This window comes from Aotus nancymaae, unplaced genomic scaffold, assembly GCF_030222135.1.
Source record: "Aotus nancymaae isolate 86718 unplaced genomic scaffold, 86718_ANA_hifiasm-v0.15.2.pri h1tg000193l, whole genome shotgun sequence".
Classification (NCBI taxonomy): domain Eukaryota; kingdom Metazoa; phylum Chordata; class Mammalia; order Primates; family Aotidae; genus Aotus; species Aotus nancymaae.
Genome location: NW_026988608.1, coordinates 1280158 through 1561991, shown reverse-complemented (window position 1 = coordinate 1561991; position 281834 = coordinate 1280158). Strand labels below are relative to the sequence as shown.

General features: G+C 56.8%; 3 protein-coding genes across 6 annotated transcripts; 2 read left to right on the top strand and 1 right to left on the bottom strand.

Moving 5' to 3' along the window:
* The first annotated feature begins 11071 nt into the window (after window positions 1-11071).
* On the top strand, window positions 11072-115636 carry JAKMIP3 (Janus kinase and microtubule interacting protein 3). The gene is given in 25 exon segments (XM_064371853.1): window positions 11072-11310; window positions 45237-45503; window positions 64341-64838; window positions 80702-80917; window positions 82485-82604; window positions 83274-83420; window positions 84271-84402; window positions 84503-84538; window positions 85347-85406; window positions 89416-89544; window positions 90777-90905; window positions 93930-94013; window positions 96337-96399; window positions 98765-98863; window positions 100088-100186; window positions 100276-100335; window positions 102975-103040; window positions 103758-103826; window positions 103912-103989; window positions 110265-110468; window positions 111839-111904; window positions 114087-114128; window positions 114851-115067; window positions 115070-115186; window positions 115189-115636. Coding segments are annotated over 24 exon segments (2967 nt in total). The 5' UTR covers window positions 11072-11310; window positions 45237-45368; the 3' UTR covers window positions 115290-115636.
* Window positions 115637-136678: 21042 nt separating this feature from the next.
* Window positions 136679-156121, top strand: DPYSL4 (dihydropyrimidinase like 4). Of its 2 annotated transcripts, none has more exons than XM_021671719.2 (14): window positions 136679-136759; window positions 142097-142185; window positions 142780-142964; window positions 144856-145020; window positions 146919-146980; window positions 147078-147158; window positions 148955-149023; window positions 149422-149542; window positions 150818-150974; window positions 151279-151420; window positions 152315-152485; window positions 153107-153286; window positions 154071-154236; window positions 155234-156121. In XM_021671719.2, exons 3-14 carry the CDS (start codon window positions 142841-142843, stop codon window positions 155323-155325), a joined length of 1530 nt encoding a protein of 509 aa, XP_021527394.2. In that variant the 5' UTR covers window positions 136679-136759; window positions 142097-142185; window positions 142780-142840; the 3' UTR covers window positions 155326-156121. The 2 variants fall into 2 exon arrangements, with proteins under 2 accessions (XP_021527394.2, XP_021527393.2); XM_021671718.2 differs by lacking the exon at window positions 136679-136759 and adding an exon at window positions 138527-138610.
* A 1599-nt stretch (window positions 156122-157720) lies between these two features.
* STK32C (serine/threonine kinase 32C) lies at window positions 157721-264515 on the bottom strand. Of its 3 annotated transcripts, none has more exons than XM_064371825.1 (12): window positions 264143-264515; window positions 204537-204592; window positions 182292-182443; window positions 177526-177699; window positions 176496-176533; window positions 176245-176334; window positions 175685-175788; window positions 174849-174965; window positions 173333-173458; window positions 173117-173248; window positions 159363-159430; window positions 157721-158385 (listed from the first exon to the last, which is right to left on the bottom strand). In XM_064371825.1, exons 1-12 carry the CDS (start codon window positions 264402-264404, stop codon window positions 158244-158246), a joined length of 1461 nt encoding a protein of 486 aa, XP_064227895.1. In that variant the 5' UTR covers window positions 264405-264515; the 3' UTR covers window positions 157721-158243. The 3 variants fall into 3 exon arrangements, with proteins under 3 accessions (XP_064227895.1, XP_064227896.1, XP_064227897.1); XM_064371826.1 differs by lacking the exon at window positions 264143-264515 and adding an exon at window positions 246886-246929 and having other exon boundaries at window positions 158013-158385; XM_064371827.1 differs by lacking the exon at window positions 264143-264515 and adding an exon at window positions 205164-205184 and having other exon boundaries at window positions 158013-158385.
* Window positions 264516-281834: the final 17319 nt, after the last annotated feature.

The window sequence follows — 281834 nt, the reverse complement described above, 5'->3', positions numbered from 1 at the left end:
AGCTGCCCACTTTTCCCAGGGGCGGTTCCAGCTTCCGGAGCCAGCCCTGGCCCTGAGGCCTGGGGTGGGGAGAGTCCTGTGCTCCTACACCCAAGGATCCTCCAGGTGCACCTGGAGGTGCTGGGTGCCTTGGGGGCTCAGTGGGTGCAGATTTCTCAGGGCTGCTGGGGTTTGTTTTGTTCTTTTTAATCTCTCCAGGGGCCTGAGCGGTGATTCTAAAGTTGGACTCTTAACTGGGAGGCGCACAGCAGATTCTTTTTCAACAGGAGTAGCGCCTGTCTCTGGGAGACATAGAACACAAATTGGTCTTCATAGAACTCTTTTCAAGATCCTTACAGATAAACCCCAGAAAGACTGAAGCAGATTTCAAATGAATGTCCAAGTATCAGTGGCAAAAATGTCCTCTACAATGACATGCAGAGTTCAGGCAGGCAGGTCACGCTGGACACCCCAGTGATCCTTGAAAACAATGGCTCAGAGCACATGATTTGAGAACGGCATGAGAAAATTAAAATGCAGCATCCTTTTTTTCTTCAATATTTGGAAAGAAATTAAAGCTGAGCAGGTCTTGCCAAGAAGCCTGAAGGCCACAGTGAAATCCGATTGGGAAGGAGGAGTGAGGGAGAGAGACGAAGGATGGATGTGCGTGCGCAGTTGCCCGCCAGCCAGTGGGGTCGGAGCCATACTGGTTGGCACGTGGCTCAGTCTTAGTGCCTGCTCTCACTTCACTATCTTTCCCTCCTTTTTTTTCCCTTTTTTTTTTTTTGACATCTTAAAATTCTGTCTGAACTTGGTCAACGGGAGGCTAATGAGCTGCCCCGTGGTGTCTCGGCTCAGGCACTCCCTCACCATTTCTTCCCCCAGGGTCTGTGTCCAGCTGTGCCGTCTGACGACCTGGGGCACAGGGAACCCAGTAATTAGCCTTGTCCACATGGGGTTCCTGGGCTTCTGACCCCTCCCTGCCTCATTCCTGTTCAGATATTTTGAAGAGGAATTCCAGTCGTCTGTCCCTGGCACTCCCCACAGTGCATGTGGATGGTCCTGAAAGAGTTTTCTTCCAAGTGCTGTGAACGTGACTCCCCCTGGGGACACTCAGGCCCACCTGGGGACAGGCGCTGCTCTTGCCCGTCTGTCTCTGGCCAGCGTCGCCTGCTTGTTTGTGATCAGTTCGTGTTTGTCTTTTTAAAAGTTTGGCTCAGGAGTCAGAAAACCTGGATGAGTCTGGCTCGTTCCTGGTGGGACCCTGGGCACCTTCTCCCACCCCGCACCCAGGTTTCTCTACTGACAGCGAGGGCGGCTCTGGGCCCATTGCCACCAGGCTGTAAAGCTTGTCCGTGCCTGGGGGAGCCTGGCCTGTGGGGTTGATGGGTGCAGCTCACCCCCAGCATCTCTGCTGCTCACCTGTCCATTCATGTCTAATTGGTCTAATCACAAGCTGTGAGCATGTCCTCTACCTCTATTTTGCATGCAGAGAAATCTCTGGAAACCCAAATACCCGCTGACCCCATCCAGGTCTCAGGGTCCCGTCTTTTCCTACAGGGCCCTGACTTTGGTGCTGAAGACCATTGAGGCTGTGTGTTCCATCTCCTTTGTGGCTCTGCCGCCCTCAGAGTCCCTGGACCTGGTGTTCAACAGCCACAGGACACCAGGGCCTCCTTACCTGCCGCCAGGGGGGCCTTCGGACTTGGACAATGTGCCCCAGCTCGAAAGCGAGGTAGCTCGTGCCTGTCATTCTCTTTATGTGAGGCCACCGAAGCTGCCGGCAGAAGCCTCTGAAGCCCTCACAGCTGCACTGACCCATGGGGGCCAAGTTGGCCCCACCTCCCACCTGCACTTTGTCCAGTGCACCAGCTTGAGGCTGCTGAATGCCAGGGGTATCGCCACCAACACCCACTGCAGGAGGCTCTCGCTGATGGCGACTGATCCATTTCCACAATACCAGGCACCTGGGGGGCCGGCTCCCACCTGAGGGTCAGAAGTCCAGCTCCGGCCCTGGGTTCTGGGTCCCACCCAGGGGTCCAGAATCCCACTCTGGGGGTGGCTCTCAGCCTGTATCCCACCAGTGCTCATCTCCAGTGGAGCAGAGACGAGAACCTGGGTGTAGTGTGTGTATTTTAGGAAGGACTCCAGGGACAGGGATGGAGGCTGGGAAGAGTGAACCGGGGAGGGAGGAAGGCCAGCCCCAGAAGCTGTGCTGGCCGCTGGCCACTGCTGTGGCAGCATCTGGGCACAACGCCCTGGGACCCTCAAAAGAGCTGGAGAGTGAGCCTCACGGTTGGGGTGCCAGGAGGGAAGAGGCATGCACTGAATCCCCGGCTTCAGACCCTCTGGGCAGACATGCCTCGGGTGTGAGCTCCTTGCACACCAGGCTTTGTGTGCATGAAATGAGGCCTTGTGCCCTGCAGTGCCAGGAAGCCTAGAGCCCGGGATGGACATGAGCACGCAGCTGACTGCCCTGCCATGGTGTCACCCTCAGAGGCTGTTTGCCAGTCATGCTGCAGGAAGGATAAACCGGATGCTCACAGGACGCTCACTGCCCCGTGGGGTTAGTGTCAGCACTGCATGGGACGCGGCACAGAGTGTGTTTAGCAGGGCCCCGGCAGGCGGCACAGGCCCCACGAGGCTCCTGAGCAGCCCTACACGTGTGTACTCTCCACTCAGCCTTCTTCCCATCCCTACACAGCTCTCTCTGCTCTTTTGAGTGCAGCAGGAGTGTTGACCCCTTGGTGCTGGGCGCTCAGGCCTGGAACGAAGGCAGCCAGGTCCTGTATCAACGCCAGGGACAGGGACACTGTCTCCAGTGCTGGCCTGGACAGTGCTTTCCTCCCTCGACCCAGCATGGATTCAGTGTGTTCTTTGCTGTGGTTTTGGACCAGATACACTAATAAGACTCCTAATACACTAATAACAAGCTATGTCCACACTGCACACTGGTGTGTACAAGGTGGTGATGCTCAAACTGGAGAGCCTGTGGTCAGGGCCACATCCCAGGACCAGGCTGGGGTTCAGCCAGATCCTCAGCCCTAGACGGCTGAAGTCCAAGTGCTGCCCGCCACGTCCGTCCTGCAGTTAGTTGAGTAAAGGACTGGCTTGGTGTCCGGTGTCTGGGGCTGCTTGGAGGAGTGAGTCTCAGATTCTGTGAGAGCCACCAGCCTGTGGGAACACGGCCGAGGCCAAGGCCTTGGGGCCCCATTTAGTCCCATGGATTCTGCGATGACTTTGGAATGAGGCTGCTTTCATCTGAGGATGGATTCGTTTAGCACTCATGGGTGGAAATACAAAGTGAGGGCCACAGAGCTGATCTCCAATGTGGTTTGTGGTTCACAGGGCTCTGGGAGTAGCCCCTGCTGCAGCCCGAGGCAGCCCCGTAGACCAGGCACAGGTGTATCCAGGCCCCAGGTGTGCAGGGTAATGGCCTCCATTGGGAAGAGGAGGCTTTTGCTTGACCTCCCTGCAGGTGGAAGGAGAAGACTTTCCTCCCCACAGCCTTTGTCCGAACGGTCCTGGGTGCTGTCCCCATCTGCTCCTTTGCAGAGAAACCTCCCCAGAGACCACTCCCTGGGGCATGCAGGTGGGGAACTTCAGCAATGAATCACTCGCCATGAGCAGCTGGCGAAGATGCTTCTTAGCATTTTTATGTGTGATTCTGGCTGAACGTGTGTGAGGACCAATCGTTGAGGACCAATCGTCAGTTACTCAAAGCAGTGGGGCGGGGATGCTCCAGGCCACTGGAAAATCATCAGTTACCCAAAGCAGTGGGGAGGGAATACTCCAGGCCACTGGAAAATCGTCAGTTACCCAAAGCAGTGGGGAGGGGATGCTCCAGGCCACTGGAAAACCGTCAGTTACCCAAAGCACTGGGGAGAGGATGCTCCAGGCCACTGGAAAATCGCGGGTTGTCTTGGGTGCTGCTTCCAGATGCTTCTCAACAGACGAGGGGATCGAGTCTGATAAACCCACCAATGTTCAAACCATCAGAAATGCATGAAGGACCCAGTGAGCCCGTCATAAGTTCGAAGCCTTGTAGGTCGGCACCGTCTGTGCTTCTGGGTCAGGATCCTGGATGGAGCTTCCTGCGCTGCTCCTTGGTTACCCTCCACGTCCCGCCCAGGTGAGCCTGGCTCCGGCTTCATCCCGCAGGGGACTGTCCCAGCCCCAGCTCCAGTAGTTGGAGCTGTCAGATGCCTGGCTGGCGTCGCTGTGTGATGATGAACAGCTGTTCACGCTGACGACCAAAGCGACCCAGGATGCCATCTCCCGTGCGTTTCCAGCTGCCCGTCCCTAAATGAATGTTCTGTGGCTTTTGCTAAACTTCCCTGCAGTTGGACAGGAGGAGCCTTTCCTCCTCCCAAGCTCATTTGGACGGACTCTGGGTGCCATTACCACCTGCCACCGGTGCCACACACACCATGGGGTATCGCGATGAGGCAGCTTTGGCAGCCTGGACCCTGTGCCTGACAGGTGACACTGTGCTCTGGCCACAGGACCGTGCATTTGAAGCCTTTGATCTGAGCCAAGATTTTCTGTTTCATTGGAGATGAAGGTGCAGGGGATTGACTTGTTTACATCAGGTGGACCTGGAAAATGCCCACGTTTGTGTATTTCTAATTTCACAGAGCCTGGCATGGTGACCACAGCAAGGATGACCCAGCTGCTCTGTCCCTTTCTGGGGCTCTCGGGCCTCCACCGTCCTGATGTTTGGTGGTGCCGAGGCTGACCCCTCAGGACACACGGCCTCCAGTGGTCTTTAGAGAGATGCCAGAGCGGTCTCAGAGGATGGCAGTAGCCGCTTAGCAGGGTGTTCGTGGCGAAGGCCCCACCCACCTGCAGGAATGAGGCAGGTGAGGGATTGTTGCCAGGGAGGGGGCTGGTGCCAGGGCATCCCAGCTCCGCCCCACCTGTCCCTTGTCACTGGCCATGACAACTCACAGGTGTTCAAATTCCCAGAAATAAGCTGACTTTACCTTGGAGAACCAGAGGGACCGAGAGAGAAGGGGGAGGGAGGAGAAAGGGAGGATGGGGAATGTTTGATCTGGGTTGTTGACAGGGGAGAGTGGAGCTGGGAGCCCTGGGGCTGCAGCTGCTGGGGTGGGCGGCCACGCTGTCCCCGGGAGTCAGAGGCTGCATCTTCACATCCTCTTGGGAACAGGAAGAGGAGACAACGTTGCTGAAGGAAGCTGCAGCGAAGACCCTGGCATAGAGCGCAGACCCTTGATGTGCCCTGTGATGCTGGACTGTGAATAAAGCTGCCCCAGCACCAGGAGATGCCAGAGACTGGTCTGTCTCCACTAACCCTGGGTAGGGGAACATTCCCGGGAGACTTCGAAAAGCCGGGTCTTATCTTCGTCCAAGTTTGAGGCTGGAAATGATGCCTGGCCGGGGGGTGATGACGAGATGTTGGCTGGGCAGGTGCCAGGAGGGGGCAGGGCAGCCACAGGGCAGGCACGGGCAGGCTCTGAAGAGGCAGGGGAGAACAACACGGCTATTCTAGCAGATGCAGAGAAAGCGCTGGACGAACCGCAGCCCCATTCACAATTCAGAAAAATCTACACTTAGCAGATTCGGAACACAGAGTCTTTAACCTGAGGAAGGGAACCCACCAAAATCCTGCCGTGACTGTGGTGCGTGTCCCTGCAAGGCAGAAGTGAGAGAGGAGTGCTGCTTATCACTCGCGAGTGAATTTGCCTCTCCGGAGTGACTGATGTTTCGTGTCATGGAAACCCTACCTCGCGCAAAAAGGTAGGAAAATAAAAGTATAGGGATTGGAAAGGAGAAAACACAAATATCATTCACGAATGATTTGACTTTCTACATAGAAAATACAAGAGAGTGGCCGGGTGCAGTGGCTCACGCCTGTAATCCCTGTACTTCGGGAGGCCAAGGCGGGCGGATCACTTGAGGTCAGGAGTTTGAGACCAGCTTGGCCAACGTGGCGAAAACCCGTCTCCACTAAAAACATAAAAATTTGGTGGGTGCCTGTAATCCCAGGTACTTGGGAGACTGAGGCAGGGGAATCGCTTGAACCTGGGAGGTGGAGGTTGCAGTGAGCCGAGATCGCACCACTGCACTCCAGCCTGGCAAGAGTGAGACTCTGTCTCAAAAAAAAAAAAGAAAAGAAAAGAGAATATAGAAACAAACTCTTAGGACTAATAGGTTTCACCCAGTTGCTTGTGTAAGGTGAAGGCACAGTCAGTGGCCCTCCTGAGTGCCACCCCCGTGCTACCATCACACACACCCTCTGACGGCTGCACAAGTGTCAGGCATCAAGAAGTGCGCGCGTCACAAGTTGTGCAAAACCTTTTGCGGGAAGTTATACAACTTCATTGAAGACACGAAGCCCTAAATAAACGGAGAACTATCCTACATTCACATACAAGATTCGATGTCAAAGAGATGCCATTTCTCTCCCAGTTTATGAACTCATTATAATTCCAGTCAAAATCCAAACCAGTTTTTATTGAACTTGGCAAGTTGACACAGAAAGGCCAGATTTGAAGATTATATCACTAAGGAGAGGCAGATTGGGGTGGAGCTTGACAGAGACCATCAGAGTAGCGCTCAGGGACCCCGAAGATGGAGCGGAGTTGCCGCCCAAGCTGGCGTGGTCAGGTCAGCGGGATCACCAGACTCCATGAGGAAGGGCGCAGGCCTGGCCTTCCACACAGAGGACCCAAGGGCGAAGAGCAGGGCGGACCTTTAGGAGGAAACCTGGGAAGATGTTTTCATGCATGAGAGAGACACCCCCTAAGCAAGAAACAAAAGCATGAAATGAAAACACAGGGAAAATGGTTCAGCTTAAAGTTTCTGCAGAATGAAAGACAACATAAAAACTCTGAAGGCTCACCGCGGCTTCACAACAAAAGACTCCTTTCCCGAAGGAGCGAGCCTCCTTCAAAGCCATGGGTGCTAAACACTCCACACAGGGAAAGGGGGACCAGGCGAGCCCCAGAAGCAGAAACTGATGCAGCGGCTGATCGTGAGTACTCAGGAAACGCACGTTAAATTCAACAGGGAGAATCCCCTCCGCCCCTCAGCTGCCATCAGGCGCGGGAGGTGTCGGGAGACGGGCCTTCATCCTGGTCGCTGCTTTGGGTAGCAGCTCACGGTGCTGGAGCAGCGGAAGACGCCTGTCCCTCAGCCCCGCCGCCTCCCATTCCCGCACCTGCTCTGAAAGCTCCCGAGCAGATGGGCCCGAGATGCAGACAGGAGCACTCGTGGTAGCACCATTTACAAAGATGCAGAAACAGACCCGCCTGACTCCTCATCAGCCGGGAAGAGGTGGGAAGCCCACACGGCATATGGTTTATTCATACGTGGGGATACAGCGAAGACCGACGAAGGTCACGCGCCAGTGCCCTCAGGGAGTGACGTCGAGTGAGAGAAGAAAACCGCAAAAGGGTATGTAGGGCGTGATACCATCTATGCTGTTTTTCCAAAACACAAAAGCAATGGTGATGAATTCATAGTTGTGTAGTGAAAATACAAAGCCAAGGCCAGGCGCGGTGGCTCAAGCCTGTAATCCCAGCACTTTGGGAGGCCGAGGCAGGTGGATCACGAGGTCAAGAGATCGAGACCATCCTGGTCAACATGGTGAAACCCCGTCTCTACTAAAAATACAAAAAATTCGCTGGGCATAGTGGTGCGTGCCTGTAATCCCAGCTACTCAGGAAGCTGAGGCAGGAGAATTGCTTGAACCCAGGAGGCGGAGGTTGCGGTGAGCCGAGATCGCGCCATTGCACTCCAGCCTGGGTAACAAGAGCGAAACTCCATCTCAAATACAAAGCCAAGCACAGGAATGATGAAAACAGGTCTCGGTCATGAGAGGGATGGAGGATGGGGCCCCCGAGGGCAGTCCTGGCAGGACTCCAGGAGGAGGTGGCTTTATATGACAGGAGCCAGGGTGATAGGTCCAACGGCTGCATGCAGGGCCTGGAAGGAGGAGAAAGGGAAGGCAGCCATGTTTTTGCTTGGGTAATAACTGGTGAGTGGCAGTGTCAGGACCTGCAGTATGATAGAAAAGTGATGTTTGGGGCAGGGCAGGCCAGTTTTGGACCCGCTGGGTCTGAGAGGCCCCCGAGGAATGGTATGGAGATGCCAGGTCAGTGGGGGGAGCACGTGGGTCTGGGAATTGGCAACGGAGCAGCAGAGCCCTGGATTTGGGTGTGGTCGTGGGAGTGGCCAAGCTCCCCCAGAAAGGCCAGGTGACAACTGCCTGTGGGTAGGAAAGGGAAGCCCGGGACAGGGTTGTGGAATCAGACCTGGGCTTCGTGCCTGGGGAGGCAGCCACTTGAGACATAGACTCTCTGGAGGTGGCGGTGTTCCCAGATGCTGTGACGCAGGTGAAGCCTGCTGTTTGCACCTCCTTTCCTGGGAGCAGGTCCTGGGGGTGGCGGCTCTGTCCCGGGTGCTGAGCCTCGGTTTCTGGGATCTGGAAGAATTGGGGCTGGAGCTGGCAAGGTGGCTGGGAGTCCCTGCTCAAAGCTCGGCTTCTCATGAGCTAGCGAAGATGGTGGTTTTCTTATTCATAAATTCCTTTATTTTCCAAATTCTCTACAATGAGCACGTTTTCCTTTTACAACTAGAAAAACGAATGTGATTTAAAGAGCACGCTGCTCGCTAAGCTCGAATGTCAGCGTCAGCCTGGCCCCAGCACCCCGCCCGCTCCCGCCTCCGCCAGTGTGGGGATTTGGAAGGGACAGCGACTCCCTCTGGGCTCCGGGTGAGGAGTAACCGGCTGCAAGGGGCGTGTTTACTGCAGGAATCAAAAGCACATACGTGCATGTGCATCAGTTTGGAAAAGAAAATAGATTTCTCATCCTAAAAAGACATTTTCATTGTTTCCAATGCTACAAAAAAATTACATAGAACTCAACAAACAAAATACCATGTCACCTGGGATCCTGTCCCCTGGGATCCTGTCCCCTGGGATCCTGTCACATGGGATCCTGTCACATGGGATCCTGTCACATGGGATCCTGTCCCCTGGGATCCTGTCACCTGGGATCCTGTCCCCTGGGATCCTGTCAGTCACCTGGGATCCTGTCACCTGGGATCCTGTCCCCTGGGATCCTGTCAGTCACCTGGGATCCTGTCCCCTGGGATCCTGTCACCCGGGATCCTGTCACCCGGGATCCTGTCACCCGGGATCCTGTCCCCTGGGATCCTGTCACCTGGGATCCTGTCACCTGGAGATGCAGCCACTTTACATCTTGGTATCTACGCTTTTGGGCTTTATTTTTCTTGAGTGCAACACACACGCACACATTTTTAAAAACAAATGGGATCATACTCTACACATTTTTTAAGAGCTGGCTTAAAAAAACCTTAACAATAGGTTGTTTACATCTTTCTGTTAAGCTGGGACTCGGGAGATTTTTAAATGGTGCCATTGTATTCAGATGTCTGTGCATTTCCCGTCGCTAGTTAAATCTCTTCTCTGTTGGACGTGGGGGATGTTTCCAATTATTCACGGTTATATTATGGACAACATTGCCATAATCATCCCTAAGTGAGTTATATTTAAAGTCTTGCAACAGCGCCTGGCCGGGGTAGGTGCTAGAAAAGTGTCTGGAACAGGGTCGCATCTGTGTGCACACACCGTCATGGTGCTGGTTCCCCAGATTGATTCCAGTGGGAGGACGGCTGGGCTGAGGGGCGCTGCCCTCTCGGGAAGGTTGCCCCTGGCCTGCCTCCCACAGAGGAGCAGCCGCCCTCGGGGACGGGCGTGGACCCTGAGCCACCTGCGTGGGAACCCTCTTGCTCCAGGAAGCCCAGGGGAGGGTTTGTATCTCGGACCCACCATCCGGGTCTGAATCCAGCTCCAGGACCTGACGAGGGTGTGGCTGGGGGGCAGCTGCCCGGCTCGTCCGCACTCTGGCCTCCTGCCCTATAACATGGAAGCAGCCATGATTGGTGACGAGGGACGGTGGGTGGCTGTGACCATTGCAGGAGTCGGGACGTGTGACCCTTGGAGGGTTGTTGCAGCACCCTGGACGTGTGTCCAGACATGTGGCCATGGTTTTAATCGGGGCAATTTTGTTGCTTGTTCTAACTTATGAGAGTGGCCAGATGGAGACAGTCAGCGGATACAACCCAAGTTCCCGGCCTCCCCGTGCCATCCTCGGGTGCGTTCTCGTTGGCGTTCACTCTTCGGGCTCCTCTCAGGATGGTGTCTGTCAGTCTCAGTTTTGGAGTGAAGTGACCTTTGGCCCTGACTGGAAGAGGCAGGTGGGCATGCGGGGGGCAGGCAAGGGAACTGAGGCAGAGCGGACTGGGAGCAGAGGGGATGCAGGTCCTCCGGGGCTGAGCCCCAGAACTTGGGCGTGCAGGCCTGCTCCGGGGTCCAGGCTCTAAGGCAGCCTCAGCGCAGGTCCTGGGGGCTAGAGACAGGGCAGGGCAGGAGCTTCAGGCCACCAGCGGCCCTAATGGCTCCCTTGATGGCATCGGACCAGATGGACTCGAAGTGCCCTCCCGCTTGGAAGCCCTGTCAGACCCTGCATTTTCCACAGAGCGGCTACGTTCCACGGCTTCTCCGGAGGCTGATGACGGACTGCATCTGGGATCGATGGGGCAGGCGAGCTCACGCGCTTGACCGTCACGCAGGAATGCTGTCGGTCTCACGTCTGGTCCCGTCTGTATTTTCATTCCACGCAGTGCACAGTCGAGTGGGTGCGAATCCATTCTATCACCTGCCGTTTAAAATAGATACTCTCAGAGTGGAAGTACATTCCTGTTAACCCGCTTGCTATGCAGTCCTGAAGGGGGTTTTCCGAGCAGGAGGGAAAGCCGGCTGCGGCGCAGTCCTGCAGCAGCGGGGGCAGGAATGGTCCAGCCGTGGCCTCTGACCCTCGCTGGTTTTCACGTGAGACTGCCGCTGGGCCAACCCGGAGCCCAGGCCGCCTCTGCATCTGAACAGAGCCAAGCGGCCACCAGGATCCCACCTGCGCGGCTGTGCCTTCAGGCCTGCGGAGCAGCCGGCCCTTCCTCTGCTAAGCGTCTGAAGGAGCCGTGCAGGGAGCTGGGCTGGGGGCTCGGATGATGCCTCTGTGTGTGGCCTTAACGTGCGCAGGGAGAGCTTGGGCGATCCTGGCTCAGGGGCTCTGCTTGGAAACGGCTTGGGGAAATGGTTCCTCCCCCTGGATGTAGTCACCACATGGTAAATTCCATCTGAAAAATAAAAGCCCAGCTCTTTGCTGAGTCATAGAAGCTGGAAGCTGATTTGCGCAAAAGCCGGACTGAGTCTTGGATGAGCTGGGAAAGATTCTCACAGCAGAGCGATGGGAGAGAGGAGCAGACCACCGGCTTCGGGACGTGAGTGTTTATTTTCTGAGTGCTGCAGAAGCTTTGCCGGTCTCGGTTCGGCCGCCTTCTGCACGGGTTCCTTCCACTTGGGTGCTTTTCTATATTTAGCGTGCACACGGATGTGGCTGGAGAGTTGACAGTTTGGGGCTGTCCTCTGAGGGGTGCAGGGACGATCACAGAGGATGCTTCGTGTGCCCGTTTTCACGTTCACGCTCAGGCACGCATTTGGAGGGGGCTTGGGCCTGCGCTCCGAGTAGAAGGTTTCTCTGAAGCATGGGTGTGTGTTTCATCCCATATGTAAGGTGAATGCTTGTTCACATGGCAGCCGTGGGTTGGGGTGCGGTGGGGAGGCCAGGCCCAGTCTGTGTATTGCTGGCTGTGGTGAGAATCCCACCGACACGGCCCCGGAGAGCTGTCTGCATAGCCTGGGAGGCCTGCAGCGCCACCTGCTCCTGGCTGCTTCCGTGGGGTAACCGGCTGGACTTTTGTGCTGCTTGTTCTCTTTTTAAAGAATAGGTCATATTTATGGCTTGAGGCCTCACCACCTGCCTGCGCGTTGATTGGGTCGTGCCTTCTCTTTAAAACTTAATCAAGATCGCACGTGGCTCATTGCCATAACTTCTTACGCAAGGAACTCCAGATTTTTGGGAAACAACAGCTTATTATTAACCTACTAATTCACTTTTCTTTGAAAGAAGGGAGTTATTACATCGTGCCTCGGAGTCCACAGCTGTTCAAAGAAAATGTACTGTTGATTGGGGCTGGCAGGGCTGTGGTGGAGAGAGATCACAGGTGATTTCGCAGGACGTCATTTTACTGGTGTTTATTGAGATGTAAATGAGACTGGCCGGGGGAAGCAGGCAAGCATGAAGGGTGTAAACATCTGCTGTTGCCACGGATTCTGTGGTGGTTCATAGTGTGGGAGAACCGGTCGCGAAACAGTTTTCTCCTTCAAAACCAAGATTGGAGTGGTAGACTCGGGAGTCCTCTCGGTGATTCCAGGCCTTTGAGCAGATCCGTGGTAAAATGCTGCCTTAGTTCCCGAGAGGAGCAGCGGAAGGGGAAAGTGAACCGAGCCGTGGAAGGTGCCTCAGTTTACCTCCACAGCATGACCAGCAAAAGGCCAGCATTTGGACGAGGTTCCTGAAGAATCTCAGAAAGTAGACACCTATGTGTCTTGTGGAAGAGAGCACATTCCCATTCATTCTCAAGGCTGAGGATTGCGGGGGCACTGTGCATGCATGTTATAGCTGAGGGTTCTTTTCCCTGCCTCTCCTGTGGTGTGAGGGCACCCCTGTTAAAGGGGCACGCTGTGGCAGAGAACACGGAGCTCCTGCCTCCAGCCCGACAGCCCTCGGGAGGCCTTGCTACTTGAGGTCCTAACTGACAACGTCTACACAAGCAGGCGGTGGTCCTACAGCGAGGGAACCATCGGAGGGGAGGAGCTGGTCCTCAGCCCCGGATGCTGGGTCCAGCTGCTCTAATATATAAGGAAGTGTCAGTGTCTTGCAGAATGTCTTAGAAGGTTGGTCTTGACTGTGGGCTTCTGTGAAATAGAAAGATACGACATTGGTCCTGAATGCTGTCATCTTTTATTTTCCCTTGACTCCTCAGTTTCCAGCCAGGCAGGCTGGCACGTGTGTTGGATGGTGGTGTGAATTTCCCATCTGGACCCCAAAACAGCCCTCGTTAATACGGGGACTGAATAAGTTCAGGACTCCAGCCACTGCGATGACTGTCTGTGGAAGGGCCTGTGCGGGCCGCCTAGGAACCCCTTGGGCAGCTGTTTCTTATCTCCACGTGGCCCCTCTGGTCTGGCACCCCACGCTGAGCTCTGAGCTGTGTGAGGGAGGTGTGCTTTGGCGGGCAGAGCACGGAGGTATCTCCTGTCCTGCAGCTGAGCCCCGGGAGCTGCCTGGGCCTGCTTTCTTTGCAGATGACTTTTACGTATGAAACACAGGCCTGTGCTGCAGGTGAGGGCCGTGCCTGCTCTCCTAGGGGGTCCCTCTAGAAGGCGCTCAGGAGCCGAGTTCTTGATTGCCTGGGGTTTATGACCCCAGGACATGACCTCAGGAACTGTCTGTGGTTGCCAGTTTCCAAGCAAGCACAGCTGGCACGGGCATCATGGGAAACCCCATCCTTGGCACAGAGAATTGGTCTCCAGCAAAACTGGGCCTCCAAGTGAAAGCGGAATTCAAACCTGGGGAAAGTGACTCCGGCCGGCTCGGGCTGAAGGATCTCACTGAGGGAAAGGGTCGTGCGTGCGCCAGGTCAGGAGGCGTTGCTGGCCGTGGCGCTCGGCCTGCGACTGAGTGTGAGGTCAGCGCCGTTAGCTGGATTGGTCAGATGTTTAATTGGGTGAGGAGGAATCCTGCCCAGGTGCCATTCTTCCTGGGCCGGGAGCTGATTAAAATTTGCCCCTGCTGCTGCTCCTCCCAGAAATCCACGCTGCCTGGAGAGCGGCTGACCAGGACAACTTTGACTTTGAAGGACCCTCGGCTCTTCCTGCGGAGGACTCTGTGCGAGCACCCAGCCAGGGGTGGAAGGCCAGGGGTCTGGAGGCCTCAGTTTTTCTTCTGAAGGGACGCCGGGTCTGTGTTATGCCCCCGAGGACACGTTTCCCCAGGCCCACGCTGACCTCTGCTTCCTGTTCAGCTGAGATCCAGTACTATCTTGATGATGATGGGGTTGGTCTGAGCAGGAAGGGGCTTGGAATCACAGAAACCTCTGCATGCAGGTTTCTGTGGTCAGCCTCCTGCTGTGGCCAGTGGCCATGTCCATGTCAGAGTTTTATTAAAGAGCACGATTGGCAGGTGCATAGCATGTGGTGGCCTGCTCCACAGCTCTGGTCTCAGAGCGGGAAGAAGAGGAAACCGTAGAGAGAAGGACCTTCCGGTGACATTCAGCAAAAAGCAGCAGTGTGGTGGTGACGTTGGGTTGGAAAGGTGGGGGCTTCCTGAGCCCACCCTCACTGCTTATCCACTCCTCCAGTGTTCACTGGCGCCAGCACCCTGTGTGTGGGCACCGATGGCATCGGGCACAATGGGAGCACAGATGGGGATCGGTCCCCAGGAGAGTGTGACCCATGGGGAGTTCTGCAGCCTGCCCCACACCTTAGAGACACAGCTGGCAAGTGGCTGGTGGCATCAGGAGCGGTGATGAGGTGCAGCTGCAGGTGTGCCGCCCTGAGGGCCATCTAAACAGTACCGTCTTCCCTGTTTTTAAAAAAAACAATTGTTTTTATTTTTTGAGACAGAGTTTTGCTCTGTCGCCCAGGCCGGAGTACAGTGGCGCAATCTTGGCTCATTGCAACCTCCGCCTCCTGGGTTTAAGTGATTCTCCTGCCTCAGCCTCCCAGGTAGCTGGGATTACAGGCATGTGCCACCACACCTGGCTAATTTTTGTGTTTTTAGTAGAGACGGGGTTTCGCCATGTTGGTCAGGCTGGTCTTGAACTCCTGACCTCAGGTAATCTGCCCACCTCAGCCTCCCAAAGTGCTGGGATTACAGGCGTGAGACACTGCACCCGGCTTGTCTTCCCCATTAACAGCACTTCTTACACTCTGCTGCTTTTTGACGTTTTCAAATCATTAATCCCCATGCAGATTCTTTGCTGTGTGGAGCAATGGAGCTCCCAGAAGGCCTTTTGACCCCCTTCCTTTTATGTAGATGCATTTGACGACTTATTCCTGAAGTCCAAAGGGAAGGGGAGTCCAGCTTCTGAAACAGATGCTGGCACCTCCATTTTCAGGTTTCATGGATGCTTGTTTACTTTAAGAAGAGTTTAGTTTTTATGGCTTTTAAAAGAGCCCCCGAGGCCCTACGGTCTGGGCATGGTGGCGCGTGCCGTGGTTTTGGGGCTGCTGTGGTGCTGGCCGGAGCAAACTCACGGAGAAAGAGGAGACGGTTTCTTCTCTAGCTGACAGCCATGCTCAGAAGCACCAGCGCTGGGCTCACTCCCTTCCATACAAAGGATCTCTTTATTATTTCTATTTTGCTCACTTTGCATTTACTTTTCTTTTTTCTACATTTTGAAGCTGAAAGAATAAACCAGGATTACCTTATGATCGGAGACCTTCTCTGTGTTCCATTATAAGCCCCATTCTCCTTACACCAGCTTAGCTGTGTCCCAAGACTTCTGATATATTGTGCTTGTATTTTCATTCAGTTCAAAATATTTTTATAACTTTGTTATGATTTCTTCTTTCACCTATGGGTCATTTAAATGTGTGTGTTTTGATCCAGATGTTTCATGTTTTTTCTTGATATCTTTCTATTATCTATTTCTAGTTCAATTTCTTTTTGGCCAGAGAACATACTTTGGATAATTTCAATTATTTTAACTTTGTTGAGATTTGTTTTTTTACCCAGCAAAGTCTATTTTGATGAATGTTGTATGTGCACACCAAAATACCGTATATTCTGCTATTGTCGGGTGGTATCTCCTACAAATGTCGATTACATTGACTTGGTTCATGGTGTTGAAATCCTCTATGTCTACAAATTTCCTTTTGCTTTCTTTGCTCCCGGGAAGTGAATATCCTTGCCATTCTCCTCTGCAGTGCTTTCATCTCTTACTGAGAGACGAGTGTTGAAGTCTCCGATACGATTGTGACTATCCCTGTTTCTACCTCTGTTTCTTTTTTTGTTTTATGTATTTTGGGGACTTACAGATTTGGGACTGGCATGTCTGCTCAATGTGTGGACTCCCGGATCCTTATCTGTGTCCCTCTTTATTCCGGCCACGCTGCCTGCTCTGAAATTGACATTGTCTAACGTGAATACAGTCACTTCAGTTTTCCTTTGATTAGAGTCTGCATTGTATAACTTTTTGCATCTGTTTATTTCTTAATTTTTTTTTGACATGGAGTCTCGCTCTGTCGCCCAGACTGGAGTGCAGTGGCACGATCTTGGCTCACTGCAACCTCCACCTCCCGGATTCAAGCGATTCTCCTACCTCAGCCTCCTGAGTAGCTGGGATTACAGGTGCATGCCACTATACCTGGCTAATTTTTGTATGTTTAGTAGATATGAGGTTTCACCATGTTGGTCAAGCTGATCTTGAACTCTTGACCTCGTGATCCACCCACCTCAGCCTCCCAAAGTGCTGGGATTACAGGCATGAGCCACCGCACCTGGCCTGCATCTGTTTATTCTTAACCCATCCTTTATATTTAAAGTGGGTTTCTTTTCTTTTCTTTTTTTTTTTTTTTGAGACAGAATTGTACTTTTCTCACCCAGGCTGAAGTGCAATGGCATGATCTTGGTTCACTGCAACCTCTGCCTCCCAGGTTCAAGTGATTCTCCTGCCTCAGCTTCTTGAGTAACTGGGATTATACAGGTGCCCGCCACCACGACTGGCTAATTTTTATATCTTTAGTAGAGATGGGATTTCACCATGTTGGCCAGGCTAGTCTCAAACTCCTGACCTCAGGTGATCTGTCCGCCTCAGCTTTCCCAAGTGCTGGGATTACGGGTGTGAGCCACTGCACCCGGCCTAAAGTGCATTTCTAATAGAAAGCATAAAGTAGATTTTTGCCTTTTTAAAAAATTTAGGCCGGGGGCAGTGGCTCACACCTGTAATCCTGGCACTTTGCGAGGCTGAAGTGGGAGTGTCACTTGACCTCAGGAATTTGAGACCAGTCAGGGTAACATAGTGAAACCCTGTCTCAACAAAAAATTTTAAAATTAGCTGTAGTGGGAGGCTGAGGCTGGAGGATCACTTGAGCCCAGGAGTTCAAGGCTGCAGTGAGCTGTGATCACACCACAGCACTCCAGCCTGGGTGACAGAGCGACAGCCTGTCTCAAATAAATAAATAAATAAATTTTTAATCTGAAAATATCTGCCTTTCAACTGTGTAATTTAGCCCATTTACATTTAATATTTAGTGATGTGGTTGGATTTAGATCTAGCTTTCTGCTCTTTATTTTCTGTTGGGATTATCTCTTCTTTTCTTGCCTTTGGATTATTCTGTATGAACCTATTTTATCTCCATTATTGGCCTCTATTCATTATACTTCTCTTTTTAAAATTTATATTTTTATATATTTAGGGTACATGTGTAGATTTCTTACGTATATATATTGCACAGTGGTGATAGCCGGGCTTTCCGTGTTTCCATTACCTGCACAGTGGACATTGTATCCAACAGGTAATGTCCCCCCCACCTTCCCGCCTTTTATAGTCTCCAGAGTCTGTTGTTCCACTCTGTGTGTCCGTGTGTGCCCATTGTTTAGTCATGAATTCTTGGCCTAGGCCAATGTCCAGGTTTCCCAGGTTTCCTTCTAGGATTTTTATAGTTTTAGGGCTAACTTTTAGGTCTTTAATCCATCTTAGTTAATTTTTGCATATGGTGAGAGGTATGGGTCGAGTTTTATTCTTCTGAGTTATGGCTATCCAGTTTTCCCAGCACCATTTATTGAAAAGGGTGCCATTTCCTCGGTGCATATTTTTGTTGACTTTGTTTGAAGATCAGCTGGTTGTAGGTGTGTGGCTTTATTTCTAGATTCTCCCTTCTGTTCCATTGATCTGTGTGTCTATTTTTATACTAGTACCATGCTGTTTTTGTTACTATAGCTTTGTAGTATAATTTGAAATCAGGTAATGTGATACCTCCAGCTTTGTTCTTTTTGTTGAGGATTCCCTTGGCCATTTGAGCTCCATATGAATTTTAAAGTTCTTTTTTTCTAATTCTATAAAAAATGATGTTGGTAATTTGATAGAGGGCATTGAATCTGTAGATTACTTTGGGCAGTATGGATTATACCTCTCTTTTAACTCAATTTTTAGTGTTTGCTTTAGGGTTTTCAAGTATCATCTACAGTTTTTCACAGTCCTTGAAGAAATAATGCTCCCTTCCTTTTGTTTGTTTTGTAGGCTATGGTTTTCATACATATACTTTACTTTTTTATTTATTTTTTTTAGACAGTCTCACTCTCTCACCCAGGCTGGAGTGCAGTGGCATGATCTTGGCTCATTGCAAACTCCACCTCCCAGGTTCAAGCGATCCTTCTATCTCAGCCTCCCGAGTAGCTGGGATTACAGGTGTCCACCACCACATCGGGCTAATTTTTGTATTTTTGGTAGAGGCAAGATTTTTCCATGTTAGCCAGGCTGGTCTCCAACTCCTGGCCTCAGGCGATCTGCCCGCCTCGGCCTCTCGAAGGGCTCATGCCTGTAACCCACCGTGCCCTGCCTCGGATGCTTTGCTTTTATGTGTATTAGGAACCCTCCAGTGCCTTGTTGCTCATTTTTCTGTGCATAATCTGGTATCCTGCAAAGGAATAAAAATAAGAAAGTCTTTTTATATGCCCTCATTGCTTACTGTTTTGAGAATGCTTCATGTCTTTGTGTACATTCAGTTTCCATTTGACAGCATCTCCCCGCTGAGGATCTTCCTGAGCAGTTTCTGTAGCGCGGGTCTCTGGGCCACAGCCCCCTTCAGCTTGCGTCTGTCTGGAAATGTTCATGTCTCCTTTTTTGTTTTTTTGGTAACAGCTTTAATGAAATATAACTCACATACCACACAGTCCGTTCACTCACGCGTGCACTCACAGGGTTTTGGTGCATTCACGGAGTTGCACGACCGTCACACAAATTCAGAACATTTCCGTCACCCAAAAGGAACTCTGAAGGCTTTAACAGTCGCTCCCACCGTCCCTGCCCCCGTCCCCGGGAACCACGCGTCTCCCTTCTTCCTCTGTAAATTCGCCTGTTCTGGACATGTCACGTAGATGGAGTCATACCCTGTGTGGTCTTTTGTGTCTGGCTGCTTTCGCTTAGCGTGAGGTTTTCCGAGTTCATCCGTGTCGTCGCATGCGTCAGGATTTCATTCCTTTCCGTGGCTGGAATAGTACCCGATTGTGTGGCTCGTCCACATTTATCAGTTCACAAGCTGACTGACATTTGGGTCCTTTCCACTTTTTGGCAATTGTGAATCGTGCTGCTGTGAACGTTCCCGTGTATGTTTTTGTGTGGCCCTGGGTTTCTGTTCTCTTGGGTTTACACCTGGGGTGGATGGCTGGCCTGTGGTGGCCCCGGGTCTGACATTGTGAGGCCTGCGGTGGCCCCGGGTCTGACGGCATGAGGACTGGCCTGCAGTGGCCCCGGGTCTGATGGTGTGAGGACTGGCCTGCGGTGGCCCCGGATCTGACGTTGTGAGGACTGGCCTGCGGTGGCCCCGGGTCTGACGTTGTGAGGACTGGCCTGCGGTGGCCCCGGGTCTGACGTTGTGAGGACTGGCCTGTGGTGGCCCCGGGTCTGACGGTGTGAGGACTGGCCTGTGGTGGCCCCGGGTCTGATGGTGTGAGGACTGGCCTGTGGTGGCCCCGGGTCTGACGTTGTGAGGACTGGCCTGTGGTGGCCCCGGGTCTGATGGTGTGAGGACTGGCCTGTGGTCGCCCCAGGTCTGATGGTGTGAGGGCAGCTGCACTGTCTTCAGGCGGCTGGTCCACCTTCCGCCTCCACCCAGCGCGTGAGAGTTTTCTGCTCTTTCCCCAGCGGCAGCAGCCGACTTCTGCCCAGATGGCTTCCTCTCCCCACTCGGGACAAAAGGATTTTGCTTCCACACTTAGCCTAGAAGGAGTAAAACAGGAAGAAGGAGGCCTCTGCTTCCTCCCCTCCCAGTGACCTGGGGAGAGGGTTTGCTGCGCTTACCCCGGTGGCTTAGGGCTGTGGCTTTGTCTGAAAGAGGGTTCTGGGCAGGGGTGCCCAGACCTGCACTGGGGCCGCTTGCTGTCTTCTGCCCTCTCAGCCTTTTCTGTGAGTTCCTGGTGTCGTCCCCTGTCTGGAAACTCGGTCCCAGTTCTTCTGAAGGGTGCATCAGGCCTCAGGGGGCCCGAAGAGTCCTTGCCCACTGTCTCCTGTGCCCGGCCAGTCATGGGGAACCCGGGCCATCTGCGGGTCCGTCTCCATTTGGAATTCAGCCCCTCGGGGCCCTGGAACTCCTCAGTGGGCTCCAGGAAAGACACGATTCTGTAGATGAGGCGGCTTTATTTGTTTCCAGGATGGGAGTGACATTCTCTCGTGATTTTCTGCATCTTAAGCGGAGGTGGTTTTCTCGTGGATTTGTTTTTTGCTTGTTTGTTTTAGACAGAGTTTCACTCTTGCCGTGGCTGGAGTGCAGGGGCACAATCTCAGCTCACTGCAACCTCCACCTCCCAGGTTCAAGCAGTTATGCCTCCCGAGTAGCTGGGATTACAGGTGCCCGCCAACATGTCCCGCTAATTTTTTGTACTTTTAGTAGAGACGGCCATGTTAGCCAGGCTGGTCTCGAACTCCTGGCCTCAGGTGATCTGCCCGTCTCACCCTCCAAAAGTGCTGGGATGACAGGCATGAGTCACCTCGCCTGGCCTTTTGTGTTTTTAAAAACGTTTTTGTTACCTTGTTTGTAAATTACCTCTTCTGATAGTTACCAGTTTATCTAGTGAGATCTTACTGTTTTTGTTATTAAATTTCACAACCGCCTAATACAGTAAAGATACTTTCTGTTGTATTTACTGCAGATATTATTTCGACTGCTTTCTAGTCTCTCAATGGCATCACACACTTATAATAAAAGTGTGTAAGGATTTCATGTGGTGGGATCGACTGATTTTTTTCCCCTTTTGTAAATTCCTTTTATCTTTTTTAAGCCTAGAAAGGCCTCTCCAGAGATTTGAAAAATGCTCGTCGTTCCTTTTACCCAGTGGTTTTAATGCTTTGGGGTTTTTTTCACCTTTAATTCTCTTTATTTAGAATTTTAAGGTAGAAAGGCAACAATCCATAGATTTATTTTTCCTCACAGTCAGCGGCCCAGTGGCCCGTTACCTGCACGTAACACGCCCCCTTTCCCGCTGAGCGCAAGGACCTTCTCTGTGCGGCGGGGCCTGTGTCTGGAGCAGCTGTTCTTCAATCATCTAGCTGCTCTGAGGTTTTGGGGTTTCTTTTCCAGATGGGTAAAACTGCATTATTTAGACGAGAGAATTATTTTTCTGTCTGAAACAGAGTTTGCCGTTTTCCCCCCAGGCCCGTTTTAAGCTGCTCCCTTGGTCTGGCAGCCAGAACCTCCTGGATGACATTCTTTTCTGTCGCCGCTGCTGCTGTGCTGGCTGCTGGGCCTAGGAGGGGCTGGATGATTGGCCGTGGCTGCCATGAGCCCTCAGCTGCGTGTCCCGAGCCGGTGTGGTCCGACTGCACAGGCCGTGGCATTCGGCAGGTGCAGGGCTGGGTGGCCGCAAAGCTCAGGTAAGCTGCGCGTGGGAGTGACCCGAATGCCCACTCCTGAGCTGTCGCTCTCTCTCCTGGCACCTGCAGCTTCTGGGAGTCCCAACAGCCAGCTGCCGAGGCAGAGGAGGCCTGGGCCTGGCTTACGATGGCCCCCGCAACGTCGAGGCCCGGCCTGGAAGTGGACCAAGCTCAGCCCCACAGCCCTGGGTTCTGTGGGCCCCGGCAGCCGCGCTTCTGTCAGTCGGATCTGCATTTTTTTTTTTCTCGCTGCAGTGACAAATCGCATAGAGACCCCCACAGACGGTCCGCCTGCGGTCTCCTGCTGCTTCCTCTAAGCCTGGATTGGGCTCACTCCAGGCGCTGGCCCGACTGTCCTGCCTGGGTGTCACCTCATGCTCACTGGTTGATAGTGGAATTCCACTGGAGCACTGAGTGCATGAGTTTTTTTTGTTTTTTTGAGGATGGAAAGTTGTTTATTTAAATACACATGCCAGCAGTTGGCTCCAGGGATACCACAATGGAAACGAGCCGGGAGGGTTGACGCTATTTCTGTATAAAAGAATAAAGGTTGTGACATAGAACACGAATGTGCCACCAGTTTTTAAATTTTACTTTTAGTTGTGGTAAAATAGACATGATGTAATTTTACCATCTTAGCCGTTTTTAAGTGCACGCTTCAGTAGCGTCAAGTATATTCACATTATCGTGAAACCAGCGTCCAGAACGTTTTCGTCTTGTGAAACGGAAGCTCTGTCCCCACTAAACAAGTCCTCACTCACCCTCCTGCAGCCCCTGGCAGCCGCCTTCGGTTTTCTGTTCCTACGAGTTTGCTCCACAGACCTCCCGTCTCCATGCTGCGGCACGTCTCAGCACTTTCTCCCTTCTTACGGCTGAGTCGGGTTCCATCTGTGTAGCCCACGTCTCGCTTATCCATTCATCTGTCAAAGGACATTCGGGTGGTGTCTGCCTCCAGGCCACGGTGAATACTGTTGCTGTGAACATGGGGGGCCAAATGTCTCTTCCAGACCCTGCTTTCAATTCTGTTTTTAATATTTTGAGGCGGCTTGGCGGCTCACACCTGTAATCCCAGCTACTTAGGAGGCTGAGGCAGGAGAATTGCTTGAGCCCAGAAGTTGGAGGCTGTGGCGAGCTGTGATCACCACCGCACTCCAGCCTGGGTGACATGTGAGACCCCCACGCAAAAAGACTTGAGGGTCCATCATACTGCATCCCACAGCGGCTGCACCGTTTGACTGTCTGCCAGCGGTGTGCCAGGGTCCCAGTTTCTGCACACCCTTACTCAGAGTTGTTATGTCTTGATTTTGTGGGTCGCTATTCTAATGGGTGTGAGGTGCTGTTGCACAGTGGCTTTGATTTGCACTTTTCTGACAATCTGTGATGTTGAACTCCTTTTTCAAGGAGTTTTGTGTATCTTCTTTGGAGAAATGCGTATTCAAATCCTTTCCCAATTTTAAGATCAGATTATTTGCTTGGTGTCAAGTTATAGATTTTTTTTTTTTTTTTTTTTGAGATGGAGTCTCTCTCTCTTGCCCAGGCTGGAGTGCAGTGGTGTGATCTCAGCTCACTACAGTCTCTGCCTCCCAGGTTCAAGCGATTCTATCTCAGCCTCCTGAGCAACTGGGACTACAGGCGCATGGCACCACACCCAGCTATTTTTTATTTTTTTTATTTCTAGTAGTGATGACAGGGTTTCACCACATTGGCCAGGGTGGTCTCGAACTGCTGACCTCCAGCAATCTGCCTGCCTTGGCCTCGGCCTCTCAAAGTGCTGGAATTATAGGCAAGACCCACCATGCCTGGCCAAGCCATAGTAATTCTTTACACACCCTGAGCATTAACCCCTTGTTGGACATGATTTGCAAATACTTTCTCCCATCCACAGGCTGTCCTTTCAGTCTGCTGATTATGCCCGGTGATGCACAAAAGCTTTTAATTTTGCCATAGTCCAGTTTATCCATTTTTACTCTTACTGTCTCTGCACTGATGTCACATTCAAGAGATCATCCCCAAATCTAAAATGTCATGAAGCTTTTGCCTTCATTTTTCCCCTAGAGTTCTGTACTTTAAGGTCTTACATTTAGGTCTTTGATATTTTGAGTCAACTTTTGCATGGGGCATAAGGTAAGGATCCAGCTTCATTCTTTTGGGTGTGGACACCCAGCTTTCCCAGCATCATTGATTGAGAAGACTGTTGTCCACACTGAGTGGTCTTAGTCCCCTTGTCAAAAACCATTTTCTGTGTGAGCTCACACTTATGTATACACCCAGGATTTATTTCTCCTATGCTTGCTTCCATGAGAGGATTGTTTTACCCTTCACATTGTGAACTGCAATCCACTGGAAAATGATTTTTTGTCTATGGTAGGAGCAAGTTATATTTTTCTGTGTATGTCCAGTTAATTCAGCACCACTGAGAACAAAGACCACCTTTGCCCATTGCCTGGCGACGCCGCCTGCCACATAGACCAGCGCCTGCTCACGGGCGGGTCGGTTCCTGAGCCCTGCAGTGATTCCTCCGAGTCTTGTCTGTTCTTATCCCAGTGCCCCCGTCTTTACTAAGTACCTTGGAGAGGTCTGGATCTGGGCGGCGCGGGGCCTTCAGTTCTGCCCCCGTCTTTACTTTTTTTTTTTTTTTTTTTTTGAGACGGAGTTTCGCTCTTGTTACGCAGGCTGGAGTGCAATGGCGCGATCTCAGCTCACCGCAACCTCCTCCTCCTGGGTTCAGGCAATTCTCCTGCCTCAGCCTCCTGAGTAGCTGGGATTACAGGCACGCGCCACCATGCCCAGCTAATTTTTTGTATTTTTAGTAGAGACGGGGTTTCACCATGTTGACCAGGATGGTCTCGATCTCTTGACCTCGTGATCCACCCGCCTCGGCCTCCCAAAGTGCTGGGATTACAGGCGTGAGCCACCGCGCCCCCGTCTTTACTAAGTACCTTGGAGAGGTCTGGATCTGGGCGGCGCGGGGCCTTCAGTTCTGCCGTCGTCTTTACTAAGTACCTTGGAGAGGTCTGGATCTGGGCGGCGCGGGGCCTTCAGTTCTGCCGCCGTCTTTAATAAGTACCTTGGAGAGGTCTGGATCTGGGCAGCACGAGGCCTTCAGTTCTGCCGCCGTCTTTACTAAGTACCTTGGAGAGGTCTGGATCTGGGCAGCGCGGGGCCTTAGTTCTGCTGTCGTCTTTAATAAGTACCTTGGAGAGGTCTGGATCTGGGCAGCACGGGGCCTTCAGTTCTGCCGCCGTCTTTACTAAGTACCTTGGAGAGGTCTGGATCTGGGCAGCGCGGGGCCTTCAGTTCTGCTGTTGTCGTCATGGTTGCCTCGTTATTTTTGGCTCCTTGTTCTTCACGGGTCAAGCTGCTGCAGAGATGAGCAAGCCCCTCTGGTTTGTGGTCCTGCTGAGCCGACTGACCTTTCCGAGGACTCTCGGGGAGACGTGATCCTTTCCTGAGGCACAGGGGCAGCAGTGCGCAGAGAACCACATGCTACTTCCCTACAGAGCAGTCCTGATCGGCCTCATTGATTTGGGTCTTTTAAAATCTTCCCATGTCTCTTCTTAACCGGCCTCTGTCTTCCTCTGCTTTCTTGCATGTCGGGGTTTTATTTACGCTGGCTGTTTTCCTGTCCCTGCCCGTGAATTCTGGCATCTGTATCATGTCTCTGTCTGTCTCTGTGGGTCAGTCAGGTTTAGTCTCCTCATTGTGAGTCCCAGGTCTCTGCTTATTGCTTGTTTGGTGTTTTTTAATTTAATTTTGTGTGTGTGTGTCCCATCGACCAAATGCAACCTAGTAATCCTTGATTAGATGCCAGACATTGGGAGTTGTATGTTTTGGCGGGGGGGGGGGGGGTGGGGGGGGGCTGAATTATTTTTTGCTTCCCTTTAAATATGATTTTAAATTATTATTTTTAAAGTTTTTTATTTCCATAGGTTACTGGGGACAGGTGGTGGTCGGTTACATGAGTAAGTTCTTCAGTGGTGATTGTGAGATTTTGGTGCATCTGTCACCCAAGCAGTGTACGCTGCACCCAGTTGGTAGTCTTTTTCCCTCACCCTCTTCCCACCCTTTCCCTGAGTCCCCAAAGTCCACCGACTCATTCTTATGCCTTTGCATGCTCGTAACTCAGCTCCACATATGAGTGAGAACATGCGATGTTTGGTGTTCCATTCCTGAGTTACTTCATTTGGAGTAATAGTCTCCAGTGTCATCCAGGTCGCTGTGAATGCCATTAATTCATTCCTTTTTATGGCTGAGTAGTGTTCCAGCACACGTGTGTGTGTGTGTGTGAGTGAGTGTGAGTATTTCACAGTTTCTTTATTCACTTGTTGATTGATGGCCATTTGGGCTGGTTCCACATTTTTGCAATTGCAAATTGTGCTGCAGTAAACATGCGTGTGCAAGTATATTTTTTGTATAACGACTTCTTTTCCTCTGAGTAGCTACCCAGTAGTGGGATTGCTGGGTCAAGTGGTAGTTCTACTGATAGCTCTTTAGGGAATCTCCACACTGTTTTTTATAGTGGTTGTACTAGTTTACATCCCCACCAGCAGCGTAAAAGTTTTCCCTGTATCCACGCCAACATCTATTATGTTTCGATTCTTTGATTATGGCTATTTTTGCAGAAGTGAGGTGGCATCACATTGTGGTTTTGATTTGCATTTCCCTGATCATTAGTGATGTCGAGCATTTTTTCATATGTTTATTGGCCATTTGTGTATCTTCTTTTGAGAATTGTCTATTCAGGTTGTTAGGCCATCTTTGATGGGATTATTTGATTTTTTCTTGCTAATTTGTTTGAGCTCATTGTAGATTCTGGGTATTAGTTCTTTGTCAGATGTATAGATCGTGAAGATTTCTCTCCCATTCTCTGTGTTGTCTGTTTACTGACTGTTCTTTCGATGCGCAAAAGCTCTTTAATTAAGTCCCAGCTGTTTATCTTTTTTATTGCATTGTTTTTGGGTTCTTGTTCATGAATTCTAGCCTAAGCCCATGTCTAGAAGGGTTTTTTCTGATACTATTTACTAGAATTTTAGAAGTTACAGGTCTTAGATTTAAGTCCTTAATCCATCTTGAGTGGATTTTTGTATAAGGTGAGAGATGAGGATGCAGTTTCATTCTCCTGCATGTGGTTAGCCAGTTACCCCAGCACCATTTGTTGAAAAGGGTTTCCTTTCCCCACTTTGGTTCTGTTTGCTTTGTCAAAGACCAGTTGGCTGTATTTGGGTTTATTTGAACCCAACGTTCTCTATTCTGTTCTCTATTCTGTTCCATCAGTCTATTTTTATACCAGTACCATGCAGTTTTGTTGACTATGGCCTTATAGTATAGTTTGAAATCAGGTAATGTGATTCTTCCAGATTTGTTCTTTTTGCTTAGTCTTGCTTTGGCCATGCGGGCTTTTTGATACCATGTGAATTTTAGGATTGTTTTTTTCTAGTTCTAGAATGTTGGTGACATTTTGATGGGAATTGCATTGAATTTGTAGATTGCTTTTGGCAGTATGGTCATTTTCACAACGTTCTACACACCCATGGGCACAGGATGAATTCCCACTTATTTCTGTCGTTTGTAATTTCTCTCAGGAGTGTTTTACAGTTTTTCTTGTAAAGGTCTTTCACCTCCTTGGTTAGGTATATTCCTAAGTTGGTTTTTTTTTTTCCAGCTGTTATAAAAGGGGTTAAGTTCTTGATTTGATTCTCAGGCTTTTGCTGTTGACGTATAGGAGAGCTACTGATTTTTGTACATTAATTTTGTATCCCTAAACTTTGCTGAATTCTTTTATCAGTTCTAGGAGCTTTTTGGAGGAGTCTTTAGGGTGTTCTAGGTGAGCAATCATATCAACAGCAAATCAGTGACAGTTTGCTTCCTCTTTACCGATTTAAATGCCCTTTGTGTCTTTCTCTTGTCTGACTGCTCTGGCTAGGGCTTCCGGTACCACGTTGAAGAGGAGTGTGAGACTGGGCACCCTTGTCTTGTTCCAGTTCTCAGAGGGAATGCTTCTAGCTTTTCCCCCATCAGCATTATGTTGGTTGTCGGTTTGCCATAGATGGCTTTGATTACATTGAGTTATGTCCCTTGTAGCTGATTTTGCTGAGAGTTTTAATTATAATGGGATGCTAGATTTTGTCGAATGCTTTTTCTGCAGCCATTGAGATGATCATGTGATTTTTGTTTTTAATTCTGTTTATGTGTTGTATCACCTTTATTGACCTGTGTATGTTAAACTATCCCTGCATCCCTGGTGTGAACCTACTTAATCATGGTGGATTATCTTTTTGATATGCTGTTGGATTCCGTTAGCTAGTATTTTGTTAAGGATTTTTGCATCTATGTTCATCAGGGATATTGATCTGTAGTTTTCTCTTTTGGTGATGTCCTTTCCCGGTTTTGGTATTAGGGTGATACTGGATTCATAGAATGATTTAGAGAGGGAATCTCTTTCTCTATCTGGTGGACTAGTGTCAATAGGATCGGTACCATTTCTTCTTTGAATGGTAGAATTCAGCTGTGAATCCATCTGGTCCTGGATTTTTTTTTTTTTCGATTGGTAATTCTTTTATTACCATTTCAGTCTCACTGCTTGTTAGTGCTCTGTTCAGAGTATCTAGTTCCTCCTGATTTAAGCTAGGAGGGTTGTGTCTTCCCAGGAATTTGTCCATCTCCACCAGGTTTTCCTAGTTTATGCACGTAAGGGTGTTTATAGTAGCCTTGAATGATCGTTTGTATTTCTGTGATGTCAGTGGTAATCCATTTCATTTCTAATTGAGCTTATTTGAATTTTCTCTCTTCTTTTCTTGGTTAATCTCGCTAATGGGGTGTCAATCAATTCTTTTCAATCAATGGAAAGAACTAACTTTTCATTTATCTTTTGTGTTTTTTTGTTTGTTTCAAGTTCATTTAGTTCTGCTCTGATCTTGGTCACTTCCTTTCTTCTGCTGTGTTTGGGTCTGGTTTGTTCTTGTTTTGCTAGCTCCTTGAAGTGTGACCTTAGATTGTGCTCTTGCAGGCTTCTTGATGTAGGTGTTTAGAGCTATGAATTTTCCTCTTAGCGCTGCCCTTGCTGTATCCCAGAGGTCTTTATAGGTCACTATTGTTGTTCAGTTCAAAGAATTTTTTAATTTTAATCTTGATTTCATTGTTCACTCAATGATCACTCAGGAACAGGGCATTTAATTTCCATGTGTTTGCCTGGTTTTAAAGGTTCCTTTTGGAGTTGATTTCCAGTGTTATTCCACTGTGGTCTAAGAGAGTGCTTGATATAGTTTAGTTTTCTTAAATTTATTGAGGCCTGTTTCGTGGCCTATCATATGATCTATCTTGGAGAAAGTTCCATGTGCTGTTGAATAGAATGTATATTCTGGCTGTCGGGTAGAATCTTCTGTAAATATCCATTAAGTCCATTTGTTCCAGGGCATAGTTTAAGTCCATTGTTTCTTTGTTGACTTTCTGCCTTGATGACCTGCCTAGCACTGGGTGGAGTACTGAAGACCCCACTATTATTGTGTTGCTGTCTATTTCATTTCTTAGGTCTAGTTGTAATTGTTTTATAAATTTGGAAACTCCAGTGTTAGGTGCATATATATTTAGGATTGTGATATTTTCCTGTTGGACAAGGCCTTTTATCATTGTATAATGTCCCTCTTTGCCTTTTTAAATTGCTGTTGCTTTCAAGTTTGCTTTGTCTGATGTAAGAATAACTACTCCTGCTCACTTTCCATGTCCATTTGCATGGAATGTCTTTTTCTGCCCCTTTACCTTAAGTTTATGTGAGTCCTTATGTGTTAGGTGAGTCTCTTGAAGACAGCAGATACTTAGTTGGCAAATTCTTACCCATTTTGCAAGTCTGTATCTTTTAAGTGGAACATTTAGGCCATTTATGTTCAACATTAGTATTGAGATGCCAGGTACTATTCCATTCGTCATGCTATTTGTTGCTTGTATACCTTGACTTTTTTTTTTTTCAATTGTATTTTTGTTTTATAGGTCCTGTGAGATCTATGCTTTAAAGAGGTTCTGTTTTGATGTCTTTCCAGGATTTGTTTCAAGATTTAGAGCTTCTTTTTAGCAGTTCTTGTAGCGCTGGCTTGGTAGTGGCAAATTCTCTCAGTATTTGTCAGGAAAAGACTGTATGTTTCCTTCATTTATGAAGTTTAGTTTCACTAGATACAAAATTCTTGGCTGGTAATTGTTTTTTTTTTTTTAAGGAGGCTGAAGATAGGGCCCCAGTCCCTTCTAGCTTGCAGGGTTTCTGCTGAGAAATCTGCTGTTTTCCTGTATGGGTTACCGGGTGCTTTTTGCCTCACAGCTCTTAAGACTCTTCCGTTTGTCTTTGGATAACCTGACGACACTGTGCCGAGGCGATGACCTTTTGGGGATGAATTTCCCAGGTGTTCTCTGAGCTTCTCGTATTTGGACGTCTAGGTCTCTAGCGAGGCTGGGGGAGCTTTCCTTGATTGTTCCCCCAAATACGTTTTCCAGACTTTCAGATTTCTCTTCTTCCTCGAGAATGCTGATTGTTCATTGTTCGTATGTTTGGTTGTTTAACATAATCCCAGACTTCTTGGAGGCTCTGTTCATATTTCCTTATTATTTGTTCTTCGTCTTTGATGTATTAATTAGAAAATGTTGTCTTGAAGCTCTGAAGTTCTTTCTTCTGCTTGATTTTATTGCTGAGACTTTCCAGAGCATTTTGCATTTCTGTAAGTATGTCCATTGTTTCCTGAAGTCTTGATTGTTTTTTATTTATGCTATCTAGTTCACTGAAGATTTCTTCTCTCATTTCTTGTATCATTCTTTTTTTTAGATGGAGTCTCACTCTGTCACCCAGGCTGGAGTGCAGTGGTGCGATCTCAGCTCACTGCAGCCTCTGCCTCCCAGGTTCAAGCAATTCTCTTACCTGGGCCTCCCAAGTTGTTGGGACTACAGGCGCACACCACCATGCCTAGTTCAGTTTGTATTTTTAGTAGGTTCACCGTGGGGTTCACGTAAGGTTCACCATGTTGCCCAGGCTGATCTCCAACTCCTGACTTGTATCATTTTTTTTTTTTCCTCAAATTGGACTTTGCCTTTCTCTGGTGCCTCCTTGATTGGCTTAATAGCTGACCTGAGGTTTTCTTTTTTTTTTTTTTTAGGTAAATCAGGGATTTCTGCTTGGTTTGGATCCATCATTGCTGAGCTAGTGTGATTCTTTTGGGTTGGTAAAGTACCTGTTTTTGTCATATTACCAGAGTTGGTGTTTCGGTTCCCGCTCATTTGGGTAGGTTCTGTCGGAGGGAAGGTTTAGGGCTGAAGGCTGTTGTTCAGACGTTTTTGTCCCATGGGGTGTTCCCCTGATGTAGTGCCCTCACCCTTTTCCTATGGATGCAGCTTCCCAAGAGCTGAGCTGTAGTGATTGTTATCTCTCTTCTGGGTCTAGCCACCCAGCAAGTCTACCAGGCTCCAGGCTGGTATGGGGGTTGTCCGCACAGAGCCCTGTGATGTGAGCCATCTGTGGGTCTCTCAGCCGTGGATACCAGCACCTGTTCCGGTGGAGGTGGCAGGGGTGCCGTGGACTTGGCTTTGGTGGTCCAGTGCTCTGTTTTTGTACTACTTGGCCTCCTGCTGGGAGGTGGTGCTTTCCAGAGAGCATCATCCATGGTAGCATGGAGAGGAACCTGTGGTGAGTGAGGCCTTAAACTCCCAAGAGTATGTGCCCTTTGTGTTCAGCTACCAGGGTGGATAGGGAAGGCCCATCACATGGGGGCGGGGCTGGTGACTGAGCTCAGACTCTCTTGGGTGGGTCTTGCTGTGGCTGCTGTGGGGCATGGGGGTGAGATTCCAGGTTAATGCAGTTGTGTACCTAGGAGAATTACAGCTGCCTCTGCCGAGTCATGCAGGTTGTTGAGGAAGTGGTGGAAAGCTGGCAGCACAGGCCTCACCCAGCTCCCACACAACCCAAAGGGCTGGTCTCACTCCCACCGTGCCCACCCCCAGCAGCCTTGAGTCTGTTTCCAGGCAGTGGGTGAGCAGGGCTGAGAACTCGCCCCAGGCTACCTGCCTCCCAGCTGCGAAAGTAGGGCTTCCGTCCTTCCTCCCGCTGTGGAGTCTGTATACTGGATTCACACCCTCCCTGAGTTCTGGCAGGAGGCTTTTCCTTCGGCTGGAATTATTACAGAGTTCAGGCGGAGGTTTCCTTCTCCCTGTGCCCTTTCTCCAGTGCCTCCAGCTGCCCTCCCCAGGGACCCCTGTGAAGTAAGGCAGAAATGTCTCCCTAGGGGACCCAGAGAGCTCACAGGGCTTTCCCCGCGGCTTCCTCTGTCCCTGTATTTCACTCAGCTCTCTAAGTTGACTCAGCTCCAGGTAAGGTCTGAATCTTCTCCTGTGATCCAGACCTTCAGGTTCTCTAGTCGGGGTGTGTGCTCGGTCCCCCTTTCCCACTTCCACAGCTTGGGCACTGACAGTATTTGGGGTGTCTCCCAGGTCCTGCAGGAGCCATCCACTTCCTTCAGCGGGTCTGTGGGTCCTCTCGGCTTTCCTGATTTACTCCTGCAGTCGTTCTGGATGGAGAAGTTCATGATGCGAGACTCCACACACGCTCTGTTCGTCCGAGTGGGAGCTGCGATCCAGTCCTTGCCTCCATCCGCCATGATCCTCCTCCTGGGTGTTCACTCCTCCTGAGAGATGTTTTTGGGCTGTGTCGTGGGACACTGCTCAGTTGTTTGGGAAGAGCATTCTCTGCGAGGCTTGCCTTCGAGATGAGGGTAGAGTGGCTGTCTTGGGGTCCTGCCCAGTGCCCTGAGTATTACAGCTCAGGCTTCCACCCACGGGGGAACCCACCGGCCTATGTGTTATGCTGCCGTGGGGAGAGCAGGTGGGCTCCAGCGCTCTTGGGAATCAGTGCTGTGGTCTTGGGGGTCTTCGTCTGGATCCTGGTTTCCTCACCTGAAGAGCTGGGGATCTGGCCAGGTGATCCTGATATTCCTTCCTGTTCCAGAAACCCCAATTTTTGGGGTTTTACACGGGATCAGTGGACAGTCTGTCTAGGCAGGAGCTAAGCTGTCCGTAGACCATTTTTGTTTTTAGTTCTGATATTTTCAAAACACTCACACTACCACTCACATGCTCAGGGGTTTATTTTATAGAGTGATCATTGCTGCTAATTCTTATATCGCAAAAGGGACTTCTAGGTATGAATGTGACCTAAGCCTTCCTCCCAGTAGTAACCCAGGCAGACTTACAACCACACGGAACGTGGCTCATACATACAGCGCGTGTCTCACTTGAAGATGGCCACGCCCTCGAGTCCTGGAGCTGGTGGCTATTCCCTCAACATGGGGTGTGGCTACTGTACCTGGCTGGAGGAGTATGAGAAGTGCACTGGCAAATTTTAAGTCACACTTGTTACATAACCGAAATGATAATGGGAAATACAGATGCAAGATTTTTTTCCTTGATGAAAAGCTGTGGCTTTGAACCTGGCTGTGATATGTTTTTGAAAAGACGTGGCTGGCTTTCTGCCTCTGGGAAGGTGGTGGGGACATACTTTTATCAGCTCCTCCATTAATACAATTGAAACCCTGGACATGAAGTAAGAAACCAATGTAAGAAGACTGCGAAAGGTGGGCTGGAGAAAGCAGCCAGCCAGGGACCTCGGACCCCAGGATGACGCCTGGTGACGTCCCTGGGTTTTCTTTTCGCCTGGGATGTTCCAGACACAGAGGTGGAGAAGCCAGCTACCCGGAGCCAGCAGGCACAGACAAGCCATCCCCAAGAAGAGAGCCTGCTTCCTCCAGCCAAGAACCGGGACGGCAGCAGCCTCACAGCAGACGTTTCCCGACGCGGATGTGCAGATGGCCAAGGTGCAGAAGAGACCCCCAGTGGGGGGCTGGAGGAACGCACACAGAAGCCACGGGGGCTGCGAGCTCACCTAGGAGAGCGGCGACGTTAGAAATGGCACATCTCCAGATGCAGGCGAGGGTGTTGGAACTGGGCCACTGACACACAGCTGATAGGAGCCAAGGCACCTCTGGAAACCACCCAGGCAAAGAAACATCCAGAGGCCATAGAGCCTGGAAATGGCTCAGTGCCAGGTTCCTCCAGTGGGTGAGTGGAGAAATAAACTGTGATGCAGCCACATGTGAGTCACACTCGCAGCCACATGTGAGTCACACTCGGCAGTGAGAAGGGTGAACCGTGGGCGTCGCTCGGCGGTGAGAAGGGTGCACCATGGGTGTGACTCGGCGGTGAGAAGGGTGAATTGTGGGCATCGCTCGGTGGTGAGAGGGGTGCACCGTGGGCATTGCTCAGCGGTGAGAAGGGTGCACCATGGGTGTGACTCGGCGGTGAGAACGGTGCACCGTGGGTGTGACTCGGCGGTGAGAAGGGTGAATTGTGGGCGTCGCTCAGCGGTGAGAAGGGTGCACCGTGGGTGTGAGTCGGCGGTGAGAAGGGTGCACCGTGGGTGTGACTCGGCGGTGAGAAGGGTGCACCGTGGGTGTGACTCGGCGGTGAGAAGGGTGCACCGTGGGTGTGACTCGGCGGTGAGAAGGGTGCACCGTGGGTGTGACTCGGCGGTGAGAAGGGTGAATTGTGGGCGTCGCTCGGCGGTGAGAAGGGTGCACCGTGGGTGTGACTCGGCGGTGAGAAGGGTGCACCGTGGGTGTGACTCGGCGGTGAGAAGGGTGCACCGTGGGTGTGACTCGGCGGTGAGAAGGGTGAATTGTGGGCGTCGCTCGGCGGTGAGAAGGGTGCACCGTGGGTGTGACTCGGCGGTGAGAAGGGTGCACCGTGGGTGTGACTCGGCGGTGAGAAGGGTGCACCGTGGGTGTGACTCGGCGGTGAGAAGGGTGCACCGTGGGTGTGACTCGGCGGTGAGAAGGGTGCACCGTGGGTGTGACTCGGCGGTGAGAAGGGTGAATTGTGGGCGTCGCTCGGTGGTGAGGAGGGTGCACTGTGGGAGACACCGTGGGTGTGAGTCGGCAGTGAGGAGCGTGCACTGTGGGTGCGACTCGGCAGTGAGGAGCATGCACTGTGGGAGACACCGTGGGTGTGAGTCGGCAGTGAGGAGCGTGCACTGTGGGTGCGACTCGGCAGTGAGGAGCATGCACTGTGGGAGACACCGTGAGTGTGAGTCAGCGGTGAGGAGCGTGCACTGTGGAAGACACTCACCATGGGTGTGAGTCCACAGTGAGGAGCGTGCACTGTGGGTGTGACTCGGCAGTGAGGAGCGTGCACTGTGGGAGACACCGTGGGTGTGAGTCGGCAGTGAGGATCGTGCACTGTGGGAGACACCGTGGGTGTGAGTCGGCGGTGAGGAGCATGCACTGTGGGTGCGACTCGGCAGTGAGGAACGTGCACTGTGGGAGACACCGTGGGTGTGAGTCGGCAGTGAGGAGCGTGCACTGTGGGTGTGAGTCGGTGGTGAGGAGCGTGCACTGTGGGAGACACCATGGGTGTGAGTCCACAGTGAGGAGCGTGCACTGTGGGTGCGACTCGGCAGTGAGGAGCGTGCACTGTGGGAGACACCGTGGGTGTGAGTCGGCGGTGAGGAGTGTGCACTGTGGAAGACACCGTGGGTGTGAGTCGGCAGTGAGGAGCGTGCACTGTGGGTGTGAGTCGGCGGTGAGGAGCGTGCACTGTGGGAGACACCATGGGTGTGAGTCGGCAGTGAGGAGCGTGCACTGTGGGTGCGACTCGGCAGTGAGGAGCGTGCACTGTGGGAGACACCGTGGGTGTGAGTCGGCGGTGAGGAGCGTGCACTGTGGGAGACACCATGGGTGTGAGTTGGCAGTGAGGAGCGTGCACTGTGGGTGCGACTCGGCAGTGAGGAGCGTGCACTGTGGGAGACACCGTGGGTGTGAGTCAGCAGTGAGGAGCGTGCACTGTGGGAGACACCGTGGGTGCGACTCGGCAGTGAGGAGCGTGCACTGTGGGAGACACCATGGGTGTGAGTCGGCAGTGAGGAGCGTGCACTGTGGGTGCGACTCGGCAGTGAGGAGCGTGCACTGTGGGAGACACCGTGGGTGTGAGTCGGCAGTGAGGAGCGTGCACTGTGGGAGACACCGTGGGTGTGAGTCGGCGGTGAGGAGCGTGCACTGTGGGTGCGACTCGGCAGTGAGGAGCGTGCACTGTGGGTGCACGTGGCAACCTGTGTTGCTCTCCAAGCATCATGCTGATGTTGGGAGGTCGCTTTCACCTACCGTACAACTTTGTAACATTCTTGAAATCACAAAATTCTGCGAGAAGAAGATGGTGGCCTCCCTGGCTTATGCAGGGCGGGGGGCAGGAGGAAGTGAATCTGGCAGTGAAAGGGACCCTGTGGGGAGAGGACCGTCCCCAAGCTCGGCTGCTTCACTGTCCACGTCCTGGCTGCGATCCTGTCCCACTGTGTTCCCAGCTGCTCTTGTTGGGGGAAGTATGGAAAGGGGACATGGGGCGTCTCTGCATTCTGTCTTACAGATGCATGTGATCTACCCTCATCTCAAACTAGAAGTTTTTTTTTTTTTTTTTAAGAAATAGTCATCGCACTTCAGTGAAAATTTAGAATTTTAATGCATGTGTAGGTGATTCGGAACCTGAGCTTCCAACCACAGAGATTGCCCTTCTTTCTTTTTTTTTTTTTCTACCCTGGAGACAAAGTCTTCCTCTGTTGCCCAGGTGGGAGGGCAGTGGCGGTCACAGCTCACTGCAGCCTTGACCTCCCAGGCTCAAGCCATCCTCCCGCCTCAGTCTCCCAAGGCGCTGGGACCACAGGCACCCACCTGGCTATTTCATTGCAGAGATGGGGTCTCCCTCTGTTGGCCAGGCTGCTCTCAGACTCCTGGGTTCAAGTGATCCTCCCGCGTTGGCCTCGTAACATGCTGGGGTTACAGGCCTGAGCCGCTGTGCCCGGCCAAGATCACCTGTCAATAAAAAGTGAAATGTGCTAGGTTGATTCTGTACATGAGGACTGGTGGCTCACTGCTGCTGTCTTGACATTTGTAGACAAAGATGTGAACTGTTGAAGTCAATGCAGAGATTTTGTGGATGATCCCAAGCTGCTTTTCAGAAAGACACACAAGGTGCTTTCTGAGGACCGTGGGTTGCTGTGAGAGGAAATGGCCTCTTCTCCATCTGGAAGCATCTTTAGCATCATGGTTGTGGCCAGTGCAGACCAGGATGTGGCCATCCTGTAAGGGCCCTCCTAGGTGTCCCTGCGAGGCCGGCTTAGCGGGCTTGCTTTTCTCCTGGGTGCTGAGTGGCTGCCGGAGCCCCTGGCTCCTCCAACCACGCTTCTCCCGTCCTGGGCCTGGTCTTCCCCGTGACCTCTGGCCACACCAGGGGCGTCTGCAGTGAGGAAGGGGCCCTTTACCGTGGTACTCCTCTCTCAGAGCTGGATTTGCTACACTGGTGTCATGATCAGGAGCTGGGTAAAGTGCTGGGCCCTTCTTCCTCCTGGAGAGACAGGCCATACTCAGTAACCTCCTCAGGGCATTCTTACATCAGCTGGGTTTGGGAGCCATTTAAAAAATACCTCCTGGCCAGGTAAGGTGACTCACGCCTGTCATCCCAGCACTTTCGGAGGCCGAGGCGGGCAGATCACCTGAGATCGGCCTGGCCAACATGTTGAAACTCTGTCTCTACTGAAAATACGAAAATTAGCCGGGTGTGGTGGCAGGCGCCTGTAATCCCAGCTACTCAGGAGGCTGAACAGGCGACTCACTTGAACCCGGGAGGCAGAGGTTGCAGTGAGCTGAGATCGCGCCATTGCACTCCAGGCTGGGTGACACAGTGAGACTTTGTCTCAAAAAGAAAAATTAAAAATCAACCTCTAAAGGGCTGCCTGCCTTGAAGCAGGGCACGGTGAGCTGGGGAGAGGAGGCAGGAATTCCCGGTTCCCCTTACGTCGTAACTCCCCCCGGCAGGCGTGGCTCTGTAGCAGGCCAGACAGATTCGGTGACACTTATTTATCTGAAGCACCTTTTTGTTCCCTCCCTCCCCACCAAATTCCACTACTGAAGACTTTAAATCTGTTTTCTGCAAACTATTAGGGGTTTGTACAAGATCAACGTCAATCAACTTCGTTGGAAAATGTACAGTTAGAAACAAAGGTTCTAACCCAAGTCCTTACTGATTCTCAGTCTGTCTTCTAGACTCACTGCAAATCACAGTTTGTAAGCGTGTGGTCGGCGTGCCTCGAGGCGAGCCTTCTCCCTCTGATTTAGAGCAGCACGGCTGGCTGATGGCTGTAATTAAAGGAAAGCACCTGGGCAGAGCCCCCCAGGCTCCATGACTTCAGCCTCCAAGTGCAATTCTGCCGTTCTTGGCAAGGAAGGCTTCTCGAGTCAGTGCAGTGCTGATGCGCTGCTTCCCGGAACGCGCGGAAAGACGCCGTTCCCAAACCGAGGGGTCCGTGAAGCGGAAGGTGGGCCGTCCCGTGAGGCAGGGCGTGGCCACGTGAGACGTGGGGCCCTTCTTAGGGTCGGGAAGGAAACCCCTCGCCACGCCCCAGGCCTGCCCAGGCAGCGCCCAGCGGGTGGAGCTGTTTTCTCTTCCTGAGTCAGGGCGAGGGATCCGGCCCAGGCAGACTGAAGCTGGGCCACCGAGGGAGGGCTCGTGAGGAAGGCCCGTCCTGAAGGCCTGGCCCACGTGCTGCCGCCTGTCCGGTCCTTCTGCGATCAGCTCTCTCCTCGCCGAGGCCACCCCACCACCCGTGGGGTTGCCGAGTATCTCCAAGAGGGCCCAGGGCCCCTGCTTTACTCACTCAGAGCCGCAGGCGCCTCCTCCCACTCCAGAAGCGGGACAGAGACGAGCTCAGAGTGGCTAGCGCCTTCCACGGCCCTCGGCCAGATGCCCGGCAGTGGCTCCAGCTCTGGGCCTGTTCCGCAGGCCCGGGCGCTGCTCCCGGCCCCGCCGTCTCCTGCACGTCCACCTGTGTGGCTGCACATATTCCCCCGGTCTCTGCCTCCGGCGTCTGGAAACACATCCCGCATGGGCTCTGACCTCACCTTCCCCCGACAGCCCTTCTCTGAGCTGCTGGCTTTCTCTGGCGACACAGGTGTCCTTAGCCTGTGGGGAAGACCCGTGAGCTGCGTCTGTGTTTGAGGCTGTTTTCCAGGACCGATGGTGACTGGCCAGCAGAGTGCGGGGCTCCCCTGGGCCTTGGGACCTGGCACATCTGGCTGGACCCTGGACTGACCCTGGGTCAGCGCTTACCGTGTTCTTCACACGCGCTGGGTCTGCTCCGCCTCTGAAAGGGGCCCCACGCCATGCCTCGAGCATGCTGGTAGCCCTAACCTGGGTGACGCATGAGGGGTACCCTACCCAGAGCCCGGCCAGCAGCTTGACCGTGTGCTGGGTGTGGGACGTGGTCTGGTGGCTTTGAGTCAGGCAGAGCTGGGTCACCTGATACGTGACCCCAGACAGGGTTCCTGCGTCCAGTGCTTTAACCGTAAATTGGACTCAGTGACATTCTCTGTCTCAGGGCTGACGTCTGTGGGTGACTAGTCTCACCACACCTGTGATTTTCCACAGCGGTGGTTGAGTGAGAGCTGGCAGGCCAGGCCCGGGATCGGGGGGACAGTCAGGGGCTGAGCCTCCAGGATTCCAGAGGACCATGGTGCTGGGCCGCCCTCTGGCCTCTTTTGGGCCTTTTACCTGGGGTGGTTGGTTGGTCTTGGGTGACATCCACACCGTGAGCCTCACTCCCCCAGCCCCTACTGCTCCTCCGGCCCCCAGAGCCCATGTGCTATGCCCCAGGCCCTGGATCTCCTGCTCCGGAAACTCCTGCCCCACCTGAGTGCAGCTCCTCTTTCCCAGGTTTCCAGGTGTGGACCCAGTTCTCCGATCAATGACATTGACACCCAGGCACGAAGGGCCAGCTGGCAACCCCCTCTGAGTGCTATTTGTTTTTAATGGGTGAGGGGCTTCTCTTCAGGGTCACCTGGAAGCTCACACCCATCTGCCCCAGGGGAGAAGACTGTGGCCCCCGCCCTCCCCGCAGCCCTCTGCCGGCAGCTCAGCCTGCCAGGCTCACCGAGAGAGGCCCAGTGAACGGGGGAGGCCCCAGGGCCTGTGTCTTCACCCTTTCTCCTCCCACGCAGCCTAGGCATCTGTCAGAGGTGACCTGCGGGGTGGGCCTGGTGGGTCCATACGTCCCGTCCTGTGGGCTCTGACGGGGTCTCTGACCCTCCTCCATCCCCCTCCCCACACCAGACATTGGATTTCCGTGGAAATGAATCGTCAGATCCGTCCTTTCTTCTCCGTAGGTAACTAGTTAGTCCAGAAATAATCCAAGCCAAATGCTCACAGCCCTGTGAGGTCACGGGAGCTGCAGAGACATGAACCATCATGCCCCAGGATGCCCCCAAATCACAGGGGGTGGCCCTGAAGGCCGCTCAGTGCGGACGGGTCTGACTTGTGGGTGTCCTCTCTGTCGCATGGTGGTCATTTGGGTGTTGAAGCCCAAATCCAGAGGCTCAATGCTTAGTAAACAGCCCAACGAGGACAGAGTGGAGCAAAGCCCTAACCGGGCCAGCCACCTCGGCGGCAACACGGAGGCTCACTGCAGAGATTCACCGGCAGTGGAAACATCCATCCCGGCCCAGCCTCCTCGCCAGCGACACGGAGGCTCACTGCGGAGATTCACCGGCGGTGGAAACATCCATCCCGGCCCAGCCTCCTCGGCAGCGACGCGGAGGCTCACTGCGGAGATTCACCGGCGGTGGAAACATCCATCCCGGCCCATCCTCCTTGCCAGCGACACGGAGGCTCACTGCGGAGATTCACCAGAGGTGGAAACATCCATCCCGGGCCAGCCTCCTCGCCAGCGACACGGAGGCTCACTGCGGAGATTCACCAGCGGTGGAAACATCCATCCCGGCCCAGCCTCCTCGGCAGCGACGCGGAGGCTCACTGCAGAGATTCACCAGCGGTGGAAACATCCATCCCGGGCCAGCCTCCTCGCCAGCGACACGGAGGCTCACTGCGGAGATTCACCAGCGGTGGAAACATCCATCCCGGCCCAGCCTCCTCGGCAGCGACGCGGAGGCTCACTGCAGAGATTCACCGGCGGTGGAAACATCCATCCCGGCCCAGCCTCCTCGCCAGCGACATGGAGGCTCACTGCAGAGATTCACCAGAGGTGGAACCGCATCGTCGGCCCCCACAGAGAAATCTCCTGCCATAAAACGACTCACCAGAGGCCAACCTGGAGCGTGTCTGCAGCCTCCAGACGATGACTGGGAAGTAAACTGTTTTTATACCTCCTCGGAGACCCCGAAATGAAAGAGGCAATCTGTGCTGTTAATATAGTGACTTCCCCAACGAAAGCAGGAAGGTGCAGTCCCGGCCTGAGACCGGCTGCAGAGCCCTGTCCAGCGGGGGAAGCACTTTCTCTACGGGGTTTGGGGAGAGCCCGGGTGCAAACTATACCTCGTTCAGACATGCCCTGGGTTTTCCCCGACTACCAGGCTCGGGAGGGACTCTGACTTTTCCTGGTCAAATGCAACTCGGCACGTACGAAAGACGCCCAGTGCTTTAATGTACGTTCTGATTGTGTCAACGGTGCAAACTCATGGGTACATTCATGGGTCCTCATCACACTGGTCCCCTCAGCACTGCCTGCCCTGTGCCTGTGGCACACGTGCAGCGTCACAGACGGCGCAACCCTCGGCACCCCAGGCCCCTGGCTGCACAGCCGTGCTGTCGGTTGGCAGCTTCTGTGCCGCCCTGCTGATGGTGGGTTTGAGCAGAGTCCATGGTGCCTGGTGATGGTGGGTTTGAGCAGAGAACACGGTGCCTGGTGATGGTGGACTTGAGCAGAGTCCACGGTATCTGTGATGGTGGATTTGAAGAGTCCATGGTGATGGTGGGTTTGAGCAGAGTCCACTGTGCCTGGTGATGGTGGGTTTGAGCAGAGTCCACGGTGATGCTGGGTTTGAGCAGAGTCCACGGTGAGGGTGGGTTTGAACAGAGTCCACGGTGCTTGGTGATGTTGGGTTTGAGCAGAGTCCACAGTGCCTGGTGATGGTGGGTTTGAGCAGAGTCCATGGTGCATGGTGATGGTGGATTTGAGTAGAGCCCACGGTGATGGTGGATTTGAGCAGAGGCCACAGTGCCTGGTGATGGTGGATTTGAGCAGAGTCCATGGTGATGGTGGATTTGAGCAGAGTCCACAGTGCCTGGTGATGGTGGATTTGAGCAGAGTCCACGGTATCTGTGATGGTGGGATTGAACAGAGTCCATGGTGCCTGGTGATGGTGGGTTTGAGCAGAGTCCACGGTGAGGGTGGGTTTGAGCAGAGTCCACGGTGCCTGGTGATGGTGGGTTTGAGCAGAGTCCACAGTGCCTGGTGAGGGTGGGTTTGAGCAGAGCCCACGGTGCCTGGTGATGGTGGATTTGAGCAGAGTCCACGGTTATGGTGGATTTGAGCAGAGTCCACAGTGCCTGGTGATGGTGGGTTTAAGCAGAGTCCACGGTGTCTGGAGGGCTCATGTGCATGTGAGGTTCACGCTGTGTTGCTGTGATTCCCAGTGAAGGGACAGCTCTGGCCCAGCCCTCCTGTGACCCGATCGTGGTGGGGGGCTGGCGCAGTGCTGTCGGGGGTGTCTGCTCTTAGCTTGCGCCCGCCCTGACCCCTGTTTGCTCCTGCCCCAGGGCTGATCCAGGCTCCCCAGGGCAGATGTAGCCATGACCAGACTCTGCCCATTGGTGACAGAGCGAGGATCCCCCTCCCCCCCTGAAGTCTCCCTAAAACAAAATTAACTACTAAATGCTACAAACAGTGGGCTAATTAGAAATTAGCTCCTGGGATGGGTCTAGATGTTGACCATTTCATACTAGCAAGCAGGACCCTTTAAAATGGATTCTTTTGCAAAAACTGCTCCATCTACTTAAAATAGCGAAACCATGGGAACGACAGCTGTCTCAACAGCCACATTTTATGTTGCCTTTTCCTGAGACAGCAGATGGGAGGAGTTTCTCCCGCCGGCAGTGAGCGCTGCACAGAGCACCGCGTGGCGGCCAGCAGGGGGCAGCGGCGGCACGGGACTCCGTCCTGGAAGGGGAGGTGCCGCTGAAGGAGGCCGGAGCCCTCGTCTCTCCGGGCTGTCCATGAGGACTTGAATGAAGGTGGGAACGTGCTCTTGGAAGCAGGAAAGACGACCCCTGCTGGAGGTGGGACGTGGACCAGAGCGCTCACCTGTGGTGGAAGAGGACACGTACCCGAACCCTGGTGCACAGGATAGGACCCCGCCCTTCTCCAGTGGATTCTTCCCCTCCCTGGAGAGTCCCCTTCACGATTCCCCAGGGAGGAAAGCGGGAGGTGGGCCCTCACGTCTGGGGTGTGCAGGAGCCCACCCATCACTCATGCGGTTGGGGCCAGGAGCCGCTGAAAGTCATTTAAGCGTCAGCTGGTGTCTCTCCTTTTAGAGCAGCTTGTTATCTAAGAGCGAGCAAAGTACCTTTAGACTCTCCTGTCCCGTTTCCAGGAGTCCGTGTCCCTGAAGGTCCCGGCCGCCCGACGTCCTCTGAGTCTCCACCAGCAAAGCCAGCCAAGCCCCCGTCCTCCTCCTCCTCCTCAGGCCTCTCTTGTTCTCTTCTCCTGTGCATTCTTTTTGGGCCTTTCCCGAGTCCTGGGGTTTTGTCCTCGGGACAGAGCTGGCAAGCGGGGAGAGGCAGCGCCCACTGGGCCCTGTGAGCACCTTCCCCTTTGTAAACGAAGATGCCTCTGACGGCGTCCTCAGGGCGACCTGGTCACAGCCTCAGCCCTGTCTGGAGTGGCATGCCGAGGGCACCTTCCTCTCCCTGCACCCCACAACGGCTCCCACCTCTGCCGTATGCCCGAGCTGGTCCCTCCAGCTCCCCCACAACTACCTCACACGTGCAGAGCTGATCCTCCCCGACCAGGTGGAGGCCAGCAGACCTGCAGGGTAAGAGACGCCCAGCCTCTGCCCAGTTCTCCTTTCAGCCCCGCAGGCTCCTCTCAGTTCGCGGGTATCTGTGTTGCCCTCCCCATGAGCCCCCTTCTGTGAGGCCATCTTCACTCACCCCTGGAGGCCGGGCCCACCTGGCTGCCCCATGGCCCTGCCCCTGCCCGTCCTGCCACCTCCACTGGTCTCTGAACCCCATACCCACAAAGTTTGGCCTTCATCAAACTGCAAGGGTCCACGTGGTCCTGTGAGCGGATAAACAGACCGGAGACAGATGCAGAAGTATGGGGAGCCTGTGTTCACCCCGAGAGGAGATGCAGGGGCGGGGGCTGTGTTTGCGGGGAAAGCTCCCATGTGTGATCTGCCTGCTCGTCCCTTCCGTCCTGGCTGTAACAGGTGACAAGAGCAGAAGGTAAATAAGGGTAGGAGGAGAAGGTGCTTTTTTCCCTCTGTCAGGGGAAGCTGGTCACGGTGAGGATGGAAGGAGGCCCCAGGAGCAGGAGGGCCACAGAGGGACCCAACAGACCTGGTAGGAGCATTGGACAGCCAAGAGGAGTATCTGGGGGAGAGGAGCAGCAGCCTGAAGGAACGTCAGAGGGAGAGAGGAGCACCTGAGAGGAGAAGAGCAGCAGGAGGGGAGGAACACCTGGAGGAGAGTAGCTGGTGGGAGCATCTGAGGGAGAGGAACAGCTGGGGGAGGCACCTGGCAGCGTGGTAGGAAATTGTGAGGATCTCGCCAGCCTCGTCCAGTCACCTCTTCTGAGGCAGTGAGCATCTTCCATGGGATTGAACCTGGAGGACTTGCTGTGACCAGTGGAGATCACTGATTGCCTACACCAGGGTCCCCAGTGCCTGGCCACGGACCAGTGTCTGTCCGTGGCCCGTTAGAAGCTGGGCCGCACAGCGGGAGGCAGGCAGTTGGTGAGGGAGTGAAGCTTCATGTGTATTTACAGCCACTCCCCTTGATGGGACGCAGAGCCATCTCCAAAAACCAAAGGAAAAGAAAATCCATCTCCAGGAAACAGTAACTCCCATCCCCTCTCCTGCCAGCCCTGGCAGCTGCCGTTCTACCTCATTCCTGGGTTTGCCTCCTGTAGACCCTGAGTATGTCCAAGAAATCATATGGGATTTGTCCTCCTGTGACCGGCTCATTTCACACAGTCTAACGTCTTCGGGGTTCTCCTGCCGTAGTGTGTGTCCGAATCTCTGTCCTTGTTACAGCTGCATCGTGTTCTGTTCCATGGATATCCTGCGTTTCGTGCAGCCACTCGCCCGTCGATGGACGCGGGTTGCTTCCCCCGTGCGGCTGCCTGGGTTGTGCTGCTGTGCGCTGAGCGCTTGCGCTTCTGTCCCAGGCCCTGCTCTCAGTACTTCTGTGCATTTCCTGGGCGTGGCTTGCGGTCTCTGTGGCGCGGCCCGGGTCATGGGGTCCCCTCCACCGTCTGAGAGCTCGTGGTTTATACGCATTGTCGCCGTGGTGTGGCCTCACAGCCACATGCGGAATTCTGGGTTTGAAGCTGGGTGCCCACTCTCAGTCTCTGATTCCTAAGGGGAAAAGAATTCACACGTGCTGAGTGTTTACCACGCGCCGCGCGTAGAGATGTGTTCTTAGATACGGGCTCCCTGTTTGGGGGCACCGTATGGAGGGCAGATGGGCTCTGAGGTCTGCGACTGGTTCCCCGGCACGCCTAGGCCAGGTAGCGTCCTCAGTGCTGGGACGAGGGCAGGTGGGGGGGTCCGGGTGCCCCCACCCTGGCACACAACCCCTGAGCTCCAGGCCGAGGCTCCGGAGGGAGCTGCTCACGCGTGTGCTTCCCCCACCAGGTGAATGAGAAGATGTAGTGCAGCCACAGCCCTGGTGACACCTGCTGGGAGCTTGGTGTGGACACCCCAGCCCAGCCCAGCCCAGCTGGAGAGCCCTGCCCCTGGGCGTCCCCCCGGCCATCCAGCCTCACCATGTCCAAGAGGGGCATGGGCAGCCGGGCCAAGGGGGACAAGGCGGAGGCCCTGGCGGCGCTGCAGGCGGCCAACGAGGAGCTTCGAGCCAAGCTCACAGACATCCAGATCGAGCTGCAGCAGGAGAAGAGCAAGGTGGGCTCTCCCCAGACCCCCACCCCGAATGCCCCGCCCTCCCGCCTCCCCCAGGGCTAGGCTCTTCCTAAGCCAGGTGTAGCCAGGGCCCTGTGGAAACGCCCGCCCAGTCCTAGAGGCTGCTTGGAACAGGCCACTTGGCAGGGGTGGGGAGGGGGGCGGCAGGCCATGGGAGACTTGAGGGCCCCGTGGGCAGAGGTGCCATGGCGGCGGCAAACCACGGTGAGCTCAAAAATTATCCTCTGCTGCGTGGGGACGGCCCTCCCATCTGGGGCCACAGGGCCTTGGGGGTCTGCGTCCAGTGGCGCCATCCCCAGAAAGGACACTGACTTTCCCACTTCAGCGTCCGTAGTGGAACTGACTTGAAACTGAGTGGGTAAGGCTTTTGCATGGGAAGAAAGGAAAAAGGTGGGCTGTGGGCTTAGACTTGCGCCCGCTACCAAGCGTGGAGATGCAGGGACGCGCCCAGGGGAGGGAGAGGCCCAAGATGGCCCCTGGCTGGACCCCTAGCACTCTGGGTTCTTCCAGCCTCTGGAACGCTTGGGCTGTGCTGAGCTGTGCTGGCAGCCAAGAGGGGGTTGTGGGGTGGGGCTGACCAGAGCCAGACCAAGCCCAGAGTGGGCCACCCCTGACTGAGCCTCTTTCCACCTCTGGCATCACCTCTGCCCTCTCCTTTCCGTCTCCTGGTCCCCAGGAGCCATTAGGGAGTGTGCCCGGGCTCCTGGAAGGAGGAGGCAAAGGAGAGCATCTTGAGAGAAGGCAGCACCAGGAAGGGGCTGGGCATGAGGGCAGGTGCCTGCTGCAGGAACCGGGAGCAGCAGGAAGGGCCTGGGTCACTCGTGGATGGCGTCCCCGCTCCGGGCCCTAATGCTCTTCCTCCTGTGTCTTGCCCAGCAAAGACGTCTCTCTCGGGGACTGCGTGGTCTGGTGGTGGAGGGGAGTCGGGTTATTTGGGGCCAGTTGCTTAACCGACTTACTCACCCTCCTGTGATTCCACCTCCTTGTCATATTAAAAGAAGACGGTTTCCTGACATGCGCCGATCATGTGAAGTTGAGGTTTTGGTGCCCATGAGGAAAGTTGTATTAGAACATGAGTCATCCCAGCACGCTGCGGGGCAAGGCGGGAGGATCACTTGAGCCCAGGAATGTGAGACCAGCCTGGGCAGCATAACGAGACCTCAACTCTACAAACAAATGGGAACATTAGCCGAGTGCAGCGGCCTGCTCCCGTGGTCTCAGCTACTCAGGAGGCTGAGGCGAGATGACTGCTTGGGTCTGGGAGGTTGAGGCTGGCTCTAGTGCGCTGTGATCGTGCCACGGCACTCTAGCCTGGCAGAGCAAGACCCTGTCTCTAAAAAAATAAAAATGATTAAACTACAGCTGCACTGCTCATTTACATTATTGTCCTTCGAGTTTACCCACAAAACCTAAAATATTTACCACGGGGCCCCGTCCCCACCACCCCCGTCCTGGGGCGAGTTCCCTCCTCTGTGGGATGGAGATGAACACAGCGCACGCTGCCTGTGGCCTGGAGGAGGGGTGCTCCCGAGGCTGCCTGTGGCCTGGAGGAGGGGTGCTCCCGAGGCTGCCTGTGGCCTGGAGGAGGGGTGCTCCCGAGGCTGCCTGTGGCCTGGAGGAGGGGGTGCTCCCGAGGCTGCCTGTGGCCTGGAGGAGGGGGTGCTCCCGAGGCTGCCTGTGGCCTGGAGGAGGGGTGCTCCCGAGGCTGCCTGTGGCCTGGAGGAGGGGTGCTCCCGAGGCTGCCTGTGGCCTGGAGGAGGGGTGCTCCCGAGGCTCCCAGGTACAGCTGGGGGAGAGTCTCGCTCCTCGGACACCAGAAGGCTGAGGGCATGGGGACACGCTCAGAAAATGTGCGTCCAGCACTTGCTCTGTGCCAGGCATCCATAAATCGCAAACAGCAATGCCCAGAGGCCGAGACTTGCTGCAGGAGCACAGGGTCGGGTGTGAATGACCCCCTGAAAATGGGGAGTTTCCCCACATGGAGTCATCAGGCTGCCTGGCAAGGCAAGGATGTGATGTTGTCCTCCCTGCTGATAGGGGAGGAGATGGCTTGTCCAGAGCCCAGTGAGAATGAAGCTCTTTGTTTTATTGAGTAAAAATACAACAATTGTATTTTTTTTTTTTTTTTTTGAGACAGAGTCTCACTCTGTTACCCAGTCTGGAGTGCAGTGGAGCGATCTCAGCTCACTACAGCCTCGACCTCCTGGGCTCAAGCGGTCCTCCCACCTCAGCCCCCCAGGTAGCTGAGACCGCAGGTGTGTACCACCATGCCTGGCTTTTTTTTTTTTTTTTACTTTTTTATAGAGACTGAGTCTCGCCACGTTGCCCAAGCTGGTCTCAAACTCCTGGACTCAAGTCATCTTCCTGCCTCAACCTCCCAACATGCTGGGATTACATGTCTTAGCCATTGCACCCGGCCAATAAGTATCTTCTTGACATAAAGACCGCCTTGCAGACATCCCCAGGTTGAGTCCCGGGTTCTCTGTCCACCCAGTTATGGCCGCATCGTGTAAGTTTATGTGCAGTTTTGCCAAAACACATCCATCTGCGACACTGAGGGACACACGCTCCTTGACGGGCAAGAGGCCGGGCTCTTGGCATTCCAAGTGCCGGCAGGGGCTCCGGGGCCAGCGTCTGAGGGTGGAAACCCAGACCGCTGGGCACCTTACAGGGCTGTTTAGTTGTGCCCGGAGGAGGATGCACCCTCCTGGCACAACGTGCAGAAGGCACCAGAGGAAAGAAACAGAGAGGAAGCCTGTTTACCCTGGACGTCCTCGCCAGAGTGTTCACGTTACGGTGTCTTGAACAAGCGATCTGAGCCCCGCCTCATCAAGCGTAACTGACAGCATGCTGGACGCACAGGCAGCCACTCCCTTTTGCCGAATGACCACGGCGCCTCTCGGAGTCAGATCCACGTGGAGCCACGCAGCTGGCACGGGCTCGTCCGTGTTATTCACGTGCCCCACCGTGCTGGGCCTGTCGACGGCATTCAGGCTGCTTCTGCTCTGGGCTGGTACTGCCACCCTGTGCGTGGGTCTTGGACCACATGCGAAAGAATTCCTGTAGGAGAAGTTCTTACAAGCCGAGTCGGTGGGCCAGAGCATGTCTGCGTTTGCAGTTTGACGGTGACGTCCCCAGGGCCCATGGAGAACAGAGAGGGCCCTTCAGGGAGGTCCAGCTGGCTCCCAAGGGCTGCTCCAGGAGCCGGGCCGGGAAGAGTCCTCACTGCCGGCTCACGCTGGTGAAGATGCTGTCTGCTCTGGGACCACCAGGGTTCAGGATCATGGCTTGGCTCTGCTTCCCGCAGACCTCATTATTTGGGTTTAGCCAAGGACTCAGAAATATTCTCATCTCTGCCAAGGGGACTTTCTAAGCTGGGGTTTTCACACCTCGCTGTGCAGCAGAGCCCCGACCTTGGTCCTGCTGGAGCAGAAGCTGCTGAGACAGGCGGGGAGGTGTTGAACCTGCCCAGGGCCACTCAGCATCTGGCATCGGGGAGCCACCCTCCCTCTCCCATCCCCCTCTCTCTCCCACCTCCCTCCCTCTCCCAGCCCTTTCATCCTGCCAGTCCCAGGGAACACTGGCTTTCCCACATTAAAGGAGCTTTCAGGCGATGCAGAAAATAATTACTCTTTGTCTTCTCAAATTCCAGGGACTGCTGCTAACTGAAGCAAGGGCTGGAGGGGAAAAGGCGGTGGGACAGAGACGGGGCCTTGGACAGGAGAGACTCCCTGGGCCACCAAGACCCCCGGGCATCCTCTGACCCTGCCCCCATCTCATTAACTTGTCCTTCCTCCAGCTTCTAATCTGTCCCTCCCCGCCTCCTTCGCCCACCCCTCCCGCCTCCTTAGCCCACCCCCTCCCGCCTCCTTCGCCCACCCCCTCCCTGCCTCATTCACTGTTCTCCTTCTGGTCCTGTCTCCCACTGGCGCCTCCAAGCCAAACCTGGACCTTCCCAGCCAAGCATCATTGAAAGCATTCAAGCCTGGGCACGGTGGTTCGTACCTGTAATCCCAGCTCTTTGCAAGGCTGAGGTGGGAGAATCACTCAAGCCCAGGAGTTCAAGACCAGCCTGGGCATCATGGTGAAACCTGGTCTCCACACACAAAACAAATTAACTGGGCATGGTGGCACTCACTTGTAGTCCCAGCTACTCAGGCTGAGGTGGGAGGATGGCTCGAGCCCAGGAGGTCGAGGCTGCAGTGAGCTGTGATTGTGCCACTGCATTCCAGCCTGGGTGACAGAGTAAGAGTGTCTCAAAATACAATTTTTTAAATTAAAAACATTTGCGGTTAAAAAAAAATTGTGTGCACACATGTGTGCATACAGAAAAGCATATGGCAGACAGGCAGATAGCCACCACCTACAGTAAGAAATGACTGCATTTGGGTTCAAATAGAAGCAAACTAGAAGCTCCGCCCAGCTGCCTGCCCGGGTTCCCGCGCCCTCCGAGAGGGCTGAATGCCCCGTGCCCCGGCGTCTTCCAGGCCTGAGGACGACAGCAAGGGTCTCACAGATGGTACAAGGACTTCAGCTCACGGCCCCTGAGAATCCTGAGGACCCTGGCGCTCCTGCCTGTTTTCCTCCGGCTCGCACGTGGGCGTTCCCCTCTCCCTGCTCCATTCTATGGATGGAATATCCCATCTGAGTTGACTTTGAGTTTTCCTGAGCAGGGAAGCGCTTGAGGCTGTAGCTTCGGCGTGGTTAGAAACAGGACCACGGGAATCCAGCAGAGGCCCCTGGGCTCTCCCAGCTCCGCAGCTCACACGGCGTCTTGACCTCTACCACAAAAATGTGGGGATCCTTGATCTGCAAAACACTTGCGTAAGTCACAGCCAAGTAGGGAAGAGAAAACAGGAATTCACTCATTCCGATTGCCAGCATCAGAGCTTCTGCAGGCGTTACTGTGTCCACGCTAAAAGTAATATCATTATGGCAACCCCAGGACAGGTGTCTAACTAGACCTTCAGCTATGGAACCGGAGCCTCTCGTCTGATTTCCAGCAGATCCAGATGCCTCGGAAGCAACCATGGAAGGGGGTCCAGTTCTGGACCTCGAGAGGGAAATCAATGGCCGGCCAGAGGAGCCCTTCCCAGGCAGACTGACCCTGCTCCATCAACCTCTGGCAGCCTGGAGGGCCGGGCAGCCCCTGAGCCAGTCTGGAATCCGGCCGTGCCCTGGAAGCTCCTACAGCCCACTGGTGGCCAAGGCGGCACCTGGCAGCTGCACCAGCTCAGGCTTGGGCAAGTGCTTCCGGCTGCTGGTGCCTCCAGCAGGGTATGAGCCTTCACAACTCCCAAGGCCGGATCCAGACCTGGGTCCACCCATAGCTGGGCCCAGCCTGCTGTGCAGTTTCCCTGTGGTGATGGGAAGACGTGCTGTCACGTGGTGATTAAATCCATTTACACTGAACAACTGAGCAGGGGGAGCTGCTTGTTTCTCTGTCGTGGTCCCAGGCTGCCGGGCACTGGGGAGCTCATCTCTTTATCAGGAATTCTCAGCACATCAGAGTTCTGCAACTGCGTCACCACAGTTTGCAGGTTGTGATTTTCAGGGCAAAGAAGGTCCCTGTGAGTTCTGGAAAAAGCATTTGGATTTCAGACCGATGGTTAATCGATCGCCGAGGAAGAATTGAGCGGAATGAGATTTGACAAGTCAAGAATAAAATGATTTGAATAAAAGCGGACACTTCTGCAGGTGCCAGCCCTCTGTGGGGAGAGAGAGCTGGGACCGTTCCCATGGAGAAGACCCCCCACAAAGGGGAGGGGCTCACAGGGAGGGCTCCCGTGGGAGCCGCGTGGGCGTGAACTCAGCCTTGTCTGGAGGCAGGTACAGCATGGGCTCCTGTAAAGCAGGGAAGAGGCATGCGTGTCGGGGGTGTAAGTCACCATGTTTTTGTTGTGGACACGGAGGCTCCAGCTCTGGCCTGGGCACAGCAGGGCCCTCCTGCCTGTTCCAGGGTCTGGCTGCTGCCTGCCTCCTGCAGGTTGAGCCCTGACTCTCAGAACTGTGTGCTGGGTGAGGAACCAGGGCAGGGAGCAGGGAAATCTCACACCCACAGCAGTCGCACCTTTAGGAGATACCTGGAAAGTCCTGCGCGATGCTGGCTCTAACTGAGGACCTGCCTGGAGGTGGGAGACCCATGGAAGCCCCGGCCTCTTGCCCCCACAAAAAACGTGTCCTGGACAGCTATGCCCCCATGGACCTGTGGAGGGAGGCGGCAATGACAGGGACAGGGGCCGAGGCAAGGGGTGGCGGAGGCAGCAGACGTGGTGGGTGGTGCTGGGGTCACTGCTGAGGAAGGGGCCTTGGAGCAGAGACCCCCATGAGCACAGGGAGGTCCCAGGGTGGGGATGGCTCCAGGTGGGGCTAGAGCCCAGGTGAATGGGGACAGGTGTGACCTGGAGTGTCAGGAGGGCCAGGCAGGTGCAGCCCTCATGGGGAGGGTGCAGGAGAGGTCAGCAGAGGTGGCCACGGACCCCAGGGGCCGCAGCAGGGGGGTGGGAGGGAGCCTAGTAACCTATGGTCTGCATGGGGACACTGGAGGGAGAAAGGGGGTTGCTGATCACTCTGCTGGAACAGCGAGCAAAGCTGGCCTTCCCTGGCTGTTGGGCGTCCCACCGTGGTGGGGCAGGGAGCTTGGGCCACACTCCAGGCCTGGCCAGCAGCCTCCCGGAGCCTTAAAGCTGGACGTGATGTGATTCTATTTGGATATTATAAATGTCTTTATGTATTTAAAATATTTTGATGTTTTAAATATACCCTCTTGCTGCTGTGGGAGGGGCTGAGGGGAGCAGAGAACCATGAGAGGCAGCTGCTCAGAGGTCTGTGCCATGGCTGAGGGTGGCAGCCGTGGAGGGGAATGGGACAGAGGCGCCAGCATGTGTGGGCAGGCATCAGGTGGAGCGTGCGGGTGGACGGTGCAGGGATGCTCTGGGCTTGGGCCTGAGGCCCGGTGGCCGGGCTGCCCTTTGCTGAGGTGGCGTCTGGGCGAGGATGATGGGCACTGGGCACCAGAGGACATCAAGGACTCTACATGGGACAGGCCACCCTGGAGCCTCACAGCGACGCCCAGGTGGGGGCGGGTGCCCGCTCTCCCTCAGGGTGCATGGGCCTCAGGTGTGGGAGTGGAGGTCTCTGGGTGGTGGGTGATGCTGCCCGGAGGACAGGGCAGGGCGAGACAGGGCTGGGACCAGCCCTGGGCACTCAGGGCAGTTGGGAAGCCCCGAGAGGGCCGTGCTCTTCTCCTTCACCTGCCTCACGCTTGCTTCCAGAACATTCTATCTCATTAGGTTTTAAGAAGGATCTTTTTTCCTGGCTCCTTATTTTGTTCGATTGTATTCCTCAGTGTTTTTGTCTAGAAGGCCCCCGTGGCTCTGCTTCACAGAGATTTACATGAATGTTTTGCATTTAAAAGAGGTCTCCTGCCTTCCCCTGGGGACTGTCTGCTCATTACTGTGGGAACCTGAGTGTTCTGTGCCTGTAGGAGTGGGGAAATCGTTTCCTAAAAGAGTCTGGGATCCGACAGCCACACGTCTCCCTGGAGAGGGCAGCGCTGCGCCTCCCCTCGGACAGCGGCTCACACGGTGGACGCGTCTGACGCCCCGGCTGCCACTTCCTGGTCAGCCTCCTGCTGCCTGGCTGCAAAGCCCCTGTCCTCGCTCCCTCCCTCTTTCCCTTCTGCCCCGTTCGGCTGTCCCATTCTTTCCTACTCTTCAGAAAAAACCAGGTCTCACCCGGGAGCATGCACAATTAGGGTTTGAAAGACCGTGACCTTCCCACTTTCTAGAGCACGACTTACTGAAACGTACAGGAAATACACCTACCTGGTGACCAGGACGCTGCACATACCTGGTCTGAAAGCAGTTGTCACCTCGGTTCAGGGCTCACTGATCACTCTTGACCTGCTTTAGGGAATTTGACTTGTACCTCCCAGGATTCTGTCTCAAAGCCCTGAGGTGGATGACCTGTGAGTGGCCGAAAGCATTAGCAATATTGTTTAAGGACGCGCAAGTCAATACAAAGCCGAATGCACCCAGTTGCTTCTACACACGCAGGTCCCTGGGGTTGCTGATTGGATGCTGATGGGAGAAGTTCTGCCCTCAGAAGCCCCCGGAAGCCCCTCTGCAGGGGATGCGGCCGCCAGTTCCAGGTCCTGAGATGTTGCGAGGCTTCTGTGGCAGCAATTCTGATACACAAGGGTGCTGTGGGTCTTCTCTCTGCTAATGATACGGAACAAAGCTACCTGGCAGACTGCCCTGCAGCCAGTAGTATCTCAGGGAGGAAGGACGTTTGCTAATAGGGAACTCCTCATCCTCTGGCTAAGAGAAACCTGGGAAAGAAGCAGCAGGGCTTTGTGGTGCGTTCCTGTTAAGGAAAAGTGTTGCCTGTACCCAGGTCACAGAGACACGTTCCCATGTTTTCTTCTAGAAGATGTGATGTTTTGCCCTTCAGTTTTATATCAGAAACCCACCTGGGATTGATCCTGGCACAGGATGTGAGTGGGGCATGAATGTGGATATGAGATGGACCTGGCACCATTTACATAAACAGGCTTTACCTTGCACTGCAGTTTCACTTACAATAAATCCGTGGTCGCGTGTTTGAGCCTGTGTCACAGACAACGTCACTGGCCAGTCCTCCGCCCCTCCCAGGAGGACGCCCATGCTGTGCGACTTTGCAGAGCTTTGCTTTGTTCTGGCCAGTGCAGTGTGACCCAGGCCAGGCCGGAGCCCAGCCCTCTGCATCCCCTGCTTACTCCTCCACCTCTGTCATCTCCTGGAGGAGGCTATGTCTAGACTAGCAGCCAGTCTCAGGAAAAGTGCCACGTGTTACCCACTGAGCCCAACCTGGCCACGTGACTCCAGCTGACCTCTAGACTCATGAGAAAAAAATGGATGGTGGTTGCTTCTGTGTAGTGTGGCAAACGTTTACTCATTATTGTTGAGACAGGGTCTCACTCTGTCACCCAGGCTAGAGTGTAGTGGTGATCACAGCTCACTGCAGCCTCTACCCCCGGCTCAAGCAATCCTTCCACTTCATCCTCCCGAGTAGCCGGGACTACAGGCATGCACCACCACACCCGGCTAATTTTTAGATTTATTTTTTGTACAGACAGGGTCTCGCTGTGTTGCCCAGGCTGGTGTTGAACTCCTCATGCCATCCTCCTGCCTCTGCCTCCCGAAGTGCTGGGATTACAGGATGAGGCACGGTGCCCGGACAGCAGAAGCTGACTGTTGGTGGCAGTCGCTTCCCGACAGAGGCTGCTTTGGGTTCTCTTCCGCCTTGGTTCTTTGCATTTCCATCTACATTTTATAATCCATTTGGAGATGTGCATTTTTTGGTAAAAGCTTCTATACATTGAATTGCACTGAATCTATAGATCAATTTGGGGAAAATAAACATGTTTATAATATTGAGTCTTTGCGTCGACGTCTATGATATATTCTGTTTATTTAAACGCGTTTAAATTTCTGTCAGTAGCACTTGGTAGTTTTCAGCATAGAGGTCTTGGGCGTGTTTTCTAGCACATATTCATAGATGGCACTTTTGATATTTTCATTCCTAATTATTTGCTGATGATTTATAGAAATGCAGTGTTTAAAAAAATATTTGAATTGAGCGTTCCTCAATGTATTCATTTCTTTTTTCAACCAAATCTAATGAATACATATTTTTCCAGGATGTGGGCAAAGCGTGGTGAGTGGCTGCCGAGATCCGGGCCAGGGTGGACTGTGCATGAAGTGTTAGCTGGTGTGGCTCCGATTCCATAATCACTTCCCCGAGCTGCCAAACGCCCATCTGTTCAAATTAGCACTGAGCACGGTCATGCTCCACAGCTCTGGAATCAGCTCCAGCACTGGCGGGCACTGCGGTCACGGCTGGAAATCACCTGGTGGGTCATGGCTAGAGGTCACCCTGGCGGTCACCACAATCATGGCTAGAGGTCACCCTGGTGTTCACTGTGATCACGCTGGAGGTCACCCTGGTGGGTCACTGTGATCACAGCTGGAGGTCACCCTGGTGGGTCACTGTGATCATGGCTGGAGGTCACCCTAGCGGGTCACTGTGATCATGGCTAGAGGTCATCCTGGTGAGTCACTGCAGTCATGGCTGGAGGTCACCCTGGCAGGTCGGTCACTGATCACGGCTGGAGGTCACCCTGGTGGGTCACTGTGATCATGGCTAGAGGTCACCCTGGTGGTCACCGCAGTCATGGCTAGAAGTCACCCTGGCAGGTCGGTCACTGATCACGGCTCGAGGTCACCCTGGCGGGTCGGTCACTGTCATGGCTGGAGGTCACCCTGGAGGGTCGCTGCGATCACTGTTAGGGGTCATGCTGCTGGTACACTTCTGTGATCAGAGGGGCACTCTGGGCCCCTGCTCCTGATAGACTGAGAATCCACCAGCAGCCCAGAGGAGGCCTCTGCACAGCTGCTTGTCAGCCCAGCTGCGCTCATCTGGGCCCTTCTAGGTGCCACAGCCTTGGTCTTGCACTCTAGTTTTCTGCATTCTCCTGGAGTGACCTCAGGAAATTACGACTGGTTTAAAACAGAGATGCTGACTTGTGTGTGACTCGGTGCCAGCGGGACAGGCCTGGCAGAGGAGGTCGGTGTGTGCCCTTCAGCGCTTGTCAGTCGCGTACAGGAAGTCGTCCTTAAGTAGTTGTCTCCAAAGAGGACCCACAGTTCTAAGCAGTTGTTGGAGGTTAGCGGAAGATAGTTTCTCTGGAAATAAGACTGTAGAGAAAAATGTCGTTTCTGGTGGAAACGTGGCTTGACTAAGTTACTCATGAAAAAAAGTGAAAGGACCTTTGTCCATTTCATTTAAGATTCTGTCAACCCTGGAGCAGTCCTGAGAGCTCAGCAGTCCTCTGGCTCCCACTGGAGCCGTGAACGTGTGGCCGCATCATAAATGAGTATGGCCGTGTCCAGCCGTCAGCGGGCATTGGGCAGCTCCAAGGAGCAGGAGAGCAAAGCCCATGGTAGCACAGCCGGGCCACGGCAGGCAAGGGGTCCCGGCACTGAGGTCCGAATGCAGGACCCCCACAGTGTGTCCTCCGCCAACCCCAGACAGGGCCCTTGCTGGGCTATTTTGTTGCTTATTAGAAGAAGTGCCTTTTCTCTGCAGTTTAAAACAGTAACAACACAATCTCAATTCCTGGGATGTATCTTTGATTTAGATGCCAGTAATTCTCAATGAAACCTTTCAGTGAGTTGCGGATTCGAGGGTGACCTCGGGTTTGCCTGAATGGTGCCTGCTGCCTGAGTGTCCTGCAGGACTTCTCACTCGGGTGAGGCCTGGTCAAGTCTGTGTCGTGGCCACCTGTCCTGGGAGCGTCGGCTTCGTGCCAGTCTGTGCTGGTCATTGGATCTCACCTGAACGAGCGGGGCGTGGTCCATCCTTGTGGCATCCAGGTCTGACCTGAGGGTTGAAGCCAATCTTGACCCCGGGAGGGAGCACAGTGGGGCCTGTCACTGCTGAAACGCCAGTCTGCAGGTGACGTGGGTGCCCTCATTTCTTTCCTTTTCTTTTTTTTTTTGAGAAGGAGTCTTGCTCTGTCACCCAGGCTGGAGTGCAATGGTGCAATCTCGGCTCACTGCAACCTCTGCCTCCCGGGTTCAAGTGATTCTCCTGTCTCAGCCTCCCAAGTAGCTTGGACTACAGGCATGTGCCACCACACCCTGCTAATTTTTTGTATTTTTAGTAGAAACAGGTTTCACCATGTTAGGCGGGATGGTCTCTATCTCCTGACCTCGAGATCTGCCTTCTTCGGCCTCCCAAAGTGCTGGGATTACAGGCATGACCCACCACACCCAGCTGGGTGACCTTGTTTCTAGGCATAGGACAGAGCCATCTGGGGTGGCCAGGCTGGGCCAGGCCGGCTGCACTGGGCCCTGTCCACTGGAAAGGGTGGCCTTGGGGCCTGGCCAGTGTCCACGCTCCAGCTCTTGTCCACCCTTCAGGGTCTGTTCTGATGCTGTCTGGACTCTACCCTGAAGGGTGGCCAGGCCCATGGGTGAGGGGAGGGCAGGGGCATCCGTTAGAAACACACACAGACACCTGATGTCCCATAGATGAGGGTGGCATTGGTTTTGAGTTGGCGGAAAAGCATGTTGGGCCTCACAAAGTGTGACCCGATCTGGGCAGATGTGAGGGGAAGGAGGTGTCGCCCTCCACTGTTTCAGAAGCAGAGTTAGTGGATGTTTCAGAAACAACTTTTGTCCCGTTCACATATGTCAGAGCCCCACAGTAGCCTAAACCACAAGGTTGCCAAGCCCCATTATGTGTGTGCACACACCTCTGCATGTGTGTGTGTGTGCATGTATGTGGGGGCATGTATGTGTGTGCATGTGTCTGCCTGTGTCCGTGTGTGTGGGCATGTGTGTATGTGAGTGTATGTGTGTGTGTGAGGGCATGTGTGTGGTGTGTGCCTCTGTGTGGTGTGTGTGTGTGTGTGGTGTGTGGGGGCATGTGTGTGGTGTGTGCCTGCATGTGTGGTGTGTGCCTGCATGTGTGTGGTGTGTGTGTGTAGTGTGTGCCTGTGTGTGGGCCTGCATGTGTCATGTGTGCCTGCGTGTGTTGTGTGCCTGCGTGTGTCCTGTGTGCCTGTGTGTGGTGTGTGCCTGCATGTGTCCTGTGTGCCTGCATGTGTGTTGTGTGCCTGCGTGTGTGGTGTGTGCCTGTGTGTCCTGTGTGCCTGCATGTGTGCCTGCGTGTGTGTCTGTGTGTACCAGCGTGTGTAGTGTGTGCCTGCATGTGTCTGTGTGTGCCTGCATGTCTGTGTGTACCAGTGTGTGTGTGGTGTGTGCCTGCATGTGTCTGTGTGCCTGCGTGTGTGGTGTGTGCCTGCGTGTGTCTGTGTGTGCCTGCATGTGTCTGTGTGTACCAGTGTGTGTGGTATGTGCCTGCGTGTGTGGCATGTGCCTGTGTGTGTGTGGTGTGAGGTCCTGTGGTTCCTGCGAGGATCCTGCTTGTATTCTAAGCACGCCTGTGGGTCCCTTGGGGGCTGAAGCATTGAGCTTTCTGCTCCACAGAACCCCTCTTCTGTGGGGAAGGGATCATGGTACAGCTTGGGGAGGTGGGTTGGAAGAGGACACGGCCCTGGGCAGGAGAGCAGGTGGCAGGCTTGGGAGGCACCCACAGTGGGAGCTGACAGGTTTGCTGACAGTTGGGGGTGGGATGTTGGGAAGGATGGGAGCCAGAGCAGCAGCTCTGGCTGAGAGGGGCGGTTTCCCAGGAGCGGGGCTGTGGTGGAGACCTCTGCTGGGACAGATGAGACGTGAGATGCCCCTTGCATGGCTGCATTCCTCAGGTCCTGGCAGGAAGCAGATGATGCCCAGGGCATGGCTGAGGGGTCACCCAGGGGCTGTTTCTTGAAGTAGGCAGGGGCGGTGGGAGAGCCAGGGCCAGTGGGGGCACAGCTGACTTCATCCTGCTTCTGTAGGGATGAGGGGGGTGTCTGTTAGGAGAGATGGGGCATGGAGAGCAGGGCCACCTCCCACGGAAGTGAGGATTGCAGACGGAGCTCCTGGGCCTAGCAGTGGGTGTCCATGTGGTCATAGTCCCCGTGTCCTGCTGGGGCCACCCACCGGACCCAAGAGGAGCCAGAGAGTGGGGGTCCTGGAGAGGCAGCTTCACAGGCTAGCCCCTGGCACACAGGACACAGGACCCTCACAGTCACCATTGTAAGGTTTGTTCTCGCTGAGTTTAAAAGGAAAGAAACTGAGGCCAGTACGAAAAAATACAACGCGAAGGAATTTATTCAGGCTCCCGGGTGAGGTTCTGCGGTCTGACAGGAGGGGTCAGAGAAGTCACACAGACTCCTCTTCGACATGGGTTTTTATAGGGAGTGAAACAGCTCGATTGGTTGTGGGAGAGCAGGACTGCTATTGGGTAAGTTACAAGCCTTTACCTAGGACTTGACTTGTTGTTGGCTGGAATTACTCAGCTGCTATTGGTTCTTAAGACTCGGCTGCTATTGGTTGTTAAGACTCGGCTGCTATTGGTTGTTAAGGCTTGACTGCTATTGGTTAAGAGGCTGAGGTTACAAGACCTCGTTTGCATACTGGGCTCTTTAAGGGAAGGCCAGGCTGTGCAAGCATGGGAGAAGGGAACATGCCTGAGCTTGCCTGAGCTCGTCCGGGCTCATCCGGGCTTGTCCAAGCTTTTGGAAAAGAAGGAGGGGGGGTGTGCGTCCAAGCTCCCAGTGAGGCAACCAGCCTTACATTCTGACCTTTTGATGATAGAGGGCGCCGCTCTTTCTGGCTACTTCCTGCTGAATAGGGGCGAAGTAAGGGGGACAGGTCAGTTGGCTGGTGCCTCGACTGAGAGTCGGACGAAGGGATGAAGCAGCATTTGGTTAACAGCCACTCGTCCAATTTCTCACATATGAGCTTGTAGGAACCTGAGAAGAAAAGGGGCCATTAGTAACAGTAAATGGATTAAGATGATAGGAGTGATGATGGGGGTTAGCCAGGTAAGGATGGGATGCCACCAGCTTAGGGACAAAACTCCTGTATTTTGCTTTTTACGGAGGTCTTCCTGGAGGTGGTGGAGAGTGTTATTCTCCTCTACTAGGCCTGATTCGTTGATGTAATAGCAGCATCCTTCCTGGAGAAATATACAAATACCTCCTTTTTCTGCTGTTAGTAGGTCAAGGGCCTGTCAATTTTGGAGAGTTACCTGGACTAGCAACGTGATTTGTCACTGGAGGGAGGCCAGAGAGGCTGCTGATGCTTCAACGGCCACACGGAGCTTGTCTTCCAGTTGGGTGGCTGACGTGACACTGTACCTTAGGGCACCGCTCCCGAGTCCAGCTGCTGCTAGAGAGGATGCTAGAGAGAGACCAGCGACTATTGGGAGGAAGACTGCTCATTTGTTTCGGCGAACAGGGGAGGCGTAGGTGTAAGAAGGGGTAGAAACTCGGCTTGTCCATATGCCTTTAACTGTGGGACTAGAGTAAGAGGTACACAGGGGGAGGGAAGGGAGGCATTTATAACCTTGGTTAAGGTTCCATTACACCAAAAGTATCCTCCCGGAGGTGCATAGTGGGTGGATCTTACTTTTACAGTCATGTTGCAGCTGGAGCTGTCAGTCGTTCCATAGCAGAGAGAAAGATCTTGGGAGTGTGCCTTGAACAGTGGGATCCCTGTTAGGAGGGTGTCAGGTCCCGTAGGTGATTGAGACAGGTTGAACCCAGTCCAGAGGGGAACTGCGGCTAAGGGGGGTTTGTTAAGGGAGGCACATAAAAGCAAATAGTGAAGTTTATGGCTTTGATTAGCGTTAGCCGAGAGAAAGGCTGGGGACTGTTGCCCCTTCATTATCACCCTTATCATCACCACTGTCATTGCTACAACCTTTATCATCACCACCTTCAGCATCGTCACCTTTACCATCCTCACCATCACCATAACCTTCATTATGATCATCACTTTCACCATCACCTTCATCATCACCTTCATTATACCTTCATCATCATTACCATCAGCAGCAGCATCTTAATTACCTTCATTACCACCACCATTATAAACAGTCACCTTCATCTCGAGGGCCTGAGTTGGTTAGTTAAGGTGGCCTCATTCTGTAGGTACATTGGGGGCGACATGCCTCGAGGGTGGCTGAATCTGTGACTACTGCATAGGCTGCTTTTCGTCGCCCCTCGGCTGGCACTATTGAACTCCTATTTACGAAAAGGCAAGGTCTGGGCTAGAGAGAGGAAGATTAGACAGGCCCTCCCAAGGTGTAACAAATGTATCTATTAGTTTAGGACAGGAATGGGCGGGGGAGGGGGAATGGGATGGAAGAGGAAACAAAGTAGCCAAGTTGAGCAGAGAGGTGGGATGAAAGCTGACTGAAGGATTTTTAAAGAGAAAGTAAGACTCAGAGTGTAGAGGGATGGTAAAGAAGGCATTTTTTTCTTTTCTTTATGGAAAGCCCTAGTTTGGGTAGGTTTTGGGCTAGGCATCCTAATGGCGACTTGGGGTCTAAGCGGGACTTCTGGTTCCCCATAGTTGGCTTTTGTGGGGCAGTCGGAGGCAAGGAAGGGATAGGAACAAGTACTACACCCAACACGGGGGGAAGAGTTCCTTTCCCGGAGCGGGTGGCTGAGAAAACCTGCAGGCTATAGTGATTAATGCAGTGATTTTAATAAGGAGGAGAGCAAAAAGAGACAGGGCTAGGACTGTCTGCCACATGGCAAAATTAGAGGCTGCAATAAAGACAGCACCAAATACAAGACTGACGGACAAAGGGTGGGTGCCCCCCAGATGGGAGACCCGTCTGCTGCCTTCCCGGCCACGTCCCCGTGGAACCGCGGGTGGAGGCCCACACAAGCCCCGTAGCTGTTAGGCCGTGGGACTACACATAAACTGACTCACTCACTCACTTGCATGGGAATTAGGCAGAAAGAAAGGATAGGGTTAAAAGTGGAAAGCGGCTGCCATCTTAAGGGCGGGGTGCGACCACCATCTTAGAAGTGGGGAACAGCCGCCATTTTGAAAGAAGGGTGAGGGGAGAGAGAGAGACAGAGACAGAGACAGAGACAGAGAAAGAAACTGAAAATACAGTTTCTTACTTAACGGGAGCTTTTTATGCCAATGGGCTAGTTTAAAATAGAGAATTTGGTATAGGGAGGGGGGTTTAGCTCTGCCCTGAGGCAGGGCTGCTTAAATGGGGCTTCTGAATACCCACACCTCGGTCCCTGGTGAGGGTTCAGGAAAGTGGGGACGTCTCCCTCAAATTCCTGACCCTAAAAAACCCCTCATGGGGAGAGAACAAGAGTGTAGGGACGTCTCCTCTTACACTCAGGTCCTAAGCTGAGTCGCCGGAGTCACGGACTCACGATGGAAAGCCGAGGTCACGGACCCACGGCAGTCGGAGTCCCAGACTCCTGGTGGAATCCCTGACGCCGCGAAGCAGTTTTTGGACAGGGACTCCCTGACAGCAGCAAGTAGGGTAGTAGGTAACAGAAGTCTTACCTTGTGGTGAACGGCAGTTTCCCGGTCTGGCTCTGCATGGAGGAGTCAGTTTCCCCCAGGAGGGGTCTTACAACTCCCCCTGGGTTTCGGCACCATTCGTAAGGTTTGTTCTCGCCGGGTTTAAAGCGAAGAAGCTGAGGCCAGCACAAGAAGATCCAATGCGAAGGAATTTATTCAGGCTATACAGTGAGTTTCTGCAGCCTGACAGGAAGGGCCGGAGAAGTCGCACAGACTCCTCTTCGACATGGGGTTTTTATAGGGAGTGAAACAGCTCGACTGGTTGTAGGAGAGCAGGACTGCTATTGGGTAAGTTACAAGCCTTTACCTAGGACTTGGCTTGTTGTTGGATGGAATTACTCGGCTGCTATTGGTTGTTAAGACTCGGCTGCTATTGGTTGTTAAGAGGCTGAGGTTACAAGACCTCGTTTGCATACTGGGCTCTTTAAGGGAAGGCCAGGCTGTGCGAGCATGGGAGAAGGGAACATGCCTGAGCATGTCTGAGCTTGCCTGAGTTCGTCCGGGCTTCTCCGAGCTTTTCAAAAAAAAGGGGGTGGTGTGTGTCCGAGCTCCTGGCAAGGCAACCGGCCTTACAACCATGGCCTGGTCCCCAGAGCTCCGGAGAGGGCTGGGCCAGTGATGAGAGCTTGGGGGTTAGTAGTATGTGATGGTCTTGGAGGCCCAGAAAGGAACAGAGGGCAGAGGGCAGGGGCTGTGGGTGCACCCCAGAGTTGTGAGGCCAGAAGATAGGGGCTGTGGGGAGCATGGGGCAGCCAGGTGAGTGGGATCCCTGAGCCATGAGAGCAATCTCACAAGGGCTTAAACGCTACAAAGGGGTCAGGAGTCCAGCATGGGCCTGATGCTGCGCAGCTGGGTGGGAGCACCAGAGCCCCGAGACGGCAGGGAAGGGGGCCAGGGCACCGCCGTAGATTCAGGGCAAATCTAGATTTTAGCCTCTTTCTCACCCTGTGAACGGACTCTGAGCACCCACTGCACACCAGCTTGTGGATGGTTAACAGTGTGGACAAAGGTTTAAGCACCTGGATGAAGACAAGTGGCCCAGAGTCAGAAGTCCCCTTGTTCCCCGTAACCAAGAGCTCAGACATCACCCTGGGGCTCAGCAGCTCAGATTTGTTTCTGGGTTTGCTGAGAACATCATGGGACTCAAATGCAGCTCCTGCGTGTGGGTGAGGACGCAGGGAACGGGGCGGGAGCTGCTTGAGGACACTGCAGGGTGTGGCCCCTTCCCCACTCCGTGCAGCCCCCACCCACTCCTCGTGGGGCTGTGTCTGAGGGGAAGAGTGCCCCCTTTCCTCGTGGGTTCACCTGGGCAGTGACGGTCTTGCCTCCCTGTGTGGCCTGATCTTGGATTAGGTGCACAGACTTCTGTGGAAGTCTTCGGTGACTGTGTCCCCAGTCTCACTTTCCAGGCTGGGTGTCCCCTCTGAGGATTCTCCTGCAGATCCCACAGCTGCATATTCCCACTCTCCACCAATCAGGTTTGATTTCAGGTTTTAGTAGCCATGTTAAGGGGTAATTCCATAATAGAAGATAACTCGTAAGTTTCAGAAAAATCTTCCCCAAATGCACACTCAGGTGTGAGCGTGTGCGTGGCGGGAGATCCCCTCCAAATGCACACTCAGGTGTGAGCGTGTGCGTGGCGGGAGATCCCCTCCAAATGCACACTCAGGTGTGAGCGTGTGCGTGGTGGGAGATCCCCTCCAAATGCACACTCAGGTGTGAGCATGTGCGTGGCGGGAGATCCCCTCCAAATGCACACTCAGGTGTGAGCGTGTGCGTGGCCGGAGCTCCTGCCACACTCGGTCTCGCTGTTGTCTTTCAGGTCAGCAAAGTGGAACGTGAGAAGAACCAGGAGCTGAGGCAGGTGCGTGAGCATGAGCAGCACAAGACCGCGGTCTTGCTCACGGAGCTGAAGACGAAGCTTCACGAGGAGAAGATGAAGGAGCTGCAGGCCGTGCGTGAGGCGCTGCTTCGGCAGCACGAGGCCGAGCTGCTCAGGGTCATCAAGATCAAGGACAACGAGAACCAGCGGCTGCAGGCGCTGCTCAGTGCCCTGCGAGATGGCGGCCCAGACAAGGTCAAGACCGTGCTGCTGTCTGAGGCCAAGGAGGAGGCCAAGAAGGGCTTCGAGGTGGAGAAGGTCAAGATGCAGCAGGAGATCTCCGAGCTCAAGGGTGCCAAGAGGCAGGTGGAGGAGGCGCTGACGCTGGTGATCCGGGCGGACAAGATCAAGGCCGCGGAGATCCGCAGCGTGTACCACCTGCACCAGGAGGAGATCAGCCGCATCAAGAAGGAGTGCGAGCGGGAGATCCGCAGGCTGGTACGTGGGCGGGCGTGGGCAGGCGGGGGCCGGCGGGGGCGCGGGGGCAGGTGTCGGCACGGGGGCGGGCAGGGGGTGCGTGGGCGGGCGTGGGCATGGTGCAGGCATGGGCTCGGGAGCACACGGGCAGCACCTGGGTGGCTCTGGCTTCACCCCCCATGGTGCTCTCAGCACAGGCTCCTCATGCCACCCCTGTTGGTTTTGAGGACCCTAAATTCATGAGACCACTTACAAAGGTTCAGACGCGCAGTCAGCCCCAGGGGGCAGGCCAGACTCTCACCTCCCCTTCTCAGCAAACACCAGCTCTACTTCCTTTTGTAACTTGCGCCAGACAAGAAACCTACAAGTCAGCACCGCCCATCCCCACCGCAGGGTTCACCGATGCCTCCTCTTAGTGTCCCGGGTCACACCTGGTGTAAGGCAGGGCTCAGCGTTTCATGGCAGGAGTTTCACACGTCCTCACAGGGGGACTCAGGGAATTCTCTGGTGATTCTCCAGTTGAACTCACCGGATCCAGAGAGGGGAGACCAGGAGGCCCCAGTGCGGTGGGTGGGGGGTGATGGCCCCCGCCGCCCTGAGGCGCCCGTCTCTGCTGAAGCATTGCACTTGGGATGGAGCAGAGGAGCTGCCGGTTTTGTGGGTCGGTGAGGTCTAACACTGGCACCTGCACCTGCTGCATCCTAATAGCTCCAGAGACCCAGGCACCCCATGCCAGGCGCCAGGGAAGTCGCTGTTCTCAAAGACCCAGTGCTTAGCTGAAGAGAGTGTCCGGAGACTGCAAGGGACTGATTGCACCTGATGCCCCTTGTCCTTTGGAGTGGGGACTGTCCCGTGATTTTGGGGGAATGGAGCTCTGAGAGGTGTGTGCCCCAGCCCTGTGCCCCAGGCACCTTGGTGGGACACAGTGGTCTTGCCACATGTGTGGCCGGGCACCTGGGGCAGCTCCCTCTGCCTGCGTCCTGGGGCCCCCGGTCTCCAGGGATGGCCTCCAGGCTGTGCCAGCGTGTGGAACTCCCGGAGATGGGCAGCCACTCTCTGGACCTACAGCCAGGAAGGGAGAGCCGGCCATTGTGGGGTAACTTTGACCTTGCCATGCCATACACACAGGTACCCCAAACGTGCCTTTCCAAAGTGGTCCTTGTTCCAACCTCCCCTACACCTCTTCACCCCGTCCCGAGCCAGCCCTGGTAAGAACCGGGCGCCCTCCTCGAATGCCACAATGCTTGCTTTTCTGTGTGGGGAGGAAGGAAGCGGCTGCCGCTGTCCTGGGAAGGTGGGAGGGACAGGCGGCTGCCACTGCCCAGTGCGACGTGTCCCTTCCACGTGTCTGGTTGGATTTGATGTTCTCAGTAGAGGAAGACAGCTTTCTCCTTAAGTAAAGGCTCATAACATAAACCAGCGGTTCCCTGCCGTCCCCTCTCAGCCGCGATGTGAGCCCCAGAGGCAGCGACTGGCAACTCCTCGAGCTGATTCTTCTGGATTTTTATTTCAGATTTTCGAAAGCGGGGTCCAGTCTGTTTCTTCACTCCCCATCCCCACCTGATCTCTCTCCTCCACTCGGGTGTTTTTGCAGGCGGGGGCAGGCGGATCCCAAAACTTAGAGCAAAACGCAGGCGTTTGCTGGTTCTGTGGGTTTTTTTTCCAAGTTAAGGGCGTCATGTTATGATCTGAGGTCTTAAATTTTAAAGTAAATCAATCTAATTCGTTTCTCTCTCTCTTTAGGATGGGTACTCACTGTGTCTTGTTTAGGAAATCTTTTGATTCTGAAGTCACAAAGCTTCATCTTTAAACGTTTAATAGTTTCGTCTTCCATATTTAGTCCATAGCAGCCCTTACTAAAAGATCGCCCCCACCCCACGGCACCTCTCTGCCGGACCCCACATATCCTCACGAGAGTGGACTTCCTGGCGTGTCTGCTCAGCAGTCCCTCCTCCACCCTGCTTTTTAGAAATGATCCTCGCTCTACGAAAAGCCCTCATTTCTGGAGTAGCACCTTCTCCCACCTTGTTCGCCTTCGAGAATAACCTGCCTCTCCTTGGCCCTCTGTAGCTCCATATAAATTTCAGAATCATCTTTTCTCTAAATAAAACTGTTGAAATTTGGGGATTTTTAACCACACTGTTCGAGGATAAATGTTAACAGACAGTATAATGATTCTCATAGAGATATGCAGCAAATACATGTCAAAGATTTCATTAGCTCATTAATGAGGAAACGAGATGTTAACACCAATTCGAACGAGGGTTTGACCCTCATAGTCACGCTCCCTGCCTGACAAAAACCACTGGCATTCCAATGAGCAGGAGTCACCTCCATCTGTGCCCAGGAGGGGAACGCTTTGCTCACAGTCTTCTCCAACTTTAACTTTTCATTCCGTAGAATTGTGGAATAGCTGAGTCAGGGATGAAGGCACAGGCCGTGCAGGGCTCAGCTCGTCCCCAGGGCTCCAGCGTTCTAATACAAGGACAGTCAGAGTCTTCTCTGGCCTGTTTCAAAATCTTATGTGGTTTTTCCTACAGAATCCATAGATTTGGGACCTCGCCTTTATTTATCGTTTCGATGTTTAAACACAGAGATGCCCTTTAGGTGGGAAGACCAGTGCTGCCCGTGAGCCCCCACCGCCGACATCCAGGAGCTCGGGGCCTGCTTGGGTCCTGTGGGGCAGGGTTGGCTGGGGGCTCACCTCCCATGCACGGGAGACTCAGCCCTTCCCCCAGACCTGGCTGTTGGAGCCCAGCCCGGTCCGCACAGCTGCTGGGATGCCCTTCCTCTCCCAGCCCTGACCACAGCCGCCCAGGCCTCACGAGGGGCGCGGCTCTTGTCAGTTCGCCCTCAGCCCCCATCCCAGAGCCCAGACATCTGTCTGTCTAGATCCTGGTTTTGTGCGATTTAAATGAAATAATGAAAATCCCAGCGAGTCCTTGGCTCCGTGCCCAGAGCACAAGAGGTGCCCTGAGGGCATTGGCTGTGGCAATAGAGCTTCTGGTGGCACCAGGAATCCAGCCACCAGGACCCTTTCTTCCTGGGGATCCTGTCCCAATGGGGCTTTCTTGCCCAACTGACAAGGACTGCAGAACCTCAAATCTTCTCCTTTAAGGCCATCATTTATGAGAGAACACCCTGGCCTCTAAAACCCAGTGGTGACGTGAGGGGCAGCTCCCCAGGCCCGGCTGTGAGGGAAAGTCTGGAGTTCAATCCCCAGGCCCGGCTGTGAGCCAGAGTCTGGAGTTCAATCCCCAGGCACGGCTGTGAGCCAGAGTCTGGAGTTCAATCCCCAGGCCCAGCTGTGAGGGAGAGTCTGGAGTTCAATCCCCAGAACTGGCTGTGAGCGAGAGTCTGGATTTCAGTCCCCAGGCCCGGCTGTGAGGGAGAGTCTGGAGTTCAGTCCCCAGGCCCGGCTGTGAACGAGAGTCTGGAGTTCAATCCCCAGGCCCGGCTGTGAGGGAGAGTCTGGAGTTCAATCCCCAGAACTGGCTGTGAGCGAGAATCTGGAGTTCAGTCCCCAGGCCCGGCTGTGAGCCAGAGTCTGGAGTTCAGTCCCCAGGCCCGGCTGTGAGGGAGAGTCTGGAGTTCAGTCCCCAGAACCGGCTGTGAGGGAGAGTCTGGAGTTCAGTCCCCAGAACCGGCTGTGAGGGAGAGTCTGGAGTTCAGTCCCCAGGCCCGGCTGTGAGCGAGAGTCTGGAGTTCAGTCCCCAGGCCCGGCTGTGAGGGAGAGTCTGGAGTTCAGTCCCCAGAACCGGCTGTGAGGGAGAGTCTGGAGTTCAGTCCCCAGGCCCGGCTGTGAGCGAGAGTCTGGAGTTCAGTCCCCAGGCCCGGCTGTGTGCGAGAGTCTGGAGTTCAGTCCCCAGAACCGGCTGTGAGGGAGAGTCTGGAGTTCAGTCCCCAGGCCCGGCTGTGAGCGAGAGTCTGGAGTTCAGTCCCCAGAACCGGCTGTGAGGGAGAGTCTGGAGTTCGGTCCCCAGGCCCGGCTGTGAGGGAGAGTCTGGAGTTCGGTCCCCAGGCCCGGCTGTGAGGGAGAGTCTGGAGTTCAGTCCCCAGAACCGGCTGTGAGGGAGAGTCTGGAGTTCGGTCCCCAGGCCCGGCTGTGAGGGAAAGTCTGGAGCTCGGTCCCCAGGCCCGGCTGTGAGCCAGAGTCTGGAGTTCAAGCGTGAGGTGGAGGGGCAGGGAGAGCCGGGCAGGTGTGTGGCCACTCCAGCTGCAGGGACTGTGGCACAGCGTGGCGTCCAGCCTTGGGTCGAGGAGCAACTTCGTGAGGATGGGGAGGCCTGGAGTGGAAGCTGCCCAGAGAGAGCCTTGAAACAGGGCTGGAGCAGAAAAGTGAGAGGAGGGTGACCCAGCCCCAGGGGACTGGGGACGTCTGAGGACTGGGTCTGGCTGAGAGGAGAGGCAGGCTGGGTGAGTGGGGGGGTCCAGAGGCAGGGCCTTGCCCTAAGTGTCAGCAGAGCCAGTGGGCTGGAGGTGCAAGGCACTGCTGGGCCTTTGAGCCAGGGGCAGGACAGCGGCTCCCTGGGCCTGGCAGGAGCTGCAGCCTGCAGGAACGTCCTTCCCAGGTGCCAGGGCAGCCTCCAGCCCAGCTCACAAGGCCCCAGCAAGGCCGGGCGGGCCGCGGAGGCCTCGGAGTCTCCCAATAAGAGACCTCAGCAACCATCATGGCTGAAAATACCACACAACATTGGTCCCTAACATCAGGTGGACATTTTGCTGTTTCTGTGGCCAAAGCACCAGCTGGCAGCCGTGTCCCAGAACATCCTGGTGTGGGATGCTCGGCCTGGCCGGGCCCTGGGCGAGGACACAGCGGGTCAGGGGTGGCTCTCTGCTGCAGGGAGCACTAGCCTCTGGGAGGAATCCGTCTTTGCTGACAGTCAGACACTGCTCCCTCGAGAGCCATCCCGCGCTGGCTCCCGCCCCGGGGCATGGGCACATGGCTGTGGCCCCGGGAGGGTGGTGTCTGAGTCCTGGGGAGGGGCACTGCGGATGAGGCTGGCCTGACCAGCATGCTGTGGGAGCTGGGCTTTCCGTGCCTCTCGTGTCTACTTATGACCACACGTGTGGCCACAACCCCAGCAAGCGTGCGCTCTCTGTGGGCGCATCTCCCACGGGGTGGAACCCATCCCACCACGGTCCACCCCGAGGACGGTCACGTCTGGCAGGGCCGGTGAGGGAGGGAGGGTCTGAGAGAGTCCTGGGCGTTCAGCACACACCCAGGACCACCCTCTGCTCTTCCCAAAATGGGCCCTGTGCCTCCAGGTTCTCCCTCCCTGACTCTGGCCAGCAAAGCCTCCTGTCTTCACCTTGGGTCTGTTTCGTTCTTACTCAGTCCCCAGCACCTAGGGCAGGTGTTCAATAAATATGTGTTGACTGGATTTCAACGAGATGAAGCCTGTTTGCAAAGACCACAGCACCCCTGTCCCCACAAAGGCCCAGAGTCAGAGGCCGCCTCATCCCCCTGATCGGCTCCCTGGCTGTTGGGGGCTCTGCCTGCCCCCTGCCCTAGCACCCCAGCCTTGGCCCAGACACCAGCCTGACTGTAGATCTTCTGAGCTGAGGCTCCTGGGTGCCAAGGGGAGGCTGTTGCCATCTCAGGGGCCCACTGGACACCTTGGCCAGCCCTGGATGGGGAGAGACAGGAGGGGCCACACAGCAGGGCAGGACCTGGGCAGGAGCGGAAGCCCAGGCGGGCAGGGCCAGAAGGTGGGCAGGGGCAGAAGCCCAGGCAGGCAGGGCCAGAAGGCGGGCAGGGGCGGAAGCCCAGGCGGGCAGGGCTGCAAGCCCAGGCGGGCAGGGCCGCAGCTGCTCTTGGAGTGTGGCAGCTTTAACAGGCAAGCCCCCCATCTCGTCCTGGAACCCTAAGTGCAGGCCTGGAAGTGTGGCTCCTGGTGGTCCTCAGTGTCTCAGAGGGGAAGCCGGGTGGAGGGAACACGGGAGGGACCTGCAGGGTGGGGACATGGGGCCAACAGATGCTCCAGACAAGCACAGTCACTGCTGCCAGGTCATGGCTGGACATGCAGGGCTGCGAGGCTGCACTAGGCCTGGGCTGCTGGAGAAGCTGCTGGAAGCCAGGTTATCCAGTGGGTCAGGGACGCCCTCTCCTGCCCAGAAGGCTGTGGTGGGTGGCACCGGGGTCAGAGCTGCCTCTATGCCCTGCACACATCAGAATGCCCTGGCTAAGAAGCTCAGGAATCACCCACTGGCCCAGGGCCCATCATCTCAGGCCCTCGTGGTTCCACTGTGCAGACCCCTCGATTGTACAGCAGGGGAACCTGGAGCCTGGGAGGGCTCCGGAGCCAAATCCTCATCCGCACGTGGCCCCCTCCGTGCTCCTGAAGAAGCTGGGCTCCCCAGCTTGGCCAAATTTCCACTGAAGTCAGACGTGGGAGGGGCAAGGCACTTCCCGCCCACAGGTGCTTCCTCAGCACGCTGCGATGACCTGACGTGCCCATCCTGCCCACACAGCTGGCTGGTGACACGCTCTGAGGACAGGGCTGAGCAGCCCCGGGAGCAGCCGCGTGGCAGATCTGTGCCGTGTCACCACGGAGCCTGTGAGAGCTGTCTGGGTGCCCACAGCTACCGCACGCTCAAGCACATTTGCTAAAATACAAGCTCAAATTGTTGTTAAAGACTCTATAAATCTAAAGAATTACAGGCAAAAGCCAGTTTCTTTTTCCCATAAAGATCTGCGATTTATCGTGTTGGTCTCTCCGCCTCTGGTTGTCTAGACAACTAGCTAAAGTGGAATACTTATCTACAGCAGTAGTTAAAACCCCACAAAAATGCAGCTGAAAAAATGGGGTCAGTTTCCCCCCGAGTGCTATTTTGGTGGTGGGGGTGGGAGGAGTAGCCTGTCCATGCTTTTCGCCCAGAGGCTGCAGTCAGGTAACCGGCCAAGGTCTTGGGCTAGGCCCTGCTCTCCCGTGGGGTCGCACAGTCTGGGCCTTTGTGTGTCTTCAACAATGTTGTTGCCGAGTGCAGTGGCCACTTCCCCTGAGCCCCCAGCCTGGCTCCCACACAACACTTCGGTTTCCCTGAAGACCCTGGATTGCGATTTGCAGCCACCCACAGCCAGACACAGCCCACTCTCCGCTTCTGGGGCCAGAGCGTCGCCACGCAGGGGCTTGCCTTGCAGAAGGTGAGGAGGTCCCTGAGGTGAGGCCCCACCCTGAGTAGCTGCCCACAGTCCGGGGTGTGGGTGTCTAGAGACACCTGCTTGGATGGAGTTTGGGAATGTTGGGAGCCTTTATAGTCCCAGGGCAGAACTAACCCGGAATTTCCGGAGGGTGATACCTGGCAACAGGGTTTGATTTTCTTTCCATTTTGTGGATGCTGAGGAGACATCTACAGAGAACAGGCTCAAATCTGCAGGAAAGGCATGATGATCGGGCCGCATGTGTCCACTGTAACCCAGTGCTGGGGTGGGACCCGGTAGGGACAGCCCCTCCCTGCAGCTCCCTCCTGCCGCTCCTGCTTCGTCTACCCCAGCGTGTCACAGCTGAGTCAGCCGGCCACACCGCACATGCCACACACGTCTGTTGCCACGCGGTCATCCGTCCTTCTGTGAGGTGCATTTGGGTCATGTCCCACACTTGGCCGTCGTACGAGTGCCTGTCGCATCCTGGGTGGCCACGTGCACAGCTTTCTCCTGCATGTTCACAGGGCGAAGAGGGGAATTGCAGGGTGGTGGGTGGAGCAGATGCCTCGCCTCAGGACAGCAAAGCCCCACCTCGCTCCTTGCTCTTGAATCTGACGTGATGTCTTTCATCAGATATGGAAAGTTCTTGACCATTATTTAGTGAAATATTACTCCTTCTCCTTTCTCTTTCTGGAACTCCAATTACACGTATGTAGGATGCTTTGACTCCACCTCACATTTCTCTCGAGCTCTATTCTGTTTTTTCTTTTGTGCTTTGGTTGGATATTTTCTATCATTTTTTGGGCTTGTGATTTTACTGTGTTCAGTCTGCTTTCAAACCTTTGTAATGAATTTCTAATTTTAGACCCTGTATGTAGGATTGAGTGCTGACTTACTTTTTTAAATAGATCCTAATTCTCATTTGAATGACAATATTTTATTCACTTTCTATGTTTATGAGAAAAATATTATGTGTTAATTACAGTGATTTAAAAGGCTCTTACCTGCTTACTTCAATATCCTCAGCATCTATGGGTCCGTTTCTATCAATCACAGTTATTTTTTTAAGTTCTTATCCACTAACTCTCGTTATCTTTGGTTGCCACAGACTTAGCTTCATGATTGGTTACTTCTCCCTGCTTCTTCACGTGTCTAGTGATTTTCGTTACATTCTTGGCACCGTGGGTGACGTGTTGTGAGGCTGTGCATTATGTTATGTTTTCTACAGAACATTGAGTTTTTTTGGAGCAGTTACTGACCAGCAGGCTACCGGGATCCTTCCGAGGTTTCAGGCTTTGGTAGGGAAGGTCTGCTTCCGTTTTCTCTTAATATGAAGCGTTCACTCCTGGGACATTGTCCTGCCCCTGGAGTGTAGCCTTTGCATGGTCTCAACTAAATGCCTAGAGAATTCACTATGATTTCCTGTTCTGCCAGGGCTTGAATTGCAATGTCTCCCCAGGAACGTGCACCCACTTACATTTCTGCTTACCGTTCAGATTCTCAGGAACTAGCTCCTGCAAGGTCTCTGGGAGTCCTGCCAGGTCTCTGGGAGTCCTGCCTTGCACGTGAACAACTTAGCAGTGGACCAAGGACCCGAGGGAATCCTTACTCAGACCTTTGGCATTCCTTTCCCTCCATTCCCTCCTCCGCTCTCCAAATCCCAGCTGCTGTAGCAGCCCCAACCAAATTCTGATCCTGGTTTCCTGCAACAAAAGAGGCCTCTGCAGCTTGGGCTATTTCCCAGGAAAGAGGTTTTGAGAACGCCCTCGGGGAAAGTGTTAGCGGAGGCGCCCCCCACTCCCCCGTCTCTGCCCCGTCCTGAGAGGCACTGATTTACAGGCTCAGGAATCTGCCTGTGGACAGCCGTTGCAGGGGCTGCGACGCTGTGTGTCTGGGGCCCAGGGCTGAGAGGCTCTGCTCTCCTTGTCTCTTCCTGCCCCTGCACTGTGCATCTTGTTCAGCTTCTAGAGTTGTTCACTGCAGAAGGGTGAGTCTAATGCCAGCTACTCTATCACGTCTGAACCAGAAGTTTCTGGGCATCAGTACTTTTTTTTTTCCTTTTACAAAAAGCTGCTTAGGTGATTCCAGCATGAGACCACCAGGCTTGGGAACCACTTTCTCATGCTGTTGGCAGATTATTCCGTGATTGAGGGGGATCTGGACATTCTGTCTAGAGAAAAATTCCCAAGGGTTAACTCCCAGATGTGCAGTAAGTCCTGGTGTCTCCAGCACAGCAATGGGCTTAGGCTCCTCTCCTTTCCTTGAGCTCCCAAAATGTCACATTTTCCTCCTCATACAAGCTCTCCTACTGCACCCGAGGCTGAGGGAAGCTTGGCTGCTCTTCGGCACCTGACATTGTCCAGCCGCCCTCCCCGGTCCCTGCTTTCTCACAGGGAGTAATAGGGCCAGGCTCTGTGTCTCATCTGTGTATTTTTTTCCCATCTCCCCTACCCATTCTAAGCTCTTGAGAGCTGGGTGATGGGGGTCCTTCCTTCTCTCATCAACTAACGAGGCTCTTTCAGGACCCTTTGTGGTAGAAGAACATGCCCCACCTAGACAGAGCACACTCCTTCCTCACCGCCAGCACCTCTGCTGGGAGCAGCAGCCTTTTCTGTTTCATGAGGCACATTCGTAGGCTCAAGTCACCACCCATGGAACCAAGAGTTTATGTGGAGGGAAGGCTCCCCTGAGGTGCGGCCCCTCTGGAGGAAGAGGTGGTGAGAGTGACACCCTGACACCCACCAGACACGAGGGCTCCTTGCACAGGCCCGGCCTTTGGAAGGAGTCCTGCCTGGCTCCATGAGCCCCGGGTTGGGGGACCTGCCGGGGTTTGCAGGCACTTGGCCAACCCTGTAGGCAGATGCCTGTCTGCAGCACCAAGGCACAGTCATCCTGGTTGGGAGTAGCCACAGCTGCCAGTGACCACTCGGGGGGTGATGACGTGCCCTGTGAGCATGCTTTTGGGTGTGGCAGGACACACGTGTTCAGGGGCCTCAGTCCCGTGGGGCAGTGGTTAGATCATGTCCACAGGCTTCACAGTCAGCAGGGGCCCTTGTAAAATGCAACTTCCCAGGCTCCACCCTGGAGATTCTAACTTCGCATCTTGGGGGTTCAGGGATCTGCCTATGGACATCTGTCACAGGTAGCTGTGGTGCTGTGTGCTAGGTCCCATGCTGAGAGGCTCTGTGCAGAGCATGCCTGGGGTCCCCATGCCGAGAGGCTCTGTGCAGAGCATGCGTGGGGTCCCCATGCCGACAGGCTCTGTGCAGAGCATGCCTGGGGTCCCCATGCCGAGAGGCTCTGTGCAGAGCATGCGTGGGGTCCCCATGCCGACAGGCTCTGTGCAGAGCAAGCCTGGGGGTGTCCATGCTGAGAGGCTCTGTGCAGAGCAAGCCTGGGGGTGTCCATGCTGAGAGGCTCTGTGCAGAGCAAGCCTGGGGGTGTCCATGCTGAGAGGCTCTGTGCAGAGCAAGCCTGGGGGTGTCCATGCTGAGAGGCTCTGTGCAGAGCAAGCCTGGGGGTGTCAATGCTGAGGGGCTCTGTGCAGAGCATGCCTGGGGTCCCCATGCTGAGAGGCTCTGTGCAGAGCAAGCCTGGGGGTGTCCATGCTGAGAGGCTCTGTGCAGAGCAAGCCTGGGGGTGTCAATGCTGAGGGGCTCTGTGCAGAGCATGCCTGGGGTCCCCATGCTGAGAGGCTCTGTGCAGAGCAAGCCTGGGGGTGTCCATGCTGAGAGGCTCTGTGCAGAGCAAGCCTGGGGGTGTCCATGCTGAGAGGCTCTGTGCAGAGCAAGCCTGGGGGTGTCAATGCTGAGAGGCTCTGTGCAGAGCAAGCCTGGGGGTGTCCATGCTGAGAGGCTCTGTGCAGAGCAAGCCTGGGGGTGTCAATGCTGAGGGGCTCTGTGCAGAGCATGCCTGGGGGGTCCATGCCGAGAGGCTCTGTGCAGAGCAAGCCTGGGGGTGTCCATGCTGAGAAGCTCTGTGCAGAGCAAGCCTGGGGGTGTCCATGCTGAGAGGCTCTGTGCAGAGCAAGCCTGGGGGTGTCCATGCTGAGAGGCTCTGTGCAGAGCAAGCCTGGGGGTGTCCATGCTGAGAGGCTCTGTGCAGAGCAAGCCTGGGGGTGTCCATGCTGAGAGGCTCTGTGCAGAGCAAGCCTGGGGGTGTCAATGCTGAGGGGCTCTGTGCAGAGCATGCCTGGGGTCCCCATGCTGAGAGGCTCTGTGCAGAGCAAGCCTGGGGGTGTCCATGCTGAGAGGCTCTGTGCAGAGCAAGCCTGGGGGTGTCCATGCTGAGAGGCTCTGTGCAGAGCATGCCCAGGTGCAGGCTAGTCAGGGCAGTGTGGAGGGGCATCTTCTCTCCTCCAGCCTCAGCATCAGCCTGCACACCCCTGTCCTGGAGACCACTGTCCCAAGGGGCTTCTCTTGTTTTCAGGCATCCTCTGCAGCTGGGAGTGAAGGGATCACGGTGGGTGGGGAAGGTGGCAGAGGGAGCTCATGTGGTGTGGGAGCATGGGGGGTTGTGGGGGTCATGGGGTACAGGAGTATGGGAGGTTGTGGGGTCATAGGGTGTGGGAGCATGGGGGTTGTGGGGTCATGGGGTGTGGGAGTATGGGGGGTTGGAGTCATGGGGTGTGGGAGTATGGGGGTTGGGTCATGGGGTGTGGGAGTATGGGGGATTGGGTCATGGGGTGTGGGAGTATGGGGGGTAGGGTCATGGGGTGTGGGAGTATGGGGGGTTGGGTCATGGGGTGTGGGAGTATGGGGGTTGTGGGGTCATGGGGTGTGGGAGTATGGGGGGTTGTTGGGTCATGGGGTGTGGGAGTATGGGGGGTAGGGTCATGGGGTGTGGGAGTATGGGGGGTTGGGTCATGGGGTGTGGGAGTATAGGGGGTTGTTGGGTCATGGGGTGTGGGAGTATGGGGGGTTGTTGGGTCATGGGGTGTGGGAGTATGGGGGGTTGGGTCATGGGGTGTGGGAGTATAGGGGGTTGTTGGGTCATGGGGTGTGGGAGTATGGGGGGTTGTGGGGGTCATGGGGTGTGGGAGTATGGGGGTTGGGTCATGGGGTGTGGGAGTATGGGGGGTTGGGTCATGGGGTGTGGGAGTATGGGGGGTTGGGTCATGGGGTTTGGGAGTATGGGGGGTTGGGTCATGGGGTTTGGGAGTATGGGAGGTTGTGGGGTCATGGGGTGTGGGACTATGGGGGGTTGTGGAGTCATGGGGTGTGGGACTATGGGGGGTTGTGGGGGTCATGGGGTGTGGGAGTATGGAGGATTGGGTCATGGGGCGTGGGAGTATAGGGGGTTGTTGGGTCATGGGGTGTGGGAGTATGGGGGGTTGTGGGGGTCATGGGATATGGGAATATGGGGGTTGTAGGGTCATGGGGTGTGGGAGTATGGGGGGTTGTGGGGTCATGGGGTGTGGGACTATGGGGGGTTGTGGGAGTCATGGGGTGTGGGAGTATGGGGGGTTGTGGGGAGACAGGAGTTCAGGGGATGTAGAGCATGGGGAAGAGCTGGGGAGCAGGAATATGGGAACTTATGAGGTAAGGGCGTGAGGGGCGTGGGGAGATGGGAGCTTATGGGATGAGGGTGTGGGGGCCTGAGAGACTGGGGACTTAAGGGGTGAGGGTGTGGGGCCCAGGGGAGATGGGAGCCCTGGGGAGGTGGGAGCTCTGGGGAGATGGGAGCTCTCGGGAGGTGGGAGCTCTCGGGAGGTGGGAGCCCTGGGGAGATGGGAGCTCTCAGGAGGTGGGAGCCCTGGGGAGGTGGGAGCCCTGGGGAGATGGGAGCCCTGGGGAGGTGGGAGCCCTGGGGAGGTGGGAGCTCTGGGGAGATGGGAGCCCTGGGGAGGTGGGAGCCCTGGGGAGGTGGGAGCCCTGGGGAGGTGGGAGCTCTGGGGAGGTGGGAGCCCTGGGGAGGTGGGAGCTCTGGGGAGATGGGAGCCCTGGGGAGGTAGGAGCCCTGGGGAGGTGGGAGCTCTGGGGAGGTGGGAGCCCTGGGGAGATGGGAGCCCTGGGGAGTTGGGAGCTCTGGGGAGGTGGGAGCTCTGGGGAGGTGGGAGCCCTGGGGAGGTGGGAGCGCTGGGGAGATGGGAGCTCTGGGGAGGTGGGAGCCCTCGGGAGGTGGGAACTCTGGGGAGATGGGAGCTCTCGGGAGATGGGAGCCCTGGGGAGGTGGGAGCTCTGGGGAGATGGGAGCCCTGGGGAGGTGGGAGCCCTGGGGAGGTGGGAGCTCTGGGGAGATGGGAGCTCTGGGGAGGTGGGAGCCCTGGGGAGGTGGGAGCCCTGGGGAGGTGGGAGCCCTGGGGAGGTGGGAGCCCTGGGGAGATGGGAACTCTCGGGAAATGGGAGCTCTGGGGAGATGAAATTCCAAGCTAATTTCAGCAGTAGCAGATTTATTAGCTTGTTTAAACCTCAAGCAGCAAGTAGTGTAGAAAGATATCCCGGGAGATGGGAGCTCTGGGGTGCAGGTGTGAGGCCTGGAGGAGACAGGAGCTCTGGGGTGGAGATTCGGGGACTCTGGGGTAAGGGTGGGGGGCCTGGGGAGATGGGAGCTTTGGCGTGAGGGTGCAGGAGCCCAGGTAGTTGGCAACTTTGGGGTGAGAGTGTGGGGCCCAGGGGAGATGGGCACTCTGGGGCCCCCGGAGGCTCCAGTGAGGGTTGCAGATCCTGTTCTTAGTGCCCGGGAGGGTGTTTTATGACAGCCTCCAATTCTTGATTGTGGAGCTGACTCTAGGGTTGTGAGTGAGGCAGCTTGGGTCGGTACAGGAGTAGACACAGGGAGGCCGTTTGGAAATCCTGGTGTCTGACCCAGTGGAAGATGCTGGCCTCGGAGTGATGCTCACAGCCTGGTTACCAGGACATCTGTTTCAGCTTTGAACATCCTGTGTCCTGGGAGTCCTCTCAGTCTGCTGCATGGCTGTTCCCCCGGGGGTCCGTGTGGGTGCAGAGGACAGGAGGCAGGTGTGCCGCCCCCACCCGTAACCCCGTGGGAAGAAGGGAAGGGTTGGCATCCTGGAGCTGGATTCACGTGGCAGTGCTGTTATACACCTGCCAACCCACCCTGGTCAGAAGGGAGCGGCGTGGGGTACAGCGTCTGCACGGGCATGGGAGGCCCCCCAAATCCTGCCCCGCCTGCTGCTGGAAACAGCCCGCCGTGAGCAAGGTGGGGGCTCCTGATAAAAGAAAGTCTTGCAGCCGGGTGCAGTGACTTATGCCTGTAATCCCAGCACTTTGGGAGGCCGAGGCAGGCGGATCACGAGGTCAGGAGATCGAGACCAGCCTGGCCAACATGGTGAAAGCCCGTCTCTACTAAAAACACAAAAATTAGCCAGGCGTGGTGGCACACACCTATAATCCCAGCTACTCTGGTGGCTGAGGCAGGTGAATTGCTTGAACCCAGGAGGCAGAGGTTGCAGTGAGCCGAGATGGTGCCACTGCCCTCCAGCCTGGGCAACAGATAGACAGTGTGAACACCAGGCCACAGGCATAGCTGCTGATGAATGCGCTGAGTTCACCCCACCCCTGTTCTCACTCTCAGACTGTGTGTGCAGAGAAAATGGGGATTTAGCAATTAAGGATTTATTTTCTTCTGTTCAGCTCGTCACTTGCCCCATCCGGGCTAATCGGACACCTCACTTCTTTGTTTCCAAGCTAATTTCAGCAGTAGCAGATTTATTAGCTCGTTTAAACCTCAAGCAGCAAGTAAAGTAGAAAGATATCCCGTCTGCTCTGTCGTTTGAAAATATATTCCACACTGAGGTATTCATCCCTGAAGACCTTGTCTTCTTGTAAATCTGGCGCCGTGGATAATGACGCTCACAGTATGGAGTGTGTCTGTCTGAAGAGCGGGGCCGTGGGGTCTGCTGTGCCCAAGTTCTGGCTGGCGCGTCCCTGCCCAGAAGCCAGCTGGGTGCTTGCAGGCAGCGGCTGCCGTGTCCCCAGAAGGAAGGGCTTCTTCCCTTCTCAGGGTGAGCACAAAGCACTGCATTGTAGGGAGGGTGGGGAGGGCCACCGACCCGTCACAGCCACTGGTGGGCGGACATCCTGCACACTCCTGGGTTCTCTCACCCCGAAAACTTCGGCTCACAGCCAGATTAACAAGCCGTGTGGCTCTGCCTGAAGACAGCTGTGTGGCCCCAGCTTTGTGGCCCTGCCCAGAAGCACGGAGGGGCGGGGCCGGGCCCAAGGACCACGGTGGTACCTCCATGTCACACAGCCCTCCCCTGGGGAGCGGACCTGGGCTGGGGAAGGGGTCGAACTGGCTCTCAAGCCGGGCTTCTGTTCCCCAGGTTCTCCCCTGCCTGTTGAAGGGAAGAATCTTGCCCATGGCACCTTCCTATTGGCCGAGTGTGGGTGACCTGGGCGTCCTCCTGTCTGTCCAACCCACAGCAGAGGCAAGAGCTGGAAGTGGCTTCTCCCGGCCCTGCTGGACACCACCACCCCTGTGTGCACCAGGGGCCCCAGTGGGACAGCACGGAATGGGGTGCCATGCCAGGCGGCCCCACTCAGCTGTGCCGGAGCACACAGACCCTGGGGCCCATCAGGAAGGAGTCTCCTGCTGGCAGCAGCTCGGTGTAGCCGGCTGAGCCGGGGGCCTCAGGCTCCTGCTGTCCGTCCAGGACACTCGGCTTTTGCTTCCGGTCTCAGAGCCCAGAGCCCGGTAGGGCTGCCGCCGTTTCTATGGTAACTGCAGATCCATGTCCTGCCACCTGTGTGACTGTGTTCTGTTCTCCTTGTAGATGGAGGAGATAAAATTTAAAGACAGAGCAGTCTTCGTGCTGGAGAGAGAGTTAGGGGTTCAAGCCGGGCATGCTCAGAGACTGCAGCTCCAAAAGGAGGCTCTAGATGAGCAGCTGTCCCAGGTCCGAGAGGCCGACCGGCACCCGGGCAGCCCCAGACGGGAACTTCCTCATGCAGCCGGTGCAGGAGACGCTTCAGACCACTCGGGAAGCCCTGTAAGCACCTCCCAGCCCGCTGGCCCACCCGTGTCACAGACAGGCCCAGCCATGTGGCTGCATGGCCCTGCATGGCCACTCCCCCAGGAGCCAGGGCCCGAGTCCAGCCAGCACCCTCCTGCCCTGGGCACCTCCCACCCAGCCTGGCTGGCGGACTCGGCTCCCTCCTCCCTGTCGGCACAGCATCGGCCCAGCCTCACCACCCTCCTGTGGGCCCCGGCCTCAGGCTTCTGCCGCAGTCCATGGCCCTTGCTGGCCCGGGGTCCGGCCCTGGGTTGGTGGGAGGAGGCCGTGCTGGGCACGCGCTGCCGCCATCTCCATGCACACGGCCTCGCCTCTGGCCCGGGAAGGCTGGCGCACCGGCTCCCTGCCCGCTGTGTGCCCCTCTGGCCCCTCAAGGGTGATTTCTGGCACTCGCATCACCAGTCACCCTCCCACCCGCTTCTCATGTGATCCTGCCACGCTCTGCTGCACCGCTTGGGGCCTGCCGACTGCCCCGGGCTGAGCTCCGCCTGCTTCCTCGCTGCCACTCGGCACTCACGTCCTCTGTCGCGGTTCTGGGACACCCTGGGGGATCTGAAGTCCGGGGACCCTCCAGCTGGTCCTTCTGGGTGTTTGACCCCAGCCTCTCCTGCACCTGTTGAATGAGGAACTCGAGTCGGGCCCAGGACCGTCCTGGAGGCCTGCTTGTTGGAGTTGAGGACAAAACTGTGTGTGAGCCGAGTCGGTCCTAGGACAGCAACACGTCAAAAATAGAAAATATTAAGATCGCATTAAATGGCTTCACTGAATGAAATCCAGCCCCTCCTGCTCTGGTGCTTGGTAGACTATGGCATTCACTCCAGAGAGATTTGAACTGGATTAAAATGTTTCCACCGATTTTTGAGTGAAGTTCCAGGGGTCCCAAAAGCGGCCCTTTAGAAGCCCCATTGGAGGGAGGTCGCCTCTTACTTCTGAAAGTCTCCAACAGGTGTCTTTCCCGTGCTCATGTCATCGTGCCAGAGAAATCCCGCCTCGCTGGCAGGGCATGGCACGGCACGGCGCGGCGCACACCCCTGAAGGGCAGCGGCAGGGGCCACGCAGAGGGCTGGGAGCTGGCAGTCGTCTCCTGGTCACCCACACTCGCGGTCTCTGCATTTGCACGCCCCGCCCTCTCCATCCGCGTACTTCCACACACACGCGGTCTCTGTATTTGCACGCCCCGCCCTCTCCATCCGCGTACTTCCACACACACGCGGTCTCTGCATTTGCACGCCCCGCCCTCTCCATCCGCGTACTTCCAGACCGTCTGCCCCTTTCCATTGTGTACTTCATGTTATTTTAAGTAGCTGTCGTGTTTGAGGCGGGTCTCACTCTGCCCCTGTGGGTTCTGTCGCCTCACGCAGTTGCGGTGACCACGGTGCCACCCAGGTGCCTTCCCCCGGGGGTCCGAGGCTGCCCGGCGGCCACGTGGAGGCACAGCACGTGTCTCGTCGCAGGGTTTTGGTTTCCGTCGCGTGCTGGGATTTGCAAAGACGTCCCAGGTCTGTGTGTAGGGACGGTTATTTGCAGTTGATTTTTGTTTTAGGAACAGCAGTTGGATGAAAAGGATGCCCGGCGCTTCCAGCTTAAAATCGCAGAGTTAAGTGCCATCATCCGCAAACTGGAGGACCGCAACGCCTTGCTGTCAGAAGAGAGGAATGAGCTGGTGAGCGCAGCCCGGGGCCTCTGGACCCAGGGGCTTGTGACTGCGGAGTTGAGGGGAGGGGTACGTCCACTTCCAAAATGCCTTGTGAAAAGGAGTGGTGGTTGCCAGGCCTGGCCTCGCGCCGAAGCCTCCCGACCGGTCCAGCTGCACTTCATTAGCAAACACAGGTACTGGCCAGATTTGTCCCTCAAGGGCCGGCTGACCAGTCCCTGCGCTGCGTGAATGGAGGCAGAAGCCTCCTGCGTTCCGTAGATGACCTGGGTGCAGACGTGGCCCCTCGGTGGGGCTGTCTGTCACCACTGGTCCTTAAAGCCACCAAGATTTCCGGGTAACCTGAGGTTCTGGAGGGCATGTGCGCTGTCACGTGTCTGCAAGGGTCCAGTGGGCTGTGCGATTTTACCACAGCCCTTCTTGGCAAACAGAGAGCTGGCCCCAGACTGCTCATCTTCATCTTCGTCCCCATCCGTCGACGGGAGAGGGGACTCTGCCTGGGGACGCCCAGCCCAGCCCTGAGCGTGGGTGGGGCGGTGGGCGCCGCTTGGGGGCGTGGACTTTCCCAGCAGAGGGCAGGAAACCACATTGTTGCAGCCCGAACTCCGGTCAGTCTGCAACGCTGGTTCTCCGTCACTTAAACAACAGCCACGTAGGGCGGTTAATTCTGTCTTTCAGTTAAAGCGTGTGAGAGAAGCCGAGAGTCAGTACAAGCCACTGCTGGATAAAAACAAGCGCCTCAGCCGGAAGAACGAGGATTTGTCTCACGCTTTACGCCGCATGGAAAACAAGTTAAAATTTGTCACCCAGGAGAACATAGAGATGGTGAGGAGCTGGGGGGTCCGTGGGGCCACGGCGCACCTGAGCTCGAAGGCAGCAGCCCCTCCCTCCTCCACGCGGGATTCAGCATAACAGCCAGTCCCCGGTGTCATAACAGCCGTGTGCTGGAGTCTGGCCTCACGCATGTCTGAGGGAGAGCAAGCGCCAAGCCCAGCTCTGGGGAGGGGAGTCTTGGAGGAGGCCCTGACTGTGGGAAGGACGCGGCTGTGGGGCATCCCCTCCCCAGGCCTGTTTGCCCACGTCTCACTCAAGGGCCTGGGACAGGCGGCCTCCGACTCGGAAAATCCCGGGCGAGGGTGGTAAGAGGCTGCGGGTCCCAGCAGGAGTCGGGGGCGGGGAGTCTCTGCTCCCCCAAGGCCATGAAGCCAGGACTGGGGGATGTCAACTAGAGTCGTGTTCCGCTGCCCAGAGGACCCCGAAGGCCATGAAGCCAGAGCTTACCCCACAAGTCATACAGCGGGACGTGGGGAAGGAGGGCGCTCCAGACCCCTCTCTGCTGAAGTCCCCTTCTTCACATGCTGAGTTAAAGTCAGGAGGGATTTGGGAGCGGTGGCCAGGTGTGAAATGGGCACACAGCCCAGTGCCATCCAGCTGTGCTTTCTGGGAGCCCAGCAGGGCCCATGTGTCCGTCCAGGCTGCACAGACCTGCCCCTGCTGCGGGCCTGGGCCCAGACACAGGCTTCATTGCCCGGGACTCCGCGGCTCGGCTGCTCTGAGGCCTGAGGGGAGGCCACGGGCCCCACCGCTGACAGGCGAGGAGACCCCCCGCTGCCCCCTGTGTTCAGGCAGACCACTTCACCCCCGGACTCATGATGTGGGCTGCTTGGTGTTTCAGAGACAGAGAGCTGGAATCATACGGAGACCCAGTTCCTTGAACGACCTTGATCAAAGTCAGGATGAGAGAGAAGTCGATTTCTTGAAGCTTCAGATTCTGGAGCAGCAAAGCCTCATAGATGAGCTTTCTAAGGTACCCAGGGCAGTTGGCCACGGCCCATCCCCTGGCTTCCATGGGGCTTGGTTGACAGGGACCCTGAGCCATTCTGTAACGTTCTGCCTTCCTTCCCTAGACCCTGGAGACCGCTGGCTACGTGAAGAGCGTGTTAGTAAGTAGGCTCGGTGCCACCTTCCCCAGCCCCTGCTCCCCGCGCCATCGCCCGTGGGACCCATTCTGTGCCCAGCGCTCCTCACAGACCACAGAGAAGTGGCCACAGCTGCCTCGTGGGTGGATTTTGCTGTCCCAGTGCTACGCGGCCAGGGCTGTGTGCAGGGGGCTGAGGCGCCCTTTGGTGTGGGTCAGACAGGAGCCAGGAAAACCGACCGATGCCCCAGCTGAGACAGCACCGGCTCAGGACCATCGTGTTTCCGAGTTAGTGGCCGGGTCAGGGCTGCCCTCCTGAGATTGCTCACCCGGCCAGTACAGACAGGCAGCTGCATCCCACGGGTTCACCCTCACGGCCATGAAACCGCAGCGTGGCTTCTCTGGAGAGCACGTCTCCTTAGTGTTTTAAGGGTGTCAGTCCCCACACAGACGTGGATGCCACTCCTGCAGGGTCCAGAGGGGCCCTGGCCATGAGTCCCCTTCCAACTTCCCACAGTTATGTGCTCCCCGAGTCACTGCCCCACGTGGCCCCTGGACACATTGAGAAGGGGAGCTGTTGCACCACTGAGCAAGACAAGCTTAGAGCCCACCTAACCAGGGAGCTGGCCGGGGAGCCGCCCCTGTCACCCTGCAGACATGAGCTCCCCAGGCAGCAGAGCTAGAGCCGGGCCTCCTGCTGTGCTGTGGGGACAGCCAACATGGACGCCGTCTTCCCCATCACCCAAATGATGGCACGGGGACATTACACCCTGGACTTGAAACTGCTGGGGCTGCTCCAGCACTGAGACGACCTCTTCCACCGGCTTCTGCAGGAGCGGGACAAGCTGTTAAGACTTCGGAAGCAAAGAAAGAAAATGGCAAAACTTCCCAAGGTAAGGAAAAGTGCTCCGGTGTGTATGGGCAGTGCACCCGGTGTGTGTGCCAGGGAGAGTGCCAGTGTGTGTGCCAGGGAGAGTGCTGGTGTGTGTGCCAGGGAGAGTACCAGTGTGTGTGGAGCGTGCTGGTGTGTGTGGAGAGGGACGTGCTGGTGTGTGTGTGGAGTGTGCTGGTGTGTGTGGAGAGGGGCGTGCTGGTGTGTGTAGACAGGGATGTGCTGGTGTGTGTGGAGAGGGGCGTGCTGGTGTGTGTGGAGTGTGCTGGGGTGTGTGGAGCGTACTGGTGTGTGTGGAGAGGGGCGTACTGGTGTGTGTGGAGAGGGGCGTGCTGGTGTGTGTGGAGAGGGGCGCGCTGGTGTGTGTGGAGAGGGGCGCGCTGGTGTGTGTGGAGTGTGCTGGTGTGTGTGGAGCGTGCTGGGGTGTGTGGAGATCATATTGCTGTGTGCTTATTAGGGTCAGTCTGTGGAGATGAAAAGAAAATAATTTTTATTATTTCTAAAGATTGTTCAAATTGAAATGACCAAAATAGGACCCAGAATAAATATATTGTTATCACATTAAGAAACTTGTTTCTTTGAAATTTCCCAGAGGAGATAGGAATTGATAGCGACTGTAGCGGCAGCACTAGTGTGGAAGAGGCTGCAGCTCTGGGACACACGTGTCCTCGCCGCTGTGTGGGGTCTGAATTCTCAGGACCTGTGGCCGCACCACTCAGAGGACAGGCTGGTCCTGGCTTGCCACTCACCCTGTGCGTTCCCGTCCTGCCGGTCACCATCCCGGCCACACCTGCAGGCTGCGGCTCATCCACAGGCCACGCAGGGCAGACCCACGTCCCCAGAAAATGCAAATGCCAGGTGTCATTTCTCTACAGCAGAATCCGTGTGATAAACCTGTGATTTTTATTAAAGGAGCCTTCGGAGCAGTTGCCAAAGGACCTAACTCATCTCCTGCTTTATGCAAAGTGTGTGTGTGTGTATGTGTGTGTGTATTTGTGTGTGTATGTATGTAAGCGTGTGTATATATGTGTGGGTAGGGTGTAGATGGTGTATGTGAATGTGTGCATGTGTATGAGTGTGTGTGTATGTGTGTGTATATGTGAAAGTGTGTGTATTTGTATGTGTATGTATGTAAGCGTGTGTATATGTGTGTGTAGGGTGTAGATGGTGTATGCGTATGTGAATGTGTGTATGTGTATGAGTGTGTGTATGTGTATGTGTGTGTATATTTGTGTGTATGTAAGCGTGTGTATATGTGTGTGGGGTGTAGATGGTGTATGTGTATGTGAATGTGTATGTGCATGAGTGTGTGTATGTGTTTGTGTGTGTATATTTGTGTGTATGTAAGCGTGTGTATATGTGTGTAGGGTGTAGATGGTGTATGTGTATGTGAATGTGTGTATGTGTATGTATGTGTATGTGTGTGTATATTTGTGTGTATGTAAGCATGTGTATATGTGTGTGGGGTGTAGATGGTGTATGTGTATGTGAATGTGTATGTGTATGAGTGTGTGTATGTTTGTGTGTGTATATTTGTGTGTATGTAAGCGTGTGTATGTGTGTGTGTGTAGGGTGTAGATGGTGTATGTGTATGTGAATGTGTGTATGTGCATGAGTGTGTGTATGTGTATGTGTGTGTATATTTGTGTGTATGTAAGCGTGTGTATGTGTGTGTGGGGTGTAGATGGTGTATGTGTATGTGAATGTGTGTATGTGCATGAGTGTGTGTATGTGTATGTGTGTGTATATTTGTGTGTATGTAAGCATGTGTATATGTGTGTGGGGTGTAGATGGTGTATGTGTATGTGAATGTGTATGTGTATCAGTGTGTGTATGTGTTTGTGTGTGTATATTTGTGTGTATGTAAGCGTGTGTATATATGTGTGTGTAGGGTGTAGATGGTGTATGTGTATGTGAATGTGTGTATGTGCATGAGTGTGTGTATGTGTATGTGTGTGTATATTTGTGTGTATGTAAGCGTGTGTATATGTGTGTGGGGTGTAGATGGTGTATGTGTATGTGAATGTGTATGTGTATGAGTGTGTGTATGTTTGTGTGTGTATATTTGTGTGTATGTAAGCGTGTGTATGTGTGTGTAGGGTGTAGATGGTGTATCTGTATGTGAATGTGTATGTGTATGAGTGTGTGTATGTGTTTGTGTGTGTATATTTGTGTGTATGTAAGCGTGTGTATGTGTGTGTAGGGTGTAGATGGTGTATGTGTATGTGAATGTGTATGTGCATGAGTGTGTGTATGTGTTTGTGTGTGTATATTTGTGTGTATGTAAGCGTGTGTATGTGTGTGTAGGGTGTAGATGGTGTATGTGTATGTGAATGTGTATGTGCATGAGTGTGTGTATGTGTTTGTGTGTATATTTGTGTGTATGTAAGCGTGTGTATATGTGTGTAGGGTGTAGACGGTGTATGTGTATGTGAATGTGTATGTGTATGAGTGTGTGTATGTGTTTGTGTGTGTATATTTGTGTGTATGTAAGCGTGTGTATATGTGTGTAGGGTGTAGATGGTGTATGTGTATGTGAATGTGTATGTGTATGAGTGTGTGTATGTGTTTGTGTGTATATTTGTGTGTATGTAAGCGTGTGTATGTGTGTGTAGGGTGTAGATGGTGTATGTATATGTGAATGTGTATGTGTATGAGTGTGTGTATGTGTTTGTGTGTATATTTGTGTGTATGTAAGCGTGTGTATATGTGTGTAGGGTGTAGATGGTGTATGTGTATGTGAATGTGTATGTGCATGAGTGTGTGTATGTGTTTGTGTGTATATTTGTGTGTATGTAAGCGTGTGTATATGTGTGTAGGGTGTTGATGGTGTATGTGTATGTGAATGTGTATGTGCATGAGTGTGTGTGTTTGTGTGTATATTTGTGTGTATGTAAGCGTGTGTATATGTGTGTAGGGTGTAGATGGTGTATGTGAATGTGTATGTGTATGAGTGTGTGTTTGTGTGTGTATATTTGTGTGTATGTAAGCGTGTGTATATGTGTGTAGAGTGTAGATGGTGTATGTGTATGTGAATGTGTATGTGTATGAGTGTGTGTATGTGTGTGTGTATATTTGTGTGTATGTAAGCGTGTGTATGTGTGTGGGGTGTAGATGGTGTATGTGTATGTGAATGTGTGTATGTGTATGAGTGTGTGTATGTGTATGAGTGTGTGTATGTGTTTGTGTGTGTGCGCGCACACGTGTATGTTGCTTTTAAGCACTCAGCGGTGTTTTCTCACGGCTGTTAGACCGTTGGCTGCTCTCGGTCACAGACACTTGCCCTTGGAAAGGTCGGGAGGAGGAGCCGTCCAGGCTCTCCCTGCTCGGGACCCTCTGGGGTTTGGAAGTGTCCAGTGCACGCCTTGGCCTTGCGAAGGAGGGCACAGGGTGTGGGGGGCACACAGGACAGGGGCTAGCATTTGGCAGGGGGTAGGGGAGCTGGGTGGCCCTGGGGTCCTGGGGGGAGTTTGCCGGAAGGTTCTGGCAGAACTGGGAGGAGGCCTGGAGGCCACCGTGGCCACGGCAGAAGGGACTGGGGAAGGTGGCTGTCTTCCTGTTTTGTAGCCCTGTGGTTCTCGAAGGCAGGGGTGAGGGGACCTAAGGATGCAGAAGTCAGGGTGAACCTGGGGATCCCCGAAGGCAGGGCGTCTCACACCAGCTGGCGGAGGGCCCCATTTTTGTTTTTATTCCAATCAGTCAAGGACTGAAACTTAAACACACACACAGAAATCCATTACTGGGAGCGAGATTGCACCGGGCAGGTCCAGGACCTGCTCACCCACAGGACTTCGGGCCCCGCTCCCACCCGCCCTGGCAGCCTTGCCATAGAGCCCCCCTCACACCCAGGCCCCTCCTTGGCCGGCGCCAGGGCAGCCAGGGACTGAGATGGGAGGGCACCATGGGGCGGGGCTGCAGCCCCTACCATTGGGCAGCAGGAGGAGGAGGTGGGAGAAGGAGGCTGTGCCTGGGTCTGGGTTTGAACTGACATGTTGCGTTTCGGTCACAAGCCGGTTGTCGTGGAGACCTTCTTTGGATACGATGAAGAAGCCTCCCTGGAATCGGATGGTTCTTCCATCTCTTACCAGACGGACAGGACGGACCAGACCCCGTGTACCCCAGACGATGACTTGGAGGAGGTAATGAGGCTCTTCCCGCTGGGTCCTGGCCTTGGCTGGGGTGGGGCTGCTTCCTTCCCGAGGAAGCCCTGGGTGGCCCTCACTGTCACCCACCCGCTGGTGGCCGGCTCAGGCACAGTGAGAAGCTCCGGTGATGTGACTCGGGATGTTGCCTGAGGCCAGCTCCTTGCTCCCGTGAAGGCTGAGCCAGGCCTCCTCCCGCCATTGAGCCTACGCCCTTCTGAAGAGGGGTGTGGTGAGCTTTCCCCTCCTAAGGGGCCTCCCCAGGGGGATCTGAACCACTTGCCAGGGAGTTGGTCCCAGTGCCAAGAGCTCATTAGGGTGAGGGGCATTGAGCAGGAGTTTTCTTCCCAATAATGGCGCGGGCGTTTCTGCCTGCCAGCCCCTCTTCCAGAAGGACAGCTACCCTCATGTCCAGGCAGCCATCTCAGCAGCAGGCTGGAAACCTTGGCGTTGTGGGGCCCAGGCTCTGTGGCCTGGGACAGGGAGTGGGGTATCTACAGTCAGTGGCACAGAGAGGATTGGGCCTCCCCTGCAGACCCTGGAGGATGGCACAGCAGCCACAGACCTGCCGAGGGACCTGAGACTTCCTGGAACAGCCTCGGGCAGGGTGGGGCTGGGGAACTGGGCCAGGCCGGGGCTTCCGGGCTCAGCGACTCCAGGACATGGTTCAGCATTCCGGCCCCAGTGGCCCCCTGGGACGCTGTGAAGGCAGCAGCAGGCTCACCTGCCTTCTCCCTGGGGTGGCAGATGGCATTGCAGCTGGCAGCGTGAGCCTGCAGGAGTGATCCTGGGAGGAGGCGTGCTGCCTGGGGTGCTCGGCCCCCTTCACAAAGCCCAGCTCTCTTCCCAGGACGCATTTCAGCAGAGCAGAGCGTGTGCAGGCCCAGTCAGTAACAGAAGGTCTGCTGTGTCAGGGCAGCCTGGCTGGCAAGGTGAGACCCCAGCCCTGGCCACCAGCCCAGCAGGCTTACCCTGGCCTCAGCCATGCAGCAGGCTCAGCTCCCACCCCAGGGCCCGGTGCTCCCCTCTGCAGGGAAACCTTTCTCCAGCAACACTGAGTCCCCAGGCAGGCGCCCCTCCCTGCACACGGGAGAGGGTCCCCCTCACGCTGCTAGAGAGACCCCCCAATTGATATCTGGGGAGAAGGGAAGCCCCGGGGCCCCACCGATGGAGGAGGTGCTGGCTGCTGACGCCGTGTCTCTGTACGTGTGGCATCTGTGTCTCTCCAGGGCATGGCCAAGGAGGAGACGGAGCTGAGGTTCCGGCAGCTGACCATGGAGTACCAGGCCCTGCAGCGTGCCTACGCCTTGCTGCAGGAGCAGGTCGGAGGGACGCTGGATGCAGAGCGAGAAGTTAAGGTCTACATGACTTCCGCCGTGCGCTCCGGCCCCCTCGTGCCTTCCTGAGTGACCCCCGTGGCCCGGGCCGGGGCACCCCCACTGCCAGCCCTCCTGGCCCCGGCCCCTCCTCTCCTGCCGTTGCCTCTGGTCCCGGTGGGAGGGACGGGCTCAGAGCGGTGCCAGGCGCAGGTGTGAGTGAGGGTCCTAGGGGAGATGGGGCGGGGCGGTGGCAGGGGCCCACAGTGCCCGGGGTGGGTCTCCTCCTTCCGGACCTCCTCTGCTGCTCTTGGCAGCGAAGCGGTGACCCATGGCAGCATTGAGCTTGGTGTTGAAACTCATGGAGGTCGTTCATCCTCAGAGGCTGAGCTGGCATAGGCCCTCTCTTCCTTCCTTCTCCCCCACGGGGCAGGGCCCCAGCAGCCGTGTCCCCTCCACCCGCTTCCCTGGCCCACCTGAGCGTCGGCCCCCAGGAAAGGCCCCCGTGTGGCTGGCGGGTGTCCTCTGCGGGCCACGGAGGGCAGTGTAGGCACCAGGCCCTGTCCGGGGGGGCCAGGGTCAGGGGTCAGGGGTTGGGGGTCCCTCGCTGCCCCACCCTCCCAGACTGTGGCTCAGAAGGGAAGCTCCTGGAGGAACTGCACCTGGTGGTCCTCACAGGGGTACAGGCTGCCTCCTGGGGGAGCTGAGGGGTTCTCCTGAGCAGATAGCTAGCTCTGGGATCTGGGGCTCCCATTGGCCTCCGACACCCCACAACAACCCTGCAGGGCCAGAGACACCAGTGTCTGGTAATTCTGCAACTTAGGGTGGCTGGGCTGGGTGGGGGATGGGCGTCTTGGGGTGAGGGGAGAGTGTCTGCAGAGCACTCCAGCGTGGTCCACACCAGTGCCCTGGGGAGCCACTGGCCTCACCCTCCATCCACCCAGACCACCCTGGTGACATGGCTCCCCCTCCTGCCTTCCTGGGCACCTCACTGGGGACGTGTGTTGTGAAAATGAAGAGAGATCCCCCCACACCCACCATGCCCCTCCTGCTGTCCTGAGCAGGCACCTAGCCCTGGAGGAGACTCCCCCATCTCAGGCTCGGAGAGATCTGCCTGTGTAACTGGGGACTTTAAATGTCCCCTCTTTCACTTTGACTTAATTTTTTTCATGACCCCTGGAGAAAGGAACAAATCCAGGCCTCAGCTCAGAGCATCCTAAAGCACGGAGGCCCTGAAACAGCTCAGCCTCCGGGGCCCAGCCTCGCTCCCTCACAGCCCAGCCGGGGCAGAGCAGCCACCGTGTTCTCCCGGCCAAGCTGGCCCGGAGCTGGAGGAGCTGGAGGAGCTGGAGGAGCTGGGGGAAGCATCCTGTCCTCCCATTTTCCTGTCGGGTGCTGGAGAAACATTTGCCTGGGGGCCACGTGAAAATAAGAACTTAGAAGATTTTGCTTTGAGAACAAAAATGTCCAGATTGCATGCAAAATTTTTCTTAATGTCATTTAGAATCAGAGGAAAATCTGATGCCAAGAAGTGCTACATGGTTATTTTAAAAATTGAAAGATACAGAAAAGATTAATGAAGAAACTAGGCTAGGCAGCATCCCACGGTCTGATTCTGTATCATAACTGGAAATGTCACTCCTCGCTGGAAGTCGAGGCAGCCTCAGGATAAGGAAGAGGCCGTGGAGAGGCGTGGGAGGACAGGCAACTGAAGACGTGGACGTGGGCCCGTCCCTGACACGGTCATGAGGCTTCGGGGGTCCGTGGCCACCTGTGACTCCGTCTCCCTTTGTGGGAACACAGGGTTAGGACTAACTAGAACCCCCTCTCAGCTCAGGATTCTCCAACCCAAGGGCTCACACCCACCATTGTGGCCTCTTAAGGGAGAGAAGGCGGAGGAGCCAAGGACAGCCTGGGGGCAGGAGCCGGGCCCCAGCACTGGGGGAACCACAGGCCACGCCTCCGCCCGCCTGCACTCCGGCTGATGGATCCTCTGAACACGAGCCTTGTCCCGAAACGCACCCCTCCCTTAGAAGCTATCCCCAGAGAGCAGGAGCCACTGTGGGGTGAAACGCCCATGGTTTGGGGCCACCAGAGCAAACTGAATTCAGAGAGGGCGGCTTAGACCTCAGCTAGAAGCCTCGGGGGCGCTCAGGAGGGACTTCACAGACCACAAACCAGGGTGCTGACGTGGAAGCCCAGGGCTTTTCCTGCGGACGTGGGGCGGGCTCTGGGGAAGTCAGTTAAGGAACTCACAAAGGCTGGGGCAGCTCCCAGACAGGCACCTGACCGCCCGGGGCTCCCAGCGGGTCTGTGGGGAGAGTCCCTTGGATACACAGGGCAGCAGGCAGCTCCTGTACAGGCACCCGACCGCCCGGGGTTCCCAGGGGTCCATGTGGGGGGTCCCTTGAACAAAATGTCCTGGTCAGCACCCGCAGGGCTGAGCACAGGTGAGGCCTCCATCCTCCTCCTCAGCTGTGTCATCCTGTGAACAAAGATTTCTCCGAACAGGACCTCAAAATTAACCTGCGGAATTGCCCCTTAGAATCTAAGTGAGATCACTTGCTTCAAATGAGCCTTAAAGTCCTCCCTCTAGGGCTGGGCGCCGTGGCTCACACCTGTAATCCCAGCACTTTGGGAGGCTGAGGCAGGATCGCTTGAACTCAGGAGTTTGAGGCCAGCTTGGGCAACATGGTGAAACCCTGTCTCTACAAAAAAATACAAAAATTAGTGGGGCGTGATGGCTCATAGCTGTGGTTCCAGCCACTCGGGAGGGTGAGGTGGGAGGATCACTTGAGCTCGGGAGGCGGAGGTTGAAGTCAGGCAAGATTGCACCCCTGAGCTCCAGCCTGGTTGACAGAGCCAGACCCTGTCTCAAAAAAAAAAAAAAAAAAAAGCTCTTCCCCTCTTCCCCTTTTAGAAAGCATTTCTTCCAAAGGAAGGGGGAACAGTCCCGTCTCAATGAGCTTAACTGAAAGGCTCTTCCGACGTCTCCTCGCGTGTGTGTGCTGTCTGTCTGTCTGGCTTTTAGAGAAAATTTGATGTCTCCTTCCTCCCATCCCACAGACCCGTGAGCAGCTCCAAGCCGAAGTGCAGAGGGCGCAGGCGCGGATAGAGGACCTGGAGAAGGCCCTGGCGGAGCAGGGGCAGGTGAGCCCTCAGGCGCCGCGCGGCCGTCGGGGGTACACGTTGGGGGGAGTGCTTGGCTGCACCTGAAGACAAGCAGCTCTAGGGGCTTTGCAGCACCCACGTCACCCCGCAATAAAACATGCCGGAACCAGGAGGAAGGAATTCCAGGCCAGCCTTGCGTGAGGCAGTACTCTGCCTGGGCCTGGACACAGCCTCTCCTGGGCTCGATCTTGGAGGATCTCTCAGTCCCCTGAACTCAGGGCTGGATTTCAGGTCCTGCGGGTCCTGCCCCGGGTGCTGGTGGAAAATGTCCAGAGACTTTCTGACCTGGGCTTCCCAGGAGCCCGTCCTCCAGGTGGAGAAAGTTGCCCACGACGCAGGAAACCTGCTTTGTCCAGAGTCTGTCACTGCCCTCTGCCTTCTACGACCCCCACCACCCCGGGTCCTTCACGCCCCGTGGGGAGGCATCCACCCCTGTGGCCCCAGGCTGAGCCTCCCCTCTGACCTGCGGGGCCTGACACCAGAATGGAGGGTGTCGCCGTGGGGCGGGGAGAGCACGTGAACACGCGCTGGGGACAGGGACGAGCTTCCCTGGCCCCCGCCCAGCACCGTATCTGGCCCATGGCTGTCCTTAACTTGTCAACTGCTGGATGGACAGACAGGAGGGTAACGTGAGCCCTGGACGTGCCACATCGCCGGCATCCCAGCATTCAGTGTTGTGGCACCTGTAGCCAACCTCCACCCTCCTCGCCTCTTCCAGAGTGGTGCCAATACCGCACCAGGCCCAGCCTCCGCAGAGTCACAGGAGGCCCGGTTCCCAGGCGCTGGTGCGAAATTCCTGGGGCACCGTCCGGCGCTCACAGGGTTTCGCAGATGCTCCTGTCTTACTGTCACCGAACCCAGGCTCGGCCGCTGGCCGCTCAAGAGCCAAGCCCAAGACAGGAGTCAGTGGGAGGAAAATCGGGTTTAGTCAAGAAGCAGCGACCTGCAGAGATGGCGGACGAGCATCACAGATACCATCGCGCTTCCCAGGCTGGCCTGAGGGTGTCACGGCAGGGGATGTGGAGAAGTCGCATGCCAGGGCTGACCCCGTGCGGTCAGGGCAGTCAGTGCCTTGTCCCGATGACTGTCTTGAGCAGTGGGCATCAGGCGGCGTGGCTGGCATCAGCGTGACTGCGACAGGAACGCGGTTTAACCGCTCACGTTCCTCCTGGCGCGGGACATTCCGAAGCCCGTTTCCTAGGCTCAGCTTTTCAAGGCCAGTTCCCGGAGTCCTCGAAGCAAGGCACGTGAACTGAGCATTATGAAAAGCCTGGCGCTGCAAGAAGGGAAGAAAGAAAAACAGAGGAGAGTGATTGTTTTTCGAGATGGGGTGGAGTCTCTCTCTGTGACAGTGTGCCAGGAGAGGAGAAGTGACCAGGGCAGTGGGAAAGCAGGAGGCTGAGGAGGATGAGAACTCCGCTTCCTTCATCTGCCAAACCGGCTCCTTCAGACTCGGCAAGAGCTTCGCAGGCGACTTTGGGGAGAAGAAACTTGGGACAAATCCAGCGTCTGAAGAAACCAACTTTACTCCTGACACTTTGCTTTTTTCTTAAAAATGCATCATTCTTAAAAATGCCACTTGGAGGCTCCCCGAGTATGGTCAGCGAGGTGCCCGCACGCCATTAGTAGAACCAAGACCACCACCTGCCACGTGTCCTGACTGTAACGGACGGGACACCACCACCCTGAGTGAACTGTGGTCTCCACCTGCCGAGACCCTTGCTCTACAGCTGGGTCCGAGCTCACTGTGGCTCAGGGTCCCCTGGGCCTGTGATGTCCGCACAGGACAGTCTGCCGCCAGCACCTGGCCCGGGGCACGAGCCTGGCCTGCGGTCCGTGGGGCTGCATGCGGCGTCTCTGAGGTCCTCCTAGGCAGGACTGTCCCTGCTTTCTCTCTCTCAGAGGAAACGGGTGAACCCACAGGTTTTCGGCGAGGGTGTGACATGGACTGTTGTTAGGTGGTTATTTCAGACGCTGCGCGTTGGACCCTTTCATGTTCTTGGTTTTTGTTTGTTTTGTGACAGGGCCTCAGTCTGTCGCCCAGGCCGGAGTTCAGTGGTGCAGTCACAACTTACTACAGCTTGACCTCTTGGGCTCAAGCCATCCTCCCACGTCAGCCTCCCGAGTAGCCGGGACCACAGGTGCACGCCACCACGCCCGGCTAATTTTTGTATTTTTTGTAGAGACTGGGCATTGCCACGTCAGCCGGGCTGATCTTTGGTGTTCTGCAATGTCACAATTTAAACATTGGTTTATGAGTTCCTCTAGCAGTGTTTTTCTTTCTTTCTGTTCCATTTTTAAGGATATGAAGTGGATTGAAGAGAAGCAAGCACTGTACCGGAGAAATCAAGAGCTTGTGGAAAAGGTGAGCCCCAAACCCCTCGGAGAGCCTGGGAAGACTCACTCTATGCTCCTGGGGGCTGAAGGGTGGAGCCAGGGCTGAGGTTTCTGAATGGCTCCACCCTGGGCCCCTTCTGCTCCGCCCCCTTCTGCGGGACCAGTCAGGAGCCCTGGGGAGGAGGACTCGGGCCGGCCGGCTGGAGGGAGCTGGGGCCTGTTCTCCGGTCCAGGCAGAGTCCCTGTCTGCAACTGCGTCTCCATTCCTGTCCTGCTGTGCTGATGGGCTCTGTGGGTGGGCTGGTTAGAGCATCGTGAATCAGGTGCCCTTTTGAGACCACTGGAATCATCCCCATGGAAAGCCTGGCTGGGTCAGGGAAGTCTCCTCCAGCAACGCTTGTGAGGAAGCTAAAGGGTCCTCAGGGTCTGTGGACCAGCCTGGCTGAGCAAGTGCATGTTTGAGACTTCACCAGGGCATCACCTGGCGAGCTCAGGTCCAGGCTCTCTCAGCCCCAGATGACAAGAGGCTCCCAAAATGCTGCCCCCACCCCCACCCCTACCCTGGCTGAGGATTGTGGGCTGGACAATTTTACCTGATGTAAAACAGATCAGAACATGCAATGTGTGGCCAGGCTGCTCTAAGTGGCCTTTGCTTCTGCCTGGGGTGCAGGGGCGGGAGCGCAGGCTTCACACGGGGCGCCTCTCCACCACATCAGGCCTGACTGGCTCAGCTGCCTCGTGCACTGGTTAAAGGGGTCACGGCACTGAGGGCCCTAGACTTAGGTTAGGTCTGGGTTGTCTGGAACCATCCCAAGAGGGGTGCACTCCACAACTGTGGGAGCAGGTGACTGGCATGAGCCGGGGGTGGGGCTGGCTGTGGGTCCAGGGGTCATTACCACGCTTGGGTGAGGGGTGCTCCATGTGACCCCACCCCACTTGTCCACCAGCAGGGACAGGTGTCCTGAGGAGGCAGCAGCGCCTCAACTGGGCAGATGTGACCCTCTGGGGGAGATGCCAGGGTGGCCTGGTGGATAAGTCTGACATGTGCCAGCAGGACCGAGCACCAGACAAACGGGTGTCTCACCCAGCCCCTGCACTGCTGTCTGCCCACGGCTGGTCATGCCCTTTGGGGGTCCTGCTTTAGGCTGGGTTCACATCTTGAATGGTGAACAGCACCCCCATGTTTCCTGTAGACACCCGGAACAGCTCTTAAATTAGATAAACTGTTTCCACAGAGCTCAGTGCCATGCCTTGCGTGCCATGTAAATGCTGGCACAAGCAGAGATTCACACGCACTTAAGGGCACACGCTTGAACAGCCACACACGGAAATGCTTGTATGCACACTTGAACACGTGCACGGAAATGCTTGCACACGCACTTGAACACATGTGCACGTAAACACTGGCACACCCACTTGAACATTTGCACATGGAAATGCTTGCACACGCACTTGAACACATGCACGGAAGTGCTGGCACACAGACATAACTGCTTGTGCACATGCACATGTGCCCAGTTGCACACTTGGAGCCTGTGCTTTTCCCCAGCTATGCTGGGCGTGGCTCACATTCCTGGCCCTGCAGGTGTTCTGCGGCAGCCCCACCGTGCAGTGGCACACAGCTGGCCATGCGGGAGGGTCCAGCTCCCACGGAGGAGTGGGCTCACTCAGAGGATGCAGCGTTCCTGAGTTTTCCTTGGTCCCCTGAGCATCAGAGCAGGTCATTAGTCCCCCAGCCTCAGCGCCAGGCGATGGATGCAGCTGCCTGCCCCTGGTGGACCCTGCCCCCAGGAGGCTGCTGAGGACACGTGCCATGGGCCGTGTCACTTTACACTTTGGAAGGAGTGGTGGGACTCCTGCATCTGGTTTACTTGTTACTGGTTCTGTTGAAACAGTCCCTTAAGTAGCCAAGTTAATTTCAGTGTCCAGGCAGCCATGGTACCCGCTCCTTCCACTGGGCATAGCCTGGGCTCCGAGGGACACCAGAGAGCCACTTGGGGCATTTATCCTTGATGGCCTCCGTCCCCCATCCCAGCTTAGAGTCCGGCTACGGCCTCCAGGCTCATGGCTTGCGGTGCACAGCCCCTGCTCGAGACGTTTATCCTCCACAGCCTCCTTCCCCATCCCTGCCCAGGGACTGCCCAGGCTCAGGGCCCCGCTACGGCCTCCAAGCTCCTGGCTTTGGTGTGCGGCGCCGCCTGCCCAGCCCCACCCACCACCGGACGGCTGGGCTGTGTCACTAGGACAGACCCAAACGCACCCAGGGCTCTGAGGAGCTTCGAGGGCTGGGCACCGGGCTGGCCAGCTGGCCTCACTGACCGCCAGGAGTTGACCTCCCAGGACCTCTGGTGAGAGATCCAGACCCCTCACCTCATCCATCTTTTCTGTTGCAGATCAAACAAATGGAGGCGGAGGAGGCTCGGCTCAGACACGAGGTGCAGGATGCCAGAGACCAAAACGAGCTGCTGGAGTTCAGGATCCTGGAGCTCGAGGTAGCTGGGCCAGTGGCTAGCACTGTGGCCGGTGACCAGTGGCCGTGGCCTGTGGCCGTGTCAGGGATCCAGCCCTCAGCCTTCCCAACCCACACGAGCCCCTGAACGTGAACCCAAAAGGCCGGGTCAGGGAGGAAAGAGGCAAATGGCTGTAAACCGCCACCTCTTCGTGTGGAGGGTGAGGCTGGCCGCTCAAAGCACGTGTAAATGGGGCCGTGGCCGTGGCCGTGGAGCTCAGCGTTGTGCAGGGAAAACAATGCAAAAGCACGACGGGTGCTGATGCAGCGTCTGCTCCACACCTGTGTCCCGAGGCGCCGGCGCGTCCGCCGTCTGTCTGCTCCCGTGGCCCTGCGGCAGCCGGTGCATGGCAGAGGCTGTGCCCAGGCCTCAGCGCTTGGCAGACGTTTGTTTCTTGCTCACAGAAGCCCCTGAGTGAGGGCAGTGGGGGCCACGTGGTGAGCCCTTATTCTGTGCCCTGCTGGCCCTGGCCCTGCGTCCTCTGCTATGACCGTCACAAGAGGAGGGAGGACGGGGAGGGGGATCCTGCCGGGCAGTTCAGGCTGGGCATGAGCGGCCATATTGCTGTGCTCATGTTGCACTGCAAGGGTGGTCCACCCGTGGGACTGGGAGGAAGTGGCCCACACAGGGGCCACCCCTGCCGAACACCATGTGCAGCCCTGAGGCCCCTATCTCAGGCCAGCACCTGGAGCCTCAGAGTCCGAGTGGAGCCACCTCTTAGAGCCCTCCTGTCCACTGCGGGGGCAGGGCAGCTGTGTGGTCACTCCACGTGTGGACGACCTCGGCCACGTGGGCCTGTCTGTGGGGACGGTGGCAGCACTGCCAGCCTGTCCTCCAGAGGCTCTTCTGTTCAGGCCCTTGGGGAACACGACCTGCAGCCCCTCCCCTGAAACTCCCCGCAGCCCCTGTGATTCACTGAGGGATGGGCTGTGGCTCAGGGTGGGGACTGCCCAGGCCGCGTGGCCAGGGCATGATGAACTCTGCTTGGCCCATCTGGGGTCAGCGAATACACAGGGGCCATCCTCGAGGGCCGGTCCAGGTCCAGAGCAGATTCTCCCACCACCACCGCCGCTGCAGTTTGGCTTTCATAAATGCTGTGTTGGTCTCTGGTTCCACGGTCTTGGCCCGTGTTCCTCAGGCCCCAGCACGGCCCTTTTGGAAGGAAGGGATGGGAAGGGAACAGCTCACCCTCTGCTCTCTTCTTAGGAGAGGGAGAGGAAGTCGCCCGCCATCAACTTCCACCACATGCCCTTCGTGGATGGGAAGAGCCCCCTGCAGGTGTACTGCGAGGCCGAAGGCGTGACAGTGAGCCTCGCCCCTCCCTGTCCCGCCTCTCCCCGTCCCCTCTGCCCACCCCGCGCTGCTCACCCCTGCCTGTCCTCTGTGCCTCCTAGGACATCGTGGTGGCGGAGCTGATGAAGAAGCTGGACATCCTGGGCGATAACGCCGTAAGTGTATGTCGCTCTCCTGGCTTGTGCATGCCCCTCACACCCACAACCCCCAGCCCAGCCCCCTGGGGTCCAGGAGCCCTACCAGCCTCCCACAGCCCTGCCGTGGGCCACCCTGCCTGAGACGCTCCCCAAGGCCCAGAGCCTGCTCAGAATCGGAGGCTTCCTCACACTGCTCCGGGCCCACTGGGGCCTCTGCTGGGCACCTGGTTCTTCCAGCTGACGGCACTTCCCATCACATCGCCCCGGCTTCTAGGGTCTCTCAGCTCTTCCTCACTTGTGTGGGGATGGGGGCTGTTGCTCTTAGGCCAAGACCCTTAGGGGTTCCACTTCCTTGTCTTGGGAGAAGAAGCGGACTCTGTAGATAACCCCTACATTTCATTTGGGGCAGAATTCCAATTTCTGCAGCAAACTGCTTGAAAGAATGTTAATTACCAAGTGGGCAAGGTAAATGCACCCCTTCATCCACTTTCTATCCGTCCATCCACTAATCCTCCACTCCCATCCATTTACTCCCCGTCAGTCCATCATATGCCAACCCTTCATTCATCCTCTGTCCCATATCCATCCATCCAGCCAGCCTCCATCATTCATTTATCCATCCTTTATCTATCCTTCATCCATCATCCCTAATCCATCCATTCATCCATCACCCCTATTCTGTCCATCCATTCTCCATCCATCATTCCAAATCCATCCATTCATCCATCACCCACAATCTGGCCATCTACCCACCGCCATCCATCCATTTCTTCTCCATCCACCATTCTCTACCCATTAATCTTTCACCATCCACCCATCCTTCATTCATCCTCCATAATCCATCCTTTATCCTCCATTCATTCATTCATTCATTCTTCAGAATCCATCTATCTATTCATCCGTCTTCCACAGTTTATCCATCCTCCATCCACCATTCATCCATGTTCCATAAGCTATCCATCTATCCATCCTCCATCCTCTATCCTTCCGTGCATCCATGGCCCCTCCATCCACCCATCCATCATCCTGTATTCATTGACCTTCCACTCCCTCCATCCAGGGCCCTGTGTGAGAGGACTCCCTTCTCCCCTTTCCCGCCCAGCACCTGGGGAGCAGAGAGGCACAGGGCAGGGGTGCTTTCTGCGGGGAGGCTCTGCATCTGGGTCTGCTTCTCTCAGACCTGGGGACTCCGTTGTGGTCATAGGTGGCAGAAGAGCCACAGCAGGGCGGCTATTGGCCTGACATGCTCTGGGGTCCAGTCCTGGGTAGCAGCCCCATCATGGGGTCTTGGGAACCATATTGGACAACTCTCTGATTCATAGTTGGAGAAGCTGAGGCCCCAAAGGCACCGCCCAGGGTCACAGAGCTGATGTAGTGGCAGAGTTGGGGGCATTCAGCTCCGCCCAGGCCGATTTCAGGGCTCCTGTCCATTCCCGTAGCTGTCCACCAAGAGTGTCACTGAGTGTGTGGCCCTGCAGCCATCACGCAGCGTCTGAGGCCATCATCACAGAGCGCAGGGACAGAGGAGGTTAGGGACCGGAGGACGCTTGGCCAGGCTTAAGCCCAGGGGACTCCTGACAGCGGGCCGACGGTGTTCCTCCAAGCCTGGCTGTGCAGTCAGCGTTGAGCAAGCTTCACATGCGCCTCGCGGTTTAACCACATCCGCTAGATTCCCTCAGTCACCCTGAAGCCACCTGCTCAGCCTCCCCAACTCCAAATGTGGGGAGAGGCCTGTGGCCCGCCCAGCCCTGGGAGAAGGGAGCAGGGCAGGAGGGACGAGGGTACCCGGCCCCAGTCCCACAGGATGAGGTTCTTGCCTGAGTCAGGAGTGCAGCTGGCCCCACCACGGACTTCAGACTGAGCCTGCCTCCCACCGTGGGAGACCCCGGGCAGACTTTGGGGCTGCGGACAGCAGGCAACGCCTGGGCTTAGGGAGCTCACGCTCCAGGGAGAGGACAGCGTGGACAGGGCTGTTGGAGTGAGTGGGGAGAATCAGGGAGGCTCTGGGGAGAGGAGCAAGGGCCTCCCCCACAGGGACCAGGCACCCAGCCCCGGCTGTCCTGTGAGCTGGGGCCGGGCAGCCCTGTTCTGGGCCAGGCTGCAGCAGAGTCTGAGAGTGTGGGGTGCCCACGTCCACATGGCCCCAAAGCCATACTCACTCTAACCAGAAGGGCCACCCATGGACCCTCCGGTGGGGAGGAAGCGTGAATAAAACATGCACAAAACCCGCCAGGGATTCACCATTTCACAGCCATGAACTGGTCTCCCTGCACTGTTCCCAGTGGTGTCTTAATAACCACAGGTGCCTGTGCAGAGGCCGGCTCTACACACAGACGGGGACAGAGGCTGGGCGGAGCAGCGGCGGCTGCTGGGGACATCGTGACCGCCTGCCTGCATTGAGCAGCGTACACTCATCTGCCTCGGCTGGTTGCCCAGACCTGGTGGTTACCAGCAGGGGGAGGATGACAGAAGACACAATGGACAGCACCCAAGGGAGCAAGCTCGAGTCAAGGGTGTCAGAGATGCTGGGAGCTGTCAGTCAAAGTGCTTTCGAGCTGTGGCCCGCCCCGGAATCCCCAGTCAGCCTCCCATGCATCCGTCACTCACCCCCGCCCCCGAAGGCACTGCTTCTGACCACACCTGTGTTCTGCTTTTGCGTGCAGAATCTGACCAATGAGGAGCAAGTGGTTGTCATCCAAGCCCGGACAGTCCTGACCCTGGCCGAGAAGGTAACAGCAGCTGTGTGGACACTCGAGAAGGGGCAGGCTCCTAGGGTCTCCTGCCCTGCTCAGCTCAGAGGTGCTCTTCCTGGGAGGAGGGTCTGAGGGCCGGGGTGGGGTCCACTGCCCCGCTGCCCTGGGAGATCAGGTCAGTCAGCACCCACTGTGCACCTTCACAGAGGACAGATTCAGCTGCACTTTGCTCTGACACCGGCCCTGTCTATGTTTCTTCCCAAAGGCGGGAAGGTATGGTGAATCTACAGGCAGTGTTCTCTGTTCAACTTACCATGATCTCTTCTGGGGCCACCCACCCACCCACCACCTGCTCCTAGTCCCACCCCCAGCCCAGACCTGCCTGGTGGGCTGGGTCTCCCACAGCAAGGAGAAGGGGTGCTCCTGGCACATAGGGGCTTGGAGAAACAGGCCACCCCTCCCCACCCATCCTGGCAGAACTCTGCAGACGTGTCCGCTCCCATGTGCCCAAGCCAGTGTCCGTCCTCTGTGGAGAAGGTGTCGGGGTCAGACTTCCTGGACAGCTGGAGGGTGGGAGGGGCAGGGCCACGATGCCCGTGCAGCCCTATCTCCCTGGAGAGGGCTGGGCTCTCCCCTCCCTAAGGAGAAGAGGAAGGAAGACCCAGGCTGCCCTGGCTTCTCTCCCAGCTGTCTCCACGAGCCGGGGTGGGGGACCCTAGGGGTCACTGTCCTGCTTGTTCTGTTTGCGCCCAGTGGCTCCAGCAGATTGAGGAGGCAGAGGCGGCGCTGCAGCGGAAGATGGTGGATCTGGAGACCGAGAAGGTTGGTGGCATCTTCCCCGAGGCTCTGTGGCTCAGTGCTGCAGATCGGACGTCCGAGGCCGAGACATGGTCCTCCTGTGTTTCAGGAGCTGTTCAGTAAGCAGAAGGGCTACTTGGACGAGGAGCTGGACTACCGGAAGCAGGCCTTGGACCAAGCCCACAAGGTGAGAGGCGCGAGGCTGCTGGCGCCCCGGGGAGGGGCACTGGGGTGGAAACGGCTCAGCTGCCCAGCGGTGCCTCAGGTGCCCGTACGGGTCGGGTCTCAGGGCCCCCAGCAGTCCCTACCAGCCCTTGATGACACTGTGTAGTAGACCCCGGCTCTCCAGAGCTGCCTGGTGGGGTTTTCACTTACAGCTTCATAAACAGAGCAGGATTCGTTGGGGAGGTCTAAACCCACGCTGTGCAGTGAGAACGTGCTACAGCTTCCGTGCGGGTCACTCGGGCACAGAAACACGGCCTGATTCCTAAAGGCTGTCCAGGCGTCGGTGTGGGCCGGTGTCTACCACCTCCCACCCCTCCCCTGAGGAACCGGAGAAACCAGGGGCTGCTCTGGGACACGGCCTGCTCGCTAGGGGAAGGCGTGGTCTTGTTCTGTTTCACCTACTGTGGCTGGGAGGAGCATAGGGCATTGCTAGGTTGAAAACTAGGCTTCAGAACTGGGTTCCCCTGCTGGGAGCTACTTCCCCTGTGACTGTGCAAGCAATCGTCTGTCCCTGCTGGACTCCTGTCACATGACCAAAGGTATGACCGGGAGGATATTCAGGCCCTGTTGTAAGTGTCACCACCAAGAGGCTCACCTCGGGACCTAGCCCAGCAGGTGAGGTCTTGACCCTCATGCCTGTGAGGAGACCCGCTTGGCTACTTAAAGAAAGGGAAGATGGGCTGGGATAAAAATGCTCATTCTTGGGACCAAGTTCAGCCTGAGAATTCTCAGAGTGGTGGTGATGATGATGGTGATGATGTCAAGGTGGTGGTGATGATGGCAATGATAATGGTGGTGGTGGTGGTGGTGATGATGGTGATGATGGGTGATGATGATGATCATGGTGGTGGTGTTGGTAGTGATGATGGTGGTGGTGGTGATCATGATGATAATGGTGATGGTGATGATGGTGGTGATGATGGTGATAATGGTGATGGTGATGACGGTGGTGATGAGGAGGATGATAATGATAGTATTTTAATGAGAGCCTACTCCAGAGCCTTTCCTATGTGGCAGGCACTGGTCTGGCCAGCCAGGCACAGAAGTTGATGGCCTGCCCAAGGACACGTGGTCATAGTGAAGGCAGGAGTGGAATCTCAGCATTCTTCCCCTGCGCCCACAGCCCTGACTGCCGCACTAGGGATCTCTCCTCCCCGAACTCGTGGATGTGAGTTCCTCACATAGAGGGGCCAGGGCTCAAACGCAGAACCCTACAGAGCAGAGAGCAGCCACACCAGGCACCTGGCATCCTGGGTGGGGTGCAAGGCCCAGGTCAGTTGCTGTGGAAGCCAGTGTGTGACCTGTGGGAGGCGTTGGAGGGAGATGACCTGGGTTTGAGGCCCGGCTCAGCCAGTAACTACTGTAGGGATTGGGAGTTCCTGTAGGAGGCTGGGCATGGAGGCTGGCCCTGGCTAAACTGGAAACGGCCCTCCTGTTGCTATGGTGAGTGTCATTATCGCTACCAGCATGTGTGCACAGGCCTGCGTGAGAGCAGCTCACAGGCCACTGGCCGTGCTTCCCTGGCCACTGCCCTCATGGCCTGTGGGTGCTGAGAGCCAGCCCCGGGTGAGCTGGCCCCAGCAGTGATGAGACCTGTGTCCCTCCAGGTGGCCAGGGACCTGTGTGGCACGGAGTACATCTGTCTGCCCTGCTCATGGGGATGGGGCGGCCCCCAGGCACAGGCTGCTGTGGGCTTAGCTTCCTGGACAGTCACTGGGCCTCACGTGCTTTGGTCAGAAGGAAGGAGGCTGGAAGTGGGTGGTCACCTGATGTAAAAAGCAGAGGCCCCTCAGTGCCCCAGGCCATCCACACTGCAGCCAGCTGACACTCCTCTGCTCGCGCCTTCTGGGACTCCCGGCTGCCCTTACTGGAGAGACCTTCTTGCTGAGGTCACAGGCCCTGTGGCATCCGGCCCCCGCCCCCTCCCTCAGCTCAGCCTCTGCCCCCCGCAGCCCTTGGCCTCTGCTTTCCAGCCTCCTCACACCCCCTCCTCCTTGCTCATCCTGTTCACGCTGTCTGCTGGTATAGACAGGTTCCTCTCTGCTGGATGAGGAAGAACCTTCTAGAACAGTGCTCTCCCATGAGCACCAAGGCCCATGCCGCTGCCTGAGTGGAAAGGGTGGGATCCAGCTAGGGAGCAGCCCAGCTGGCAGTGTCTCCACTGCTGTGCCGGCACCACTCCCGCAGGCCAGGATACAGGGGACCCCCCGCAGCCTGCCGCTGCTGCTCCGTCCTCCGGGAGCACCCTCCCTTTCCTTCTCCTGCCCGTCCCTTACTGACACTGCAAGCCTCAGTTTTGCACCTCGCTTCCTCCAGGAAGCCTTCCCTGACCCCAGCGAAGTAGCCCTGACACGCCCCACTCATGGAAATGGGTCTGCCCTCCTTCAGGGCAAGCAGGGGCCGTGAGCATGTGCTGCCGCCTGGTCTGCTAGACCAGCACGAGGCCTGGCAGGCAGCAGGTGCTTCGCGGGTGCTGTGTAGGTGAACAGGAAAAGAGGAGTCGTGTGGAGACCTTTAAATCCAGCCCACCTTGAGACAGGAAAGGGAAGAGAAGGACATGTGTTTCTGAAATCTTAGAGATGGTCATCATGCCGATGGTAGGAAATGTTCAAGGTACAAAAAGAAGATTGTGAAAAAAGTTCCCATGTTTCCTTTCAGTATCACTTTGAGGTGAGTGTGAGGCAGGTGTAAAGAGGACATGGAAATGTTGCACCTCCAGGACGGCAGCTCCCGGTCCGCCAGGCAGCACCTGTCTGCTCAGCCCTCACCCTTTCCACCCTGATGTCACGGAAAATTCCCGTGTAAGATTGTGTCTGGAGTGATGCCTCAGGCCCAGAATCCCTCCACTGGGTCGGGAGAGTTGCCCCATGAGTGGGGAGGTAGCCTGTGGGCCCTGACCTGACAGAAGGCAGGATCTGAGCACAGAGGGCTCCAGGAGTGGGGCATCCCTCACACGCCCTGGCCCAGAGCAGCTGCCTCCACGGTCCTTGTGATCAAGCATCCCATGGACCCCTGGTGAGATGAGGGATGTGGGTCTCCGCACACGTTTCCAGGTCAGTCAGGGCTGCTCCAGCTTCCCACAAGGCCACCTCTCTCTGCCACCTCCACTGTAGCTGCGTCCTCAGGCCTCAGACAGGGCCAAATACTCGGGATCATTTGGCCCCAAAGACCCATGGGGAGGCACATAGCTGCTGGTGGGACCAGGATTAATGCCCCCTACTCTGGAGGAACTGGGGGAATCTTCCAGTGTGATGCTGGGGGTCTCTTCCTGTGTTATGCTGGGGGGGCTCTTCCTGTGTGATACTGGGGGAGGGATATCTTCCTATGTGATGCTGGGGGGGTCTCTTCCTGTGTGATACTGGGGGGTCTCTTCCTGTGTGATGCTGAGGGGGCTCTTCCTGTGTGATGCTGGGGGAGGGATATCTTCCTATGTGATGCTGGGGGGGTCTCTTCCTGTGTGATGCTGGGGGAGGGATATCTTCCTGTTTGATGCTGGGGGGTCTCTTCCTGTGTGATGCTGAGGGGGCTCTTCCTGTGTGATGCTGGGGGAGGGATATCTTCCTGTGTGATGCTGGGGGAGCTCTTCCTGTGTGATGCTGGGGGGTCTTTTCCTGTGTGATGCTGGGGGAGGGATACCTTCCTGTGTGATGCTGGGGGGTCTCTTCCTGTGTGATGCTGGGGGAGGGATACCTTCCTGTGTGATGCTGGGGGTCTCTTCCTGTGTGATGCTGAGGGGGCTCTTCCTGTGTGATGCTGGGGGGTCTCTTCCTGTGTGATGCTGAGGGGGCTCTTCCTGTGTGATGCTGGGGGAGGGATATCTTCCTATGTGATGCTGGGGGGGTCTCTTCCTGTGTGATGCTGGGGGAGGGATATCTTCCTGTGTGATGCTGGGGGGTCTCTTCCTGTACGATACTGGGGGAGGGATATCTTCCTGTGTGATGCTGGGGGAGCTCTTCCTGTGTGATGCTGGGGGGTCTCTTCCTGTGTGATGCTGGGGGAGGGATACCTTCCTGTGTGATGCTGAGGGGTCTCTTCCTGTGTGATGCTGGGGGAGCTCTTCCTGTTTGATGCTGGGGGGTCTCTTCCTGTGTGATGCTGGGGGTCTCTTCCTGTGTGATGCTGGGGGAGGGATACCTTCCTGTGTGATGCTGGGAGGTCTCTTCCTGTGTGATGCTGGGGGGTCTCTTCCTGTGTGATGTTGGGGGGTCCTCTTCCTGTTTGATGCTGGGGGAGGGATACCTTCCTGTGTGATGCCGGGGGGTCTCTTCCTGTGTGATGCCAGGGGGTCTCTTCCTGTGTGATGCTGGGGGATCTTCTTCCTGTGTGATGCTGGGGGGTCTTCTTCCTGTGTGATACTGGGGGAGGGATACCTTCCTGTGTGATGCTGGGGGGTCTCTTCCTGTGTGATGTTGGGGGATCCTCTTCCTGTTTGATGCTGGGGGAGGGATACCTTCCTGTGTGATGCCGGGGAGTCTCTTCCTGTGTGATGCCAGGGGGTCTCTTCCTGTGTGATGCCGGGGGGTCTTCTTCCAGTGTGATGCTGGTGGGGCTCTTCCTGTGTGATGCTGGGGGATCTCTTCCTGTGTGATGATGGGGGTCCCTTCCTGTGTGATGCTGGGGGAGGGATACCTTCCTGTGTGATGCTGCAGGGAGGGATATCTTCCTGTGTGATGCTGGGGGGGTCTCTTCCTGTGTGATGTTGGGGGAGGGATATCTTCCTGTGTGATGCTGGGGGAGGGATATCTTCTTGTGTGATGCTGCAGGGAGGGATATCTTCCTGTGTGATGCTGAGGGGGCTCTTCCTGTGTGATGCTGGGGGAGCTCTTCCTGTGTGATGCTGGGGAAGGGATATCTTCCTGTGTGATGCTGGGGGTTCCTCTTTCTGTGTGATGCTGGGGATCCCCTTCCTGTGTGATGCTGGGGGGGCTCTTCCTGGTTGATACTGGTGTGTCTCTTCCTGTGTGATATTGAGGGCCCTCTTCCTGTGTAATGTGTGGGCCTCTCTCTCCACCTCCATTTGGAAGGCCCCCTGGTTTAGGATGCTCCGAGTTTTCTGAGTTTGCTGTTGATTTTCTTCCTTTCCCTGCACACTCACCAGTCCTCTCCTGTGTCACTCATGCATGTGGCTCTCGGGTCACTTGGGTGCCTTCTGGTGACTCGCAGGGCTATGAGCACCGAGATGGTGTTCTGCACTCCCTGCTCTGCTTATGGGAGACCCTGGGGCAAGGAGGAGAAGGGCTGATTCCTCCCTGGCAATGGAGGCTCTTTATGGCAGGGGCTAGCGCTAACTTTGCCTCTCTGGACATGGGCGTGGGAGGCCGTGGTCTGTGCGGCTGCTGAAGGCAGGGAGGGTCGTCCAGCCAGCCCCCAGCTGATGTTACCACGGAGGTCCTGGTGAGCGCTTCCCACCAGCAGGTGCACGTGAAGCCACCGTGAGGTTCATTCCAAGCCAGCACTCGACCAGGTTTATTTTTAGAAGCTGGAGCTCATCTTAAAGGCACTGAGCTCTTTTGCTGTAAGAAATGGAGGTTGATGTGTGAGCTGGTTTGACAGCTAGGGACAGCTTATTTTGTGGCTGTCAAGAACAATAAAGTGTAACTGAGGCCCAAAAAGATTTTTTTCTATTTCCTAAAATTTCTGCTAAATCAAAAGAGGTTTTAACAACCATTTGGTTGAAGAAAAGGGGACATTCTCCTCTAAAGATGTTACATTTGGTTGAGAAGAAAGGGCCTCTATAGTGTCAGAATTTGTTTTTTACAAAGATTTGTATCAATAAAATTTCCCTAAGAAAAATTTGAAATAGTCAGAGCAAATTGCTCTGAGGGTCTCCGCACACGTTTCCAGAAGGTCAGTCAGGGCTGCTCCAGCTTTATGGAAAGGTGTGTATTTTGGCTGCCAGGTTATAGCGAGGGGCCTGGGTTACACGGATCTGTGAACTGGATTTGGTGCCTCCACAGTCCGCCTGTGGCCCCACTCCTGCTCGCTTTCCCACTGCTCAGCCCTCCCCCGTCCTGGGGCTCGGGGTCCTGGCTGCTGCTGGCCTGGTCGGTGTCTCTACTTCTGGGGTCTTCTCACAGACTGAGGAGGCGCATGGGGCCCCAGGTCCTTCTGCAGAGGCCGTGGCACTGAGTCCCTCCCTGCTGCACCCAGGCGGAGGGTGGCCCGTTCTCCGTTGCTCTTCCTGAAAGGTTAATTCTGGGGAGAAGGCCAGGACTAAGGCGTCTCCCCTCCCGCCAGCACATCCTGGAGCTGGAAGCCATGCTGTATGACGCCCTGCAGCAGGAGGCCGGGGCCAAGGTGGCTGAGCTGCTGTCGGACGAGGAGCGCGAGAAGCTCAAGGTGTCCGTGGAGCAGTGGAAGCGCCAGGTCATGAGTGAGCTGCGGGAGCGGGACGCCCAGATCCTGCGGGAGCGCATGGAGCTGCTGCAGCTGGCTCAGCAGGTGTGTGCGCGGCAGGTGGCAGCGGGGCTGTGGTGAAGACCTGGCCAGGGCCTGCACAGAGCCAGGCAGGGCCTCCCACGCCCACAGCTCCAACGACTACCCCTCTGTGGCCCTGCTCTCCGGTGGCCACACCCCTCATAACACATACTCTGATGTCTGTGCTCTGGTGCCCCCAATGGCCTCGCCCACTGATGGCCACGCCCCCCAATTATCATGCCTTCCTTAGATGGCCACATCTTCTGATGGTCATGCCCCAGAATATCCATACCCTCTATGGCCACACCCCTGATGACCATGCCCCTGTGGTCACGCCCCCCTGGGCCACGCCCCCAGGTCCATTCCTGTCGTTGGCAGGCACTCAGGCCAGACTGCCTCCCCAACCAGCCGAGGGTCCTGGGTGTGCAACAGAGGCCTCTGGGTGGCAGTTCCCCCCTTTTGGACCCCTGGCTACTGTGTCTTTTCTGTGACACCATTTCCTGATGGCGAGGGTGCTCTCAGGACAGCAGCCTCCAGCCCTGTCTTGGCCTCAGGGCACTATGGGGCCTCAGGCCTGCTGGGTCAGTTCTGTGCTGATGGGAGGTGAGGAGCCCTGCTGGCTGGACAGCCTGGACGTGGAGGACAGGGCCTAGCTCCTCCGTGTGCCAGGGTGGCCAGGAAGTGGTTTTATGGGTGCATTCCCTGTTAAGAACACCCCAAAGCAAAGGTTTGATTGTAGATTCACATAAACAAGTGCCTTGTGTACCCGCTGGCCGTGGGCATCAGTGGGCTAATGTCAGCTCTGCTCTGCCGGCCCCTCGTTAGCCTCCTGAGCCTCTTTGGTCTCCGGGCTCAGGGTGAGGACAGTCACCTGCGGCCCCTCTGCTGCCTCAGAGGGGCTATAGTTGGAGTTTGGATGCTTGGGGGACCCCAGGCACTGGCATTCCCCTCGCCAGGAGGCTCGCTCTGTGCCCGGCTCTGCCTGCAACCCCCTGGCGGCTCCTTACTCTGCTGCAGTGACATCTGGGGGTCCGGGAGTCCATTCCCACCATTTCCCTGAGTGTCGGGCGTTGTGCTTTCTGAGCTGAAGTTGCAGGAATCGGGAGGATACTGTTCCCACTGTGGGGAGTGTGGGGTGGGGAAGGCCCTCTGCTCTCCTGCCATGGGGAATGTGGCGTGGGGAAGTTCCTGCCATGGGGAGTGTGGCACGGGGAAGGCCCTCCGTCTCCCACTGGAGCAATGACACAGAGACGTGTGTTCTCGTCAGTAGCCACAGGCCATGGCCGTGCCAGCTGCTCTGTGACCGTTATTACCAAGGAAATGAGTGAAAATCTTGAAAGATTTGGGTTTGCTAAGTATCGTGACTATTGATGTTCTTCCTTTTAACCTTACAGAGAATTAAGGAGTTAGAAGAAAGAATAGAAGCTCAGAAGAGACAAATAAAGGAGCTGGAGGAAAAGGTAGAACATGCAGTTTCGGGGTTTGTCTTGTTGAGATCGAGGGAGAGGAACCCAGGGTCCCTCCGACCTATCACTCAGCTCCAGGCCTCTGGGAGAGCAGACTTAGCTCCCAACAGCAGCAGGAGGCGGCCGCCTGAAGGCGAGGTGGAGCTGAGTGGAAAAAGCCTTCTGGGTGGTGGCCGCGAGGGCTCTGAACCGGGAGATGGGAGCCCTGGGGCCTGGGAATTCCCCTGCCAGGGCCCACCGTGCGACCTTAGAGCAGCCACGCCTCTTGTGGCCTCAGTTTCCCCAACTGGAGCCAACGGCCTCGAGTTCCTTCCCTCACTGGAGCCTGGGTCGTGCGGATGCCTTTGAGCCCTGCGGGTTCACCCCGTGTTGGTCTAAAGGTCAAGTTCCCAGATCAGAAGCGCCTGTTGAAGGGCGTTTAGGTTGAGGCCACACGCCAGGGCTGGGGAGGGCTGTCTGTGAGATGTGGGGTCAGGGGTGCTCTGTCCATGCACGTAACAGGCTTAGTGCTCCCCAGGTCAAGGCGAGGAGGGCACGGCAGAGAATTCCGACCCTCCTCTCCGGGGGTGCCTGCAGGCTTTCAGGGCGGGGCAGGTTCTCCCACGTGGGGCTAGTTCAGTGGTGTCTGGGGTGAGGTTGTTCACTCAGTTGTGATCGGTCCTGCCTGTGCGGTGGAGCTCACTGAAGTGAGCAGCTCCCACCGAGGGCTGAATGAAGTGGCCAGTGGTCCCACCTTCCGTCTCAGCCTTCTGGGGAGAACGGGAGGCTGGCGTTTGGATGCTCCTGTGGTTGGCATGGCTGGGCTGAGCCCACAGATGCTCTGCGCTTGCCAGGAGAGACTGGGTCCCTCTGGACAGCAGTCGCCTTAGAGGGGCCTTGTGTCACCCCACACCCCACCCTAGCCCTGCCCCACCCCTCGTAGGCAGTGGCACGCACGCCCTTCCACTGGGCGCTCACTGCCTTGGGCAAGAATCATCATCCTGAGGAACGAGTTGCTCAAGGCACAGCCTTTGCGGCCCCAGTAGACACCAGGCCACATGAGGAGGCACCCGCTAGCACCCAGGCACCTGGCAGCGGCGGGAGGGGCGCAGCGTTCTTGGGGCTTGAGCCTCAAAGAGGGCAAAGCCTTTCCCCCAAACCAAGTGTCTGTTTCATTTTGCATCTTCACCTAAGGACATTTGTTTATATTAAATACCAGAAAAGTGTGAGGACTGGGCGCGGTGGCTCATGCCTGTAATTCTAGTACCTTATGAGGCTGAGATGGGAGGATCGCTTGAGCCCAGGATTTTGAGACCAGCCTGGGCAACATAGCAAGACCCTGTCTCTAGAAAAAAATTTAAAAAATAGCTGGTCATGGTGGCACATGCCTATGATCTCAGTTACTCGGGGGCTGAGGTGGGAGGATCTCCTGAGCCCGGGAGATTGAGGCCACAGTGAGCCGTGATTACCCCACTGCACTCCAGACTGGGTGACGGAGTGAGACCCTGTCTCTAAAAAAAAAAAAAAGATCAAGTGTTATTTCTTAAATCTAGCTAAATAGCTCTTCACTTCCAAGCAGCGTCCCATGCCCGATTTTCTCTCGTGTCCAGATGGGCCTGGCTCCCAACCCCAGCCCAGGGTCAGGCCTGGGGAGCTGAGTCTACTCAGGGTGCTGCTTGCACTCCCTGCCTGTACCGCGCCTGAGACAGAAATATTGCCACAGGGGTGCTGCTGTTTCCTGGGCATTTGGCATGTCTTTCGGTACAACTCTCACCATCATTATTAGCCAACTGGTGCTGCCACCGAAAATTCCTGCAGCAGGCCTCAGTGATGGGTTTTGCTTCAGGGAGGAGGAGACCCGGTCCCCGGGAGGCTGGCCTTGCGGTGCTGGGGACACGCTGGGTGTGAGGACCAGCGCCCATCGCCCGTGTCTGCAGGGTGCAGGGTCCCCCAGAGCGTTCCTAGGGCTGGCAGCGCCGCCCCTCAGACCCGGGGATGTGGGCAGCGTCCCCCTCCCTCCCTCGGAGAGTCCTAAGGCTTGCGCTCTGCTCCCACCGGCAGCACTGCTGCTTCAGTCTGACCGTGTGTATTTCTTGCCAGAAGCACTACAAACTCTTTTTTCTCTTTCTTTCCTTCCGTTTCTCCATCCTCCCCTTTCCGTTTCAGTTTTTATTTTTGTTCTTGTTTTTCTCCTTAGCTTTCATTCTCTGGTCATAGCCCATCTTGGCACCCTGATGTGGTGAGTATTTATTTGACGGGGCCGCAGGGGTCCCACTCTGCCTCCCAGAAGACACCTCAGCCCCTGCCCTGCCAGGGAGCTGCCCGCCCGCCGTCTGATGACCTTCCCAGAAGAGTTGTTAGAAAGCCACCCGGCCCTTCAAACCGGAAGTCCCTCCCTGGGGGTCAGGACCCGGAGGTCTTCCGCTGTAGAGGCTGCCAGGCGCTCTCCTTTCCTGAGGGGGAAGAAGGGCAGGCTCCCCCCACTGCCCGGTGTAGCAGAACCACCCAGGATCCTCTCTGGGGGCCTTTCTGCTTCTGTGGCACTTGGCAGCCGGCCCTGGGGGCAGACACTGTGGTTCTGTGACTCATCCTCATTGTTTACTGGGTGGTGCCAAGCACAGGTTTGGATGTGCTGGAGATTCAGCTGAGAGGGCCGGCCTCCCTACCAGGCTGGGGTGGCTCAGGCCAGGATAGTTGGAGTCGTGGGTGACAGCGGCTGCTGCGATGGCCAGGTCACACGCCAGCTAGAGGGCTGTCTCCCTCCAAACTAGAAGAGGCGCAAGTGGGACATCACATCATCGTTCATCTCAGTCCTCAAGTCCCCACCCTTCAGCAGGTCCCCAGAGGAGCTTCCCCTGGGGGAAGGGGTCTCCCTTTCCAGGGAGCCCCTCGCCCCTCACCCCTCACTCCAGCCGAGCAGAGCCTCGCTGACATCTGCACTCTGTGTTTTTTTTCTTCCAGCCCCACGTTGAATTGGACCCTTTTCCTCCAGTGGGACCAGAGAGCAGGGACACAATGGGACGTCACGTCTCCACCCTCAAGACCCAGGGAGGTTTGGTCTCTGCGCGCCCGTCCCGTGGAGGAAGAGTGAGAAGGGGCAGCGTGTGTGGCGCGGAGCTCCCATCCACCGGGGATGTGCCGGAACTGGAACTGGCCCCTCTGACTTCTCGGGGGCTTCTCCCGGTGAGCCCGCCCTTGGCTGCTGGACCCTGGGTCCCTTCTCCTGGACGGCAGCCCCCATCCCAGTTCCGGGGATGTGTGACGTTCCCTGCCAAGCAGGGGTGAGACCCGCTTCTGTGAGAAGCACCAGCCTCGGGCCTCGCCTCTCTCGGGCCTCACTGTAGCTGCCACTGGTATCTGGAAGGAGATTTTCAGAAACAACAGAGGCTGGGCCTGCTGACAAGATGAGCTTGAACATAGTGGCCTGGACGGCGATCTTCACTCAGGGGAACCTGCAGGCTCCCTGGGATGATCTGGGAGGGCTCTGGACACCTCAGGGGCCCCTCCGATGCTGCCATGTGTTGCTGGGGTCCTGAGCACTCGCTGGCCAACAGACCCCACACCCACCCTTGTTCATCGTCATCTCTGGGGGGACAGACAAGAGCTGTGGCCGCTGTGGGCCTCCTGATGCCATCAACCCTCTGCCTCCCCCAGCCTGAGAAAGAAGGCCACGATCTCGCCCAAGTTGCTGGCCGGGAGCACCACAGGACTGAGTGGAGGAAGGCGTGGGGAGCGTGGTGACGGGAGGTGGGACGAGGGGGCAGAGCTGGCTGGAGCACGGATGCCACAGGCTGCCTCCATAGTAAGTCTCCAGAAGCCACGGAGGCCTTGGGTGCCCAGAGCCACCTGGCCCGGAAGCCCCTGCACAGCCCAGACCTGCGGGCCGCAGACCCCAGTGAGCCCCAGTCCCCGGTGGGCCCCGAAGCCTCACCCCAAGCCTTCGCACACAAGGGGCAGCCCAGGGGAGGGACGCGGATGCACCCATGGCTCTACTGGCGCAGGAAGGGAGCCGTGGTCCAAGTGGCTGACAGGTAAGGTCTGTCCAGGGGAATGGCCTTTCCTCTCCCACCCTGTGTGGTGACCCAGCACGGGCCCACACGCCTCCATCCTGGCCTGCCCCTGCTGCTGAGGGAACGCAGCCCCATTTGAGATGAGAATTAAATTCACAGGCGCGACCTCCCTGCGGGGTGAGCTGCAGCTTCCCCTTCACACCTCTGGTCCCAGTCTGCACCTACATGGCTCTGCCACCCTATCCACGTGCTGACCCGTTAGGAGCACCTCTTCCACCGCTGACGGGACAGAGCCAGGGGCTTGTGTGGGGCGTGGCATGAACGGTGGCTGGGGCGGGGGTGGGGTGCACAGGGTGTGAGGCAGGTGCTGCAGACATGGAGCACCACAGGTACCTGGCACCTGCACAGCTGGCCTCCGCCCACTCGCAGGAAGAGGCTTGTGTGGAAAAGGAGAAACCCCGCAGGTGCACTGAGGCCGCCCTCCCTCCCTCCCTTCTCATGTTCCTCCCTCCCTCCCTCCTCATGTTCCCCCCCTCCCTCCTGGTGTGCCTCCCTCCCTCCTTGGGTGCCTCCCTCCCTCCCTCCTCCTGTGCCTCCCTCCCTCCCTCCTTGTGTGCCTCCCTCCCTCCCTCTGCATGTCCCTCCCTCCCTCCCTCCCTCTGCGTGTCCCTCCCTCCCTCTCTCCCTCCCTCCCTCCTCGTGTGCCTCCCTCCCTCCCTCCTCATGTCCCTCCCTCCCTCCCTCCCTCTCTCCCTCCCTCCCTCCTCGTGTGCCTCCCTCCCTCCCTCCTTGTGTGCCTACCTCCCTCCCTCCCTCCTTGTGTGCCTCCTTCCCTCCCTCTGCATGTCCCTCCCTCTCTCCCTCCCTCCCTCCCTCCCTCCCTCCTTGTGTGCCTCCCTCCCTCACTCACTCTGTGTGCCTCCCTCCCTCCCTCCTTGTGTCCCTCCCTCCCTCCCTGCCTCACTCTGCGTGTCCCTACCCCTCTCCCTCCCTCCCTCCCTCCCTCACTCTGCGTGTCCCTACCCCTCTCCCTCCCTCCCTCCCTCCCTCCTTGTGTCCCTCCCTCCCTCCCTGCCTCACTCTGCGTGTCCCTACCCCTCTCCCTCCCTCCCTCCCTCCCTCCTTGTGTCCCTCCCTCCCTCCCTGCCTCACTCTGCGTGTCCCTACCCCTCTCCCTCCCTCCCTCCCTCCCTCCCTCCCTCCTTGTGTCCCTCCCTCCCTCCCTCCCTCACTCTGCGTGTCCCTACCCCTCTCCCTCCCTCCCTCCACGTTTGCCTCCCTCCATGGCTCCCATGCACCTGACCACGAGCGCTGTCCCACACTCAGACCCGGCACCCTTGGTGTCCTCTCTGGGGAGGTGGTGCTGGTTGCTCCCAGCAGGGGAAGAGGTCAGGACTGGGCGGGGCAGGCCCCACCATGGCACTTTTCCTTCCCAGCAGGATTCCCTGTGGGAGAGTCTGAAGATCGTAGTGTCCGTGGGACTCTGTGGGGCTCTGGTTCAGGGTGAGCCAGTTCTTGGGGAGGAAGTGGCAGCTCCATGGGGGCTACCCAGGGAGCACTCCACGTCCCCCACCTCCAACCCACACCCTGTCCAAGAGCCACCTGTGTCTCCGACGGCGGGCAGCGGCCGACAGGCACTGTTGTTCCCGGGAGATCGCCCCTGCATAGAAAATGGAAGGGGGACGGGGAGGTGCGACCACCACACTCGACTCGGGAAGGGACGGGCAGCTCCATCCTGCGGGTCCCCTGGGCCCACGTTCACAGGCACAGCGTGGACAAGGCGCGTCCTTGTGTGGGTCAGACCTGGGAACCAGGCAGGATCTGCCTCCTGCATCCCCGAAGTGTGCCAGGCACAGCCTCCGGGCAGAAAGTTCACTGCAGGGGTTCATTCTAGAAGGAGCAGGAGGCCAGCAGCCCCAGCCCTGGCACACAAGGGCGCCGCAGGCCCACCAGCCCTCAGGACGCAGCTCCCGTGACTGCCAGGAGCTCCAGCTGCCTCCCCGGGGACTCTGGTCCGCAGCAAGTGCCAGAGCTCCAGAGGCGGCGTTTCCATCTGTGTGTAAAGGACGCCGCAGCAGTCACAGGGCGGGGTTCCACATGGTGTTTCCAGCTGTGTGGCAAGGACGCAGTCCTTGGTGCAGTCACAGGGCAGGGGCTTCACCCGCCTCTAGGTCACCCGAGGGTGGCTGGGGCGTTGAACGCCCTGCAGTGCAGCAACACACACGGTGTGGACACGCGCACGTCCCGTGGAGGCTTCCCGGCTGCGTCACTCCCACCCCCTGCGGGCCACGCCTCACAGCGGGGCAGGTAGATTGTCCAGGCCGTGCTGAGCCCTGAGCAGGTCCCCTCCGACACGTCTCAGAGGGGACCCCCGGCCAGGAGAGGGGGCCTCGGGAGCAGGGCCCCCCACAGCTGCCCTCGGTGACATCTGGGACTTGGACATCCACGGGCAGCCTCCCTGGATGGAGCCATTTTCCGGGTACGGGAGCTGGAGTTGACTTGGAACTGCTCCCGCTCCCAGTGTGTGCCCATGGGGCAGTCAGCGTAGACAGGCCACACCCTCATCAGGGAAGGGCACCGCCAGCAACGTGCAGACTGTGCCTCAGGCCCGTGGCCACGGCGGGACAGAGGTGGGCGGGCGCTGCTCTGATCGGGTGCTGACAAGCTGCAGAGCAGCCTCCGGCCGGGGTGGCACCGTCTCAGAGCCACACACGAGACTGACCTCAGCGGGTTCCACCAGCCTCCCAGGATCAGAGAGCGAGCCTCCAAAGCGAGACCAAGTAGGAAGGCGTGCGTGAGCCAGTGAGCCCGGAGCCATCGTGTTGCACCAGCCGAGATGCCCTGTGGCTACCCCGAGGGGCGGGAGACCCGTGGGCAGAACCCTGTCCCTTCGCAGAGCACTGGAAGCTGTGAGTGGCGACGCCTTCTTGAGCTTGTTGGGTCGAGTGAGGAGAGGAGAGCGATGCCTTCCCCGGCTCCCTTGGGGGAAGTGACAGAGCAGAGCAGGGGCTTTGGGCCGAGGCCAGCAGCCCCCAGGGCTCCTCTGAAGTGAGGCTGCCATCATCCTCTCCGATCCTCTCCCACCGTGTCCGAGTGTGCAGGCACCAGCCTGAGTCTGAGGGGTGTCAGGAAAGAGCTACGACCTGAATTTGCAGCCAGCAGGGAGCTTTTGTGCCATGGTCCCCGCTCCTAGTCCTGGACCACCAGCCCCATGCCCATCGGAAGCCGAGGGCCCTCACCGCAGGGTGGCAGGTGCAATGGCGGTGATGTCTGCTCGAGTGTATTTTTGGACAGCGAAAGTGACACGTGCTTTCTCGTTGAGCATCTCCTTTCTTTCCAGTCAGCTTCTTCCCCCCAACTTTCGATATTGAAATAATTTTAGATCTAAAGCTGCACAAATCGTATAGAGGGTCCCGTGTACCCTTCATCTGGCTTCCCCTGATGTCCCCGCCTTGCAGAATCATGATACACTTGCAAAACCCTACCTCGGCCACACCCTGGGCTCTGTTTCGCCTGGTTTCCTCCAGGCAAATGTTCCTTCCTGCTCCAGGATCACACCCTGCATCTGCCCCTCCTGCCTCTAGTGTCTGCCACCGTGAGAGGTTTTCGTTCTTCCTCGCTGCTCTTGACCTTGACGCTTGGCTCAGAACTGGCCGGTTATTTGGCAGAAGGTTCCTCAGGCAGATCTGCCTGGCCTGTGGTTCCGTGGAGATGGTGCATCTGGGAGAAATGCCCAGGTTGACGGACCCTGACGTACCCACCAGCGTGCCTGGTGTGGGTGTGTTTCCTCACTGACACCGGAAGCTTGAGCACCTGGCTAAGGAGGCGCCTGCCAGGGTCTCCTGTAATCAGTGCGTGTGTCGGGGGAGATTCGCAGAGTCTGAAGAGACCACGTTTCTCCAGGAACGTCCCCGCGATGTCCGCACCATTGCTGGGTCTTCCCTGCAGCACTTCCTCCTATTTCTTTGGTTAGAAGTTTCCTGTAGCGAGGACCTGCGCCTTTTCCCCTATTTCTTTGCTTGTTGATTGCACTGTGTGCTTCTGGCCATTCAGTCTGTCCCTGGGTCATGGCCCGGAGAGGCTGTGAATGTCTCCTCGCTCAGATGCTCCAGCAGGCTGGCACCCTGCCCTGAGGGTCTGTGCTGCTGCAAACGCTCTTCTTCTCCATCCCTGCAAGGCGGGGTCCGTGACCCCTTCCCCAAGGAGCTCTGGTTTCTGTGTTAGAGAGCGGTGTTCAGAACCAAGGTCTCTGGACCGACTGGGGTGTGCTTGTTGCTACTGGGGTGATAGTATTTCCAGGTCCTCTCAAGACAGCCTGGAAATACGTGTGCGAACCAGCCTGTCTGCACCCATCAGACACAGCCTGGAAATATGTGTGTGAACAAACTTGTGCACACCCACACACCTGTGCTTCACTCCTTCCCTCCCTCCCTCTCCCTCCTGTCTCCCTCCCTCCTTCCCCCCTCCCTCTTCTCTCCCCTCCCCCTCTGTCTCTCCCTCCCCATCTCTCTCTCCTTCCCTCCCTCTCTCTCCCTCTTCTCTCCTTCCCTCCCCCCTCCCCCCTCCCTCTCCCTCTCTCCCTCCCCCCTCTCCCCTCCCCCTCTCTCTCCCTCCCCCCCTCTCTCCCTCCCCCTCTCTCTCCCTCCCCCCCCCTTCCCTCCCCCGCTCCACCTCTCCCTCGTCACCTACCTACCTATCTCTCAAACACTGTTACAAATGCATGCGTTTGTAGTGACTCTGATTCCAGGCTCCTGTGCACAGTCCCCAGCCGCCCTCCTCTCCTTGTTGGTGCGTCTTCCTTTGGCGCTCGCCATCTGCGATGTACCTGCTCGTCTGTTCACCGGGGCACTAGCGTCCACAGGGCGCTTTGGGGGTTGCTAACCCAGAGCCCGTTGGGAGCCGCTGCCCCAGCTGGAGCACAGCTCCTTCTCCCTCGGCCTCGTGGCGTCCACACACGGTACTGTTCTCCAGACAACGCGGTGGCTTCTCTCCTGACCCGCCCTCCCCGGGGCTGCTCACGTGCAATGCAGCCAGGTGCCTTCCTGCAGCTGGCATTTCATTCCCTGCTTCACATAGTGACTTTCTGAAAAAATTTACTTGTAGTACAGTGGGCTGTGGTCTGCTTGTGGTGGTGCGGGGTGTTTGTGGTGGTCTACAGTGTTTGTGGTAGTGTGTGGTGGTCGGTGGTATGTTCATGGCAGTGTGTTCTGTGCTAGTGTATAGTGGCTTGTGGTGTGTGGGTTTGTAGTAGTCTCTGGTGGTCTGTGCTGTGTTTGTGGTGGTGTGTGGTGGTGTGTGCTGTGTTTGTGGTGGTGTGTGGTGGTGTGTGCTGTGTTTGTGGTGGTGTGTGCTGTGTCTGTGGTGGTGTGTGGTGTGTCTGTGGTGGTGTGTCTGGTGGTCTGTGGTAGTGTGTAGTGGTGTGTGGTGGTGTGTGGTGTGTCTGTGGTGTGTCTGGTGGTCTGTGGTAGTGTGTAGTGGTATGTAGTGGTGTGTGGTGTGTCCGTGGTGTGTCTGTGTGGTGTGTGATGTGTCTGTGGTGGTGTGTGGTGTGTGTGTGGTGGTGTGTGGTGTGTCTGTGGTAGTGTGTTTGTGATGGTGTGTGTGTGGTGTGTCTGGTGGTATGTGGTTTGTCTGTGGTGGTTTGTGGTGTGTGGTGTGTCTAGTGGTCTGTGGTAGTGTGTGGTGGTGTATCCGGTGGTATGTCTGTGGTGGTGTGTGGTGTGTCCATGGTGTGTCTGCGTGGTGTGTGATGTGTCTGTGGTGTGTCTGTGGTGGTGTGTGGTGTGTCTGTGGTGGTGTGTGGTGTGTCTGTGGTGTGTCTGTGTTGGTGGTGTGTGGTGTGTCTGTGGTGGTGGTGTGTGGTGTGTCTGTGGTAGTGTGTGGTGTGTCTGTGGTGGTGTGTGGTATGTTCATGGTGTGTCTGTGGTGGTGTGTCGTGTGTCTGTGGTGTATCTGTGATGGTGTGTGGTGTGTCTGGTGGTTTGTGGTGTGTCTGTGGTGGTTTGTGGTGTGTGGTGTGTCTGGTGGTCTGTGGTAGTGTGTGGTGGTGTATCCGGTGGTATGTCTGTGGTGGTGTGTGGTGTGTCTGTGGTGGTGTGTGATGTGTCCGTGGTGTGTCTGTGTGGTGTGTGATGTGTCTGTGGTGTCTCTGTGGTGGTGTGTGGTGTGTCTGTGGTGGTGTGTGGTGTGTCCGTGGTGTGTCTGTGTGGTGTGTGATGTGTCTGTGGTGTGTCTGTGGTGGTGTGTGGTGTGTCTGTGGTGGTGTGTGGTGTGTCTGTGGTGTGTCTGTGGTGGTGGTGTGTGGTGTGTCTGTGGTAGTGTGTGGTGTGTCTGTGGTGGTGTGTGGTATGTTCGTGGTGTGTCTGTGGTGGTGTGTGGTGGTGTGTGGTGTGTCTGTGGTAGTGTGTTTGTGATGGTGTGTGTGTGGTGTGTCTGGTGGTATGTGGTTTGTCTGTGGTGGTTTGTGGTGTGTGGTGTGTCTGGTGGTCTGTGGTAGTGTGTGGTGTATTTGTGGTGTGTCTGTGGTGGTGTGTTTGTGGTGTGTCTGTGGTGGTGTGTGGTATGTTCGTGGTGTGTCTGTGGTGGTGTGTGGTGGTGTGTGGTGTGTCTGTGGTAGTGTGTTTGTGATGGTGTGTGTGTGGTGTGTCTGGTGGTATGTGGTGTGTCTGTGGTGGTTTGTGGTGTGTGGTGTGTCTGGTGGTCTGTGGTAGTGTGTGGTGGTGTATTTGTGGTGTGTCTGCGGTGGTTTGTGGTGTGTCTGTGGTGTGTCTGTGATGGTGTGTGGTGTGTCTGGTGGTTTGTGGTGTGTCTGTGGTGGTTTATGGTGTGTGGTGTGTCTGGTGGTCTGTGGTAGTGTGTGGTGGTATATTTGTGGTGTGTCTGCGGTGGTTTGTGGTGTGCCTGTGGTGGTGAGTGGTGGTGTGTGGTGTGTCTGGTGGTCTGTGGTAGTATGTGGTGGTGTATTTGTGGTGTGTCTGTGGTGGTGTGTTTGTGGTGTGTCTGTGGCAGCTCTCTGGGTTGTGGCCCATGCACAGCGCATGCCCCACACCCCAGCCCCACCACAGATAGCCCCACCCCTCAGTGCCTCCTGCTGCCTTTGCGGGGGCCCCTCCCCTCCCTGGCAGCCCTGAGCTGTTTCTCATTAAGTTAATTTTGCCACTTCCACGTCAGGTAGAGTCACATGACACAGCTTTGGGGTCTGGCTGTGTTACGTTCGGCAAAGCCCACTTGAGATCCCTTGTGTTGGGTGTGGCTCCGTGGGTTTTCCTTCTGTTCCTGAGTAGAATCCCCGTGGGTGGAAGGGCCACAGTGCGCCAGGGTCTGGTCGAAGGATGTCGAGGGGTTTCCAGTTTTTGGCAAGTCTGAACAAAATGGCTCTAGTTGGTGTACAGGGTTTTGGGGGAAGCAAGTTTTCCTTTCTCCTGGGTAAATACCTGGGACCGGGCTCCTGGACTCCATGCCGAGTGCATGAGTAACTCATGTCCAGAGTGGCTGTTCCGTGTTGCGTTTCCACTGGCGACGGGAGGGTCCCGGTGCCCTGTGTCCTCACACATTCTCCACATGGTTAGTCTGGTTCTCTTTATTTGGTTCTTTCCAGTAGAGGGGGAGTGGCATGTTATTTGGAGTTTAATTTGCATTTCTCGACTGACTGATGATGCCGAGCCTCTTTCTGGGTGTTGATCTTCCATCCGTATACCGTCTCTGGTGAAGCGTCTGCTGAAATCATTTGCCTGTTTTTGAATCGGATTGTTTGCTTTCTTATTCCTGAGTTTTGAGAGTGTTTTCCTCTGCTCTGAATACGTGCCATTGTCAGATACAGATTTCTTCCAGTTTCTCTTTCTTCTTTTCGTTCTCTTGTCTTTTTTTTTTTGAGATGGAGTCTCGCTCTGTCACCCAGGCTGGAGTGCAGTGTCACGATCTCGGCTCACTGCAACCTCTGCCTCCTGGGTTCAAGCGATTCTCCTGCCTCAGCCTCCCAAGTAGTTGGGATTACAGGCGCCCACCACTGCACTTGGCTAATTTTTGTATTTTTTGTAGAGACGGGGTTTCACCATCTTGGCCAGGCTGGTCTCAAACTTCTGACCTTGTGATCCACCTGCCTCAACCTCCCAAAGTGCTAGGATTACGGGCATGAGCCACCGCTCCCGGCCAAATGTCTTTTAAAGAGCCGAAGTTCTTAATTTTGATGAGGTCTACTCTATCTACTTTTAAAAAATGAATTGTGGGTTTTGGTGTTAGAACTAAGAAAACTTTGCCTAACTCAAAGCCGCAAATATTTTCTCACATTTCATTCTAGAATCTGTGGTTTATGTCTCAGATTTAAAACACCTGTGATTCACTTCGAGTTAACGTTTGCATTTGGGGCTCAGTATGGGTCGAGTTCGGTTTGTGTGTGTGAACGTCCACCCAAGGCCATCCTTGTCTCCTTCCACCGCCACCCCCACCCCATGGTAAGGAATTCCTCCTTTTGTTATTAAAGTCCCTTCTGCTTGGCTCTCTGTTCAGCGCTGTCCTGGCTGGGGTGTCCTCTCTGCTCTGTCACCACCAGATGGGAAAACAGGGCTGCTGCTGGGGTCCCCTGAGCTGGCCAAACCAGCGTGTCTGGTCCCCATTTGACCCCGGGGTGGGCTGGATCTCTAGGGCCTGGGCCTGGGCCAACTCAGGGTCTGGAAGCTCGAGGTGAGTTGATTAATTGTCAGCGGGTTCAGAGTCACAGCTTCTTTGGAGCAGGCGTCTGAATGCCAATGAGCAGCCCCGCTCTTCTGAGCTGGGTCACAGACTGCTTATTCTGTGCTGCGGTCGATGTCTCTATGGACATCTTAAAACCCAGGGAGTTGAAAAGGCTGCCCTTGTTTAGAATGTATCCACAGTTCACGGGCGTCATGCATGATGGAGCGGCAACCGTCACGTCAGCCCGTCTGTCTGTGACGCCCTGCATCATGGCCCGCTGGAATAGCCTTCCTACTGAATTTGTCTATGTTACTAAAGAAAAGAAAGAGAAACAAAAGGTGAGATGTCCAGAAACGGTTCACCCAAGTGTGAACAATTAGTTCATTGAGGCTGTTCCCTCCCAGGCAGTTGCTGAGCTGGGGAAGCTCCCTCTGGGACCCCTGGGTACGGCCCAGGCACTGCCTGTCTTTCTTGGAAGCAGAGGCTGCCAACCTTGACCCGGGGGTGGAGTCTCCCAGGGGCCCCAATTCACGCTCTGCTCAGGTGCCCACCATGCTCCCTGCAGGATCTGCCCCAGCAACTGCCCATCAACACAGCTGCATCAGCTGGGGCTCTGGCCCCAAGAGGGAATGGGGAGGGCTCTGCCCTGGGGTCTGCCTGTGTTTGTCCGGTGGGGCTCTGCCCTGGGGTCTGCCTGTGTTTGTCCAGGGGGGGCTCTGCCCTGGGGTCTGCTGTTTGCTTGTCTGATGGCAGAAGCACGTGCAGCCTCCAGCTCACAGGCCGCCATGGGGTCACGTGACACTTGCATGGCAGAACCCGTGGGAGGGTCCCTGCTGGCAGCTCCTGCCTGGGTCCCTAGTTCTTGGCACAGTGTTGGCCTCATGTTTCTCGGCGCACAGGGCAGCGTTGGTCCCGGTGCCGCCGTGTGCCTCGCTCTCGCTGCTTGCTCATTTTCCCTTCATCGTTACATCTGTGCCTCTGCCACCCACAACAACACTGACCTCTGACCTTGTGGCCCATCCCCTCTCCTCCCCTCCCCACCAGAGCTCTGTGCAGTGCTTTGTAGCAGACACATGTTTCCAAAAGGCAGGTTTTTAAATGTGTTTGAACTCTTTGTGAAAAGGCATCCTGGGGTGTTTGTGCTTGGAATCACGGTGCTGGGATTCACCCACGTGCACCCTCCGCTCTGCGCCCCCGTGCTGGAGCTTTGCCTCCCCTCCAGTGAACATTTGGGTGATTTCAGGTTTCTGCTTTTATGAGTGGCATTCACTGAACATTCCTGTGGAGTCTCAGGATGAGCCGGCGCAGCAGCTACTCCTGGGTCACTGTAGGAGCCGGAATCCAACTTTGGGAGACGCTGCCAACCTCTCTTCCAGTTCCTATTGCCTTTGGAGATATTTCTCTTTGCTCTTTGTTTAGAATCCTTCTGTTTTTTCCAACGGCAAAGATGTTTCTCAAATGTTACTGGGTGATTTGCACAAAATCTCAGAAACTGAACGACTGACTTGAAGCCGAGGGTCCCTCCTGCTTTAATGCTCTATTGTCTGATTTACTCTTTGCGGCCAGCAGCTTACAGCCTGCGGGCCAGCTGTCTTGCAATCTATAATGCAAGCATCTTGGTTAGAGCAATAATGGATCCTTTTACTGGCATGGCCATGGGGCCGCTCATAAGGGATGTCATTATCAGAGAAGCCAACCTTGGGAAAGATAGCTGGGCTTCGCCACCGAGGCCTGAGAGCAGCTGCCGCAACCCAGATAGAAAATGAAACCCGGAATCCATGGAGAACAGGCAGAAAGTGTGTGCCTGGGGGGGGTGTGCTTGTGCATTTGATCATGCATGTGTATGTACTTGCTCCTGTGCACTGGGTAGTGTGTGTGCGTGTGTGTGTGTGTACACTGTGCATTTGGTCATGCATGTGTATGCACTTGCTCCTGTGCACTGGGTAGTGTGCATGTGTGTGCGTGTGTGTGTGCACTGTGCATTTGGTCATGCATGTGTATGCACTTGCTCCTGTGCACTGGGTAGTGTGCATGTGTGCGTGTGTGTGTGTACACTGTGCATTTGGTCATGCATGTGTATGCACTTGCTCCTGTGCACTGGGCAGTGTGCGTGTGTGCGTGTGTGCGTGTACACTGTGCATTTGGTCATGCACGTGTATGTACTTGCTCCTGTGCACTGGGTAGTGTGTGTGCATGTGTGTGTGTGTACACTGTGCATTTGGTCATGCACGTGTATGTACTTGATCCTGTGCACTGGGTAGTGTGTGTGCATGTGTGTTTGTGCACACTGTGCATTTGGTCATGCGTGTGTATGCACTTGCTCCTGTTCACTGGGTAGTGTGCATGTGTGTGCGTGTGTGTGTGCACACTGTGCATTTGGTTGTGGTGTGCACCTCCTGTGCACTGGGTAGTGTGTGCGTGTGTGTGTGCACACTGTGCATTTGCTTGTGGTGTGCACCTCCTGTGCACTGGGTAGTGTGTGCATGTGTGTGTGTGTACACTGTGCATTTGGTCATGCACGTGTATGTACTTGCTCCTGTGCACTGGGTAGTGTGCATGTGTGTGCGTGTGTGTGTGCACACTGTGCATTTGGTTGTGGTGTGCACCTCCTGTGCACTGGGTAGTGTGTGTGCATGTGTGTGTGTACATTGTGCATTTGGTCATGCACGTGTATGTACTTGCTCCTGTGCACTGGGTAGTGTGTGTGCGTGTGTGTGTGTGTACACTGTGCATTTGGTCATGCACATGTATGTACTTGCTCCTGTGCACTGGGTAATGTGCGTGTGTGTGTGTACACTGTGCATTTGGTCATGCGTGTGTATGCACTTGTTCCTGTGCACTGGGTAGTGTGCGTGTGTGTTTGTGTACACTGCATTTGATCATGCATGTGTATGCACTTGCTCCTGTGCACTGGGTAGTGTACACTACATTTGATCATGCATGTGTATGCACTTGCTCCTGTGCACTGGGTAGTGTGCATGTGTGTGCGTGTGTGTTTACACTGTGCATTTGGTCATGTGTGTGTATGCACTTGCTCCTGTGCACTGGGTAGTGTGCGTGTGTGTGTGTGTACACTGTGCATTTGGTCATGCACATGTATGTACTTGCTCCTGTGCACTGGGTAGTGTGTGTGCGTGTGTGTGTGTACACTGTGCATTTGGTCATGCACGTGTATGTACTTGCTCCTGTGCACTGAGTAGTGTGTGTGCGTGTGTGTGTGTACACTGTGCATTTGGTCATGCACGTGTATGTACTTGCTCCTGTGCACTGGGTAGTGTGCGTGTGTGTGTGTGTGTGCACACTGTGCATTTGGTCATGTGTATGTATGCACTTGCTCCTGTTCACTGGGTAGTGTGCATGTGTGTGCATGTGTGTGTGTGTGTGCACTGTGCATTTGGTCATGCACATGTATGTACTTGCTCCTGTGCACTGGGTAGTGTGTGTGCGTGTGTGTGTGCACACTGTGCATTTGGTTGTGTGCACCTCCTGTGCACTGGGTAGTGTGTGTGCGTGTGTGTGTACACTGTGCATTTGGTCATGCACATCTATGTACTTGCTCCTGTGCACTGGGTAGTGTGCATGTGTGTGCGTGTGTGTTTACACTGTGCATTTGGTTGTGGTGTGCACCTCCTGTGCACTGAGTAGTGTGTGTGCGTGTGTGTGTACACTGTGCATTTGGTCATGCACGTGTATGTACTTGCTCCTGTGCACTGGGGTGTGTGCGTGTGTGTGTGTGTACACTGTGCATTTGGTCATGCACATGTATGTACTTCTGTGCACTGGGTAGTGTGCGTGTGTGTGCATGTGTGTGTGCACACTGTGCCTTTGGTCATGTGTGTGTATGCACTTGCTCCTGTGCACTGGGTAGTGTGCATGTGTGTGTGTGTGTACACCGTGCATTTGGTCATGCACATGTATGCACTTGCTCTTGTGCACTGGGTAGTGTGCATGTGTTTGCGTGTGTGTGTGCACACTGCATTTGGTTGTGGTGTGCACCTGCTTCTGTGCACTGGGTAGTGTGTATGTACACTGTGCATTTAGTTGTGGTGTGTGTGCACCTATTCCTGTGCACTGGGGTGTGTATGTGTGTGCACACTGTGCATTTGGTTGTGTGTGTGTGCACCTCCTCCTGTGCATTGGGTAGTGTGTGTGTGCATGTGTGTACACTGTGTATTTGGTCATTGTGTGTGTGCACCTGCTCCTGTGTACCCACTTCACTGTCCCAACTGTCACCTGTCACCATCAGAGTGACTTCTGCCTTTACTATTTATTAGGGAGCTGTAGAGCCAAAATCAGCAGGAGGGTGACCCAGAGCAGAGCACCACGTGCCTGAGGACTGTCGCAGGATAGGAGGATCATCCCAGTATCCACGCGACCCACATGGGGCTCCTCTGTGGGGGCTGGGGAGAGGATGACTTCAGAGGTGGCCCTGGGCAGACAGGGAGTTGTTAACAGCACTGGTCCCCTCTGTAGGGTTGACAGAGACCCCATAAAGAGGATAGAGGAGGAAGAGGAGGAGGAGGCTAAGCCTGTGTCTGGGTAAGGTCTACTTCCTATTTCCCCCAAATCAGAGCTTCAGGAGAAAAACGCCTTGACCGTGAGCAGATTTGGGTTGCCATTTGTTTCTGTTTGGTTTGAAAATGTTTGGCTAAAGTTTCTCAGACAAAAGGTCCTGTGTTCAGCCCATGCTCCGTGTCTTCTCAGCTGGGAATTTGTGTATTTGTGGGCAGTGTTGGGGAAGAGAGCAAGGATCCAGGCCACGGGGTCTTTCCCCTCCCAAGCGGCTCACCCTGTGTGAGACCCCGGGGGTTGCTTGTCTCGTGCACAGTTTTGGAAACTGGGGCTGTGGGTCTGGAGCCGTCCAGTGGCATTCGTCGTCTGATGATGATGCTGAGGCGGGAGGAGCCCCGGACCCCAGGAAGGTTAGTTGTCTTCCCTGCCAACCGCGTTATGTTTCCAAACAGTTGAGATCCCAGTGGAAATTCCCAGCACACACACAGACGGCAGGGGCCTGTTCTTCAGGCTCTGTTTTGACATAAATCAGAATGCTGTTTCCTGATCCATATGTACGACTCCGTCTGCACGTGGTGCTCACAGTGCCATTGATGGGGGTTCTGCTTCTGTGGCTTTCAGCAAGGTTCCGGTGCCTTCGTGCCTATGGGGCTGGGCGTGGACCTGTGGAAGTGCCCATGCCAGCCCTGGGTGGTGCCCCAGACATGCTGCTGTCTCCTGTCCCTGCTGTGTTGTTCTAGCCAGGTTCATGACTGTGGTCGTCAACTTGTTCCTACACTTCATCGGCCATCCTCACTGCAGCCCAAAATGAAATTACCCAGGCTCTCCCCTCCAGCACGAAGGGCGGGGCCTCGGTGCTCATCCTTCCCCAGCACCACACACCACAGCGGGGCAGTGTTTGTCGACCGGACTCTTGGTTTCCTGGGCTCTGAGCTGGTCGGAGCTCCACCAGCACCATCCCTGAGCTCCCCACATCCTGCCTCTCTCCTGTCAGCTGAAGCTCACCCACCTAAGAAGCACTTTCCTGCCCCCTCCCTGAGGACAGTGGAAGCAGATGTTCTGGGGGTCCCTGAGATCACCTGCATGTCTGGGGACTCACTAGGACTCAGCACAGTCACAGCACAGCAGGGCCGTACCACGGCACAGACATATCACAGCAGGGTCATACCACGGCACAGACATACCACAGCAGGGTCATACCACGGCACAGACATACCACAGCAGGGCCATACCATGGCACAGACATACCACGGCACAGCCATACCACAACATCCACACCACGGCACAGCCACACCACAACATCCACACCACAGCACAGTCACAGCATAGCAGGGCTGTACCATGGCACAGCCACACCATGGCACAGACATACCACAACATCCACATCACAGCACAGTCACAGCACAGCAGGGCCATACCATGGCACAGGCACACCACAACATCCACACCACAGCACAGCCACATCACAACAGCCACACCACAGCACAGCCACACCACGGCACAGACACACCACAACATCCACACCACAGCACAGCCACACCACAGCAGGGCCATACCATGGCACAGCCACACCACGGCACAGCCACACCATGGCACAGACACACCACGGCACAGACACACCACAGCAGGGCCATACCACGGCACAGCCACACCACGGCACAGCCACACCACGGCACAGCCACACTATGGCACAGACATACCACAGCAGCCACACCACAGCACAGCCACACCACAGCACAGCCACACCACAACAGCCGCACCACAGCACAACCACACCACAACAGTGACAGCACAGCCACAGCATGGCACAGATGCCACAATAGCCACACCACAGCACAGCCACACCACAACAGCCACACCACAGCACAGCCACACCACAACAGTCACAGCACAGCCACAGCATGGCACAGATGCCACAACGGCCACACCACGGCACAGACACATCACAGCCATGCCACAGACAGCACAGCCACACCACAACAGCCACACCACAGCATAGCCACACCACAACAGTCACAGCACAGCCACACCACAATAGCCACACCATGGCACAGACACATTACAACAGTCATGCCATGGCACAGCCACACCACAAGTCATAGCACAGCCACACCACAACACAGACACACCACAATAGCTACAGCACAGTCACAGCACAGCCACACCATGGCACAGACACACTATCATAGCCACACTATGGCACAGCCACACCATAACAGCCATGCCATGGCACAGACATACTGCAACAGCCACACCACAGCACAGACAAACCACAACAGCCACATCACGGCACAGCCACACCACAATAGCCACATCCTGGCACAGCTACAACACAGCTACACCACGGCACAACCACACAACAACAATGCCACAGCACAGTCACACCACAGCACAGACACGCCACAATAGTCACACCACAGTACAACACAGCACAATAATCACAGCATAGCCACAACATGGCACAGGCATACAACAGCCGCACCATGGCACAGCCACATCATAACAGTCACACCACAGCACAGTCACACCATGGTGCACACACACTATGGCACACACATACCACAACAGCCATGCCATGGCACAGCTACACCACAACAGTCAAACCACAGTACAGCCATACCACAACAGCCACACCACAGCACAGTCATACAACAACTCACTGCCACACCATTATCCCAGCCCTATAATCAGGAGGCATGGCTGGGTCTGCAAGGGAAGAGTTCACAGGCACAGCCTGGAGGGGCCGGTGAGCAGACTTCCTGTGCTCTCCCCTACCACACCCTCCTCCTGGAGGGGCACACACTCCCTCCAGTAGCAAAATGCAGCCCCACGTGTGCAGTGCTTCTGCCCAGGGAATTCCAGCTAAGACCCAAAATTCAGGGTTTTTGACTGGGGGCTACTCACTAACACACCAGGTCCTCAAAAGAAAGGCCGGCATTTGCCATAAATCACATTGTTTGCACAAACGGTCTAGGCAGGAACCTCCTCACTAAAGGAATGCTTCAAAGCCAAGTTTCCAGACACCAGCCAATGGCCACCCTTGCAAGCAGGCACTTCTGTATCTAGTAGCCTCAGGCCCGTCCACAGAGACACTCTGGAGTGAGGACTTTGGGGCGCTGGGGCTTGCATGGGGGCACTGAGGAGCCCCATGGAGCCACAGAGGCCAAGGCCAGACCCGTGGGTGGCTGCCTTCCACCTGTCCTGTGCCTGACATGGCTCCAGTTTGGATGAGGGTACTCAGCTGACTGTGAGGGACGGTGGCCAGAAAGGGCAGGGAGGGTGGGAGGGAGAAGGCCACATCCCCCAGAGGAGACAGGAAAAACAGGGTGTGATGGCAGAGATTTGGGAAGATGGCAAACCTGGAAACAGAAAGACATCTCTGTGTGTGTGTGTGTGTGTGTGTGTGTGTGCGCGTGCGCGCATGCATGTATGCATGTGCAGTGTCTGTGGGGTGTGTTGTGTATGCATGTGTATGTGTTGTGTGCATGTGTGTACTATGTGTGAATGGCATGTTTGGGCATGTGCATGTATGTATAAGTATTGTGCATTGTGTGTGCACATGTGTGTAGTGTGGTATTGTGTGTGCATGTGCGTGTGTGCATTTTGCATACACATGTGCAGTGCATGTGTGTGTGTTGGCATGTATGTACAGTGTGTGTGTTGTGTGTGCATGTATGTGTATTGTGCATTGTGCATACACACACATGCAGTATGTGTGTGTGTGTGCAAGTGTGTTGCAGCCATGGATGGGGCGGAACACCGCCTGTTCTGGAAGTAGGGCAGTGAGTGGAGAGTGTTGACCGTGGAGAGCAGCTGGCTCTGGAGCGGGTCGGGTGGCCACAGCAAAGCAAATGCCCTGGTATTGTCCCTTCAATCTAGGGAGTGATTTCTTAAAATACTGCATAATATTTTCAGCAAGACCTCTGTTCTGTATTTGCATGTGGATAGCTCATATCCCAGGCAGTAAATCACAGAATTCAGAGAAGCATTGACGGGGGAGGAGTGTTACTGGGTAGGTGTCCAGATTCCTGGCCCTGCTCAGCCTGGAAGTGTCACTGAGGGAAATCCCTATTTTACATGGGGCTTCAGCTTTTCCATCTGCAAAATATGAGGGCTGGACTGCCAGGTCCCCTTCCTCTTGTAGGTTCTAGAGATTGATGGTTCCACGACAACTGATTTAGAAATGAATCAGATTAAAGGCAAAAAGAACAATGTACTATGTTAATTGCAGCAGAGATTTCCACTGTAACGCTTAATATGTGAAGAAACAAACACGTATGTGTCATTTGATTGCATTTATTTTTCATTCTGTTTGAGGTAATATCCTCTTACTTAGAAGTTAGGTTAAAAAATCAAAAACCAAAAAACTCTTCAGACCTCTCCTAGGTTAGAAAACCGTGGTGTCTCTGCTGCTGGCCTCTGGCTCTGCCCCAGCGTGCCCTTGCTCCCGCCCCTCAGCCCACACGGCCTCCCACCCACACTGCTGTGCCCCAGGGGCTGATCCAGGGCCCACCCTGTGAAAAGCAGCTCCTTCATAACTTCTGCAAAAGCATACAAACTTGTAATAAGAAAAAATTTGAACCCGAAGAAACTGGGCCACTGGCCTAGACATCGTGAGAGAGATCCAAGGTCCCTTCTGTAGGGGCTTTGTGGGGAGCATGGACTCATCTTCCTGAGAGTGTGGCCTTCAGTGGGAGTCGGGTGTGTCTCCCAGGCTGGAGGTCAGGACGTGGTGCTGTAGCTGGTGCTGGACCCCCGAGGGCAGTGCCCACCATTGTCTCAGCGACTGTCCTGTAGAGAGCCAGTGCCTGGTCAAGGCCCCAAAATGCCTTGAGTGCTGACCTGTGGTGCATATATTCCCGAGGTCGTCACACTAAATGGCATTTTCTTCAGTCTTTTTCAGAGAGAGAGCAGTGCATTGGTGAAAGCAACATTAGGAGTGATTTCCATTCCTGCTGGGAGACCCAGGCCACGTCCAGGAGATTCGTCCAGCCTGGGGATGGAGCCTGACCGGCTGCAGATGGAACTTCTGTGTCCTCCCACCCTTGGTGTCTAAGGTTACTGCTTTCAGAGCTGAATTTACAAGAGGCGTGTGTGTGTGTGCTCACTTGTGTGCACATGCATGCGTTTAAGCATGTGTTCACTCAACCCGAAGAGCAGTTCATGGGGTTTAGCAATTCTGAGGTACGTAGAGGCACTGGGTAGGTAGATGTGCAGCCAGGTGTGGATGTACCATGCACCAGTGTATAAGGGAAGCAGACTCAGTTGCTGGAGGGAGGATCGGGTTGTCTGGAAGTATTAGGTTCATTTCATGTTTGTGTTAGAAGAAATGTCTGACTTTGGGGCAGATGAAATAGTGGCTGCGGACCAGGCATGGTTCCCTGGTCGGAATCAGGGAAAAGCTAATAGGATCAGACACATAGGCTTTTTCTTTGGTGAGTGCAGGATTTCTGCTGGGAAATGCACTATTCATCACCACTTGTCCAAGAAAAACCATCCGTTTCTGTTGTTATTCAAGCCACAGTTCCTCATTTACTCGGACAAGATACTGGGCTGGTTCAATGTCTCTCGCTGAGCCTGACTCGGGGTTTGCGTCTCAAGTCTGAGCTCTTGTTTAGTCCTCTGTGCATAATTTTGTCTCAGTTTAATGACTGTATCTTCTTGGCACATTTATTATACTCAGAACTGAATGGCACACAGTAGCCTCGTGTTAATAGAAGTTACCATGGAGCTATGGGTGAACCACTGGGTTGAAATATGATGGACACAGGCATCCAGAAATATGTTGTAATTCTACCTGGCTGCATGCCAGCCTGGCCTCCTCCTCTGGGGAAGCTCCTGGCTTGGCCCCAGTGTGTACCTGCATGGGAGCAACAGCTGCATGGGCTGGCTGTTGAGGATCTAAAGGTGTGCAGTGAAACTCACATTCCCAGATTCACTTCCCTCCTGTTTATTTGGGTCATCTTGGTTTTGCATGTTGTATATGTTTGGAGCACTTCATACACCCTTATCCACCACAGACATTCTTAACCACAGTTCTGTAATAATAATAAGGCAAACTCTACAGCAAAGAGAAGCATGTAAATATGTACCGATTAAGTTGTAATTGTTTATATGTAAAAAGCACGTATATAGGAAAGGGAGAAGCTGCAAGGAGCGTGATGAATAACATCCAAGCTGTGTTGCATCCCTGCCCATTCCCGAAAGCACACATCTAGCAGGAACGTCCGTTCCTCTCCTGAGATATCACTGTTTTCACTCATCTATCATAGGCACCTTCTTTACATTCGATTACAATATCCAGCATTTCAGAACTGGGTTTTTGCCCCAAAAAACGTAACTATGAGCATTTATCAATGACTCCTCCTGGTCCAGTGAGCAGCAGCAGAATTCAAGTATTTAAAAATAAGGTGAATTTCTAAATTGTAGGCTACCTTCTTTTCCAAACCAATGGGCTAGACTGAATTTCCTCCAAGTATGCGAGCTGTCTCACTGCTAGCTCTTCGAACAGGGGAAGTCTGTATAAATGCATCATCCCCTAATAACACAAGAGAAGGGACCCTGAAATGTTGCCAGAAATGTTTACTGTGTAACCGAGACATCAATATTTATATCAACGTCATCACACTCGTGCACAACATAGAGAACAGCATACTTTGTCTAAGCTAAAAATCCATGTAAATTGCAGATGCTTTGACACCAATGTGTTGTTTACCTTGTACCCATGGTCCAGATTTCAAGCTGCAGAAGGACTACGACTGTTCCTTAAAGTCTCTGCCCTTGCAGAATCTGTAGCCTTCAGGATACCCCGAGTGCCTTACAGGGCTTGAACACCGACACTAGAAGTCAAAAAAGGAGTGTGTGCCCAAGTGTGGGTCTGGAGGCACTGACGCATTCGCCGACACTCACCGTCATCCCATCCTTGAAACCTAAGAGGCAGTGTGTGTTTTAACACAGTAATGGAGTTTAGGCTCAGGAAACTCATATTGTGAATATAGGTATCAAATCATATATTTGTTTACTGTATATTTTTTAAAAAGCTTTATTGTAAATTTATGCAAAAACTAATTGGGCCTGTTTTCTTACGGCAGCATGCCGGGCAGTGTGTGTATTCTCTGAGGCAGTCCCTTCAAAGCACCCTCTAACCCCGTGACGTTCTGTTCAGTGCTAAGCAGCGTTCACAGGCCTAACATAGGTTTGTATGGTGATCTAATCTACTACAAGATTTTACAAATATTTTTGTATTGTGATTCCTATGATATATACCAGAGAATTTTTACTCATTTGTAAATTATTGTACAGTTTTAATTAAAAAAAAGTTTTAAATCTTAGATTAAAGCCCCTCAAAGGTATTAAAGTGTGAACTGAAAGCCGTATGAACCATTTCTGCACTTCCGAGTTCATTCTCTGAACAGTGCCTCTGCACGCCAGAAACAGGGTCTGGGCCTTCCGCCCACTGTGGAGGAAGCCCCAGGTCTCACCTGCCAGATCACCTGGAGGGCGAGCTCTGCAGTCAGGGGGTCTAGCAGCACCTGGCTCAGGTCGGCCATCGGGCAGGCCCCCTCCTGTGGCTGTTTGTCAAATGTGAACCATCAGAGAAACCACACAATTGGGAAAAGAACAGAACTTCTGCAGCTGCATAAGAACAGTTGGTGATGTTTGCCGTGGTCCCACACAGGTGAGTGACGGACGTTGCGTTAATCATTTGGGAGGGGGAACCAAAGGAGGACCAGGGGGTGGGAAGCTGCTGGATTTAGTTCTGCTGGCTCGGGCCCCGCCAGTACTCGAGGTCGTGGTGACTCGGTGTCCGAACTCCGGCTTTCAAACGCGGACTGTGCTAACGCAAAGGCCTGGAGTCTCTGGGTTCAAATTCAGCCGCTGCAGGCTGGATAGAGTGACAGACGGAGTGGCAGCATCGCCCCGGCACCCCTGTCTCGCCCCAAGCCTCTAACTCGGCTTTAAAAGAGATCAGCAGCAGCTCGCGTGGGCGGGTCCCCCCCGCACTCTCACGCGCCCCGGGTTTCGGAGTCAGGGCCGCCTTGCCTAGCGTAGGACGGTCCAAGGGGCCTGAAATGCGGCCGGAATTCCCGTAGCGGTTTCCCCAGGGCGCGCTCCCAGCCCGGCCTTCCCACCGCCCAGCGTGTCCCGAGGGTGAGCAGCCGCGCGTGGCCGGGACGGAGCGAGCGCCGGGAGGCCAGGCTGGGGCGTTCAGCACCCGCCGCGTGGACAGCGCCAGCTCCGCGCTGGGCGGCGGGGGCGCGGCCGCCAGGTCTGCCCAGTGCACCTGCCGCGCAGACCCCTCGGAGCCGGCTCGGAGACCGGAGCCCGACGCCCGCTCCTGCCATGCCCGCGAGGCCTCTGGCCCGGCCCAAGCTCGGCTGCGTGTTCCGCCGCGTGGAGGACGCCTTCGAGAGCAAGACGCTGCCGCTGGACGCGCCGGGCGGCGGCCGCCTGGGGCCTCAGGCTGGGAAGCCGGTCTGCGGGGCGCGCGGCGACTGCGGCAAGTCCCCGAGGGCCGCCCGGTGTGGCCCAGGCCCGGGGTCCCCAGCAGGTAGCGGCCGCGGGATGAGGGGCCCGGACTCCCCGAGACACTCGCGCCGGAAGGACGCCGGGCGTGGGATTCACCTGCTTCCCTCCGCGGGGCCTCCCTGTCCCCGAAGGTCCTGAGCCTTCTGGGTCCCGCGACCGCCCCCCTCTGTCCCGCCACCGGGTCCTGGTCCCTGGGGAGCGCGAGCGCCTCCCGCTGTCCCGCTGTCCCGCTGTCTCTCTGACTCGCGCTCGCGCTCCTACTCCTGCCCTCCGCTTCGCGCGGCCGGCGTGGAACAGCCTCGCAGGGTCGCACCTGGCGCTCGGGGCCTGGCCCGGGCCATCCGCGAAGGAGCCGGCTTCGGCCGAGACGCCTTCCGGGACGGGTGCGGCTCCCAGAGCGCCGCGGCCTGGGGTCCTCGCTGGCTTGGAATCCCGGGGCCTGGGCTGCGCGTGGCAGGGAGGGCGGGGGCGCAGCGGGGCTGGCGGGACGCGGCCGGACTCTCTCCCACCCCTCCCGGGGTGCAAACTCCGCGCACATCAGCCGGGATGGATTGAAATCCTGTCCCCCTCCCCACCCAGCGCTCGTCCGCGGGTCCGCGCGGGGGCCGGGGGAGCAGAGATCAGGACTTGCGGCCGCCCCTACTACGCTGGGCCGAGAGTTGGGGGGCCGGGGCGGGGCTTTAAGGCGAAGGCGTGGCCAAGGGGCCGGGGGGCCCTGTGGGGGCGGGGCCCGAGAGGCGGGGCTGAGGCGGGGGCGGGGCCAGGCGGGGCAGGGGCGGGGCCAGGCGGGGCGGGGGTGACCCGAGAGGCGGGGCTGAGGCGGGGGCGGGGCCGGAACGGAGCCGTGCGGCTCCGCGCGCTCGCAGTAGATCTCCCGGCGCCCCCACGCACGCGTCGCGTCTCGCGCTTCCCCCGCCCGCCCCCGCTCGTGCCGCCCCTGCCAGGGACCCCCAGGAGCAGGATGTCCTTCCAGGGCAAGAAGAGCATCCCCCGGATCACGGTGAGCCCGGCCCGCGTCTCCCGGCGCCCCCTGCCCACCGCCGCGAGCGGGGCCTGGACGCGGGGCGGACCCCCCGGCCCTGTGCGCGGAGGGGGCGGCCATGCCTTCGCGCCTGGCCCTGCCCGGCTCTTCCCTGCCCGACTCTTTCGCGACCCGGGGTCGGAGAGTCCCCGCGAGCGCCGCGCCAGACCCCCTGACGGAGCGGGGCGCACTGGCCGGGCCCTGCCGGCTTCCGGGAGCCTCAGCTGCGCCCGCGGAGGACCCGGGGCCGGGCGGCCTGTGCCTCGGAGCGCGGAGGCTCCTCCTTTCCGCGGCGGCCGAGCGGGGCGGGCGGACGCGGCCCTTTGTTGGCCGGGCTGGTCCGGGGCGCGCGGAGACGCCGTTCCCGACGCACCCCGTGGGCCGCCCGCCCCTTGGACGCACTGGCGCCGCGTCGGGAGCTCTTTGTCCGAGACAAAGCGATGGAGCCCCAGCCGCTCGGGCCAAAGTCCCTGGCGGCTCCTAACTCTCCGGTAACCCTGGGTTCAGAGACGCCAAGGAAAGCGAGCGCCCACGGGCCAGTGGCCCGGCGCCCCGGCCGCCCCCAGCCTTCGAGAGCGGAGACCCCTCCCCACACTCGCACGCACCGGCGCGGAGGTCCGGCTCTGCCGGGAACAAAGCCTCCCACTCGGGCGGCGGGACAGGGGGCGGGAGGAAGGAGGCTTCGAGACCGGCGGGGCCTGGGCAGGCGAGTCCGTGGGGTCCCAGACCCGACTCTGGACTCGGCAGAAGGGCCGTGGAGTCTCATCTCCGGCATTAGCCCGAGCCGTGGGCTGTGGGCTCCACTTGCTGAGACGCGGAGGGAGGAAGGAGCTGTTGCCTCCAGAGGGGGCAGCCGGGCTGGGTCTGGTCTTGATGCAGGAGGTCCCACTAGCCTGCTAGCACGTGGGGGTCGAGTTTGGTGGTGGCAGGAGGACCCCTTCCCAGGGTAGGTCAGGTAACTATGTCAGTAGGGAGGGGCGGCCGATTCCCGGGAACTTTCACCCTTATCTGGATGAGCACAGTAAGAAGAACATGGCCCCACACCCAGCTGCGTCTCCTTCTGGGTTCCAAACCCTTCCGAGTGTGGGTGCCTGAAAACTTGGGGTGCCTGTGAACAGAGAGCCGAGAACACAGGTCTCCTCAAGCCTCCCTCTGCCCGGCTGGGTTTTCTAGGGCTTCCTTGAAAATGCATGGGTTCCCAGGGAGGGGTGGGAAGTGAAGAGCCGGGACAGCCTCTGGAGCAGCCAGGGCCTGATGTGGCCACAGAGGCTGTGCAGATGCACGGTGGTGCCCGGTCAGGGCTGGGCCTGGTGCTCAGCTGGGACTGGGCAGGAGAGGGAGAGCGCAGCCGCCAGAACGGACAGCTCTGTAGACCAAGGGTCTAAAACGTCTTCCACGACCGGCCCAGAGTAAACGTTATCAGCTTTGTGGAACACGCTGTTTCTGTCGCGGCTGCTTGGCCCTGCCAGGAAAGTGGTCCTGGGCACTGCAGAAGTCAGTGGGCATCCCTGTTACAACAGAACTTTATCTGCGGACGCCGCAGTGTGAACTTCACACTCTTTTTTTTTTTTCAATGCATATAAACCATTTTTAGTCTAGGGCTGTATGAAGACAGGTAGAGGGTGTGTAGACGGTGGGTAGGTGGCTTAGAGGTCCCTGGGATCCTGAAAATGCAGCCCTGTTGGTTGTCCACAGTGAATCCCATAGTGGGTTCCTAGATAATGAACTCCTTCTCATTCCGAGAGCTCTACGAACTGGACATTTCAGTTTAATGCTCTTGACTTCAGACTGATGGTGTGGGAAGGCTGCAGCCCCGGGCTGGGGCCCTGGCTGCCTCGAGGTGGGCCCTGGAAGCTGGGGCAGGTGGCCGGACCTCCCTGTTAAACACACACCCTGCCTGGTCAGTCGCAGGGTGTGTCGAGGCTCAAGCAGAGCAGAGGAGGGAAACGTGCTGCAGAGCCCAGCCCGTGCCCGCGTCTTTCTGCACCTCCTTCCGCGCCTTTGTTGTGTTAGAACCCCATTCTCCACTGAGGTCAGATGTTCGCCTCTGACAGTCGGTGCCGAATTCCATCAGTGACACCCCACTTTCCACCTAATCTTCTGCTTCCCGGCCATCTGGTAGGATTCTTAGAAGTGGATTTGTGGCTGCCAAGCACTGGAGTCAATCCCTGTCTAATGCCACAGCTCTGTGCTGCCAGGGCTGACTGACAGAGCTGGCCTGGAGATCCTGATGCTCTGTGCACCACTGGGAGTGCATCCAGGCCACACCGGAACCAGAGGTCCCCCAGTCTCTTCTTCCCCGTCACCCCCGTGGCCTCTCGGTCAGCAAGTCCTGCCGTCCTGACTCCCAGCCTCTCTGGAAGCCACTCTCTTCCTGTCCCTCACATAATCCTGTCCCAGAGCCCCTGCTCTCACTTGGCCAAGCTCAGCAATCACCACAGCGGTGATCCACTTCCATTGTTACACATCACCCCTGCTCTCTAACACGGCAGCCAAGGTGATCTCTTTAAAACATCAATCAAACCAGGCCTGAAACCTGCTTAAGGCCCCCAGTCAGGGGCAGCCATGGAGTCCCCAGGCCTACAGATCCTGCCCCTACCTCTGGCCCCACCACCCCATCAGAAAGTGCCAGCCCTCGGCCTCCTCCCAGGTCTGCTGATGGCATCTCAAGCCCTTTCCTGCCCCGGGGCCTTTGCACAGCTGCTTCCTGGCTGGAACGCTGGCCCTGGCCTCCTCGCCCCTGTATCAGCCCCCCCCCACCCCGGAGGTCCTTCTCCCCATGAGGAGCCTCGCCCCTCTCATGGCCCTGCCACGGCACCCTCGCTGTGCTCTGCGCATTTATCGCTGTCTGTGACCATCTGTGCGTGTGTGTTTTTGCTGCCGGTGGTCTTCCCTCGGTGGGAGGCAGCCTCCTGGGGTGGGGACCATGCCCATAGGGGCGCTGCTCTGCTTCCACCTCCTGGCAGCATCACCGGGCTGCAGTGTTTGGGTGGAACCAAAGTCCAGCTCTGTCAGCAACCACTCGCCTCCGTGTGGGTGGAAGACGGGGTGGAGGAGAGCAGGACGTCGGAGGCTGCACAGGAGGGCGTGAGACATCGTTCACCTCCTCCCTCGGACTGGGGCCCCTTAATCCAATGGTAAATTAGAAGACGTAAATATGACCTGTGGCCCTGCCACACTTTCACCAACACGGGCTCTGCCCTCTGTGTCCGCTCTTCCCTGTGCCCTCAGTGAGGCCTGAGCCGCAGCTCTGGGGTGTGCGTGGCGCTTCCAGAGGCAGCTGTTTTTGAGCACCCGGTGCCACTTCTGGGGGAATAGTAAACCCCTGTGGGCTTGTGTGCTCATTTTTACATCTAGAAACTTTGTCTGGATGTTTCAATCCTAATTCCAGAGGAAGAAGTTGTACCGGGGTGTTGCCGAATAACTCAGTTTGGAGAAAACTTACTCATTTGTCATTCCCAATAGAGTGACCGCCTTCTGATCAGAGGTGGGAGGATCGTGAATGACGACCAGTCCTTTTATGCTGATGTGCACGTGGAAGACGGCGTGATAAAGTAAGTTGCTGCTGAAAATACGCTCCCAGTTCGTGTGTGTCCACACTGGTCATGTGGTCTTCAGGCAGTTTACTGCTGGGGGAAGTCCATGAGAGAGGGTTCTTCTTTTCCAAACCCATCCTTGGAAACAGTAACCAGGTGGCCTCTGTCAGAGCCCAGGCCTTCAGGGAGGGCAGAGATGTGTCTGGTCGCCGCAGGGCGAAAGCAGGATGCTGGCTCCCGCGTTTCTTTGTTCATCATGGCACTTAGTACCGTGGCTGGCTCACAGTAGGCGCTTCCCAAATACTCACACCTACACCTGTTAGCGTGCCTGCTTCGGTCTCTCAAGCCACTCCCTCCTCTAGTCAGGGACTTTGGTAGAGAACCACAGGGCATGGCGTCTGCACAAGGCTGGACCCCGTAGTAACCGTCCTGAGCTGCGCTGAGGGATGCTTTGCTCTCTGGCACTCCCAAGGAGCTGGTCCAGTGAGTGGCCAGCCATGCTGCCCTTTTCCTTTGGGTCTGGAGCTCACACGAACACTTGAGCGTTGCTGGGAGCCCATCTGGGCTCTGACCTGGGCTCACTGTGACCAGTGAAACCTCTGCTGCTTTCAGACAAATCGGAGAAAACCTCGTTGTCCCTGGAGGCATCAAGACCATTGACGCCCATGGCCTGATGGTCCTTCCCGGTGGAGTTGACGTCCACACAAGGCTGCAGATGCCCGTCCTGGGCATGACTCCGGCTGACGACTTCTGTCAGGGCACCAAGGCAGCACTAGCAGGAGGGACCACCATGATCTGTGAGTACCTGGGTCCCTCCTCTGCGGGGGCAGCCGGCAGCTGCCGTCCCTCCCTCTGGCCAGGTGTGTGAGAGGAGGGTGTCACCTCAAGGCGCCTTTCTCAGCTGTCTGCCTTTATTGCTTCTGTCTGAGACCCTGGAGTCCCTTTCTTATCCCTCTGTCTCGCTCTGGGTGTTGACGTGGCCAGCTCTGGAATGCGCCTGGGATTTCCAGGAGTAGGAATCAGTGGACTGATGTGTGTCCACTTGTTGGTAGCCGGCCCAGAGCTGGGGTTTGGAAAACTCAAATGCCTTGGACAAGGGGAGGGGTCGTGCTTCCTGAAATGCCAGATACACGTTTGACCTTGAGCCACATGCCTCGGAAGCTTGATAGATGGAAGGTTCTTGCTCATGTCAAGAAGAGTTAAGGATGGAGGCTGTATTTTTAGAAAAAGATAAAAGCAAGGCTCATTATTATCCCATCAAAAAATAACCAGAGTTGCTATTTCTGTAGTGCTGGCTGTGTGCCCAGCACAGGCTCCATCCTGACACCCGTCAGCTCACATGCTCTCTTCCTAAAACCCTCTGAGCTCAGCAGATGAGCCTAGTTTAACAGGTGAGTGAGGGGAGTCCGCCTGCCCACCATGAGCACGTGGGGAGCTCCAGGACAAGGGCCTGTGGCCTTGGGCCACTCACTCTACTATGTCCGCCGGCACAGACCTCTCTGCTGTGGTTGAGAGGGCTCAGTTGCTTTCTAGCTGTGTGACTCCAGCTACCTCAGCTGACTTGTATAAGTCACACTTTGTTGATCTGTGAAACAGAATGCTGCCCTCATGGGCTTGTGAGGCACGTGTGAGTTAACGCATGTAAGTTGTTTTGTGTGCCTGGCACACCAGGGAGGGCAGCTCTGAGGAGTCTGGGACACCTCACAGGGACATTTAGCCATTGCCAGAATCACAGCTTGGTTTGGTTTACTCAGCCACAAAAGGAGAAAAAACCAGCAGTGACCCACCTTGCAGTCTGACCGAGGAGACTGGCCACTGCTCACACCCTTTGCGGGGTGGCCCGAGTGGGCCAGAACGCCTGCACCATCGAGGTCACCTACCTCGTGCCAGTGCCAAGGTACCTGGCCAGCTGTGGGTCCCTGCAAAGACAGACACCACAGACACAAGGCTGGCCTCTGTCTTCCTCTGCCTACAGGCCCAGGCTGGCACTGTGGGTGGCTGCAGGGGCATGGGTGCCCACTTCAACCTGTGGGGATGCGTAGAGGCCTGAGGGAGGGCTGTGCTGGAGGAAGGCATACCTGGTGGGCGCATCCTCCTGTCAGACCACCTGGCTCAGAGCTTTCTCCCGGCTGCATCAGGAGAGGCCAGTGAGCAGCATCTGGGCCTTAGGTTGTGGTGTCGGGGCAGCAGCATGATGGCTGAGTGCAGGGGGCAGGATGGCACCGTTAAAGGTTTGTGGAGTCGGTGGGGCAGTCGGGAAACCAGCCCAGCTCCCACTGTCCTAGGAAGGCACCGAGAGGCGGGGCCAGCACCTCGGACAGCGCTCTGGCCCTGCCTGGCCCTGAGGGTGCCCCATGCAGGCTGAGACAGGGGCTGGAGGCTGTCCCCACATCGCTCCTCCATGTGCAACGTTGGGGTAGGGTGGTTTGGGCTGGGGCTCTTCCTCTCTCCCCTCCCCTTCTGGGTTCAGAGGGTGACTGGGGGACTTGGGACAGAAGGTTCCTCTTTGAACAAAGCGGTAGAGCAGGTTCGCGGCAGCGTCATCCTCTCGGGCCAGTGGCCTCTGCTGTGTCTTCCTCAGACGGTCCTCTGGTCTCTTGGGAACATGAAACAGAATCTCCCGTGGAGGAGGCAGAGCAGGGAGGCGGGGGCCAGTGGGGGAAGCCGCTGACCACGCTGCCTTCACAGTGGACCATGTCTTCCCTGACCCGGGCGTGAGCTTGCTGGCAGCCTACGAGCAGTGGCGGGAGCGGGCAGACGGCGCGGCCTGCTGCGACTACTCCCTGCACGTGGACATCCCCCGCTGGCACGACAGCATCAAGGAAGAGCTGGAGGCCCTGGTCAAGGAGAAAGGTGAGTGCACCTGGAGGGCGGGCCTGGAGCCTGGCTCCCTGCGAGGGCCACCGTCCACCTGCACTCTGGGCGGAGGGCCCCTGCCCTGACCCTGTGTCCTGCCAATGGTGCTGATCTGCCCTGGGGGCCGGTGTCAGATTTGAGTGGAAGTTGGAGAAAAGTCATGTGAAGGCCCAACCACCGTCAGAGGCTCCAGGCCCAGAGGCCTCTTTCCCTAGCCAAGGGACATATCCTGGAGTCGTCCTCCTGATGAAAGGACACAGCAGGCCCCTCATTTCTTAGAGAGGAAGCTGCCTGGGAGGCAGAGTAGCAGCTGTCCACTCTGCTAGCGTTTGGGGATCCTTCCAGAGGGAGACCCTTTTAAACCTGGATCTGTGTTGTCACCTTTGCTGAAACAGACCAGCCAATAAACAAGTTTAACGGTTTCCCCACAAAAAACTCCCCTGAAGCTAAAACCACATCAGAATTTCATAGTGGGTGTGACAAGCGGAGTTCAGGCTGAGAGCTCAGGCCTGTCTAGCGTGGGGGCTTCTGGATGGGCGTGAGGGGCTCTCACCTGTATGGCCGATCTCTCCTCATCTGAGTCTGGCCCACAGCTTCCAGCCTGGAGCGGGGGTGGGATGGAGTCTGAGCAGGCCCAGAAGGCCGTAGACATCTGGCACTCCCAGGGACGCCTGCTGCCCGCCCCCTGCGGACCTGAAGGAGAGGGGGGTGTTTCTTCAAGGCCATTCCTGTGTTCCCATTCCCCAAAGGGTGACGGTCATCACACAGGTGCCCCTTGGTGTCAGGACCCCTCACCTCCCTGCCCGGGGCTGGTGGAGCCTGTCAACCCTCAGTCCGGGCCTTGCTCCAGGCGGCTGGTCTGCCACCGTGCTGTTCTGTGAGTGGACTCGGGAGGCCTATGGCCTGGTGTCTCAGAGCAGAGGTGAAAGCAGGGCCTGCACCTTCCCTCACCCCACTGGGGCAGTGCCGGGGGGGCTTCTGCTCCCCTAGAGCCACGCAAGGGTCGTAAGTCCTGTGCCCACTGGCTGGTGTTGCAGGGCAGCGCTCATCCCAACCATCACCTTCATCAGACACTTGGGGGCAGGCCCCAAATGCCAGGTCACATGCGTGTTGCTACCTGGAGGGATGGCTTGTGCCACACAAGGTGACTCAGTTTCCCCAGTGTGCCTTAGCTTGACACACTAGCACTTTCCACCCAGCGAGGAGGGGGTCCACGGGCTGGGTGGGTTTGAGTGATAGGAGGTTGGGACCCTGCCTCCAGGCCCAGGTGGGTCCCCCAGGAAGTCCTGGGGGAGGTGGTGGACTCTGGCTGCCCAGGAAACAGGAGAGCTCAGCCCTCCTCCTGATTGGCCCCAACGTCAGAGGCAGCCCCTGGTCCTTCTGTTCATCTAAGGGCCCAGCCCTGAGGTCTGGGCTGTCCCACAAGCCTGCACTGTGAGCCAGGCATGGCAGGTGTGGCTCCGGGGCCCCGCAGGCAGGTGCCGGGTGTGCCGATGGCCAGAATGGAGGTCACCAGCACAGCGAGGACTGGAGCCGCACTTCGAGGAAGGAGCCAGCAGAGCTCAGGCCGAGAGCCCAGGCACAGGGGCTCTTCCAGTAAGGGGGTCTGCTGGACAGGTGTGAGGGGTTCTCAGCTGCATTTGTCGCTGGGTGGACCATTAGTTCCTAACCCGGAGCACAGGAGCAGGCAAGGAGAACCCGGATGTGGCCGCCTCTGCCTCACTTCCCAGCTTGCTGGTGTGTGCACGGAAGCGGGGATGTGCTCACAGGGCAGGCGAGCCAGCTAGGGAAGCACCTCGGGAGAGGGGCCTAAGACCCCCTCTAGAGGATCCTCGGGTTGTGTGGCTGTGGATGGCCCAGCTCTCTGATGTCCCCTTCTCCTACCTCTTCTCCAGGCGTGAACTCCTTCCTGGTCTTCATGGCGTACAAGGACCGGTGCCAGTGCTCCGACAGCCAGGTAAGGGCAGGTGTGGGGAAGGGAGTGAGCAGGTGTGTCCCAGGCTGCTGCTGGTGCAGGCGCAGTCCCACCCAGGACCCACCACCTCTCTCCCCAGATGTACGAGATCTTCAGCATCATCCGGGACCTGGGGGCCTTGGCCCAAGTTCACGCTGAGAACGGGGACATTGTGGAGGAGGTGCCGTGCAGCAGCGGGGCAGGGGCTGCCGTGGGGTGGGGGGGTGCCGTGGAGTCCCAAGCTGCTGTGGGTTGGGGGTTTGCTATGGGGTGGGGGGTTGCTATGGGGCGGGACTGCCATCCTGTCAGGCTGCCATGGGGCGGGGGCTGCCGTGGGGCGGGACTACCATCATGTTGGGCTGCCGTGGGGCTGGAGGTGCTGTGGGGTGGGGGCTGCTGTGGGGCGGGGGGGTGCTGTGGAGTCCCAAGCTGCTGTGGGTTGGGGGTTTGCTATGGGGTGGGACTGCCATCCTGTCAGGCCGCCATGGGGCGGGGGCTGCTGTGGGGCGGGGGGTCCTGTGGGGCCGGGGGCTGCCGTCTTGTCAGGCTGCTGTGGGATGGGGGTGCTGCTGTGGGGTGGGGGTGCTGCTGTGGGGTGGAGGGGGGCTGCCATGGGACGGTGGGTGGGGCTGCCGTGGGACGGTGGGTGGGGCTGCCATGGGACGGTGGGTGGGGCTGCCGTGGGACGGTGGGTGGGGCTGCCGTGGGACAGTGGGTGGGACTGCCGTGGGGCGGGATCTGAGGGTGACTTTCGTGATACACAGACAGCAGCACAGAATTCCACAAAAACTTGAGAGTCATAACTTACCCAGGGTCAAAGGTCAACCAGTGAGTTAGAGAGACTTGGGGGGCCTCTGAGGCCATAAAACAGCTTCTCCTAGATTCACACTTATTAAAAATACCTCAAAACCAAAGTGTCGCTGGGGGTCCAGCGACCCCTGTGTCAGCCCCATGGATGGAGGCCCCTCCTGTGGAGCAGGGTCCACCTCCCAGCCAAGGGCACCCATGTTGACAGGGCCACATCCTTCAGACACATGCCACTGGGCTGGGAGGACCTGAGCCCGCATGCTGCGTGGACCCCCCAGGACATCCGGGTTATGGGGCCACGTGGCCCCCAAGGCCCTGGGCCCCGCACCTTGTTTCCCTCTCAGGCTCTCGCACCCACAGGTGCAGGAGTTCAGAGTGGGCCACATCGTCCCCATGGGACCTCAGTGGGGGCCCCCACATAGGACACACCTCCCCGACACTGCAAGCCCACAGGGAGACTTCCTGGGACGGGAAAGGCTCTGTCTGCCTCCTGAGCTCCTCAGGAAGGAAGGTACTGGCACACTGGTAGGGGCACGTGGGGGGTCCCCAGCGTCCTCATCCACCCTTCCAACTGCAAGGGCACCAGAGCATCACAGACACCTCCGTGGCCCAAGGCCGGGCCCTAGTTGCACTGTCAAGAGGCGGCACTGGGTCCAGGGGATGCTGCACACACAGCGGAGGGAGATCCCACGTGTGGGAGACTCGGAACTGGAGCCACTTCTCCTGGCCAGCGCCGCGTCTTCCCGACACCAGCGGGTGCTGCGGTGCACGTGTCCGAGGAAGGGCAGTGCTGGACGAAGGAGCGGTCCCCGCTCCTGACCTGCAGAGCCCTCTCACCTTGCACTCACCCCCACACACGCCCCCGCTGGGGGAGGCAGCGTGATGGGCATGGTGTTGGGGTGGAGCCTTGGTGCCATCAGTCAGGAGCCCTGCAGCCTTGGGCAAGCCACTTCTGCTATCCGAGCCATCCCCTCCACTGTAACTCAGGGAGCAGGACTCTCACCTCTCCAAGCCCCCTCCGCCCTCTATTCAGAGTTCTCTGTGGCTGGGAAATGCTGGGAGGCCTGGGGGCCAGTACTGCTTGGGGAACGGGGCCTCCCGGCCATGGGCTTAGCATCTGGGACCCAGGATCCCCTCGGGGCTGAAGTGAGGCTCCTGTGGTTTCTTTAGGAGCAGAAGCGGTGGCTGGAGCTCGGCATCACCGGGCCTGAGGGCCACGTGCTCAGCCACCCCGAGGAGGTAAGCTTCCAGGGCACCACCGCGCACCCGAGCGCACTCCACCCGGACCGCTGCTGCTGGGGCTGTGCTGACCTTGGCCCTGTGCTGTGGACTGGGCGGGGCTGTGCTCACCCCATCCTCATCTGGGAGGCATGAATCCTTCCCCTGCCAGGCACTTGTTCCCCATGCCCCTGCCACCCTACAGCCTGGACCCAGGGCTCAGAAGGTGATGCGGGCAGCCTGGACGCTGAGCTCTAGGCTGGGGCACCCGTCCCGGCCCCTGAGCTCTAGGCTGGGGCACTCATCCTAGGCTGCCTGAACCTGGGATCCCACCGGGGACCCCTGGGCATCCCCATTGCCCACACCGGTCTGGAGTCCCAGGGTCCTCGCGTGGCCTGACCCCTCCCCCTCATCCCCAGGTGGAGGCCGAGGCTGTGTACCGAGCTGTCACCATCGCCAAGCAGGCCAACTGCCCACTGTATGTCACCAAGGTGATGAGCAAGGGGGCGGCTGATGCCATTGCCCAGGCCAAGCGCAGAGGTGAGTGCCCAGCCCCGGCCCTGATGCCGGGGCCATGGTCTCAGCCTCCTGGGTGCAGCCCTGGGGAGACGCAGGCACCCCAAGTCCCTGCATGACGGTGGGGCTGGACCCGAGTCTCCAGCCTGGTTGGAGCAGCAGCTGCTCACCAGGGGCCCTGAGGCAAAACCTGGGGCTGCTCATCCTGTTTCCAGAGGGGTGGGCGCGGGGGGAGTGGAATGATGCCGAGTATCTGTGTCTGAGAGAGAATTCCGGTTCCACCAAGGTGGTCCCCACCCCATGCTGGTATTTGCTGTGTCTAGAGCCGGGGTGCTACCCGCCCACAGAATGCCAGCCAGCTGGAGCCTGGCACTGCAGACAGCCTCAGGCCTGGGGGTGGGAGGGGGCCGCACACAGCTGTGATTGGCAGGGGCTTGACTGGGGTCTCCCAGATAGAGGCTGCTGAGCTCAGAGGGTCCAGGGAGCCCCAGCAATCACTGGGGCTGGAGCAGGCCCAGGGTCCGGGTGCAGAACCCAGGTGGTGGGTAAATAGGGGGGCGTCCTCAAGAAGGCCCCTGGGTCTGGTCTGGTTTCCCTGCCTCCTGCTGTCCCTGCTGAGTCCTGAGAGACCCAGTTTCTGGTTTTCTGGGACTGCCTGAGGCTGTGCAGATCCCTGATGGGCCAGCAAGGGTTGGGGGGTGGTGCGCACTTGTGTATCCCAAATTGTGGGTTGAAACAGAAACCCACCCAGTTACGTGGGAAAAGACTGAGGCATGCAGGCATATGGGGTCTGCAGGGGCAGAGCCTGGGCCTCCCTCAGGACACCAAGCAGCCTCGGGGCAGCAGGCCAGGCTCTTCTCAGGGGTGCCCCACCCCACCTGGGAGCATTTCTCCGTCACCCACTGGTGGGAGCTGCCTCGGCTCTGAGCTGGAGCCATGGTGAGGCCATGGCCAGGGGACCCAGGGCCAGCCAACTGCCATGCAGTTCACTGTGGCCCGCAGGTGCGCCGTGGCCCTGCTGGAATGCCCAGGGTCCTGGGTTAGGGTGTGGGCGGAGAGAGGACCTGGTGTTGGCAGGCCAGACTCTCTTTCCCAGAAGGACCCCAGGGCCAACCACGTCTTCCCAGGACCCTGGCCTCTGCCCCGCCTCCTGCCCAGGGCCAGGGATGCTAGACTGGGGACAAGCCGTCCCACGCCAGGAAAGCGAGGGGCAGTCGGGGGCGTCCGTGGCGGCAGCGCTTGGGGCCCCGTGGGGTGCAGGTGGCCGGCGGGGCATCTCTCACGGGCCTCGTGCTGTAGGGGTGGTCGTGTTTGGGGAGCCCATCACCGCCAGCCTGGGCACTGACGGCTCACACTACTGGAGCAAGAACTGGGCCAAGGCCGCAGCCTTTGTCACGTCGCCCCCTATCAACCCAGACCCCACCACGGCGGACCACCTCACCTGCCTGCTGTCCAGGTAAGCAGCAGCTCCAGGTGGCCCCAGGTCAGCCGCGGGCTGCAAACCCTGCCAAGGCTGTGGCCCACTGGTGGCCCTGACACCCCAGGCCTCTCCCTCGGGGCAGCCCAGACAGTGGAAGGTGGGCGGAGTCCGAGCCCCATGGCTCCACCTGGGCCCCTGGCAGGAACCAGCCCCCTGCCTCGTACAGAGGCACCAGCTCTGCCCGGCGAGGGCCTCCGGGATGACGCTGGAGCTGACCTGGCCTCTGGCGGCTCAGGAAGGCCAGGACCCCTGGGCTCTTCTGACCCTGGCTTGTTTCCAGCGGGGACCTCCAGGTGACAGGCAGTGCCCACTGCACCTTCACCACTGCCCAGAAGGCCGTGGGCAAGGACAACTTCACGCTGATTCCCGAGGGCACCAACGGCATCGAGGAGCGCATGTCCATGGTCTGGGAGAAGTGTGTGGTGAGCACAGACCTGCCGGGGCGCCCGGCCAGGGAGGGGCTTGTCAGAAGGGAGCCCACCTAACTGGTGCCTGCTCGTTAAAGAGGTCGGAGCACATGGGCCTCGGGGTGATGGATCCGCCCCCAGGGCACCTCAGACACGTAGTTCTGGCCCCTCCAGAAGAGACTCCACCAGCAACGGGGCAGCTGGGACCCCACCCCGGCAGACTCTAGAGTTGCCTGGACACTGCGCTTGCACAGGGTCAGCACAGGGGCCCCACGCTGTGACGTTACAGGTCTCCCTGCGATGCCCTCAGGACCCATGGCACACTGCCCTGTCCTCTGTGCCCCTCCTGCCATGCTCAGCCCCCCACCCCCGCCACTGAGCTCCTTCCCTCAGCCTCCAGGGCACCCCAAGGAGACAGTCACGTCCTTCTGGGGACACAGGTGATGTCACTGAAGATTGATCCTCATGGAACCTTCCTGGAAGCTTTACCCACAAAGTGAATGCAGAAAGTAGGCTTTGTCTAGGAAGGGGCCAGCCGGCCGGCGTCGCTAAAACAGACTCACTGATTGACCAGCGCAGCCGGGCAGGCGTTCTTACCCCCAAGTGCTGCCATGGCAAGGGCTGAGGGGAGCCCCGTCCTGACCTGGCTGCCTGGGGGACACTCTAGTGTCTGTCCTCGAGGGGGCCCAGTATCCATCTTTTCGGGGTCCCAGCGGCCCAGCATCCGACCCTGCAGAGGCCTGGTGTCCAACTTGTGGGGGCCCGGTGGCCTCGTGTCAGTCCTCGTGGGGGCCCGGTGGCCTGAAATCCAACCTTGGGGGGTCCCGGCAGTCCGGCGTCTGTCTTTGCGGGAGCCCCACACCCAGCCCCACCTACCCCCCTTAGCTCAGCCGCCTTCTCGTTCCTCAGGCCTCTGGGAAGATGGATGAGAATGAGTTCGTCGCAGTGACCAGTACAAATGCTGCCAAAATCTTCAATTTTTACCCAAGGAAGGGGCGCGTGGCTGTGGGCTCTGACGCTGACCTGGTCATATGGAATCCCAAGGCCACCAAGATCATCACAGCCAAGAACCACAATCTGGTAAGGGAAGGCAGCTGGAAGGCAGGGTTTGCATTTGCAGGGCTGGGAGCGTGAGGCAGCTTTCCCAGGAGAGGCCTCGCAGGATGGAGACCCAGGCAGCAGCAGCAGCAGCCTCAGCCATCCCGGGGCCGTCCACACAGCCTGTCCCGGGCCAGGCACTGAAACAAGCTGGGCCCATGTCACCTCGCTGCATGGCGGTGACAACTGCGGCCCCTTGTGCCCAGGAGGAGGCCAGGGCAGAGCAGTGCTGTGTGCACCTGCCTAGCCAAGGTAGAAGTGACCCTGCCTGTCCCCTTTATCCTCGAGAGAAGCATGTGACTTGGGAACGAGCTCCGTAGGCTGAAGACACCATCCCTACGGAGTTGCAACCCCTCAACCAAGGGAGAAGTGACCCTCCCTGCCTGCCCACGCCTGTCCCCTTTGTCCTCGAGAGAAGCATGAGACTTGGAAACCAGCTCCGTAGGCTGAGGGGACCATCCCTTCTGAGTTCCAAGAGGAGCTCAGTGCAGGCACAGCAGGCCTGCTCCACACTGGGCGCCCTCAGCGTTCCAGCGGCTCCGTGGGGACGGGACGGATGGGCGGCAGCGTGGGGGCACTGGACCCTTATGCCTCTTTCCCCAGAATGTGGAGTACAACATCTTCGAGGGAGTGGAGTGCCGGGGAGCGCCCGCAGTGGTCTTAAGCCAAGGCCGAGTGGTGCTGGAGGACGGGAACGTGCTCGTCACCCCAGGGGCAGGCCGTTTCATCCCTCGGAAAACATTCCCAGACTTCGTCTACAAGAGGATCAAAGCTCGCAACAGGGTAGGGCAGGCCCCTAGAGGGCGTCATGCAGGCGGCGGGTGGGCGGGAGGTGAGTTCTGGGCCCAGGACGCACCTCCTGTAAGCCTGGCCCAGCCCCCAGAGGCTTCAGGGAGTGGAGCCACTGCTTGCCCAGGGCCCTGGTGGGCCTAAGTGGGGCAGGGCCTGCTTCAGGAAGGGGGCAGAGGAGCCCCCATGGCACTGGGACCCCCCCCCCCGGCCCTGGATCGGCTCTGCCGGCACCTGTGAACGGCAGCTGCGTGCCCCCTGAGTCATCCACAGTGGCCAAATGCAGATATGAAGTGAGCAGAAAGCCACCTCCCCATGGGAGCCACCAGTGGGAGCTTAGTATGGGTCCTTCTGGGATTTCCCGTGACGGACGTGCACACCGATGTGTGGAGGGGGGCGTGAGCTCCTCTCCACTCGGGCTCTCAGCTCAGCCGTGGGGGCACCTCCCGTGGCCAAGTGCTTCCCACGTGCACAGCGATACTCGCGGTGGTGAGTGAGTGGCGTCTGTGCACACGGGCGCGCGTGGGGCCTCAGGGAGGGAGGTGTGAGCATGTACCCCCGTGTCAGTAAGACTGAGGGAGGGATGTGCACACACGTGTAGGCAGGACGGTGGGACCTCGGGCAGGCATTGTACATGTGCAGGGAGGTGTGTGAACATGGGGTGTGCACCCCTCCAGGGGAGCCCCAAACTCCTGAAGCTGGCAGTGGAGAGGCGCAGAGCAGGCCCAGCCGTCCAGCTGCCCACGTTCAGCCCCTCATGCCCATCTCTGGCCCGCAGCTGGCGGAGATCCATGGTGTACCCCGTGGGCTGTATGACGGGCCCGTGCATGAGGTGATGGTGCCTGCTAAGCCGGGGAGCGGTGCCCAGGCTCGCGCTTCCTGCCCAGGGAAGATCTCAGTGCCCCCCGTGCGGAACCTGCACCAGTCGGGGTTCAGCCTCTCTGGTAAGTTGGGCCTCAGGCACTGGTGGGGGTGCGAGGGGCTCTGCCAGAGCGTCTGAGGGGCCCCAGGGTCCAGCCTGTTCCCAGAGGAGCTGCAGGGCCTGCCCTCACCTATGGGACACACGGAAGCAGCCAGCAGGGGACTGGGGCAGGAGATGCTGCTGAGGGTGTCATGGGGGCTGAGGGCTGAGCCCACTTAAGGAGACTCCTCCTGCCCAGCGTCTGCCTGGGGCAGCTGTGATGAGCCCCCACCTTGAGGACAGTGTGCTGGGGTGGGGCTGTCATGTGGAGCCCAGGGGTGAGCATGGATCCAGCCTCAGGGGAGGTGGGGGAGCCTAACGAGGACCCCAGGATCACATGGAATCCAGGTCCCCAGCCAGCCCCAGAACCAAGCGTGAGGTGTGAGGGAGGGGTCTGAGCTGTGTCCAGGGGCCCAGAGGGACATGCAGGAAGGCGTGCGAGGGCCCCAGCCCCCAGCCTCCGGCCTCTGGCATTTGGTGGTGCATCCTCCCTGCATGGGGCGGTGATGGCAGGCCCTGCTCACCTTCCGGGACCTCAGGCCAGGGTCAGGTCCCTGAGACCCTACCATCTCTGGGAGGCAGCCTTTCCTCACCTGGGGCCACAGCAGGGATGAGGCAGGACTGGCCTGGGCTCCTCTCAGGACAGGAGGGGATTCCTGCAGGTTAGCCTGGAGTTTGCAGCCCTGTGGGCCTCAGGGATCTCCCAGGCAGCCGCCTGTGCATGCCCCCCCCACCCCCCAGGGCACCCTGGGCCTCAGGGATCTCCTGGCAGCCTCCTGTGCACTCCCTATGCACTGCAGGCCTCAGGGAGGGGAGTGCCTGCCGGGGACCTGGTCCCCTTGGCCTTCTGGTTCTGGCAGGTGGGCAGGGGCTCTGCAGTCCTGGCCCCACTGACACAGTCTCTGAATCTGCCTCCTCGCTTGCATAGAAGGGACCCCACCCCTGCCCCATTCTCTCCTGCCCACCCTGCCCTTTCTCAGGGTCTCAGGCTGATGACCACATCGCCCGACGCACGGCACAGAAGATCATGGCACCACCCGGTGGCCGCTCCAACATCACCTCTCTCTCCTAGACTCCCAGGCCCTGCCGGCCCCACTCGAGGCCGCGGCGGCCCCAGGGGACTTGCCCCCCTTAGCATTTTCCTTTGTAGAAGTTTCTTGAAGGTGCTTGGCAGCCTTGCCTGCCCCCTCCCCACAGGCTCTCCTTGTGGGGTCCCAGGTCCTACTGCCATGTGGCCCTCAAGAGAAGGGCTGAACCTGGGGAGACGTCACTGCCAGGGTGAGGCGGCGCCACACGGCAGGGATGGTGCCAGCGGCCTGAGCTCAGGCACCCCAGTGCCCACTGAGCCCAGCCTGGGTACAGGGAAGCCGCCGGGCTGCACAGAGAGCGCGGGAGCACTCCGACACCGAGTTGCGCCTGGTGGGCATTTGCACCTCCTCTCCACACCCATCACTGCCTTGCAGAGCCCCGTGCTCCTGCAGCCCCTCCCCAGAGGCCTGTGCCCATGGCGGGCCAGGGAGGAGGTGGGAGCAGAGCCCTCGGCCTTGCACAGCTGCTGAGACTTCAGGGAGCCATCGGAACTCGGTGCAGCGCAGCCCGCCCGTGGAGGGGTCCTTTTCCACACCCCGAGGCCCACACCTGAGCTTTCGTAGTAGCCCCCGTCCAGGGAACCCTTGTGATCCTTTAGGAAGACACTGTCCTTTCATTACAGATTGTGTGTTTCCGTAGGCTTCTTAGTAGCAGCTTTGTACGTGAGGACACCTGTAGCCAGGAGCCTGTGCATGCCACCCACCGCCTGACGGACGGGCGTCATCTGGCCTCTGATGTGAATCAGGCCCATTAAAGACGTCTGGTGCGTGGAAAACGCGTCTCCTCTCCCCACACCGTCTCTGCATGGGCGGCCCGGCTGGCTGTGGCTGGTCCGACGGCTCCTGCAGCCACGGCTCTTCTCCCCTGCACAGGGCTGCTCTGCACGGCAGGGCGGGGCTTCTCCTCTCACAGGGAAGAGGAGCAGCAGGGCAGCCTGGGTGGGGCAGAGGGGGCCCTCACACTTCTCACCGGACAGCCGTGGCTGCCCCAGAAGGCCAGCAGCATGCACAGGAGTGCCTGGAATCCAGGCACACACCACTGTCACCCAGGCGGGTGCTGCTCACAGATGCGGGCCCAGCACTCAAGGCCAGGCAGCTGCGAGGCTCCGACCCAAGCCTCCTAAGGTCATGACTGTGGTGCTGGTGACCTCGTCTCATAAACGGGTGCTAGTTCATATTCTAGGTGTGGACATTCCCAGATAGCTGTCCTCACACCAAGAGCAGGGCCTGGCCGTGATCACTGGGCACTCACCACTGGCTGACGAGCACAGAGGGACTTGCCTCCTGCCACTGGCTTTCCGGGCCCTGCCCAGGCACCGATGGTGATGGGGAATTTCCTGCTGTGGTCTCTGGGGACCATGGACAGGGGCATTTTTGACCATAGGCTTCTCACAAAGCAGCACTGATCCCAGGCAGCAGCCCTGGAGAAGGCCCTGGGTCCTCAGCGTTTCCTTCTTGGGGGTCCCTCTGTCCCAGCTGTGGGAGTTGGCATCCCTGGCTCTGCCCCAGGGTTGGGGGTGATCAGGGGAACCAGACAGCACCCACACCCCACAAGTATCTCGGAGAAGGACAAGGAGCACCACCTGCCATGTTCCCCAAACGCACTTACACAAACCGCACGTGTCCTTCCCCCGCACCTGCCTCTGACATCGCCACGTTTCCACCGAGCACACGGCCGCCTCAGGGCCTTTGCAGGGATGGGGCCACCCTTCCTGGTAGTGATTTGGGTGCCGTGTTCCCCATGTGAGCTGCTGACAAATTCCTTCCAGGATTCAGAGGGCAGGGGCGGGCGGGGGACAGGGAGCTGCATCCTCTCCCCTCGGATTTAGGACTCTGCTCCTGGCACGGCTGATTCTTCCCCAGGTGTTCTTCGGCCGTTGCCATCTCAGCCCACCCAAGGACAGGAGGGCCCTGTTTGCCAGGAGTGCAGCGGGGATTGTGGACGCGGGTCTGGACACATGTTCACCACGGTTGCTGTCCTGGGAGGGGGCGCAGACCTGACACATGCATTCCTCCAGAGGAACAGAGTGCTGGGCTGGCGGGCTGAGCCCATTCTCCAGTGGGACCAGAGAGAAGCGCACAGGCCGTTTACCCAGTTACAGTCCCAATGACAGGACCACCCAGCCACGGTGAGAGGGCTGTGTCCCTTCATGGAGGGCCAAGCACTGCCTGGCACTGCAGTGGCTCCACGGTGCATGGGCTGGTGCCGTCCTGGGCTCCTGCCTCCAGCACCGTCTCTGCCTCCCACAGCCTTATGGCTCCAGGGTCACGGAGACAGGCGCCCACGCCATGCCATGCTGCTGAAGCCCTGGGGAGGCTCTGCTCAGAGGAGTCCAGTTGGGCCTGATGGCTGGGTAGACACAGGACACAGAGCACCAAGCGCTTCTCACACTGTAATTCTCAGAGGTGAAAACTATACAGAAGCAGCAGAAATTGCTGGAGCAGTGTGATTAGAAAACACCCGCCTCCCCACCCGCTACCCATAGCCCACGCCCTTGACCTCCAAGAACTGGGCTGAGCCTGGGCACCCTCGGCCTGGCTGCAAGTGCTCACCTTGTGAAGTGGGCCGCGCCCAGCCTCGGGGCCAAGGGCTCCTTCCCATCCGCGGCCCCGGCCCACTGTGCGCAACAAAGGGGCGCCCAGCAGCGCTTCCGCCATTAGGCGGGTCCCGGGGCCTGCGGGCAGTGCCCTCCTTGCTGGCCTCCACAGGTGCCTGCTGCACCCAGCCTCTTGTCCCGTGCACCACCACGAACCCAAGGTATGAAACGTGTCCAGGGCACTGCGGGCACTGCCAGCCCGGCTGCTGGGTGGGAACATGAATGCCAGGCTTCCGCCCCATGGCCCTCCTCTGGCAGCCGAGTCTCCAAACCAGCCTGAGGGTGAGGACCACAGGCGTCCTGGCCTAGCTGCTCCCGGCCGAGGGGCAGATGGGGCCGCACATGGGCAAGGCGGAGGGCTCTGCCTCGTCTTCCAGAGGCTCCGCAACATCACTGGGCCCAAGGGCGGGGAGGGGCTCGCTCAGGAGGTCCTGGCTCCTCTTCAGCCTGAGGTGGCAGGAACACATGGAGGGAGTTACCCCCCACCACCCCGGCCTCACTGGCCCATGACCTGCCCACGGGCTCACGGAACAGGCCATGGCATGGATGCCCAAGTGTGGGCCGCAGGCTGGGTGTCTGCTGGAAAGGCCACGCCCCCGATACACTCACTGGGGGTGGGCAGGGGCATGCGAGGACGCTGGCGAGGCTCAGCGTGTTTCCAGCCAGAAGGCCTGAGTGTGCAGGTGCCACAGGTCGGCGACAGGAACGAGGCTTGGCTGAATCTCCTTCGTCACCCGGACCTCTGATCCCTGAGGTGTCAGCCGGTGCCCTCACCTGTCTGCCCTTGCCAGCCTGCACATACTTCCCACAAAAGCTCAGAGACCACTCCTTCAGGACGCCCTCATGCAAGCAGAGGGGCATCCATCCTCCCTTGGGCCCCACCGTGGCAGCTGCTGCTGTTTCTGGCCTGCCTTGCCTGCTGCCAGTCACCTTTGCCCTTTCTGTTCCCTGGTACTTGTAGTTTGGGAAAGGTCAGCTGAGTGACTGAGGGCATGCCTGCGTCGGGAGTTAACGTGGCTCTGACAGGGCCTCCTAGGAAGCCCCCTCCCCTTGTCTGGGCAAGCGATTGGTCTCTTCCCAGAAGATTCCAGCCACGGGCCCCGAGTGGAGCCCAAACATGCCAGAGCCTGGCAGGGGCCTCCCGCCGCTCCCCTCCACAGCTGCTGCTCGGAGTTCCCCAAAGAGAGAAGGGGCCACGCACCCTAAGCCCACAAAGGTCACGTGGTTGCAGGGTCTCAGGACTTACATGAGAGCAAGGCCACGCACCCCAGGCCCACGGAGGTCACGTGGCTGCAGGGTCTCGTGACTTGTGTGAGAGCAGACAGCATACCCCAGGCCCACAGATGCCAACTCGTGTGACCAAGAAAACCTTAACCTTGGCCCCATTTTCCTCCTGCCACGCCTACCCACCCCCACACACTCACTTTTCTCTGTTAAAAATCACAAAGTCTTGCTGGATTGCATCAAGGCAGTCTTGAAGATAGTCATTCTCCTGTAGACAGAAAGGCACACGTGAGCCTGTGGGGGACGGCGTCCAGGCCCCACCCTGCCGGGCCTCCACCTGTGGCTTTCTTTGGACGATGGCCTCTTTGTTACTGAAGCATCCCGGCCCCCCAGCAGCCAGATTGGCATCTTTGCGGGTGATTCGCCCAAGTCCCAAGGGATGCCAAGGCCCAGCTCCCTTGCCTGGGGGTGGACGGCTTGGACTTGCTCCATGGGCCTGCAGGACCAGGCACAAGCTGTTCTCTGCGGCACTTTGCTGGAAACCCCTCCCCTGCCGGGCCTGTCCCCTTGCTGGGTTCTCCCAGCCCCTCATCACAGTACACAGGCCCGCCTCTGGGATGCTGCCTGGAGAAGCCTGGAACCAGGGCTGGCCTGTGGGCTGAGGCTGCCTGCAGGACCCACCCTTGGAGATGTGTGATGGGCAGCAGGACCACTGCCCAAGACGCGGTGGGGGACGTGGGTGGGCTGCCCGTGGACGGGTGCTGGCGCGCAGTGCTGGCGTGGTGTGGGAAAGCATCATTAAGGGGACCGCGGACTTCCAACGGGCGGGCAAACGGCAGACCCAGCTCAGCAGTGGAAAGTGCAGAGAGCCACGGGCCTGGAGGTGGCATTGAAAGGGCCCCACCTCCTGCAGCTGAGGGCAGAGGATGCCCACTTGTGAGGACAGCAGAACCTCAGATCCACAGCCTCGGGAAGTCGCGCTGAGAGGGAGGGAGCTGGGCTCTGGAGGCCAGAGGGGACGTGAGTGGGTCCACGTGAGAACGCTCACCCCTATCTAGATATACAAAAGGTCCAGTAAAATCCAGTGTTACCATCTTACGGGACCACCATCCCACACGACTGGCCAGCGGCAGAGGCGGCGTTAGGCAGTGTGTGATGACAGTCCGCGTCCACCCGAGATAGACAACAGCGTGCTTTCACGGCCCGCCCGCCCCAGGGCCAACGGCACTCTTCCCTGTCCACCCAAGACAGACAACAGCGTGCTTTCACGGCCCGCCCCGGGGCCAACGGCACTCTTCCCCGTCCACCCGAGATAGACAACAGCGTGCTTTCACGGCCCGCCCCAGGGCCAACGGCACTCTTCCCCGTCCACCCGAGATAGACAACAGCGTGCTTTCACCGCCCACCCCGGGGCCAACAGCACTCTTCCCCGTCCACCCGAGATAGACAACAGTGTGCTTTCACGGCCCGCCCTGGGGCCAACGGCACTCTTCCCCGTCCACCCGAGATGGACAACAGCGTGCTTTCACGGCCCGCCCTGGGGCCAACGGCACTCTTCCCCGTCCACCCAAGATAGACAACAGCGTGCTTTCACGGCCCGCCCCGGGGCCAACGGCACTCTTCCCAGTCCACCCGAGATGGACAACAGCGTGCTTTCACGGCCCGCCCTGGGGCCAACGGCACTCTTCCCCGTCCACCCGAGATGGACAACAGCGTGCTTTCACGGCCCGCCCTGGGGCCAACGGCACTCTTCCCCGTCCACCCGAGATGGACAACAGCGTGCTTTCACGGCCCGCCCTGGGGCCAACGGCACTCTTCCCCGTCCACCCGAGATGGACAACAGCGTGCTTTCACGGCCCGCCCTGGGGCCAACGGCACTCTTCCCTGTCCACCCGAGATGGACAACAGCGTGCTTTCACGGCCCGCCCTGGGGCCAACGGCACTCTTCCCTGTCCACCCGAGATGGACAACAGCGTGCTTTCACGGCCCCGCCTCAGGGCTAACGGCACTCTTCCCCGTCCACCCGAGATGGACAACAGCGTGCTTTCACGGCCCGCCCTGGGGCCAACGGCACTCTTCCCCGTCCACCCGAGATGGACAACAGCGTGCTTTCACGGCCCCGCCTCAGGGCTAACGGCACTCTTCCCTGTCACGGTGTCGTCCATGCCTCGACACCTGGGCACTCTCACCCACTATCCCTGGATCCTATTATTATTTTTTGAGATGGAGTCTCACTCTGTGGCCCAGGCAGTAGTGCAATGGTGCCATCTTGGCTCACTGCCAACTCTGTCTCCTGGGTTCAAGTGATTCTCCTGCCTTAGCCTCCTGAGTAGCTGGAATCACAGGCATGTGCCACCATGCCCGGCTAATTTTTATAGAGAAGGTTTCACCATGTTGGCCAGGCCAGTCTTGAACTTCTGACCTCAGGTGATCCACCCACCTCAGCCTCTCAAAGTGCTGAGATTACAGGCGTGAGCCACTGCACCCAGCCCCGTGAATCCTATTAATGCTGATTGCAAGTACTCTGGACACCCTGTAACCACACGTCCAGAGTGCAGGAGATCAACCCCGTGATGACGTGGAAACCTGTCCTCTGCAATGTTTCAGGGATCCGGTGACGTGCGTCACACTGGGACGCGCCCACCCGGGAAAAGGATAAGCCATCTCACCTCGCACCTCTTCCCTCTAGGAAGGAAGCGTAGGGCACATTTCCTGGGTTTGTGGAGCATCTCACATTCCCCACCCCAAGGCAGTGCCCTCTGTGCTCTCCTGGATCTGTGGTGGTGTGACGGTTTCACTCTGGCAGCAGGAATGTGGAATCTTTCTTCCCAACCCTGCATGGGCTCCGGGGATTGTCCCGCCTGCTCCTCCTGTGAGGGCCAGCACCTGGCTGAGGGCTCAAGAAGCCACCAGCAGACTCTCACGCGCTCTGCAGGCAGCCCTCTCCTCCACGTGGCTCTCTCCCTCCAGGGTTTGCCCTGCCACTGCGGCCTCCCCTACAGGAGTCACCATCCTGGCAGGGGACATGTCCTTAGTCATCGAGAAGAGAGACAGACTGGGTGATTTGCTGTGTCCCCGCACTCTCTGGTCTAACCCTGATATAGACCGTGCAAACTCTGGCCGGCCAAGTGATGGTGACCCGAGGCTCAGATCGCTCAGGGATGAAGGTCTGAATGAGGCTCAGGGCACGACTGAGCCACCGGGATCCTGAGATTCACAGCAACACAGGGTGGGAGGGGCTGGGGTGGATGCCGGGGACGCAGAATGCGAGTGCTCGCCGTGGCCCTGTGCACAGCCAGCAGCAGGGGCCGTCGGTCATCCTGCCGCCTCTGCGGCCACATTTTCCTAGGCAGAGAGGCCACCGGAAGCCTGAGGAGCTGCTCCAGAAACATCTGGAAGAAGTGGCTCTGAATGGTGCCTGAGCCCGGCTGTGAGGCGCTGACATGTGCGACCACAACCCCTTTCCACAGGGACTCTCTTCCCCAAGTGCGTGGACCGCCAGGACAGCACGGTGGTGTCTGCGCCTGGCCTGGATCCATCCTGCCCTTCCTCTGACGGCCTCCGCCTGCGCCTCTTCCTCAGCGGCCTGCCTTGGGTGGCTGGAGCCCTCTGCCCGTGCACACAGAGCCAGGAGGCCACAGAGGCACCCTTCGCCCATGACTGATGGTGTGGGCACTTGAAAGCCCGGCTCCGTCAGGACAGGTGACCTCTTCAGTCACGGGCGATGCTCCCGCGTCGCCTGAAGGCTGAAGCCACTTCCCGCAGGGTTTCCGGATTTCTGCTTCAAAGCCAAACCCTGTTGTCATTTCCCATCCCGCAGGCAGTGGTGGGTGGGGGTCTCTCCCGGATGAGCTGAGTAACTCCCACAGGAATCCCCATCTCAGGGCCCCATGGCACCTCCACACGTGCTGAGACGCAGCATCAGACCCCAGATGTCACCCACAGCGACAAGAGGCCTGGGAAATGGACCGGGCTTCCATCCCTGACGCCATCACACAGCTGCCTGGCAGCTCAGGTGCCACTGCCGAGCCTCTCGGCATCACTGGAAATGCAAGGCACCAGAATAGTCAAATCGTGTCAAAAAAGAGCACAACTGGGGGAGCCACCGATCCTGATTTGAAAGCTGGCTGCAAAGCTGCCGTCCTCAAGACGGTGGGGTCCCGGCTCAGGGCAGACATCCGGACCCACGGAATAAAATGGCAAGTGGAAAAACAAGGTGTGATGTCAAAAGCCATTCAAAGGGGGAAACATCGTCTTTTCAGCCGATGGTGCTGGGACAGTCAGAGATCCACCGGCCAGAGCGTGACGCTGGACCCTCCCCCGACACTGATCGTACAAGTTAACTCAGAACGGACCAGAGCTTAAGCTATACGATACTTAGAAGAAAGTGTGGGAGTAAATCCCTGTGGCCTCAGCTGAGGTGACGGATCCTTAGCAAAGCACAGCAGCCGAGGAGGAAACGGCCACATCAGACGTCAAGGTCCAAGACTTCCCTGCTGCAAATGATGCCCTCAAGAAAGAGAAGAGAGCTCACAGAACGGGAGAAAATCTGCCCATCGCCTGTCTGATAAGACACCTGGGTCCAGGAAATAAAATGCACGACTGAAGACGAGCAAGGGCTCTGGCTTCCACTCTGCCGCGAACAACGTGGAAGGTCTCGTTCCCATCCCCGCAGCAGGAATAATGCTGAACAAATGAAAGCCAATGACTTTTCCTGGACGCATTAGAGAGCGGAGGTCAAAGCACCGCCACGAGCCCGAAGTCTGGAGAGTCAGGTGAGCAGAGTCACAGCTGAGACCCGCTGGCCCGGAGCAGAGCTGATGGCGCAGGAGCTGCAGGAACACCTCCCGGGCAGCCCTGGGGAACCGCTGCGGCCGAGTGCGGAACTCCCGGGCTCCCGTCTTACGGGGCCCCAAGCCTTCTGTGGGTTTCCCCTCCAGGAACCCTTAATGAAGCCAAGGAAGATCCCTTCTGGGCTCTGGCATGGGAGGGGACAGTCACCGCTGTGACTGTGACACCCGGAGCATTCTCCACAGCAAATGAAATTTGCTCTCTGAGGGAAAGACTTATCTCACTTGGGGGAAGACTGTTTTTCAGCCTGTACCCGCTTTAGCCTTTCTGTCTCACCTATGGGAGGGGAAAAGCAGATAAGTAACTGTGAAGGGGCACAGGCCCCCGAGACTGAGATTTAGTCACAGACAGTGGAACACTTCCCTGCCTGCCACTTTCTCAACACACCAACAGGGCTTCCGCAGCATGACGGGGATTCCAGCGGTAAGGGCTGACGCAGACTCTCCGAGGAGGACGATTTAGCGAAGCCCAAGGGTAGCTGAGGAAATGGAAATAAACGTGAAGCCTCTGGGACCCACAGCTACAGCAGACATGAAACCCTGCCCCCGTGTCCCCGCACTCTCTGGTCTAACCCTGATATAGACAAGCGTGGCCAGGTAACGTAAGCCTCACAGCAGAGGCCTGTCTATTTCAGTTCCTACTACCAGACACAGCATGTCCAGCTTTCCACAAAAATTACAAGGCATACTACAAGCAGGAAAAAAATAAAGTGTGCAGAGAATGCACGCATGAGGATGGGCCCACATACAGCACCTGTGCTGGGATGGTCAAACAGGAAATTTAAAATAACTCTAATTAATATGGTAAAGGCCCTACGGGAAAAGTAGGCAGCATGCCAGGACAGACGGGAACAGACGGGCGACGCAAGCAGGATCAAAAGGAAATGCTGGGAACACAAATGGGGATGCCTTTGACGGTTCCTCGGGAGCCTGGATCCAGACGAGGAAGGTGTGGGTCAGGATGGCCGGGGGAGACCTATGTTACTTCTAGCTAAATCATTACAAGCTTGCTTGGCTCAGAGGACACTGAAGTTTATACACTGAACTAAATGTATTGTCCGTGCAGTTAATTAGAAATGAAGCAGCAACAGGAGGCCTCAGTAAAGACCGTCTGAGCGCGCAGTGGCACCGGGGGACACCGGGCTGGCTGCAGAGCTGGCAGTGCTGCTCTGGTCCCACAAATGCCTTCTCAACACGGAGACTGCACGAGGGCCTCGTAAAGACACTTGTGCAAAGATCTCCGAGAAGGGGGGTGACCTCTGCTCACAAGATCTGGGAGGGTCCCTGCAGATGGGAGCTGGCAAGGAGGAGAAAAGCCTTGCAGGGCAGAGATCACGGAACGCCTCAGGCTCTGCGTAGGTTCTCTGAATATGGAGTCATTTTAATTGCTCTATGATAAAAGCCCTGATGCACTGGGTGGCTCCTCATCTGCTAAAGTCCTGATGCAGCCGCACCCTGATAACTGTGATAAACTCAGAGCGCCAGCTTAGCATGTCTCAGGGGGACCTCCAGTGCTCTCTGCCCAGCTCTGTTACCCATTCCTTTACCCTCCCCTCCCACGCCCACAACATCTATGAGATTATGCACATAGTAACCGTGTTTGGAGCCCAGAGCTCGGGGCCAATGCTGTTCCCAGGCTTGCGCTGCTCCCTGGACACATGCTGCACATTCTACTCTTGTGTCTCTGTCTTTATTTCTTTTTCTCAGTCCCTCATCACCGCCGGGACTAAGGGCAACCACGTACGGGGTTGGGGCTGGTACCCAACAGGAAGGAATCTGCGAGCTTGAAATGTCAACAGAAACTTCTCAAACTGAAATGCAAAGAAAAAAGAGTGAAAAAAATGAACAGAATATCCAGGAGCTATGGGACACTTTCAAAAGGCACAACATATGCATAATTGGATTTCCAGCAGGAGAAGAGAAAGAGAACAGAGTATCTGAAATAATAATGACTGGGAATTTTCTGAAATTCCACAGATCCAGGAAGCTTGGAGAACACCAAGCAGAATGAATATTTTTAAAAGTCTGCACCTTGGCATATCATTATTCAAACTGCAGAAAACCAAAGACAGAAAATCGTGAAAGGCACTAGGGTTGAGGGGTGGGGAGGAATCCCATTTACAGGAAAAAAAAAAAGAGTTAGAGCAGATTTCTTGTTAGAAATCACATAAGCAAGAGTGGAGTGAAATATTTAAAGTGTTGAAGGTAAAAAAAACCTACCAGTCCAGAATTCTATATCCAGTGAAATTATTCTTTAAAGGTGATAGAAAAATAAAGACTTTTCTTGACAAACAAAAAGGGTCGGAATTTCTCTCTACTAGACCTGTTAAGACATGTTAAACGGAGTTCTTCAGGGGAAGGAAAGTGATTTAGGTCAGAACTTGGGTCTACTTAAAGAAAGGCGGCACTTTAGAGGAGGAATGAATAAAGGTAAAATGAAATTTTTAATGTTCTTAATTGATCCAAAAGATAACTTAAAATAACAGCAGGAACAACGTAGTGAGTAATTACAGCATACAGATAAATGAAATGATGACAGCAATGTCGTCAGGATCAGGAGGGACGCACGAGGGGTGCTGTCACAAGACACAGCCGCTGCACACGAGTGGGCAGGATCAGGAGGGGCACGCGAGCGGGCAGGATCAGGAGGGGCACGCGAGCGGGCAGGATCAGGAGGGGCACGCGAGCGGGCAGGATCAGGAGGGGCACGCGAGCGGGCAGGAACAGGAGGGGCACGCGAGCGGGCAGGAACAGGAGGGGCACGCGAGCGGGCAGGATCAGGAGGGGCACGCGAGCGGGCAGGATCAGGAGGGGCACGCGAGCGGGCAGGATCAGGAGGGGCACGCGAGCGGGCAGGATCAGGAGGGGCACGCGAGCGGGCAGGATCAGGAGGGGCACGCGAGCGGGCAGGATCAGGAGGGGCACGCGAGCGGGCAGGATCAGGAGGGGCACGCGAGCGGGCAGGATCAGGAGGGGCACGCGAGCGGGCAGGATCAGGAGGGGCACGCGAGCGGGCAGGATCAGGAGGGGCACGCGAGCGGGCAGGATCAGGAGGGGCACGCGAGCGGGCAGGATCAGGAGGGGCACGCGAGCGGGCAGGAACAGGAGGGGCACGCGAGCGGGCAGGATCAGGAGGGGCACGCGAGCGGGCAGGATCAGGAGGGGCACGCGAGTCGGCAGGATCAGGAGGGGCACGCGAGTGGGCAGGATCAGGAGGGACACACGAGGGGTGCTGTCACAAGACATGCCCACTGCACACGAGTGGGCAGGATCAGGAGGGACACACGAGGGGTGCTGTCACAAGACGTGCCCACTGCACACGAGTGTGCAGGATCAGGAGAGGCACACGAGTGTGCAGGATCAGGAGGGGCACACGAGGGGTGCTGTCACAAGACATGCCCACTGCACACGAGTGGGCAGAGCATCAGATGAAGGTACTCCCATATGCCAAAGGTATACTGCAATGTCCAGGCCAACCACTAACAATATTTCAAAAAGAAGTATAATTATTATGCTAGGAGAGGAGATAAACTAGAATCATATAAAATACTTACTTAAAACCAGAAAAGGCAGAAAAATAGGGAAAAGGGAAAAAACAAATCCAGCCAATAGACTACAGTTACAAATACGGCAGGTTATCATGCTGAACTGTATCGATGACCACTTATTTACGAGGCAGCATGTCTCTCTGTTGCCCAGGCTGGAGTGCAAGGGCACGATCATAGCTCACTGCAGCTTTGAACTCCTGGGCTCAAGCGATCAATCCTACCACCTCAGCCTCCTGTGTAGCTGGTATCACAGATGTGTCCCACCACACTCAGCTAATTTTCAAATTTTTTATAGAGACAGGGTCTTGCTGTGTTGCCCAGCCTGGTGTCAAACTCCTGGGCTCAAGCAATCCTCTCACCTCAGCATCCCAAGTCGCTGGGACAACAGGCATGCACCACTACACCTGGATAATTTTTCAAGTGTTTTATAGAGTTGGTGATATGGTTTGGCTGTGTCCTCACCCAAATTTCAGCTTGAATTGTGACTCCCACAGTTCCCACGTGTTGTGGGAGGAACCTGGTGGGAAGTGATTGAATTATGGGCTTGGGTCTTTCCTGCGCTGTTCTCATGATAGTGAATGAGTCTCATGAGATCTGATGGGTTTAAAAATGAAAGTTTCTGGCCAGGCGCGGTGGCTCAAGCCTGTAATCCCAGCACTTTGGGAGGCCGAGGCGGGTGGATCACGAGGTCAAGAGATCGAGACCATCCTGATCAACATGGTGAAACCCCGTCTCTACTAATACAAAAAATCAGCTGGGCACGGTGGCACGTGCCTGTAATCCCAGCTACTCAGGAGGCTGAGGCAGGAGAATTGCCTGAACCCAGGAGGCGGAGGTTGCGGTGAGCCGAGATCGCGCCATTGCACTCCAGCCTGGGTAACAAGAGCGAAACTCCATCTCAAAAAAAAAAAAAAAAAATGAAAGTTTCCCTGCACAAGCTCTCTCTCTGCCTGCCGCCATCCATGTAAGACATGATTTGCTCCTCCTTGCCTTCCACCACGATTATGAGGCCTCCCCGGCCATGTGGAACTGTAAGTCCATTAAACCTTTTCACTGTATAAGTTACCCAGTCTCAGGTATGCCTCTATTCGCAGCATGAAAATGGACTAATACAGATGGGTTCTCACCTTGCCTGGGCTGGTCTCTAACTCCTGGATTTAGGCAGTCTCTTGCCTCAGCCTCCATGGTCACTTTAAATGTGAATGGTCTAAAATACACCAACTAGGTCAGGCACAGTAGCTCACATCTGTAATCCCAGCATTTTGGGAGGCTGAGGAGGGAGGACTCCAGGAGTTTGAGACCAGCCTGGGCAACATAGTGAGTCCTTGTCTACAGAATTTTCAAATGAGCCGGGTGTGGTGGTACATGCCTACAGTTCCAGCTGTTGTGGCAGCTGAGGCAGGAAGGATCACTTGAGCTCAGGAAGTCAAGGCTGACGTGAGCCATCATTGTACCACTGCACTCCCGTTTTGGTAATAAAGAAAAAAAGAAAGTAAAATAAGACATGCCAATTAAAATATATTGTCAGAGTAGACTAAAAAAAAGACAAATTTTTTAAAATGTGGATATACATTTCCCTAGATACACACAATAATTCCTGATAAAATGCCTCAAAAGATGTTCAATATCATTAGAAAAGGCAAATCATCATCACAAAATCACTGCACACTGAGATGCCAATAATTTTTACTTTTCAGATGGAGTCTCATTCTGTCACCAGCCTGGAGTGCAGTGGTGTGACCTCGGCTCGCTGCAACCTCCAGCTCCCATGTTCAAGCAATTCCTCTGCCTCAGCCTCCCAGGTAGCTGGGAATACAGGTGCCCACCACCATGCCCAGCTAATTTTTGTATTTTTAGTAGAGACAGGACTCACTATGAATCTTGACCTCATGATTCACCTGCCTTGGCCTCCAAAAGTGCTGGGATTATAGGCTTGAGCCACTGCTCCCAGCCTAAGATGCCTATAATTTAAAAAACAAATAAACGAGACAATAACAAGGCTTCGTGAGTATATGGAGAAATGAGAACCCTCACACACTGCTGGTAGGGGCAGAAAAGGGTAGGCGTTTCCTCCATACACGAAGCCCAGAGTCACATGTGACCCAGAGGGTTCACTCCTAGGTATCTGCCCCTAAAAATAAAAGTACATATCCACACAAAGACTTGTACGTGAATGTTCACAGCAGCATTATTGATTATAATGAAAAATATTAACAAGTGGAAAAAACAAATACTCAACTGATGATTGGATGAATGCAAGGTGATGTGCAAGTGGAATATTACTCAGCCATCAACAGGAATGAAGCACTGACAGGCCACAGCGTGGATGAGCCTCAGACACACCCCGCACAGTGAAGAAGCCAGCCACGAATGACCACGTCGTGTGTGACTCCACTTACACGCAACGTCCACAACAGACAACCTCGAGACACGGAAAGCAGCTTCGTGGCTGCCGGGGGCGGAGACGGGGAAAGGGGCGTGACTGCTACTCGGTGGGGTCTTTCTCTTACAGCAGATGAATAGGTGCTCAATTCGGATCGCAGTGGAGGATGCACAGTCCTGTGACATGCTTTATGTGGGTTCCTTGTATATTGTATGGAATGTGAATTATATCAAAATAAAGCTGTTTCCAAAAACCTCTCTCAGCCTCAGGGTTAACAGTGGGACTTATTTTTGGAGTGATGGGTGCCTTTGAGAACACCTCCCACCCTCCAGCCAGAACATCTACCCACAGCCAGCCCAAGACAAAGCTGAGCTCCTCCAGTTCACAGGTGCCTGGCCTCACCTGTTCCTACCCAGAGCCTCTGGGAGCACAACACGGCCAGCCGGGCTCTGCACACTGTCCATCCCTCCCACGAGGGCTCCGACCTTCTCCTGGGCCTGTTTCTACAGCCCCGAGCCCTGGCTCCAGACATGCTCTGGTAGGGAAGCTTAAATACCCAATGGTGGGAACGCCAAAGAACCCCCCGAGAACCTCTTGACCATCCTGTGGCTCTCAGCAGCCTCACCCTGCAGCCACCTGGCAGGCGGCAGCTCCCCACCTGCACTTCCACGTGAGGACACCTGGGGTTGCCGGCTACAGTCCTGGAGGAGGGGAGAGGATAGGAGCCTGACCCCTAAAATCAGGGCCCCAGGGGATGACCCGACCCCTGCCCCCCACATCACGGTGAGGAGGGGACTGACACCCATCTTCTGCCCAGGAGCAACACAGGGCCAGCCAGGTCGGAGGCGGCTGCACAAGGCTAGGGCATGAGAGTCCCGGGGCATCCAGCACCGGCTTGGGCAGGCCCAGGGGCAGGGGGACCACCGAGGGACCCAATTCATCACTGTCACCCCAGCATCAACACATAACCGTAGCTACTCCTTGGTGAGTATCAGCGGCATCCTGGTGGTATGGGCCAAATTGTGTCCCCCAAAACGACATATTCAAGTCCTAATCCTGGGTACCTGTTGAATGTGACCTTATTTGGAAGTGAGGTCTTGCAGACATCATCAAGATAAGACAGGGCCACACTGGGTCCAGGTGGCCCAGATCCAGCGCTTCGTATGCTCACAAGAAGAGGGGAGGAGGTGCAGGCAGCCCCCATGCGGCGGCGGAAGCAGGGGCTGCAGGGATGCGGCTTGGCCAAGGCAGCCTCTGCCGGAGGCTGGGGGCAAGGACTGGCTTCCCTTCCCGGAGTCTTCACAGGGAGCACGGCTTTGCTGACACCTTCACTTTGGACTCAGGCCTCCAAACTGTGAGACAACACGTTTCTTTATCTCTTTTTCAATCTGCTGATTTAAAGGAAGCCCGTTGATGCTCTACTGTGAATACTGTGTCCACACGGAACATGAACCACGTCCACACTGGGACACTCCGTCCTCATGTGGCAGAGGAGCAAAGACGCAAAGGAGGCCGAGGTCACCCTTTCATGACAGCACTGACCCCACCGAAGCGGGAAGAACCCACCTGGCCCCATCGTCCCCCGAAGGCCTCTAACACAGCCGCAAAAGGAACCAAATGTCAACATGGGTTTCGGGGGAAATGTTCCAACCACAGCAGCTATCGAATCCTCGATGAGACCACGACCTCAGTCACTGCTGGCTCACACTCTGGTGAGACCCAAGAGCAGAGAACAGAGCTGCCCCATGCCTGGACTTCTAGTTTACAGAAACTGAGATCATAACATAACCTCCCAACGGGTTCACCTTGTCAGCTGCCTAGATAGAGCCGATCATCAGGACAAGGGAAGGGCAGGAGACGGAGCAGTTAACGCAGAGCCGGCTGTGTGGGAGGCCATCTCATTACCACTCAGACCCGTCTCAGGCACGACGCGTTCCTGTTCTTCATCCACCTGATTCATGGTCACCTGTCCTGGCAGCCCCAGAATACCAGCACGCCTGGGTGAGCGTGAGGGCTTCACGTGGCCGTCTCTACGCACACACAACTGATGCTGGCACATCTGGGCAAATATCAGGGCTTTACATGGTGTCCCCGCACACATGACCAACACCGGTGCACCCGGGAGAGCGTGAGGGCTTCACATGGCCATCCCCATGCACCCACAACCAAGGCCAGCATACCCGGGCGAGCGTGAGGGCTTCACGTGGCCGTCCCCATGCACCCACAACCAAGGCCGGCACACCCGGGCGAGCGTGAGGGCTTCACATGGCCGTCCCCTCACACACAACTGACACCAGCACACCTGAGCAAGTATGAGGGCTTCACATGGCCGTCTCCTCACACACAACTGACACCAGCACACCTGAGCAAGTATGAGGGCTTCACACGGCCGTCCCCACGCACCCACAACCGAGGCCAGCACACCCAGGCGAGCGTGAGGGCTTCATGTGGCCGTCCCCACACACCCACAACCGAGGCCGGCACACCCAGGCGAGCGTGAGGGCTTCACGTGGCCGTCCCCACGCACCCACAACCGAGGCCGGCACACCCAGGCGAGCGTGAGGGCTTCACGTGGCCGTCCCCACGCACCCACAACCGAGGTCGGCACACCCAGGCGAGCGTGAGGGCTTCACGTGGCCGTCCCCACGCACCCACAACCGAGGCCGGCACACCCAGGCGAGCGTGAGGGCTTCACGTGGCCGTCCCCACGCACCCACAACCGAGGCCGGCACACCCAGGCGAGCGTGAGGGCTTCACGTGGCCGTCCCCACGCACCCACAACCGAGGCCGGCACACCCAGGCGAGCGTGAGGGCTTCACGTGGCCGTCCCCACGCACCCACAACCGAGGCCGGCCCACGCGGGCGAGCGTGAGGGCTTCACGTGGCCGTCCCCACACACAATCAACAACACATCTGGGTGAGCATGAGGGCATCACATGGCTGTCGGCACACACTCACAACCCCATCCCTGGTTGTCCCTGCCCACATGCTTCATGAGGAGTGAGGTGGGGGCTGGGAAAGGCAGAGGGGAGGTTTGGGCCTTCTCGGGGCTTCTGGAAAACGGTGTGCTGGACTTCTGGGATGTGTGGCCTGCCAGGGGTCCCTACACGTCTTGCCCGTAGTGGAGAGAAGCCCGACGCAGCACCCCAGGCGCCCCGGCCCACCGCGCTTACGGACTGGGAGCTGTCCCTGCTGCTATCCCGGGACTTGTTCTTGGCCAGGCGCTTCTTCTTCTTGTGCAGGGGCCTGGACTCCAGGATCATCTCCTCCAGCTCGAAGGTGGGGTCGCAGTGCAGACGGCCTTTCTACAGAGGGATGGGTGCTGAGCCCAGCCCGTGGGTGCCACCCGTGTCCAGCCCCAGGGCCCCCCGAGCCGCCCACAGGCTTACGTTGGGCACGAAGCCCGGCTCCACCGTCTTCTCACTCAGGCGGTCCCACCGCACGCCGGCCAGCGCTGGCGCTGCCTGCACCTCCCGGAGGCTGGAGAGCCGGTGCTCAGGGTTCACAGTGAGGAGCTGCAACCAGGCCTGCATCAGAGCGCCTGGGGCCCACAGCCTGCCAGCCCCCGCAGCAGCCTGGCTGGACCCAGGGCCCATCATCCGCCGGCAAGGAGCAGCCCGCCACTGTCAGGCCAGGGCACCCTGGGGAGGGTTCCGCCAGGCCTGAGGCTCGGAATTCAGGAACCTCAGGGCCACGCGAGGAAAGGCGGTGCCGACGTCAGGCAAAGAGCCGTGGTCGGCTCGGCACGTGGCCCGAGGGGCGCCTGACCCGAGTGGTGCCGCCCAAACCCCTGGTGCCGGAGGACAGCAGAGGGCCCGCAGGGAAGGCTTTGCCGGGATTTGCCAGGAGGTGGCAGCCGAGGCCTGGCGAGCAGCGAATACTCTGCATGTGGCTGGCCCCACGGTAACGACTCCACAGCCACTTCCGTCACCACAGGGGGCCTCTGCAGGACGCGGAGCCCGGGGCAGCCATGCGTGGCCAAGGAAGCAGCATCCCAGCGCTGGCACCTCCTGTCTTTCCAGGGCAAATGCTGCAGACCCAGAGCCCGCGCAGGCTTTCCCAGGCCTGGGGCTGGGGCAGGTGGGTCATCCCCAGTCCCCACGCAGGCCCTCTCTAGCCCAGTGCCACCTTGTGAACCACCTGGGCAGGTGTGGCCGAGCTTCATGGGGCTAGAGTGGGGTCAGAGGCTGCCTCTGGGCTGGGGAGAGGCCCCCGCAGGCCAGACCTCCCCAGCGCTCGAGGGTGCCTTCGCTACAATCCCAGAGCAGGAGGCCCCACCTGCCTGAGAGACGGGAGCCGGGAGGCAGCCGGGCCCTGGTGATACACTCTCCCCTCCCTGTCCTGCCCGGGTCTGGCTCTGACTCTGAATCCTCCATGGTGTTAAAGCGAGGCTCTGAATGGGGAGCCGTGTATCCCAGTCAATGCACATCCCCAGCCCAGTCCCCGACCACAAATGGGAGGCATCTCTGATGGCCACACCCCTGCCCAGGTCCCTGCCGGGCTGATGTCCTCTGAGAGGCATTTGCAGTGGGCAGTGGCTGCCCGCCTTCCCAGGAGGCACTAGGGTAAAGGGTCCCAGAGATAGCATGGGCTTGAGCCCACCCAGCCCATGCCCTCCTTCCAACAGGCAGGGCATGGGGACCTGGCAATGGCTTCTCTGCAGTGACCGGCAGGGGGGGCACATGGGCCTGCTGTAAGGGTCCCTGGGTACACAGCTCAGGGATCACCAGGACACCATGACCTGGCAGGGCTCGCTTCCTGGGGCTCGGGGCTGCCATCTGCGAGGCCCCCACACGTTGCAGTGAAGGGACCTGTGCCGCCAGGAAGCGGGTGCCCCGAGCTGCAGGTGAATGTGGGAGGGAGGTGGGCGCTCGGTGGGCGGGGAGGTTCAGGCATGGGGCTCACCTTCCGCAGCAACGCCACCATCTCCTTGGACCACGTGGGGACATACTGGACACTCACGGTGCTGAACAGCTGCACCAGGGACTCCACAGCGTTGCTGGAGTGGATGTCGTAGGGCCTCTGGAGACCAGGGAGGCAGTGCTGGGCAGGTCCTCCTGGTCCCCAGGACACCCAGAACGATGCCAGGCACAGGTGCCAGTGCCCTAAGAGGCCCCCCTCCCCCCACCCCAAGTGCAGGCACAGTTCTGAGCACAGCCTGGCCTTCGCCTGTCGTCGGGGAGCCTGGGGGTAAAGCTTGAGCCTGGGTCCTGCACCATGGCTGCTGTGCCCATCTGGCTGGGATCCCAGGGGACCCAGGTCCAGGCAGACCAACCCCAGAGGGCCAGGAGAGAGCCGGCTTCCTCAGGGGTGGGGTCCCACGCAGGGCCGAGGGGTATGGTCCGCAAGAGGGTCCCCAGCCTCCTGGTCTCCAGGACTGGCCTTGCCGTGGCCACCAACGATGAGAGCACAGGGCCCCACAAGAAACTTTTTGCAGAAAGTTCCAAGGCAGCACCCCTGCTGGCCAGCTCTCAGCCCTGTCCACCCACACAGAGGCCAGCCTGCAGGCCCCCACAATGCCCCGGGAAACCAGCTTGAGTCTGTCCTTCCTCCCCCTGGCTCAGGCATCCCATCACCGAATGCACTGGGCTAAAAGCGTGACTCCTCAGGCAGAGCGGAGACATCCCCGAACGCCTGGGCACTGGGGCGGCCGCCTCCCTCCCTGGCATTCAGGCCACCCGCTAGTGGCAGCGGCCAGCAGGGGCCTGACAGCCAAGCCCGGGGGCTGCCAGGGTCCATACCCATCCTCGCAGCAGCTCGTACGCCATCACCCCCACCGACCACCAGTCCACCTCGAAGGAGTAGCCGGTCCCGCCGTTGACAAAAGACTGGAAGATCTCCGGAGCTTTCCGACAGAAAGAAGGAACAGCTGAGCTGCCGCAGGGTCACGGCCCAGACCCGTGGGCACAGAGCTGGCACCCCGTGGCCACACCCTGAGACCAGGCCGCCTCCAGGGTGGGACGGAGAAGCCGCTGAGGCCTGTCCTTCACACCTGGAGAAAGCCAGCTCCCACCAGGAACCCCAGCGCGGGCTCACCCATGTACGGCTTGGTGCCCGCCAGCCCAGCAGGAACCCCAGCGCGGGCTCACCCATGTACGGCTTGGTGCCCGCCAGCCCAGCAGGAACCCCAGCGCGGGCTCACCCATGTACGGCTTGGTGCCCGCCAGCCCAGCAGGAACCCCAGCGCGGGCTCACCCATGTACGGCTTGGTGCCCGCCAGCCCAGCAGGAACCCCAGCGCGGGCTCACCCATGTACGGCTTGGTGCCCGCCAGCCCAGCAGGAACCCCAGCGCGGGCTCACCCATGTACGGCTTGGTGCCCGCTAGCGCCGTTGCCCGCTCCCCGTCCTTGATGATGGTGGCGATGTTGAAGTCGGTCAGGTGCGCGTGTCCTGTGCAGAGAGGGGGCAGGTGTGACTGTCCCAGGACCAGAAATGCATCCTTGTGAGCAGGACACCCCTTTCCCCACTGCTCCATCCCTGCCAGCACCCAGACTGGGCTTTACACACCTGGCCCCCACCCACCTGGGCCTCACAGAGCCAGCCCCACCCACCTCTCTCATCCAGGAGAATGTTGTCAGGCTTGACATCTCTAGAAAGGGCAGAAAGTGGGAAGGTGAGTTGGGAAATCTGCCGTTTCTGCCTTGGAATCCCCGCCACAATTCCTGGAGCCCCCAGGACACTCCATCCACCCCATTGAGGCGGAGGCCTGGGAGCTTGACTTGGTCCTTAGACAATGCTAGGACCTCACACCCCTGGGTGGGGGCAGAGGTGATAAAGTCAGCCACTTCGTTCCCTGTGGCATCTGGACAGCAGCACAGACCTGGCACCGGACACTGGGTGGGGGCCTGGAAGAGGAATTGCTGGCAGGGTCTGCCCTCCCGCTACAGCCTGGCCTCCAGGAGATCAGGCTGCCTCAGCTCTCACTTTGCTCCGATTTCCAGGCACACAGCCACCACTCAGTGATTACTGGTGCCTGGGTCATGACCAGACATCAGAGTCCCCAAAAGCAGAAATGCAAACAGCAGTCTATTCGACTTTAAAATATACCTCATAGATATCTTCATTTTATTCCATAGCTGCAGAATGTCAGCCTAATTCCTGCTTCCCAATTTTACTTCCTTCATAATCTGTTTCCTATTTTTTTTTTTAATTTTATTTTCAGAGCCATCACACCAGCTCTGCTTCCTAATTTCATCTGCTTTAAGCTAATGTTACGATTAGTTTGGATTCCCTGGGACATGGTGGACAGGCACACGGAAGCCTTCAGTTAAAGGCGGACCAGCTGAACGTCACCTGTGGTGACCCAGCCCGTGGTCTCTCCACCAGGGCTAACGGCCCTCTGTGCCCAGTCTCAGCTGCGGCTGCTTGGACAAGGCCCCCTACACGGACACCCAGCTTGCAGCTATGGGGCTGACCTGGTCGGCATGGGTGCCACAGCTGGGGGCAGGCTCTCGGGCAAGGGTGGGGCAGAGGAGCTGGACGGCTCTGTGGGAGTGTGGACCCCCCGCCAGTGGCCTGATCCGAGGCTGCAGCAGCCACACCCGCCTCAGCACGTGCCGCTGCCGTCCACCACGCACTCACCTGTGGATGATGTGCTGGCCGCGCAGGTAGTCTAGGGCCAGCGCCATCTCGCAGATGTACAGCCTCACCGTGTCCTCGGAGAACTGCACGTTCTGCTGCAGGTGGTAGCGTAGGTCTCCGCCCAGAAGCAAGTCCACTACCATGAACATGTCCTCCTCGTCCTGGAAGGAGTACCTGTGGGCATCGATGGAGGGCCTGGCGTGCACACAGCTGGGGAGCCAGTCATGGGTGCTCCCACAGCTGACACATCTCCCCCTAAGGACCACAGCCCCACACCAGCATCAGCGCCCAGGCATTCCCAGAGCAGGGGCCTGCCCGAGGCACTGATTCCACCCAAGTCCAGCGCTGCTCTGAGCCCAGACCCTGAGCAAAGACAGACCACCCTGTGCTGGAGCCCAGCTGGGGGCCAGAGGCACCTGTGAGTCGCAAATGCAGAGCGGAACTACAGTGCCCATCGCTGGGTTGCTTCAAGCTGCCCTGGCTCCTCTTCGGTAACATGGGGATTCAAACATCTGCCTTGCAGGGTTGTTAAAGAAAACGAGGCAGTGTATGTAAAACTCTTGACAGTGTCAGGCATTTACTAACAGCATCCATGGTGACGAGGTGGCGGTGGTGGTGGTGATGCTGACAACAGCGACTGTAATCGTATGGTGATAGCAGCGATTGTGATCATGGTGGTGGCGGTGATGGTGACGGCGATGGTGACAACAGTGATTGTGTCAATTATGGTGATGACGGTGGTGATGTGACAGTGATAATGGTGATGCAACGGTGGTGATGGCGATGGTGGTGAGAGTGACAATGGCGTGATGATGATGGCAATGGTGGTGACGGTATAGTGGTAATGCTGCTGGTGGTGATGTTAGTGTTGGTGGTGATGGTGACGGCAGTCACGGTAGTGGTGGCTGTGATGGTGGCAGTGATGGTGGTGATAATGGTAATGCTTATGGTGGTGGTGGTGATATAATGGTAATGCTGGTGGTGGGCGATGATGGTGATGATAGTGATGATGGTGATGGTGGCGATGATGGTGGTGGTGATGGCGATGGTGGCGGTAGTATAATACTGGTGATACTGGTGGTGGCGGTGAAGATGATGATGGTGACATTAGTAATGTTGGTAGTGGTGTTGGCAATAATCGTGGTGAAGATGGTGGCGAAGATGGTGGTGGGGTGGTGGTGGTGATGGCACCAGTGATGGTAATGGTGGTAATAATGGTGATGGCAATGGTGGCAGTGGTATAATACTGGTGATACTGGTGGTGGTGGTGAAGATGATGGTGTTGGCAATGATCATGGTGGTGATGGTGGTGGTGGTGATGATGGTGATCACGGTGGTGATGATGGTGGTGATGGTGATGATGGTGATGGTGGTGATGGTGGTGATGATGGTGGTGATGGTGATGGTGGTGGTGGTATACCGGTGATACTGGTGGTAGTGATGAAGATGATGGTGTTGGCAATGATCATGGTGGTGATGGTGGTGGTGGTGATGATGGTGATCACGGTGGTGATGATGGTGGTGATGGTGATGATGGTGATGGTGATGGTGGTGGTGATGGTGGTGGTGGTGGTGGTGATGGTGGTGGTGATGGTGGTCATGGTGATGGTGATGGTGGTCATGGTGGTGGTGATGGTGATGGTGATGGTGATGGTGGTGGTGGTGATGGTGATGGTGATGGTGGTGATGGTGGTGATGGTGGTGGTGATGGTGATGGTGATGATGGTGGTGGTGATGGTGGTGATGGTGGTGGTGATGGTGGTGGTGATGGTGGTGATGATGATGGTGGTGATGGTGATGGTGGTGGTGATGGTGGTGATGATGGTGGTGATGGTGGTGATGATGATGGTGGTGATGGTGGTGATGATGGTGATGGTGGTGGTGATGATGGTGGTGATGGTGGTGATGGTGGTGATGATGGTGATGGTGGTGGTGGTGATGGTGGTGGTGGTGATGGTGGTGATGGTATAATACTGGTGATGCTGCTGGTGGTGATAAACATGATGATGAAGAAGGTGATAATGGCTATAGCAAAAAAACACTTTAAGGACCTCCATCCACTTCGCAGTTTTTTTCTGTGAGCTCTCATAGGTAACTCTAACAGCTAAATGACAGGACCTCTCAAGAATAATGGCACAGAGAACTCATTTTTCATGTGATGTCCCTCTACCTGTCTTCCAAAAGCCTCCCATCCTCATCCTCAGTGAAAGGTGGCCTGAAGAGGGTGGTGCAGGCTGGGGGCTGGGGAAGGGATGTGGAAATGCTGCCACAGGGCAAAGGACTCAGGATGACAGGCCTCAGGACAGGCCCACAGGCCCTGCAGAACAGCCAGAGGGCAGGAGACACTCCCACACCTGGAGGCAAGAATGTGGCGGCACTGCCCCGCACGGCCCCGGAAGGCAGGAGCCATGTCCCAGCAGGTGGCACTGCCCCGCACGGCCCCGGAAGGCAGGAGCCATGTCCCGGCAGGTGGCACTGCCCCGCACGGCCCCGGAAGGCAGGAGCCATGTCCTGGCAGGTGGCACTGCTCCACACGGCCCAGAAAGCAGGAGCCATGTCCTGGCAGGTGGCCTGTGGGGACCGGGGCCCCAGCTGCAGCAGGAGTGGAAGACAAGTTAATATACTTCATATATAAATCGTAACAATGGCTCAGAGCCCCGAGTCTGCCAGATGAGGAAACCATGACCGAGGAGGTGAGGTGTGTTGCCCCCGGCAGGGTGGAGGGCTTCAGCCCAGGAGCTCATGCTCCTGACCACTGGACAATCCTGCCTCCCAGCAGAGGCCAGGAGGGCTGGGGTGAGGGGAAGCCCAGGGCCACAGGAGAGAAATCCTGGGTCTTCTTTCTCCACAGACCCCTTAATGCCAGTGTTGTGGCTGAGTGTCGATCACGACGGCCGTCCGTTCCTGCAGGGCTGCAGGCCACGCCTGCCTCACAGAGAGCTCCTGCCCTCCCCACTGACCCAGGAGTAAGCACCACTGTTCAACGACAAGGGAGCTGACCCAGGTCCAGCCCTCCTTGGCCACTGGGTGGCAGGGGCAGGTCTCAGGGACATTGGTGCTCAGACGCCCTCAGCTTTAGAACCACCGCCCAGAATGCCAAAAACAAGACCACGGGCCACAAAGACATCCTCTAGCCATGCCAGCCTTCTGCCTGCCTGGGACCAGATGGCCGCAGGAGGCCAGATCCCCAGGAGGTCACAGTGAGTGAGAACAGCAGCCATGCACAGATGGTGCAGCTGAGGGGCCAGGAGTTGGGGGAGCCGTGGCCACTGCTCAGGATTCCTCCTCTGGGGTTCGGCAGTCCACAGCTCCCCGTGCCCAAGGCCTTGGTCAGCATCTCCCTGTCTCTCCCCAGCTGCCCTGGAAGGCCGGGCTTTGAACACTCCTCCCCAGCAATTATGGAGAACAGCCACATAACACCATGCCTAGGCACATTGCACAGCTTCTGGAAAGTGGCCACTGCCCACTGCAAAGTCCCTCTTCCTATTGCAGTGACCCCAGGTAAGTAGCCACCTAGGGGGCAGGTCTGGGCTCTGAGTGAGTCCCTGAAGCAGCTGGCCCCAATCTATTCTCACAGCGAAGGCACCGGCCCTGACTCGCTCTCACCCCCTCGAAGTCCTCCTGCTGCCTCTTCCTTTGAGTTTAGCTAACGGGCCCCCAGGGAAGGTACAGGAGGTTTCAATCCCTCCAAGACTGCCGGCCAGGACCAGGACTGTGTGCCACCTGACCCCTCCAGCTGCTTGAACACCCTGTGTTCCACAGGAGCTTCTGGGAAAAACACCCGCCTATGAGCATGCATTGGAGCACAGCGTCCAGTGTGGGAGGAAGGTGGCCAGGGAGGACCCCGTGCTGGGAAGAACCTCTGCACTGGGGAGCATTCCTGAGTTGGGGAGGACCTCTGCACTGGGGAGCACTCCTGAGTTGAGGATCACCTCTGCACTGGGGAGCACTCCTGAGTTGGAGGACCTCTGCACGGGGAGCACTCCTGAGTTGGGGAGGACCTCTGCACTGGGAGCACTCCTGAGTTGAGGAGGACCTCTGCACTGGGGAGCACTCCTGAGTTGGGGAGGACCTCTGCACTGGGGAGCACTCCTGAGTTGAGGAGGACCTCTGCACTGGGGAGCACTCCTGAGTTGAGGAGGACCTCTGCACGGGGAGCACTCCTGAGTTGGGGAGGACCTCTGCACTGGGAGCACTCCTGAGTTGGGGAGGACCTCTGCACTGGGGAGCACTCCTGAGTTGGGGAGGACCTCTGCACGGGGAGCACTCCTGAGTTGGGGAGGACCTCTGCACTGGGGAGCACTGCTGAGTTGGGGAGGACCCTTGCATCAGGGAGGACTCCCAGAGAGAAAGGGGGTGAACCTATCAGCAGAGGGCAGGTTCCAACACCTCCTGGAGCTGGTCTCAGAGTTCATTATTTTGGAAGGAACTCCAGGTCAGTCCCTAAACTCTCCCTCACTGACTGCTGCCAGAGACTCCATGGGGAGGCACACCTCCCTTCTAGGGAAGCCCCGAGCTTCTGGCACGCTCAGCAGAGATGCTGCATTAACTAACCCCAGCATGCTACAGTCACCTGGGCCCCTGCCAACCCTGAGGCATAGGAAGGGACATGAATGGGACGGGGCAGAAAGGGCCTGTGGGTGGTGGGGGCATCCCCGAGGCACGAGGGCCAGGGAGCAGCAAGAGCAGGAGGGGACGGTCGGTGCCATCCCAGCTTCAGGGCAGCCGGTCTCTCAGCAGCGACACCGGCCCCACGGCAGGCTCACCAGAGGTTCACCAGGAAGACATGCTCGATCTCCTGCAGGATCTCCAGCTCCCGGAAGACATTGCGGACCTCGTCCCGCTCGATGCACTGCTGCTTGTTCATGTACTTCATGGCATACATCTTCTCCGTGTCCCGCTTCTGCACGATGCACACCTGGAGGACACAGCGCTGATCGGCAGGACGCCTGGGATTGCATGGGGACGCCTGGGGACCCGCCGCAGCCCCTCCACCGCCTGGACGCAGCAGATGCTTTCCTCTGTCACATACGGTAACAGATTTGTTCTGGGGATTAGGACATGGATGTTTTGGGGCTGTGATTCTGCCCCCAGAGGTTCCTGTATTGCTTAGTGTGTGGCCCTGGAGGCACCTGTCTCAGTCACATCCTGGCTCCATGGCTGCTCCCGGAGACCCCTCCCTGAGACTCAGTCCTGTTGTGAAGCAAAGTGGTGACCCTCCCTCCCTCCCTCCAGGGGCCTTTGGGAGTCAAACTGAGGGCACAGGCTAGCCCAGACTAGGAAAGCGTGTCTGACTGTGCCAAGCAGTGGCCTGGGTGGATCCAGGGGCAGCCCCATGGCACGGGAGACAGTGGCTTGGTCTGGCGCATGGGCACTAAATGTGGCCTCTCTGGGAAGCTGGCACCAGGCATGGCCTCAGCACCGCCCTGCCTGGTGGGTGGGGAAAGCTGGGCCTGGAGGGGCAGGAAGTGCCCTGTGCTGGGGGCTGCCCAGAGCATATGTGCCGATCGGGGCTCCTGAAAACGCGGCCATACCTGCCAAGGAGTGGGGGCAGCTGCAGGCAGCACAGCAAGAACAGGCAGAGGGTGAGCTTGAACAAGGCCACCCTGGGAGGGCTGGGAAGGATTTCTCCTGAACTTCCTGCATTTCCTATAACCACGTTTTAAATTATTATGTTGAAAGTCAGTTGAAGGTTTCAGAATGACAATGAGCGTAAGCTGCAGCAGCCCCTGGCCACCCACTTCAGCCCCGAGGCCCCTCTCCTGCTGCTTCCCGCTGCCAACAGGGCAGAGTGGCGTGGCTCAGCAGCACGGCCTCCCTCCTATGCACCTGCCCGCAGGTGGCAGAGTCCCGTCCTCCAGACGGAAGTCCCAGCCTCACTCCACGCAGGCACAGAAGGAGCAGAGCCTGCCCGCGCCCGCCCCAGCGCGCATGCCCTCCCAGCCCGCACCCGCCCCAGTGCGCACGCCCTCCCAGCACTCACGCCCTCCCACGCAGGGCCGCTGAATGACCCGGGCAGTGACCACAGGCCCAGAAACCGCTCCAGAAAGGCTGGTTCCTGCCTGGGGCTGGGACAGGACAGGGTGTGAGGCGAACAGGGTGGAATACCCGACCCCCTACCCTCTGCCCTCAGGAGCCTGGCTTGGGGGCACTGGCTGAGCCTGGGGCTCCTGCTGCTGCTGGGAAGCTGGGGCGGGGCTGCCGAGCCCACCTCACACAGGGTCTGCCCGGAGCGGCGCTCGCACCTGCGGCCCAAGGCCCTCTCCGGCAGTCCGAAGCCCCAGGCTTTGTGAGCCGCCCCAGAAAGCTGCCTGCCCGAGTGACCCAACCCTCTCTGGGGTCCCTCTGCCCTGCCTGCTCACGTCGCAGGTCAGCTCTCAGAGGGGGTCTCTGGAAGAACACGCCTTCCCTTGGGGTGCTGAACCTCCACAGCCCACTCGCCAGGGGACAGGTGCTCCTGGCTTCCCGTGCCCTCTGGGCCCAGCCACAGGGGCAGTGGACACCGACAGGTGACTACTCCAGACGGGTCCTCACCCTCCCGCCGGGCGAGCTCACCCAGGACCACCCCCCGTCCCAAGGCTGGGGCCTGGGCTCCATCTGGGACCGGTCCTTGGCCCTGTGACTGGAGCCTGCTCTCCCGGTCATACGTGTCCAATCATCTGTGGCCAGGGAGCAGGGACAGAAAAGCCGCCTGGGGTCAGGGCCTGGCCTCGCACACCCTGGCTCCTTTGTCCACCACAACAAAGCAGCAGATCCATTTCCCTCCAGCCTCAGTTTCCCCACCTGTGAAACAAACTGCCATGGATGGTGGCACCATCAGCCACGATCCAAGCCCCCGGCCTGGCCCTGTGGGAGGAGTTGCCCTGGGGAGCAGAGGAGAGGCAGGGTCAGACCCAAGTCTCCCGAGTCTTTGGGCTCTGTGTTCTGGAACATTCTCAGCTCAACTGCAATTCAAGAAAAGTTTGTAAGTCTCTCTGTGGCAGCACCATGCAAGCAAGGTACTGGCAGTGCAGGGTGAGGTGCCGCGGTCGCTCCCTGGGACCCTCAGGGGAATGCCTCGACCCCTGCAGTACACCCGAGTGTGTCCCCAAAAGACATGGCCACACTCACAGGCCACCAGGAGCCTTGGAATGTGGCCTTACTGGGAATAAAGGTCTTCGAAGGTATAACTGAGGATCTGGAGGTCTTGACTCAGGATGGGCCCTAACGCCAACCACAGGCATTGTTGTAAGAGACGGAAAAGAGAAGATGTGACGCGGGCATGCGGGTGAGGTGGTGTGAAGACGCCGGCCTGGGGATGGGGGATGGACTGACGCGGCTGCAAGCTGAGGACACCAGGAGTGGCCAGCAGTCCCCGGACGCCAGAAGCACAGAGGGTCCTCCCAGCAGCCCCCAGATGCCAGGAGCAGGCACAGAGGGTCTTCCCACAGAGCTTCCTAGCAGCCCCCGGACACCAGGAGCAGGCACAGAGGGTCTTCCCACAGAGCTTCCCAGCAGCCCCCAGACACCAGGAGCAGGCACAGAGGGTCCTCCTACCAGGGCCTCCCAGCAGTCCCCGGACGCCAGGAGCAGGCACAGAGGGTCTTCCCACAGAGCTTCCCAGCAGCCCCCAGATACCAGGAACAGGCACAGAGGGTCTTCCCACAGAGCTTCCCAGCAGTCCCCGGACGCCAGGAGCAGGCACAGAGGGTCTTCCCACAGAGCTTCCCAGTAGTCCCCGGACACCAGGAGTGGGCACAGAGGGTCTTCCTACCAGGGCCTCGCAGAGGAACCACCTTGCCAGATGTCAGGCTTCCCATCACCAGAATGACGAGAAACTTCTGCTGTTTGCAGAAAACAAGCTGTGGAACTTTGTTCTGGCAGGAAACCCACCTTCTCCGTGCCTCCAGTGTGCAAGCACCCCTGAAAACACTCTGCACGCTCGAGCACCCACGGCCATGTCTGCGGGCAGCAGCCTCGCCTGGGCTCACGCTGCACCCTCACCCGAGCACCTGCTCTCTCCTTGCCACTTGCCAACCCAGCAGCCCGCTTCCCCCAACCTCCTTCATCATTTTCCGACCCGGGCCGACAGGCAGGGTCCTGGCCCTGCCACTTATTACCAGGACCCGCCCTCCGAGGCTTGGATGGTCAGGCACACTCAAGGTGGTTTGGGTGGTGTGGGGTTTTCCCTTGAAATGGATTTGATCAAGTCAATCACATCAAAGTGCTCTTAGGGGAAGACACAGAGAAAAGGTTTGGGTCAAAAGCAGGCAGGTCCAGCAGGCTCCCTCAGGCCTGACAGAGGAGGCTCCAGTGAGCGGTGGCATCAAGCCCTGGGGTTGGTGCAGTCTCTGTCTGGAGGGACCTCGGCACCAGAGATCATGCAGAGGAGTGTTTACAAAAAGAGACTGGAAACCCGGTGGGCGGCCTCTCTGACCAAGCCTGGGGGCTGAGGGCAGGCAGGCCCGACTCATCTGCTTCCTCCAGGAAACCGGTCCCTGCCTTCCTGGCTGTTTCCTCCAATCGTCGACAAGCTCACAGAGGAAATGGATTCAAGGAAATGCAGTTAGAGGAAACGGAGTGAGTTAGAGGAAATGGAGTCAGTTAGAGGAAACGGAGTCAGTTAGAGGAAATGGAGTCAGTTAGAGGAAATGGAGTTCAAGGAAATGCAGTTAGAGGAAACGGAGTGAGTTAGAGGAAAAACGGAGTGAGTTAGAGGAAACGGAGTGAGTTAGAGGAAATGGAGTGAGTTAGAGGAAATGGAGTCAGTTAGAGGAAATGGAGTTCAAGGAAATGGAGTTAGAGGAAACGGAGTGAGTTAGAGGAAAAACGGAGTGAGTTAGAGGAAATGGAGTGAGTTAGAGGAAACGGAGTCAGTTAGAGGAAACGGAGTCAGTTAGAGGAAACGGAGTGAGCTAGAGGAAACGGAGTCAGTTAGAGGAAATGGAGTCAGTTAGAGGAAATGGAGTTCAAGGAAATGCAGTTAGAGGAAACGGAGTGAGTTAGAGGAAAAACGGAGTGAGTTAGAGGAAACGGAGTGAGTTAGAGGAAATGGAGTGAGTTAGAGGAAATGGAGTCAGTTAGAGGAAATGGAGTTCAAGGAAATGCAGTTAGAGGAAACGGAGTGAGTTAGAGGAAAAACGGAGTGAGTTAGAGGAAACGGAGTGAGTTAGAGGAAACGGAGTGAGTTAGAGGAAACGGAGTGAGTTAGAGGAAACGGAGTCAGAGGAAACGGAGTGAGTTAGAGGAAACGGAGTGAGTTAGAGGAAATGGCGTCAGAGGAAATGGAGTTCAAGGAAATGGAGTTAGAGGAAACGGAGTGAGTTAGAGGAAACGGAGTGAGTTAGAGGAAATGGAGTCAGTTAGAGGAAATGGAGTTCAAGGAAATGGAGTTAGAGGAAACGGAGTGAGTTAGAGGAAATGGAGTCAGTTAGAGGAAACGGAGTGAGTTAGAGGAAAAACGGAGTGAGTTAGAGGAAACGGAGTGAGTTAGAGGAAACGGAGTCAATTAGAGGAAACGGAGTGAGTTAGAGGAAACGGAGTCAGTTAGAGGAAACGGAGTGAGAGGAAATGGAGTGAGTTAGAGGAAATGGAGTCAGTTAGAGGAAATGGAGTTCAAGGAAATGCAGTTAGAGGAAACGGAGTGAGTTAGAGGAAATGGAGTCAGTTAGAGGAAACGGAGTGAGAGGAAACGGAGTGAGAGGAAACGGAGTGAGTTAGAGGAAATGGAGTCAGTTAGAGGAAATGGAGTTCAAGGAAATGGAGTTAGAGGAAACGGAGTGAGTCAGAGGAAATGGAGTGAGTCAGAGGAAACGGAGTCAGTTAGAGGAAACGGAGTGAGTTAGAGGAAATGGAGTGAGTTAGAGGAAATGGAGTCAGTTAGAGGAAATGGAGTTCAAGGAAATGGAGTTAGAGGAAACGGAGTGAGTTAGAGGAAATGGAGTCAGTTAGAGGAAATGGAGTTCAAGGAAATGGAGTTAGAGGAAACGGAGTGAGTCAGAGGAAACGGAGTGAGTCAGAGGAAACGGAGTCAGTTAGAGGAAACGGAGTCAGTTAGAGGAAACGGAGTCAGTTAGAGGAAACGGAGTGAGTTAGAGGAAACGGAGTCAGTTAGAGGAAACGGAGTGAGAGGAAACGGAGTGAGTTAGAGGAAATGGAGTCAGTTAGAGGAACTGGAGTTCAAGGAAATGGAGTTAGAGGAAACGGAGTGAGTTAGAGGAAATGGAGTCAGTTAGAGGAAACGGAGTGAGTTAGAGGAAAAATGGAGTGAGTTAGAGGAAACGGAGTGAGTTAGAGGAAATGGCGTCAGTTAGAGGAAATGGAGTTCAAGGAAATGGAGTTAGAGGAAATGGAGTGAGTTAGAGGAAACGGAGTGAGTTAGAGGAAACGGAGTGAGTTAGAGGAAATGGAGTCAGTTAGAGGAAATGGAGTTCAAGGAAATGGAGTGAGTTAGAGGAAACGGAGTGAGTTAGAGGAAATGGAGTCAGTCAGAGGAAACGGAGTTAAAGGTCTCACCATGAAGAGGAACAAGTCCACCCCGGGCTCAGGAGCCCTGGCTTTTCCTGTGAAACGCCACTGACGGGGAGGCCACGGCACCACTTGGAACAGGCTGGTACCTGCGGCCATGTGACTGCCATTTCAACTGAATGCTGTTTACACATTTTGCAGATTTAAGTGATTCACCCAAGCTCTTTCTCTTTCCAAAGAATTCTTGTTCCCCAGAAAGCAAATGCCTGACCACAGGTACCTAAGGCCTCTAAACAGCATAATGAAAGCACCTCCTAATCCTACCTGGGGGAGCTTCTAACGTCCCAAGGAGAGGTGGAGCCTGGGGACGTGGGGATAGCAGGGCGAGACAGGGCAAGGCAGGCTCCCTCCCAGGGATCAGTGCTGGGCACCACAAAAACAGGAGGGTCAGTACCCGGGATGGGCTTGGAGAAGCCGTCTGCAGCAGCTAAGGAAGGGGCAGCCTGGCATGGGGCCTCCAGGGAGGCTGCTGGGAGCAGAGGGGTCCCCCAGGCAGAGCCAGGCTCCCGTGGACTCCAGAGGCTGCTCCATCTCCCACTCTCCTCCTGCCACTCCTGAGAGCCCCCTGAAGCTGTTTTCTTGATGTCTCTGAGAAGCTATGTCCACGGGCTATTTGTCCCAGGCCCCTGTCCCCAGGTGAGCTCAGTATTCTAACATGGTGAGTGGGAATCAGCTTTGGGGTTTCAGTTTTCTCTGACACTAGTGGCTGCTTCCTAGGCTGTGGCCGGTGGAGTTAATGAGGCTACAAACCTCTCAGGAAGAGGTGGGCACGGGGAGGCCCACCAAGGGGCCAGGGCGGCGGCTGTAGCACCATGTGATGCTGAGGCTCTTCTTACATCCGCTGCAGGTGGGGGGGGGGTTGTCCCAGGAGGTTGGGAACCCCCTGTGCCCTGTGACTGTCAGGTGTTGGTGGTTGGGCAGGGCACCCAGCCCACTGGCTTCCTGGGGATGGAGCACCTCCCATGCCCACACTCGCAGGGACGCTTGTTCTCCCATCTAAAGTCAGAACATGGCCGCAGGGCTAAGCACACAGCTGGTGACTGCAGGACGGCCCCTTGGCAAAGGCTGCCACCTCAGCTGCTTCATGCTGGCTGGAACGTCGCTGGGCATGGAAGACCAGATGGGCTGGGGTGCCGTCTGAGTCCTTGCCACTGTGGACATACCGTTTTCTGGTGGTTGCACACAGTGATCATTCTGACGAGGTCTGGAATTCTTGGCTAACTTATTTCTTCATACAGAGCCTGGAGATGCTGCTCCTGAGTGGCCGAGAACCTGTGGCCACGAACCTGTGGCCATGCAGACTCTCCCATGGCCTATAACCAAGGCTCTTAGCACTTTGCCTGGATACTCCCAGCTTTCCCCCTGCCCCGGGAGTTAGGACCTGCGTGCAGGGTATGTCGCAGCCCGTGATCCATCTTGAGGGCCTCCATCCATGCTGCCCGAGCTTCGCAGCTGCTTCAGGGGAGCTCTGCCAGCTGTTTCTCCCTTGCACTCTCCTGATACCTCCCGATACATCCCCAAGTCCCGGGCAGCACCTCCACGCCCCTTCCTCACCCACCGCATCCCCAGGCCTTGCTGCAGTCCCCTCTGAAACACGGGGCTCCTCAGGCAGGTTTGTCCAGCTTGCTTTCTCTGCCATGCCCTGCTGCTAGGCGAGGTCTCTATGAATTCTTGGGGGGTCTCTGGGTGGCCCTTCACTCACAATCAGCGCTCCCTCTCAGTTGTCTCCGCAATGCTGTGAGCCCGGAAGGGTTTCACCCTCCACACCAAGCCCCGTGCTCTGTACGGCCCCCTCACGCCATGGCTCTCCCCCACCTGCCTGGAGAGTGGTGGGAGGCCAGAGCCAATGTGGCCACCAGCCATTCCCGTCAGGCAGGGCCCACCTCTTCTTGCTTCTCTGGTTGCCTCAAGCCATGGTTCTTGGGAGCTGCCGGGGGGTCCTGGGGGGCTGGAGGTCAGGTAAAGATAGGAAGTCTGTGCTGTTCGAAGCCAGTGCACATGGGCTCATTTGTTACAGCAGATAGTGGACACTTACACAGTATGCCCACCAAGGCAGGTGGGGAGCTCGTGTGGCATGCACACCACGGCAAGTGACATAGCTGTGATGGGACTGAGGGGAGGGAGGCACATGGCACAGAGGACACCAGACACACGGTTGGGGAGAAAGGGAGGTGAAGCTGTGACTGGTGTGAGCCGTGTGAGTGGTGTGAGTGATGTGAGTGGTGTGCGCCATGTGAGTGGTGTGAGCCATGTGAGTGGTGTGAGTGATGTGAGTGGTGTGAGCCGTGTGAGTGGTGTGAGTGATGTGAGTGGTGTGCACCATGTGAGTGGTATGAGCCATGTGAGTGGTGTGAGTGGAGTGGTGTGAGCCGTGTGAGTGGTGTGTGATGTGACTGGTGTGTGCCGTGTGAGTGGTGTGAGTGATGAGTGGTGTGTGCCATGTGAGTTGTGTGAGTGATGTGAGTGGTGTGAGCCATCTGAGTGGTGTGATGTGAGTGGTGTGAGACATGTGAGTGGTGTGATGTGAGTGGTGTGAGCCATGTGAGTGGTGTGAGTGATGTGACTGGTGTGTGCCGTGAGTGGTGTGATGAGTGGTGTGTGCCATGTGAGTTGTGTGAGTGATGTGAGTGGTGTGAGCCATGTGAGTGGTGTGATGTGAGTGGTGTGCGCCGTGTGAGTGGTGTGAGTGATGTGAGTGGTGTGAGCTGTGTGAGTGGTGTGAGTGATGTGACTGGTGTGCACCGTGTGAGTGGTGTGTGATGTGACTGGTGTGCACCATGTGAGTGAGTGGTGTGAGTGATGCGAGTGGTGTGAGCCGTGTGAGTGGTGTGAGTGATGTGAGTGATGTGAGCCGTGTGAGTGGTGTGAGTGATATGAGTGGTGTCAGTCGTGTGAGTGGTGTGTGATGTGACTGGTGTGTGCCATGTGAGTGGTGTGAGTGATGTGAGTGGTGTGAGCCATGTGAGTGGTGTGAGTGAGTGGTGTGAGCCATGTGAGTGGTGTGAGTGATGTGAGTGGTGTGTGCCGTGTGAGTGGAGTGACGTGAGTGGTGTGAGCTGTGTGAGTGGTGTAAGTGATGTGAGTGGTGTGAGCCATGTGGGTGGTGTGAGGGTGTGAGCCGTGTCAGTGGTGTGAGCCATGTGAGTGGTGTAAGTGATGTGAGTGGTGTGAGCCATGTGGGTGGTGAGGGTGTGAGCCGTGTCAGTGGTGTGAGCCATGTGAGTGGTGTCAGTGATGTGAGTGGTGTGAGCCATGTGAGTGGTGTGAGCTGTGTCAGTGGTGTGAGCCATGTGAGTGGTGCTTGATGTGAGTGGTGTGAGCCATGTGAGTGGTGTGAGGGTGTGAGCCGTGTCAGTGGAGTGCACCATGTGAGTGGTGTGAGCCATGTGAGTGGTGTGAGGGTGTCAGCCATGTCAGTGGTGTGCGCCATGTGAGTGTTGTGTGATGTGAGTGGTGTGAGCCATGTGAGTGGTGTGAGGGTGTCAGCCGTGTCAGTGGTGTGCGCCATGTGAGTGTTGTGTGATGTGAGTGGTGTGAGCCATGTGAGTGGTGTGAGGGTGTGAGCTGTGTCAGTGGTGTGCGCCATGTGAGTGGTGTGAGCCATGTGAGTGGTGTGAGGGTGTGAGCCGTGTCAGTGGTGTGCACCATGTGAGTGGTGTGAGCCATGTGAGTGGTGTGAGGGTGTGAGCCGTGTCAGTGGTGGGCGCCATGTGAGTGGTGTGAGCCATGTGAGTGGTGTAAGGGTGTGAGCCGTGTCAGTGGTGGGCACCATGTGAGTAGTGTGAGCATGTGAGCCATGTAACTGGTGTAAGCAGTGTGAGTGGTGTGAGGGTGTGAGCTGTGTCAGTGGTGTAAGCCATGTGAGTAGTGTGAGCCGGGAGTGGCGAGTAGTGTGAGCTGTGTGAGTGGTGTGAGCTGTGTGAGCGGTGTGAGCTGTATGGTGTGAGCTGTATGAGTGGTGTGAGCTGTGTGAGTGGTGTGAGCTGTGTGAGCGGTGTGAACTGTATGGTGTGAGCTGTATGAGTGGTGTGAGCTGTGTGAGTGGTGTGAGCTGAGTGGTGTGAGCTGTGTGAGTGGTGTGAGCTGAGTAGTGTGAGCTCTATGGTGTGAGCTGTGTGAGTGGTGTGAGCTGTGAGTGGTGTGAGCTGTGAGTGGTGTGAGCTGTGTGAGTGGTGTGAGTTGTGAGTGGTGTGAGCTGTGTGAGTGGTGTGAGCTGTGTGAGTGGTGTGAGCTGTGAGTAGTGTGAGCTGTGTGAGTGGTGTGAGCTGTGAGTGGTGTGAGCTGTGAGTGGTGTGAGCTGTGTGAGTGGTGTGAGCTGTGAGTGGTGTGAGCTGTGTGAGTGGTGTGAGCTGTGAGTGGTGTGAGCTGTGTGAGTGGTGTGAGCTCTATGGTGTGAGCTGTGAGTGGTGTGAGCTGTGTGAGTGGTGAGAGCTGTGTGAGTGGTGTGAGCTGAGTGGTATGAGCTGTGTGAGTGGTGTGAGCTGTGAGTAGTGTGAGCTGTGAGTAGTTTGAGCTGTGTGAGTGGTGTGAGCTGTGAGTAGTGTGAGCTGTGTGAGTAGTTTGAGCTGTGTGAGTGGTGTGAGCTGTGAGTAGTGTGAGCTGTGTGAGTAGTGTGAGCGGTGTGAGCTGAGAGTAGTGTGAGCCATGGGAGTGGCATGAGCTATGTGAGTGATGTGCCACCCTTGATGCCAGAAGCAGGTTAAACAGATAAATTAAAAGGAATCAATGGAAATATGAACCAAAATCTTTTTGACAATGATTATTTCTAGGAAGAAGGAGGAGGCAGGAGGAAAGGACTGTGCCGGGGCTCCAGGTGATGTGGGCAGCAGAAGCAGATGGGACACTCAGGACACGGAGCCACCTGGGCCCTCAGCAAGTAAACAGCAAGGACTGAGGGCCCCCAGAGTGACCGCCACTCGGGGCCACCTTGCTGCATAGACTCATTCAGATCCTGACTCAGAGAAACAGTGAGAAGACACTCACAGGCTCTGGGAGACGCAAGCCTGGCACGGTGTGACGGATCATAAAGACCGCTGTTTCAGGTGTGGAAGACAGCGTGGTGGTGGCTATGAAGAGAGTCCTCATCTTTAAAGATACACACTAAAATATCAACGGATCAAATGACGCGCTCTCTGGAATTCATTTCAGATGCCCAGGGCACAGTGGGAGGGGGGCAAAGGTTGTGGCTAAACAGGATGGGCACCGCGTCGGTTCCTGGCGAGGCCAGACTCGGGTGCTTGCAGGGGTCACAGTGCTCCTCTCTATAGCATGTGAGTTGCACCTTCTAAAAGCTAGAAAAAGAAGACTTGAAGTAATGCTTCCGTGGCCCAAAGCCCATGCGTGGGCCTCAGTCAGGAGCACAGAAAGGACCCCTGGCCACTTCCCCAGGTGCCAGAGCCTATGGACGGCCTGGTCAGTGGAGGGACATGGCCAGTGCTGGCACCTGGGCTCTGGGCCCAAGGGGAGGCCCGACAGCCCCAGAAACGGCCAGCAGTGTCCCTGCAGTCCTGGATGCTGACCACCTGTCATGAGGCTCCCACATGGGGTGACCTGATGGGGAGGTCAGAGACTCCCAGTCCAGAGTAGGAAGCTGAGGCTGGGTGGCAGGTGGCAGCCCCATGCACGGGCCACACACACTGGGCAGCTGTGTCTGCCACGCGTGGGCTGAACTGGGTGGCAAGGAAGCTTCCTTCTCACTTGTGGGTTTGCTGCAGGACAGACAGGGAGGTGGCCTGGGACGGGGAGCCTGTGACATCATGTGGTCACAGATCAGGCTCAAACACAGGTTTAACCTTCCACGCCAGAAGCACGGCTCAGCCACCCTTGACACGGTGTCTAATACCATCCCCCACCCCGCGGCTCTGGCGGCGGTGGCCAGAGATGGAAACTGACAGGCGTGTCTCCCACCTGGCAGGGCCCTTCCTTTCCTGGCCCATTCAGACATCTGCCCCCCAGCTTACAGGGACTGCGTGTCAACCACAGTGTGATCCTTGACCTGGTGCCACCCAGAGCTCCTGTGGACCCTCCCAACAAACCTGTTGGCCCCAGGGTCCGTGCACCCCTCCCTCTCTGCTTGTGCCCCAACCTCCAAGTGTGTGTGTGGGCACCAGGCCTGCTGTGTACCCACCAAGGTCTGTAAGTACTGAAAGATCTCCAGCTTCCATGTTGTGGTTGTATCACGGAAGCCCTGCCCCAATTCTGCCCTAACATTTCGGCTGGCCCTCAGGGACCCACACAGGGGGAAGGATCCCTTGCTGCTTGGCCACGGCCTCCTGGCTGCTGAGACCGGAGCTGCCAGCTGGGTGGGCAGTTTCATTTTACATGCCCACTCCTGCCCCCAGGCTCCCATCCCCTGGGCTGTGCTCCCTGGGCTCCTCTCCCCTGGGCTGTGCTCCCGCTCCCTAGGCTGTGCTCCCTGGGCTCCTCCTTCTTGGGCTGTGCTCCCTGAGCTCCTCTCCCCTGGGCTGTGCTCCCTGGGCTCCTCTCCCCTGGGCTGTGCTCCCGCTCCCTGGGCTGTGCTCCCTGGGATCCTCCCTCTTGGGCTGTGCTCCCTGAGCTCCTCTCCCCTGGGCTGTGCTCCCGCTCCCTGGGCTGTGCTCCCTGGGCTCCTCCCCCCTGGGCTGTGTTCCTGCTCCCTGGGCTGTGCTCCCTGGGCTGTGCTCCCTGGGCTCCTCCCTCCTGGGCTGTGCTCCCTGGGCTCCTCCCCCCCGGGCTCCTCCCTCCTGGGCTGTGCTCCTGCTCCCTGGACTGTGCTCCCTGGGCTCCTCCTCCTGGGCTGTGCTCCTGCTCCCTGGGCTCCTCCCTCCTAGGCTGTGCTCCTGCTCCCTGGGCTGTGCTCCCGCTCTCTGGGCTGTGCTCCCTGGGCTCACAGGCTGGGCCCACTTTGCCCTCCACTGGAGCTTGTTTCTCCCAAGCCAGGTGACCTGACCGAGGCCAGCAGGGCCACCTCTCTGGCCTCAGCTTCCTCACAGCTCCAAGGCAAAGACAATATCTATGCACGCGCCTGTCGAGGGAAGAAAAAGAGAAACTGGATATGAGAGTTCTCCCCTCCTGAATCAGTCATGAGGGAAACAGCTATTTTAAGCACAAAGGTGCAGCCTGGGTGACCCAGAGAGATGGGCCCAGCAAATTCCCACTGCGTTCTGGCCCATTTCGGAGCATGTGGTAACTGCTCCTTCCTGTGAGGACTCTGCACTGAAGCCCCCACGCAGGGTTTCTTTGATCCTTTGGTGGCAGTGGAGATGAATCCAAGGCATTGGGTGTGAGGCACAGAGGCACCTGAGCATGCGGGCAGGGCTGGTCTCAGTGCGGCTTCACCCCTCTGTCCCTGAAGCCTGGAGCCAACTGGCCATAGCAGAATCGACTTCCCCACGGCAGGGACAGTAGGATCCCTGCCCCCGACCTCTGAGGAGCCTCCAGCTGCTGTGTGCACAGGGCTCCTCCGGGTTCTCCAATCAGCGGCCATCTCCCTCCCAACTCTGGCCTGGGGGACGGTGGAGGAGGGTGGGGGAGGGTGGTCTTTTCAATCCTCAGCATCTCTCTCTCCTTCAAAGCCACTGTGATGAGACCCAGCACGGTCTGGAGCCCCAGAGACTCTCCAGCCCTAACCCTTCCCAGAGAAAAGGCCACCGCTAAGCTGGGCCCCTGCTGGCCTCAGACAAAGTAGACGGGGCCTGGGGAGCTGCCACAGCCCTGGCGGGGGGCGTCCTCCCACCATCTGGCCAGGGCACAAGGCAGCCTCCTTGGGACCGAGGCAGCTTCTACTGAGGTCTGTGGTGCAGCAGCTGTTCTCGGCGGCCCCCACAGGAGGCCACACAGCAGGCTTGAGACATCAGCATGATTTAGGAGAACCCCCCGGCTTTACAATGTAGGTTTTATTTTCACACAGGAGGGTTAAATCAGGAGATGCCTGCCATTGATGAGACCATTAGTTACACTTCCCAAGACGGGGAGGGGCATGCCACACCAGGGGGCCACGCAGGGAAAGGCCAGTGACGTGAAGGGGAAACATGAGCAGAGCCAGGCAGTACCTTCCTCAGGAAAGGCGGGGAAAGCTGAGTGGGCAGGCTTGGCGCTGGCCTGTGGGAATACAGTCCTGCCCTGATTGCCTGGGGTCAGGCCCCGAGGAGATTCGTGCAGGGGATGTGGCCTTGAGCCTGGAAGCACACAGAGGAGATGCTGGGGGGGTGCCCCAGGTAGGTGGGCTCGCGTTTGAAAGGCAACCAAAGGCAAGTGTTTCTGATCTCTAGGGAGTGGTTGGTGCAGGAGGGGCATCTCCCCAGGGTCAGCAAGGCCCCAGCATTAAAGCGTTGGAAACACACAGTTCACACACATGCAGTGCACATGCGCACACACAGAGGCAGTCACACACACATGCATACCACATACACACATGCAACACACAGGCACACACGCATGCACATGCACAGACATGCAAGCACAGACATGCACTAATGTACACCAAGTGCACATGTACACATACATGCCACATACACGTGCACACACAGACATGTAGGCACATACATGCAGGCACATACTCATGTACACATAGTGCACACAAACCAGACATACCACATACACGCACACAGAGTCATGCACGCATGCACACCCACTACACACCACATGCATGCATACATACCACATGCATGCACACACATACCACATACACAAATGCACACACATACCACATACATATGTACAGATACATACCATATGCACACATGCACACACACATGCATACCACATACAGGCATAGACATACCACATACATGCACCCACATACATACCACACACAGGCACATACGTTACACACATGCACACACATCACATGCATGCACACAACACACATGCACACAACACACACCCATACGGAGGCATGCACACACACGCATATCACATACGCAATGCACACACACAGGCGCACACACACACACCACATGCACACATGCACACACAGGCATCCACACACATGCACACACACATACATGCAGGTGCACATACGCTCATACACACATGTAGTGCGCACACACATATACCACATACACACAGACATGCAGGTGCACACACATGTACACACAGGCACGCACACACATGGAGGAGAGGGCACGCTGCGCGTACACTTGGACAGAGACCAGGCTGTAGGCCCAGGGTGACTGTCTGAGCCCCCGGTGCTCCTGAAACCCTCACCCTGGGCCAGGCTTGGCATGTGGGGCCAAGCACTCCCCATCAGAGGTCCAAGGTAGGAAGATCACCGTGTACTGAACCATTTAAACCCCCAAATCAGATAGGGTGTGAGCATGCAGTCCTGTGGTGGCCAGCTCTGCACTCTGCGCTCCTGAGAGCCACGGGCCTGGGCCCTCGGGACACTGGTGGGCATCCTCCAGGATGTGTGAGGGGTCAGGCTGAGGGCACTGTGTGCTGTGGGCCTCCCCACAGCCTGTCCTGGGCCCTGGGTCCAGCCAGCAGTTTCCTCTGGTCCCCACAGGACAGGTCAGCTCAGCCCAGTAAACATCCTTCAGATCCAGCACCAGCATATGGTCCCGCCCAGGCAGGGGGGCCCATCTCACACGCACAGTCACAGAATCACAGCAAAGTCAGCAAAACCCCAACAAAAGTCAGCATCAAACCATCTTAGTCCCAACTAATGGAGTCCAGAAACACCATTGCTCCAAAGTCCCCAGGGGCACGGCACACTCCCTGCCAAATGGGGGTCGCTCCATGCCAGGCACTCGGCCGCTGCAGAGGGCTCATGCTGCCCTGAGCGGGCTGGCGAGGAAGCCAGAGCCTGTGCTGCTGGAAGGTGAGAGGCCTCATCTGGGGAGAAACCCAGGCTCGGCCGCCTGCAGTGACCGCAGCAGCCCCTGCCCCAGGAGCCCGGCACCAGGCCAGCGCTGAGGGCCTTCTGAGGATGCTGCTGGACATCATTGCCTTTTAGTGGCCACCCCTGGCTCCCTTTCAGCCAGGCTCCCTGACACTAGGGGGCTGCCGTGTGAGGGGCCACCCACGGCACATAGACGCAGGGTTCTCAGATCTCAGGTCCAGGATCTAGGCCTGGACATCTCAGGAGCAGGGTCTGGACAGTGAGGACAAGGAGGCATCATCTCCATGGCAACAAACATCACAGATATGCAGCTCGCAGCACACCCAGCTTCCAATCCGTGTCAGCGTCCGCTGGCCGCAAACGTGAGGAACAAACAGAGTCTCCTGCCAGGCTGAGATCACCCAGGCTGCCTTTGGGTGGAGCTGCCATCCTGGTGGCCTTTAGGGCATGAGGCCCCCCAGGGAAGCCCCCCACAGGGCAGAGCCTGGGCTACAGGCAGCGCTGACTCGAGCCGCCTGGGGGGTGGCCTGGGACCCGACTCCAAGCTGGCGACCGAGTTTCACCCAGAACCCAGATACCCCGGAACTCTTCTCTGCCAGTGCTGCTCTCTACCTGCAGCGAATCCCCCCAGTGGAGGCGAGGAACCCCAGAACCAGCTCCTCCCAGCGTGGAATCTGAGGCCACAGGCTCGGCTGTGGTGTCATGGCCGCACCTGGCAGGGGGGTCCTGCAGCAGCCGCTGGGAGTTGCCATGGCGACCGCAGGCACTGTGTTCTCGCTGAGACGGCACAGGGGGCCCAGGCGAGGTGGGACCCAGCGGCCACGTCCACAGGCCCTGACCGAGGGGGGCACGCAGTTGGGGAGCCCCGGCCACGCAGCGCTTCCTCACTCACAAACGTGCTCTTCCTCTTCTGCCCCTCTTCTGGGTCCACCTGAGACGTGGGGTCACTGCGAGGACAGGCAGCTCCTCGGGGCGGCAGGGACGGTGGGGAAGGCCTTTTCACCCGCCTTCTTAGTTCTTCCCTCACAGCCTGGGAAACGCAGCCACCGTGCGCCTGCGCCCCCTCCCTGCCAGCGCCCTTACTCCACGCCGTCCCCTTCTTCCTGTCTCCTGACCCCTGGAGCTGGTCTGTCTCTTCCTTCCATTCCCAGATACATGCTGAGTCAGCGCTTCCACGAGGGCTTCGCACCCCAGGCCTGGGCCCGGCTGAACGGGAGAGGGTCTCCAGCCTCACAGCTGGAGGGGAGCCTGGGCTGGGAGAAATCAGCCAGGCCACCACCCTGAAGGTCACCTGCAGCAGGCACCCCCAGGAGGTCTGTGAGAGCTCCTGGCCCAGCCTTTGCTGGGCACGGAGACAGATGGGGGATGGCCCGGAGAGAGGGGTGCGCAGGGCAGGGCAAGGAGCCCAGCTAACCAGCGGGCTTAGGAAGGAGAGGGCAGAGGCCCACTCAGGGTCAACGGGCGGGCTGCACCCAACTGTGCCCACTGCCCAACAGCCAGCCACACCACCACGAAATCCATCTAGGCAGGGGCTCTCTCGAACCCTCAAAGGGGCACCGCACCACTTGAGACACGCCTCTGCCTCCTGAAAGCTGTGCCCATCACACACCACCACGCTGGCATCCCGGTGCTCCCTGCAGCCTCCCGGACGACTGGAAACTCAGCCACTGCCCCTACAGAAGTATTGACGGGTCTGCATGATCTCCCAGCGCTGGATGCACTTACCACCCCACCCCCAAAATACTCTGAGCTAAGCGAGGGCCTGGCTGTTATTCCCAGGAGCACCAGCCACGGTTAGCAAAGCCAAACCCGACCCTCCGGCCACACCTGCTCCCAGGCGGGGTGCCAGAGCCACACGCCCAGCCCAACCAATTCCTCCCGCCGGAGGCACAGCCGCGGGTTCTGGAGGACGCCCACTGCCCCTGACAGCTGCGGAAGGCAGGGCTCAGGGCCACGCAGCTCGGGGACAAGGTCGACAGTTTAAAGTCTCTCAGTCACAGTAGCAAAGAGTTACAGGTAACAACACGAAACACAGTAACCACAGGAACACGGCAAAATGCAGGAGACCCCTAGACGGGCAAGATCTCGACTTCGCTCTCAATTAATCTGAAAATGTAATTCCTACCCAAATCCAGCGGGTTTATTTTTGACCTTGACAAGACATATTCAAAAGTCCATGTGGAAAAATAAACACGGGGAAGAGCCGGCATTTTTGGCAGAGCGTGGAAGAGGAGGAGGGCGGGCGTCCCTGGAACATGAGGCTTCACTGGTCAGCATAGCCTTCAGGGCACAGTGCCGGAGGCCCAGAGGGGCCTGCGCATGGCCATGTGCCTGAAAGGCTGTCCACAAGCAGCTCCAGACCAGGAGCCCAGGGATTTAAAAATGCTGAATTCCAGCCGCGCGCAGTGGCTCACGCCTATAATCTCAGCATTTTGGGAGGCGGAGGCAGGCGGATCTCTTGAGGTCAGGAGTTTGAGACCAGCCTGGCCAACAGAGCGAAACCCTGTCTCTACTAAATATACAAAAAAAAAATTATCTGGGCGTGGTGGCACAAGCCTGTAGTCCCAGCTGCTCAGGAGGCTGAGGCATGAGAATCACTTGAACCTGGGAGGCGGAGGTTGCAGTGAGCCGAGATCATGCCACTGCACTTTAGCCTGGGTGACAGAGTGAGACTCTGACTCAAAAAAAAAGGGGCTGAATTCCAGACGGACTCCATCTTCCCTCAGAACAGAATGTTTCTTGCCCTGATTGTGAATGAGGCGGCGCTCACCATGAAACAAAGGCCAACAGGAAACCAAGTCCCCACTGGGTGTGAGAGTAGCCTTCAAACATGTACAGGGCCTGGGGCCGGTGCCCACCAGAGCACAGGACCAGTGGGGCGGGGCCGGAGTGGGGGAGTGCCGCAGGTCAGAGGGGCACCCATGGTGCAAGGCCGGGCGGCACCACACTCTGCACCGTTGACTATTTGGAACAGAAGCCACTGGCAAACAGCACCTGAGAGGGCCTCTCTGTGAACTCCCGTCATCCGCCTAAAAACAGACCCTCCCAGAGGAACCGGTGCCGCAGCCCCCGGCCGGAGAGAAGGGACCTTCCCCCGGGAGAGGGGCCAGGATCCACCCCCGCCTCAGGCTCGGTCACAAACCCTTACAGCCCCCGCCCGTTGCTTCTTCGAGGGCTCCACAGTCTCCCCTAAAAGCTGCCTGCCCCCCACGAGGCCCACCACCCCTCCTTCTCCTATCCAGCCTGCCCACCAGCCCTCAGGGCCCACCACTGTTTTGGGTATTTTCTTTTTCCCCAGGACACCCTGCACACAGAACTATAATAATAAATCCGCCTGCTTTTCCTCCTGCCCTGAGCCTACTGTTAGCACATCTCACGCACCCGGCTCTCAGCCTCGGAGGGCAGCAGGAGGGGCAGCTCCTCCATGGAGCCTTTGGTTCAGGAAACCTTGGCCCAGAGGACAGGACAACGCTGAACCCCACCCAGGGAACCACAGACCCGGAAAGGTCAAGGGCTTTGAGGAGATGGGGCCTGCCTGACGGGCCGGAGGGGAAGGGGCTCAGCATGGGCTTGGGGTGGGTTCATGCTCAGCCCACCCTACACCGGTGTGTGCCCTGCAGCCAAGCCTGGTCCCAGAGACCCTGGGGCGGCGACATCCAAGCAGACCACCCACCAGCTCACGGAGGGATGAGGGAAGGGTACTGCCCCCATCCGTGGTCCCTGTGATCACGGTCCTCAGCCTGAGGTGACCACAGCCTGAGGCTGGAAATCAATGCCCTGGATTCTGAACAAGCACAGTTAGGCAGTGCTGGGGGCAGCGAGCTTCTCAGACACTGCGGCCTTGGTAACCCTGGCTGGAAGCTGAGAAGGCGCCAGGCTTCTAATCACACTGAGCAGTCTGGGGGCGGGCAGGGGAGGAGGGTGTGCTGGACGAATGTCCACGCCAGGGGGGCGGGGAGGGTAGACAAATATCTCTGCGGGGGCAAGGCAAGGTGGGGGCAGAAGGCGGGCTGGACAGATGTCCATGCCAGTGAGAAACGGATTTTCTCCAGGCCTAGATTCTTTCCACCTACGTGGCTAGTCCTGGGATTAACCGTGGACCCCACTTGCTGGCATCAGCTGGACGGAATTGGGGAGCGCCATGTTCCTCACACCCCAGAACTGCCCTTCCAAACAGTGAAAATAGTAAATTTTGTTATGTGTAATTCACTCTAATTTTTTAAAAATTGAAAGCAAAAAACAACAACGAAAGCCAGGTCTAGATAATCCATTCCCAGGAGCGGCAGCCCCGATGGTGGCGCTGTGGCCCCAAGGGTGGAGCAGTGGCCCTGAGGGTGGAGCCGTGGCCCCGATGGTGGCGCTGTGGCCCCAAGGGTGGCTCCATGGCACCGTGGCCCCGAGGGTGGAGCAGTGGCCCTGAGGGTGGAGCCGTGGCCCTGAGGGTGGAGCAGTGGCCCCGAGGGTGGAGCCGTGGCCCCCAGGGTGGAGCCGTGGCCCCGAGCGTGGAGCAGTGGCCCCGAGGATGGAGCCGTGGCCCTGAGGGTGGAGCCGTGGCCCCAAGCTTGGAGCAGCTGCACCATGGCCATTTGGCAGACCTGGACGGGCCCAGTCAGACTCTGAATGCTGCACCACTCCCAGACGGGTGGGCTCCGCTGTGCTGCCAAGGGTCCCACTCCTCGACCCAGAGCCATTTTCACAGTGGTGGGCGTGGGCGCAGCTGAGCCTGTCCTGCCACCTCCTGCAGGGACAGAGGGATGGCTGGGCCTCCACTCTGCTGCTGCAGCCCCTCTGAACTGAGCCATGTGTGACCAGACACAGCTGCACCCCAGCCACACACAGAGCCGCCCTTCTCAGCGTCCTTCCCACCATGGGGTCATGGCCTTGGCAGTGAAGAGCTGGAAGGACCCCTCCAGGTCGGTGACCGGCCTCACCCATCAGCAAACGCTGGGCAGAGCCCTGCAGGCCTGATGAGGAGGCCTAATGGGGAGCAGGAAGGAACCTTCCAGGTTCACGACTACCCCGCATCTGAACACGGTGGCTGTCTCCTGTTCCCCGCACTCCACAGCAGCCCATTTCTGGGCCAGCTGGCTTTTCCAAGCCTCTTAAGAACCAGTCCAAGGAGGGTCTGCAGAACGGGGCAGGGCTGAGGCTGCCCACCTGTGCTCACCCCCAGGCAGGGGTGCAGGGCCAGCAGAGGCAGGGGGCGGCGGGGAGACACCAGGGGCTCAGGAAACAGCACCTGTACCTGCCAGCTTCGCCCCAGGGCAGGTCTCTGCCCCTCAGATGCCCTCAGCCTAACCCTCTCCAGACATGCTGGCCCAGCCCAGGCTTCCCAGCCTCCCTCCTTGAACCTGTTCTGGGTGCCTGGCGACTCCCAGGGTCTCCCTGTCTAAGCCACCTCTCCTGAACCTGGTCACAGCTGCCATCCTCCGCTGCCAGAGTGGAGCGGTCCCCTCAAAACCCATCCTGCCTGCCCCTCGTGTACCCCTGGGGGCCTGGGGAACAGAACTTAGGCTCAGCTGGGAGGACGGGGGCCTGAGTCACTTCCAACAGGACTGAGTGTCTCTGATGAACTCTGCCAGGCTCAGCACCTTACCTCGATGGTCAACTGGCCTCACCAGCAACAAAATTGCACAGGTCCACGGGGGCCTCCTGACACGCAGGCACTAAAAAAACACTCTCTCCTGGGTGCACGGGAGCCTTCTCAACGCACTGCGCGAAGAGGCTCATTTGCTCTGACTTTTCATCACCCCAAGCCCCAAGTAACCCAGTGGAGCCATCGTTTGTGATACAATGAAATGGAGCTAGTTAATCGCATTCAAATACCCTCCGTGTTACGCTCCGGTAGCATGGCAATAGCTTTAAAAAGGGCTTATGGGGCTGAAATAGACACAGTGTCCAGGCAGCTGTATGGCGAGGCACAGGAGGGAGGCAGAACCCATCTGCTAAGCCTCCCGGGACAGCTGAAAAGAACTGTCCATTCAGAACTGATTCATCCCCAGCACAGCCGCGCGCAGAAGCCGGAGGGCCAATTCCAACTTTCCCAAGTGCTCGTTAAGCCTCTTTGAGTTATAATTACCCCCAATCTCTAGATATTACAAGGCGGCAATCAGGAAGTTAGATCTGGCCAAGAGAAAACAAAGGCAGAGTGAAGGAACAGGCTCCGTCCAGGCTGGCAAGCAGGACAATCTGGAGGACGGGAGCAGGATGTTCTCCGGACGGGGCTGGAGACAGAGATGGAGAGGAAGATAAGGACCCGCCGAGGATGCAGGCTCAGCTCTCCTGGACGGGGCTGGAGACGGGGATGGGGAGGAGACCAGGGACCAGCTGAGGATGCAGGCTCAGCAGCCACCCTCCATCCTGTCCCCCACAGGCCCTGAGGAGCAGGCGCAGGCATGGCCTGGCCTCTCGGCTCCAGTTTAGCCAAAGCTGCGATTTTGTCCTCCCGGTGGCTCCTGGATGCTGCGGTGTTGCTGACACCACAGGGCCCAGTCTGATGCCAGCATAGCAGGCTGGCTCCGAGGGAGGAGTGCCCACGCCCTCCCTAAAAGACCTGGAGCCCCTGCCCAGGTGAGACTGCTTCTCCCGAGGAGGATGGGGCAGGCAGGCTCAGGGAACAGCATGCCCAATGCCACGGTTCTGCCCCTGCCCCCTCAGCCCGGCCCCCGCCCAGGCCCTGCCTTACCTTGCCAAAGCTGCCCTTCCCAATGGCCCGAAGGATCTGGAAGTGGTCGAAGTTCACTGCAGAATAAAACAGAGGGACACCCAGTGAGGTGGCAGCAAGGCCTGGCTCAGCACAAGTCCCCACCCCGAGCAGCTCCTCCACCTCCACATCCCCACTGATGCCGCCCGGGGCCCTTCACCCAGGAAGAGAGTCAGGCGTGCAGTGGCTTGAGGCTGAACTCCGGCTACTGTTCGAGGCAGGAGGGGACTGAGCCCTGGGGAGTCAAGAGATGGGCTTTGGGTCATGCACATCCTGTTCCCAGGACTGCCATGGAATTACATGTCTGCCCAGCGACAGCAGGGAAGGGGCAAGAGCGAGCCGCACACGCCTGAGTCCCAGACGCGGCTGGGCTGCCGTCCCGGGCAGCAGCCAACCCCGCTGAAAGCTGCTGCACCAGTGAAGACCCCCAGCCAGGCAGGCCTGGGGTTACACGTACGAGCCACCGTTCCCGGTTCCCCCTCCACCCTGAGCACCTCCAGAGGACGGGGGCGTCGGCTCTGCTGGCACTGGCTGGGCAAGCCTGGGGGAGTCTGCAAGCAGCCCCAAGATGAACAGTGAGGGGAGGCTCAGGACTGCGGCTATGCTCACCCTGACCAGTGTGAGCCAGGAGTACCGGTGTCCAGCAGGAGGGCCATTCTGCAGACCTGCACCAAGACGCAGAAGGCACTGTTTCCCACTCTTGTGAGTGCCTCCGGGAGAAAGACAGACGCTCTAATTGTCACTGGTGAGATCTGCCCATGTGGCCTGCCCAGGGAGCCTCTATCCACACCAAGGAGAGGGATTCTGATGCGGTTTCCAGACCACCTCCACTTGCCTTTCAAACCCAGGACATTCCTCGTACATGTAAGACGGGGGTCCCCACAGGGTCACCCACTGGCCTCCAGGACAGGCACCCCAGATGACTCCCAGGCAGCAGCTGCCTCCACCTGTGCCCCCAGGCCTGCGTCCCCAATTCTGCACCCCGAGCCTGCGCCCCAGGGCTGCACCCCGCAGTGCGCCACACCCGTGAAGGGCTTGCACGCGGCTCCCACTGTGCCCTGTGCCCCGGAGCAAGGTTAGGACACACACTGGCTCACGACGTTTCACCGATTCACCCACTTACAGCCAACTCATATTCACTTACTCTCTGGGGAATTCCACAGGTGGAACCCCCCGGCCCCCACACAAATGGTTATCTTAAAGGCAGGGAAGACACAGTCATGGCCTGAGGGAGATCCAGGGAGACGCCGGGGCAGGCACTGACCACCCCAGGAGGCACGGCTAGAGTCTCGTCTCTCTGCTCCCTGGGGGGGCGTGCCCTTGTGCTGTCCTGTGGGCAAGTACTTGAGGCACTCGGTGTGTGGAGGAGGGGACAGAACAGTTTCTAGACGGATAAAGGGTTTCTTCGAATTTTCATCTGAACTGGAAAATGCCAGCTCCCTTCCCAGGGTGCCCCAGGGCAGCACCAGGGTTCAGCGTAGACGCGGCACGCAAAGTGTCCATCCTCACGGACCTTGGGGACAGTCACGCACCCAGAGGTCTTTCAGCCTAAGCTACAGGTGCCGTGACAAGAACTGGTGGAGGCTTCAGGGCCCGGAGCACAGGGGCAGAGCCAGCGTGAAGGTGCAGGGTCACAGCCTGGGGAGAGGACGCCTGTGCTGGGTCCTCCAGGATGAGTGGGCATCAGGAAGGGGGTACCCAGGTGAGGGGCTGGCCTGGGCACAGGCAGGAAAAGGACCCCAGGGTGCGGATGGACCCACAAGCTGATCCGTGGGCGAAGTGGGAGGACGGTCAGCAAGCGACCTGGGGGTGAGGATGGGGCCGTGACCTGTGGCCACGCCTTGGTCTCCTCTGCACAAGATGGCAGTGGGGCTTAAGTCTGCATGGGTGGGGAGAGTGGTGTGATTTAAGAGCCTGAGAAAGACACTGCTGCAGGTGCCCAGGGGGGCACTGACTGGCATGGGGGTCAGGACCAGGTTGACTAAGTGGGTAGGGCTTCAAGGGGTGAGAGAGGAGGCTGGCAGGCATCAGAGGTGGGCACTGGGCAAAGAGTCTGCAGAGGATGGGCCGTGCTGCACAGACGAGACCCGTAGCCAACACCCCAAGCTGGCACAGCCTCCACGGGCCCCAGCTCCAGGCATCAGCCTCCCCAGCCTCTTCCTCAGGAAAACCTACGCACGCCCAAATAGAGATTATGTCATCAAGGCGGAGGCTGTTCTGGCACCCGTGAAGCTGCTCCAAGGCAGCCTGGCCTGCGGCCCCACAGGCAGGGAGCAGCCGCTGCCATCTGGCATCATCCCGACTTCACCAGATGTTAAAGGAAAGTCAGCTCCAAACCAGCACGTGTGATGGACGGGGCTGAACTGGAGGAGGGAGACGGGAGTGAGAGGGCGGCGGGGCTGTGGCGGGGGAGACGGGGACCCCAAGGAGACGGACCTCGGAGTCTGTGGGGCCTGCAGTGAGGGGAGGACAGGGTGTCGGGGCAAGGTCCAGGGCTGAGCCGGCCTGAAGAGGGGAGATCGCATAAGCACCGAGGCAGGAGCACAAAGCCTCAGCCTCTTTCCATACAAACAATGAAGAAGAAATAACTAGAAATATAACCGTAGTAGTTAATAGTTATTCATGTGTGATCTTAGTTTTTCATAGGTGATCCCAATTCTTTTACTAATGCCTCTCAGGTCGGAAGTGTGAACCTGGGGTGACACCGTGAAATGAACGACACTAAGGCAAGATGCTCTAAGCCCTCTGTCACGCCCGCATAAGGGCTGCTGGAGGGCGCCTCGGCCGTGCGGCAGCGCCAGCGCTGGGAAAGCCCCACTATTTAGCCAGCTAGGGGAGGAGACGTCCAAGATGGCCGAGACGTCTCCTTCCTGGGGAAGTTTGGAGAAAACTCCGCTTCTCCAAGCTCTTGTGGTAAGGCCTGGCGGCTGTCAGGGACGCCCGCGGACACCCGGGGCTTAACTGTCTCTATGTGAGGCTGGCTTCAGTGGTCACGTTCCATGTCCACTCTCGTGTTCTGCTTCTGCACCTGGTTCCTTTTGTCTTAGAAAAGATCATCAGTAGTAGTAACATAGATCCTAACGTTCTGGTTCTTTCTTGGTAAGATGGAAAAGGTGCTGATGCATTACGCTCCTTACCTCACTTCAGGTGCCAGAAATTCCTGAGCCCCCACCTGAATGACGCGTGATGTGCTTGACCCTGTCACTGCCACGCCCTATCCACCCTGCCCTCAGTCTCCGACCACCAAGACCACGCCCTACCTACCCGCCCCCAGATTTGCAGCTTAATAAAAGTGGGAGCGTCCGGGCAGGCACTCGGGGTCCCTGAGATCTGGGTAGCAGTGGACCCCGGGGCCCAAACTCTCTTTCTCCATCTCTGTGTCTTGTGTCTTTTATTTCTACAATTTCTCGTCTCTGCACCAGCCGGGAGATGGACCCTATACTGGCCGCCTGCAGCTTGGGGAGATGAACTCTGCTGGGTGGCTCTGGGTCCAGGGACCCTCTGCCTACCCAGGTTCCACCCAGACCCAGGCTGCCGCTGCCCAGAGACACCTGTGCTCCTTCTTGGAGCGTCCAGTAGAGGCAGAAGAGCCCCAGTGGGCACAGGAGCCCATGGTGGGGGCAGCCTCAGCCATTCCTAATAGAGCTGAGGGCTCTGAGGTGGTGGTGCACGTCCACACCCACGCCCAGGACAGCCACATGGCAGCTGCTGCGCCAGGACCCTGACCTTGGTATGTGGCACATGGGCACCTGGAGTACAGTCCTGCTCTGCCCTGGGAGACGCAGCCAGCATCTTCCTGCCCATGGGCATGTGCTGTGGCAGCCTCCCCCAGGACCCCAAGCAACCCGCACAGTGTGGAGCCCTAAGCCTCAGGCCCCCCAGCTGTGAACTAGCAAGGAAGCCCAACCACCATCACCTCCACCTTAGAGAACAGGAACAAGTTCCCAAGGTCAGCACTTCCTGGAGAGGAAAAGGATGAAAATAAAATATATTAACTAACAAGTCATAAGGGAGTCACAGCGACTGTCACCCGCACCTGCACACCTGCAAAGCCAGTGCCATGAGGGAGTCACAGCGACTGTCACCCGCACCTGAACACCTGAGAAGCCAGTGCCATGAGGGAGTTACAGCGACTGTCACCCGCACCTGCACACCTGCAAAGCCAGTGCCATGAGGGAGTCACAGCAACTGTCACCCGTACCTGCACACCTGAGAAGCCAGTGCCATGAGGGAGTCACAGCGACTGTCACCCGCACCTGCACACCTGCAAAGCCAGTGCCATGAGGGAGTCACAGCAACTGTCACCCGTACCTGCACACCTGAGAAGCCAGTGCCATGAGGGAGTCACAGCGACTGTCACCCGTACCTGCACACCTGCAAAGCCAGTGCCATGAGGGAGTCACAGCGACTGTCACCCGCACCTGCACACCTGCGAAGCCAGTGCCATGAGGGAGTCACAGCGACTGTCACCCACACCGCACACCTGCGAAGCCAGTGCCATGAGGGAGTCACAGCGACTGTCACCCGTACCTGCACACCTGCAAAGCCAGTGCCATGAGGGAGTTACAGCGACTGTCACCCGCACCTGCACACCTGCAAAGCCAGTGCCATGAGGGAGTTACAGCGACTGTCACCCACACCTGCACACCTGCGAAGCCAGTGCCCCCCGAGGGTGTGAGGGAGGAGGCGGCTCAGGCAGTGGCTCCCGGCCAGGAGGCAGCAGCAGGCAAGTGCGTGCTGGGGCACAGCTGTGGGGTCCAGAGCATGATGGGGTGGGGCTGTGGGATCAGGGCAGTGCCAGGGTAGAGCTGTAGAGTCAGAACATGCGGGGCACGGCTGTGGGGTCGGGGGTGCTGTGAGCTTGGGGACATGCGGCCCGCACTTGGCAGCGACTGTGGTTTGAACACAACTGTCCCTGCTTCCCAGGACTGAACAGGAGGGCAGCCACAGGGACACGAGTCCCAGACAGTGGTACCCAGGACGGCCAGGCAGACGCTGCACAGGGATGGAGCGGGCGTGGCGGGAATCCCGGGTGTGGCTCCAGGACACCTTGCAAGCTGCCGAGTGGAGCCCTGTGGGTGGGGCTCACCACACCAACACCCATGAGAAGCCCCCAGCCAAGTGGTCCCTGCTGGCTACTTGGGATCCCCATATCCACAGGGATCCCTGCTCAGGGACCCACTGGCCCAGACCCCGCCAGGTGAGCTGCAGGCACAGGCAGGGCCTGACCGGCATGGTGGCTGTCCTCTGGGTGACCATGGCTCCACCCTGATGCCCAGCTCCTGCTGTACCCCGGCGCCCGCCTGGCTGGGGCGAGACACACCGGGCCTTGCCACTGTGCACAGTGGCCCTCACACCCTCCCGATTCCAACCCCGAAGCCTCCAACCCAGACACGGCCGGTGGGAGTGGAATCAGAGACCCAGTGGCTGTTTCAGGTCCTTGCCCCCAGCGCCTGCCTTTAGCACCCCATGGGGGTCTCCAGACTGCCCCGGGCAGGGCCAGGACCTCCCATGATCACTGGCCCTGCCCCATGAGGCTCAGGCTTCAGCTTCATTCCCGGCTCCCAGAGGAGAGGTCAGCTCTGGTTCCAAACTCAGTGGAGGCCGTAAGGAGAAAGAAGTCCACCATGGTCACCCTGTGGGCTTGAGGGGAGCCACATGTAATCAGCTGGTGTCCCAGGAGTGGCCCTGCAAACACCGGACAGGAGCCACTCGCTGTCTACGGAGTCCATCCAAGTCCCTCTCATGAGAGTTCCCGGAGCTGTCCCCACACTGGCTCCAAACCAGGGGAGGGAAGGGGCAGAGGCCGCAGAACCAGAGTGGCACCTGCAGAAGTGGCAGCCCCCCGAGAGCAGGCGTGTGTGCACAGGACTGGCCACGGCTGAGAGGAGCCCTGGGCAAGTGTTCCTGAACCTTCCAGGTCTCCGCCCACCTTCCGGCGGCAGCACAGAAGTCGGACAGAGTTTTAGGCAAAGGTCAACATCTGGTCCCCAGAGAGGAGAAAGGGTCCGAGCTGGGCAAGCGCTCGGGGCCCCAGAACCAGCCCTGCCCCGTGGCTCCGTGCAGTCCCCCCACGCCCGCCGTCTTGGGCCTCGGTTTCCTCATCTGCCACTGGGAGGGCACAGTGAGGGTCTGCACAGCAGAGGCCGGGGGTGTCTGCAGAGCATCAGGGGAGCCAGGGATGTCCCAGCAGGACCCCATCATCCCTAGAGTCACCCCCAAGAAGCCCGGAGCCCCAGGCCCCTCAGGCCTGCCTCCTATCTGCCATGGGACCAACCGGGGGGTCTGGGCCACCACGTGGTCACCCAATAGCAGGGCTCCCAGCTCCTGGGCCCCCAGGCCATGAATCTGCCCCCAGGCCCCACCCAGTTTCCCCTAGTTCCAAGTCACCTCTCGTGGGGGCCCATGGAGGGGCAGAGACTGGGCCCCTGTGATGGGAGGAGAGGGAGCAGAGGGACCCAGCTGCGTGGGGGTGCCAGGGGCAGCCCTGGTCACCAAGGGGGCAGGATAGGCCCCCAGAAGGAGTGGGTGTGCAAAGGTTGGGGTCACATCACTCAATCTGGGCCTCAGAGGAAAGTGGGTGTGACCCCCTCCCTGTACACCCCTTCCGTATACACAGAGCTTATTGTGAACAGCTGAGGAGCCCCATGGCCCTGGGAGGGGGCATAGGAGCCCCAGCACCATCTCTTTACCCCATCTCAGCCTACACTCAGCCCTCAAGGCTTGGGGGAATAGCCCAAGAGGGTGGTGGGCACCCACCTCGGATCCAGTCTGGCTTCTGGGGGCTGAGCCCTAAATGCAAACCCCCCCCACCCCCAGATTACCCACCACACACAGGTCTACGCCCTACACATCCTGGGGCCTCCAACCCAGGCTTCCCCACCCCCGGCCCCGCATCCAGATCTCGTCCCCCTGGGCTGCTCAGGGCTGGACCTTGGCACTGTCTGACCAGAAGGCTCTGGACAAGGACCACTAGGAAGGTGGGGGCCCTGCTAACCAGCCAAGGTCAGAGGTCACTGCATAAACCTCTGGCCAGGCCCATCCAGACCCGGGAAGGAGGGAAGTGCCCTCCTGGAGTGAACTCTTCACTCAGCAAACCAATGGGACAGCGCCGGTGCTGGGGAGGGAACCGGCGGGAAAGGGGAAGGGGACGCCATCCTACAAGGCCGGCAGTTCTGAAGGGGACGTTTGGGCAAAGAGCGGGCACGGGTCGTGATTACGGGGCCAAGACTGGTCTGTCCCGCTCCTCAGCGTCATTTACGCCGCACGACGCTATCGGCACGTCCCCAGCCAGTGCTGCCCACCTGTCAAACTAGGACACAAGGGAAAGGAGGAGCAAACGCCCCCACAGGCCCATCGCACAGTTGGGGGCTCCTCCCCAGGAACCAGACCGCGTCTGCGTGAAGGAAGCGCCTCTGCACTTGTGTGTGCCGGACGGCGTGGGACGGTGTGGGACGGCCTGGGACGCGTGGGACAGCATGGGACGGCGTGGAACGCATGGGACGGCGTGGGACATGTGGGATGGCATGGGACGGCGTGGGACAGCGTGGGACATGTGGGACAGCCTGGGATGCGTGGGACGGTGTGGGACGGCGTGGGACAGCGTGGGACGTGTGGGACGGCGTGGGACAGCGTGGGACATGTGGAACAGCCTGGGACGGCCTGGGACAGCGTGGGACACGTGGGATGGCATGGGACGCGTGGGACGGCGTGGGACAGCATGGGATGGCGTGGGACGCGTGGGACAGCGTGGGACAGCATGGGACATGTGGGACGGCCTGGGATGCGTGGGACGGTGTGGGACGGCATGGGACATATGGGACGGTGTGGGACGGCGTGAGACATGTGGGATGGCCTGGGACGTGTGGGACGGTGTGGGACGGCGTGGGACCGCGTGGGACGGCCTGGGACGCGTGGGACGGTGTGGGACGGCGTGGGGCAGCGTGGGACATGTGGGACGGCGTGGGACGGCCTGGGACGCTTGGGACGGCATGGGACGCAGCAGCCGGGAGCTGTAGGCCCAGCAGCACCTTCCCTCACTGTCAGCTTGGCCAGAGCGCTACAGACGGTCTTCCCAGCACAGCAAATGCATTCAAATCAAGGGTTTTTAAAATATTCATTCTTCAAGGAAGGCTTTTACTTTTTGGCGTTGGCAATGGAGAGCAGTCCTGTGAGAATCATCATCTGATCCCGCGGAGTGAGCCAAGCGCAGGGCCGCCTCCTCCCAGGCTCACTCTTGATTCTGTGTCCACACAGTGGGCTGGGAAATGAACACCAGCCTCCCACGCCTCCCAAGGTGTCCGGCAGCCACTCCGGTCCTCCCCAAGGGCTGCTGGCTGGGGTCTCAGTCCCCGATCCGGGCCCTACAATCGGAGACGGTTTCTCTCCAGACTCTCCTCTGCGCTAAGCCCAGCGCCCAGACGGCACGGACATCCGTCTTCCCTAACGCAGTATCTGACTGCTCTCGGAGTTTCGCCGCCACCTCCAGGCTTACAGGAGCAACAAAACAGCCAAAGAAAAGGCAAGGAGCTTTTCCAGAAAGCGCTCAGCGCTGCAACGGCAACTATTTCTGGTTTCCGGTTTGCCGGCACCGGTGGCCCATCCTGCTGGCTGCCTCGAAGGACCTGCCGGGCCTGGGAACCGGGCGAAAGGTAGCTGGAGGGGCTGAGGGAGCCACCCCTCCACAGCACATCTAAGGCCAATCACCGGCTCAGGGCGAGAGACGGCCTAGACGTCCCCCTGGCACAGTGACCAGAAAGTCCAAGGCAAAAGCATCAGCTGGTATTTCGACACTTTTCCTAAAAATAAAACGATGATCTGCCCTCCTGCGTGCCTGGCTAGAACCCTCCTCCCGCCCCGCAGGGACCCGCCTCTGCGTCTCGCACTCGGCCTAGCGCCTGGCCCGTGGTGGGTGTAGAAGGAGCGCTTCCAATAACAATCCATCTTAGGAAAGCCCCAGCAGGGTTTCAGGTTAAAACCTAGTCTTTTCATAAGCCAGGGCTTGTATCAAAACTGGTAAGAAAATGCCCCCATTGAGGACAGCAAAAGAAGAGTGGCCCAGGCGAGTAAAACCAGGCTGCTGCAGGGTGCCAGGAGTCAGCGCTGTCACCCTGGCACAAGTCCCCCCACGAAGGCTGCCCCCCAGAACTGGGGACGCAGAAGAGTAAAACCAGGCTGCTGCAGGGTGCCGGGAGTCAGCGCTGTCACCCCGGCACAATGCATGCCCCCCACGAAGGCTGCCCCTAGACCTGGAGGGGCAGCTCTGCTTCTGATGTATCAGGTCCCCTCTCTACACCCCAGTTCCCCTCCCAACACCCCAAGTCCCCTCCCGACACCCCAAGTCCCCTCCCAACACCCCAGGTCCCCTCCCAACAGCCCAGGTCCCCTCCCGATGCCTCAGGCCCCCTCTCGATGCTCTAGGTCCCCTCCCAATACCCCACGTCCCCTCCCAATGCCTCAGGTCCCCTCCTGACATCCCACGTCCCCTCCTAATACCCCACGTCCTCTCTCGATGCCTCAGGTCCCCTCCTGATGCCTCTGGAGGCCCAGGAAGTGGGTATTGGGCAGTTTCAGAGCTGCCACATGCAAGGTGAGCTGTCCACAGCTGCAGGCGTTTCCCAGGCCTGGGACACTTCCCTTCACGGCCCACCCCACCCACTCATCTAGGAGAGGCTTGGACTTCTCCTTTCACCCATGGGAGGACTGCAATCAAACCTGGCATTACTAGGAGAGCCGTCACAAAGATCAAACGTCACACGTGGTTGAAATGCACGCAGAAGTTGAATAAATGCCGTCTCGTGTCCTATGACCCAGGAAGTGCTTGGGATGAGGAAAAGTGTCCCACAGGACTCAGAGACGCTGGTCCTGCAGAGCTTGTGCCGCCTCTGGGGATGTCTGGCCCACATGGGGCTCCTGCCTTGGGAAACACTGGGCCGACAATGGGTGCCCTCCACCCCACCCCTTGGGCACCTTGGCCCACCGGGTAAACAGGAACCCGCCCAGGAGTCACCAGACATCACCTCACAGACCCCTTACTCTCTCGCCACAGCCTGTGGGGACAAAGTCCCACAAGGCTGACAGGGGCAGGGCTGCTGAAGACAGGCGGGGGCTGGAGCCAGGCCTGGGAGCCGCTGCGCGGGGCTGGGGAGGCTCCCGAATTTCAGCGGGAACTGGGAGCAGAAGTGTCCAGCCACAGCACCTGGGAAAGCTGCATGCGGACCTGGGGAAAGCCAGTCCCTCACCCCTTGCTGGGCCCCGAGTGCTTTCCTCAACCACTGAGAATGTCTTAAAACCCTGGGGCAGGAAGGTCAGAGGTCAGGAGAGGGCATGCAAGGTCAATGCTGGCCTCTGACCCTGGACTCCTCAGTCCAGAGGGGGCCTGGAGCCTCAAGGTTACGCCTGGGTGCCGGCGCCATGGCCCAGCATTACGTGTGCTACCCACACATCTCAGAGGGCCCAGCCGGTCACCTTCCCCATCTCCACCATCCCCTCACCCAGGGGCAGATGGGCAGACCCTGTGACTGGCAGCCTGCAGCCCCTGCCCACCCTGGAGCCTTGCTGTCCAGCTCAGACTTGCCCAGGCGGCCGGCAACCCCGGGCAGCTCCAGGACACGGCTCTGTCCTCAGCCGGCACCACTGCCCTTCCAGCCTCAGGAGCCAACTTACTCTGGGAACATACCCTGTGCCCTGGGCTCTGCCTTCGCAGCAATGCCCTCGTCCTGTCTTTTCTGTGAAATAGACACAGTCAGGATGTGGCACCAGCCCGGAGCTGAGGCCTGTGGGGCCCCTGTGTGCCGAAACAATCCTGGCTTTTCCTGTGCCGGTACAAACCCAGGGCACAGGGTCCTGGCACCTACACCCCTGCAGGACCCTGTTGGGGCAGCGCTCCTGCCATCTCCCTCCTGTCACTGATTACGGTGACAGCCTCCACACATAAAGCGCGTTCAGTGACGGCTTCCCGGGCCAGCACTGCGGATCCTGGTCCTGTCTGGCCTGAAACTGTCTGGAATTGTGTGCCAAGGTTTAATATCGACATCCTCAGACAACACGGGGAACTGCCATAAATTAGTGATTAGGGCAATCTCCCGATCAATAAGGCACCTCCGGGCAGCCGAGGCTCAGCCACTCCAGGGCCTGAGGGGTGCCTGGGACCGCCGGGACTCGTGCTCCTCCGGCTCCCCCCACCGCTGGAGTGGTGGGCAGCGGCACCTTCCCCCGGCTGCCCAGAGGGGTCCTGTTGTCCGAGGCCCGGCCCCACCCACCCCTGCCCAGGGCCCAGCACCCCAGGACCACCCACGGGGGCAGACCTGGAGGACCCCAAGGCCGCAGCTGAGGAGCCCACCCCTGGGGCTGCCCGTCCAGAGGTAGAGACACTCGGGCCTGCACCCAGGACCTCGGAACTGTGATGGGCACGGTCCTGACTCGGGGTGGGGCTTGGGAACCCCCTGAGTGCTAAGCTCTGAGGCAGGTATACCCGGCCTGGCCACAGCAGCAGCAGCACTGGATGAGGGGAGCCCAGGCGCCTGTCCCTGCCTGTCCCTTCCCCACACACAGCTCCACAAGCTCTCAGGCCCTGGTGGGGCCAGCGGCACACACTGGACCTGCTCTGTTGAGGCCCTCGCACCTGCAGCCCTGTGGAGAGGCCACCCCGTGGTGCCCTGGCCCATGCTGCCAATGCTGCCTGGGCCGGCTCCGTCACCTCCACCTTTGGGCCTCTACTGGCTCCTGGAACGGGGTGCTCAGGACAGAGCAGGCTCCCGGCCAGCAGGGAGATGCCCACACCCCCCGCCTCAGTGAATCTGTCCCGCTACACACAACCATGAGATTCCCGACCTGGGAGGGACGGGACCTGAGGGGCGTTTCCAGTTCAGGTCCCCGATCCCTCCCGGAGAAGCCTAGAGGCCCATCCAGAGTCCAGAGGTGGAGGGGGTCCCGCTGTCACGGGCTCAGCCTATGGGGGCCAGGGCTGCAAGTCTCAGAGGGCTGGAGGCAGGAGCAGCCTGGCAAGGCTGGCTCTGGTCTCCGCAGCCCGGGGCAGGGCCAGGCCACCAGGGCCTGAGGCTTGCAGGGGCCTGACAGGGGCCTGGAGGTGCAGATGGGAAGCTGAACCAAGCCAAAAAAGGGAAGGGTGGTCCCCGCCCTGATGCCACCACCCCAAAGCCATCGCAGCCGCTGCCACTGCAGGGGGCCAAGGCCACCCCAACCCTGCTCAGGCCTCGGGGAGGTCTCTCCACTCGGAGCCATCCCAACCCCAGCTCCATCCTTTGAGCTCCCCTCCCTCCACAGCACTGCAGGGAGCCCCAGCAGACAGGAGCCTTGCAGCTGACTCAGGGCACAGCCAGGGACCCACCTGGGCAAGCGTCGGGCAAGGGTGTGGAGCGCAGAAGGGGAAGAGCAGCGCGCACCGGACCCCCCTTGTCTGCCCCAGCAATACCTGCCCTCCCTGGGGCGCTCCTGCTCCCGAGGCTGGGGATGGAAACAGGCTGGCCCAGCAGGGAGCCCTGGCCCTCGAGCAGATGGATGGGACACAGCAGGGCCCTGTGTCCTGGGGTGCGGCTATACCATGCCACACTCAGGGCACACTGTGGGGCCGGCTGGGGGCTGCCCATGAAGCTGGGTCTTCAGGGGAATGAGTCCTATGGATACGGGAAGTCCCCTGAAAGACCCCGGGGCCAGTGTGTTCAGAGGTCAGCAGGTGGTGGGGAGATGTGTGGCTTGGCCACGGCTGTAAAAAGCCCTGTCCACCCATCTGTCCTTTGATCCTCCATCTGCAGGCCCTGGGCGCCTTGTCAGCCCTCCCAAGCCCATGCCGCTATCTCCCACAGAGGGAAATGGAGGGGCTCCTAGGAAGAGGTGACTCCTGGCAGCCACAGGTCCCCAGGTCAGCAGGCAGTGGTCATTTGGGGTCCCTGAGAGCTCCCAGGGAGTGGGCAGAGCCCAGGAGGGGCTGGAGGAGGAGTGACTCAGTGCACAGAGGGAACATCACACCCCCTCAAAGCAACAGGAGGGGCAAGGCGGAGCTGGAAAGGAGGGGGTAGCAGGACGCTGCCCTGTTTTGGCACAGAAAGCCACATCACCCCGCCCACCCCACCTCGTGCCCACCCCCTGCTGCTGGCCCCCTGCCCTCCTCTCTCTCTGCCACTGTGAGCCAATGACGGCAAGCCCAGGCCTGACACTCCACACTCCTCTCCCCACCCCACCATCCACCAGGCCCCTCTGCAGACACCAGGAGGAGGCTGCAGAACAAACACCCCCAGGGGACCCATTGGCTGCCCTGAGCCGGGGGCTGCAGCTGCAGGGGTGGCCCAGGACTCTCGAGCCTCCATTGTGGCCAGCAGAGACCCGTGAGAAGGCCTCAGCACCGTGCAGCCTGCCTGAGGCCCAGGAGGCTGCAGCCCACAGGCCCTGAAAGCCACAGGCCCTGGCTCGTGCTGTGAAGGCAGTGAGGCGCCCCTCAGCGCACAGACTCCACCTGCCCTAAGAAATCAGTCAGGACAAACGGCGCCTTGTCCTGAGTGCCCTCACTGTCCCTCTCCTTGTCAACCCATCACACGCATGTGTGCTGATGGATGCCGGCTAAGTGGGCCCCCAGGACCTCCCGGGAGCAACACCAGTGTCCCAGACCCAGGACCTCAGCCCGGACCTGACCTAGAGAGGGGGCAGCCACCTCTCCTGGATCAGCAGTTACAGGTGGAAGGGCCAAGCTGCCAAGGCTGAGCTGGCGTCTGCCGGGCACAGCGGGAGCTTTGCTCCAAGATTTTCACACACATTAGCACTTGGTAGAGTGGAAAGCACCTTTCCCCAAACCATCACCAGCACTCGAGACATTCCTCACAGCCTCCTTTTCCTAAAAGGGAAAGCACGGCCCTGGCCCCACCCACCCACCACCCCTGGGGCCTAGACAGGGCTCTATGTGAAGGACAAGGAAAGCCGTGTCATCCTCAGGACGGAGCCCACACCACCCACCCACCACCCCCGGGGCCTAGCCAGGGCTCTATGTGAAGGACAAGGGGAGCCGTGTCATCCTCAGGATGGAGCCCACGCCACCCACCCACCACCCCCGGGGCCTAGCCAGGGCCCTATGTGAAGGACAAGAGGAGCCGTGTCATCCTCAGGATGGAGCCCACGCCACCCACCCACCACCCCCAGGGCCTAGCCAGTGCTCTATGTGAAGGACAAGGAAAGCCATGTCATCCTCAGGACGGAGCCCACGCCACCCACCCACCACCCCCGGGGCCTAGCCAGGGCTCTATGTGAAGGACAAGGGGAGCCGTGTCATCCTCAGGACGGAGCCCACGCCACCCACCCACCACCTCCGGGGCCTAGCCAGGGCTCTATGTGAAGGACAAGGAAAGCCGTGTCATCCTCAGGATGGAGCCCACGCGTTCTCCTGGGCGGCTGGGCCAGCACAGAGGCCTTCCTCTGGAATTCCTCCCAGCCCATCCAGCAGGAACAGGGCAGGGGGGCTCAGGGCTGGTCCTCCAGGCAGCTGGCACCCTAGGTACTGACTACCATCCATGCTGACGCTGTGAGGTCCAGGCAGGCCCTGGAAAGAAGCTGCTCGCTGCTTCTGGACTCACACGTATTCCCACTACCCCTCCCGAGCAGAACCAGGCCACAGGGTCACACACCGCAGGGTTGGACGAGGACCCCCAGACACCACAGTGCCAAGGAGGGGCTCTGAGGGCTTTGAGGGCATGGCCTCTTCCACGACACAAAGGTCTCTGTCCACGTGTAGATGGGGGTTAAGGATGACCAGTTTATCAGGCAGGAATTTTACGTTGGCCCACAGAGCTCTGCCTCCCCTAGCCCAGCCCCTGGAGCTGAGGGGAAGCTGTCAGACCGGCATCCCCACCTTCTGCAGGACTCAGGGACTACGAGTTTAGGCCCTGGTGACAGATGCTGCTTCCCCAAGAGGAGGCCGAGGGGTTGCCAGGTGGCTGAGAATCTCCCTGGGAAGGAATGAGGCTCCTCCGCCTCTTCCACCTCCCAGCAGAGTCACGCATCCCCAGGCTGGCTTCCAGACGGCGCTGGAACATGGACACCTCTGCACGGCAGGCTCCGGTCAGGAGGACACACGGGTGGGATAGGAAGGAGCAGGTCTTCAGAGGGAGCTGCCCATGCTGCTCAACCCTGCGCACCCACACCAGGTCTTCCAGTGAAAGGACAGACAGCCCCCGACCCACGGCCACACCCTCAATTACCAGCGGGCAGAGACTCGGGGAGAACCAAGCAGCCCCGGCCCCCGCATGGCGAGCCGGCTTGGCATCCTTGTGTGGACACGGACACCAGGAGCCGCCAGGCGCCTGCAGGAGGCTCTAAACTCCCGCAAGCACGGCCCGGGAGACCCCACAGCCTCTTCATGAAGCACAAGCACAGGTAAGAGGAGCAGGTGTCACTCAGGCACGATCTACACGTCATCAACGTTTTCAACACCCTGAAAGAAGCCACAGCCACAGACTCCTGCCTGCTGGGGAAAGCACACAGCGGGGGCTTCGTGGCAGTGTCCCAGCTCCGTGGCAGCAGGGTCCACGGGAGCAGACAAGAAATCTACACACACACATGGAGAAGTCACTCACAAGTCTGCCTCCCTCGAGGAAATTCACGTGGCCCCCACACAGAGCCAGGCTCACAGAGACACAGATCCTGACCATGGGCAGACGGCCTGCAGAAGCCTGCAGAGTGACCTCGGTGCCACAGCGGGGCTCCTCATGAGAGGCAGGCCACGTGGAACACGACCCACGGGCAGCCACAAAGTGCCGGCAACCCCAACACAGTCGGCGCACGAGCAGGCAAACCTGATGTGATGCAGCCAGTCCAGCAAACACACACGGGGGCCATCGAGGCACAGGGCAGAGGTCCCGGCCAGCAGTCGGACAGGAGAAAGAAACCAAGGAATCCAAGTGGGAAAAGCAGAGGCCAGACCACCTCTCCTCGTAAATGACAGAATTCTGTGCCTAGAAAACCCCGAAGACTCTCCCAGAAGGCTCCCGGAACTGACAACCTCAGCAAAGCTTCAGGATGCACAAGCAACATACAACCATCTGCAGCATTTTTATATACCAATTACATTCAAGCTGAGAACCAAATCAAGAATACAATCCCACTTATAATGGCCAAAAAATAAAATAAAATATCCAGGAATACATCTAACCAAGGAGATGAGAGAGCTCCACCAGGGAACTACAAAACACTGCAGAAAGAAACCGGGTTGGGCACGTGGCTCACACCTGTCATCCTGGCACTCTGGGAGGCCAAGGCGGGTGGATCACCTGACGCCAGGAGTTTAAGACCAGCATAGACAACATGGTAAAACCCTGTGTCTACCAAAATACAGAAAATTAGCCAGGCATGGTGGCGTGCACCTGTAATCCCAGCTACTCAGGAGGCTGAGGCACGAGAATTGCTTGAACCTGGCAGGTGGAAATTGCAGTAAGCCACGATTGTGCCACTGCACTCCAGCCAGGGCAACGGAGAGATACTCTATCTCAAAAACATAAAATAACTCAGAGAAGACACAAACAAGTGGAAACACCTCCCACACTCAGATTGGCAGAATCAGAATTGTTAAAATGGCTATACTGCCCAAAGCAATCTAAAGATTCAATGCTATTCCTATCAAACTCCACAGTCATTTTTCACGGAAATAGGAAAAACTATCCTAAAATTCACATGGAGCCAAAAACAAACTCAAATAACCAAAGCAATCTGAAGAACAGAACAAAGCCGGGGATATCAATTAACGGACTTCAAACTATACTACAGGGCCACAGTAACCAAAACAGCATGGCACTGGTACAAAAACAGACGCGTAGACCAATGGAGCAGAATAGAGAACCCAGAATTAAGGTTGCACACCTACAACCATCTGATCTTTGACAAAGCTGACAAAATCAAGCAATGGGGAAAGGACTCCCCATTCAATAAATGGTGCTGGCAGAGCTGGCGAGCCACATGCAAAAGAATGAAGCTGGACTTCTACCTCTCACCACATACAAAAATTAACTCTAGACAGATTAAAGACATAGATGTAAGACCTCGAACTATAAAAATCCTAGAAGAAAAGCTCAGAAACACCCATCTCAACATCAGCCTTGGAAATAATTTATGACTAAGTCCTCAAAAGCAATTGCCATAAAAACAAAAAGGTGACAACTGGAACCTAATTAAGCTAAAAAGCTTCTGCACAGCAAGAGAAACCATCAACGGAGTAAACTGAAAACCTTCAGACAGGGAGAAAATATTCACAAACTACACATCCAACAAAGTTCCACTACCCAGAATCTACAAGGAACTTAAACAGCTGAACAAGCAAAAAACAAACAAACCCATTAAAAACGGGCAAGACACATGAACAGACACTTTCAACAGCAGACACCCAAATGCCAACAAACATAAAAACACATGCTCCCCACACTAACCAGCAGAGAAACGCAAGTCCAAGCACAATCAGACACCATCTCATACCAGCCACAGTGACTACTGTTAACAAGCCACGAGACAACAGATGCTGGCAAGACGGCAGAGAAGAGAGAGCAAAAGCTGCTACGCAGTGGGATGCAAATTAGCTCAGCCACTGTGGAAAGCAGTTTGAAGATTTCTCAAAAACTGTCAAACTACCATTTGACCCAGCACTCCTGTTATGCATACATATCCAGAAGAAAACGAATCATTCTAAACAGAAAGACACCAGCATTCCTGTGTTCATCACGGCGCTAATACAATCACAGTGACGTGAATCAACCCAGGTGCCCACCCACGGTGGGCTGGATAAAGAAAATGTGGTACCTCTACACCGTGGCATATCACACAATCGTAAAAAAGAATGAGATCACGGCCTTTGTGGCAACATGGATGCGGCTGGAGGCCATAATCCTAAGCGAATTAATCCAAGAACAGAAAACCCAACACCACACGTCCTCATGTATAAACCCAATACCACTGGGCACACGTGGACATAAAGATGAGAACAATGGACACCAGGACTACGAGGTGGGGGAGAGAAGGAGGGGTCTAGGGTTGAAAAACTAACCACTGGGTCCTATGCTCAGTGCCTGGGGGACAGGATCAATCGAACCCCAAACCTCAGCATCACACAATACACCCAGGCAACGCAGCTGCACCCTTGAATCTAAACTAAAATTTGAGATTATGTAATCCCAGCACTTTGGGAGGCCAAGGCAGTTGGATCTCCTGAGATCAGGAGTTCAAGACCCACCTGACCAATATGGTGAAACCCCATCTCTACAAAAAAACATAAAAAATTAGCTGGGCGTGGTTGTGGGCACCTGTCATCCCAGCTACTTGGGAGGCTGAGGAAGGGGAACCACTTGAACCCGGGAGGCAGAGGCTGCAATGAGCTGAGACTGAGCCACTGCACTCCAGCCTGGACAACAGAACGAGACTCCATCTCGAAAAAAAAAAAAAAGTTGAGATTATAAAAAAAGAAAAAGCATGAGGCAGCGACACATGATCCCAGCTGGAAGGACCCCGACAGAAACCCAGTGCCAGGTGAAAGCAGCCAGAGAGAGACAAGGGTTCATGCATCGTGTGACTCCATCCCTATGAAATGCCCAGTGCCATGAACCCAGGGACGGGAGGCAACATGGTGGCTCCCAGGGGCTGGGGCACGCGGTGGCGAGGGACGGCATCCCGAGGGTACACTCTTTGCAGAGGAGGAGCTCCCGAAGGCCAGTGAGCACAGGAGAGACGGCTGTTTTCAGTCTCCACGAAATACAGGGAAAACCCGACAGGGGCCCCCGCCATCCCCACCAGAATGGCCAGTGAGTGATCAGGGCGAGGCCCAGAGGCCTGGCAAGGATGCCAGCACCACGACCCACACGCTGGGGGTGAGGAGGTGCCACGCACAGCCACTTGGGAAGCGCAGGAAACGCTTTAGTTAAACACACACTTGCTGTGTCACCCGGCAACTCCATTCCTAGATATTTATACGAAAGGAATGAAACAGACGTCTACCCAAGAACACGCTTTGCAGCCTCACTCACAGTAGCCAAATACTGGAAATAACCCAAACGTCCATCAAGAGGATAATGAAAAAGAAATTACGTCATATCCATACGATAGAACACCCCTAGGGGATTTTTTTCAAAGAAACAAACTCCTGATCCGTAGCCACGTGGATGAATCTCAAAGGCGTTACGTTGAGGGAAGGAAGCCAGGTTTGAAAGAGCACATCGTGCGATTCCGTCTGTGTGAGTTCAAGAGCAGGCTGGACGGACCCACAGTGGGAAACTGCACCAGTGTTTGTCTCCAGGAGTAGGAAGGGGACACCCGGAACAGAGCCCAGGGACCTTCCGGACGGAGGGAAAGGTCCTCTGTCTCAATGGGGGCCTCGGTTACGCAGGTGTGAACTTCTGTCAAAACATCAATCTGCACACTCACATCTGTGCCCTTGATGTAATTATAGCTGAATAAAAATATATAGATGGTCTAGATCAGGGACTTCTGTAGCGGGAGCGTTTTGGGCGTCTTATCTGAATTTCAGGAAAAGGACTTTACCTCGGACAGCAGGGAACTGAGGCTCCCTGAGGTTACATGGCCTGCCCACGCCAGAGAGCTCTCAATCTGTCTCCAGGACAACCCCATGCCCTGGGGGAGGAATGAACCAGGGCTGGAAGAGAGGAAGGAACGCAGGTGTGGAGTGGAGGGGGGACGCGAGGCAAGGGAGGCTGGCTCCCTGGGATGGCCGGAGTGGATTGGAAATGCTCTTGGGGAGGAGGGCAGCGGAGGGGCTTCCACTGGTGGGGTGGGGGTCTCCAAGGAGAGCATCACATAAGCAGGACTCCGGGGCAGCCTGAGGTCAGAACAACAGGATTTCTTAGCCAGCCTTCAGGTATGGAGTGACCGTGGATGCTGGGGGTGGGGAGGGCTGGGAGGGCTGTGAGGACGAGGCCGCAGAGGAACAGTGGCTCCAATGCTGGCAACCACGTGAGCACGGGAGCTCGGCTGTCACTGAGTGAGCAGCCCCCACCCACCCCGCTGCAGTGAAGAAACCCAAACCTGGGCCAGCAGCCGGAGCAGCCCCTTCCGGCCTGTCCTCAGGCTGCCTAGGCCCTGCTCCCCACATGGCTTCGGCCTGTGACACGTGGGCTCTGGGCTGGGTCTGGGCAGTGAGCCAGCTGCAGGGGCGGACCAGGCCCCCTTCAGAAACAGCATGCCCAGTGCAGGGTGCAGCTCTCCTCCTGGGGTCCCCTGAAACCTGGCCAAAATGGAAGAAGTCTGTGCAGCCCAGAACTCGCTTGTATTCTGGAGGCCTGGCATATACCTCAGATCACACCTATGTGTTCCTGTGCCTGTGTGTGCGCATGCAAGTGTCACATCCTGTGTGTGTGTGCGCGCGTGCATGTATGTGCCTGCAGGTGCAGCTCAGTGCCTGTGTGTGCGCATGCAAGTGTCACATCCTATGTGTGTGTGTGTGTGTGTGCATGTATGTGCCTGCAGGTGCAGCTCTGTGCCTGTGTGTGCATGCATGTGTCACATCGTGTGTGTGTGTGTGTGTGTGTGTCTGTGTGTCCCTGCAGGTGCAGCTCTGTGCCTGTGTGTGCATGCATGTGTCACATCCTGTGTGTGTGTGTGCATGTATGTGCCTGCAGGTGCAGCTCTGTGCCTGTGTGTGCATGCATGTGTCACATCGTGTGTGTGTGTGTGTGTCTGTGTGTCCCTGCAGGTGCAGCTCTGTGCCTGTGTGTGCATGCATTTGTCACATCCTGTGTGTGTGTGTGTGTCCGCATGTCCCTGCAGGTGCAGCTCTGTGCCTGTGTGTGCATGCATGTGTCACATCGTGTGTGTGTGTGTGTGTGTCTGTGTGTCCCTGCAGGTGCAGCTCTGTGCCTGTGTGTGCATGCATTTGTCACATCCTGTGTGTGTGTGTGTGTGTGTCCGCATGTCCCTGCAGGTGCAGCTCTGTGCCTGTGTGTGCATGCATGTGTCACATCGTGTGTGTGTGTGTGTCTGTGTGTCCCTGCAGGTGCAGCTCTGTGTCTGTGTGTGCATGCATTTGTCACATCCTGTGTGTGTGTGTGTGTGTGTGTGTGTGTCTGCATGTCCCTGCAGGTGCAGCTCTGTGCCTGTGTGTGCATGCATGTGTCACATCGTGTGTGTGTGTGTGTGTCTGCATGTCCCTGCAGGTGCAGCTCTGTGCCTGTGTGTGCACATGCGTCACATCGTGTGTGTGCCTGTGAGTGCAGCTCCATGCATGTGTCTGCATGTGTGTCTCTGTGCGTGTGTGCACACAGTGGTGGCCACAGGGTGCTGCACAGGATCTCTTCAAGTGAGTTGATTATGCGCCTTACCTCATCTGACCGACACATTGTGCCCGGAGCCTGGAAAATGCGCTGGGATCACAGCAATTTCTGAGCTGCTGGAATGAGATGCAGCCTGGATTCTGCTGGCTGCACCAGATCTTCCCCTGAGCTTGGGACTGCCTTCCGTCCCTGCCAGCTGCTGCGGGAGGAACTGGGGAAAGCATGTGGCTGTCAGCTGCAGGCTCACAGCCATTTATCACCATCACTGCTCTGCTAAGAGCCAGTGGCTCTGGGCTGGTTGCTGATGGGCTGATTTATCCCCAAGGGCAAGAAGGCTGCTGGGGCTGACAGCTCAAGGATAGTCTTATCCCCCAACACACAGGCTTACAAGCCAGACCCCACGCTATCCCTCCGCCACATCCACCTGGGAGCATCCAGACCCTCGTCTCACCTGGCAAGAGGTGGAGCTGGGCCCTGGGGTCCCTTCAGCCCTGGCCTCCCCCAGTGCCTGTGGGAGGACTGACTCCAGCAGCAGAGTGGGGACAGTCCTCCTGAGCGCAAGAGGTTGGTGTTGGTGTTCAGAGAGTCCACGGGGCTGCAGTGTGGCTTTCAGAGCCATTGCCGTGCCCCTTCCCAGGCAGCACTGGGCTGCCTTAGCAACGCCACCGCTGCTCAGCGCCTGGACACCTTGACCTGTGTGCATGCACGTGTTGGCAGGAAAGGCACCTGCCCTGAATGCACACTCAGATTCTCTCCGAATGGGGAAAGGACAGACCAGGTGTGCACACGAGCCCGTGCCCCAATGTGTCATGGGCTATGCTGTGCCCCTGAAGTCCTAAGCTGAGGCCCTGACCCCTCATGCCTCCGAACAGGGCTGTGTATGGAGATGACGTCTCGGAAGAGTTGGTTAAGGTGAAACAAGGTCAAGTGGGTGGGCCCAATCCCACTGGACTGTGTCCTCACAGAAAAGATCAGGACGCAGACACCCACGGAGGAACGGCCACGTGAGGACGCAGCCCACGAGCCAGGAAAACAGGCCTCAGGGGAGCCACCCCTGCCAGCGCGTGGTCTTGGACTTCCAACCTCCAGATCTGTGACAGCACAAACAGCTGTTGCTTATGCCACCCACGAACAGCCCGAGCAAACTAATACAATGTCTGAAACCTAAAACCCAAATATGACGCGCCCAAAACCAGCTCCCCAGCCCACGCCGGTGCCACAGCCCCAGTTACCAACAGCTCATGTGTCTGCTCGGCCTGAAGCCTGGCCACGGCTCGACTCCTCTGTCTCACACCCCAGACCCAGTCTGTCAGGAAATCTGCAGGCTCTTCCAGTGTTTCCAGCCTCTGACCACATCTCGCCCCTCCTGTGCTTCTGGCCAGCGTCCACTCGCACCTGGATTCCTGCAACAGCCTGGTCTCCCTGCCTCCACCCCTGCCCTAGAATCTATTCTCTACAAAGCTGCAAGAGTCATCCTTTTGAAACAAACATGTCATGGCCCGCTCTGCTCAAAGGCTCCACGCTCTCATTTCTCTCGAGTAATAGCTGAGGTCCTCCCGGCAGCCATCAAGCCGTCCGGGACCCAGCCCCAGACCCCTGTCTGGCCTCGGCTCCTCCACCCTCCCTGTGGCTGACTCCGTGGCGCTCTCTGAACAAGCCGGTGTGCCCACCATGGGGCCTGCACCCCAGCGGCTCCCACTGCCCGGAGCGATCTTCCCCAGAGCCGCACAGTTTGCACTCTGGGCTCGACACATCCCTGCTTACGTGTCAACTCCACCAAGATTTCACCCCAACGAAGACTGCAGTTGCCCGTGTGATTTTCCTGGCCCCTCCCCATCGTATTTACTGTTGTTAACATCCTATACACTTGCTTAGCTTCACACACATCAGTTCCTATCCACTCAGCCTTCCACCACTTTCAACAGGCTGATGGGACGTCTGATGCAGCTTTCTAGGCTCACTTTCTACGCTCCGCACCAAGAGGCCAGCCTCCGGTCAAGGAAGGAACCTGCTCAGCCCTGAAGCTCCTCTGAGTGGGCTCTGGTGTCTGTGGGGCTCAGGAAGATACCACTGCAGCGCCTCCTCCAAATCTCCGTTTCAGCAAAGCCCTGTTGAGTGTATGAATGAGTGAGTGAATGAGAGACTGAAGGAGTGAGAATGTAAAGCACCGAGTGAGTGAATGAGTAAATGAATGAGTGAGTCAATGAGTAGGTGAGTGAATGAGTGAATGAGCATGAGTGAGTGAGTGAGTGAGTGAATGAGTAGGTGAGTGCATGAGTAGATGACTGAATGAGTGAATGAATGAATGAGCACATGAGTGAGTGAATGAATGAGTGAGTGAGTGAATGAATGAGTAGGTGAGTGAATAAGATAAGTGAGTGAATGAGTGAGTGAATGCACGCTGAGTGAATGGTGAGTGAATGAATGAGCGGGTCAGTGAAAGATCCTTAAGAGCCCACTCTGCATGTGCTGACCCCAGCCCCACACCGACCGGGCCTGGGTGGTCAACTGCGCTTCTGACCTCCCGGCCGATTCCTGGTGCGACTCTGGGCTCTGTTCTTTTCCGTAAGAACCACAAGATGTGGGAGGTGCACATACCGACTAAACGTTTGCGAGGTGAAGTGAGGTGAAGCGAGCCGAGGCGCAGGGGTTTGGGCTGGAAAAGCAATCTATGAGGAGAATGCATCAGTCTGCAGACGCCTGCAGGGTCGCTGCTCGGGACAGGACGGGTCAGCAAACCCTGTCCACGCCAGATGTGGCCACACTGGGACTCAGCGGAGAGCGCGGCTCCTGCTGTCCTAGGGCCTGGGGAGCGGCCAACAGCTGAGCCTGGATTCGGGACTCACGCCAGGGTAAGGTGGCATCTGAATCAAACGCCCGTCCCGCACCAAATGTGGGACCCCAGAAGCAGCACCGCACTGCGAAGGGGAGGCTGCTGTTTTAAATTCCGTCTCAGTAAGCGCACGGTTTTGCTTTGGACTTTTTCTTCACAGAGGAATCTTCCTGTGTGTTTGATGGGAAGTCAACACACGAAAATTAACAAATCTCACGGTCACTTGTTTTGCGGGAAGTTTGCACTGACTGACAAAGCCTCGTACCAGGCTGCGGAGGCTGCACCGCCGCTGACATTTACCTGGACTCTAATGGGGCCTCACCCCACCAGAAGCCACGGACGCCAGGTCCTCAGGCTGCCTTGGTCCCTCGGGCACGGGCCTGTCTGCATGATAAACCCGACTGAACGCAATCCTCAAAATCCACAGGAACCAGACCTGGGAGGGCCCCAAGACATACCGGAGTCCAGCGCCCCCCTGGGCATGTGGCCACCTCCACCTCCAAGTCACCTGCCGCTCCGACGCACAGGCGGCCAGCAGGCGCCTCCTTCCCCAGCAACATGGCAGGGCTGAGTCACTCCCAGGAGCCCTTGTCCTTTAGCGAGAGCCTTAAATCCACCCTGTTTTTCCACTCCCTGGCGGTCACCCAGCTTCAGAGAAGGGACAACTCGGAAGGTGACAGGCAGGACAGGGACCGAGAAACCTGCGCCAGCCCCAGCTTTGGAAGGAGGGCCCAGTGTCACAGCACAGCAGCCCCGAGTGCGGCTCACAGCTTCCCCTGGGCCTAGAAACCTGCTTCCTCCTGGAAGTGGCCAGGGGACCCAGGCAGCGGGTGCTGTCCCTGGTGCTGCCACCCGGCCCATCAGCACGTCTGGCCTCAGCTCTGACAGCAGCCGGGAGGTCCAGCGTCCCTGTGCCTGCCACGTCTCTGGGCAGTGCCGCCTCACCAGGCCCCATGGCCACCCACACACAGCCCCACAGGGCAGCTGGGGGGGGGGGGCGGGTGCTGGGCCCCCAGGAAAGACGGTGAGTGGGCAACAGTAGCAAGGCTGGCAGGGGCAATAAAGAGATGGAGGGAGGGTCCGGGGTCTGAGATGAATCTGCCCCTCCACCTGCCCTTGGGGCAGCCATCTGGCCTTAGAAACATCTAGACGTCATGCCACGGACGTAAGAGGAGAATAAGGTCCCTTTCCTGGAATCCGAGCAACACGAGAGCCCAGGACGCCCTCGGATTTTACTCCAGAGTCACCTCGGAGTCTCAGGTCCACTCTGCCAAAGTGCAGGGATGAGGAGCTGGGCCCACGGGCTTCCCCCGCCTTCTTCTCTCGGGCCTCAGGGTCTGTCTTGCCGGGAAATCCCCTCAAACATCCCTTTCCATTAGAGAAGCCGCAGCCTTCAACCGAAACCTTCTCAGCGGCCCACAGTCTTCCTGCCCCTCTCTTCTCCACACCTCCCAGCATCTCTGAGAAGCGGACACCGGGCCTATGTGGGGGAGGAGACTGCACAGGAAAACCCCCTCTGCCTAGGAAGCCTCAGCCCCCCAGGTGGTGGCTGCCTTCCGCCCTGGCGTGGGGAGCGGTCATGGCAAAGGCCCGCGAGGATGGGAGGCTCCCAAAGCCGCTGCACCACCAGGCCACTGCCCCTGACGCCAGGCCCGCACGTGAGGCTTCCCTCCTGATGAGCCTGGAGGTAATTCCGGGGTCCGGCTTTTGAACCAGATTTTTGGTCAGCAGGTTTCCAGTCCACACAAATCAGCAGGTGGACCCGCAGCTAAACACAGAAAACAGCATGACTGTAGCAGAAAAACAATTTTCAAGGGAAGATGCAGAAAGCCGAGTTTTCAGCAGAGAGATGAGATGCCACAGGCCGAGTCTGGGATCGGCTCGCGTCGGGCGCACGACCCTCAGATGCCTGCCGTCCCGTGGACCTCCTGGCACCAGGTGCTGGAACCGGGTCAGGGTCAGCACCTGAGCAGCTACACGGTGTCTACATGTGGCCCTGCGCACCTGCGAATGCCAAGAAGGACATCATCACAGGCGCTCGGAGCACCCACATCCGCCCGCTACGCTCAGAGCACAAAAGGGGCGGTGCGGCAGCTCACACCTGTCATCCCAGCACTTTAGGAGGCCAAGGCAGGAGGATTGCTTGCGGCCAGGAGTTCGAGACCAGCCTGGGCAACACAGCAAGACCCCATCTCTGCCAGAAAAAAAAAAAAAATTTAATGATCTGGGCATGATGGTACACACCTGTAGTCCCAGCTATCGAGAGGCTGGGGCGGGAGGACTGCTTGAGCCCGGAGTTCAAAGCTTCAGTGAGCTATGATTGCACCACTGCAGCCCAGCCTGCTGAAAGAGCGAGACCCTTCTCAGAAAAAAAAAAAAAGGACAATGTGTCTTCTCCCAAGGTTTCTGCCATTACCCCAGCACGGCCCACAGTCCCTGAGAGTCCTGGACAGACATAGGCTATGGGTCCCCGAGGGCTGGAGGCCGGGCTGCGCCCTGCCTGGGCTCACCGAATGCTTCCGCGCCAGTGCCTCCCAGCCCAGCCTCCCCTCCTCCATTCCTCCTTCCAGCTCAAGGGATTGGATTATCACCCAGGGAAAGGGATGTGCCTATTTTTGACCAACTGAATTGAAGTAAGGAACGGCATTATTTCTAGACAGAGCGTAAGACTCTGTTCCCTTTTATGTCTCCAAAAATAAAAGTCGGCAGAGCTGAGCGGGTCAGGAGTCTGCCTTCCCGTGGATGCATGAGTCTGTGGTTTCTGGGTTGCACGTCTTGGCCAGGAGATGAAAACCATCTGATGATGGGCCAAAGGGAATCAGGGTCCTCCCCGAAAGCCGCTGGAGAGCGAGCCAGGGAGGACACGAGCACCTGGGCTTCCTGAGCCGCAGCACAGAGACGGCCACAGAACTGGGCTCCAGCGTGCCACTGCTTGTGCAGGGAGGTGGCCAGGCTGGGGAGGCCAGGACCACACCAGGGCCCTGAACCTCCAGAAACGTGGCATGCCGCCCTTCCTACCCACTGACCAGTTTCCTTCTCAGGAGCCCAGAGAGCCAGTCTGGCCCCCCGCCACAGTTCCATGCCCACCACCTCACTGGGTGGGAGCAGGGCTCACTGAGAGCTCAGTGGCTGATCACCTGCCTGCCCGTGGCCCTGGAGGAAATTGGGGAGGAATCCAGAGCCTTGCTTTGCAACTGCAGCCTTTAGGACAGCTGCAGGCAACATCGCAGGCCTGCAGGGGACCTTATTCAGCCTTGACCCAAGCTGGTCGGGGACAAAGCATTGTGGGGAGCAGGGTGTCTCTTCTGAGTCCATGCACACACACACGTGGACACACACTCCTTTCCAGACCTCTGCCTTCAGGCAGCAGGCACCTGGCTTCTCACTCAGGGCCCAACACACCCTCCCGACCTCTCTGTCACTGGCTGTCTCTGTGCCTGCACTCTGGCTCACCCAGGAGAAGGGTCTCCCTTCACCTCCCAGATCATGATAAAATCACATAAACATCCTGTTGATGGCAGAAGTCTGCAGTGGCAAAGCAAGGCTTCGGAATTCCTCCAATTACCTCCACGGAGAGGTGGGGGTGGTCTTGAGAGGACAGTTTAGACCCCTTACCATGAAGACCCCCTGCGAACCTGTTGCTCACACCCCTCTCTGCAGACTCTGCCCTGACGTGGCTCTCAGAGCAGTTCCACCATCACCCCGTGGGGTCAGGAAAGAGACCTCACGCCTAGTGACGGAACAAACTCCAAGCCCAGCAAAGGCCCGCACACACCCCATGCCTCTGTGAGTTAAAAACAAACAGGCACTGGTGAATTTATCTGTAATCCTGCAACAAGAGAGGCCTCTCCAAGGAAGACGCAAAGCGCAGAAGCTACCGGGAAAGGGCTCTTGACCAGGAAGACACGTGGGACCCGACAAAAATGCAAAGCTTCCACACAGACAACAACAAGTACAGGTTTTAAAAACCAAAACACTACAAACAGAAAAGGCATCTGCAACATACATGACAAACAAGGGGCTAGTTTTCTCACAATGAACCCACACAGATTATTGAGAAAACCAGCCCAACGGGAAACGGGCAGAAGGCACAAGGGCCATTCACAGCACAGAAGTGTGAGAGCCGAGACTGCCCTGCCTCAGTCCCATTTTACAATGCAGCCAAAACAGCCAGGAGATGCCCTCTGTCTTGGGTACAGCCAGTGCCAGTTGCCCATATACCACACAGGGAGCATGGAAGCAGCCTGGCCCTTCTAGAAGCAATTAGCGACAGTGCCCAGTAGTCCGGCTGCGCCGAGTTTAACACAATGACTGCGACCGTCAAGTCCACAGTCAGCAAGCCATAAAAATTCATCAAGACCGACGTGCACTGACGTTCACGACTCAACTGCAAGATCAGAAAGCCCTAGTTACCCCGTGTCCATAACAGGCAGGGTGAGGTGACCACCTCACAGCCGTGACACGGACTCCCGCGCAGACGTTACAAACGAGGTGGGGTGGCCTGCTGATCAGAAAATATCCCAAAGGGACGACGTAAGGTCTTTGTAGGAGTCCAAAGGACTCTGCCCACGACACTCCTCTTCACTCCACGTGACAAGCGCGTGCGTGTGTGTAAAGACAGACACACGTGGCCAGGTGCAGTAGCTCACACCTGTAATCCCAGCACTTGAGGAGGCTGAGGCAGGGGATGGCTTGAGCCCAGGAGGTCAAGGCTGCACTAAGGCATGATCGCACCACTGCACTCTGTGATCACCCCACACCACTCCGCAATCACCCCACTCCGCTCCACGATCACCCCACTCCACTCCGCGATCACCCCACTCCACTCCGCGATCACCCCACTCCGCTCCACAATCACCCCACTCCGCTCCACAATCACCCCACTCCGCTCCACAATCACCCCACTCCAGTCCACGATCATCCCATTCTGCTCCGCAATCACCCCACTCCGCTCCACAATCACCCCACTCTGCTCCACAATCACCCCACTCTGCTCCACAATCACCCCACTCCAGTCCACAATCACCCCACTCCTCTCCACAATCACCCCACTCCAGTCCACAATCACCCCACTCCGCTCCACAATCACCCCACTCCAGTCCACAATCACCCCACTCCAGTCCACAATCACCCTACTCCAGTCCACAATCACCCCACTCCGCTCCACAATCACCCCACTCCAGTCCACAATCACCCCACTCCAGTCCACAATCACCCCACTCCAGTCCACGATCACCCCACTCCGCTCCACAATCACCCCACTCCGCTCCGCGATCACCCCACTCTGCTCCACAATCACCCCACCATACTCCACAGTCACCCCACTCCGCTCTGCGATCACCCCACTCCACTCCGCGATCACCCCACTGCATTCCTACGCCACTCCACTCCATGATGACACCACTGCCCTCCAACCTGGACAACAGAGCAAGACCCTATCTTTGAATACGCACACACACGTGATCCTTGTGGACACGCACACACACGTGTGATCCTTGTGGACATGCACACACACACACACACACACACAGATGCACAGACAGAGTGACCTTCAGGCCCACCTTCTGCTTCTCCAGACTGTGTCCCCGTTTGAACCTTGTACTTGAACTATTTTTGTCAGCAATAGGGGTTACACCTGGGTGTGAGATTATGGGTTCGTTTCTGTTTTCTTTAGGCTTCTCTATTTATTAAAAAACAAAAGCCTGTTAAACACAACATAAAGCAGAGCCCCAGCTATTCCCAACATACCCTACCAGGCCCACTCCTGCTGGGTAAAAGAACCCCATTTTGCCTGCTCACTTAGTGGGCCCGGACCAGCGTCTTTCAAGCTTAATATGATTGTCTTTTTTCTAAAGGTAAAAAAATATTCTTACATAGCCCAAAGAGAATGGTCACGAAGCCCAGCCCAGGAAATACTGCCTTGGGAAATTAAAATCTTCCTATCAGAAAAGGACTTCTGATTGGAAAGTGCTGCTGAGGACAGGGTGATTCCCCGGGACCGGTCTGGTGGTCATGCAGGTACCCGAGGGATGAAAAGGCAGGTTCCCCCCACTCCCACACCTGCAGGCCCCTCTGCTTTGGTTCCAGGACCCACAGCAACTGGCTCCACCATGGGAGAAGCCCCAGTGGGAGATCAGACATGGTGCTGGTGCTGAAGCTGTGGGGCACGTTCTCTGACAATGGCTATTTCAGCCCAACTAAAGGGTGGGGTCTGGGGGGAAGGGAGCTCCCCAGACCGGAGCCTGTTTATGGGGATCCACTCTCCAGGTGCTGCCTACTGCCACTCTCAGAGCAGCGTCCCCACCCAAATGACAGCATTCAGAGGGAGGTGCCTCCCTGATCCCGGCCTGGAGGCAGAGCCACCAGCTGGCCAGGCAGCAGCCCAGCCGCTCCGGGGGTGGGGGCGACAAGTGCTGGGCGGGGAGGCGCCAAATTGTGTGAGGCTAAGCAGCCACGCTACACTTGGGAAGAGCAGATGTGCTGAAAATGCCCGGAGCAGGACGGAGGTGTGCTCACCAGCCTGCACCATGCCCAAGAGGCTTCGCAGCCACCCGCCCCGGCTCTCACAGTGCCCCTCCCCGCCACGCACCCAGCCAGCCTCGCCAGCTTCCCCAGGTGTCCGGAGTGGCTGCTGGAACTGGAGTAAAGTCCTCTTGAGACAGCTCCTGGGTGGTTTCCTGCAGTTTTCTGGTGGCTGATGAAGAGGGCAGTGCCAGGTGTCAGCTACCCACCTGTACATGTGCCTACCGGCACCTGAGCTCACCTGCACCTGAGCTCACACCTGCACCTGTGCCCACACCTGCACCTGTGCCCACACCCGCACCTGAGCTCACACCTGCACCTGTGCCCACACCTGCACCTGAGCTCACCTGCACCTGTGCCCACGCCCACACCTGTGCCCACGCCCGCACCTGTGCCCACGCCCGCACCTGTGCCCACGCCCGCACCTGAGCCCACGCCCGCACCTGTGCCCACGCCCGCACCTGTGCCCACGCCCGCACCTGAGCCCACGCCCGCACCTGTGCCCACGCCCGCACCTGTGCCCACGCCCGCACCTGAGCCCACGCCCGCACCTGTGCCCACGCCCGCACCTGAGCCCACGTCCGCACCTGTGCCCACGCCCGCACCTGAGCTCACGCCCGCACCTGTGCCCACGCCCGCACCTGTGCCCACGCCCGCACCTGTGCCCACGCCCGCACCTGAGCTCACCTGCACCTGTGCCCACGCCCGCACCTGTGCCCACGCCCGCACCTGTGCCCACGCCCGCACCTGAGCCCACGCCCGCACCTGAGCCCACGCCTGCACCTGAGCACGCCCGCACCTGAGCTCACGCCCGCACCTGTGCCCACGCCCGCACCTGTGCCCACGCCCGCACCTGTGCCCACGCCTGCACCTGTGCTCACGCCTGCACCTGTGCTCACCTGCACCTGTGCCCACGCCTGCACCTGTGCCCACGCCTGCACCTGTGCTCACGCCTGCACCTGTGCTCGCCTGCACCTGTGCCCACGCCTGCACCTGTGCCCACGCCTGCACCTGTGCCCACGCCTGCACCTGTGCCCACGCCTGTACCTGTGCTCACGCCTGCACCTGAGCTCACCTGCACCTGTGCCCACGCCCGCGCCTGTGCCCACGCCCGCACCTGAGCCCATGCCTGCACCTGTGCCCACACCTGCACCTGTGCTCACACCTGCACCTGAGCTCACCTGCACCTGTGCCCATGCCTCACCTGTCCTTCTGCAGATCGTGTTCCCTACCCACAAAAGGGTCGCCACCAAGGCAGACCCCACCCCGCGCAGCCAACCCGGGGGAAGCAGAGAAGGATCTGGTGACCAGGCAGAGCAGGGAGAGGCGTGTGCAGCTCAGGGTCAGGATGGCCAAGGTCCCAGGCCCCGGGAATCGCACCAGTCCTCTCTGCTTTCTCAGCTCTGTGAGCACTGCCAGAAGAAGCCCCAGCAAAATGTTGTTTTTCAGGACAGAGCAACACACTGGTTGGTGGCTTCAGGGATGACTGTAACATGGGTAAGTTAAAAGAAAAACTCAAAATGGCACATGCCCTGTGAAATCTGAGCGGAGTAAACAGGCTGTGAAGGCATCGGCAGAATACAGACAAGGCTGTAAAGGTCCAGTGGCAGCCACACCCTCACCGTGTGCCCAGCAGAGGCAGGGTCCTGGACGCACTCACTGGGAGGACAGTCACGCCCCTCGCCGTGTGCCCAGCAGAGGCAGGGTCCTGGACGCACTCACTGAGAGGACAGCCACGCCCCTCGCCGTGTGCCCAGCAGAGGCAGGGTCCTGGACGCACTCACTGGGAGGACAACCAAGCTCCTCGCTGTGTGCCCAGCAGAGGCAGGGTCCTGGACGCACTCACTGGGAGGACAGCCACGCCCCTTGCCGTGTGCCCAGCAGAGGCAGGGGTCCTGGACGCACTCACTGGGAGGACAGCCACGCCCCTCGCCGTGTACCCAGCAGAGGCAGGGTCCTGGACGCACTCACTGGGAGGACAACCACGCCCCTCGCCGTGTACCCAGCAGAGGCAGGGTCCTGGACGCACTCACTGAGAGGACAGCCACGCCCCTCGCCGTGTGCCCAGCAGAGGCAGGGGTCCTGGACGCACTCACTGGGAGGACAGCCACGCCCCTCGCCATGTACCCAGCAGAGGCAGGGTCCTGGACGCACTCACTGGGAGGAGGGCAGCCACGCCCCTCAATGTGTGACCAGCGAGGGTCCTGGACACACTCACTGGGAGGAGGGCATCGTGATGGGGACCAGGCTCTCAAGCAGGTGGGCATCGGGAGGGCTCTGGTCTCTGGAAAGGCAGATTCTCTCCCTGCCGCCCCCATCTTCCTCAGCGCAGAGGAGGCCATCGAGGGGAGCGGTTTGCGATGGGCACAGTGGAGCAGGTCTGGGCAGGGGCTTGGGGAACACCTGAGGGTCTGGCTGGCATTCTGTGTCCGGTGTCTGCTGCACAGTCGAGGAGAGGCGGACGGAGAGGCCACGGCTGTCATGGAGATGACTCCAGCGCTAAGGGCAGGGAACACATGGTGCCGTCCATGTCCACCTCTGCTGTGGCTGAACTATGAGAAACACAGCTGTCACCTCCCCCTCCGCCCCCACGGCTGATTGTGGCTCCACTCCTCCCTAGGCTCTGCTGGAAATAGCTGCCGCAGACTGTCCAGGAGGCCTCCCTGAGTCCAGCACCACCCCATCCAAAGTCAAGGGGCCCCAAAGGAGAAGAGGGGTGCAGTCCCCACCCAATGGCCAGAGGGAAGTACACAGATGGCACAGAATCGGAGCCTGTCTGGCCATGGAATGTGCCCTTCTATGTCACAGACTCTTCCTGGACTTGCCTTTAGGCACATCCCACAGTCTCCGATCAGCCACGAGCAGAGCTGGCCAACTGAAAGGGTGTGGATCACAGGAGGACAGTGATAAAGGGCAAACATCGACCACAAGCCCCGCATCCAGCCGTGCCCGAGGTCCACAGGGTCCGCAGTGGCTTCCCAGGACCCAGGGGAAGCCCAGCAGGAGACGACAGAGGAGGAGGTGGCGTCAAGGTGGAGAACACGGGCAGGAGGCTAGGGGCGGCAGATCCACCCTGCCAGGCTCCACGGGGACTCTGAGCATCTGCACCACCCTCAGAGCCCCGACTGTGTGGCCTTTCCCCTCAGACAAACAGAGCCGCAGCCCTGGGAACAGCCAGCCCTAAGACCAGGCACGAACCCAGAACGTGTTCCCACATCTGCCTGTGGAGCACCACAGGGCTCAACGTCCCCACCGTCGGGAGTCTATATTCTCACCCGGGAGACTGATGATCAAGAATTAACAGATGGAAACACAGGGAAAATTAGCAACACGGCAGACTTCAGGAAAACCATGTCAATAATGACGTCGACATTCCAATTAAAAAGCAGGTATTTTCAGACTGTATTTTTAAAAGCAAGACACCATTATACAATATTTGTAAAAGATGTGCTTCCTATTTAAAGACACAGGTTAAAACGGAAAAGGGTGGAAAATGATGTATCATGAAAACGCTGACCATAAAGTTAAGTGACTACATCAAAGTATACTGTAAACCAAGGAATATTACCAATTAGTAGAGGAACATTTCATAGAAGGTTTAATCATCAACAAGACGTACCAGCCCTCAACGCGAATGCAGCCAATAACAACCCGAAATACACGGGGCAGAAGAAACAACATGAAAGGAGGGAAGAGACCGCCCACAGACACAGCTACAGATTCTATCATTCTGTCTCTTACAGACAAGAAAAAAAGGAAACGCAGAATTCCAACGAGAGGAATAAAAGGGGGAATTGCTACAGCCATTCAAAGGAAAACACAACCTTATACAACAAAGTCAACAGCTGACATGAAACGGACAAAGCCCACTCCTTGAAAGACACAAGAAGAAATGGAACATCTGAGTAATTCTATACTAAAGAAATTGGGCTCATTATTAAAATCTTCACACAAAGAAAACCCCGGTCACATGGCATCACTGGTGAATGTCAGAAAACATTTAACAGAAAAGCAACACCAACATCAAACTTTTTCAGAAAATCGAGGAGGAGAGACCACCTCTCGACTCATTTTGTGAGGCCAGCACGTGCCTGATATCAAAACCAGACCAGGACGCTGCAGGAAAGAAAACACGCGCCAATATCCCCAATGAACATAGATGTAAAAATTATTAACGAAATACTGGAAAACTGAACTCAGTAATACATAAAAACAAATCTAGACAGGCAAGGTTGGTATAACATTCAAAAGTCAATCCATGTAACCTACCACACGGGCAGAATAAAGGAGAAAAATCATCCTGTCCACAAATACAGAAGAAAAAGCATTTGACAAAATGTAACAACTGCTAATAATTAAAAGTACAAAACTAAGCAAACTGAGAGGAGAAGGAGACTCTTCCCTTCTATCTGATGAAAAGCATCTGAGACAAAGCTCAGCTAACGTGGTGCTCAATAACAAAATACTGAATGCGTCCCCTAAGATGGGGAGGCAGCAAAGGTGTGTGTTGTCTCTTCTGCTCACTGTGCTGGAGATCCCAGACAGCGCAACGAGGCAGGAAGTTTTAAAAGAAAGAAGCAAAGCTGTCTTATTTCAAAGATGATCTGAGAAACTCTCAGGAGTCTAAAAATATGACAATGGAAATTCTGAGTGAGTTTAGCAAGGCTGAAGAATACGAAGGCAATATAAGCAATAGATTTCGTTTTAAAAAACAAACAACATAAAATAGGCCGGGCAGGGTGGCTCACGCCTGTAATCCCAGCACTGTGGGAGGCCAAGGTAGGCAGATTACAAGGTCAAGAGATCAAGACATCCTGGTCAACATGGTGAAACACCACCTCTACTAAAAATACAAAGATTAGCTGGGCACGGTGGTGAACGCCTGCAGTCCAGCTACTCGGGAGGCTGATGCAGGAGAATCACTTGAACCCAGGAGGTGGAGGTTGCAGTGAGCTGAGATCACACCACTATACTCCAGTCTGGCGACAGAGTGAGACTCTGTCTCAAAACCACACACACACACACACACACACAAACATAAAATATGTGGAAATAAATTTAACAAAATATCTGTAACACTTGCACACTGAAAGCTAGGAAATGGTGCTGAGAGAAATTAAAGAAGATCAAAGCAAAATGTCCCAACAGGCACAGATTCATAGATTAAAAATCTCAAATTTTCAAGAGATCCATTCTCCCTGAATCGATGATGTACAGTTTCAGTGAAATCCCAATCAGTCTCTCCTCCAGAAGAGCACAAAGAATACTGATTTGCAGAAATTGGCAAGCTGGGAGAAAACAGCAGATAATCTAGAGTGGCCAAAATCATTCTGAGAAGGAACAAAACTGGAGGTCAAGCACTCTTGCTTCCAAGACTCATAAAGCCACAGTCATAAATAGGGTTGCACTGTGTGCAGGCAGACACACAGGTCAATAGAGAAGAATAATGTTCAAAAATAAACCCACAATTTCAAGCTCATTTAAAAAAAGAAAAGGTGCCAAAGTAATACAATGAGGAAAGGGTAGTCACGTCAGCAAAAGGTGCTGGACCATATAAACATCCAGATTATGAAAAGAAGAGCTGGGGAGGGAAGAAGAGAAAAAAAATCCTCAACCCTCACGTCATGTGAAACATTAAAACTAACAGCTATAAAACTTCTAGAAGAAAACACAGGAAAAAATCCTTGTGACCATGAGTTGGTCAAAGATTTCTTAGAAAAAACACAGAAAGAACAAACCATAAAGGAAAAAATTGATGATATACTGAACTTCATCAAAATTTAAAACTTCTTTCTCCAAAACCACCATTAAGAACTAAAGAAGAATGAGACTAATATGCAGAACTTCTGTGAGCCAGTGCAGCCAACTCCAACACAGAACTGGGCTGCTGTAAAGGGTTGAGGGTGAACTTTCTGAGGTGATGGACATAGTCAACATCTTTATTGCAGTGGTGGTTATGTGACTCTATGCGTTTGTCAACACTCATTAAATCTCAACCTTAAAATGGGTGAATTTTACCTTACGTAAATTAGACTTCAATAAAAATGACTTTAAAAGTTAACCACATTTATATGCACCGGCAATAATTTAAATAAAACTAAAACAATGCCAGTTACAAAAGCATAAAACAAAAATTACTTGGGGATAAATTTAACAGATGTACAAGACCCGTCCACTGAAAACTACAACCCACGCTGAGAGAAATCAAAGACCTAAATAAATGGAGAGACAAAACGTGCTCATGGACTGAAAAACTAATTATTATTAAGATGTCCAGTCTCCCTAAAACTGAGTTCTATTTTTAACAAAATCTGAATCAAAATCTTGGCAGCCTTTTGTATGTATGAATTGACAAGCTGGTTTAAACTTTATATGAAAATACAGAGGATCTAGAATTGCTAAAACAATTTCAGAAAATGAACTAAATTGGAGGACATAAAAATCTCATTTAAAGATTTACTATAAAGCTACAATAATCAAGACAGTGTGTTACTGGTAACAAGAATGATAAAAAAACAAACGGACCCAAACACATTGGTTTTGACAAAGGTACAAAGATGATCCAATGGGGAAAGCTAAATCTTTTCAATGAGTGACGCGTGAATAAATGGATATCCACATGGAAAAATGAACCTCTACCCCAATTTCACACTCTGCACAAAAATTAATTCAAAATATATCTTAGACTTAAACCTGACTTTCGGACAAAGACTTCTTAGAGGAGACACAGAAATCACTAATCAAAAATGACTGCGAGTCAAAAAGAAAATGAATGGGGAGCCATAAACTGGAAGGAAAGAGGGTACATGTTTCCATCAAAGGGCCTGAATCCGGGATCTTTAAGGAATTCCTACAACTTGAAATTAATAAAACACACACAAAAATGGACTAAAGACTTGCACAGACGCTTCACGAAGTAAGCCGTACGAATGAGTGTCTTGGTCGGTCAGGCTCCTCTAACAGACTACCACAGACTGGGTGGCTCAAACGACAAACACTTACTTCTTATAGCTCTAGAGGCTGGGAAGTCCAAGACCAAGCACTGCAAGACTCAGTGTCTGCTGAGGGCCCACTTCTCGGCTCATAGACAGCTGTCTTCTCTCTGTGTTCTCACGTGGTAGAAAGATGGTGAGAGCCCTCTGGGGTCCCTTGCTGTAAGGGCACTAATCCCCTTCAAGAGGGCTCCACTCTCATATCCTAATTACCTCCCAAAGGCCCCAGGTCCTAATACCATCACTCTGGAGGTTAGGATCTGAACATATGGATGTGGGTGGGGACACAGTCAGTCCACTGCGATGTTCAATAAGCCCACGAAAGAGTCACCGATGCCATCAGACATCAGGAAAATGCAAATGTTCCGAACACCAGAATTTATCATTTATCACATTGGAAATGCCCATTTTTTGGCAACCTCAGAAGCATAATTTTCCTGATAACTGATGGTCATCCGACAGCAATCAGAGCTGGCCACACCTGCCACAGAGATCCTGCTGTGCCTCTAACATACCAGCTGGCCATCCTATGGGCCAGCAGATGCCTCCACCTCAGACCCCAAGAACAACCCCAGGACCCAGCCAGAGAAGGGAGCGGCGCTGGGCCATGCCTGCCCGCTGCACACTGCAGCACACTCCCTAAGGGAGACGCAGCATTGGGCAACACTCGTGGTCAAAAAACCCAACCTGTGTGTGCTCAGCTCCCTTCCATGTGGACTCATCCACCTTCTCTTTCTACCCAGTTAAATCTAAGCATTTATTGAGCACTTACATGTGCAAGACCACAAGGAGTCCAGAGTGAACAAAACCCAGCCCCTACCCACACGGCTTTCTCAGCAAAGGAGAGAGACGTGTTCTTGCACCAGGTAGTACCTAGAGAGGATGCGTTTACTGTGCACGTGCATGTGTGCATGCATGCTCACAGGAGAGCGACATCTCCACACACAAAGCCAGATCCTCCTGGCCAGATCGTCTGTTTTGACATTTATGAGGATGGATTCCAAGAGACCCCCAAGAAGCTAAAGTCCCCAGGACTACCCAGGAGGCTCCAGGACCAAGCCAGCATCCAACATGCTGCGTCCTGAGGCATCCTCCTGACCATAGCCCTGGGGAGCTGGCCATTGCCGCCCTGAGGGTCCAAGGCTCTACTGCTGTTCACAGGGCCACCCACCCAGGGCCACCATACCCAAGGCCATCATATCCAGAGCCATCATGCCCAGGGCTACCATGCTCAAGGCCACCCAACCAGGGCCACCCATCCAAGGCCACCCTGGGCTGCCATGCCCAGGGCCACCATGTCCAGGACCACCCATCCAGGCCTACCACACCCAGGGCCATGACACCCAGGGCTACCCAAGGGAAACAGGGCAGGAGCAGCACAGCCAGTCTTCCACCGGCTTCTGCTGCCTCAGCTCTCACCTGCCTTCCTTCCAGCCCTCCCCTGCATTCTGATAACAGCCCTGATGGCTGTGGAACCTCGCTGTCTGTCCCTTGAAAAGACAAAACCAGGACAACAACTGCACATGGAAGAGAAGAAACCACCGGAGGGCGAGTGTAATTAACGAAAACTTTGTGAACCTTCCGATTAGCTCGGCTGTGGATGAGCTGGCTGTGCTCTCCGGAGCATTGCCATGTTTTAATTAAAGGAATGCGAGTTCCTTTCAGCACAGGTTTCCTGAGATCCACGCACTGGGCCCTGGACACACCACACAGGTCCACAGAAGGACAGGCTCCACTGGCTGTGGGTGACCCTGTCCCCTCGGATGTTCTCGGTCCGAGATGTGTGTCATCCTTGTGACGGTGGGACTCTGCTTTCCCAGGACCCAGGAGCCCTCCGGACACATCCTTGTTGCCTTGGAAGAAAGAAGCCCGTGGTCAAGCCGGGCTGAACAAAGCCCAGAGGCATAGCATGGCCACCTGCAGAGCCCAGGTCTCCTGCTGGGAAGGGGGCTGTGCCCACGAGATGCCAGCCTGCCCAATGGAGCTGGGCCTGGAGCCTCCCAGAGCACCCCTCTGCAAGTTTGAGTTTACATCACACCAGGTATCACCCTTCACACATCCAGACTCCTGCATGAACTCTGGGGCTGAGGTATGCCAGGCTTCAAGCAGAGCCATGGCACTCATGCACCAGGCCTTGGGGGAGAACCTTCCAGTGCCAGAGACCCCATCCCACCCCGCCCTGGCTCTGACGCACCTGCCGTCCTGCACTGAAGACGCTCGGGCTGCAGAGCTGAAGGACACAGACCACATGGGCTCCACGCCCACTTGTGAGCACACGGCGGCCATTCCTGACCTCCTGCCCCACCAAGCCTGATGCTGACAGTGGGAGGGGGTGTGTCTCCCCACCCTCTCAGACACCAGTTTGAGGACAGGGAAGAAGACCACTGCAGTGAGGTCCACACGTGGCCACACCAGCTTTCACCTCCCGCCCTCGCGCTGGCCTCTTGAGACCTGGAGCCTTCCCCCGCAGGTGCCCAAGACTTGTACAGGGACTGAGCACCTCCCGGGACTGGCCTCAGACCGCAGTGGGCATGAGCCTCGACACTTCAGCTGCTCCCTAAAGTCGCAGAGAACAAGAACATTGGAGACAGGCTGCCACCCTGGACATCCAGTGCCACCACAGGCACCTCCACAGGGAGTAGACAGCCAGTGAAGCACAGTCTGAGCCCAGGAACCCAAGTCCAGCCCTCGTAAACACCCCCAAGACCACTCTTCAGCCAGGCAGGGTCCCCTCATTGCCACTGAAGGCCTGGGAATCAGCCTCTGCCTCTCCATCCATGCACTCAACGCTCACTCACTCACACACACTCCACATGCACGTCGATACACACCCAGCCACACACTCATCCACACTCAGACTGATGCATTCATTCACACACTCATGCATACATAAACAATTCATGCATGCACACACATTCACACATGCTTATGCACACATAAACATGTTCATACACACATACGCATTCACACACATGCTCATGCACACATAAACACGTTCATACACACATATGCATTCACATACATGCTCATGCACACAAACACATTCATACACATTCACACACACATGCTCATGTAAACATTCATATATACACATTCACACACATGCTCATGCACACAGAAACACGTTCATACACACATACGCATTCACATACATGCTCATGCACACAAACACATTCATACACACATATTCACACACACATGCTCATGTAAACATTCATATATACACATTCACACACACGCTCATGCACACAGAAACACATTCATACACATATACACATTCACACACACGCTCATGCACACAGAAACACATTAATACACATACACATTCTCACACACATGCTCATGTAAACATTCATATATATTCACACACATGCTGATGCACACAGAAACACATTCATACACACATACACATTCACACACATGCTCATGTAAACATTCATATATACACATTCACACACATGCTCATGCACACATAAACACGTTCATACACACATACGCATTCACATACATGCTCATGCACACAAACACATTCATACACACATATTCACACACACATGCTCATGTAAACATTCATATATACACACTCACACACATGCTCATGCACACAGAAACACATTCATACACATATACACATTCACACACATGCTCATGTAAACATATATACACATTCACACACATGCTCATGCACACATAAACACGTTCATACACACATATGCATTCACATACATGCTCATGCACACAAACACATTCATACACACATATTCACACACACATACTCATGTAAACATTCATATATACACATTCACACACATGCTCATGCACACATAAACACGTTCATACACACATACGCATTCACATACATGCTCATGCACACAAACACATTCATACACATTCACACACACATGCTCATGTAAACATTCATATATACACATTCACACACATGCTCATGCACACATAAACACGTTCATACACACATACGCATTCACATACATGCTCATGCACACAAACACATTCATACACACATATTCACACACACATGCTCATGTAAACATTCATATATACACATTCACACACACGCTCATGCACACAGAAACACATTCATACACATATACACATTCACACACATGCTCATGCACACAGAAACACATTAATACACACATACGCATTCTCACACACATGCTCATGTAAACATTCATATATATTCACACACATGCTGATGCACACAGAAACACATTCATACACACATACACATTCACACACATGCTCATGTAAACACATTCATACACATTCACACACTCACAAACATGCACACATACATTTATGCATGCACACATATTCACATACATGTTCATGTAAACACATTCATACACATACACACATTCACACATAAGCTCATGCACATAAACATTCATGCATGCACACACATGCTCATGCACACACACTCGCACACATTCACTCACTCATGCACACATAAACACATTCATACACTGTCACACGCACACGTGCCTACATATTCACGCACTCCCACGCTCACACACAAACACGCTCGTACACTGGCACACGCACACATGCCTGCATATTCATGCACTCCCACGCTCATGCTCATACCCACACAGGCTAATCCACAGACCCCCAGTGCCAGCCCAGGTGCTCTGAGGGACACCCAACATCAGACCCCCACCCAAAGCAGGCCCTGGAATTGTGGAAATAAGAGACCAGACCCTGGTAAGCCGCTCTCCGAGACCTGGCCGACACCGTCCCTTGGAGCTCTTCTCTAAGAAAGGTGGGAGGGAGGACGTCAGATTGACAACCTCCCACCCTCTGGAGACTGCACCCAAGCCCTGCAGCCTGCGAATGGTCCCTCCCCAGCCCCTCTCCCTCCTTTCCCCATGCAGACACCCCCTTCTGGCTTGTCAGGTACTCGCCTGCTCCAGTGCTTCAAGTCACCCGGGATGCAAGACTGAGCCAAGGAGGCGAAACCTGCCTGTGTGACGTGCAGGGCAAGGGGCTGACCCGGAGATGAGCAGCAAATGGCAAACATCTTCAAGCAGGGAGCACAGCACGTGCGGGGAGGGTGGCGCAAGGTGTGCACATGTGCAGGGAGGGCAGCGCAAGGGAAGAGCCAAGAGAGGCTCGGCTGGGGCCAGGGGACAGGGGACAGGGGCAAGACTCAGAGTGTGCCTGGCTGAGAGGAGGATGAGGTAGCCACTGAGAGGAGGATGGGGCGGCCACCGAGAGGAGGACGGGGCAGCCACGGAGAGGAGGACGGGGCGGCCACAGACAGGAGGACGGGGCGGCCACCGAGAGGAGGACGGGGCGGCCACGGAGAGGAGGACGGGGCGGCCACCGAGAGGAGGACAGGATGGACACGGAGAGGAGGACGGGGCGGACACCGGGAGGAGGACGGGGCAGCCACGGAGAGGAGGATGGGGCAGCCATGGAAAGGAGGAGGGGGTGGCCATTGCTACCTCTCATGGTCCCTCCACCTAGGCCTGGCGCCTGGCGGGTACCCCTCCTGACTCTGACTGGCCCAGGGCCAAGCAACTGTCCTGGCCAGCAAGCTGTGGGCCGCTCTCATGCCAGGGCAATTCTCTGCCAGCGACAGACATCTCTGAACACTCCTTCCCCTACTGCAGCCCCTGGCAGCCACAGCTCCACACAGGCCAGTGCGACAGTGAGCCAAGCCGTCCCTTGGACTCATGGGGACACGGGGTAGGTGGCAGAACCAAGCCCTGTCATCCTCAGCCACTGGCTTGGGCTGGTCGTTACTACAGCACGTCTGCCACCCGGACCAGGCCAGGGGAGCGCAGCAGCCGGCCAGGCACACAGAGGGCGCTGGGGGCAGAGCTCCTTTAAGCAGCAGCAGAGTCAGCTGGCTATAGCAGAGGGGAACGGAGGGGAGGCCGGGCCAGAGCGGGGTGGGGAGATCACACAGCCGGACATATAGTGAGCCTGGGCCTGAAGGATGGAGCCAGGAGCCCAGCAGGTGGAAGGCCCAGCAGACAGGGCCACGCCAGCCACGGCCTCGGGAACAGGGGTCAGCCCTGAGGAAGCCTGGCACAGCGGGGGTGGAGCTGCGCCTGGAACGCAGGAGCCGAGGCAGAGGGGGCCCTTCAGAGGGCAGAGCCAAGAGGACACCTGACAGGCGGGGCACAAGGGAAGGAGCCCACAAGGGAAGTCAGAGATGGGCACAGCCAGGGTCCTTCAGGCAGGGCCAGCATGGGGCTGCATCTGAACCTTCAGAAACGGGACACTCAAATGGTGATGGGAGTCGGAGGCTGGATGGAAAAGGCTGGAATGTGGGAAACAGCCCCTAGCTGGAGATAGGATGGGGAGCTGCTGCCATATAGGTGGTATCTGAACCATGTGATCACCAGCATGCGGGTGCAGCGCGATGGGAAGGAGCCCTGAGGCCCCAGCACAGCAGAGTCGGAGTCAGAGATGAGGAGGATCCCCCCGGAGGCCATGCAGGGGGATGGGGAGGGGGCTGGGCACCAGGAGCGTCAGACCCTGCCAGGGTCAAGGCCAAGGAAGGCTGTAAACAGAGCGCGGCCCGCCCCCAGGCTGCTTTGGAGCAGGCGGAGCAGATCCCAGTTCCAGTGGGTTTTGGGAGAACGAGAGGGAAGGCCTGCAGACGGCAGGGAGTGAAGGAGTTTGAGTTTTGCTGAAAATGGAGGGCTAAGAAATAGGGATGTGGGCTGAAGCTTTCTCAGCTCGGGAAATAAAAGCATGTTGCTTATTCACTCAACAGCCACACGCCGAACGCCATCTGATGCCTGGTGCCCTTCTCCACTCTGGGGACAGGAACATGCGTGGCTGACTCTCGGCCCCTCGGGAGTGCTGGCCAGTTGTGTCTGCAGCTTTCAGTCACTGACCTTGCACCATCTGCAGCCAACAGCTCAGCCTCCAGTCCAGGCACAGCTGGCGCCCCTGCCCCCGACCCGGAGTCAGCACCGTGGACAGCTCTCCCCCAGAGCCCCCAGTTCTGGACTCCAGAGCCCCGCGTGCCTTCCTTCCCCTTCCCCGGAGGTCCTGACCATGGAGACAGGCTGCAGGCCCGGTGGCTACCACGTGTGGTGGCTTTGTTTCGTCTTGATCGGTGCTGGCTGTGTATGACACGGGTGTTCTGTGAAGTCATGGGTGGTCCACAGGAGAACACCGAGGCCCAGCCAGTGGGGCCAGGACAGCTCCAGATGTGATGTCAGTGGCCCCTGTCCCCTCTCGGTGTGGACTGTGCCACTTTATTAACCCAGAGGAACAGCTGCCAAAGGAGGGCTGTCAATTCACACACCCACCAGCAGTGCACAGAGCAGGTGCACAGAAAACACGTTAAGCTGAGCCAACGCAGAGACAGGAAAAGCTGTCTTAAGCTGGCAGTGACACCATGGGCTCTGTACTTTAGAAAGACCACTGTTCTCCCAGGGCAAGGAGCACACTGGGGCCCAGAGCTCAGTGTCTACCACCACCCTCCTCACAAAGCAACCAGGGCTCCCTGGAGAAATGGCTGGTCCTGGGGATGGGTCAGGAAACACATGGGGTAAGCCTGGAGCATCCCGCAGTGCCCGAACGTGAGAATGTGAGAAAGTGACCAGAAACTCACAAGAACAAAAGCACCGATGCAGGGGTGTCGAAGAAGGCACAGCAACAGACAGCTCCTGGTGGCCAGACTGGGACAAGGTGACCAGGAAACCAAAGCAGAGATGGATTACAACCTACATGTAAACCAGCACCCACGAGCCTACGGTGGTATCAATGGCTGGGTAACAAGCCAGCGTCTAAACCAGCACCCACGAGCCTACGGTGGTATCAATGGCTGGGTAACGAGCCAGCGTCTAAACCAGAACCCACGAGTCTATGGTGGTATCAATGGCTGGGTAACGAGCCAGCGTGCAAACCGGCACCCACGAGCCTACGGTGGTATCAATGGCTGGGTAACGAGCCAGCGTGCAAACCAGCACCCGTGAGTCTACGGTGGTATCAATGGCTGGGTAACGAGCCAGCGTGCAAACCAGCACCCGTGAATCTACGGTGGTATCAATGGCTGGGTAACAAGCCAGTGTCTAAACCAGCACCCACGAGCCTACGGTGGTATCAATGGCTGGGTAACGAGCCAGCGTGCAAACCGGCACCCACGAGCCTACGGTGGTATCAATGGCTGGGTAACGAGCCAGCGTGCAAACCGGCACCCACGAGCCTACGGTGGTATCAATGGCTGGGTAACGAGCCAGCGTGCAAACCAGCACCCGTGAGTCTACGGTGGTATCAATGGCTGGGTAACGAGCCAGCGTGCAAACCAGCACCCGTGAATCTACGGTGGTATCAATGGCTGGGTAACAAGCCAGCGTCTAAACCAGCACCCACGAGTCTACGGTGGTATCAATGGCTGGGTAACGAGTCAGCGTGCAAACCGACACCCACGAGCCTACGGTGGTATCAATGGCTGGGTAACGAGCCAGCGTGCAAACCGGCACCCACGAGCCTACGGTGGTATCAATGGCTGGGTAACGAGCCAGCGTGCAAACCGGCACCCACGAGCCTACGGTGGTATCAATGGCTGGGTAACGAGCCAGCGTGCAAACCGGCACCCACGAGCCTACGGTGGTATCAATGGCTGGGTAACGAGCCAGCGTGCAAACCGGCACCCACGAGCCTACGGTGGTATCAATGGCTGGGTAACGAGCCAGCGTGCAAACCGGCACCCACGAGTCTACGGTGGTATCAATGGCTGGGTAACGAGCCAGCGTGCAAACCGGCACCCACGAGCCTACGGTGGAATCAATGGCTGGGTAACGAGCCAGCGTGCAAACCGGCACCCACGAGTCTACGGTGGTATCAATGGCTGGGTAACGAGCCAGCGTGCAAACCGGCACCCACGAGCCTATGGTGGTATCAATGGCTGGGTAACGAGCCAGCGTGCAAACCGGCACCCGTGAGTCTACGGTGGTATCAATGGCTGGGTAACGAGCCAGCGTGCAAACCGGCACCCGTGAATCTACGGTGGTATCAATGGCTGGGTAACAAGCCAGCGTCTAAACCAGCACCCACGAGCCTACGGTGGTATCAATGGCTGGGTAACGAGCCAGCGTGCAAACCGGCACCCACGAGCCTACGGTGGTATCAATGGCTGGGTAATAAAATTAATTCAAGAGACAAATCTACGCAGAATAATTCGGGCTGGGCGTGGTGGCTCACACCTGTAATCCCAGCACTTTGGGAGGCTGAGGCAGGCAGATCACGAGGTCAGAAGTTTGAGACCAGTCTGGCCAACATGGCGAAACCCTGTCTCTACTAAAAATACAAAACATTAGCTGGGTGTGGTGGCACATGCCTGTAACCCCAGCTACTTGGGAGGCTAAGGCAGGAGAATCTCTTGAACCTGGAGGTGGAGGTTGCAGTGAGCCGAGGTTGTGCCACTGCACTCCAGCCCAGTGACAGACTGAGACTCCATCTCAAAAAAAAAAAAAAGAAAAGAAAAAAGAAAAGAAAAGAAAAGAAAAAGAAGAATTCTGAATAACATATGTAAATAAGCCCCCTTGGCGAGGGGACCATGACGGCCTTCCGCCCGGTGTGGGCTGCATATGGTCCCTTCCTTCCAGAGGATGGTGTGGAAGAGGGGAAAGGGGACGTCACGGTGGAGGCACCTCGCAAGTGACAAGGCAAGGAGGCACGTGGACAGCGTGCAGTCTTGTCATGCCGTGATGAGAATGGCATTTACCTCCATGCTCTTCCTCCCAAAGACCCATATCCTGAGAGAAACATCAGACGAATCCCAGTTAAAGGACATTTCATGACACATCTGACCAGTGCCCCTTGAGCTGTCAAGGTCATAAAAAAGTCTGAGAAGCCACCACAGCCCGGAGGAGACAAAGGCACCAGGAGACGCACATAACATGGGATCCGGACGGGATCCCGGGACAGAAAAAAGACACTGGAGTGCAGACTCCAGTTCATAACAAGGTCTCCAGCTGTGACCAATGTACCCCGCTAACACAGGCCGGTAGCTGAGGGAAGCGGGGTTTGGGGCACATGGGAACTCTCTGTAGCAGCTTCACAACTTTTCTGTCAATCTAAACCATCCTAAAGTAAGTTTATCAGGAAAAGAGCTTTTAAAAGGTAATATAGACTTTGCAGCTTTTCCAGTATGAATTGGGAGGTCATATGAAAAACTAGCAATGGTTGTGTTATCAGTGCTGAGATTACATAAGACACTGGATTTCTCAGGTTTTTTCTTGTCACTTTCATTATATAATAAAAAGCTATAAAGGAAGAAAGAGATCATTCTGGCACAGCATCTGGTGGTTAGACAGGGCAACCACACAATTTATCATCCAAACCAGGCCACTTGGAGAGTGAAAATGGCCGCCGTGAGTGATGACACCGGTCAGCAGGCAGGAAGCAGATGTCCCAGACGACCCGGGCATGGCGGCCACAGGGGCAGGACTCACATGCCCGAGCCCTCCGAGGCTCTGGAAAGGCATGTCAGGGCCAGTGGGGAGGCAGCCACAGGGGGTGCAGGAATGGGCAGGAACCCAGAGATGGGGGGGCAGATGTCGCCGCAGACAGAGGCTGAGGCCTGGGCACAGCTCTGCCCAGCATCCCCTCCCACCGCTCACCTCACCTGTCAGTCTTTGTTTCCTTGAGGTGCCCAAGCAGGTGCAGCTTCTGGGTGGGTGACGGTCACAGCTCAGGCCCTTTCCTTCCTGCGCCTCTGGCCGCTGTGGTTCTGGGGAAGTGGCACCAGGACCCAATGACAGAGGACTCTCCTCCCGACCCGGGCTTCCACCCCACACACTCTGCAGGACCCGCGCTAGGGACCCTCCTCCGTGGTCATCCCCAGCGTGCCCAGGGCAGCCAGTCCTCGCTGCCGCTCACCCGTGCCTCTGTCCCCGCTGCCAGCAGATCCCGAAGATACACCGAAGAGGCTGCGGTGGCCGTGCCTGGTTACCCACCCCAGGTTTTCCAACGGCCACCTACAGTGCCCCGGTACTAGCTGGGCCACGCACTCTGGGGCCGGGGTCCCAGGTCCAACCCTTTCTTCAGAGCAGATTCTTTCCTCCCCTTTCCTTTCTGTCTTTCTTCCTATTTCATCCTTTTCTGTCTTTCAGGCATGTGCTAACCTTACAGATTATCTTTTCTGTCTACAGAGATAAAACATCACTCCAGAAACACAAGATGACTGATGTTTACAAGAAAAAGGACTACGCATTGGGGCAAAACGAAGACCCTGGCACGGCCACAGGTGCCTTGTTCAGCGACAGGGCAGGAAGCCCTGAGCCAGCGCTCCCAGACTCCCCAGCAAAGCGCCCGCAGTCAGGAACCCGCCCCGTGGACAGCAGCAAGTGCACACCCGCCTGGCCTCTGGGACTTCATTTTCCAAATGCAGGAAGATGCTGACTTCCACCCCAACTTCCTGTTTGCCCCCAAGCACAAACAGCCTTCCCTTCAAGATCTCAGTTTCAAAGCTCAGAAGACGCTTTGTGTCTCCTGGGGTCTTGGGGCTCTGGAGCAGCGACCTGGTTACAATGGCTGGTGCTCGGCCACTCGGCTAAACCGGGGTTAGAGGGGCCGAGAGGGAACTCCTGCGACGCTGGCAGGTGCAGGAAGACTGAGGAGTAAAGCTGTGCAGGACAGTCCCCTTGCTGGGACCTCGGGCTCCGGGCAGGGAGCTTCCCTGGACACCGCCTTGGGAGAGTCAGGCAGTGGCACCACTCCCTGAAGGTCACTGTGGTCAGATGCACTGACCACGGCGCTTCCCCCTCGTCCCTGCTCTCCTGGCCCCACATCCAGCTCTTCCGGACAGTCCTGCCGACCCACAGCAGCCCTGGCCCAGCACAGATGCACAGACTTCACCCTGCGTGCTCCCTTCCCAGCATCTGAGGTGGGCCTGTGACTGGCCCCAACCATCAGCAGAAGGCAGACAAAGTGACACTGTGCCAACCCAGGCCTAAGCCTCGAGAAGGCCCGGCATCCTCCACTCTGCATCTGTGAGCACCCTGAGGCCTCTCAGGAATTCCTGCTGACCCAGTGCAGGGCCCAGTCAGGAGAAGAAGCCGAGACTCTTAGGACAGCGATGGTGGTGTGAGACACATCCATGGGTCCTACAGCCCAACTGTCCTGGGGATGAGCTGGACTCGGTGACCTGCTTCTAACAGAACACGGGGCAAGGAGGCTGCGGCTCAGATCCTGGCTGTGGCTTCACGTTTCTGCTCAGCTCGTTGTGGAGGAGGGGAGTTGAGCACTGTGTATGGGGTCACAGGGGGCGGTGGGAGTTGAGTGCCGTGTGTGGGGTCATGGGGGAGGGTGGGAGTTGAGCACTGTGTATGGGGTCACGGGGGGCGATGGGAGTTGAGTGCCGTGTGTGGGGTCACGGGGGGCGGTGGGAGTTGAGGGCCGTGTGTGGGGTCACGGGGGGCGGTGGGAGTTGAGTGCTGTGTGTGGGGTCACAGGGGGCAGTGGCAGTTGAGTGCCGTGTGTGGGGTCACGGAGGGCAGTGGCAGTTGAGTGCCGTGTGTGGGGTCACGGGGGAGGGTGGGAGTTGAGTGCCGTGTGTGGGGTCACGGGGGGGTGGGAGTTGAGTGCCGTGTGTGAGGTCACGGGGGGCGATGGGAGTTGAGTGCCGTGTGTGGGGTCACGGGGGGCAGTGGCAGTTGAGTGCCGTGTGTGGGGTCATGGGTGGCGGTGGGAGTTGAGTGCCGTGTGTGGGGTCACGGGGGGGTGGGAGTTGAGTGCCGTGTGTGGGGTCACGGGGGAGGGTTGGAGTTGAGTGCCGTGTGTGGGGTCACGGGGGGCGATGGCAGTTGAGTGCCGTGTGTGGGGTCACGGGGGGCGGTGGGGGTTGAGTGCCGTGTGTGAGGTCACGGGGGACGGTGGGAGTTGAGTGCCGTGTGTGGGGTCACGGGGGGCGGTGGCAGTTGAGTGCCGTGTGTGGGGTCACGGGGGGCGGTGGGAGTTGAGTGCCGTGTGTGGGGTCACGGGGGAGGGTTGGAGTTGAGTGCCGTGTGTGGGGTCACGGGGGGCGATGGCAGTTGAGTGCCGTGTGTGGGGTCACGGGGGGCGGTGGGGGTTGAGTGCCGTGTGTGAGGTCACGGGGGACGGTGGGAGTTGAGTGCCGTGTGTGGGGTCACGGGGGGCGGTGGCAGTTGAGTGCCGTGTGTGGGGTCACGGGGGGCGGTGGGGGTTGAGTGCCGTGTGTGAGGTCACGGGGGACGGTGGGAGTTGAGTGCCGTGTGTGAGGTCACGGGGGACGGTGGGAGTTGAGTGCCGTGTGTGGGGTCACAGGGGGCGGTGGGGGTTGAGTGCCGTGTGTGAGGTCACGGGGGACGGTGGGAGTTGAGTGCCGTGTGTGGGGTCACGGGGGGCGGTGGCAGTTGAGTGCCGTGTGTGGGGTCACGGGGGGCGGTGGGGGTTGAGTGCCGTGTGTGAGGTCACGGGGGACGGTGGGAGTTGAGTGTCGTGTGTGGGGTCACGGGGGAGGGTGGGAGTTGAGTGCCGTGTGTGGGGTCACGGGGGAGGGTGGGAGTTGAGTGCCGTGTGTGGGGTCACGGGGGAGGGTGGGAGTTGAGTGCCGTGTGTGGGGTCACGGGGAGCGGTGGGAGTTGAGTGCCGTGTGTGGGGTCACGGGGGGCGGTGGGAGTTGAGTGCCGTGTGTGGGGTCACGGGGGAGGGTGGGAGTTGAGTGTCGTGTGTGGGGTCACGGGTGGCAGTGGGAGTTGAGTGCCGTGTGTGGGGTCACGGGGGGCGGTGGGACTTGAGTGCCGTGTGTGGGGTCACAGGGGGCAGTGGGAGTTGAGTGCCGTGTGTGGGGTCACGGGGGGCAGTGGGAGTTGAGTGCCGTGTGTGAGGTGAAGCATCATGGACAGCTAATCCCTACCCGACAGCTAATCCCTAGCCAAAAGCAGAACTGAGACCCCGGGACAAGAGCCCAGGGAGGCTTCCACCAGCGGCAAGCTCTCTGAGCTGTTCTGGCCGAGGTGGCACGTACGTGGATGAGGGAGCCACTATGGACGTTCTGATCCCACAGACATCACGCAGCACAGAGAGACCCGCCCCTGTGAGGCCCTGTCCGAATTCCCAGCCCACAGCATCGTGAGGAACCACGAGGAGGCTGATAAGTCGCTGGTGTCGGGTCGTTTGGTAGCAGCAGTAGATCACTGGAACAGCGTGTCTCTTGGGCACAAACAGGACCCGGTTTGAGAAACGAGGTGCCCGGACCCTGACCCCTGTTATTGGGCACAAGAGCTGCCAGAAACAGCTTTCCCACAGTGAACAGAGGCTCTGAGGTCAGAGTCACAAAGCGATAGAGGACGGGACCCAGGGCGCCAGCACAGGGGGAGGCAGAGCGCACGGGGGACGCGGCACCATAACCCCCGCCGCCTCCTGCTCACATCCCAGCATCGTGGGCAGCACAAGACGAATGTCATCCTTGCCAAGGCCCCAGAATGTGCACCACGCCCGTGCTAGACTCCTGCCGAGTTCCAAACACAGAGGCGTCTCTCTTCTGCTCCATCACACGTTCTGCCTTCTGCATTCGGAGGACGAAGAGTCATGATGTGAATTCGGAAAGAGGAGAAACCTTTTCAAAGTCAACTTTCTAAATCACTGTGAGAAATGGAATGTGCTCAGTTCCTATTTTTAATAAATTGGGGGCGACACTGACTCCCACCCACACCATCTCCTTGGCTTCAGAACATAAATAACACTGAGCTGGGTTTCCACGGGATCGGCAGGGCCGGAGCCCAGGAGGAAGCGTGGCAGAGACCACGGGGGCTCCCTCCTCACAGGTGAAGTGGGGCGGGATGAGACTGGACAGAATCTCAGCAGGACAAAGCCAGGCCAGGGCACGGACCTCGGGCTGCCCTGCTGCCCAGCCACGCTCATCTCTGCCGCAGCCTTGATTTTTAAAATAATCGATTCCAAGTCAAGGAGGAAATTGTCTTCTGATGAAGCAGGTTTACCATACAAATAATGATCGTATTGCTAACAGCTTCCCCCAACTGTCTCAAGTTCTGATCTTTATCATCAATCAGCAGGTTGGTTTGCCTGTATATTGGGAAAGGGGAGGGGCCTGGCATTTGCCCACGCCCAGGGCAGGCAGGAGACACCTAAGGAAGCGACCCGGGCACAGAGATGCCATCCCAGGTGTCCACGCACCCTCACCGACAGCCAGAGCTGGACAAGGCGGCATCTCAGTCACGGAGGAGGTGAGAAGACCAAGGTCTCGCCACGTGCCTGAGTGTTAGTCAGGAGAAATGGTGGTTCACAGACAGCAGAGGGAGGGAGGTTCAGAGACACACGCAGCTCCACAGAGCGTTTTAGGTGAGGAGGAAAATCTGGCTGCTGGCTGGGAAAGAAATGACACCAAGTAGAAATTAATTAATTTATTAACTAGTCTTCCACTAAGGTGAGCCCAGACTCAACTTGGAGCTTCCTAATGCCGAGTAGAAGGCCTGGTCAGATTCAACTCCAAGCTTCCTAACACCAAGTAGAAGGCCTGGTCCTCCACTAACATGAGCCCAGATTCAGCTCTGAGCTTCCTAACGAGGAAGAGACAGGGTCAGGGCCACAGGGCACAGGCCCTTACTTGATGTAAGATCCAAGGGGCTCTAGAGAGGCCCGAAGGTCCAGAACCCAGGTTCCTCCCTAGGGGACCCTGCCTGACACAGCAGGCAGCGCCCATCAGGTGTGGGGGCCCCAGGGAAGATGAGATCCCTCGGCCAGCTCGGGGACACAGGATGCTGTGCCCAAAAGCACAGGGCCAGGCCCCCCAGGAACCCGAGTGGACACACCAGACCACCCCGCCTTGGATGCACAGGGCCACACCCCCCAGGAACCTGCCAGTGGACACGCCAGGTGACCCCGCCTCGGATGCAGGTCAGAAGAGAGATGCCGCGTCCCCATGTAAAGGAACTGGTGTGGGCTGCTGGGCTGGGTGAAAATGCAGGATGCGAACCATGGGCTGCACGTCGGCCATGGCGGAGAAGGATGGGCCTTCGAAGAGGACTGAGAGGCACGGCGAGGAGGAAAAGCAGATTAGAAGAGAGTCCACACGCGAGGCGCCCTCTGACAACTGGCAACCCCGTCGCAAGGAGGGTTTCAGATCCCCCTGAGGCCCATCGGGAGCCCGGGCCAAGGGACCGGCGCCCCATGGGTTTTCCTGCCCTCCCTCACCATTATGCACCAGCTGTATATTCACTAAACTCTCGCACTCAACGTATGTCCACGGACCAGCAATGCCGGCACCACCTGGGAGCGGCTGGGAATGTGGGCTCTTGCCCTGCCCCGGGCCGGCTGCATCAGCTGCCTTTTCACAAGCCCTGGGTGACTGGGGCTCAGGGACAGGCTGGGAAGCTGCTCTGAGTGGAAGACATGCTCCTCTGCGCCTTTGCCTCCCTCCGATCAGCTCAGAGTCTCGCTGGGCTTCATCCACAGAGAGAAACCCTGAACAAAAGTCACCTCCAGTGCATCCTCGCATTACTTCTCAACTGGAAAGCTGGCTGGTTCAAGTTTTCAAAGAAAAGCCAGCTTATTTTTAGCCTTGTAAAATGCACAACCAGATGGATAGACACACAGAGCTGACATTTGTTACATAAAAAGCATGATAGGAGGTCCCGAGTCCACTCTAGAGCAGCCTCCCCACTGGGAAAGAGAAGAGGCATCGAACTGCAACCGCCCCAAAGGCCCCCGGGACACCCGGTCCTGGGCCCAGAACTGGGAAACCAGGTACAGACATGTGAGGGGAGCCCAGCAGGCCAGGACCACAGGCCTCCTCCCCCATCCGCATGCCAAACCAGGGCCCTCTGCAGTCACCAGGCTTCTGACCACCAGGGACGGGTGTCTGGACCACACAGAGAGCCACCACCCTCACCCTCAACCCTTGCCTCGCAGGGTCAGGAGGCAAAGAAAAGGACACCCTCCAAAATGCGAGTCTGCACCTGCTGGAAAGAGTCTTCCCACACCAGGGCTAAGCTGATGCTCTGGAAGGATGACCTGTCCACACCGACCACGCAGGAGGAGCTGTCCGCAGCCCTCAGCAGCCCCTGGCCTCAGCACCTTCTCTCTCCTCTGCTCCGTGAGCTCTGGCAACACCCTAAGAGTGAGGCAAAACCATCATGGGATCCCTAGAGTCACTCTGAGGTGACATGACAGACCACCCAGAAAGCCAACAAAATGAACTTTTATTTTTTTTGAGACAGTCTTGCTCTGTTGCCAGGCTGGAGTGCAGTGGTGCCATCTCAGCTCACTGTAACCTCCACCTCCTGGGTTCAAGCGAGTCTCCTGCCTCAGCCTCCCAAGTAGCTCGAATTACAGGTGCACGCCACCACGCCCAGCTAATTTTTGTATTTTTAGTAGAGATGGGGTTTCACCATGTTGGCCAGGATGGTCTCGATCTCTCGACCTCGTGATCCGCCTGCCTCAGCCTCCCAAAGTGCTAGGATTACAGGCGTGAGCCACAGTGCCGGCTCAAAATGAATTTTAAAGTGATAAGAACCAAGGCGAATTTAGCAAAGTGAAGTCATGTGCCACAGGTGGCGAGGTCTTGGCCACACACAAGGTGAATGCTGTGAAAGTGGAGCGTTCCTTCATGCCAGCAGCACCCTGTGTGGAAATGACCAGCTCAGTCCAGCGTCGATCAGCAACCAGTCCCCCAGGTCGGGAGCAGCAAGGGCACAGCCTGCCCGGGCTCTGTGGCGAGGGGCTGCACGGAGCCCTCAGACCTGTACGGAAACATCCTGGCCACGCTCGCCCTGGGAAAGCGGAGGACTCACGGGAGAAGAGGACAGCTTTCTCACCCTCCCTCACGTGCTACTCCCTAGGGGTTTTCATTTCCAACACAAAGAGTAAAAAACCACAGAAGCGCTAGAAGAAAGTACAGATGCAGGTTCCTGAATGAAACTCTTCTTAACTGTGCTGGGAAGGACTTCTGTCACATAACAGCATGGCCAGAAGCGGCCACAAAGGCAGATGATGAATCTGACCACACACAAACTAAACACATCCATAGAGAAAAATACCAACAAGCAACATTAAAAGATAAACGGGAACGTGGATGGGAAGCTGTGGAAGGCCCAGCCTCTGAACTCTCCAGGAAGGGCGAGGGGAACCTGGGGCTGCCACCCCTCAGCACCCAGGCTGCTAACAAGCACGAGCACGCAATTCTAAAAAAACAAACCTGAATATGCTCCAAACGTGTCGGGCAAAAAGATGATTAACCTCATTGGTAATCAAAGAAACTCAAAGTATGGTGCCATCCTTTAATCTCTTAGACTGGCAAAAAACAGAAGCATTGCTGATACCCGAAGTGGGCGAGGATTCAGGGAAAGGCTTTCAAACGCTCCACTCCCGGAGCACGTGGAAATGGGCTTCCCCTTCCTGCTGCCCTGCTCGGAGCAGGCGTCCCTGGTTCTCTTCCCTCGGGCGCCTCCTGCCATCCGCTGCACCTGCTCCTGCCTCCCGGCCTCGTCAGTCTCCCTGCTTCCCCTCTGCCTGGTCACCCCACGACTGCAGGGCCCACATCCAAGGCTCACGGAGGGACCAAGTGAGGGGCCACACACGCCAAGGTATTTCACATGGACCCCTTTGCCTGGGCAATGTCCTTCCTAAAAATGTATCCTAGGGAAACAACGCCACGTGCACAAAGACAAATATGCAAAGATGTTCATCAGCACATCTTTATGATATTTATAAAATAGAAACACCTCACTGCTCTGTGACAGGAAGCTAAGTAAGCAGAGAACGTCACAGCCGCTGCGAGGAACACTGCAGAGTCGGGATTCTCAGCCCTGACTGCTGGTAAAACTCAAAAGGGGCTTAAAGACAAGCCTGAGCCCAGAGCCCACCCCCAGCCCACCAAGCCCCCAATTCACCTGCAGTTCACAGGTGTGGGGCCTCCTGAGCCCAGAGCCCACCCCCAGCCCACCAAGCCCCCCCCGTTCACCCACAGTTCATGGGTGTGGGGCCTGGGCATTTTTTAAGGGTACCCAGTGCATGACTCTAGAATACAGCTGGGGTTGAGAACTGTTGTAAATTCAGCCAACAAATGACGCATTAGGTCTGTAAGACGCTGGCGACACACTGGTGAACCCACAAGCACGTTTCCACAAATCAGCGTGCAGGGCAGGATCCCACTTCCGCTCACAAAGACAGAGTGTTTCTCCACGGCTGTACCTGCATTGCCAGAAAAAGGCTGGGAGGTGACGCCGAAACCTTCACCGTGATCTCTCAGTGCCGAAGTTACAGAAATCTTGGCATAAAGTATAAACTGTTTTTAAATGCATACACTTTGATGCTTTTATAATTAGGAAAAAGCAACGGTGTTTTTAATTTGAAGAGATGACTTGAGGAGTCTGGTAGCCTCTGGTCCTGCCTCACGGCCTGCCCAGCCCAGCACCCGCGGCAGGCCGTCCACAGCCTGCAAGGGCCTGTCCTTACTCCAGCCTTCCCCAGACAAAGGCAAACCCCCCTGGGTGAAGGGCTGCTTCCTGCTGGTGGGCTAATGCCATGTCTGGTTGGAGACACAACGCTGTGACCCCCGGAGACCCCAGGTCGCTGAGCTGCTCAGCGGGAAGGTGCCGTAGCCTCCTCTCAGGCTCACTTGGTATCACCAGGACACCAGGACAGAGAGGAACGAAGGGGCTCGCCCAACGCCATGCAGCTCTGGCGCGAGGCGGAAGCAGGAATGCTCCCTAACCAGCTTCAACCCCAAAAAAGAATTTCTCGCCCAAGTCAGAGAAGGGACAGAATGGGAGGTTGTCGGGGGCTGAGGGGAAGAGAATCCTGTGCCTGCACCAAACACCTGCCAGTTAGGAGCACAGCTCTGGAGTCCACGAGGATTAAAAGGAACTGAGGACATTTACGATCTTCTATGTCACAACTCTGCCTAGCAGTTGAAATTTACCTGGCACTTTGTTAAACAGCACTCTTATTTTTTCTGCATACTAAATTTGATATATCAATTAGGTGTTTTAACCTAAAAAATTCATCAGAAGGTCTCGCGTTGCCATAGCAACCGTGCAGCTTCAGTAAACTGGAGTCACCACCACAGCCCCAAGGCCTCCTGAAGCCAGTGCTGCTGTGCGGGGCCATGAAAGTGCCCGGGAGTGGTTTGGCCAACGTGAAAGAGCTGGGGCTCGGCGCCACAGTCCCCTCCTAAAAGACTCACCATTCTCCTTCCAACAGCGTCACTCCCACCAACACGCGTCCCGGCTTTCACTCAGGGCTGTGCCACATTCTTCCGCAAACACTGTGCCATGACTCCCAAGCTGTCTGCGCCCCGCCAATGACCGGAAGAAGGGGAACGAAGCAGTCACCCGCCCAGAGAATGTCCTCTGCTATTTGGGCCGGTGGCCAGCCTTGCCCTCCCGATTTCACCACACAAAGCCCAGCTAAGTCCCGGCAGGCGCTCAGTGTGGGATGTCACTGCATGCCACGTAATAAGGAGCCGGGGTCCGTGGACATGCCAGCCGAGACCTCCACCACACCACCCTACGCTAGGCAAATACGGTGACGAAATGATGCCCAAGTCAGACTGCGAGCCCCACAGACACACTCTGTGCTCTCTTTGCCTTTCTAGTGATCCTTGAATTCTGTGACATAACACACTGTGAACACGTAGGAAAGTCTAACTTAAAAAGCCGAAGGCCACCCAGGGCCACATCACTGCCTCCAGTCCCACCTCGGCCGCCCTGGAGAACACCGCGCAGAGACCCAGAAGAGCGGCCAGTTTGTGCCGACACCAGCAAGTGCTGGGCCAGATGCGTTTCCCAGACGTTCTCTCATCTGCAGCCAGAAACTAGATGCGAATCTGCCTCCTGATTAGGGCCTAGTTCGCTCTGGGCTTTCTTCAGCTTGAATATTTATGTTAAAAACAAAAACATGTATCAAACTTTCACCACAGTGAGTCCTGCTGTCCCAAAGTTCAGGACACAGTGACGGCCACCCTGGAAGGTGCGGGACCTGGTGTGGCGGGGCCTCCAGCCCTCTTCCTGGGCAGCACATCATCCATCCCCGGGGCTGTCTCCGGGAGGAACGCCGGTGCACAGCCCCGCACTCACCAACGCTGGCCCGAGGTCGTATTATTGTAATTTCCCGTAATGCTTAAATTATTTATCCCAAGTAAATAGCTTGGGCTCCTGAGCACTGTGCTCTAAAATTATAAAGGATCCATCATACCTCTGCAAGCTGTCTACAAATGAAAAATGCACATTTCAATTATTTTAAGAAAACGTCAAAAAACATGAAACGTGTCATCACTGAACCGTTTCAGATAATCTACATGGCATCTGTAGAAAAGAGCTGTATGTTTGCAGGTGACTGTATTACTGTGTCCACTGGCAGACGCCACGCGGAACCTCTGGACAAGCGCTAAGTCGGGGGACCCCGGGACCTGCACGGCCCGTCCGCTGTCTCCTCGCCTGGCCTTTTCTGCTGGCGCCCACTGCTGCACGGTCACTCGAGACACCAGTCCCCGGGCTTGGCAGCTTTACCTGCAGGACTTCACTGCGCACTCGTTCCCGAGAGGCCAGGCCCTGCCTCCAGCGCACATGGCTGTGCCGAGGCCGGACACCGCGCGGTCACCACGGGGACCGGGCCTCGCAGCGGCCGGGCCGCCACCTGTGGGGCAGGCGCCTCACTCCGCACAGGTGAGCGCTCCTAACAGCAAAGTACAACCGAGCCCGCACGTGGGCCCGGGCGAGCGGATGCGGAGGGCGGAAGACACCGGCTGCGGCGGGCGGTGGGCGGAGGCGCGCAAGCCCGGGGCCGCCGCAGCCGGGAGACCCTCGCCCCGCGGGCCCCCCGCCCAGCCTGCTCCGCCCGCGGCGCCGCCACGGGAAACGGAGGACGCGGCGGGCGCCCCGGACTCGCGTGGAGCTGCTCCGGGACGCCGTCCCACCGGGTGGACGCCGCGGGGAAAAGCCGCCCCGCCGCGCCCGCCCCCACGAGAGCGCCAGGCCCCCACGCCTTCCCCGCGGCCGCACTCACCGTCCTCCTTGTCGTCAAACACCGGCCTCCGCGCCGTGGCCGCCGACATGGACGAGCCCATCCTCTTCTTCCACTTGCTCCACGGAAACAGGGGGCGCGGCTGCGCGCGGGCATCGCCCGAGTCCCGGGCCCGGGACTGGCCGGCAGCGGGCGGCTGCAGGGCCGGGGGCGCGTCGGAGCCGGAGGGGCGCGCGCGGCCGGGGGGCGGCGAGCCTGGAGGCGCCGCGGCGCAGCTGCCCCTGCGCTCGGCGCCGCTCCTCATTGCCGGGCCTGGGTGCGCGCAGCGGCCGGAGCACCGGGCATGGCCGGCCCACAGGGCCGGGAGCGGCGGGCGGAGCGCTCGGGGCCCGCAGCGCCCGCCGTGCGCTCTCCTGGGCGGCGGAACCCGCCCCGCAGCCTGCGAGCGCAGGGGGCGGGGAAGGGGCGGGGCTTCGGGAAGGGGCGGGGCGGGGCCGAAGGCCGGGGCGGAGCTCCGAGGCGGAGTGGGGGCGGAGCCGGGACGGAGCTGACTGCCGGCGCGGGGCGGGGGCGGAGCTCCGATGATGAGTTGGGGCGGAGTCGGGGCGGGGCCTGGGCGGAGCTGGCACCCAGAGCGTCGCTCGAGACCGGGTGGTCGCCTCCGTCTGGGGTTGGGGGCTGTGGTTCGCCAGGACACGGGGACCACGGCTCCGACTAGACGGCGGGGACGAGAGCGAGGGAGGCAGGGAGCGTCCCCACGGGTATCCCGGGCCCGGGAGGTCGGCGTCCCTGGCACGGCGGCAGCTCTGCCCGGCACGGCGGCAGGACCTTCTCGCGGTCTCCGCGGGCCTCCCTCCCCCGACTCCTTGGTGAAAACAGCGGGCGCGCGGGCTTCTGCCTCCCGGTGCGAGGAGCCTTAAGCTCCAGCCTTCTGCTCGGCGCAGGGTGAGGCCGGGCTGCAGGCGGCGGGAATCGGCCGGGCTGCAGGCGGCGGGAATCGGCCGGGCAGGGCCAGGCTCACGGTCAGGAGGCTGCAGGCGGCGCCCGAGCGCTGCGCCAGAGGGTGGGGCGGGGCGGGCCTGGCTGCGAGCGCGCACACGCGGGCGCCCAGGGTGGGCGCTGAGCCCTGAGCACGTGCGCCCGCGCTCTCGGGCACCCCCGCCCCGTCCTCGCGACCCCTGCCTGGCCTGAGAACACGTGCCCGAGTGGCCCAGCTGCGGCAGGGGCCTCGGCACCCGGCGTATTTCGGAGGCCTGGGGCGCGGCTTAACCTCCGGGCGCCTCCGGCCCTGCGCAGGGCCAGATGCGACCGTACGCTGACAGCGCTGGGCACGTGCAGTGCGCTGGAGAAGGCGCGGCTCTGCATGGAGCCTCACCGCCTGCCCCTAGAGCTTGTCACTGAAGAATTGGTTATTGGTACCGGTTGTTTGACTTTAGATAAAGTTTTTACCTCCTTAGTTCTTCCCTGTAGCCAGGCCACAAAACCGGGGACCCTTCCTCCCCCGTGAAATCCTGGAGGAGACTTCCTGCTGCCTGCCCCGCCGATGAGCGGATCCCCCACCTGGCTCCAAGGCCCCTGTCTCCCGCCCCGACCCATCCCACCTCGCACAATTGTCAACCCAGCCCTTCAGCCACCGTGGGCCCTGCCTCCCCTGACCTTTGACATTCCGGGTGGCCGCCTGCCCTAACCGCCTGACGCATGAAACGTGAGCACAGGAAGTCTGCGCGGCTTCTGGGCCAACAGGGGCCCCCATCCGTTGGGGACTGCAAGGAATGGAGCCGTTGCCCACCTGCCTAGGACACACAACCACCTGGACACGCACCCACCTGCCTAGGACACGCACCCACCTAGACATGCACCTGCCTGGACACGCACCCCCATAGGACACGCAGCTGCCTAAGACACATAGAACAAGGAGAAATCGCATGCATTTCACTGCTGAGATGTAGATGGTATTTTTATGGCAGCATAGCCAGGTTACCTGACCCACCAGCCACCACAGGTCTCCCTGCCTGGCTAGCACAGACGCATCAGTCTCTTAACTAAACTTCCGGTGCACAGAGCTGACTTCCCAGCCCCTGCAGCCACGCAGCTCTGTCCTCTGCTCTCCCTCGAAATTGCCATTCTCCAGTAGGCACACAGAAAGCAGCAGGTTCAGCATCTGCCTCAGAGGAAGCCCTCAGTGCCCATCCCAACAGGAGCGATGAAGGCACAATTGGAAGGGGAGGCACCGAAGCGGGGCAGTGCCTGGAACCCTGCACACCCAGTGCACACATCAGACCCCCCAGGGCTCCTCCCAAAATGCACAGCCTCTGAACATACATAACCTCCTCTCCTCCCCTCCTTCTGACCCCTAAAAGTGGCAGAAAATGAATAACAGCTATAACGTCCCCACCACAACCAAAGAGGGAACAGGAGAAGGGAGAACATGTTAATGGACTTCAGACAGCGGGTAGAAAGGCAACTCTGAAGATTGGAGAGGCTGAGGACCTGCAGGTAACCTGGACCCCAAAAGGCGGGAGAATGTAAATACAGCCAGAGCCCAGCACGCCTCCCAGGCCCAGGCAGCTGAGGTTGAACGTTCCTCTGGACAGAGGCCCCAAAGGGGGCCCTGACCCAGGGACGCCAAGTCCTGCAGAAGACAGAGTGCAGCGGGCTGGAGGGGTTCATGGGACATCTGCACACCGAACCTGGAGACCCTCCAACCCCACCCTTGCTGTGAGCTTCAAACACCAAGCCAGGTACCTGCCCTCAGTCAGGAAATGGGAAGGCTGTGGGGAAACAGCTGGGTCCTAAGATTTGGCCAGTGCAGATCAGCCCTGCAGGGGCCTGTGAGCTCAGGGCACAACTCTCGGACTGTCCAGGTGACCCCTGCCTAGCATGGCACAGGGTCCAGGCAAGCACAAGACACAAGACAGAGTGTAAGAGGTCCACAGGGTGGGCACGAGACAGAGGAGGGGTCAGGAGCCGCTGCACCCAGGAGCTCGCCAAGCCCTGGTGCCTCATGGGAGGCAGCTCTGAAGTTCTAGGGGGCGCCGGGAGGGACTGAGGCTGGGATGGAGCCAGCTGTGGATGGAAAGGCGTGGTGAGGCCAGCAGAGCATTCCTGAGCTTCCCTGCATGTCCAGGCTGTCCAGGAATATCAGCTTCATTGGGGCAGCGACCCTGTCTGCCCCTTCCAGTGACAGGAGACCGAGTGACAATGTGACAGATAAATGCTTTCAGTGCACATGACGTCTAGCATGCAGGAGCACACAGACAGGACAGCATATGCATGATCCTGGGACCACTTTAGCTGGGGTGGTCCGGCACAAGTCTGAGCAGGTGGCCCTGAAGCTGAGGCCTGAGCATGAACAAGTAGCCTGAGGAAGGCCAGGAGTCTGTGTTCCAGCAGCAGGAACTGGCCCTAAGGTAGAACCGGGCTTGTCCGGGAGGCCAGGAGGGTCTGCGCTGCAGGAGGACACTGGCCCTAAGGTAGAACCAGGCTTGTCCGGGAGGCCAGGAGGGTCCGCACTGCAGGACACTGGCCCAAAGGTAGAAACGGGCTCGTGCGGGAGGCCAGGAGGGTCCGCACTGCAGGAGGACACTGGCCCTAAGGTAGAAACGGGCTCGTGCGGGAGGCCAGGAGGGTCTGCACTGCAGGACACTGGCCCTAAGGTAGAAACGGGCTCGTCCGGGAGGCCAGGAGGGTCTGCACTGCAGGAGGACACTGGCCCTAAGGTAGAAACGGGCTCGTGCGGGAGGCCAGGAGGGTCCGCGCTGCAGGAGGACACTGGCCCTAAGGTAGAAACGGGCTCGTCCGGGAGGCCAGGAGGGTCTGCGCTGCAGGAGGACACTGGCCCTAAGGTAGAAACGGGCTCGTCCGGGAGGACAGAGGGTCCGCGCTGCAGGAGGACACTGGCCCTAAGGTAGAAACGGGCTCGTCCGGGAGGCCAGGAGGGTCCGCGCTGCAGGAGGACACTGGCCCTAAGGTAGAAACGGGCTCGTGCGGGAGGCCAGGAGGGTCTGCGCTGCAGGAGGACACTGGCCCTAAGGTAGAAACGGGCTCGTCCGGGAGGCCAGGAGGGTCCGCGCTGCAGGACACTGGCCCTAAGGTAGAAACGGGCTCGTCCGGGAGGCCAGGAGGGTCCGCGCTGCAGGACACTGGCCCTAAGGTAGAAACGGGCTCACGTGGGAGCACAGAGGGTCTGTGCTGCAGGAGGACACTGGCCCTAAGGTAGAAACGGGCTCATCTGGGAGGCCAGGAGGGTCTGCGCTGCAGGAGGACACTGGCCCTAAGGTAGAAATGGGCTCGTGCGGGAGGCCAGGAGGGTCCGCGCTGCAGGAGGACACTGGCCCTAAGGTAGAAACGGGCTCGTGCGGGAGGCCAGGAGGGTCTGCACTGCAGGACACTGGCCCTAAGGTAGAAACGGGCTCGTGCGGGAGGCCAGGAGGGTCCGCACTGCAGGAGGACACTGGCCCTAAGATATAAACGGGCTTGTCCGGGAGGCCAGGAGGGTCCGCGCTGCAGGACAGCGAGTGTGTGGCCGCAGCACATGCCGAAGGGCTGGGGATGGTTTGGGGAACAAGGTGCAGTCCGACACCAGGCTTCATGTGCAATTGTCTGTAATTCTCCCATAAAGCCATGCCTCCTGAGGGACGTGCCTTGGACGCGGGTCAGCCATCACCACGTACCTGGCACACAGCTCGGTTACACCAGTTTTAATGTCTGCTTTGTCTTCTGTCATCGTTTTGAAATTAACACATGTGCTCTGCCCATGCCTTTGTGAAGTGTCCTTTCATTAAATCTCCCCACATCACCCAATTCATGAGTGCTGTTTCCTGCTGGAAAACACATCTCAGAACTGACCCCCAAAACAGGAAATGGGATTCCGATGCTGGGTGTCACCTACACGGAGAATCCATGGGCAGCCTCCCTCCCGAGAAATGGAAGACAGATGGTTCCAGCCGTGGCACCCTCAGATTCAGCCCTGGTGGGGCCTGTGACTGAAGATTCCTGGAAGGCCAGGGCCGTGGAGCCCAGGTGCAGGGACGCTTGGTTGCTACGGTGACAGTATTGATTCTAAAGGTCATGTGGCCACCTAGTGACTGGGAAGGAGCACAGGGACACAACACACAGGGTGGGCTGCAGCCGCTGGGAACAAGCCCTCACCCCCACTGCAGTGCACCAGGCCGAGCACGAGATCAGCGCTCAGCTCTGCGTAAGGACCTGCCGCCACCATCATCACGGCACCTTGCGCCTTTTCATCTGTGTGCTCCACCCCTTTCTTCCTCTGTAAGGACACTTGTCATTGGACTTAGGCCCACCCCGCTCCAGGATGATACCATCTTGAGGTCCTTAGCTTAGTTACCTCTGCAAAGATCCTCTTTCCAGGCCACCATCTAACCCACCACATCTGTGCACAGCATGTGTTCACCGCACCCTACAGCCCCAAGTCCCAGCCATCACAGCATCAACTCTAAGTCCAAATTCCCACCTAAAGATGTGGAGACAGGGTCTCACTCTGTTGCCCAGGCTGGAGTGCAGGGGCCCTATGACGCCTCACTGCAGCCTCAACCTCCCAGGCTCAAGCCATCCTCCCGTCTCAGCCTCCTGGGCAGCGGGGAATATGGATGCACGCCTCCACACCCGGCTAACTTTTTGTACTTTTGGTAGAGTCAAGGATTTTGCCATGGTGCCCAGGCTGGTCTCAAATTCTTGGGCTCAAGCAATCCACCCCACTCAGCCTCCCAAAGTGCTGGGATTATAGGTGTGAGCCACTGCACCCAGCCTCTCATCTAAAAATTTTCAGCTCAAAATCCCAACACTCATTATTGAAATTGGGCATGGGTAACACCCTGGTTCAATCCATTCTGGGCAAAATTCCTCTTTACCTGTGCAACTGTGGAACTAGAAAATATGCTTCCAAGGTACAGTGATGAGCTCAGCATAAGATATACATTCCCATTCCAAAAGAGAAAACGAAGAAGGAATAAATGGAGTCCCTGGTCCCAAGTTAAGTTCAAATCTAGCAGGGCAAGTTCCATGAGGCTTCAAGGCCTGGCAAGACTTCTCGGTGGCTCAGTGCTGCACTCTAAACTAAAATTAAAACCATAAGCCCCCAACAATGGGACGGATCCACTCTTGGCCAAAGAAACTCCAGAAAAACCTTAAAACTGAGTTCTAGGCCAGGTGTGGTGGCTCATGCCTGTAGTCCCAACACTTTGGGAGGCCAAGGCAAGCAGATCATTTGAGGTCAGGAGTTCGAGACCAGCCTGGCCAACATGGTGAAACCGCACCTCTACTAAAAATACAAATCTTAGCTGGGCATGGTGGCACATGCCTATAATCCCAGCTACTCGGGAGGCTGAGGCACGAGAATCACTTGAACCTGGGAGGCAGAGATTGCAGTGAGCCAAGATCATGCCACTGCACTCCATCCCGGGCAACAGACCGAGACTCTGTCTCAAAAAAATAAATAAATAAAACAAGAAAAACCCTGAATTCCTGGCTATGATGGCGGGATGGGAGGTCAGACAGGCCTCCTGATGCCCCCTCCCTTTTATGGTTTAGACACAACAGACCAGTGTTAATGTTAAGCTGGAGACCGTAAGACTGACAGAACGGACTCTGGACAAATTATAAACAAGACCTACAGCCATGCCAGGGGAGGGTGCAGTCACGAACCTGCACTTACAGAGTAAACGCCCTTCTCACTGCCAAAGGGTTTTCTTCTCCAGCAGCTAAACAAGCGCTGGCCTTGAGATGAGCAGCATCAAAACAACTGCAGCTCCACAGCCACCAAGTGAGCCCCAGGCCTGCCCCACCAGCCGTAACCACAGCTTTCACTGGACTCAGACTGTAACTTTCTCCTGGCAAGAGACCCCTGACCTTGGATTGCTTGGACTGGTTCTGGCCGGTTTACACAGGCTGTGCACCTGTGTTCGATCTCCTGAAAAGACCTGTGTATAGGGCCTAATTGTAATGCATTTAAATTTTAGGTTTCAGCTGAGTGTGGTGGCTCATGCCTGTAATCCCATCACCTGGGGAGGAAGGAGGATCACTTGTCAGAAGTTTGAAATGAGCCCGGGCAACATAGCACTATCCCTACAAAAGTTAAAAAATGAGCCGGGTGTGGTGGTGCGCACCTGTGGTTCCAGCTACTAGAGAGGCTGAGGTGGGAGGATCACTTGAGCCCAGGAGTTGGAGGCTACAGTGAGCCATAATCACACCACTGCACTCCAGCCTCTAAAAATATAATAAGATATTAAGTCTCCACCCCAAGGTGAACATGGGTCATATGTTACATGCATGTTTGTTCAATACATGTGCACTGAATCCCCTTCATGAATATTCATAGCTCCTTCTATAGGCTGATGAATATGTATACTTGACCAACCCTTTACACTTAAATTCCTGTTCTACCTACCCCTCCCTCCAATGCTTGTCTCAGGTCCTTCCGGAGGCTATGCTTCCCAACCCGTCAGGGTGGCCACCTTGCAGGCTATAACCCGTTTGTTTGTCTGTTTGTTGTTTGTTCTTGAGATGGAGTCTTGCTCTGTCACCTGGGCTGGGGTGCAGTGGCACGATCTCGGCTCACTGCAACCTCCACCTCCCAGGTTCAAGCAATCCTCCCGCCTTAGCCTCTCAAGTAGCTGGGATTACAGACATGTGCCACCACACCTGGCTTTTTTTTTTTTTTTTTTTTTTTTAGCAGGGACAGGGTTTCACCACATTGTCTGGGCTGGTCTCAGACTCCTGACCTCAAGTCATCCTCCCATCTTGCCCTTGTAACCTTATATAAGAAATTAATTCTCCTTTCCTAAATGTATAGATCTTGCAGTTTCTTAGTTAACAACTGTCTGGGTCCACAGAGGCCCCACTTGTCTCAGAGTGATTGTCCCTTTTTCTTGAAGGGCAGCACATATTTACAGCTGCGTAGTCCTGTCAGCCTATCTCCTGTGGAGAACCGCCTGTGTCAGCCCTCAGCCACATGTGCCACCTTACATTGGCCCCGCCCTTCTCTGTCCCTCTGCCCTTCTGCATCAACATAAAGGAAGGGCAAATCAATTTCATGTTGAAAGACAATTCATTGTTCATAGCAGAACTAATAACACTCTGCCCAATAGCATGTGCAGACATAAAACATATGACAACTGCACAACTTACAAAGGGCAAAGAAATGGTGACACTGCTGAACTTTTCTGACATTCCCTGGAAGTGCTGTTTTACAGCTCAGGCTTGATGGTGACAGACTGAAGGTGGCTTATCACGATCCACAGCAATTTCTTTAAAAAGTGGCTCAGCTGACAAGCCAACAGAGGAGATACAATGTACCACTAAAAACACCAAGATAAGATGAAAAAGAAAATAGCAGATGGGACACATGGAAAAAAAGAGGAGAGTGGTAGAGTTCATCATTACATTAAATGTAAATGGACTACACACTTCAATTAGAAGACAGAGACCATCAGAATATATATATGCTGATTTTCAAAGGTGCATCTTAACTGTAAAGATGAATTATAACCTAAACACTAAAAAGGAGTTTTAAAATAAAAAGATAGAAAAAAGATATACCATACAAACAGTAATAAGAAATGTGATGTAGCTATATTTATATCAGATAAAGTAGACTTCAAGACAAAGAATATTATTATAGATAAAGACGAACATTTCAAATGATAAAAGGATCAATTCTTTAAGAATATGTAACATGCAGCCATAAAAAAGAATGAGTTCGGCCAGGTGCAGTGGCTCACCCCTGTAATCCCAGCACTTTAGGAGGCTGAGGCAGGCGGATCACCTGAGGTGGGGAGTTTGAGACCAGCCTGACAGACATGAAGAAACCCCATCTCTACTGAAAACACAAAATTAGCTGGACATGGTGGCACATGCCTGTAATCCCAACTACTCGGGAGGCTGAGGCAGGAGAATCACTTGAACCCAGGAGGTGGAGGTTGCAGTGAGGCAAGATTATGCCATTGCACTCCAGCCTGGGCAACGAGAGTGAAACTCTGTCTCAAAAAAAAAAAAAAAAGAAAGAATGAGTTCATGTCCTTTGCAGGGACATGGATGAAACTGGAAGCCATCATTCTCAGCAAACTAACACAGGAACAGATAACCAAACCCTGCATATTCTCACTCATAAGTGGGAGTTGAACAATGAGAACACATGGACACAGGGGAGGGAGAGCACTGGGACAAATACCTAATGCATGTGGGGCTTAAAACCCAGATGATGAGTTGATAGGTACAGCAAACCACCAAAGCACATGTATGTCTGTGTAACAAACTTGAACGCTCTGCACATGTATTCCAGAACTTAAAGGAAAATAAACAATAGCACAAAAAAAAATACGTAACAATCCCAAACGTAGATGTGCCTAATAAGAAAACTTCAAACTACATAAAGCAAAACCTGGCAACCAGAGAGAAAAACAGACAAACCCACAGTCATAGCAGCAGAGTTTAATGCTCTCATCTGAGGAATTGATAGAACAAGTACATACACAGTGAGATCCTGTCTCAAAAAAAAAAAAATGCTAACAAAAGAATAACTTAATTTCAAAGTGAGTGGAAAGAAAGGAAATTAGACCTCAGAGTGAAATCTGTGAACTAGAAATGGAAATCAGGAAAATCAACAGAGCGAACCACTGATCCTTTGCAAAGTCATTAAAATTATAAAGCCGTAGGATTACAGAATCAGGAGAAGGAGGAAACAATGACCGATATCAGAAACGAAGAGGCCGTCACTACAGAGCCCGAGACACTTAACAGAGTAAGAAGGGGGTGCTGCGAAAATGTGGTGCTAGTGTATTTGTAACTCAAATAAAATGGAGAAATTATTTGAAAAATATAATTTATCTGTAAGAGAAACTAAGTTTGTAATTTAAAACTCCTTCCCAAAGAAAACTGAAGGTCTGTGAGAATTGAAAATCTATATAAGAACAATAAACCTAGACCCTTACATAAATAACTCCAACTGGATCGGAGACCTAAATGTAGCAGCTAACACTACTGAATTTCCAGAAGAAAACCCGGGGGAAAATCTCTACGACCTCTAGTCAGGCCAAGAGTTATTACATGTGACACCAAAAGCATGAACCAGGCAGGCATAAGATTAATTCATTGGTCTTCACTAAACTTTAAAACTTTGGTGCTCCAAACGCACAAGGAAACAGAGCACAGACTGGAGAGAGATCAGAGATCACATTTGTGGTGTAGGACCCAGAACACACAGGACTCTTGCAGCTTAATTATAAGAAAACAGAGCTGTGTGTGGTGGCTTACACCTGTGATTCCAGCACTTCGCGTGGCCAAGGTGGGAAGATCACTCGAGCTCAGGAGTTCAAGACCAGCCTGGGCAAAATAGTGATATCTCTACAAAAATTCTAAAACATTTGCATGGTGCGGTGGCATGTGCGTGTAGTTTGGGAGGCTGAGGTTCGAGGATCACCTGAGCCCAGGAGGTCAAGGCTGCAGTGAATCAGGATTGCTCACTGCACTCCAGCCTGGATTACAGAGTGAGACGCTGTCTAAAAATACTAAAATGAAAGAAAAAAAGAAAACAACCCAATGAAAGGTAGGTAAAAGACTTGAAAAGCCAGGCACGGTGCCTCACGCTTGTAATCCCAGCACTTTATTCAATTTACAGTAAATTTACACATCCCACACTCCCGCTTTAGGGTGACTCCCTCGGCCCCTGCATTCCCACAGCCGTTTGCCGTCCGTGCCACTCTCACCCCAGCCCTAGGGACGCGCTGGTCTACGTTCTGTCACTACATATTTGCCTGGACTATGGGGTGCACGTTTCAGGTAAACGGAGCCGGACAATATGGAGCCTTTTCATGGGGCTTTATGGAGTATCATGGTTTTCAGGTCCACCCATGTAGTAGAAGGCATCAGCATTTCATTCCTTCTTACTGCCGAATAGTATTCCGTTGTATGGATATACTGTTATCTGTTCACCAGATGACGAATATTTGTGTCTTCACAATGCCTTGTGGCCTGGCCGGCTGTGGTGGCTCATGCCTGTAATCCCAGCACTTTGGGAGGCCAAGATGGGTGGATCATGAGGTCAGAAGTTCAAGACAAGCCTAGCCAAGATGGTGAAACCCCATCTCTACTAAAAATACAGAAATTAGTGGGCGTGGTAATGGGCGCCTGTAGTCCCAGCTACTCAGGAGGCTAAGGCAGAGAATCGCTTGTACCTGGGAGGCGGAAGTTGCAGTGAGCTGAGATTGTGCCACTGCACTCCAGCCTGGAGGACAAAGCAAGACTCCGTCTCAAAAAAAAAAAATGACTGTGGTCAAGGGTTTTTTTTTCCTTCCTTTTGTCATCTCTATTGAGGTATAACTTCCATAACGTAAAACTCATTATAGCACGTTAGATGGAATATTTTTTTTTGAGACAAAGTCTCGCCCTGTCGCCCGGGCTGGAGTGCAGTGGCACAATCTCGGCTCACTGCAATCTCCACCTTCTGGGTTCACGGGAATCTCCTGCCTCAGCCCCCCGAGTAGCTGGGATTACAGACGCCCACAATCATACCTGGTTAATTTTTTGTATTTCTAGTAGAAACAGGGTTTCACTATGTTGGCCAAGCTGGTCTTGAACTCCTGACCTCATAATCTGCCCTCCTTGGCCTCCCAAAGTGCTGGGATGACAGGCGTGAGCTACTGTGTCTGGCCCTTAGATGGAATTTTTAAAGCGGTTACAGCCCAGAGGGTGAGTGAAGTGGCTCTGTTTACAGGAAGAAGGCACATGTTTGCCTGGGACTAGCTGGGGGACCCTCTGGGGAGGTGGCCTTTAATCATCTTAGACAGTGTCCCAGCAGGCTACGTAGAGGATGATGTGACCCCAGTTGGCTATTCTCACCGTAATTCTACATAACAAACCACCCCAAAAATTAGTAGAATGAACACCAAGCATTTACGTCTCACTCTGCAGGTGGGCTGCGGATGGGCTGGGCTTGGCTGGGCTTGGTCAGTCTTGCTCTGGGCCACAGATGCAGCTCACATCTATTCTGTGGGTGTCTCATTCTTCTGGGACAAGCAGGTCACCATGTGCCTCCCACGTACATGCAAAGGTGCAAGAGGTAGCTGGGGGAGGACATCCAGGGCGCACCTTGCTGGCAGCCCCCCAACATCCCTTTGACTAGCTGGGCCTCACCGTGCTCCCTCCCACCTGACAACGCCATTGGCCAAACAAACCACACGGCAACCAGTCCCAGGACGGGGGTGGAGGCTCACTTCCATACCTGCAATCAACAAGCCTACTATAGACAGGTCTCCTGTGGACCCAGCCCCTTCCCACTCTCTGTAAGTTTCCACTTCCTCAGCTCTCCTGATTCCCCCACCCCTCACTGTCCCTTTGAAAACCCCAGCCACCTCTGTGTAGATTCAAGCTGAGTCAGGTCACGCTGGACCCTTGTCCACTGCAACAGTTATGACTGCTCACAACAGTAATGACTCACCACTCTGATGGGCGACGGGCTGTTTATCTTTAATCAGCAAGAACGTGGAGGACACGTTCAGTCATAGCACCCACCCTGCGCCCCCCCCCCCACCATCCCCTACCTGCCCCCTCCCAGCTTGGACTGTGGGACGTTCGTTGATTTTTTCCTTATTTTAGAATGTTGTCTTTCACATGTGCAATGTGCCACCTCGTTTTGCTTGGCTTTATAAACCTTGTAAAAATGTGCCGTACTGTATGAGGTCTCGCAACTTTTTTTTCTGGAAATAGCTGTTTCTGAGACTTTTTCTCATTGTCGCGAGCATTGTTCGTTCATTTTGGGGTTGTAAGATGCTTCCTTGTCTGACTTCACTGTGACTTACGTGTGCTTTCTCCTGTCCTGGCCTTTCCAGTGCTTTTGCTTAAATGTATGATCTGTGGAGATGTTTTTCACACCTGTGTCCTGGGGCACGTCTCCATCCGCGTCTCTACTGAAGAGCCCACAGGGGAAATTGTGGGGCTGTGGCATTCGAGAATTCCACCCTGCACAGGCATCCCCAGATGCTCCCAAGATGCTGGTGAACACCCTCTCACAGCTGCGTGTTCCGTGGGCTTCACCAACTCACCAACACACGGCAGCTCCCAGGCGGCTCTGCTGGTGCCAGCTGAATGAGTGTAAGACTCACTCATCTGAAACACAGTCTTGGATCAAACTGTTTCTCCGACAGCTAGTATACTATCTTTGATACTTCTATCGGCCATTCGTCTGTCCTCTGCTGTGAGCTATTGGTTTATATCTTTTTGTCTATTGCTATAAATGTATCTCTATCTTTTCCTTATTGGATTATACGAATTCTGCATAGTGATCTTTATTGAATTATAGATTCTGGATACGAATCTTCATTGGATATAAAAATTGCCAATATCTTCTCTCATCTTTTGGCTGACTTAATTTCCTTTACGGCATCTGATTAACAGGAGTATTTCTAGTATAGTGAATTTATCAGTATTTATTTTATGGTGTTTTTACAGCTTGTTTAAGAACTCTTTTCTTAGCCTAAGAACAAAGTAAAATTCACCAACATTTTCTCCTAAGGACGTGTATAAACTCCTGCAGCGATGCATAGCATCCTGTGTGAAACTATACAGATAATGGGCGTGCGTCTCAACCAAATTTCACACAGGGAACATGCCAGTGTACCTACCAGCACAGGACATCCGAGAAGCCTGGGGATTGCTAGCCCTTCCCAGGATCACACCACCCCAGTGGGGGCGGAGAGGCACCAGCATCTGGGAAGCCCTCCTGCCTGACACCACCTGGGGTCCTCTGCAGTGGCTGCTTTGTTCTTCCTCCAGTGTCCCAGGGTGTCCCAGCGTGTCCCAGGGTGTCCCAGCGTGTCCCAGGGTGTCCCAGCGTGTCCCAGGGTGGAGGCTGTGGTTCTCCTCTCTCCACACACACGTAGAGGTCTCAGCCCCATTCTCTTTGGCCCAGGGACCGGTTTGGTTTGTGTGTCCGTCTCCTGAACACATTTGATCACTTACTAAATCTCAGTGTTCTTACAAAACCAAGAAGAACAGACACAGGGTTCTGTGTCTGTGAAATGCAGGCCCTGTGAAACCCAAAGCCCAGGGCAGGACACCTCTTCCTGGTCTCAGTGCTGCCCTGCGTGGGACTCACCACCCTTTCCTTCTGTGTACTATGATTATTTCTTTTCCTACTGCTTGTCCTTCCTGAAATAGTGACCTTTTCAGTTGCTTAGTTTTTGTTGAATGTCTTGGGAATTCTTCCTACCCCTTACGTTAAGCTTACAGTGTAATTTTCCATCAAATCAATTTCTCCTTGCACAATGGATTCTGGGTCCAAAACCTGGCTCCAGTCTGGAAATGGGCAGGAACCATGATTGTTCCTGGGGCACTTGCCCTTGGCTTCCATCATCCTTGATATCTCTTAACTGTATAGATTGAATAGTGCTGCCACTGGCCGGCATAGACGCCATCCCTAGTGTTCTCGCTGGCCAATACCAATGTTCATAGACCGCTGCCCATCACGGCACCTCATCAGTGTATTTCCTCCAATAAAGACAGTTCCATTTGACCGGGCGCGGTGGCTCACACCTGTAATCCCAGCACTTTGGGAGGACGAGGCGGGTGCATCACAAAGTCAAGAGATCAAGACCATCCTGGCCAACATGGTGAAACTCTGTCTCTACTAAAATATAAAAATTAGCTGGGTGTGGTGGTGCATGCCTATAGTCCCAGCTACTGAGGAGGCTAAGGCAGGAGGGTCACTCGAACCCAGTGGCATGAGCCAAGATCATGCCACTGCACTCCAGCCTGGTGACAGAGCGAGACTTTATCTCATAAAACAAAACAAAACAAAACAGACAGTTCCTTTCCAAGAGATGTGCTGATCTAATTGTGGTAGACAGAATAATGGCCCTCACAGATGTCCATGTCTAAATCCCCAAAACCTGTGAATATGTTAGGTACGTGTAATCAAAGAATTAAGATAGAAGGTGGGGTGCATGGGGATTGGAGGCTCACAGGCCATGAAATCGGCTTGGGATGGGGTGATGGATGGAGCTAAAGCATTTCGCACCCAAGTCTCAAGGCCAGTGTCTTAGTCCATTTTCTGTTGCTATAAAGAACACCTGAGACTGGGTAACTTATACAGGAAAGATGTTTACTTGACTCGCAGTTCTGAAGACTGGGAAGTTCAAGAACATGGCAGCAGCTTCTGGGGGTGCTTTTGTCCTGCATCATGACACAGAAGGGAAGTGGAAGGGGGAGTGGGGCAGAACATGAGGGGTGGCCTCATGTTATGACAACCCAAGCTGGTGGCAACTAATGCTGTCTGGAGAGAGTGGGAACCCACTCACTCCCTCAAGAATTCACCCAGTCCCTAAAGAGCAGTGTTAATCTCTCTTAATGGCCTAACCACACCTTAGAGGCCCCACCTCCCAGCAGCCCCATGCCTGGACCAAATTTCCAGCATATGAATTCCAGGGACCCACTCCAACCACAGCAACTGGGAAAATGGAGGCCAAGAGCTGGGGATGAGTCTGACTCCCCCTGGGCACTGAGACAAGTTCACCACTTTGGCTCATCTGAGAAATTCATTGAAGATTCATTACACACCCCCTCCTGAAGGGCCACAGAGCACACCCCCAGCTTTTCCATGGCAGCCTGAAGGCTGCAGCTTCTTCTGTCTTTCCACACCATTCCACATCTTCTCGGCACAATCCCAGTCATGTGTTGTGCTCTCAGAAGACCTATATGAGGAAACAGAGGTCATCTTCACTTTGCAGCCTGAACTCTTTTCAAGGAAGGGAGATGCATTTCGGCTGTCACATTGTACGATGATTGGTACAGCAGGCACAGCAGAGCAGAAATGGAATCAGCTGCCGGGGGCATTTTGAACATCTTCCAAAAAACAATTTTAGGCCATTCTGAAATCTGTGAACTTACGTAGAAATCTGTATTGTCCTTACATTCAACTTTCTATAAAGTATACTTTACATTTTTTTAAAAGGTGCCTTTCCTTTGATGTTGACAAAAAGAGTCAAGCTCTGTCAAATACTTAAAAGAGGTTTATTCTCAGCTAAATATGAGTGACCATGGCCCCAGGCAGCCTCGAGATCCTGAGATGTGTCCAAGGTGGCTGGGTTCCAAGTTGGTTTTATACATTTTAGGGGAACATAAGTTATCAATCAACGCATGTGAGGTAGACATTTGGTCCGGAAAGGCAGGACAATTGAAAGCGGGCTGGGGAGGGACACAGGGGACTGAGCTGACAGGTCATAGGTGGATTCAAAGAGCTTCTGATTGACAATTGGTTGAATTGAATTGTATTATTATCTAAAGACTTGGAATGAATCAATAGAAAGGAGTGTCTGGGTTAAGATAAGGGGTTGTGGAGATCAAGGTTCTTATTAGTAGATGAAGTCTCATTGGTGGAATTCTGATACTTTTCTGATATGATTTCGCTGTATCCCCACCCAGATCTTATCGTGAGTTCCCACATGTTGTGGGAGGGACCCAGTGGGAGGTAATTGAATCATGGGGATGAGTCTTTCCCAGGCTGTTCTCATCATAGTGAATAAGTCTCAGAAGATCTAATGCTTTTATAAAGAGGAGTTCCCCTGAACAAGCTCTCTCTCTGCCTGCCGCCATCCATGTAAGCCATGACTTGCTCCTCCTTACCTTCCACCACGATTATGAGGCCTCCCCAGCCATGCGGAACTGTAAGTCCAATAAACCTCTTTCTTTTGTAAATCTCCCAGTCTTGGGTATGTCTTTATCAGCAGCATGAAAATGGACTAATGTGGTTTCCTATGTAGACCTTTAAAAGGTGCTAGACTCTCTCAGGATTGGGAAGGTCTGGAAAGGTAAGATCTAGTAATGTTACAGATTCTTTACAGACGCAAATCTCCCTCCACAAAAGACAGCTTGGCAGGGCCATTTCAAAATATGGAAAAGAAACAAATTTGGGGGTAAAATATCTTGATTTCCTTCTTTATCTGTCATGTGATATATGAGTCAGTTGGAGTTGGTATCTTATTGCTAGTCTGTTCTGTCAGTCTTAAGATTTCTATTTTATTTTTATTTTTGTGACACAGTTTCACTCTGTGACCCAGGCTGGAGTGCAGTGGTACAATCTTGGCTCACTACAACCTTCCCCTCCCGGGTTCAAGTGATTCTCATGGCTCAGCCTCCTGAGTAGCTGGGATTATAGGTGCACGCCCGGATAATTTTTGTATTAGTAGTGATGGCGTTTCTCCATGTTGGCCAGGCTAGTCTCGACCTCTTGACCTCAAGTGATCTGCCCGCCTCGGCCTCCCAAAATGCTGGGATTACAGGCATGAGCAACCTTGCCTGGCAAAGATCTCTATTTTAATGTTAATGCTGGTCTGTTTTGCTAAACTCCAAAAAGGAGAGGTGTATCATGAGGCATGCCCAATCCTCCACTGCTTGTAATGGTCTGAACTAGTTTTTCAGGTTTCTTTGGAATCTCCTTGACTGAGAAGAGGGGTCCATTCAGTTGGGTGGGGGGCTTAGAATTATGTTCTCAATTTACAAGGTAGAAAAATATTAATTATTGGAAAAACATCAAACAACTTATGGCAGCTTCACAATAAGGTATTACATAAAAAAACTAAAGCAGAGTAAAACTGTTTTATTTCCTTTATTGGAAAATATTTCCTCTGGGCAACACGGTATTGCAAGTTCAATTCAAGCTTAAAGATTGACATGGTTGGGCCGCATCTCCACCCAAATCTCATCTTGAATTCCCACATGTTAT

Excerpts from the sequence above, each read along its gene's own strand:
- DPYSL4 (XM_021671718.2), top strand. The coding sequence starts at position 138,572 with ATGTCCTTCCAGGGCAAGAAGAGCATCCCCCGGATCACG. Across the intron at positions 142,186-142,779 it reads GTGGAAGACGGCGTGATAAA|ACAAATCGGAGAAAACCTCG; the intron begins GTAAGTTGCTGC and ends TGCTGCTTTCAG. Across the intron at positions 152,486-153,106 it reads CAGCCAAGAACCACAATCTG|AATGTGGAGTACAACATCTT; the intron begins GTAAGGGAAGGC and ends CTCTTTCCCCAG.
- STK32C (XM_064371825.1), bottom strand. The coding sequence starts at position 264,404 with ATGAGGAGCGGCGCCGAGCGCAGGGGCAGCTGCGCCGCGGCGCCTCCA. Across the intron at positions 204,593-264,142 it reads GTTTGACGACAAGGAGGACG|TGAACTTCGACCACTTCCAG; the intron begins GTGAGTGCGGCC and ends TTTATTCTGCAG. Across the intron at positions 177,700-182,291 it reads GTCTTCCTGGTGAACCTCTG|GTACTCCTTCCAGGACGAGG; the intron begins GTGAGCCTGCCG and ends CGATGCCCACAG.